We start from the raw sequence: 246,924 nt of genomic DNA on the forward strand, positions 1-246,924 counted from the left end.
CGAACAAAATAACACTGGATGTTTTTTTCTTTCCATTTGTAAATATTTGTATTTGTGGTCTATATCTGACAGTTTTAACTGTGACAAGTCACAAGGCTTCTTTTGCACAGTCAGATAGGCCTTTTGGATCACTAGACCATCCCCTGTGTCACAGTTGAATGTAGCAGAGCCAATCAGGGGAAAAAAGGGCACGTACAGCTACAGGTAGAGAATCACTGGTGGTAATTTACCAGCAGTTTTGAGCCAGCATTAATAGAATGATCATGACCTCAGAGCAGTTCCTCTTTGAGAGGTGTCACTTGTGATTACAATTACATACTGCCATCAGTTAATGGCTATTTGTAGAATTGCAGAGCAGTATGGGTAGCAAAGGTCCTCAGGAGGTCACTCCAACTCCCCATTTAAAGCAGAACCACTAAGATTCAGCTTATAAACAACTTGTGTCCCTCTGCATAACACAGGCTGAGAAATAGCCTTGGTATGTGTTTAAACCTAAGTAAAACACTTGCTCTTGACAGAAACTTGTAACTTGTGATTAAAGTAGCTTTGTGTCTGTTCTTATTGACTAAAAATGTGTGGGGTAAACTTGGGGCATTCATGTGTTTTACATAACGCAAGCATTGCATTTGCCTCCAAGTTTTGCATGTAATGCATCTTTTCAGCTTGGAAGTGAAGGCAATGCTAGCGATATATGAAAAAAATGAATGCCTGAATTTTATCTCACATGGATCAGAAGTATCCGCCTGTTAAGTTACCTGCATAATCTTACTGCTGTGAATCGGATTTCAAATATGAAAACACAGTGAAGCAGACTATAGAATCCTCCTGCATATTAGAATATGTTGAGATGAAGCTGAAGAAATTACTATGAATATAGATAAGTTCCTGTACCTATTTCAAGAGAAATAAAAGATTAGCTTTTGTATTTCCCAGTTGTTTCGAGCCAGCTCTTTTACCTCCAGTCTTGTAGCTCTAGTCAGGAGCCCTTCATCTAGCAAGCATGTCTTTTATGTACTTTGCATGTACTGGATACCAGACATTGCAGTTCAAACAAAAACTGGCTCTAACAGATCTTTGAAGAATCTTTGGCAGTTACATGTTTATATATAAAATGGTCCTCAATCATATGGGTTTGGAAGCACCAAACAATTGTAATGCTAACAGCAGCCACAGGTGATTCTGTTCAGATACTTCAGTATGTTTCAAGAGCATCATAATCTGAATGGTTTTTATTTTCCAGTGCTCACATGCACTAAAAATGGCTTAAATGGTTAGCACAGCAGCCTGAGGTATGGTTGTAGGTAAGCACAGGTCAGCCGAACAGGACAGCATTTACTCTGTTCCCAAGAAATACCACATAGGAGAATTGTAAGAGATGAGAAAGCCATCATTGGAAGAGAATTATGATCAAATCCCAAATATGAGAAAGCTCTTTAAAACTTCCATTCATTTCACTGTTTTAATAATGTAAGTTGCAAAAGTATTAAGAGAAATGCCTCTGCAGTAATTAAAGCAAAGGCCAGCATGCGCAAAACTGGGGGGAGGGCGGAGGAGGTGTGTGTAAGATAAAACATAACAAAAATCAGGCAATACAGAGAAGGAAATGCAGTGAATAGTCAGCACAGCTTTTCTTTTGTGCAATTGCCAAATCTCAGGTGGTGTCATACGCTGCCCTTGGCAGCAACTTTGCTTCAGAAAGTTGTTTTTACTTTGGGTCATTTCAAATCTGTGTCTATGACAAACTGTGGTGTGGGGGATAAGTACAGCTGGCTTGGGCAAAAGATGTCAGATGGATGTGGCCATTTCTTACAGTGGTTTTGCCACTGAGGAGAATATAATATATAAGCATGTCCTGAAAAAAAAGTCTGTGCAGGAACTGAACTATTTTTATCACCTTAAACAATGGTTAATCACTGTATAGGCAACCTTACTCATAATGAAATTGGGCTTAATTTTGTTTCATCTAAATTACAGTGAAGGTGAATTAAGACACATGAAATAAACTATTTAAATTCTGAATTAAACCATCTACATAGTTTTATGCAATTTAATCAATGCTTTTCAAACTCACAGGCTTCAAGTAGTTAGTTTTTCTATAGTTCTGAAGTGCCATGATGGCAATTTGAGTCTGAAAACTCTCGTGGGATGCAATTCTGGGGAGTACAAAGGCAATATCTTTCTAAAATCACATTAGCTAAATTTAAATAGTTCATCCATTTTCTTGACAGACAAAGGTCAGCTTGAACAAAGCATGAATGAACTTGCTCTGAACTGACAGAAAGTGTTTTTTGCAAGTAGAATTGCAACCCTGGACTTTAGCAGGGCAAACTTTGGCCTCTTCAAGCAATTGCTAGGGGAAATCCCATGGGCAAGGCTGCTTGAAGGTAAAGAGGCCCAAGACAGTTGGTATTCACGGATTGCTTTTTCCGAGCTCAAGATCAGAGCATTCCTACATGTAGGAAGTCAAGGAAGAAGGCCAGGAGACCTGCGTGGCTAAATAAGGAATTTCTGGGTATGCTGAAGTGGAAGAGGAGAGTTTACAGGTCATAGAAGGAGGGGCTGGCCACTTGGGAAGAATATAAGGCTGCTGCTAGAGGATGTAGGAAGGCAGCTAGGATGACTAAGGCCTCCTTAGAATTAAATCTGGTGAGAGGGGTCAAGGACAGCAGAAAGAGCTTTTTCAAATACATGGCAGATAAAACTAACACCAGAGGCAATGTAGGCCCACTGATGAATGGGATGGGTGCCCTGGTGACAGAAGATACAGAGATGGCAGAGTTACTGAATGCTTTCTTTGTCTCTGTCTACTCTGCCGGAGGCAGTCCTGAAGAGCCCTGTACCGCTGAGACCTCAGATGAAGACAGGTCAATGGAGCAGTTTGCCTTAGTCGATGAGGAATGGGTTAGAGACCAGTTGAGCAATCTGGTCATACATAAATCCATGGGTCCAGATGGGATGCACCCACGGGTGCTGAGGGAACTGGCGGAAGTCATTGCTAGACCGCTCTCCATCATCTTTACCAAGTCTTGGGAAACGGGAGAGGTGCCTGAGGACTGGAGGAAAGCAAATGTCACTCCCGTCTTCAAAAAGGGCACGAAGGAGGACCCGGGTAACTATAGACCAGTCAGCCTCACCTCCATTCCTGGGAAAATGATGGAACACCTTACCCTTGGTGCCATCTTAAGGCTTATCAAGGATAAGAGGGTTATGAGGGGCAGTCAGCATGGCTTCACCAAGGGGAAGTCATGCTTGACCAATCTCGTAGCCTTTTATGAGGAAATAACACAGCAAATGGATGATGGTAGAGCGGTGGATGTGGTCTACCTTGACTTCAGCAAAGCATTTGACACAGTCTCCTACAGCATCCTCACAGCTAAATTGAGGAAGTGTGGTCTGGATGATTGGGTAGTGAGGTGGACTGTGAACTGGCTGAAGGAGAGAAGCCAGAGAGTTGTAGTCTATGGGGTGGAGTCTAGTTGGAGGCTTGTATCTAGTGGAGTGCCTCAAGTGTCAGTACTGGGACCAGTATTATTTAATATCTTCGTCAATGATTTAGATGAGGGAATTGAGTGTACTATCAGCGAGTTTGCTGATGACACTAAGCTGGGAGGAGTGGCTGACACGCCAGAGGCTGTGCTGCCATCCAGCGAGACCTGGACAGGCTGGGGAGTTGGGCAGTGAATAACTTGATGAAATATAACAAGGGAAAGTGTAGAGTCCTGCATCTGGGCAGGAACAACCCCAGGTTCCAGTATAGGGTGGGGACCGACATGTTAGAGAGAAGTGTAGGGGAGAGGGACCTGGGGGTCCTAGTGGATGACAGGATGACCATGAGCCAACACTGTGCCCTTGTGGCCAAGAAGGCCAATGGCATCCTGGGGTGTATTAGAAGGGGGGTGGTTAGTAGGTCGAGAGGTCCTCCTTCCCCTCTACTCTACCCTGGTGAGACTGCATCTGGAATATTGCATCCAGTTCTGGGCCCTTCAGTTCAAGAAGGACAGGGACCTGCTGGAGAGAGTCCAGCACAGGGCAACTAAGATGATTAAGGGAGTGGAGCATCTCCCTTATGAGGAAAGACTGAGGGAGCTGGGTCTCTATAGTTTGGAGAAGAGGAGACTGAGGGTTGACCTTATTAGTGTATATAAATATATAAAGGGGGAGTGTCACGAAGATGGAGCCAGGCTCTTCTCAGTGGCAAACAATGACAGGACAAAGGGTAATGAGTACAAACTGGAACACAAGAGGTTCCACTTAAACTTGAGAAGAAACTTCTTCTCAGTGAGGGTGACAGACCACTGGAACAGGCTGCCCAGGGAGGTTGTGGAGTCTCCTTCTCTGGAGAGATTCAAAACCCGCCTGGACACGTTCCTGTGTAAACTAGGAATTTATCTAGGTGTTCCTGCTCCAGCAGGGGGATTGGACTAGATGATCTTTTGAGGTCCCTTCCAATCTCTAGCATACTGTGATACTGTGTGATACCTGGAGAAAATGACCGGTGGAAGTTCTTGTGTTCACACCTAGTGCAAAGCTTGATAATTAATTTTATCATAGTTTTGAGGCCGAATGGAATTCTGTCAGCAAGGCTGATTATTTTATAGGCAATATTTCAGTTAGAAGCTAAGAGATCAAGGCAAGAAAGTATAAAAAGTAAAACTGTTTTGAGTCCTTTGGAACTGAACTGACTTTACACTTCAGTTTTAGATTTAAAAGAAGTATCTGTGATTTAATTATGTCCTCAAGAAATGCAGAGAACTCTGTTTTCAGAAGTATGAGGATTAACATAATAAAACATTTCTTTTTTATTTTATACTATAATATAGTTTTCTCTTTAATATAGGTCTTTGTTTTAATCAGATAGGTTTTCTGATTTTACATCATGTAGTAAAATTTAAATTACTTACAATAATCTCTGCCTGACCCTGCCTCCTTCCCTTACCTATTTTATATGGTAATCAGAGTCTAATTGCTTCTTTATCAGCACAGTGGTCATTTTATCTTTCTTTATTTCATTCCTCCTTCTGCCTCGAATGTATTCTAGCATTTATAGGACATTTACTTAACAAGTTGAAGGGAAGAAAATGGAATTAGCACTGTGATGCAAGCTTCCATGGGGACCCTTGAGAAATTTGTCCATGTGCTAAACTCATTGCTCATGTTTCTCTTGCCTGAGGGAACTATATTAAGGTCTAGTCAATGTCACTACAATGTCTGTCTTTATTAGAAAACACCAAGACAAGATGATTTAAGTGAGAAACTTGGTAAATTATTGTAACAACAACTTGAACTTTTTGACAAGTGTTATTTTAAGGGACTCAAAACCAAGTTACGAATTCTTCAGCTGTGGTATTGTTCTACACTGGAGCACTGAAGATAGAGTATTCGTGAGTATTAACAGTTACAACTGCAATTATTTGCAGTGTACTGAATTCTCACTCAGAATGAACTATAAATTGGGAATACGTGTTTTTGAGCATCAGTCCATTCTTACAATCTATTCTTCAGCTATGACTTGGGTTCAACTATATGTCTGAACAGGAAACTAGAAATACCTTGCTTGTTTGCCAGCATTCTTGATACTTTTGAAGAAATTAAAAGGAGAGAGTGCCACTTTTTTCCTATGGGGGAGATGCACAGGCTTCTCAGAGCAGGTGGGAACAAAAGGTAATGGTACATTTTAACCCTCTGGAAGATGCTGGTCTGGCCTATAATCCTCACTCCAACAAAAGCCTGACTTTTCTTGAAGTGCAATTACACCAAGCATTTTGTAAGGTTGTGGAGATATAATTGTAAAGATTTAGGAAGCATTTTGTAATTAAGCTTTTCAGTTAGTCACTTTGCTGTTAGAAGTACTTGTAGCTTGCATGTGTATGTTCAGTGTCTGTAGTTGAGGACAACGTTAATGCTATTTGCACATTCCGTGGAAAAACCCTGGGACATTTTACAGACCCACAGTCCTCGCAGTGTTTCTGGGAGTCATGAAATGTATGTGGACATCAGTTTTCAGCAAGGTTTCACTTAAGCCAGTGATTAATAGCTGGGGTTTTGAATATTATCTCACAGTGCTAGAGACTTTCATTTTGCAGAAATGTTTGTCCTTTTCCCAAATGAGAAAGCCCTTTCAAGAAGGTATTTTCCAAAATTCATCACCTAAATTGTGGTTTTCTGAGATGTTTTCTAAACTATAATCATCTCATGGAAGCCTTTTACAGGTTTTTACACCTTCAGAAAGGTTACATTTCCATTTAATAGGTGTACATAGAGTTCGGTAGATACAGTCATCGGAACACTAAGAACAGAACAGGGAATTCCTCAACAGTAATCTGTTTTTTCTTAGAAGGAATTACTTCACATGAGGTTGTTTTGGGTGTTTTTTTCCCCAGACAATAGAAATCATAAAAAAGAATGATTAATTGCTCACTTTTTTACAGAGTTCTGATTCCCACTACTTCAGTTAAGATTTCCCACTGTGTATGTTACCTCAGAGTAACAGCATTCATATGCTGGATATGGTATTCCTACTAGTGATATTTTCTTTTGACATGCAGTACTCACAAATACACAGTGACAAGTTATCCCAAGCACATGACAGTTGTGATTTAGGAAAATAAACACCAAACTCAAAGGAGGAGGTTGCAATTATGGTTCTTATGCATCAGTCAAACCTGCCTCCAACCTGGCAGTGGCTGATTTAGAGGTAGGAGTTAAATTCCAGACTTTTCGTTGATATTTCCAGTAAATATTTTTTTTCCCTAATACTAAATATTTTCTGTCTATATCAGCAAGTTTGGTGTTTAATGCATCAAATATTAATATAGTTGGCTTGACCAACCTGAAAACATTTAAAAATGTTTATGACTTTTCGACAATATCAGATTACTTCAACTTGCTGATCACTTTTCTCTTGTGAACCATTTTCTTCGTAGTAATGAAGCCCAGGATTTGTCTCACTCATTTCTCTTTATATCATCCTAACAGCTGAGAGAAAAGGAAGCTGTCACTAGGTGATAGACTTCTGCCAGACTTGACTGCCAGTTGAGTCTGCGATGTGCTTCTGTGCATTTCCCCCTACTGTGTTTTTACCTAACATTTCATAAGCACCATTTTGATGGAGTAAACTTTAGCGTCTGTGTTGAATCTGTAGTTATAATGCCAGATTACGTCTGTGATCTTTGAGGCAGTACCTTTTATACAAATGCTTTCCTTACTACAGTTCAATCTGCAGTGGATTATTTGCAAGTATCCTGATTGCTGTTCCTGATTTCTGTTCATTCCAGTATCAGCCTGACTCCAGCCCTCTATCACCTCCAGATTTAATGAAATAAAAGAAGAACTGGAGAAGAACTTAGACACTTACCACAGAGATTTGGTACTTTTCATCCTGTCAAATTATTGGCAAAGGGAGTCTAAAGATGATTTTAACTCAGCAGTCCTGACATAAGGCAGCAAATTGTTGTTTCTGTCATTTGACAATCAAAATGTGTGTTTGGCTAACCAGCTGCAGACCACCCAAGTCTACTGGATAGTGATGCAGACATTCACCTAAAACATGGGTTAGTCTTGTTATTTGGAGATCTTTAAGGGAAAATGCAGCTAAGTATAGAGGAAGGCATCCTCATTAAGTACCTGTGAAATTCAGTCCTCAATATCAGAACATTTTTCTGAATCAAAACTTAGACTGTCTTTTTGAATGGTTTTATAAGAAACATGAGAATCTTTGCTAAAACTGATAGTTAGATGATTGGAAACCATAGTTTATGCTCCCACAGTTTTTCCATTGCTATATGCTGGTTTTAGATTTAGGGGGAGAATTAGTAGATAATGTCTAAATCTTTAATATGTAAGTATAAAAATGCTGTTTCTTGTCTCTCTTTTTCTTGTATTCACTTATATTTTCATTAATTCTGATCTAGTACTTTAAAAATACAGTTTAAAGTTGAACCACAGCAGCACAGTTTTATTTTAACTTTTAAATATCTAGTTTTAAACAATTTCATTTCAACTTTTGAGTAACTTCCTGATAGCTTCCCCAGTGTTAATGCGGTGTTTGCATGTAGGATGTATAAGACATTTTGTGTTTATCATTTAAAATGAGTTTGTGGACCAAGTTCTGTCTGGTACTGAAAAAGGATTTAAAAGTGAATTTGCATTTTGCTGTGCAGAATTAAACTGCCAGCTGCACAGCCATTCCACCTGCATCTCAGAGACTCGTCGAATTACTCTGATAGTTGGGAAATTCAGCATCATCCCCTTAGCTACTGTATACTGACCTTAGAAGGGGCGATCATAGTGCCAAGCCATTCAGATTTATTTCAGCAGCAAGTCATGAGCATTTTGTATTCTTCCTGCCTTTGGCAGCACCGAAATTAAAGGTTGACTATAACTGCCTTTCCCTTCCCCTTTGGATGGATTATTTTAATATGCAAAGAACAAACCCAATACTATTTGTGCTTGAATTTGTTTTTCATTCAGGGAAAGCACTGCCTATGACTCTATGTTGTAACAAACTTTCTAGACTAGTTCATCTGGGTACATTAATTTGATGTTAAATTACTATGGACAGCAGCATGAACAAGATACTGGAGGTACATGATAAATTATTCCAACCATGATTTTTTTTTTCTCTTATAGTGAACATAGTGTACTTATTTATTTATTTTAATACATGCTGTTTGCATTTTCATTACATGTTTAGAGATTAGAGGAATAGTGATATTTGCAGAACTGTTTGAACTATTAAAGTGATTTGGATATTAATAACTAAGACTGGGTGAATAAATTATGGAATATAATTATATACATGTAGTATAGAAGCCAACACAAAATAAACCAGTGGTAGCTTTAATAATCTGCATCAGTTGAGCCAGGACTTCATATGTGACAGATAAGTGACAAACATTTTAACTAGAAAAATGGTTTGTGGGCTGAAGGTGAATTAGAATTACATTTTGGTTAATGTGAACTTTACAAATGAAATGGAGGAATTGCTGTAGTTTCTTGTTAAAAGTTTAAAATACAGATAAAATAAGCTTTCAAGTTTTGTCACCCATTACAGCAAATAATTGTCTGTGAACAGTTTACATAGAGAAGAAACTGGGCATTAGATCAATTTGCAACTCCTTTCAAGGGCACTTTTCAGGATTTAGGCTTTGCCTTGTTACTTTCCAATGTAAAAAGTAGGCTTTGGCATGGAATCTTCTTGCTTACAATATGAGGTGGGTGCTAACAAATCCACTAAAATTCATTACTCCCAAGACCTTCTATAAGGGAATAGATGATGCTTGTGAAGTAGTAGGGAATATCTACTGTGTTCTCTGTGAGAGCAGATCTAGACTAATTTGGAAATGCTGGGGTTTTCCTGTTAGGATTGTTTGGTAAGGGAAGAGAAAAACAGAGGAAGCAGCAGAGTCACATTACCTCCCAGGGTTGATCCTGACCTAGTCCAGGATTACTGGACTCCTTACTTAGAATTTTGTTTAGACATAGAAAGTAGGTCAGAACTAGTTAAAAAATAGGTTATTTTCTTGTTCCCAAATCACTTCAATTTAGACTCCTTTTCTGTAGTATACCATCAGTTATAAGAAGGGCTGTCTCTTCGTTTAAGAAGAAAATTCAGTCTTTCTCTCCTAGCACTGGTATTACTCTGCCGTGACAAAATCTTCCATTTTTTGCTGGGCAAGTAAAGCAAATTCTCCAGTTTCCATCAGAGCATGTGCATGAATGCTGGCATATCTAATATTTGACACATTTGTTAAAAACAAAGTAGCAGATGTTACCTTACCCACATATATTAGTTCATTAGAGAGCACACTTATTTCATTTTAATTTTAATGTTAACTCCTACACGCACTTTTGCTGCTAACAGAAAAGCCAAAATGGCCTTAAAGCTAGTGATTTATGCTCCATATTATGCAGTGTTAGATGTTGGGTTGTTTTATTTTGGGTTTTTTTTGTTTTTTTTTTTTTTTATAAGGCAGTGGGGCTACTTTTTCCTTAACTAAAAGCCAAATAGTATCCTGGAACATAATCTCATAGAAACATAGCCTGGTTTGTATTGGAAGGGACCTTAAAGCTCATCCAGTTCCACCCCCTTGCCACAAGCAGGGACACCTTCCACTAGACCAGGCTGCTGCAAGCCCTGCCCAACATGGCTTTGAACATCTCCTTCTTAAACTGAATTTGCTTACAACGTAGAGTGATGAAATGTATCTGTACATTTGTTATGTATATAGAAAAAAAGGTTCAGAAAGAAGAACAGAAGGAAGCTTTGAGCAGGAAGTTGGACTAGATAACCTCCTGAGGTCCTTCCCATCCTGATCTATCCCATGGTCTATATGAGGTGGCTTGCAAATACTAGTGCCACAGGGAAACAATGAGTTAGTGAATCACTTCCACATCAAAGTTTGATTCAAGTCATCCATGAAATGGGTTCATTGGTCTTAGCCTGAAGGCACAGCTTTGATCCTGCAAGCTGCTCTGCTGAAGTAGTCATCTGTAGATCTTCCCCAAATGTAGCTAGTCACCCCTCTGCACCTGCGGCAATCCAGACAGTGCGTGTTTTAAACTCATTACACTTAGAGCTTCTATGTGACCTTAAGTCAGCTCTTGAGGAATTAATTGTTAGTGTGTTGTTAGGGCTCCTGACCCTGTCTTACACCCAAGAACAATTATTTGGTTTCTGGGCTTGGAACTCCAGTGATGGCCACAATCTTTTGGAGGAAGTTATACCTATAAGATAGCTGTTTAAATAAGCTCCCTTTGGAGGGCAATGCACTTACAGTAATAGAAACTCCGGCTCTACTTGATGAGATCTATCTGTATTTTATCTTTAAAATATCTTTGTGACTTGTCCGTGTACATCTTTACTGACAGAAAAATCTACTGGGAACAAAGTAATAATAAAAAATCAGCTTCACCACAAGTTAGTCCTTCAGTGAATTAAAAAGAAACCAAACACTGTATTTGTATGGTGAAGCAGTAAATGAAACTGAAGTAAGCAGAGGATTGCAAAGTGAAGAAAGGGTATTAACCTTGTGATACACAAGATACCCTTGCTACTCATTGTGTAGACAGTGACTTTAGAAACAAGCTAGCATTGTATATTGGGTGCAACAGAGAAATTCCACGGTTAGAACTCTGTGAAATGCAGAACAAAGTAACCATGGAAATGAGTTTCTACATCATTTCTCAAAATATAAATATTTAATTATTTCAGGACTACAGCTGATGATGCTTCTTCAGGAGGTGCATCTTCTCCTACTTCACCAGTAGAGACAAAAATAAGCCACCTTATCATTGGTATCTTTTATTTCACCTTTGATTGATTTAGATAGCTCTTGACCAAACTGTTCTATAACCTGAAAATATTTTAACATCTTGTCAACTGAAATTGAAATTCAGGTAAAAAAATACTGTATTAAGAAATAGGGGAATGTCTGTATTTTTAACTTGAAACTGAAAATGTTTTTCTTTACTAGTTAGAAATGAAAATTCTCTGAGTTTTTTTTACTAAAAAGAGAAAAATGGGTAATATAAAGCTGCAGTTTTAACCTATAGCCAAAGAACTAATTGACAATCTGTTCAGCAGTATTTGAAACAACAAAAAAAATCTTATTCTTTACATTCCTTTTGCAACAAACCGAAGGAAAAACCTTCTATGGACCTGCAAGTGATAGAAGGTACCTAACCAAGTTTTACAAACTATCACCAGTTTCTGTATAACTGTAACTGCTTACTATTGGTCTTTTCCCAGGAAGAGATTGTATTTTTTTCCTCAATTAGTAATTTTGATAGCAAGATTACAGTTCAACATACTATTTTGCATTAGAGTGTAGGGTTCATTGTATTTGTATGTTCTCTCTTCATTCTTTTAATTGCAGTTTTATATTTTTATCTATATTCTAATTTTCATGGAATTAGACATGCTAATCTATCCTTTAATAATGTGTTTACATTTTGCTTCTTTCAGGATGGGAGTAAATTTTGGTGCATTTCCATATATCTTTGTTCTGCGTTTTCTGAAGTTTGTGTTGCAGGTTGATATTTTTGAATAAATGCATATATCTCTAACTCTATAGATGTGTATCATAACATGCATATTGAGGATCAGTGGAACCTCAGTGTAGTCTTACACATCCTGGGGTATTATTTCTTTCAGAATTGATTTTTGTTCCTGTGGCTTCAGGGTAATAAAAAACATTAAATGAATGTCTTAGTGACTGCTGGTAGTGGAGCAGCTCTGGGAACTACTGAGATGTTCTCCCTTGTAGAAGGGAATTGAGTATGGGATAATTCCCTGAGCCAGTGACATGATCATCTGCTCAGTTCTTGCCAACATTGCAGAAAAGTCTTAGCCAGCTCCTTAGCCCTGGTTTTGAATACATTTCTGTGCCACAGAGAAGTGTGCTAAGTTAACAAAGGGCAATATTGGATAAACCTTCTTTCTTCCAGTCATCTGATACTCCTCTCCGCCAGCATTAATCACTTTAGTAGGAGTTATGAAACTGAAAGGGAAGCCACATGAATGCATATTAGATAGAATGCAGGAGTTTCAATAGTATGTTAGACCTGTTGCCCTTGTGTCTGCTGCAGCCATGGTTGCCACAAAATACAAGAAACCTATTGTGAGCCATTGGGTAGTCAGCTCTCAGGATAATAGTGCTTTCTGTCCTGAGACTAATCATTTTATATCTGGAAGTATCAAAGCTTGTATCCTTTTATTTTCTGTTTAGTTGGCATGCCTCATTAGAAACAGAAACCGAATGTCAACTACGGTACAAAATGATTGTTTCAGTTAATGCTTTCTCCCTGGGGAGTTTGTGGTGGTATGTTCTAGGGTTTTTTCATGAATTGCTTTAGAAATACTGATATATAAGGAATTAAAACCTCATTCAGCAAGGTGCTTAAACAAGTACTATCTTACATATTTATAGTCACAATAATATTAGGGGGAGTGCTCATAGGCTTAATATCTTGTTGTACTAAAGCTAAAAGTTTTTAAAACCCCCTTTTATGATAAAAGCCATGCTTAGGATGCAAAATCTTCTGATGAATGTTGCTGCAGCAATTCCTGGCATTATATCACCATCTTCTGTGCCATAGGTTAACGTGTTCATACGTGAGTTGACAGAGAAGGATGTGTTTGCACTTCTCACCTTTCTCAGTTGACAGACTGGCATCTCTTGTTAAGTTTCTGTTGGGAGTGACCTCTATGTAATGGTTGAGGTTGACAGCTTGGGGCAGTAATGTCTTAAGCTGCAAAATTCCTCATTCCTTCAGTACTTAGAGAACCACCAGGGAAAAGTACAAGTGAACAAAGAGCTGCATATTAGAAGACTGCTGTGCAAGGAACACCTTCCCATATTTTTGGACCCCCCTTTTTAGACATCCATCACATCAACATGCACTTGCAGTTTGAATGTGCCTTGTACCCACTGCTTAGGCTCACACAAGTGTGTTATGATAAATCTGGTCTGCAGGATCTAGCCCAGGAAAATTGTGCCAAGACATTAGGTTGCTCATTATTACGATTAAAGTATGGGATTCAGTTACTCCATAAGTACTGGATGTTGTATTTCCCTTTTTAAGTTGCACTGCTGATCTACAGTCCCACTTATAATTTGAAGCTTTTTTTTTCTTTTCATCATTTTAATTTTCTGCATTTCACATGCTTGTGCAGTGAGGGGATTTTGCATGTTTATTTTTAAAGGAAAAATATGATAAGAGTGGATAGAGACCAGTGTTCTTTTCCACAAAGGAGTAGGTGGCAGGATAGTTCTTGGTGATTAAAACTTAAGACATATTATTACAGGCTATAGAAGGTAATGACCCATTAGAAAATGCTTTAGGATACAAAGATTCTACCTTTTCCTGATGCCTCACTAATTGAGGTGGATCAGCCCCCTGAGGCTGAAGCAGACAGATTGTCTTCACAATGGACAGACTCCCTATTGGGTATCCACACAAAGCTGCTGGGCCATTAAGTCTAGCAAGGTTCATTAATGGTGAGGTGAAACTTGAAGTACCTTTGAGAAAAATTAAAAGAAAATTACATGCAACTAAGTGGTGTGAGATGATGGGACTTGGTTGTCTTCATTAACACGTAATTCAGCATTCCATTGGTGTTGACTTGGGCAAAGATTCTTTCTGGTGAAATGCTAGTTTTGGGTGAACTTGTAACATACCTATATTTTAGTGATCTTGCTATTATAGCAACTTGTAAGTAAGAGAGGTTAGGAGGCAATCTGTCATCAAAAGCCATCCAGAAGATTTACTGTTACACTGAGCAAGTGTAAGCCATTTATTGCACTTACTGAAGTTTTAGTTCAGCATTCTGAAAATGAAAGCCACTGATGCTGTTGTGGTATGAATCTCTTCTGCGGGTACTGACTGAGGGCCAGTCACTACTGAAATTGCTGGGATTGTATCAATATCGCCATGCTGAGTTAGTGTCACAGCATTAATTTAATTTTTTTTCTGTTGTTAAGCCCCCATTTTGCACATAGTTCTGTATTCCTTGTGTAAAGAAGAAAGCCTGGGAGTCTTGGCAGTGACACAAGGTTCTCAGGGCACCTGAGGGACGAACTGTGTCCAGCAGAAACCAGCATCTGAGCTGGCCTGCAAAAGGGAAGAGTGTATGTGAGACCACCCCCAAGCCATTTCAGCAAAGCAGTGTGCTGTACTTAGAAAAGGGACTTTGCCCTTTAGTTAAGGGGATCACTTCAGCTGAAACTTTCTCCTGTCTGTTTTATTGATGTTATCTGTCATTTAAATGCCCCAAAGATAGGCTACTGTTAAATAGCCTGTTAAATAGCTGTAAATGTTAAGCTGGACCATGGTTTTAAATAAGTAATGTATGATTTGTTTTTCAAAGAGACCTTCTATTTTCTGAGTCTGCTCTGCCTATTTGAAACCAAGGCAATCCTAACTTTGAAATAGGCTGCAGTGTAACTTGTAATAACTAGTTGTAAATACATTACTGATAAACTATCCATAAACCATTCCCATTTGTATGTGCATTATGCATTTTTCTAGCAATTTTAAGAGCTATGAAAGGCGTGAGGTTTCAGTTACAACATTATAGTCATACACACATCACCTCACACACTGTTGTTCCCGTCTTCCTGTCAGAAGCATGCTCTATTTTCCACGGGATTGCATTAGTATCTCAGGCTATCTCACTTTGCTTTTAAAATTATTACTTAAATCTAGTTTCCTGTTCTTTCTTTATATTGTTTTGCCTTTGATCATATCTATATCTGGGGAAAAACTGGAATAGGAAAGACAGCGATTTAATTAGTGGTGATGGCTAGAGGGAATAACTGTCATTACCAGAATGAATGGCTGCTTTCCCATTGAGGCAGCAGAACTAGCAGAATTGTATCACCCAATTTATCTACCTGTTATTCCACTCCGGGCATTCCCATATGTGTTCATCATATACTTACCAGGTGATTGATTAGTCTGCAGCAAGACTACTGAACCTGTCCACAGATGTTTGCAGTTTCTTCCATTTGCAGCTCTTCCATTTTGTCACATCTTGTTTTCTTTTACTTGGACTCCAGAGAGATCTGTACAACATCAATGTACTTATGCAGATTAGTTTTGCTGTTAATGCGCAAGTCCTGTAACTGATGTGTCCTCCTTCCATTATGACTAAACTGCTGAATTGTTTTCAGTGAATTAAAAGAGCTCTGCTGTTGCTTTCTCTTCAATAGGTCTGTACAGTTCTAATTTCCTGTAAGAGAAGCTGTTTATTAAAAAATCTGTCTGTTCATTACTTGTGCTTCTGAAGGTGGAGCAACTTCATATGCAGAACATAATTAGCACTTGGGATTGTTTTGATCTTGTTTTCTCTAGGTAAAATGTTCACTAATAGAAGATGTCCACTGATGAGAAAAACTTCTCTTTTAGACTTTCAGCATCAAAGCCCAAGTGAAGTTCATTTTTCAGTTAGGCTTTCAGTGCAGTGCAAATAATTTGAAATACCTTTCTCAAACACTACTTCTTATGCTAATTTTTCTTGGGGTTATTGGGGGAAAATAGCATGAAATGCAAAATATTTAATGAATAAATTAAATAACTGAAGCATAGAACTTCAGTTTGAGGGCTTTATAGAAACGTAACGTGCTGAAAAAATCATCTACTTCCTGTGCATTAAGATATAGAGAAGAGAATGGGAAATATCTGTCATTTGAATGGCTGCAAGCAACTAAGAAAAGGTTTCTTGTGGGAATCTGTCATCTATTTCTGGTATTTTGAGGTGGTTGCATTGGGCAATCTGAGGCAGTTCCTTCCATTGCTGATCTGCTCATTATGCCTCCATTGTCACACCTTCAAAAATCTAGGAAAGAGGACCCTTTTCCATGTTGGGGTTCTAGATTAGGTTCAGTTTCACTAAGAATGCAGATTAGGATGTGATCCACGTAGTAGTGACAGACTCATTCTTTTGAAAACTGAATACACATTTTATCTATTACTGGTAACAAATCTGAAGTAATAATGCTTTGAAAACCCAACTGCATTTTCAGCTGCTGTGTTATAGTACTCTATTTACTTTTTGTCTAATGTCACATTTCCATCTTGTTTATACACGTGTTAAGAACTGAAGAAATGATGAGTGTAGTGTGATAATCAGTCAGGTTCTAAACATCTCAAAAAATGTCTTTTTTATAAGAGAAATGTTTCTCTTTACTGACTATTCCATTTCTAATTCTCTTTTTTCCACCTCATTTATAAAGTGATGAACAATCTTCTTTCACCAGAACAAGAGCAACACAAAGTTTGTTTGAAGCCAGATCCTTTCACAGAATTATAGAATGGTGTGGATTGGAAAGGGTCATCCAGTTCCAACCCTCTGCCACAGGCAGGAGCGCATTCCACTAGACCAGGCTGCTCCAAGCCCCATCCAACCTGGCCTTCAGCACCATAAGGGATGGGGCAAGCACTGCCCCTCTGGGCAACCTGTGCTAGTGCCTCACCACCCTCTCAATAAATAATTTATTCCTTATATCTAATCTAAATCTCCCCTGTTGTTTTGAACCCATTACCCCTTGTCCTATCACTACAGACCCTGATAAAGAAGTGTTACATTCATACAATAAAAATATGTAGAGCTAGACACACAAACTCCTGCTCCAGGCTAGTATTTTTGGCTCTGTAGAATATATTTGAACATGAACAACTATATATCTTCCATTTAACTATAATCTTGATTTAATTTCACTTGACCTAAGGAGCTGAAAGCATTAATCTTCCATATTGATTAACCATATGGAAAACGCTTGTTCACATGATAGTAAGGTGACAGTCTTATATCCAGAGAACAAATTCTGATGTCTTTAATTTCCTTGCAGATTGAAATGATAAGGTACAGATTATTTAGACCAAAGTTAGAAGTTTATTCTCATTTACTAGTCATTCTTGCTCAGGCCATTAACAAAGACTCTAGACTCAAAGACACAAAAATTGACAGTTTGGTGGAAACATCAAAATAATACAATTAAATTTATTTCCATACAGGAAGCAAGTAGTTCACATGAAGTGCATGCATACTTTGTGTATATATAAAATATATACACAAACATTGTGTACTCCTAAGACTTCCCTCAGATTTGTTTTCACTGATAATTTAATGAATGCAACAACTGTTTCTTTTGAATCTAGGTTATTCTTCTCTCATTCTGTTTCATGTCTTCTTCAAAGAGGAACAGGCATCTCCAGTGCTAAATGTGTACCTCTGCCTATCTAACTTTCAACCCACTTCATCTGGAATGAAAAAGAGCACCACCTGATCTAGTTTCATTTTGCAGAATAGTCTGTCTTCTCTGCGTAACACAGAAAGTCTGTAACATGGAAATTAGGAAATGCAATTGAAACAAAAAAAGTCTGAAATGAAGAGAAAGTAAGCATTATAATCCTTAACTTAGTTATTATCACTCTCCCCCTTCTGTTTAAGCCTCTTTGCTGCAATAATCAAAACTGCAGTTGCTTAGTCACTGATAAACCTACATCATAAATTCATTCTGTTATTTTCCTGCAGGCCCTAGAAGTGCCTTTTGACCATCGTACAGCTTGTCCAGTGATTGACAAGTGTTCTGATAGCTTGTTTCACAGCTTTCTTGCATCTTAGGGGCTGAACTGCTGGAGGCACAAGCTGTGCAGAGAGAAAATCAGGCCTTATCAGTGCTTCCCAAATACTTGGTCAGGTTTTTCTTCTTGAGCTTCTGCTTTCCTTTACTGGTTTAATTAATGCTTCTATGTCCCTAGGTTACATACCTGCTGACTATAAATCTGTTGCCATTTATCTATTATTAAAGTAACATTCTATGCCTGATGACTTGGCTGACAGCTATGGAACTACTGCCAAACTCCCTTTCCCATCAGAGATCCTTGGAAACAAAAACATGAAAGATTTTTTTATTATTTTGTTTTTAATGAAAAGGGATAAAATTTATCTTAATAGTTGAAAGTCTGACAACCTGAAGCTCCTTAGAAGCTAATTAACTTACACTGCATTGACTTGGATATTGTCATTTCTCCTTTCATTCATGTCAGTGTTGCACCGGAAAAGAGCTCTTCTAAAAGAGCCACTTGACTGCTTTTAAGGGTGAAGTTAAGGAAGTTAACTAATGGGCTGGTAGTATCTTTAGCCTTAAACCTGTTTCTCTTGATCTGGACATCCTGCTTTGAAGCTTAAGCTGAGGTCAAGCCAAGAAATCAGTCCATGTGCCAGGCTCCAGACACACAGTGTCTATGGCCCAACATAGCTGTGAAAGAGATGGAGGCACACAATGATACATCTGAGGCAAAGACTAAAAGCCAGTGGTGAGTTGAAATGGGGCTCCTGTTCCCATGGGCAAAGGTTGCAGGTGGAGGCTGGTCAAGGGCATCAAGACTTACTGGTGCTCTTGGGGCAAGATGAAATGATGGCTCCTGCCTACCTTTCAACTTTACAGCAGCTTTATGTCTGCCTCTAGCAATGGGCTGGAAGGCAAAGTCCCTGAGGAACACCGATACCTCCTGTGCTTCCTCAGCTCATTTCTACAGCTTAATCTTCACAGGGCAGCTGACCAGTGCCCTGCAAAGCACCTACCACCAACCAGACCCTAGGGACCACTGCTGCTGGGACAGTGTCCCAGTGTCACTGTCTCATCTAATGCAAGGCACTGCACAGCCCTCTCCTTGGGCTGACCACAAAATTAGGAGGGAGGGAGAGATCCTACATGGGGCACTACCAGTGAGTGCCTGCTTTCTGACATGTCTGGGTGGCCGGGCAGGGTCTGAGAATGCTCATGGGTGGACACTGGGGCACACAAGTCAGCATGGCTCTGGCACTGACCAAGTTATCATAGTATCACAGTGCTAAGAGGCCCCCCCTGGGGCCAGTTTGTGCTTCCCAGCACATACACCACGGCAGCTTCAGCCAATGCCATTCCTCGAAAAAAGTTCTCCCGCGGTAATGGTTGACTTGATGATTTTAAAGGTCTTTTCCAACCTGGCTGATTCTATGCAAAGGAAGCAAAAAGGGCTTATGCTTCATACAACAAAAAATGTTACAGAATGACTTTCTGCAGGTTTTTGAGGGTCCTGAAAATTCACATGTGTAGAAAATGACTGGGAAATGCAATGAAAGGAAAAGAATCACAAAGAATTCTTCATAGAAAGATGTCATACTTGGCTCTGGGAATCCTGAACTTCAAACGGCTGGAAACCAGAGGAGCACAAGTATGTTTCCTCTGACCTTATACTATACTGAAAATTGCTCCTATTTCTGAGCCTCTCTGCCCATTATGAGAGATAAGATTCAGGGTGATCCTTTACTATTCTTATTTTACTATTGAAATGCTTTTTCCCCTTGACCCTGTCTTTCTGTTGGACTGCTTCAAGATTATCTCCTTGGTTAAATATTTGCTATCTCTACTGTGTTAATAAGAGATATCATGCAAGATGTATTCGTTCAAACTTTACTCCTGTGTAGATGGCATAGGTGTTTCCACTGACATTCTTATGCCTGGTTTGATTTAATCTTTTTAACAATGTTTTGTCCAAGTTTAACATTTGAGTGGATAAAATTAAAATTAACCTCATAATTTGAAAAATAAGTTTGGGAGTCCCATATGCCATAAAATTTCTTGTTTTAAACACAGCAAGGTTTGAAAGCATTCAAGTCCCAGAATGATGACTTTGTTCAGTAAGATTGGCATCAATTCCTCTTGGTTTTTTTTTGTTGTTTTTTTTTTGTTGGTTTTTTTTTTTTAATAATCTTAGACATTGTAGTCTTCAATTGTAGTTGTATTTTAAGTAGCTTTTATATTTTTGAAAGATGATGCTATGCAAATAATCTGCTATGATCAAAACTGTAACATGTAGATTCTGAAATACGCTGAATAATTCCTTGATGTATTGATATGAAAATGTCTTTGTCTTCCTTTTCCCCCACTATATTTGAATAAATTGTGAAACTGGATCTCAGAAACTTCTAAGTAAGTATTTATTGTCATTACAAAAGGAGGGGCCATGTCTTGCTTTGAATAATATAAACTGTTATTTCAGTTGGATAATAGGAAATGTCATTTTAGTTCACAACTAACTGTACAGTGAATGAATCCACATTTGCCATACAAATAAGCAAGGTAGCAGAGACAACTGGACTTAAAAAAAGTAGAAAAATAGAATTTTGAGTCCAGTATATTTTCTCCTGTCAATGAAAGCTTTTAAAATCCTTTGATTCTTTTGAAAAGTTTGGTTGTATTTCAGAAAGCTTGAAAGAAGGCTGGATGGATATGAGCTACTTTACTCATTCGTGATGAGTATCCTGTTTAGGTACTACACATGCACATAGAGACAGTTTCAGATGTTACTACTGTTATGTCAGGAGCTGGAGTAAATTGTTTCTTAATGGTCAAAACAAGGCATTCATGGGGAAATGACATTTAAGAATAACTTTTTCAGTTCAGGTTGTTAGAAAACTTTAGATTCATCAGTCTCCATTAAACAGGGAAATAAACATCCAAATTTTCCATCTAATAACTTTCCCTTTTTAAATTTACAAAATTAAACTAAAAATACTTTTAAATTTCTGTGGCAGAAATATTTCAAAATTAAGTAAATTTTCTAACATGCTGAGTCAGAAGTAATTACGTTTCATGAAGCAAATGTCCAAGGCTGCCTTTTTATAATGTGAATTCAGCTCTTTCTGTGGTGGAAGAGCTGAGACAGTAGTGGAGAAACTGTGTCCAGCTCAGCTAGTCTCTGTAGAAATTTTGCTGTGGTGAGTACTGTCATGGTAACCAGTATACCCACTGTTGTGGGTTTGCCACTTCAATCTCCAATATTTTTTCTTGGAATGGAGTGAAATTTTTCTTCCTCCTTCAGCTCAGTCTTTGCTTCTGTCTTTTGTTATTAACATTGTCCTAGTGCTCATACAGGAGGAAGACAGCTTTGATTTGTCTAGAGGAATCCAAACCCCAACTGTCTGGTCCATGAGAGATCTTAGTTTTGGGAGAAGAAAAGGAGTATCTTTTTCCCATTTGTTTTCATTGTTAGTAGTTTGCTACATCTATTCTGGGCTGCTCCTTTCTTTTTGCCATGTTAAGTTTCCCATCATCTCTGTATTGGCTACCAGAGAGGAGGTTGGCTTCTCATTTCAAGCTGTCTTAGGTGAGATTTTCTGTTGTCAGGGTTTCATGACAGTTTCTGTTCTGATTTCTGCCTGTCTTGAGGGTGGAGTGGATCATATTGCAGGATGACATGGGAAGGCAGCTCAGGTGGGTCACCTCATGTACTGGTGTTTTTGCATTTTCAGCAGCTAATTTTTGAAAAGGTTTAGACATAATCCTATTGGTCTAGTTCCAGACCCAGGTAATTACATGTTGCTACTCTCTTGGGTTTGCTTCAAATCAGGGCAACACACTGACAATGGGAGATGAAATTCTTCCCATTTCTTGTCGTGATTTTTAGTTAATAATGAACATGCTGAAGACGTTGCAGGCCTGGACGATGCCTTTTACAATATGTGATCCAAGTGTTAGATTTCTCTTGGCACAAAGGGATATGCATTTGTTAGGGTTCTGCAATCATTTATCTTCCTAAAAATCACCAGTTCTTCTGAAACAGATTGATGTAAGTTTAAGACTGTATTTAAAAGAGGCTTAGGGTTACACTGTCAGTAATGCTGGATTTCAAGGCTGAGTCACATTGGCAGAATGTAATTAGGAAACAGTTTTCTTTCCACATTGTACTTCAGTCTGGCTAGTGTTATAAATCTATTGGTTTAATAATCATTCCCACACACGCACAATAAAAGGAGGTGTATCTGACTTGATTGTTTTAAGTTTTCTGGTTTCTAGCTTCAGCTGCTTCTTTTACTTCACTTTGTCTCTTCATTTATATTCAAGGAAACCTCATTGAAATCCAGTAAGCAATTGCTTGTGGTGTAGCCATGAGTAATATTGCTGTTTACAAACACTTAAGATAGCCTATTCCTTGACAGGAAATGATATTATGTAGATTGATACTGCCTTAAAAAAAAAAAATTAAAAAAATTCTGCATGACTTACTATCCATCTGTATAGACATTTATGAAATATCTGACTTCATTGCAACCTCCCATTAAAACTGGAGATGATGCTTTATCCTATGATGTATATTCTGCTAGTGCTTGCAGAGTTGGAGAGTGTATACAAGCTGCATAAAGTCACTTATGGAAAGATAAAGTATGGCAAGAGAAAATCATGAAAAGCTCATCTGTGGATAATGTGTGGAAGTGAAAACATTTTATTAAAGGCAACCTTTTATCCTTTGAAAACACAGAAAACTGAAATTGAGAGGAATATCATGTATCAAAGCTCTCACGCTTGCTAGATGGCTGTAAGTCATTCTTGGGGGATGTTAAGACAAGCTGCTGACCTTTATCATCAAAGGACAAAAAAATGAAAAGAAAAATCATCTTTTATAACCTGACTGGACATGATTTCATGAATTTGAGGTGAGGAAGCTCCCTCAGTAGCTGTAAAACATTTAATACAAATCTGATGCTAAAATCATAGAATCATAAAATGAAAGTCTCTTCAATGCACTTCTTTCATTTGGCAATATACCCCTGTTGTGGTTTAACCCCAGCAACAACCCCAGCTTGTTCACCCACTCCCCCTGCTTCTTGCCCTCCCCCTACTCCCGGAGGGATGGAGAGGAGAATCAGAAAGAATGCAACTCCTACGGGTTGAGATAAGAACTGTTTAGTAGCTAAGGGATAACACAATTCACTACTGCTACCACCATTAATAGTAATGATAAAGGAAATAACAAGGGAAGAGAATACAACACCTCAGCACCAGCCAACCAATAAATCGCCCCCAGCTCCACCAAGCCCCAGCCGATCCCTCCTCCAACCCTGCAGTCTCCTAGCCCTTCCAGGTAACTCTCAGTTACAACCAGGGCATGACGTACTGTGGTATGGAATACCTCTTTGGTCAGTTTGGGTCAGGTGTCCTGTCTCTGCTTCCTCCCGGCTTCCCCTCCTCCCTGGCAGAGCATGAGGCTCACAAAGTCCTTGGCCAAACCAAAACACCATTGTTATCAGCTCTGTTCCCACGCCAAAAGTCAAAACACAGCACTGCACCAGCTACCAAGAAGGAGAAAAATGACTGCTACTGCTGAACCCAGGACAACCCCTTAGCGTGCATCAGTCTTACAGGGAATGAAGAGACTGATCATTTTGAATTTATGGAGATCTACTAAGGGATCCCAGATCACCTCAAGTTGCTCAGGCCTTTCAGAACCAACCATTTGTTACCAGCAACCACTTTTGTTCGGGTAACTAGGATTAGCTAATGATACAGTTTGAAAAAGTCTCTTCATTTTACTCTCCCTTTTTGCAGTCAGAAGCTTTCCTTTTTCTTCTTTCCTTTTCAAAATGTTTATTTAATATCATTTTATTAAAAAAAAAGAAAAAGAATGTTTAGTAATATAGGTAAATATGCAGTTGTCATACAACTTTGTAGTTTAATTAGAATTTAATGCGTCTAAATTAAATAATAATTAATTTAATTTAATTAGAAAATAGTGACCACTGGAAAAAGTAAATGATACATGTAGAAATTGAAATAATTTGCAAGCTAGGGTTTCCTACTATATATTACTTTAATACTTTGTGTAAATAATGAACAAATTTAATGCAACATCAGACAGTTTTGTAGACGACAGAATAAAAGATTTTAGGCAATTCTTCCTTTTGTTGAGGCTAGATCAGTTGTTGCAACACAAGCATCTTGCTGCAGAAGTCAATATTGAGCAAAACAACTCTAGCAGAAATTGAGCTCAGCATGCAGAGAGCAGTTAGTCATATTGGGTTAAATAATCCAACAAATTCAGATCCTATCCTTTTGATTTAAATAACTCTGCATGCTTCAAAAAGGTATTTTCTCAGCTAGAATGCAGTGCCATAAGATGCTTAAGAACATGCTTAGCTTTAAGTACAGAGCCTTTGCTCTTAACTACCAGATAACTGTCAGATATAAGGCATATGCTTAAGTACTTTGCTGGGTAAGAGTCATCAGGTGTGAGCTAATCCTTATGGAGGTCAGCAGGGAAGTATCTATAAGGATTACATCTGGGCATGATGCTGCCTCTTGTTGAAATAAAAACTCGTGAAGTGCTCATACTGGCATCAGTGGTGGAGCGTTTTATTAGTTTTGTCTAGAGTTTACAATGATTTTTAAAATAGTAATCCAATTTCTACTTCTCTTAGCGATCTCTATTTCTCTTCAAGAGTCAAGCTTATGTATATAAACTCTTCAAATTATGATTGCCAGCATTACTGAGCAAGTATCACCACTCTCCCTTTGAAACAGCAGAATAATTGTTTTGCATTTAAAAAGTGAACCAATTTTCTGTCATCTAATGAGATCAGTAAGTTATCTCTAAGCTACAGAGTAACTTGTAGGGGTGCTTTTTATGTTTTATATATAATTGTTTTCGACCAGGTCCATATTATTTATAGAATGTGGTTGTCTATAAATGGTAATAATACAAAAAATTTATGTCTTTTTTTTGACATATATAGGAGTTTCTCCCACAGTCTGTCAAGGGAGATGGATTCTCACCAGTACAAATGAGAATAAAAGTCTTGCTTAATGATCTTCTTTCAGTACATCTCACAACACCCTTCTAGTAGAGATCATGACATTGGTTTAGAAAATTAAAGGCAAGGATTCTCATACAGCAACAGCAGGGCAAAACATCATCAAAGAAAGCATTGACAGCAGGTAGAAAGTTAGTGGCCAAAACTTATTTAAAGTTCTAGACTAGATAATGACTGCTTTTTTTCAGATGCAAGTTTGCAGTCACATCTGAAGTTTGTATTATTTAAGCCAAAGTATTTCACAATTAAAAGAGGAAACAGTTTGCCCTAGAAAACAGTATTTTTTTCTTTCAACTTTTTTTTTGAAAAGGCTATAAGGAAGGAAACTAAAATAATTACAGCTACTGATAATTTGAGTTTCCTAATGTGGGCCTCTGAATGGTGATCTCACTGGGAAAAGAATTAACATGCTTGGATTTTCTCTGTTGCAAATGTGAGGTACTTTCAATTAGATTTTTAAACAGTTTTTCTATTTCATCAATAAAAGATGTGTGTAGGCATGCTGTATAAGTATGACTTTGGGCTATGCTTTTCACATGCACATCTGTACTGTTGATATAAATTCAACTTACATTTATTTTATAGTGCTTTTCTCTGTAGTGGGTTAGTAGCAGTAGCCCGGATCACTGGAGCTTCTCTTAAGAGCAAAGTCTCTTCTATCAGTCTCACTAGTTTTTACCAGTGTCTCTGCTGCAGCCAAGGCTATGATGTAGGCAGCAGCCCAGAATGTAAAACCAGCCCCCAAAAGTAAGTACTTGTAGAATTAAACGCTCTGAGTGCATGTGGACGACTAACAACCCCCAGATTATTTTAACCAAGTCATTGACGTAACTGTTGTAACACTGGTTACAGTGGTAGTTTTAAAGAATTTTCACATATGTATTATGATCTTGGCTTGGGAAAATAGGAAGAGAAAGATTCTAGGCCATCTTTTCTCATCCCGTCCTTTGTAAGGTGATGGCAACATTTTTTTAAGTACAGTTTAGAGTTATTTTTAAATTACAGACATAGCAGTGCATAAGATTTCCTTATTTTTTTCTGTTGCATTGCTGTAATCTTTCTCAAAGGAGTCTTTGAGTATATGAGTCCATCTGCTGTGCTGTCAAAAGAATGGGAGGTTATACTTTAACATATTCAGTTATGCTTGGAATGTATCTTTTGTTTTAGGGATTTGTTTTTGTGTCATTTCTACATAGGAGAGCTGTAGGGTGTTGTGTTTGTGACATTGTTATGCTCTGGCTAATTTATTCTCAAATCCTGCTCTTTCCATAATTTTCTTTTTGTCTGGGAAAGCCCCTGATTTAACTAATGAATCTAGTACTGATTTCTGAACAGCTGCTAATAAGAAGAATATTGTCTTGATGGTTATTCTCGAGCCTGGAGTATGAGCATGCAAGCAAGTTGTTGGGTCCTGTGGTTTGTTTTTTTTTTTACTTTCCAGGATGTTTGGCTTGTTTGGAGAGCTCTCATGTCAAATCCCTTTTATCTGTAATTACAAAGCATTATGATTTCATCTTAGTGCCAAGGGACAGCAAATGACTGCAGGGAATACTGAAAGCCATTTCATACACATGGGGCACAGTGTATTTATCTTAAGGCCAATTTCTGGTCACAGTGACATCATTGTCTAACTTCTCAGTGAATTTATCTGTTTGGAGCTTTAACCCTATATGTGCTTCCCAGGACTGACTAGAGTTTGTGTAAGCTCTACCGGGAGTAATTGGGAGAATATTCCTTTCCTTTCTCCAATAGTATGGCCTGGACTATTTGTCCCAGGGAACTGACAGTCAGTCAAATTACACGTAATTTTTCTCCCCATTTTTAAAATGAACTAATACCACAAAACAGGAATTGATTCATTCTAAATGGTGTAGGAAGTCCATTCAGAACAGGGAATTGAAACTATGGTCTTTGTCAACCAAATCTTACTTCTTGGTTCAAAACCCTTCAGTAATTTTCTGCTCCTTCAAACTCTTTCTTGGAATTCAGAGACTTGATTTATTCAGATTGTAGCTGTGAGCTGACTTGAAGAGGCAAGTTCTTTCCTTACCTCTGGAAAGAAATGTTATACCGGAGATTGGGATTTTGGCCTTTTAACGACTGTAGCTGACTGCCAGGTAATGATGTGAAAAAAAGAGCTTCTGTCAAATATGTGAATGATATTGGTAATACATAATTAGTTATATTATGTATTATATATTATATATATAGTTATATTAGTTAGTTTGTGCCTCGGGATTCATTGTTCAGACAGTCTGTAGTGTGTCTGAATGTACGCACTATTAGCTACTGTGTAAGTCTGTCTAGGGAACACTATGCATTGATTTGTAAGTGCAGTGTAACCATACTGTATTTTGGGGAAATATCACATACCTTTGTGCTGCTAATTACAGTTTTCATCTACTGCTAACTGATAAAGAAATGTGAAGAAAACCTCATTCCTAGGGGAACAGACTTTCTGTCCCATCTTTGCTGTGGGCCTTGAAGAAAAAATAATAGGAGAGTTGTAGTGGAGCACCTGTGTGGTTCTGAGTTAACTGGTTGGGCTTAAACCATGACAGTTCTAATATTCTTCTAGTCCATCTTTCTTCTTCAGAAAGGGTTCAACAACATCTAAATCATTCTTGACAGAATCAGTTCAATGTTTCTTTAAAATCATTTAGCAATGGAAACTCCACAACCTCTGCATATAATCCATTTCATTGCTTGTCATTCCACACTGTTTAAAAGGGTTTTCTTCTAATACTTGACTAAACCATACTAACACCAACTAGATTATTTTTTCCTGTCTCCAGTGGGGTATATCATTTCTCTCTTTTCAGCATCTCTCATAGGTGAAATCATGTCTCTCCAGAGCTGTCTTTCTATAGAATAAAAGGAAGAAATACTCTCTGAAATAAGAGTTTTATTTTTATCTTGTCTTTTGCTGTCTTCAGTACCTTTGTAGTTTCTAATCATCAGACCATTGCTGTTTCTACATTCTGGAATTCATTTATACATTTCTGGGTGCTTTTTCAGTTAAAGCCATATCCATATGAGTAGAGGGATTATATGACATTAGAGTGCAAAAAAAAAATGCTTTTTGCAGAAAAGTTTCTTAGTCTATAATTTTCTACCTTGTCAGTTTTTCATGTTGTCATGTTGCTAGCACTTTGCAAATACTGTAGCTGATCTGCAGTTGTCTGATATAGCTTGGATCATTCAGACTCTTTGAATTCCAATCACATTTTACAAGCACTTGAAGTCCAAAGTTGTTCCTTTCTGTAAGTGTACTCTGTAATCTGTCCTCTTAAGTCATGACTGAAAACTGTCATAGGTACTGAACCCCTGGGAAATCTTAGTGCAACATTTGCATTTCTCTGATTGCTGCTCTTTGGATATCAGAGCTGGCACCCATCTTACAGTAGTTCCATCTAGAGAAATTTGTAAGGGAAAAAGTGGTTTGGGGAGGGCTGCATTGATGCTGGAGAGTTATGTGCAGAGTCTTCCACTGTTACACTTCTGTTCCCACTCAGTCTTTCCTTCTCTTTTCCCCTCATCCTTCTGAACTGAGTTTGTGATTCTTTTTATTTTCCTGGCATCACACATTTACCCTGTAAAACAAGCTAAAGACAGTATAAAAAGAGATCCCTCTCTTTATGTCTGAGACCTCTTTCCTCACCAACGCTTTGATCCCCCTTCCTTCACATTTGCACTATTCTCACAAAAGCTGTCATCAAAATAGAAGAACTCTGTAACTGCTGTTGGAATCTCTGCCTTATTCAAGTAGGATAATGTTAAAGTCCATTGGAACTTCTGATCAAAACCAGATTTTCTAAGGAGCAGCAGAAGGACATCAGCCTTTTAGAGCACAGTGATGCCCTGTGGAGGAGAGGCCTGGCTGAGTGTAATTAGAATCCTGGGTGCAGTTACTGACCTTGGTGTACTGGAATTGAGCAAATCTTTGAAACTCATTCAGTATTAGCTTCTGTCTGCTGGGTAATTCTACTTCAAATGTAAGATTTTTTTGAGAAGGGGCTGTATTTCTAAAGTATTCATAGTGCAAGCAGCTTCATACTGCTATTTAAATGTGATTTTTTGCCGGTTATTGACTACACTGTGTCTTCTTAGAAAAAAAAAAAAATCCTCTGTATTCATTAAATATCAATGGACCAGTGTCAACACCAGTGTTTGTATATGCCACTTCTTACCTGTGTCACCAATGGTGTAAGCAGAGGAGCTGAAGACTTGGAGAATAGCCCAGCTTGAAAAGGACCTTGAAAGGCTGTCAGGTCCAACCTTTCATGGGATAGGGGGTCTAGATGTGATGATCCGTTTGTGTCTTGAAACCATTCAGTGATGGGTACTCTACCATGTTTCTGGGGAGGTTGTTCCAGTCACTGATCTCACAGTAAAATTGCTTCTCCCAGTGCAACTTGTGCCCCACTGCCCTTTGTCTTCTCCATGTTCCTCCTGGTGAAGAGAGAGCCTCCATCCTCATTGTAGCTGCCCTTTAAGTACTGGAATACTACCATGAGGTCCCCATGAGCCTTCCCTTCTGCAGAGAAAAGAAAACTAACTCAGTATTTTGTCTCCAATGGACATGAACTGTTTTACCCTCTTTTCAGTGACTCTTTGTTACAAATCATATCATCTGTATGTAATAACTCTCTTCAGTTGTCCTGTTGCATAAACAACTGTAGTGTTTGCATTGTTTTCCTCGAAGTTTGTTTTCTCTACACCTCTGCATATTCATACTGATTGTTCACGTAGTAACTGATTACAATAACTTTACTAACTTTTCTCTTCTCTGGTAGCCTGCAACTGATCCTTACATCTCTGGAAACATGATGGCCAAGGCTTGATACAGTATTTTAGCTGAGATTTTATTACCTCTGAGCAGAGTGGGAAGATTACTTTATGTGATTTTCCTATTTGGCCTCTCTGATATTCTTGACTCATAGTCAGCTGTATAGTGTTACAATTCCCAGCCCTGTGTTTTCCACATTTGCTGCCTGAGATGTTACTCTGAAACTTCTAGGTCTTATGCTGTTATTCCTAGCTATAATATATAACAACTGTATGTATATGATACTGTGCATTATTCCTCAGTGCTCCATCCTGTTTATTTCATACCATCATGTTATATGGTGAACACTTTTTGATTCTTATTTTATTTTCCTTTTATAAGCTGACAGGAATTACCTGTAAATGTAATACTTTTCCTGCTTGACTTAGACAACAAAATACAAATAGATTTTGATATTTTAAAGTAAACTTTTGAAGAATGCTGCTTGATTCCTCTGTGGTTTATTAGAAGCTTACTGATAACTATGTAGTTCAATTATGGTCATAACTTACAGTAGGTTAATTTAACCCACATTTCCCAAATTTCTTATGATGATATGTATTTCTATTTGCCATCTGTCTTATTGAAGACCTTACTATTAGAAATGAGCAGCTGACTTTTAAGATGTCTCTGAGTGAATACAGGACAGAAGTCTGCACCTCTGATCAGGATGGTACAGGTAATACTTTCTGTGCTCACCAACAGAGTACCAAAAGTGCCTTCCTGATCACACCTTAGTCTGAAGTTTTGGATGAGGAACCTATAAAACAACTTCTTGGCAACTTTTCCTCCTGTTGCTGAAAGAGTGAGTTGAAAACAGGTAAGAGCAGAGGGCTCCTTTCTCTATTACAGCTTCAAACCTCATATGCAAGAATATGCACAAGGGGCATTAGGATTCTGCGTGTATGTGAAATAGCCTCCCGAGGGAAGTAAGTACGTCGTACAGCTTGAGAGACTGTACAGCTTGAAAATAGTAGAAAACATGATATGGAATAGTGTGCTAGGAGATAAGATGCTTTTTATTCCCATCTGTGCTTCAGGGGTTGAATTGGCAGCAAATTTAAAAACCTTTACTAGGCAACAGAAAAGATCATGAAATACAGTATATGCATAACAGGGCTTTGGCAGGAGGTAGTGTGTGTCCTGAGTGGATAATGGAAGCAGGTCCGGGGATTAATGCATAGACTTTCCAAATGAGTTTTTCTAAGTTCTCATGCTAGGTGAGTTTTTGCAAAGTCTTCATGGACAATGGAGTTTTGACCTCTAGTTAAAGTGCCTTTGAATAGAGTTCTCCAAGAGAAGCCTCAACACTGTATTATTTTTCTGGCATTCATTATTGTGTAACATATGGATGTGTCCCTCTGCGGAGGTTGTGTTGTCTGTCTCAGCTGCTATTCCACATTGATAAAAATACTGATTCTCTTCTCACTTGTATATATTAACAGCTTGAATGTAAGTGAACATATATGCCACCGGTTCTGGAGACTTATGAACTCAAGAGGGAAAAAATACCTCTGTTTATTATGGTGTCTCTCATGTGGTTCCCTTGTGCAGCTGACAAAGGGGAAATTAGCAGATGGTGTAGAACTTCTGTAGTTATTAACAGGCAGCACTCTTCAATACCATGTGGTTTGTTTTTTTTTTTTTGCTTCCTGCAGCTTTAGTCACCTCTTAGTTTTGTAACCTTTCTTTTGATCTAGTGGACATTTTTGATAATCTGATTTTTCCTCAGTTTTCAATGTGGACAGGAATATGGTCATTCTGGTATTAGCAAACTCAATATCTACCAACCAAACAGAAACAAGCAACAAACCCCAAAGCCAATGCAGAAGTTCATTGGAGACCAACGGTTTTGAAAATACCACACAGTTCTCCTGATCTTTCCAGATGGGTGGTAGAAAGTAACCACCAAACCATATCATACGGCAAAGCCAGTACTGATGCCACAGTAGTCCAATCTATCTTTACCTTTCAATTGCATGATCTTTTCTTTTTTCATCCCTCATATAAAAGGGAGTCAACTGGATGTCTCTGTGCTCAGTAGTCAGTGCTGTCTCCAACAGTGTGTATGAAAAATCCCAAGTGAATTATAACACCACCTTGAAAAGAGACAGAAAATTCAGCATCCTTGAGCTCTCTGCTTACCCCAGTAAGGACAAAGCTAAATCTAGTTTCTCTCTAGCTGTGGCAGGGCAATAGAGCACAATTATGATATTTTTGCAATGTTTCTGTTGCTTAAAGAAATAGTAAATAGCAAGTAAAGTGCTCTATCCATTGGGGACCAATTACTTTGGGAATTATATGCACTAACACTGGCAAAAGTCTTTCAAATAATAACTACTGTGATCAAAATGTTAGTGTAAGCCCAAATACCAGGGAGTAAAAATGAGGCCAAAAGCTGCATGCAGTGAAAAGTAGATCGTGCTTCTGCTCAGGGAGTATTAGTGGCTCTACTGACACTCCTGCTGTTTCGTAGGACTTGTTTCCTTGACAAAATAACCCTGCCAATGACCACTGTACAGGCTTGTAATTGTTGCCATTTTTCAGTTCTGATTTGTGGCTGAAGCCGAGATGGAGCAGCAGCACCGCCTGACATTCTCTCTTGATTTGAATCCTTGCTGTTGATAGCCTACTGTTCTCTCAGCCTTATTTACTGTGTATGTATATTCTGCCAGTACAACATCAACCCCTATTAACAAGTAGTGATGGCTCTTTCCATTTAAATGCAGGCAGACTTGCTAAGTGAAGGAAGCTAGTGTTGACTTAAGTAGACAAGGTGCAACTGTGTGTGTAGCTGTGAGTGTGTTGTTAAAGCCCTAGCTAGACAAAAAAAGAAATTGACCTTACAAAAAAAAAAAAAGGTAGGTTTTGCAAAATGATTTTTTTTTGGAATGCAAAATTGTTCTCAAGTTACCTGCAGAGAAAGATAGTTACAAAGAGCCTGCTCATGAATCCATGAAGGAGCACGCTTACTGTAACATTGCTTCATGCACTTAGGTACAAGTAGCATTTTATTATTTTTATGTACATAAAACAGGAGCAGCAGTAACAGATTGTGTTTCTAGACCTATCACAGCCATAGGTAAGCTTGAATCCATAGCTTCTGCTTCCTGGAAGGGGACCCTGAGTTCTGAAGGTATAAAATGAAATGAAACTGAAGAGGACACCTTGGTCTTGAAGCAACACCATTATCTTGCTGGAGAGCAGTCCTGGGATAAGGAGGGCCTGTCTAGGGAGCCCTGACCTCTTCAGGCATTGTTTGTTTTGCAGAGTCTCACGTCAGAAGAATCCTCAGAATTAGGGTCAGGACTGGTTTTATTCCAGTGTCAAAGAATGTAATTTGTTGTCACTGGTGACACATATGTTTGTCTTAAGTTTTGTTAATGTGGCAGGGCCAGCAGAGATGAATGATGTATGTTAAATTCTTCATGGTGCATCTTCTGCAGAAATGTTTACTAGTCCAATAAGCTACATTTGTCTGACAGCAGCTTTTGTGCAGATACAGGATATGACCAGTATCCTAATTTGATCCCAATTTCCATTAATGCAGCTGGATGGGGAGGAAAGGCTTGGTTTAATGCTCATGTTCCAGATTGAGTTGGCATGTATGAAGGCACATCTACTTGCAGGCTGGGCAAATTTGAGTCTGGAAATCTCTAAAGCATGAATTCCAAGAATTGTTTTTTTACAGACACTTTTCAAATTAGAGCTGTATATTGGTGTTTACATTGAAAGTTTCCCCCTGGGGTTTGAGCTGTAATAGAAATCTCTGGCTCTTTTTTTTTTTTCCCTATCTGTAGGCTGAGATTAATGTGCTATTATGTCACATTTTTCAAATGAATTGATTTAGTAGTTCAGCATAAAACACTGAAGTTTATCTTCCCTCATTAGTCACACTCATCTACCACTGCCCTCCTAAACATGGTCCTATACACCAGTAGAGCCAGCTGGGCCGATGGTGCAGTTTGCTGGAGCAGAGTATGAGTGCTGCAAGAGGTGTGTTCTGTGAGTAATAACCCAAGCTGCCAGTGACAAATTCACATTGCAGAGTCTCTTTCTTCATCTCTTCTAATGTTAGCCCTTGAAGTTAAGACTGTTGTTGAGAAAAAAACATTCATGTCTTGGGTAACACTAGAGAGAAACTTCAGTTTGACTCCTAAGCTGTCAGGATAGATATCCACACTCTTGTATGGGCAACCTAGTGGGATCTGCAGGATATGGCATGAAGGATCATCTTGTACATCTTCCGTCTTGTGGGGGGTGGCAGTTGGACAGGGTGGTCAGAACCTGATAGTGTAATGTAAAGGTAACACAAAGCTTGTAAACCCAGACAGTGTCATGGCTTCAGGTGACTTTTGGAATAATGCCATTATATGCTACATCTTCTGACAAATTCCTGGTAAATCAAAAAGTGTACCTATAATTAGAAAACCTCAGAAGTTGGTTCTTCCAAACCATTTCTAGAGGATTAGTTACCAGGAGTTTTCTGAGTAGTTCTTGGTATTTAATACATCCAACAGTGTTAATAATAGTTTTACCCCTTTAGAACTTTGTTATTGAACTAATACAAGGGGGTTTTAATTTTATTTTCTTAATTGGGCTTTTCATGTATCTGGGAGGCTATTTCTTACTGACTGTGTAATGATATTTTAGAAACAATAAATAGAGCAAATTGCTGGATAACTTGAAATGAACAGGGCTTTCAGTCCTTTTTAGCTAAAAAACAGCTTTCATACCCAAGCCATACCCATGTCATGGCTTCTGTGCTAATATGTATATTATATACTAATAATTATACTAATATTCATATTGGTACAGTACTAATATATATAATATCTATTATATTAGTGCTGAAATAAATGACACAATTTATCTGGTCTTATATACTTAGTAGACACAGTAATTTTATTTTCCCATTCATAAAAAATAAAAATGCTGACTTCTAAGTAATGTGGAACTCATCCTATTTTCACATTGTCAGCCCTTGGTGATAGATGATATCTAATACAGTAATACTTCCTGTCATAAATTTTTCAGCAAAATAAGGTTATCCATGACAAATAGAAAGATGATATAATTACAGTAAAGACTGTATTTCTGGAAGTTCTTCATGTATTCAAGTATGTAGACCAGGATTAAATAAACTGCTCAGAATTTTGTGGAAAAGGGATTTGTGGACTAGGGTTATTTATTTAATACCCCAGTTTCAAGAACCATTCCATAAGAATAGAGCAAAGCATGAATCTTTTCCCAGATCTCTTGAAATCTGAAGTCTGAGTCTTGGAAACACTTCATAGGTAGCATGGAATGTCATGAGACCTGATCCTCTACTTGTATGTCACCACATTTCAGTTTGTGTAAACTGAGGACTGTTCTCTAAAGATTTACTCACGAAAACAGATGTTTCCAGGGTAAAGGGTCTAAACCAGATAACATTTAGACTTTTAGACTCCACAGCTCTGTATATGGAATATCTTAATTTCTTGGGAAGATACGCTTTTGTTTGTACTGTGCAAGTGCATCTTTGTAGATACCAAAGAGGCTTATGGAAGAAGTGCTTATGGGAAACCATTGCAGTTCTTGCTCATGCTGGTAAAAGTTTCAGGCTAACATAAAAGACAAGAACATGCAGAGACACAAAATCAGATGCAGGGGAAGAAGGAAAGCCTGCACAGAGACCCTTCTACTAGTGAAGCAGTTGTCCTTTTTGCCATCCATGATTCCATTTCCTGATAGTAACACCATGTAGATTGGATGGGTTAGTGGTGGAGCTGTAACAGTAAGTTGTGTCTAACTACTGTAGGCTAAGCTTGTATTCCCCAGGCTCCTATGTGAGTCTCAGGGCTGCTCAGAACTTTTCCAGCATTGTGGTCACATGCCGTATGTGTCTCCTTAGCCCCTTGGCAGAATGGGGTTGATTCTGTGGTTGTGCCTGAGACAGGGAAGTGCCCCTATAACCAGAAATGGGGCATTTATTGACTACTTCATGACACCCATAAAGGCATATATGATGAAAAGGAGACTTTTCTACTGTTTAAAATGGATAGTTCCAGACACTTTTGGATTGATGTTTTTATTCTGATAATGTGTCATGGCTTCCTAGGAATCATGAATTGTTTAAAGAATTTGTACCAAGTCATGCAATATGTTGATTCTGAAGTTAGGATCCCAATTCTTCATCTCTTCTGCTAAAATTTTTCCTGTATCGTTGCAGCAAAGCAACGAGAAGAAGCTGCCCAAACACTCCTTTTCTGAGGTTCTGTTCCTTTTCAGATTTATGAGCCATTAGCAGTACTAAAAGCCTGTAGAGGACTTTCTGTTCCAGCAGACTTGGCACAGATGTTGTGTACAGGTTTTTCTGTAATGAACATATAAAAAATTTGAAGCAAAGTACAAGTGTTCAGCTATTCTTACTGTGTAGTTCCAATCCTAGGACATGGCTGAAGTTCACTGCAGAGCTCCCATGCAGAGATGAGGACCAGGATCTGGCCCTGTACATAGAATCATAGAATGGTTTGTGTTGGAAAGGACCTTTAGGTCATCTAATTCCAACCCCCCTGCCATACTACATTTACTACCAGAAAAGGTGAATGGGCTGTTGGATAAGATGCAACCTTCTGCCCCAGTCCAGCAGATTCACAGGTTAATGCATTACCCAACTCAGGCTGGAAATTTTTGGTATGACAGTGATGATGAAAGGGACCCTGGCTTCTAATCAATTCCCTTACAACCTCTGATTAAAACTGAGACTGCTGTCAATAGTGGTGAGGAGGTCCACACCATTATGTGTACAACCCCGTGGTCACCCACAGAGTTAATGAAATTAAGGGAAAAATACTCAAGATGGGCAGGAGAGTTTGAGACGGAGTGCCTGTGGTGAATCTCCCTTCAGGGAGGAGATGTGATTATGTTAAATGAGGAAGAAACAGGAGGTTTGGGGGACTACTATGATCTACCTGAGGCAGTACAGAAAGCAACTTGTATACGAGCAGTGTACGATAGAGATGAGCTGCAGAAATCCCTGATGTCAGCACCTATGGACCCAGACTGAATAAATCCTCTTATTCGCAGTTTCCCTGATTGCCTTAAGACATTTGTAGACAATATTCAGGACTGCATACGAGGTCAAGGTCGTAGGTGAGGCCAGCAGACTTATGCACTCACCTGGAATGAATTTGTACACAAAGTAGACAAACACGGGTGCCAAATGGGCTGTGTTGGTTCAGCCGGGAAAAAAACCTCTGATCACACCTGAAGGGTTCACCAAGTCTACACTCAAAATTCTAAACCTTACCAAATTCATACTCAAAATTCTAAATCTGATCGTTTTTCTACCCAAAACTCTAAATCTGATGGCAGGTTTAGGCCTAACAAGGAACAGAATGAGTTGTGGCATAAAGCCCTGGATCTGACTGTGCCTCAAGAATTCCTGCCATGTGCCTCTACAGAGGATCTCCATATATTGGTCTAATTTCTACCTAGAAGAAATAATCATAGTTTAACTAGGGAGTCCCCAGTCCGTGAGGAAAGCATGCCTTCTGCACCAGAATGCAACTTGATCAATCTGTCGGAATCCCAACAAAAAAACTTCCATCCCCGGGGAGGGCAGTGAGCCACCCTGCCTGGCAGGTGTTAGTGGTACAATGGTTCTCTAATAAAAACTCTGAACCTATTATTGCCATGCCAGTCAGACCCTGAAGAATACTGGTAGGATTTCTCATTGATACTGGGGCCCAAACTTCAGTGATCGCTAATGAGATGGCACAAACCCTAGGTATAAAACTTACCCGACGCCAAGTTAAATTCACAGGAATTCATGGTGTGATAAAGGAATGCCCCACTGCGAAAACAACTGTCTGGTTGGCAGAGGAACAGAGACTAACCCAGCAGAAGTATTAGTCAGCGCCACATATACTAACCTTCTAGGACTTGACATACTGTGTGGTCGACTGTGGAAACTCCCATATTTAACTATGTGAAGTTTTGCAGGACATGAAATAGTATCAGTCACAATGAGTTTGAGTCTGCTAGAAACACCCATAACTTTACCTCCATCTAAGGTTACCAGTGTTTGGCAATACCTGTTGCCTGTGACAGTACTTACAGGTGTTGGGGTGGGGATGGAGTTTGAGAAAAGAGGCATCATTAAAAGGACTCACTCGCCTTATAATACCTTGATGTTGCCCTTAAGGAAACCCACCATGCAATGATGTTTCACAGTAGATTATCAACAGATAAATGCCAGTACTGCACCCCTAACTGCAGCAGTTCTGAGTATTGCTGAAATTGTGACAATGATACAAGGAGCTGCCCATTCTTGGATGGCTGCCTGAGATGTTAAGGATATGTTTTTCATGATTCCCCTCCTTGAACAGGACAAAGCGTGGTTTGCATTCTCGTGGAAAGGAACCCAATATACTTTTAACTGACTTCTACAAGGATACAAATATTTTCCCACCATTGCTCACAATACTTTGGCTAAAGTTTTGGCAGAGATTCCTGTTCCACCTGATAACACAGTATATCAGTACACTGATGATATCCTGATGGGGGAGAGAACCAAGAAAGTATAAAAGACACAATGGAAAACATTTGGGGAACATTACTTTAACTAGGCTTGGAAATTCCAGACTCAAAGTGTCAGAGACCTGCACAGAAGGTCAAATTCCTGGTGGTTAGGGGAGCTGCTTCCATCCCTCAGGACACCCTGGAAACCCTAGTACATGGACAAAATCCATCTAGTGTAAAGGAATTACAGCAAATCTTGGAAACTTTAGGTTATTGGCTTAAACACATTCCTGGCATTTCCATTATTGCCCGTCGTCTTTATAGTTTGCTCAAAAGGGGAAAAGCATGAGAGTGGACTGAACAATACACCAATGCACTGGAATTACTAATAAAAGAGCTAAGTTTATTCCAACAGCTTGGTCCTATACACCCAACTGACCCTATCAATGTAGAATGAGGGTTCAGTGAACATGACTGTCACTGCAACTTATGGCAAAAGTGGCCAGAAAGACCAGAAAGAACACTAGAATTTAGCTCTCATTCTTTCAATGAAATAAAAGGAAGTATTCAGATCTTGAGAAAGGCCTGCTGTCCCTAATACAAGTGGTGAAATGAGCAGAACAACTAAGAAGAGAACAAACTGTGATCATTTGGGGGCCCTTTTGCCTCCTAGATATGGTCCGCAAAGGAACAGCACTGCCAGCTGGCATTGCCAAGAAACCCACAGTTCTTCAGTGGTATGCTTATTTAGAGGTCATTAATGAAATTATGCCAGTTTTGGAAGGCAGTGTTAGTATCCAAACTGCAAAAGGACACAGATGGTACTCTGTTGTTCCAATCTTCACTCAATAAACCATCTTTGATTCAAGAAACATCCCCTTTGAGGGAAGGCAATGATCTTACTGGAGTGTGCTGTTAGGGCATCTGGAATTGTGATAGTTCAGTATTTCAAACATGACCGAACTGAAAGTGGTAAATTGGGCATCACTCAGAATCTAAGCCCAGCTGCACCCAGCTCCTCTAATATCTGAGGACCAGCTGGAAGGAAAGGGGGGGGGGTTTATTTTCTGCCAAATAATCTTGCTTTTTAACACAAAAGCCTCACCCTAGACCAGTCACCCAAGGCTCTGTCCAACCTGGCCTTGAACTCTGCCAGGGATGGAGCATTTATCACTTCCTTGGGCAAACTGTACCAGGGCCTCACCACCCTCACAGTAAAGAACTTCTTCCTTATATATAACCTGAACTTCCCCTGTTTTAGTTTGAACGCATTACCCATTGTCCTATCACTACAGTCCCTGATGAAGAGTCCCTCTTCGGCATCCTTGTAGGCCCCCTTCAGATACTGGAAGGCTGCTATGAGATCATCAGGCAGCTTCTTTTCTCCGGGCTGAATAAAGAGCTCCAACTTTCTTAGCCTAATACGGGAGGTGACATAGAATCATAGAATAATTAGGGTTGGAAAGGACCTCAAGATCATCAAGTTCCAACCCCTCTGCCATGTGCAGGGACACCTCACACTAAACCATGACATCCAAGGCTCTGTCCAACCTGGCCTTGAACACCACGTCACCTTTTTTTCTTTCCTCCAAACTGTAATTAGCTAATGAAGTGACACAAGCTGTGTGTGGTGCTTGGAGGCTTCCAGGGCACATGGAGTTTTACAAGGCTTGCATGTCTTATGGGTATTGTGTAACATTTCATGTAACAGGCATTACACATGTGTAACATGTAAAACATGCAGCTGCTTCCCAAAGAACCTCTTGTTCACAAGACTACCAATGACAGAGTCAAGTCATCATTTGCACTGAGATGAACCCCACTGCCTTCAGTGAGAGGCCCCAGAAGCCCAGTTAATACTCAAAAATTGACCCAATGATACAAGTTTAGGAATGAGCCAGCACGTTGGATTCACTTAGAATCAGTTTTATTGCCAGGTAAGAAATTCATATTAATATAGTGAATACATATGTTTACAAATAAACATTCTTAGAAAACGAACAAACATTTTATTGTAGGAAGTATTATTGGTATCATAAACTCTGTAGTTAACAAGTATTAACACAGGTTTACTTACAGAACATACAGTTGCTAAAATATTTCCACATAAAATATGCTCAAGTTACACGAAATCTGTGTGAATTAGAGTGCAGCTGTAATGTGTATCTAAAGCATGTGGATTAACAGCAACATTCCATAATGGGTCAAATTAAGTCAGCCAGTTGTGAAGGCAATAAAGATTAAAGGAATAAAAGTAAGATAGTGGAGAATCTGGGTTGTGTGCAAAGTATTTGTCCCGTGGGCTTCGTCCACTTCTGATAGTCTCAAAAGATGTGATGATACAATTTAGCAGCACGCTTATGGAGAGATGCCGGTGCTCTCAGGATGCAAATAAATCTCAGTATAGCTAAAAAACAATGGTCGCTCCATTTAACCACATTTCAGATTTAGCCCTTGCATCCTTGACTAAGAAGCACTGCCAGTCAGTTGAATATAGTAAGAAATGCCACTTCCAATTCTTCTTACAACAGAACAGATCTCACTCCTCCCTGCATAGTCTTCCAAAACTAATCTCCAGAAGAACTGACAGCTAGTGAGAATGCAACTGTAGTAAGGTAGTTGGTTAGAATTTAGTCAAATGACTCTTTCTGGTGAAAGGGCAGAAATTTAAGTGAAAGACTGAGCTTGTTGCCTGCCATCAGGCTGTTGCAGCACCGTCATCCCATTCCAACTTTATCTCTTTGCGGATGTGCCGAAACCTTTTCAGGCCCAGGACTGTGAGTCTGCTACCAGTGCCAAATTTAAGAGTGGCTTTACTCACACAAACAAGGCATTCTGCTCATCAGAACCACAAACAAGACCACGAGTCCAATTGTTTGTTTAGTTTAAACCCAGATCTCTGACATTTGAGACTAGTCCATTAGCCTCTTCCACCAAATAGTCCACCAAGAGGGAACACCACTATAGAAAGCCAAACGATAGAGACATTATACCATATAACATTTAGTTGAACTACAGAGAACTACTATGGCTAAAGCAAATACAAAACGAGAGACTAGGGGGAAAAAGTTTAAACTGGGAAAATTGAGGGACTAACTAAATGGTCTTGCCTCTGAAACCACTGCATGGAGATATAGTCCAGTTAAACTTCAAGACACACAGAGCAGGCTGAGCAGGGCAGAACCCTTGTCACCCTTAGCAAAACATGAGGAAATAGCTTAAAGGAACAGGGGGTTCACTTTGAGAAACAAGACTGTCATTGAACAGTAGTAATACAGTAAAGGCACCACCCACGCTTAATTTCAGTCTGAAGCAGTTGAAGATAGGCAAAACATATAGGTGAAGAAAAAAGTCCTGACAGTCTGCAAACTGAGAATTGTTACCATCTGCCTGAAACCAGGAGGACTGTGAGGGAATTTTCTGATGCCCTTATTCCCTCAGCAGCTTTCTGTGTCATATGATATGTCTCTTCTTATTTTGGAGGTTCCCGAAAATTTCAAATCAAACAAAGTAAACCCAAAATCTTCTGCTGTTTGTTATCATCTTGCAGAATTCTTTGCCAGCCAGAAAGGTTCCATATGCTTTTAATTTTAACAGTCTTCATTGATTCCTTGTGAAAGAGTCTTTGTCCTTTATTGTATTTGTATTTTTTGCGCTTTCTATAGGTTGGTATGAAAGTAGATATTACAATAGTAGATGTTAGGGGCTGTACCAAGATGTTTACTCTTGGCTTTTCACAGGTCTAGTGATTATTAATAGGTTTTATACAAAATTCCTCTCTGAAACAATATAGTATATTGTTCTGTCTTTCTTCCTCTGTCTCAAGGCAGGAGCATAGTGTAAATATTTAAGCAGACATAAAGTTTCTATAGATTGTGCTACTTCTCATCATGGATTTTAGTTTCAAGTAAAAAAATTTAGTCACAAGTGTTTGTGTTCCATTGTGAAATATAAATGGAGTTTATAATTCAACCTTCAGTGTGTATTGCTGAATGGCATTAACCCACTCTTCGGCCTAGTTTTTTGGATACCAAGAGTGTCCTGGTGGAATTTCCTTTCTTCTCTCTTCTTTTTTTTTTTTTTTTGTATTATTATTTTATATTTTTAAATGTATTTTTTGCCTTTCAGTTGAGTGTTTGTGTTGTGTGTGTATTTGTGTGTATTTTTTAAAGGATTTCATTAAGAAAAATAAAAGAAAAGGAAACCAAACTCAAACAGTTACTTCTGTCTTACTGTTAGTTATGAAGTATGGCTGTGGGCCCAAATAATGTTGGCTCCGGGTTGTCAGTGGGTCACTTAGCGTTGGGTCTCCCATACCATGCTTCCCCTTGTTTGTGTACACTTGCCGTCTGAGAGACTGGTCATTGGGATCCCAGGTCTTGTAGTGGGCATTGTAACCTAGTGGGTGTGTGTGTATCTTTGCCATTCTGGATTTCTGCCCATTCTGTTTGGTTAGGCCACTGTCGATCGTGTAAGCTCTGTTTTCATCTAGGCGCACTGGATGAAGTGGCAGGCTCCCCTTGGCAGCCAGTTCTGCAAGATGCCGGCGTTTGGTGTAGAAGTCATCATTGACTTTGTCAGCTATTTGGATGTAAAAAGGGTAGAGGACAAAAAAAATCAGTTGGATACAAGAAAGATGTTACAGTTCACAGTATGTCATGCAGTTACATCTGTGGACTAGATACACTCACAGGTCCACCAGCAGGAGCAATTCATGCCACCTCTCACTCCTTTTCTCTCTGCAGCGTATTTTGGATGCCATTATGCTAGGCTTTTAATGTATTCAGACAAAAACCTGGTGCCCTTTAATAAAAGACTGAGTTTGCCCTGTATAATTCAAAGTGTACTGATAATTACATTATGGGGACAGGTGTGTATGAGAGCACACCCCTTTAAATGCAAAATGGCATGTAGGTGTTTAACCAAGCCAGTTTTAAGGTCCAATGGTGTGTGAAAGATGGAACCTGTTCTTCTAAATGGTTGGAGGTTCACTAATGCTTTATGGGGCTGAAAATTCTTTGGGTTGCTGAAGGTGATGTATTGACCCTGTGATTTTACAGTCAATGAAAATTCTGAATTCCAGATTCTGACATAATTTTCTGAGGCCAATGTCACTAAGAAATACAGCAATAGCCCTGCCACCAAATACTGCATTGCAGTTCTCAAATTACAAGTTTGCCCTCTGCAATTTCCTAGACAAGTGTCTTTCAGTGCATGTTTTTGCATGATTGTTGTATTGCTAGCCTTGCTTAAAAAGCCATGCTCAGGACGTTAAAGGCATTCTACAGTACTCCAGCAACTCATGTCAGTTTTGAGTCTAAGTATCAGGGGTTAAGGCAAGCTTAACTTAATTTTGTTTTTTGAAGATCTTGTCTTTTATGTAAAGAAGATTTATTTATCCCCTTCAAAACTCTAGATTTTTATTTAAGATGCTGCCAGATATGTAGATCAACTAACAGTGTGGTGTGTTAAACAGCAGTGGTGTGATTTGAATATATGATTGTGTCAGCCTGGATTTGACTTTTGCTGTATCCTGGCTAGATCCATCCATTTTCCTTGAAGCTATGCCATGTAAGGCTTCTCTGCAAGTCTCCTACATGTAGCTGTCTGTACAACTCAGCTCCTCTTATCATGATGAGTAGGTTTTTAATTCCCTGCACTGTTTTGCTTATTTTCCCTATTTTTCTCTCTCTCCAGTATTTCTAGGAGACTTTTGTTGCACTCTGCAGTTTCCCCTCTCTAGTTCTGAACTGGGTCTTTATGCAGGGTAGTGAAATTCCCATGAGCACCACCTTAATCTTCAAGCTCAGGCTTCAGGCCTGCATCACCCTTGTCCTGGCCTCTCAGCAGGGAGGAATATTACTAAAATCAGTTGGTGTTTATTATCTCATGACATTTATTTTGTATAATGACTGTGCAACTGGACATTTGCACTTAAATCCTTAGTTTTGTCATTAAAGAGGTGCTTCCACTTTGATGAGCTGAAATTGCTCATTTGTGCTATAAAATTAGGCTTTGTGTGCTTTAGTCATCTCCGTTTGTTTTCTTTAAACTATGAGTTCTTGCTTTCCTACAGCATACAGGTGTCTTCTGTTTCAAAAAGATCCCAGAACAGAGACAATGGCTTATACTCATTTCAGTACAGGACGAGCAGTTCAAATTGCTGCTAGACCTGCAATGTGTTACAAAGAGGACCTGCCAAGTTCTGCTTTGTTTTGAGGTGAGTTGTTTAATTTAGAGATCTGTAATCTAAATACTCAAGAGGTTGTACCTGTTTCTAGTTGGAAGAGCATTTTCAAGTTCTAAATGTGGCTGGTCCTTTTAATTTGTTAGTATTCACTGAGTGCCACAAAGCAGTGTTATGCAAGTTGAGTAAAACCAGGGAGAAATGCAGTCTGTATTTGTCATTTCTCATTTAATTTCTCGATAGTTGAGAAAAACAGTTTCAGAAAAGGCATTGTGAATATCCACACAAGTATTTATTTGTATAAGTTTCTACATCAAAGGTATTGCAAGTCAGCTGGTTGGGAGAGTGATCTTCTATGTCATGGCTTAGACTTTGTCTATCTAGGAGAAGTCACGCTAACTTACGTGATTTAAATTCAGCGTAGTTAATTATGTCCAGCTCCTAATGTAGAAACATTTGTCTGACTATTTCACATTTAAATTGGTTTAATTTGCATAGAAAAATCAAAAACCAAGCTAATCTCATGTAATGATAGAATAAAAATCTAAGTTTTTACTTTTAACTTCATCTTAGACAAGCTGCAACAATTTGTCTTACATAACCAAGATCTTTGGTGATCAAGTAGAAGGCAAATAATGACTTTTGTGCTGATGCAGTTATGTAAATGATGACCAAACCTGCAGATATTTGCATTGCCTGATTTTTGTGCCATTTTTCTCTTTTGTATGGCCAAGTGAAAAGGCCACAACAAGCTTGAGGTACTTCCTTAGTTTCTTTTCTTTTTTCCTCATTTACACCTTTCCTCCTGCCCCCAGTGGTCCCAGGGCTCTGAATCTTGTCACACACCAGAAATGTTATTCAGATCTCCAAACACATCAAGATTGATGTCCTCACACAGAGTATGTAGTAGTATTGTTCCACATAAACAACACCCCCACTGTAAAAACTAAGCAAGGAAGAAATGAGACTGACAGTGACTGTACCTATGGCACTTCTGTGATTTTGCTCTTGATTATGCAATGTTAGATATAAAATTTTCAACTGTATTTGTTTCTTATAGAAGATCACATTCAAGGTCAGGCTGGATAGGCTTTGAGCAACCTCCTGTAGGGGAAGATGTCTCTGCTGCCTGTGGCAGGATGCTCTTTAAGGTTCCTTCCAACCCAAACTGTACTATGATTCTATGACCATACAAAAAGTTAAATGATTAATTCTGTAAATATTAAAGTTACTTAAACTAAGTTAGCCTATAGTCCCTTTCTAGGACCTTCTCAACTGTTGTGTGGAAACGGCTTGAAGAGGATTTACAGATCAAAGTCTGGTTTGTTCTCATCAGCAAAGTCAAGCAGAAAGCTGGCTGGTTGGTTGTGTTTTGTGTGGCATTGACACTGTCTCTGTTTGTCCTGATCAAATTATGGTTTGTAGGGCTTTGCCTAAGTATTTTTCACGTATGCGCAGGAGAATCATGCTACCAGTGAAAGCCAGCCTCCTTCTCTAATGTTTTAACCTCTTAAAAACACAATTTCCTTTCAGCATACATGCTCAGGCTTACCCATAGGCACATGTACCGTAATTGGGTGGGGGAAGTACCATTGTAGCAAATGTGTAGCAAAAATGCTTTGATAAACCCAAATTGTTCAGTTTTTCAAAAGGGCTTTTGGCAAGTCTTGAAATGTACTGACTAGATTATAGGTTTTCTCATACTAGTGTGCTATGCCCCAGTGTGAGTAACCTGATGATAGTTTCATGCATAAACAGGGACTTTTCTTCTGATTTTCAAAGCAGAAAAGATTCAGTAGACTAAGATTCAGCATGGTTTTGTAACATATTTTATCAAGAAAAGGATGTTTATGGTATCCTCATACCAACTACTTTAGAAATCAACTAAAAATCCCAGAAAGTTTATTTTTCTTCTTAACTAGCCCCTATAAATAGTTTGTGGACTTCAAACATGTGAAGAGACAGTTTGAAGTTACAGGATGGATTTCTTATGTGACCTTGGGTACATGACTCAACTTCCCTCTGCCTTGGATACACCAGCTGTAAAATGAGCTGTTAACACATTGGAGGAGGTAGCTAAGTGTTAGGAAGTTTAATTGCTATTTGTAGAGTATACTGACTTTTCAGATGAAAGGTGCTATAGAAGTGCTTTTTGCATTGGCTTCTGTATATAAATCAGTAAAATAGGATTTAAAGATATCACTGTCATGTTTGCAAAGGGAGTAAAGAATTAGAATTGCAAAATTGCCAAATGAACAATAGGAGAAGAAGGGCTTTAATTCTGAGTGTTCTTCTTTATATTCCCTCCCTCCAGTCTTGGCAGCTAATTATAAAAATGTTCTCAGTTTCAATATTTTTGTAAGGTTTTTACTCCTTTAAGGTAATGCACCCACAAATTTAGTTACTGTTCTAGCTGTTCAGCTGGAAAAAATGTTAAAATATGATTTTTTTCCAACCAAAAGCTGTGCCTGGGAGGGGGGGAGAATTTGGACTTTTCTTCCTGCTGTGCATGAAAAGAATAATTGAAAAAATAGAGAAACAGTATAAGGATTAAAAGAAGGGCATCTCGCTCCCAGCTGAGCACCTTAACTAGCAAGTTAAAGACATGCTTTCTCTTCCTTTGTCTTTCTAGACAAATAAATATTGAATTTTCTTCATTCTGAAGCACAAGTTCATCCGGGGGGGGAACATCCCAGCAGAAGCTGGGGTTTACCTTTCTGGGTTGGGAATATAGATTTGAAATCCCACACAGTTGGAGCTCATGTATAACCATGAGCTTATCTAAAAGGTGGTATGACTCCACTCCTCACTCTTACCTGAATCCACCAGTGCCTTAAAGGTTGTTTTATTTTGATCTTGACTTGGCCAGTATCAGTGTCAAATATCTAGGTTCAGACTCTTGCTTTATTCCTTGAATTTTGATTTTGAAAGGACATAGCTACCAAGCTGCTTGGGATAGAAAGGACATGGGAATTCATACAAAAACTGCAGTGACTTTAGGCTCGTTTAGATGAGGCAGCCAGAAAGGAATTGGCTTTTGATAGTACATTTTGATTGAAGTTTCACCATTCTGCCTACATCTGTCACTAACAGAGACAAGCCTTGCTCTTAGGCTGATTGAGGACTGGCCATGACTAAACTGAATTTTCACATATTTTTTCCTAATCCACAGGTATAGAACAAAATATTGTAAACCAGTGGGTCTCTTCTAGAGTAAGTACCATGGATGACAATATGTTTTCTTGAAAATCAGTGGCAAAAATCTTTGTGGCTATAATAGGGTCAGAATTTCTCAGTGTGTGCACTTGAGTATATGTTACCTGTGCTGAGAGTTGGCCCTCACGCTTTGTAATATTGTCCTGGTCCTTGAGTTAAGTAGTTTTCCAAGTGGCTGTGTAACCACTTCTGGCATAGAGTCATGTGAATGTGCTTCAGCACTGTGTACTGCTTTCTTTTTTTCTTGTAAAACGCTGCAGTTATAAGCATTTCTGTGTAGAAAGTACAGCTAACTAAGGAGGCCTTAGGTACTTCTGAAGCAGTATTTACTCTCTTCCTCGTTGCTAATCCTCTTATCTCTGTAGGTCCATAAAATGACTGAATTCTTGCACTACTTATAGCGAGGGGAAATGTATATAGCCCTGAAAGAAAATATGTCCTACAGCTTTTGTGAAAGGAGGCACTGAGGAGCTGAAGAACTTTTGAAGTGAGAGAGGAGAATCCACAAAGGAGTGAGCCCTTATAAAAGCTCTGAAGACATTAAAAAAAAAAAAAAAAAGAAAAAAAGAAAAGAAAGGAAGAAAAAAGAAAATAAAAGCTTCAGTGAGAGCTTTCAGTCACAGTCAGAAGGTGCAAAAATACACAGGGAATCCTATACCCCAGTAGACGTTTCACAGGATTGTTCATTATCTGAACATATTTTAAGAACTGCCTTGTGAAGTCTTGAGCCTTATTCTAGCCACAGAGAGACCGTGTTTCAAATTTAGGGCTAGAGATGCAGAAAGCAAACCAACGGAAAGTACTGGGGGACAGGATAGCAATGAAATTACTACAGTGACACGCCAAGTAACAGCTAAATACACTAACTGCCTATTTGTAGGTGTGTTATGTGTAACAGTAAAGCTATCCCTATGTAATATTTACCACCTCATAGCAAGACTTTGCTTCAGCAGTCATGACTTTGCTGAGACATGAGTGTAGTTCCCTGAAGCTATGGGAGCCCTGCACTTCTCTCTCCAAGTGATGAAAGTGAAAACTCCAGGGAAGACAAAAATCTTGTCTCAAAGACACAATGAGAATTTGCCCAAGGAGAAACTAGGTTGCTGCCTTTGGCAGTGGTCTTGTTGATCCTATCTGAATGTGTGATTGCTTATTCATTTGCTTTTCTAAGACGGCATCTAAGACGGTATGTTCAAAGGCTTCCGAGATGTAAGGCAACTCTATGTGAGAGTTTTTGCAGGAATTCATCTGAAAATCAAAGAAATATAATTTTTAAACTAGCACAAGTTTTTTCTTGGGTGAGGGGGAAAAAGTTAACATGGACCTAAATAGTTGCCTTTCTTCCTTGAAAAATTCTAATACCAGTTTGCCTTTATTTAAGATATTCTGAAAAGGAAGATGCCATCTTATTTCTGTGAATTCTTTCTCATTATTTTTATTCCCTGTACTGACTGAAGTAAAGAAAAATACATAATGTATAGAACTACACATAAATTATTTTCATAACTCTGGTGGAACCTACTTTTTATGACCATGTGTTATTCCTCTCCTGGCCACCTTTATCACTTTATACATTTAATCATTTCTTGTAGTGATCTGGAGAGAGACCAGGCATGAAAAGGCACACCATATCAACCTTTTCTTCTGCAGATGTTATTTGGAAGGAGCTTGTCCACCTCCAGAAACAACACTGACTTTGTTTTCCCAGTGAAATAAAATCCTATTTTCATATCAGAAATGATCAAACATAAGTATGTAGGCCCAAACATTTCTTCTTTTTTATTGATTACTTTCTTGACAGTTTCTGAAAGGCTGAAGAGGCCAGAATATTTCTGGGGTTTGAAATGCATTAGAAATGGTTTAGAATAGGAATGTAATTAGACTTGGTAAGTAGAGACTTCAGTCTCAGCAGTGTTCTTTTTATCCACTACAGGCAGTGAAGGCTGCTGCTTGTCTGGGAACACTGAGACAGAATTTGCCTAACTCTTCAGGCATCAGACATCATGTGTGGTATCTCATGTCCAGGATTATAGTTCCCCGGAACACAGGAGCAGCCACATGTCCTGTGAGAAGAAACGCCCTCTTCTGACGGCATGCCAAACAAGCACAGCACTGCAAAGTCTGGGTTTTCTTTTAAAAAACATTTATTTACTATGTAAATTTAGACAGGCTTCTCCTTGGACATGAAAACCAGCTTTTCCTGTTTGCTTTTGTGTACTTGACTGCCTTGACTTACACACTATTAAATTGCAGTATTTATGAATTCAATTTTACAAAGTGCTGCAGTGATATGATTTGGTTTTGGTCAAAATACTCTAGAGACACACACATTGTACCTAGTGTAGAGACCAATGACATGCAGAATACTTGTATCTAAGCAGTGAAATTAAAGCAGAGCTTTTCCTAACCTCAGAGCTTTGCTGGAATCAATAGGTTCTGTCAGTCTGGAAACAAATGGTAGCTTCATCATGTTAAATTAGCATTCAAGTTGTAAATGTTTTCAGGAGACCTGAAATCTGTTGCATGCAGACAAAGATTGAGCTACTTTTCTATATGCTCATGATTGAACATTTTAAATTCAAGCATCAAAATGTTAAGCATCTGGCTCAGTATTGTGCAATGATAAGTTTGAGAAGGAAATAAGATTGCCAGTTGTATTCATGAACCAATGGATGAAATTGTAAAATAAGTCTAAGAGAATTATTCATTCAAATCTCTGACTTCTTTGGAAATGCAGCCAGTGGCTGTCCTGTAAATAACTGTAAATCTGTTTTTTCATTATTTTTTCCTAAAGGCTTCATAAGCTCATGTCCTTCCATGGCATCTACAAATGGCAAATAAATACAAAAAGTTCTACTGTGAAGTATTTATTTAGTTTTATCTCATTTAGACATATTTATCAGTTTGAGTTTTACTGGAAACCTTATATATGGTAAGAAAACTTGCCTTTTGAAATAGAAACTGTCTAAGGAGTCATGCTGTCATGCTTAATTTCTGAATAAAGCATGACTGCAGCATAAACTGATTATAGAAAATGAGGGTTCGGCTTGCTTTCTAAAAATACTGTCCGAAGCCAAAGAGGTTACACTTAGGAGATTTACTTAAAAGGCTTCTTCTGCTTCTTCCTTCAGTGAGCTTGCTTGCTTTTTCACTGATGGTTTTTAATGCTTCTCAAGAAGACAAATCAGATTGTGTGAAAAGTTTGCAGCAATGCTTTCATACCTCAACAATACTATGAAATTGTTTGCAACCTTTTTGGGTGGTGAGGACCTTCAGCTTCTTTAAAGCATCTGAAAATGCATGTTTGTTTTTCCTCAAGGTGTCAAAATGGAGACTGAAAAAGCTGTTATATTCCTGCCCACATTTATGTGTAATAACTGTTCTTAGCATGAACTTAATTTAATTCTTTTCACACATTGCTGTTGTCACAGCATTCTGTGTGCTGATTTTCATTTTAAGTTTTTTTACTTTTTAAATGGTTTTGTTTCTCTTAGTGTACTGCTGGTTATAACTCTTAAACGTGTGTTTGAATCAGCTACAAATGCTTCTAGTTGTGATGTAGAAAGCTGTGTGAGAACACAGAAAAGTGAGTACAGGGCTCTGAATACACAATTTAGATGTGGGTTTAGTGCTGGAATAAACTTGCATTTTTCTGTCTCTCAACTGGCATCATACCAGATTTGAACTGTTACTTCCGAATACAGAATGAGGCCTAAAGGCTTTTCAAATTGTGTTGGTTAAATGAAAATAGCCTCAGTGATGTAATAACTATTTTTCGTAGGACCTGGTTTTATTTGATCTGTTTCTTACTGCTATAATTTTAACAAATTTTTAGCAACTGTTCAATATTGAAGTTGATTTTTAAAAAATTAGCCATGGCCTGAGTTTTTTTTCTATTAGAAGGTTATCTTTTTCCATTTTTTTTGCCAGAAGGAATCCTTTTCAAGAGAGAGTTATTAAGGAATTAATTCCATAGCTGTACTTGCACACATTCAGTTGTTTTTTTAATTCTCCTTCCCTTTCTGTCTCCTCTTAGACTATGTGACGTTTGTATTATTAAAGTCTTCTGCCTAATTGTCAGAGTTTTCCAAACCAGAGATATGTGTCAGACTGAAAAGAAATAGTGCTCCCTGGCAAATGCCTAACCTGTGTTGTCAGAATAGAATCAGTTTCATAAGGTCTTCTTACAGATTGGGCAAACCCAAACGCCAAGCAGAACTAATGCCTGTTCTCAACAGAACCTTCTGAGCAGCCTTCACATAAAACTGAAGCTTTTGTGACTGTCAGACAGTCAACAAGAATCAGTAATGAAGCTGACTTTAATGAATATTTAATACTGTGCACGCAGACTTGAGCTGTGCTCAGCTCCTACCTCAACCCTTCTCCCCAAGCACTGCAATCCTAAACCTAAATTGGGAAGTGAGAACCAACCCTGTGGAGCTGCACATCTTCCTCCTTCCTGGGGCAAGTTGCTTGCAAGGGAAGGTGAACTTTTCTCAGGAGCGCCTTCCACAGACCTGAAAGCTTTGCAGACTTTGCCAGTATAAAAATTACCTGTTGTACTTGGTATTACTGCTAGGATGGGACAGACTGGTATTTTCTTTGTGGTGTTTTTTTTGACACTGTAGTATCATAACTGCTAGATATCAAATTCTCCCTCCCTACTCCTGTTTCTCTTTCATTTTTTTGCAATTTCGAAGGGGAAAGACTTTAGGGAAAATTAGCTGTGGGCATTACAAATCACGTTACTGCTCTTCCTCCATGCCTCAACCCCTTTGTTATTATAGTATGCATGTGTAGGTGTAAAGCAATGATCTTTGTGGCTTTTAGCTGTGTAATTTCTCTCTTAAACACATTTACTGTCTTTAGAACATCCTTTGCAGAACCAAAATAGCAGGCAGATAGCTGCTGCTATTTATACTATATTGTTATTAAAGGATTCATTCCTATCAGTTGTCTTACTAGTCTTCACTGATATTCATGGGTGATTCTCAAGAACATCACACTACTGCTGGTGACATATCCATGTACAAAGCTGAAGAATATGGAAGTTCTGAGGTTTTTAATTTGGTTAGAACCAAAAATCTGCATTATTTCTTAAGTAAACTTGCCTTGCAACAAAGTAATCCTTGTAACTGCTTTAAATTACCAAACCTTAATGTTCATGTCACAAACATTGTAAATGCAACAGACTTGATGGAATAGTTTAAAGCTCTGTTGTCTGCATCAAGGCAGATTCTGATCTACTTGGTGAAATAATACTTGCATACAAAAATAAGCCTAGTGTGGTTCAGTAGTACTATGGGAAATAAAGTAGGAGTATAGGAATTAGAGCCTGTTTCTCACTAAGTACACTCCCCAAACTCCAGACTCCTAAATTTATTCCTTAATTAAGCTTTGAATGTAGTGAGATTTCAGAATTATACTGCCTGACTTCATTCCGTTATTCTTTGGTCTGTTCCTGGGACAATTTAAATCAAAGCTCTTCCTTAAAAAGCTACTTTTCATTTTTACCTTTGGAGTTTTAAAAACTGAAACTCTTGTCTCAGTCATTGTAAGCTGATTTATGTTTGACTATTGTCAGCCTGAAAGACTACTCAATAAATAAAAGTTGTCCATGAAAGCCTTTAGTTAGAGAAACTTATAATTTAATTAAAGAAAATTCTCTCCAAGACTTTTTCCCCAGAATTTATTCGAAGTTGAAACTTTTAAATCACTTAGAGCTTCACTTCCATGTGCTGAGCTTAGAACACTCATTTGGCACTGCTAAGAACCACTTGCAGGGTATCACACGTTGAGCACCTGTATGAAACTCTTCTTGCAAAATATTGCCATAAATGCCCTGCACAGCTAATAGTACAGGAGGAAAAAATGAGTGGAGCCTGTTCCGAGCCACCTGTGTGATTTATAGGTGGGCTCCACAGTTGGTAATGTAAAAGTCATGCTTCAGGTTAAATCTTGACTTTAGCTAGGATCCCACTCTGGTGCTATTTAACTGCAAGTTTTCACAATTCTTTACATATGTTTATGATTAACCTCTACTCTGAAGTAATGATAAAAAAAAAATGTGCATTGCAGAATGAGAAGTAAGTTTGTACGTAGATAGATGTTTATAGTGCAAAATAAAACACTGACAAGTGGGGCTTGCTCGTGAGTCCTTCTTGGCTTTTCTCCTGGTCCAAAGGAAAACGGTGTTTAAAAATGTTTGCAAGCGAAAATGTTTAATCTCATTAGACTTTGTCTTTGCATGGGCTGCACTTTGTTTTTCATCGGTTCACTTTCATTTAGTGGCATTGCCTAACAGTAAAGTTTCACTCAAGTCTTCACATCACTTAATGTATAAAAAAATCTCATGCAGAATTCATTAATATTTCATAGAAGTATGTTTGAATAACCTGTGCTTGATTTAGATTTACTAATTTCCTTCCTGTGGCCATCAATGATCTCAGTAAATGGAAATAAAGCTGGTTACGGAAGCTTGTGACCTCTGAAGACTGAAGTCGTCAAAGAAAAAAGGCAGTAAATGTTCCCCTAAAGGAGCAGCGTTCTCTAGCAGTCAGCTGGACTCACACTGCTGCTGTTGTAGATCTGCCTATTGTGTTATATAAGGGAGAAAATTACTTTTTTGTTTCATTTTGATTCCTCATAATGAGGATTTTTAAAATCAACTGTTTCCAGAGAACCAACCTAATTTTTAGTGGAAGGATTTGAGTTCTCTGTGATGTATAACTGATGGATTGTGAAGTGGCGTTTATAATCTGAACTTCACCAGTGAGGGTTCCATTTTCACATGAAATGCTGGTAGCAAGATAAAATGGATGTTTCTCCATTGTAGGAGATTGTAGAGAACATGGGTGGAAAGAATATAAATTTCAAGAACAAGACTTAAGGATGCACAGTTTTAAATGTGCTATTTTGGCATGAAAAATAGGTTAAGAATTTAATAGTTCCTTATAAATAGTCTTCATCATAAGACCATTTAGTGGACAAAATTCAGAAAAAAACAAATTCCCTAGGTGTGATTCTAACCCAGAAACCAAAAAATCCTGAGAATAAGCCTCAACTAAATGCACCTAAAGGTGAGATTTCCTTTCTTTCACAAGTTCAATGTGCTGCTAAAGTCTTAAAAATGAGACACGTAGATGGAAATCTTTGAGAGCGTCTTATTCGGGTGTTAAAACTGCTTCTTGTAAAAGAAAGACCATTTGCAGTTTCCTCCCAGCGGCCTAGGTATTGTTTCTGCTAAGACCCATGTATCCCAAAGGTGTTACCCTCTCCCAGAAACATATATTTGCAAAAGGATGGTATGGGCAAAAGCTGCTTGGATGTCTGATTGCTTACAGCAGAATTCCTGAGCCTAAGAAAGAATATCACCTAAATTATTGAATTAATTTAATTTGATTTTAAAACTATTTGATTTTATATTAAAAAGTCTTTTCTTTTGAAAGGCTGTAAAAGAATGTCAGCGATGCAGATGATCTTGCTCAAGATAGTAAGCCTTTCCACAAAACAACATACTCATAATTAAAATATGGTTACCACACTAGAAGAAGAAATGAGTGTGCTGGATGATAAAATAGGAAAATATTTTGATCAAGTCTCTCCAAGCACTTTTTATTTACCTATGACAGAGTGCCTGCAGGTATCAGAAGCCAGTATGGTAAATAATGGAGAAAGCAATTAAATGATTTAGGGGAAGCAAGAAAATCTCTTGGAAGTCTGCATGCACTGGGCAGGATGTGAGGTAGGGATGGGAGGGTCTCAGCAGAGAGGAAAGTAGAACCAGTGGCACTGGCATTGCATCTGGCTGGGCAATGGAAAGGCTGGGGGAACAGCGCCAGCAGTGGGGTGGTGAGATGGGGCTGGCTCCTTGGCTTTTATCCTGTGCCTGAAGGAGAAGAGGGATTAAAGTATGAAAGACTTCCTTAATAAATGAATGCTCAAAATCTGGCCTAAGTCAATTATAATGTTAAAATTGACACCAAGCTTTCATGTTATACTTCCTTGAGGTCCATAGTTCCATTGTTGAATTGGGCAGATTGCCCAGACTAGTGTTACCCATGTCATGGAACATACCTCTAGACATATGAAATCATTAATTGAATCACCCTCTGGATATGACAAATGATGCACTAATCTGTACTTCCCTGTTTGCATGGTGTTAAACACAGGGAGCTACTGCCATGTTCCATATTTTTTTAATCCATTTTTGTGCAACTGCTTATGGAAATAGTGGCTAAAAATTTCTTTACTCTTTGAAATGAAAGCACAATTCCTTGTTAAGCCTTATAAGGAAATGTGGATATTTACCTGTCACTGTAACAATGGGGTTGGTATAGGGAAGTAAAGTACCACGATCATAGTATGTCCAGTAATCCTGTAGTTTTTCTTCCAACACTGGACTATTTCAACTCCTGTGAATGGAAGGGCAGGACTTTTTCCCTGTTGGGTGTTTCCATTTTTCTAACTACATTATTTCTTTCCAGCTCAGAGCGCAACAGGGAACAGTACAGCATCTCCTCTTCTGGTGAGATAGGTGTCAGATTCTTAGTGGGGGAGTTGTGAAGGCACTTCTATTCTCATGAGACCAATCTTGTATAGGCATAGAGTTGCACTTATTTCTATGAAATTGAAGATCTAAAGTTTAAGAGAAGGCACTACCAAATTTCACATCAGACAGGAAGATGATCCAAAGTGTTAACATTACAATGATCTTCCCCTTTGTATCCTTCTGTGTATGTAGATGTGAAGGACAAATCAGTTTTCTCACATGCTTCACCTTTTGGAGGGAGATGTTGCCATGTGGCGCTTGCAGCCACAATATTTTTTACATTAAAAACAGTGACCTAAAGAGGGGATATTTATTCTTTGAAGGTCAGATTTGCAGAATCTTTGGAGTTCTGCAGCTGCAAGCAGAGCTGGAGCACTGTCTAACATTTCCTTTCGGATCAAAGAATTGTGAAGCTTCAAGTAATGCTAGGTGCTGTAGTCTCACCTTTGTGATGGTGAGTCTGCTGACAATTATATCCTCCTTCTAGGTTCACTACGTCCAATCAATTAGATCTGATTTTATCCCACAGGGGACTGCCAGTATTACTGAAGGCTTTCTGGATCTTAGTTTCAGTAAACTGAGTTATCTCTTCGCAAGTCCTGCCCAGTCAGTTCCCTAAGGGTCTGAGTATGGAGGGAGAGAGGAAGAAGAAAATTTATGAAAGAAATATAAAACATAATTGTGTTAAACTGTAGTATACTTGTATTCTCGGTATGCATGTGTATGTCTTGTGCACCTCTCTGGCAGCTTTAGGAAGTTGGGTTTGGGGTATTTTATTAATTTAATAAAATAATAAAATTTAATTAAAAGGCCCGAAAGAACATTGGTCGCTTTGCACTCCTTGAAACTTAGGAAAGAAAATGAACTGTTGCTGAGCCAGGGTTGCAGAACAATCGCCCTGAATAAATACAGCTAATACTGCAGGACAGTGAAGCACATTTGAGCTCCAGGAAACTCTTATTAAGCAACAAGATGGACTCCAGTTTTTACAGCTTAGTAGAGTGCAGCTTGAAGTGGGATTGTTCATGCTTTCTGAATGTGTCTAAATGATGTGTATAAAAATTTGTGATGAGCTACCTTTGTATGGCCTGGGACTTGAATTTCATGAAGGTGTTCACATACAAGATCCTCATCCACTTGTAGCTTTAGGCATGTCAGGATTGCTTAAGTGAGCAATAACCATTTGAGCATGGAGTAAAAAACACGGTTGATGAACTGGAAATAAGAATAATTTATGCAGAAAAAACTCTTTTTGCACTTTTCACATAAATAATCAAATACTGCAAAAGCACATTCTTTGGTGGGACAAATTTGGCACTGTTATAAAAGATTCTCTGGCTCAAAAAATGGACAAGTAATGGATGAACAAAGTGCACTTGTCAGTCAGGCTAGAGATACTGGCAGATGGATTGACTGCTTATCTGTTCTTTTGAGAAGTGTTTCTCTGACTCATTTCCAAGGGGTCCTCTACCTTCTGCTGATTATTCCCTGCTGGTTATGTGTTAAGATATGTGTAAGGAAAGTGAAATTCTGGTGCAGTAAGGAAAACAGTAAGTAAATCTCACCTCACCATTACTTTCTTTGTACTCCAAGCACTCATGAGAGAATATAAGATAGGCACAGAATGTCATCAAATCATTCAGACATGTAAATGCCAGCAGACAGTAACAGGAAAAGGTGAATTTGGTCAGTAGCCACTGGTCAGTGCTTAAGGAATTCTGAAGGCTGCAACAAATACAGAAATTCCTAACAAGTAACGAGGAAAATATCCTCTTCCACTGAGTAAGGGTTTTGCTGTGCAGTTTGAACTAGTTCACATAAAAATATTTTGCTTTTTAAATAAAATAAAACCACATTGGCCTTTTTAACTCTGTTCTCCCCTGTTGTGCTGAATCAGACACTCTCAATGCACACGCTGCATTGCATACATGCATGAACAGGCCTACTTCAAATTGCACTCTGCTCGGCTTTATGATTTAGAGCCTAGGGTGTAGCTTTAAAATAGCTTCCTAGGGGTCAACTTGGTGTCTGTACCAAGGTATTGGTCATTCTCTTTCAGTACAAATGCAAATTAATACGTTTGCTTCAATGCAAATTAGTAGCAATGGCATTGTGTCTCTTTTTTTCACAAGTGCTTGAGTCCTAGGTGCTGAATTTAATACAGATCCTGAACATGATCAAGATCACTGTGACTTGCTTCTTCTATGAACTGAATTTTCACAGGACCCAGTCACTGAGGGATGAGTAGCTCACTTCTAAAATTAGAGAAACAAAATTGTAGGACATCTGTAATCCAGAAGAAGGCAGCTGTGTGGAATTTAATTTAATACTGCCTCTGGTAAAGCATCCCTTTTTCAGTTATCTAAACTTCTTGCTACTCATGGACACAATATAATGAGTGATATTAATGTACTATAGCTATAGTTGCTACAAAGCAATAGGAATGCTTCCTCCTCCACTCTCTCCTTCCCCTTAAAGAAGAGAATTAAGTGGACTACACCCAACCAATGGGATCATGCAGTGTAAGAGGCACTTAAACGCATATTATTTGTCTCAAACACATGGAGGAATATAGAACACATCTTTTATTACATTTCTGTTGTGACAAATGAATCCATCCTCAAGCCATTATCAATGAATGCAAAGGAAAATGGACTACACTCATTCATTAACCTGCTGTGGGGATGAGTAAATGCAACTCAAACTTAGCATCTGAAAAATGCAATTGCCCTGTGCCATGAATACCAGGTCAGGGTGAACTCAGTCTATGTCTGTTCAAAAGATGTTGTCAGGTTAAAACTGTATTAATATGCCTGATATAGGCTGGTTGCTATTTTCTCTCACAGGTCTCATAAAGCCAATCTGAACTTCGCAATGTGTGGTCTGGTAACTTGATGTCGGTGTGGTCACAAACCCAAACCTGGCTTGCATTATAGAAAAACCTCTTTGTGATCTTGCAATGTACTCAAGAAGCATCCCTTAGGAGAAATCATGGCCTTCAGATTCTGAAAGTGGTTATAAACTGAGCATATTTAACTCGTACTCCAGACAGAAGGGGTGAGTGTATCACAGTTTCAAAATCTCTGCTGTTTTCTGCTGAAAGCTCCGGGAGGGGGGAAGGGGAGCAGGAGGGAGCAGAAAGGAAGGATAGGGGGAAAGTATGGGAAGATGGTACAGTCTTCCTGGAAGAAAATGTCCCTGCAAGTTATGTTTAATTTAGTTTAAGATTCTGAGAGGCTTTACACAACTTCTGGAGTTGAAGTGCACAGTCTTTTAAGGTTGATTTAAGCGCATGGTTATAATCTAGCTGCTTAAAGAACTTGTACTCAGACACCCAAGAAATACCTACATTCTAATTTAATAATTAAAAAAACCCAACTACATTCAGTAGTTCTTGGGCAGATGACAGAAGGTTCTTTTAAGTGTTTCATCTCTCATTTTATTATTCTTAAGTACCTTTTAGCTTTGATGACTGGCTTGACCTAAATTGACACCTGAAAACGAAGGCTGATATCAGTGCATAAATCTGTGACAATCACCACATCATTACACAGTATCACCTTTCGAAGAATGAATTATAAATCTACTCTGTCTGAACTCAGAATTCAGCAAAATTAACCCTTGTCTTTTACAAACAGATTTAAAAATGCTACTTGCAACAATCAAAGCCAGCAAGATAAAGCAAAGCCAAACTATTTGAGATGGGGCTTCAACATACATTTTGTTAGAGGTGTACTATCCTGAAGTTCACATAAAGGAATGTCATAGAATCATAGAATCATAGAATAGTTAGGGTTGGAAAGGACCTTAAGATCATCAAGTTCCAACCCCCCTGCCATGGGCAGGGACAGCTCGCACTAAACCATCTCACCCAAGGCCTCATCCAACCTGGCCTTGAACACTGCCCAGGGATGGAGCATTCACAACCTCCCTGGGCAACCTATTCCAGTGCCTCACCACCCTAACAGGAAAGAATTTCATCCTTACATCCAACCTAAACTTCCCCTGTTTAAGTTTTAACCCATTACCCCTTGTCTTATCACTACAGTCCCTAGTGAAGAGTCTCTCCCTAGCATCCCTATAGGCCCCCTTCTTGTGATGGAATTTTTTTCCAGCATGATGAATACTATATTCCTAAGTCAGAATGTTCTCACCTATTCTGAGTTTTTTCTGAGCTAAATAGCTCCGTCTGGAAATAGGCAGTGTGATGGTGCTCTAAATTCAGGGGGAATGATATTAACATCCATATATGTAAGCTGAGCAAGGGTTAGTGAGAAGATATGAATACACCCACCCCTCCCCCCCCCCCAGTTTTTAAATTAGTTTTGCCTAGAAGGGCCTGAAACGTAAGGTGATAAAGGCTTTCTGTCTTCATAGGATGTGAGCAGGTATTTACAGCTACTGAAATGTATTACCAACTTATGCTTCCAATATGCATTTTTCCCCACCATTGTCCTTTCCCCCCCGTAACTCTTTCTTTGAGGATCTTCCCCTCTTTATTTAAAATCATAGTATGATATTAATCAATTGCAGGCAATAGCCTGATCACACTGTGATCTTTATTAGGAATTTTCTGATGCACTACTTGTTTGAAATCATGCGGCCTCAGACCATTCCTCCAGTGACCTACTAATGCACATCTTGCAGAAAATGGGAAAGCTCTTGCTTCAGAAACGTACAAGTACCTTCTCTTTTGGAAAGTATTTAGCAGGTGTCTAAATTATATGCTTTACATTTGCAACACATCCGATGTTTTTCTCTCTCGTTTGTTGAGTTAGGTATAGAAAATACATACTGAAATGCATAGGGAGGTATGTTCAGGGCATAAAGAAATCAAACTTAACACTGTGCATGTACCAGGTGAAACCTACTGATGAATCGTGTACAGTAGGTGTGGAAGTGTTTTGGATGCATTTCTAACTACCTGCATGTGATCACCAATACTTACATGTAATTTTCTTACACTTCTAACTAACATGGTATTCTATATGAAATTCTGTCAGGAATTAGTCTAGATAAGCAAGACTTTGTTTTTCACTTTGAAGCAAAATGTCAGCTGACAACAGCAAATACAACATGCTGCTCTGAAGGAGAAGTCATGCATCATGTTGCTTACTTACCAACTGCTTTTAGAGAGGCGTACTTGTTAAGCTCTTTGCCTGGGGGCTGTTGCTCATATGGGTTTGTGATCTGTCCCAGGCTGGGATATGAATGTTGATGTGCCATCTGAGGAAGGAGAGGAGATGTTGGCATGACATTATTCATCTGTGGTGCATCTGTATTAAAGAAAACAAACAAGCATTAAGAAAAAATAAACCAGTCTTAGGGTTTTAACATCATTATTCAGCACAGTTTAGACCGAATCATGAGATTTAATGAAACAAAACACTATTTACTCTAGCAAAGTGCACTGAACTTTATTGAAAAACAGTTCCTCTTTATAAAGAGAATCCCATTGGAACAGACTCCTAGGGCCTAAAAAGAAAATCTCAGCCTGATACATACATTTGCCTAAATCTGAATCATAACAAGTTTTAGTCTAACTGACTGTAACTGGTGAATGTTGCATTTGTTTGCAAGCTCACTGAACTGTGTGATCTGATTCCTTAGCTTTGGTTTTCTAGAGGTAAGTGAGCAAATGGGACTTTTGGGGAGAATTCCGAATGGAAAATGTAAGGAAAATGTAAGGATGTTGTTTTTTCCGCACGTAGTTAATGTAGTGATGATGGGTAAATTCACCTATATTTGGATGCTATTTTGGAAATGCTCATGATTGAAGTACAGTGGTATAATGCAAATCCTGCAGTGCACACGGGGATGGGGAGTGTAAGTCTAAACCCTGGGAAGAGTCCAATCTTGGCTGTGAGCAACAAAGAGGTTTAAAACAGGACTTTCATACTCTGTGGCAATCTACATTTGTAACTATAAAAGGCATTGGCCTTATTAGCGTTTGGTTATATTTGTAAATAGTGGTTCGGTCTCAGCAATACTGAATAGGAATTCTCTCAGAAAATAAATTTGTCTAAAACGGCTACTCAAGAACTCTCTGTGAAATTCGAGATTTTCCAATTTGAGAATTTGACTTTTTTTCTGAAATTGGATAAAAATAAATGTTAAATTTTGGGGAGAAATTAGTAGTCTATTGGATTATTTAAAGCATTTTGGGATACAAGGGAGTGGTTTCAATTGGAAGAAAGTTTACCGAGAAAAATCCGTACTAGCTTTATCACTGACCTCTAGTGTCAAGTAAGGTATTTTATACTTCTAAACAAGATACTCTGTGATTGCTGTTTGCAAATAGCTGGCTTCACTGAGTGGGAGCAACTTTAAACTGAAAGCTGTGGCTGTGCTGATACAGTACTTTTGGCAACCTGTCACCGGCACATTGTCCAGCACAGTATTCAATATAACCAGCTGCAAGGTGCCACTGCCAATTTATGTATTTATTTTTTAAAAGACAGAGAATATAAACATTGCAGAGGGTCAACAAACTGTTTGCGCCACAGCTTCTAGCAGAAACAGACTGGATTGGCACTGGTGTTACTGTCAAAATCCCGCAGTATTTACAACCTTTCTTATTTTCTGCTGAAGCAAAGAAATAGGATGCCAGGCTGCTTCCTACCCTCCCAAGGATTTGAGGAGTCATTCTGGACAAAGTATTAGTGGTTTGCTTTCTGTCTTCCAACTACCAGATCCAAAATAGGATTTTAAAAAAGCTCACCCGACAAAAGCTAGATGCCTGCTGGGCAGAAATGAGACAGACACAGCCTTCTAAATGGCTCAGGCATCGGCTTCTGATCGCAGTTCTAGTAGTTGATGAAGACTGATCATTACCATATCTCTGTGTTATCTTGATCTATTTCTCAGCCTGTGCAATTGGAACTTGTATACAGATGTCACAGGTAACAGCTTACTGCATTTTTTAAGTGAAAATGATTTTTCTTTTTTTTTTTTTTTTTTTGGAGTGCTTCCCCCTCTCCTTGATTGTGAATTGTGGAGTTACTTTGGTGTGTATCACAGCGACAACAATAATGTAGTTGGTTGCTGTAGTTATGCTACACTCTATCCAATTAAGATGATGTTATATCTAATTTACTCTCTTCAGTCAGAAATCAAGGAATGAGCATCTCAGCAATTATTAAATACAAATAGGAACTAAAGATGAAAACATCTGACATACCTTGTGTATGAACGTGGTAAGACAAGGCAAGAGTCCCAAAACTTTTTGTTTGTTCTGTTTTCTGCACTGTTAGCAGAATATATTGTGCTGCTCACCTTGTTTGATTATCCTTGTCAAGGAGCTGCCAGGGTTATGGGAAATACTTGGGGTTAGAGGAAGATATGTCAGTAGGCTGCTAGCAATAATAAGCTTGTTCACTATGAACCAACAACCTGTCATGAATATCCTTTAAGCTCAGATCCTATTCTCTTCCTCTTCAGACTCGGGAGTGAGAAACCTCTTCTGTAGTGGCCTGAAAATTCACTCATTTCTGTGATAATGGAGTCAGTGATTTGGTGCTTGAAGACGGGGAGAATGAAAAGACTCCATAGGCACAGAATGGAATCTATTAGTAAATGAGCAGCTATAGGCATGAGGAAAAGAACAATGAGACAGGTGATGCAGTAACAAAACAGGAGGGGGTGGGGATGGGCAGGAATGCAGAGTGAGATTTTGCTATAAAAGCCACCTGCAGACATGCATACAAAAGCAATAAGAACAAGACAGACAAAAGAACACTGGAAGTCAAGGGGGGAAAGGGGAAAATTCAAAGCAAAATATAATAATAGCTGAGCATTTTCAGAATCTCAAGAGAAAAAACTATGGCCTGAACTAACTAAAACTGAAAATAACAGGAAAACTGAGAGTGTGAGTGATTAGAGAATACCAGTACAAAATTACTCCCTTCCCATCCGTAACTGCACTGCCACCAAAATGCATCTTTGTTTTGAGTGTATTATATTTAATTATAAGACTAGTACATAGAATCATAGAATTATAGAATAGTTAGTGTTGGAAAGCACCTTAAGATCATCAGGTTCCAACCCCCCTGCCATGGACAGGGACACCTCACATTAAACCAGGCCACCCAAGACTCTGTCTAACCTGGCCTTGAACACCGCCAGGGATGGAGCATTCACAACCTCCCTGGGCAACCCATTCCAGTGCCTCACCACCCTAACAGTAAAGAATTTCTTCCTTATATCCAATCTAAACTTCCCCTGCTTAAGTCTGAACCCATTACCCCTTGTCCTATCACTATTGTCCCTGCTGCATAGTCTATCCATCATTGAAAACCCATGCTCGTATTCCTACAAACCTTACCAACAGAAACTGCTTATACCATTTCTGAAAAATCCCGGATGTGATGAAAGCTGTCAGATTTTAACAACTAGCTTATGCCTGTAAACCAGTTCCTTTCAGATCCTTTCCTCCTTGATAATAAGACTGTTCTGCATTAATGGGACTGAGGCTCATGTTGATCTGAAACTCAAATCCTTGGTCTATATACTTGCTTTTGCTTGTCTGTAGTTGTCCCTATGGAGTTGAACTGACCCTCTCTGAGTTTTTTCTGTCTTTGTAGGTACTCAATTGCCATTGTCGTCTTTTTATTTAGATTCTTTGTCCCCTTCAGTTTTGTATTAAATGTTGTGTCTTTAAATGATACTTATATCCAGAACATCATTGCATGCAGGAGTATACAAGGGTATGCCAGGCAACAGCTAGTGTATCAGAATTAGATGGCACACTGTCTTGGTTTAAGACCAGACGGTAACTCAGAACCACACAGCTGCTCTCTCACTTCCCTCTCCCCCTTCCTCCCCCCACTCCCAGATGAATGGGGAGGAGAATGGAAAGAACGTAACCCCCACAAGTTGAGATAAGAACAGTCCAGTAACTAAGGTATAACACAAACCACTACCGCTGCCACCGATAATAATAATGATAAGCAAGATAACAAGGGAAGAGAATACAGCCGCTCACAACCCACCAACCAATATCCAGCCTAACCTAGTGATCTAGCCCTTCTGTGTAACTGCCCCCAGTTCTACATCCTGGGCATGACATGCTGTGGTATGGAATACCTCTTTGGCTAGTTTAGGTCAGGTGTCCTGTCTCTGCTTCCTCCCAGCTTCCCTCCGCCCTGGCAGAGCATGAGGCTCAGAAAGTCCTTGGTCAGAGTAAACATTACTGAGCAGCAACTAAAAACATCGGTGTTATCAGTGCTGTTCTCAGGCTGAAAGTCAAAAACACAGCACTGCACCAGCTACTAAGATGGATAAAAAATGACTGTTGCTGCTGAACCCAGGACACACACCAACTAGGTAATGCACTGTTAGTGCACATACAAACATACACTAATATGTGTGGTCCCTCCTGTATTAGATGTGTGACAGGAAGGTGCAAGAGCCCCACTGGTATTTATATGCAACTCTTTCTTTGAAAGGAGTGCGGTTACACCTTACACTAGGGGTTATGTCCCAAAACAGCAATCTTCTTAAACTCTTTGGTTTGCTTTATTAATTGTCACAAATGTGCATGGTCTTGTTCTCCACATAATCATAAAATGAAATTTCAGCTCTTGGTATGTTAATGGCACTCCCCAGCAGCATTTCCCCCAGACTAGTACAAGTCCTATGCTGAAAAAGTATTCCTATCATCGAATCTGAATTTCTCTGCCTTGCAATGTAACTGATTCGGTACTTTAGCAAGAACAGATGCTTGTATTCTAGCTTCTGTAATGTTAATTATTTTATATAGGGTTTTTTTCCCCCTACTTTTCAAATACTTGTCTCTTTTCTGAAGTACATAATTTCACTTCTTTCAATCTTTCTTCACCTGATGGTCTTTCCAAGCTTTGATCTTACTGTGGCCACTTCTCAACACTTGTACCCTTGCAATGCAGTTTCTGAGATGAGGTTCCACCCTCAGTAACACATGGAGTCATGTTATTCTGTATATAATGGTATTGTAAGTCATACCTACAAGTCTGTCCTTTATGCTATGCAGACTTTTTTGTTCTCTCAACAGTGATGCCCAAGTCATGTGAGTAGTCATGTTTTCCCTAAATGTGATAGCTCTGAGACAATACAGTTTTTTTCATGGCAGTTTATGCTAGCCAGTTATCTGTTCTGTCTCTGCATCGTATCACAAAAACATTGTTGTAACACAGACAACCTACCCGTCTAATCACCGTCACAAAAAGGATCTGAGATGAGTAGGATGGCATTTCATCCAGAAAAAAAAAAAATGTTTCTGTTTAATGGAAGTGACAGTTTACAGTGTAAATGCCTGTCATCAGACATACTGTCTTGTGCCTTCCCCTGTCCTATCAAGCAATTGTAGGAGGTAGTCCCATGCTACATGCTGTACTCTTTATTCTCCATCATGTCACTGAATACAAGTGTCTCTTGGCATACTGACACATAGTGCTGTAAGTTTTCTATTCACTTCCTACATGATTAACCTCTTGGTCTGTTGCTGTCTTCCATGGCAGAGGTTACATGGTCTTTCACACATAGATATCCTGAGGGGATTTCTGAGGAGAAGCTTTTTTTCCCAAAATAGAAAAACGCTGGACGCAGAAACTTCTTCAATTGCACAGTCAGATTCAAAAAGGTCTTAAACTCCTTATGACACAGTGGTGCTGGGGCTGTGCTGACAGCATGGAGCACAGGCAAGTGAAGTGTATCCCCTGCTGCAAGTGTTTATGAATCAGCAGGGTTTGTAGTGCTGACTAGTGCCAAAATTCCTGTTAGTTCAAGTTGAAAATTGCCTTCGATAGGATGGCACAGTAACTGTTAGCACCTTGCAGATCTAATCTGAGACACTGATGAGCAAGGTTATTGTGGATGCAGTATTTATGAGAAAGCATTACAGCAGGGAGATTCATGAGCATAATGTCACTCATCTGGACATGGAGAAGAAGGTCAAGGAGCCAGGTCACTAAATCCACAGTGCTCTGCCTTTGGTGTGCAGGAAGATTGGTAGTACTGTGGCAAAAGAGGTGTGGGAGTCCTCTGCCATCTGAGTCCAGCCAGAAAAGTATACACAATGTTCCTGTAAAAGGACCCTTTTCTTACTAATGTGATGCTGCCAGTTTATGTTTAAATCCATGGGAATACACATATAGGAATCTTATGCTTGTGAGTTCTTTGGAACTCTGTTCAGGTTACAAAACGGGAAGAGACAGCAGCATCTTTGTGTATCAGTTAAATTCAAGACCTGGTGATTGAACTTCCCTGCTGTCTTCTAGATGAAGTCTCTGATGCTGTGAGGTCAATTCTCTGTGGTTGCAGTCATTTAGGAAATGGGGTCTTTGTCATGTTTCAGGTTTTGGTTCCTTGTTTCTGGTTAGACTCCAAGTGTGTAGGAGCAGAGTTCTGTGGAATCAGTTGGCTGTTTTACTGCCATCCAAGAGGGTGGGAGGGTGGGATATCACTGGCCTTGTGACTAAACTGGCTGGAAGCCTCTCTTCTGCTTTCCATCTCCCTTGGGCTCTGTGCTGTACTATTACGCTCACATGTTTTCAGTATTTTCTGGGCTCTTGCTTTGCACAAGTGCTACAGTCTGAAGCTGATTTTTCATGTAGACTTTTATGCTGTGACACCACATCTCCTTTTATGAAGGTTATTTGTGTCCTCTGAAAGTCTGCTTTTCCTTCATAATTACTCACAACCTGACAGACTTATAATCCTCTGATAGGATTTGAGACATTGTAATCTCTGGAGCAACTTGTTGTGGCTTCACAAACAAGGAGGATTATAACCTCTAAGATGGTAATAAGCAGATGAACTCTTGAGATACCAAGACCCTGCTTTCGTGTCAATTTCCAGTGCTTGACTTGCAGGAGGGCAGGGAGCAGTGCTGTGTTCTCACTCCCACCCACATTTCTGGTTTTCTTCATCTCTTTTTGCCTCAAGTAACAGAGTTGAGAAATTAATTAAACCCACCACTTTGAGCACTGCAAATATCCTTAGCTATGCAAATTAAGAAAAGAGAAATTCAGCAAATTTGACTTACACAACAGATTTTTTTTTTGCCCAGCAGAATGTTCTTTTCCCATAAGGCATGAATTGTTCCACAAATCAAACACTTTTGTACCTTTTCACAGAAGTAAAAAGAGTCTGCTAAGAAGTACCAGCCAGCTCAGATTCTTTATTTTGCCAGTTTTGTCTTTCACTGAAATTACTTTCCTTCCAACAATGTGCCTATCATAATATTTATTCTGAACGTTTATATGCCTTGTTTATTGTTTTCTGTTACCATAATGGTTATTGATGACTAATAAGTGCCAATTTTTATGCAGCTTGTATACGATTAAAATTCCCTCACTTCAGGCATTCCACTAGTTTGTCAGCTGTCCCAATATACCAACTCATTAGAAGGAAAATACTAGACAGTATAAAAGTTATAAAAGCAAACACATTACCTACTTCATGTCATTGTTATTTGCTCGTATGTCCAAGCAGTAACTGAGTGGTCCCCTGTGTATAGCTTGTGGGTGTAACGGGATAATCATGTTGATCGTTAGCAACGGCAATTGAAGAGTTAAGATTTAAGGTAGAGGTAAAGTCAGAAGGAAGTTGCTCAGCATTATTCTACTTCAGTCAGCAAAGGCTGAGGTCAATCTCAATAGCTAATCATCCAGCTAATGTGAGGCTGGAGAAACACTGAAGTATGTATCTCACCTGGGCATATCCCAGTGGCGCATTCTGTCCTGATCTATCTGACCCAGCAATGGAGAAGAGTCTCTCTAGAGGTGAAAATATATCAGTGTGCTACAGTGAAGCTGTAATATCCAGTTAAGGATCTCTTCTTTCTGAGCCACATGTGCAAGTATTATTAACGTCAATGCCATTTTGTTTTGTTAGTCTGGGTAAAGTAAACAAAACTCAGAGAAAGGACTCAGAAGGTTGGAGAGAATTAGAGCTCTGTTCTCAGAGAAATAGCCATAATTTGTTCTCTCCGGAATAGCACAGAGCACAGTTTACTGATAACGGAGTACAATGCATGTTATCTTGTTACATAGAATCGTGGAAAATACAAATGACTGGCTTTTCAAGAGATCACCTCATTTATTCCATGCTCGTCTCTGGGAGGATTATCTGTACTCTTAGTAGATATTACTCATGTTTTTAAAAAGCCCCCACTGAGGGACTCCACAGCCTCCCTGCACAATCTGGTCCAGTTCTAATGTTATTCCAGTGGTATCCTGACCATTATAGAACTTGTCCTATATTCTGTTTTACATTTCCTTTAAGGCAGTTGAAGTCCATTAGTTCTCTTATTCTCCAGGGATATGGAGAGCAGATGATTACTATTCCTTATGCTGCAGCATTTCATGCATTCAGAAGTCTCTACACTGCTAAAAGGTAGGAATGCTTTCAGGCTTGTCATAGAGAAGCATTAGCTGTCTCAGAAACTCAGCCTTTCTGAAAATATCCCTCTTGAGGCTTGCCATTTCATATCCTCTCATATATCTCATATCTTGCAGGATCCCTACTTATTTATGCACCCTAGCATACCATTTCTTCTCTGGCATCAGCATGGTGGTGTTGATCCATTTCTGCCTTCAAGCCCTTGAATTCCAGAAATCCTTTTATGTCAGACTGCTCTTTATGTCTCATTCCTAGCCTGTGTTCACTTAGGTCGTTCTTATACATAGAACCTTGTGTATCATTTAATTGGATACGCCTTGTTTTTTCACACCATTTTCCCAGCTTTTTAGGATCTTTCAAATTCCAGATTTGTCCTTTGAGGCCTTTGAAACTCTTTCCAGCTTTGTGTTGTTCACAAATTTAATGTGTAGGTAGACTCTGTCCCACTGTCCTCCTTATTAATGAAAGTATTGCACAATATTGGAGAAACAAGAAATCCCTGCAGAACTCTGTTCAGTATATCCTTCCATTAAAATAAAAAAAACCCAAACAACCAAAACATGAGCCATTGGTGGATTATTCTCTGAATACAGTTTTTAGACCATTTTTCACCTACCTGCTAGAAACAGATCCTGAAATCTTATTAAAAATCCAGATTTCTTATATCTACAGCTTTACGCCATACAGATGGCCTGTTACTTTGCTGTGAAAGGAAATTGTTTAGGTTTAGCTCCATTTGTTTTTGACAAAACTCCATTAGTTGTTACTCATTACCATGTTTTGACTAGATCCTATAAGAAGTCTGATGAATTAACTGTTGATTTCTACTCCCTTCCTCTCCCCTGGCCCTTAATTACCAAATTAAATTATTGCTAAATTATTTTGATTGTGTTCTTTCTCCTCTTTTAAGGCTTGACAACACACCTTTGTTTTTGACAGTTTTACAGAACTTCATCCGTTGGGGGAGTTCTTTATGATAGTGGCATTTAAAAAACTCAAGACCTTTTTGTAAGTGTTCAGGATGAATTCTTCTGGGCCATTGAGTAGAAACACGTTATAATTTTTTTTCTAAGTGCTCTTGAATCTGCCTTTCTGTTCTCAGGTGTGACCCCTTCCTTTTCTGATGCTTAATTTGGGACAGTTGCTTGAAACTATTTTAGTGAGTGCTGAGACACCATCTTCTAAAACGGGCGATTTGATTCTTGTAATCTTCAGGTGTTAGCTTTGAATAGCTAAAAATCAAACAAAAATGAAGTCTCCTGGAATCCTATATGGTTCTCTTTTAATCAACACCAAGACTTTCATAAGTGAGCATTTATATGAGCCACAGTAATTTGAGTTGGCCTTGTATGTAGAATAATAGCTTAACATTTAGCTGCTTAGTTATGATGTGTTCCACATCGTTATTTCAATAATTGCTAAAGTCAAATTATTTTCTATTTAGATAGTATTGTTGTATCCAAATATATGCACAAGAGTTTCAGGGGAAAAAATTAGGTGAGACAGAACATCAGACAAATAGCTGCTTTTGAAAAAGAAAATGTTATCTTTGGAGGGGAGATATGGTATATTTCTAACTTCACTCTTATTTTTAGCCCATGTAATTTTCTTCAGGCCTCTGTAGGGAAACTTGAAATGTAATAATGCAAGCAAAGTAGACTAGACCTTGTAAGAGTAAATGTAAAGCTGCTAGATGTCCATCTCATTTTCTTTAAAGCAAATAATTTCTAACAATACAGCCTAGCAAAGAGTTTATTATGGTACCTTGCAGACAGGTGGTGTGACTACAAGTTACATATCCTGTTAAGAGAGCTTGATGTTCTCACCAGAAAGAAAACATCCTTAAGCCCCTGTATGACTTAAGAGGCTTTGGAAACCTTGTCAGCTTCCAGTGTTCATGGATCTTTCTAGTCATGGCATTGTACTAAGCGTGTGACACATGTTTAGGTGGTAACTCTTGCTGTGTACTTGACATTGGTCACAAACCAATCATTTGTTTGCAATATTCTCCTTACTCTCAAATGGTTCCTAGTGTAGCCACTGATGAATTTCAGCAGAGGTGAAATAACTTTCATGCTTAGGCACTAGAGACAGGAAAAAAGAAAATTTAAAAAAAAAAAATTTAAAAAGAATTAAAAAAAAAATATTTTCCTTTTTGCACTTCAAATTGTGAATTTCAGAACCTAGCATGAGAAACAATGAAAGAATATCTGCCCATTTTTTCCTGGAATTATCACCCAGGTATTTATTAGGGGAAGGGACTTATTCCTACTTTTAAAATCTTACTTTAGATGACAGTTTTGAAAGGAGATGATCATAATATTACCAGATGCCATTTAATTTTACTGTTCTCAATAATCTTAAGGATCAGTCAGAAGTACACTGAGTGACTTCAGCTTCCTGTTACTTGATCTTCCCTACTGATGATGTACCTCACAACCTATTGGAGGAAGTGCCAAGAAGATATGAGGATGGGGGAAAAGGAGGACAGAGAAAACCTTTCCACAATTAGGACATAGGCAATCCTGTATCAACAGAAACTTTTATTTTCCTTTTAACATTTCAGTAATGTTCCTATTCTATTTTGAACCTTCAGACTTAAAAGGCAACTGCAATAGCTTCTATCTCAACCCCCATGTTATTTTAAGAATCTCTTATGTGCAATTTCTGTGATCAATAACGTCCATGCACATACACTGACGTGCAGCATAAGGATGACCTAGTTCTATTTCTGCATTTTAACAGCCTTTTGTAGAATGGTAACTACTGTTAAAGGGACAATGACGAACAGACCTTTTGGTAAAGGAGAAAATCCTATTGCTTAGAAGAAGCAATTCCAGTGGCTTTTAAAAAAAATCAGCCACCTGAAGAGAAGTTGAGATTATCCACCCTATTACCATCTTTTTGCCAAAATGCAAACATTTTCTTCTAAATAGTCTTTACTGAAAGCAGTTATCAAAATAACTGCAGTAGACTAGGCAGAGATCACTGTTCCTCTGAGAATAAGACATAGTGGGTTGTATTATCATACCAAGTTGCCTAGTCAATAATACTCTTCAAGATATGCAGCTGACAAGAAGGGAAAGCTGGAAAATGCCTCCCCTTGTCCAGTGGTGGAAATCAGAATGTACTACTCCTGTAAGGTTCAGCACCTGGGATTGTGTGAACTGTTGTGCTATGGGCTGTAGATATACTACTACACTTCTCTTTTTTAGTGCATACTTAACGTTAACACTGCTGTTCTTAGTGCTGCATGTGTGGCAGCTAGGGCCTTGTTGTCACGTTAGTGTCCTGAGTGTATGTGTTCTGTGATTATGCACCTTCTTCACCTTTACCCCTGCTAAACCAGAGGTAAATCTAAGACCTGGGGTTCTTATAACTGGAGAATTGTACTGTGTCACCAGGTTTCTTTCAGAGCCTTTTCTTTCTTTATGCTTATTTCTGTTCTACATTATCCTAAATTAGATCTTTTTTCTGTGTCTCACTCTTCCCCTTAATCTGTGCAGGGAAATGACCACTTGGCTCTGTGGCATCTTCACCTATGTCTTCTCCAAGTTTATAGCTGTCTGTGCTACATCTCCCTGAAAACCACCTGCATTGCAGGTATCTGTAATAGCTCAGAGAGGCAGGAATAGGACATGAAACCATGAAAACATCTTCAGCCTAAGCTTCAGTCCTCACCTTATGCCTGGAGAGCCAAGTTAACTGGTTCTGGAGCCATGCTCATCACCTGCTCTGTGTCTTTTACTTCCAGTGGCTGCATTTAAGGAGACTGTTACAGCAGGAGAAAGATACGCTGTTGTCTCTGAATACCACACAGGTTGCTCCCCCTTCTCTGAGACGGTGAGAAATCATATATACCAGTACTTTGGGGCTCTGAATACCTACAGTACCATGCTAGCCTGAAGCTGCAGGGACAGGAGTACTCCCATTGACATAATTGTGTCCAGAATGACCACATCAGACACATTTCCCATCTGCTTTCTTTTCTCCTCTATTCTCACTTGTGGCTGGTTTGAGAAAACAAAATAATGCTACCTTTCTGTGGCATAACAAGGCAATGAGAGGAAGAACATGATTCCCTTCTAATTGTTAAGTTATTTTTAAATAAAAGGTGTCTTGCTCTTATGATTATAATATAAATTCCTCCAGTGTGAGTCTACAGCAAAGAAGCTGGCCTCTATTTATTGGACTGTTTCACTTTCTTTTCTTTTCTTTGCAATTAAAAAGAAAAAGATAAATAAGAAGTCTCAGCTCCTAGGTTATTCCTTTTACGGCTTCTATTTGCTTACTATTCATTCTTCTCTCTTAACCATTACAAATTGGTGCATTGTATAATCAGTAAATTGAGGCAAAAATATGAAAATGTAGATGTGATATTTTGAGAACCGTCTTCTTATTCAGGGTGAGGTTTTGGTCAGTGCTCAGTCTTTACTTTGCTCCCAGTGAAGCTGAGGCTTTTCAACAACAGCGGAATCAGGCAAACATCTCTAAAGCTTTGTCTGGCTGTATTTTATGAACACCTACTTTAGTGGAGTTAGGCCAATATTTTGAAACTGAATTGCAGTAATTTAGCAAATCATCTGTAGTGATACCTCATCGCTGTTAAATATACAAATGTGCTGATGCTGAACTAGATTCACAGTACCTTTTGTACCTTCAACAGACTGTGCATGTCAGTGTGTTTACTTGCACTCCACATTGCCAGTGTGCCCTAATCTCACACAGGAGCCCCATACTTCACTGAGAATGTTTCACACCATGCAGCTCTTTTGACCTTCCTGGTGAGACCAACTTACTAAGTTTCTCTTTCAGAGCTGTATTTTATAATGTGGTCACTGCAAAGTGACTGAGATCATCAACCCTTCTCACAAGAGCCACTGGATAAACATGTGTTGTTAAATTAATTCTCAGTCCCTTGCAAATGAACATGGGTTATGTTTGCACTGATGCCTTGGAGATGGGGGTGGTTGTTATCTCCTGACATTTCCCTGAGCTCTGTTTCTATCTTTCAGTAAGCCATAGGAACTTTGTTTTGAGTCTGGTATATAACCTCTCTCACTGGTCTCTGTATTCATGCAGTATTATCTTTCCTAAATGAGGCAATGTACTAATGACTGACATTTCTGACTTAGGGATTTTACTTTGTTTATTTAGTTACAATCCAAATAAAAAGCTGTTGTCTCACAGTCCTTTCCCTCTTAGTGGGTTAAACTGGGTAGGTTTACTGAATGCAAGAACCCTTTCAAAACTGGACCTTTTCCCTCCTGACAAATTGATACTCAAACAGGAACACAGGTGTGGGGGTTTAATAATTTGTTGCAGTGTCACTAAGTCTGATGTAAGTTCCTTTAAGAGCCATGATTAGCTGATACAAAATGATGAATGGGGTACTGGGACAGTTTATTTAGTAATGATGCTGATTAACATTGCTGTTGAACTCAAGTGTGTCTTGGCAAGAGAAGGATAACCAGAACAGATTTGGAGAGCCTGTCCAGTGCTACCTGCTTAAAGTAAACTGTCAGAAGGCAGGCTGGATAGGGGACACAGTTTATGTCCCTCTATAACAGGACTTTTTTTGTCAGTTCTGTTTCCTTATTAGCTGAAATGTTGTCACCCACTGGTTTTTCACAGTGCAGTTCTTAATCTCACAAATAAGGTACAGGCCCAAAAGGAAAAGTGAAACTGATGCTTCTATTCTCAGCCATTTCTAGTTACAATCTATTACTCTGCATACATTACTTTTAATGAATTGCAGAGTGCCTCTTTAGCTTTTTCAGAATGTCTTCCAAGAACACAGGCTCCTGCCAAGCACACACAAGTATGGTTTGTACGCTGCCCTTCTCTTCCTGGTAGCAAAACTGTTTTGGCAACAGCCTTTCAACACTTCCTCCCCCTTACTCGGCCCCTCCCCCGCCCCTTACTCCAAAGCTTGCAGAAGCCAAGATCTCAACCTTCTCTGCCCTAGTGTCAACTCCGGTCAGGTACTGAGGCCTTTTCATTTATGATAGCTTAAATTAATAACCCCTGGAAGAACCGGAATTCAAGGCACAGCAATAGCACCAGGAGCTAGGCACAGGGGCAGGTTTTGATCCCTAGGACTTTGCTCATGAGCAAGAAGCTTCCTGTGCAGCTGACTGAAGCAATGAACTCTTGCAGTATTACACTGATTGTTATGAAAGCTTTCCTATGCCGTCTTAACCATTATTTATTTATTCCTGATGTGTAAGAATTTGCCAGAAAGAAAAAGGCAGTCCCTGCCCCAAGGGGATCCTGCTGGAAGCTCTGATATTTGGGTGCCTGTGAACTTCCTCTGTGCCCAAAGGCTATGTCCTTGTGTTAATTCTGTCAAAACTATTGTTTCTCACAGCATGTTACTGTAAAATAAACCCTGTTTACAATAACAAATCATTACTCAAACTTCCCACAGAAACTCAATATGCTTTAAATGTGTTTCCCTTTGTCTTAATCATATTTTACCTCCAACTTTAATCAATGCTACTTCAGGAAAATTTTGCGTTATATATTTACAGCCAGAAATACTGTAGTTAATAGTTCCTTTCCAGTATAATTGAAAATAAATCTCATAGCAATAATTTACTCTTCCCTTCTGTATCTTGATTATGCATTTTTGGACCATTTCCTAATCTTTTATGTAATGTTTCTATGACCTATTAAACAACTGTCTTGTTTCACCCAAGGTAATTCTTGCTCATAGTTTTAATGATGCTTTTGGTCTATTGGTAGAGTAACCTGCCTTTCTCTCTCTTTGCAAGGAGAAAACAAGTAGATGTTTAGTTAACCAATAGTAATGCATTCAGAGTCTAGTACCTCAGTTCCTGACTACACCACAATGGCCTTGTGTACTCATGGTGAAGTCACCAAAAGGTTTGCAATGCAATTAGTTCGTCTAGCATATTTTTTAGAAACATTCTGCCAATTTTTTTGCGTTTGCAGATGGGCAGTTGTTATAATACAACAATGTTTTTTCATGCTAACTGATCTGTACAAAGCATCTTTACAGCAGCTAGTGTGGGCTCGCTGCACTGGTCTGGCAGAATGGATTCATGTGTGGTTAGAAAATGATATTATCATAAGGCAGCTTAGTAGGACTGTTTTGGTTTTCAGTGGGAAGAAATGGTTGAAATATATGAAATGAATGGTTGGTGATATCCTACAGCCTTGTTTTATCAAATAGTTGGAGACAAAAATCAAGTTAGACAGAAGTTTATGAGCAAGGGAATAGTAATAATGTCTGCAAGACAGAGGGGTCTGCCATCCTAACACAGCACATTGAGCAACCGAGCCTTTCCACATCCAGTACAATCCAGAGACAATGTAATTTTGTAGCCAGCAACTCAGATGACTATATTAGAGCTTGCTTTCTTAATGCACAGAAAGTGTATGGACAAGTAACCCCGCCATTTAAAATCAGCAACAAGATCTTTTTGATTAAATTCTGCATCTGAGAGAATCGCTTATATTTACAGAGAGCCACTGATGATTTGTTAAATCAGCCAGTGCTTAGGGGAGCTCATGTAAAAATAAATAAATGAAAAACTTTTGAAACAGAGTTTGCATCTTGTTAAATACCAGCTGTCCTTGCAATGTAGAGTGAGCAACTGAGTATAGAAAGCGGACAACACTATACACAGACACCTGACAGGGCATCAGAATGACTTTTCTTCTCAATACTCCATCTATTTTATGTTGGGATTACTAAATGTTCATTAATCACAAATGTTGCAGAAAATCGTTGGGGAAATAAGAGGATTATGTTCTTACACCACGTACATATTTCATTGAATGTTATAGATATTCATGGTGCAGTAGCCATGCAGAACACAGAAACTAGAAGTGTCCAGCTTCTTTCTATATTTTTATTAGCTTTTATTTAAATGTTTGGCATGGAAGAAACTTGGATGTGTTTCCAAGCTGTAGCAAAATTCTGTGGTTCGCCTGCAATAAGAATAAGATGGAGGAAGGTGTACAACTTCTGTCCCATGTGTAAATACCATAAGAATGCCTCCTTGTGTGTCAACAGTTATTGCATTTATTGAAATAAATGGCAAGATCTTTCACTGTTCAGATTAGAGACAAACCCAGAAGGCAAATAAATATGTGCTTAACTGCCAGTTACGAATCTTTTTGGACTTGGTGGGACTAAAGAATACAATAAGACTTTTCTGTCTCTTTTATTTGAAATTCAATAAGAATAGCATAAGGATTTTTCTGTTATGTTTTTGTGTTGTTTTGGAGGGTTTTTTTCCTCATGGGTGGATGATCACCTTTTGCTTAGCAATTTTTTTCCACAAAATAATAGAAGCACAAAGGGCTTTTCTGTAACTTATTATACATGCATCAGTCCACTTGACTAGAAATTGCTGAAAGAACCTGACCTTTATTATGACAGAGGGAATATAAGTGGGGGACAAACTTTAGGTTGTAGACACTCTGTCTTGTACATGTATTTAAAGATCTGTTTGGTTTAGAATGTTAAATATTGTCACTTCCTAGCAAAGTTTCCTTACAGAATAGTGCTTATTCATAGTGGCGCTTGGACTTCCAACTGTGCATTTAAAACAACGGCTTGAAAGATTTTGCTTAGCTTAAGACATCACCATTGAAATGCGTCCAGAGGAGGGCAGCAAAGTTGGTGACAGGGCTGGAAGGCATGGTCTGTGAGGGGCGGCTGAGGATTTTGGGCTCTTCTAGTTTGGAGGCAAGGAGGCTGAGGTATCATTGCTCTGGACAAGCTTCCTGAGGAGGGGAAGTGGAGAGGAAGGTGCTGAGCTCTTCTCCCTGGTATCCAGTGACAGGATGCATGAGAATGGTTCAAAGCTGTGCTAGGGCTGTTTTAGACTGAACATTGAGCAGCTTTTCTTTACTGAGGGGGTGGTCAAACACTGGAACAGGTTTCCTAGAGAGGTGGTCAATGCCCCAAACCTGTCAGTGTTTAAGAGGCATTTGGGCAGTGTCCTTAGTAACACGTTTTAACTTGGTCAGCCCTGAATTGGTCAGGCAGTTAGACTAGATGGTTGTTGTACAGCCCTTCCAACAGAAACAGCCTAGTAAGTATGAAGTTAAGAAAGAGACAATAAATTTAACACCTGTTTTCCAGAAGTACTTTCTGGCACATGAACTACATACTCTGTGACAGAGGATATTAGAATATGAGGCTTTTCTATGGAGTGAAAGTGAAAACAGGTGCTGTCATTTGTAATGAGTTATTCTGCTAGCAGCAAGGTTGCTGACTTTAACACTCATTTTATACCAGTCTGCTTGGGGAGGCACATTGCTCTGCCACTGGTGTCATATAGTGTATAACAGGCCAACACAAACATTATAAAGGAGGGAAACAAAGCAGTATTTTTGTATTTTACATCAGAAACTGTAAAATCTCAGCTCTGGGCAGGAGTACACGTGAGTTAGAACAGCCTTAGCATACAGCTATCCCAGCAGGGTCAGTTGTGTCTGGAAGAGCACAGCACTGGTGCTTCTAAAGCCAAGCCAGCTAGGTCAGGTACCACACAACCTTGTCGTACATATAGACACATTATTCATGTGAAGTTCAAGCCCAGCTGAGCGCAGGAAGGGACAAAGTAGGCTTTCAACTATAATATTTTATTCTCCACAAGGGGACCTGTCTGATAAAAAGCACTTGAATGCAAACATCTAAAGCCAATCCACACAATGGCACTATACAGGCACGTAAGTCCTTTTCTGGATAAAGATCACATATCCTCAGTCTCATCCCTGATGGTGGATCATTTTCATTGTATGCAGTGGGGTTTGGAGAAAGCCCCAGATTTCAGCAGTGCTGCTTACAGAAATTGCTGTTTTCAGGATCCAGGCCTATGCAGTTCAACCTTCAACCACGCAAACTGATTATGCAAGGAAATAGCCAAGATTTGCATAAGGCACTGGAAAACATGTTATAAAATTTTCATATATCCTCCTCCAAATCACTTTAGTTCGTACCTATTTTTAGGTAGAATTCAATTAAGCAGTATCAGAGCCAATATCAACAGCACAAAATGATACAGCTGTACATAGCTATAAGTAACAGTACCTGTTAATAATCCAAATCATTATCTTCTGTATCTTATTGTTGCTATTCTTTCCAAAAACAGAATTGAGAGAGATGAGCTAAAACTCTAAAGTTTCAGTGATTATCATACATTAACAGCAGTTTTATGGGAACCAACCACCCACTCCTACATTTGTAGCTGTGTAATACTGAACATGTTTAAATGTGTTGATAGATTGTAGCCAGGGATTGTATATGCACCTGGTTCATAGAAAATCTCTGTTTTGACAGTGTAGTGGATTTTACATGGGAACAATGCTATCAGTAGGAGAAAGGGTTGAAGGCTCTGGATGCTGAGCCTGTTGTTATTTTGCCCACTGTGATTGCTCTACAGGCAGGGTTGATCCTCTGCATGCATTTTATGAAAGTGATTTGAAATAAACTATGGCCACTTTGGTTTTAGGAAGAAAGCCTGATATATTTACTCTAGAAAAAGAGTAAACTTTTCTAATTAAAACTCCTAGGAGTTTTGGCCATGTTAGGAAGGCCTCTTTGACCCTGGATAATCGACAGTAGGCATATTTAAGTTGACAGGCTTACTGACTGTAACAGACTAGGATGCTTCTAGGCTTGTGTATAGGAAATCTTTAAACTTTTAGTTTTGGTGGAACACAGCTGTAAATACTGATTGGATGTTGTAGTCATGGAATGAATTAAAAGCACCCATAGTAAGAATTAAAAATACATAGCCTGGAAAGATTAAGGTAACATCAGTGATTGCTGGGGAAGGTTAGCCACCCTCTTGAGAACAAGCCAGTTGAATCCCAGGTTCAGAGCTGAAAGTTTTAATAAAAGGTAATAATCCTGAACAAATACAAAGACCTCTGATTTGTTAAATTCTGAATTAACTTTTATTTTTCAAAACATCTGAAACTAAAGGCATCTGTGCAAAGACCTGAAGCCTTGTAATAAAGCTTCAGGCCCATGGCTCAACACTGGTGGGTCTCAAAAGAATTGTTCCGATTTCAAAACGAAGTGCAATTAGAACAGCCTATTGAATGTCAACTAAATACAAGTATCATGACCCTCATGTAAGTAAAATACTGAGTCTTAATTCTAGCTATGTAAAATTAGATCAAATTCAGTTGTGAATTCATGTTTTCCTGTAGTTGTATCAGTGAGAGGAAAAAATCCCCCAGAAATAAATGTCTATGGGCAATTCAATTATAATTGCTGCTGGCATTAATGACATTTATTATTCATGGGTTTTTCCCCACTCCTAAAAGCATAAGTCATTAGTAATATTTTTCATTCTTCAAGAAGGATAAAAAGAGGACTAAAAATGTAAATATTATAAATTCATGTAAATATGTTTTTTTCTTGTCCCAAGTCTTCAGAAACAGACTATTTCACAAGAGTCTTAAAGAATGATGTTGTTTATCTCTTCATCGTTCTCAGTGTGAAATCCATTGGGCTCTAATCCTGAACACATTAAAGCCCGTGGAATCAGGCCTGCATCCCAAGAATGGGATGCTCTCAGGAGGGTAGATTTGCAAAGTAGTCTGGTGGAGGCAGGCATCCAGCTCTTGTGGAATTTGTGATTTGGAGCCTCAGCTAAAGCTGGTCAGAAATGGTTTGACTGGAGAATGGTAATTTGTGAAGATCAAAGTATTACCCAGGGACAATTTGGTTTTAACCAAAGGCTAATGAAAAAATGGAGAGGTTTTGAAAGTAGTATCAGTCTCTGTCAGCTTATCTGCCAAGAACCTCTGCTGCCTGCCTGGCGAGCTGATGGGGAAACGAAAGCTCAGAGCTGCTCCCCAGCTCCCTCCTCTTGTGTGGCACAGCTGAGGAGCTGCCTGGGAGCTGCCCAGCTCCCGGTTGTTGTGCAGCTTTTCTGCTGCACTGATGTGGCACTGGGATTTTGGCTTTCCAGTCTGCAGTTCTTCAGCAGATAGCTGCCCAGCTGTGGCCCGTCCAGCGAGGTGTAGGACAGCCAGAGCTTCAGTGCTGGACTGGCCTTCCACAAACAGTGCCAAAATACTTAGTTTTCATCCAAAGCAGCAGTAAAACGACTTCAGAAATGTTAAAACCCTTCCAAGTGCAAAGCATAATCTGCTCTCCTTACTTTGTTACTTTTAGTTGTAATTGTTGTGGGCTTTCTTCTGGTAGTAAACAACAGCAAGGGATGCATATTCAGTTATTGCTGAGCAATAATACGTATCTGGGATTTCCATGTCTTGTAGCTACTGTGTCCAGAACAACCCCAAAGTACAGAACATATTCTCCCAGCAAATGCGTAAGCAGAAAAAGATTGATATAAGCAAAGTTGCATTGTATTTTGAAAATCTAATTACAGTGGAAAAACATTCTTCAGTGACTGCAGTTTGAAGAGGAAGTAACCCAGCATTCTGCAGACCTTTACACATTCAGCATTTATGTAGGGTTGAAGTGTTTGACAGATATTTCTAATTCAGTTGTCGCAAACAGACCCCAGACCTGTGGCTGATCTGTATCATGAGTAGAGGCTTCATTTTAACTTTTTGTAAGCTCCAAGCTTGACCTTACACCATCCCCCATAGTCCTCAGCTGCTGGATAACTTCTGTTTCCTCACAAGCAAAAGGCTGCTTGAAAAAAACCCTTCATACAACTGAGATAGTAAGGATAATAAAAAGGTAATCTTGGCAATTACTGTTGCTTACACATTCAAAACCAGAGCCTGTCTCTGTTCCAGGAACCCCACTGTGCCAAGCTGGCTGATAAAGGAGACAGGATACAGACTTGCTGTTCATATGCATACTACATACATATATACATGAGTGAGAAGAATGTCTTTGATCTATATGCTTATAAGCAGCAACAGTGTAGAGTGTTGCTCACTATACAGACAAGGGCATGAGACATAATAAGAAAATGTTTATGACCTATAGAGCTCAGTAACACCAGCAACCTAGACTCCAGCTCTAGCTGGTCACTGTGTAATGCCACTTACTCACTGATCTGGACTCCTTTCCAGTCAAACTGAGCTCCTGATTCAGAGCAGCTGGCAGGGCAGCATATGTTAAATTGTAACAGAGAAAGGAAAAATGGGGAGTGACAGTGTCTGATCCCATAAGCCCTCAGACCAGTCAGGCCTCTTGCAAGCAGAGAATGAAAAAGGCAAATATGAAAGAAACTAAATCTTTCAATTCAGATTTTACTACTTGAAAGTGTGTAAGAGGGCTTGTCAGGACTCCATTGTTACTAGAAACAAAGAATGACAATAATCAGCAAGAAAAAAATATCATAGAGAGTATTCTAAACTAGAAACTGACTTTCTGAAACCAGTTTTCTCTCTTTCCTTACTATCAATTCTCTTCCAAACAGTGCTTCTGTAGGTGAGAAAGTAGTCTGCCCTTACAAAAACTGTTTCTATATTCCATTAAAGACAAAGGTATAACTGTATCATTAAACTTCATTACTTTTCTGGAGCTAACATAGAATTCCCTTTATTGTGGACACACTGCAGTAGTAGCAGAGGCTGTTTACAGCTAGACTTACACCTCATGCAGGCAGTTATGAAATGTGCTGTTACACTTGTAGATCAGTTACTGTAAGACAGGAGTTTCTCTGACTCTCCAAATGCTGCCCTTTGTAGCTCAAAGATCATCTCTGCTTTCCTGTTAGTGTAAAAGATTATACACTGGGGGGAGTGGTAAATGGAGGGAACACATAGACCAAAAGACAAGTGGGTTTTATTTGTGCCCTGTATAACAGTTCTTAGTAGATTTTGACTAGGATTCCACAAACCAGGATGGCTTTCTTTAATAGGCCCATAGGAATAATTTTCATGGCCTCATGTGCCCATGTTAGCAGTGTAGCTGTGTTTATTTGGACAGTTGGATGTGAACCCAGTCATCATTGTGCAGCACAGCACCTTAGTTAACCTGGGAGGGCTGCAGGGACCACGAGATGGATGTGCTGCGTTTTGGCAGTACTCTGCTCCCCAGAGCCAGTGTAGGGGATTACTGTGGTCCTCCCTACTCCACTGGGCTACCTGAGTCCAGAGCTGCTTGGATCCTTGCATGCCCCCAGAAGAACAGGAGTGGCCAAAGGGCTGGTTCAGGGCTGTGGATGTGAGGAAGCACATTGGCCAGGGGATATGCACGCTGCACAGCAAAGTGTTTCAGTGATGCAAAGGCTGGGTAGCTGAGTGGGAAGGGAGCCAGCTGGGCTTTCTCTTCAACTAGTGTACACAAAAACATGAGTGTGAGAGTTATTTTGATGGGGTCAGAGTCACAGTAACAAGTATTATGCTTGTTGCAATGGTGTAAATCTACTTTTTTCCCAATTTCTTTCTTGTACATCTTTTCAAAAGGAGTAACAGGAGAAGAATAGCCTAAGAGAAAGGCAGGCAGCGCAACTCTGGCTCATAAGGCATTGGTGCAAAGGAACTGCAGGAGGGCTTTCTTGAGGCCCCAGAGGAGGGGTTGCCCATTTTTTTTTGGCTCATTATGCACACACCAATTCCTCTGTCCCTGCCTGCCCCACAAGCTCTGGTCCTGCTGTGGGGAAGAAAGGAACATGGCTTCCCTATGCCTGCTGGGGGCATTGGTGATGCCTCTAAAGAGCAAAAGGCTCCTATGTTTGCCAGAGATCATATTTTATTGTCCTTACAAGTAGCTGGTAGGAGGCAGGGGAGAATTGCTTTTAATTCTCCCACATGCTGTATATTTGAAGAAGTATCATGTAAAAGCTGACAAAAAATAGCATTTTATTCCTTTTTTTTTCATTTAGTTTCTTTCTCCCATTAGCTGCTGTTTTTTACACCCAGAATTGCAAGCATTCAGCTCTTTATGAAATGACCTTTTTAAGAAAAAGGATATAAAAAGGGTTATGAGCATAAACCAAAGCCTCTCTAATTAATACCTCAGAGAAATATTTTTATTTAATGGTTTCTTAATGCCAGTGTCCTAATATTATAGTGAAATATGTTAAAATCCCTGCTACTTTGACTTTACTGATATAAAGGAAACGTACTCTGTCACCTACAGTAACCATCCCACTTATAATGGAATTATTTTCCCTATTTACATGATGTGCTGGTAGTCTACATACTCTCTAGTTGTAATGGTGTTTATAAGCAATTAATCTCTAACAAGATTATTGGCATCACGTTTTCATTCCAGGGATTCAGTTTTCTGTCCAGACCCTCCAAAAATTTAATGGTAAATTGAAGTATTAATAACCTTAACACTTAAATACACTTAATACACTTGAAGAGCACAGAGACTGTGCTATTTCTTTTAAGCATGCCTCTGATTTACAAGAGGTTCTAGACTTAAATATATAGCACTTTCCATTCAAACGAAGGAACAGTTCTGTCTCTTTTTTACCCGGCCATTTTTGATACAGGTTGAAATAGTGTCCAAGGATTAAATAGTCCAAGGCTTTCACTAAATTCAACTGGAGGAGTTTGATTGATTTGTTAGTAACTGTACATAGAAAGCAAGATGAATTGCCCTAGATAAAACAACAGGATCTGCCAGCTCCAAGCTGCAGAGGAGTCACCAGGGCAGCAGAGAATATTCTTCCAAATGTTTTAATAAAGGAAGCAGGAGAAGAAGATCAGTACTGATTAATCATGTCACTTGTGTTTTCAGGGACATAGGCTGATAGAGAACCAAATGTTAGGAAAATATGTTTCGAGGGAAGGACAACAGAAAGATCAGAGGAATGCATCCACTGACAATGTTGTGTAGAGATTTAGAAGAAAATAGGAAGGAAGAAAAGCAAATGAAAACCACACAAATAATTATTTTTAAAGGTCATAGCAATAAAAGAGGAATAAAATGAACAAACAAACAAACACAAGAAAATCCAGCTCCCGGACATTGTTTTCTTGTGAAAAGCTATTGCAGGTGTTGAGGGTTTGCTTGTAAATGACAAAATGGCAGAGTCATCTGTGTCCTCAAGTCATCATGTGTAAATTGAATAAATACTGAAAATCTACTCTGACAATTTCTCATCTTGGACACTGGAATTTCCTAAGCCACTACTTGTCAGTTAACTTCTAGAGACACTTCCTTCTGCATCCTTGCAGGATAATGACCTCTGTTACCGACACATTCCTACTGGGAATTTTGAAGGCAGCAGGATGTCAGCAAATGCAGGCGAAGATGGCAGCCAGGCAGAGGGAAGAGGGTCCAGCACATTCTATGTGCTGAGCATTACCACACTGACACTAGCCAGCATCCCTCTGAAGTGGAGACTTTTGTTTCAGTGCAGGAGATGAAAAACACAGATTCTGTATCTGACAGGACAGTTTTATTTGAAAGATTTAATGAACTTCATGGTCTTACAGAAGAACAGGAGGGCTTTTTTTGTTGTCAGAATGATTTATTAGTAATTGTATCTATTAACATTTTTAAATGTTCAATAATTCCTTCAATACACCTTGTAAATTAATCTTAATAAATATGCAGCAAGAATCAGCTTACCCTTGTAACTGACATTTAATAGCTTACAATAGCTATAATTTACCAAGATACCTTCTCAGAGTACATTAACTCTTAGTCAGCCCTAGGGAAAGAGCTAACCTCTCAGCCAGTTATTTTTGGAAAGTGTACTGTAAGAAAACAGGCATGAATTTATTTTTTTCATATTTCCATAGATTCGTTTTCCTAACTTTTCATAATTCACACGTATGAGAACAGCCATCAAATAGAAAATAGAAGAGGATAAATATGTTTCACTTTAATCTGCTGCACCTACCACCTTCAAATTCACAAGTACAACTTTGAATTTTTTATTTTTCTTTAATACAATTTAAAAACATATCATTACTTAACTGTACTGTGTGGGTTGACTTGGACTAATGTGAATTAAAGGAGGAAAGATTCCCAGCAATTCTGCTTTCTCTAGGAGAGTTACAGTGCTCTAGACCAACTTTTAGTGGGGACTTACCCAAAACTGACATGTGATGATGGTGGGATCAGAGTCTGAAAGGAAGTTGTGATTTGAGATGGAGATTCCTTCAGATATCTTGGCCTCATATACCTTAAGATCTGCTGATATATGACCTTCACTTCCCAAAATCTGTTGTGATGGATAGTTCTGCAAAACTGATCCACGGTAACCTCCAAAGAAAACTGGAGATTGCCAGGAGAGAGGCTGTGTTCAGCAGTATGAATTGCTTGGGGTAATGCAGATACTGAAGACATTTTTCTGGCCACATATATTTATGCATTATTGCCTATCTTCAGAAGTTTCATTCTAAGCACTCTCATTTTGACTTATTCAACTCATTTAAACAGTCTATTGTGTTCCTAGTGACATCTTAGTTCTTACTAAAGAAATACGTTTATGTGATTACATCACTACTATTAATTATGAGACCTCTCACTTTTCTTGTGCTTGCTACCATTTTGGGCATGCTGTTTTAACAACAGTGACACATCACAAGAGAAGATGCTTTGAAGTGCAGAGCAGCCAAATTCAGCTTTCAGATGTTATGTCTTTTTCTAATGTTACCAAGCCAAAGTGTTTCAATTTATTTTATGTATAAAACTATATTTACTATGCAAACCCACTTAACCAATAAGCAAAGTAATAATTACTGTCAGATTGCTTAATAATATAACTTTATTTTTGTTTGATTCTATTTCTAGTTCCTTTAATTATCTTTTATGAAGTCATGTGTCTTCCACTTTAGTACTCCTGTATTTTGAGGCTGCATTTCTATTGTGGTGATTTTCTTTGTAATCTTCCTCTATTTCTCTCTGTGTCCCTCACTCTCCACTTCCCTTCCCATTTCCACTTTGATTATTTTCTGGCCGTACTTTGCCAGCTGTGCACAACCATTTAATTTCAGAACTGCCCTTTCCATTTAAAAAAAAAATAAATGGCAGCACATTCCCTTTTGCCTCTTCTCAGCCTCATGTCAGTGAGATTTTCTGTTGCAATTACACAGGAGTCTAAAATAAAGTTTTCAGCCTCACACCATTATAATCATTCCCTGCCCACACCAGTTGCTGCTTTGATATAACTCAATGTGATTTAGGTTTTTCCCAGAAAGCAAGAAGTACCAGTTCCTTCTACCAGCTCATTCCAATGTTCAGAGAAATTGCCTCATCATTAGATAACACAAGGATACCTTCTAGCAGTATGAGGTGTATTTTCAAAATGGTACTTAGGAATGACACATCTCATTAGCAAATAATTGAGGCTCATTGGAACAGCTCACTTGTTCCTTGGAAAATGTTCCTCCATAAAACCTAGAATTTGCTGAAGTTAAAAGACAGCAACCTATGTTAGTGTGCATCTTAACTGTCAATGGACACATATGTATGTGCCTGGAAATGCTCATTCATGGGTAAGTACCTGAATCCTGTGTCACCATACTTACCCTGGCCTATTGGACATGGAGATGGCATAGATTCCTTCTCCATACATCAAGAAGACATACTGAGGAAAAAAGTGTAGCTCTTCTGCCTTATACCCAACTGTACCTGAAATAATGCAAAAAAGCCTTTCTCCGTTTGTATTGCACTGCCTGGCCCACTGCAGAAAAATAAGGAAAGGTTGGGGCTTGGAAGAGATAAGGAGCTTGCTACTGCATAAACTGAAAACCAAATAAACCCCTGCAAAAGGATACCAGGAAAAAAATATTCTCAAATAGTAAAAAAGCTCACTGATTAATTCTCCCCCCAAAACAATTTTTCTGTTTCTGCTCTCCTTGTCATTGAGGTGGTTCTGATGCTAAGTACTCCCATCTCCAGTACCACATTGTGTTCTGTTGACTTGTCCAGGTACTTCGCATTAACCAGGATGCGAAGGGGCATGATTTGCTTTACTGCATTTATAACTTGTAATTTGTAATGAAATTCTGTGCAATTTCCATTTCCCACCTGAGAATGATGAGCACTGAGGCACAGACTTTCCTGACACAATCTGCTTGGTGCTCATGCTGAGTGTGCTCACCTTACAGCCAGCAGCCCAAGGAGTTTTCAACTCCCTTCCATTGTCATTCTGAACCAGACTTCTTTAATTTCAGTATAGCTAGGTATCAGCTCCCATGGAACAGCTTAAACAGGTTCTTTGTCAGTTCTTGTCTCTGTTGTTATCACCCCAGAGAAATCACTTATGCATGTTGCTTTAGAGTGTTTTCTAGAAATGAGAAGAGTTTCTAAGCTGGTGGTGTTGTAAAGTAAAAAGCAGCACCCTTGATTTTTGATACTATATACAGAAATATTACAGAATGATGAAAAAGATATGCTAAGCAAGATTTTTTTATTTTTCTTGGTGGGCTGAGTGACTACATGGGGGAGGTGTTTTGTGAGTCTTTCCATTGGGAAAGGCTCTTAGGCTCATATCATTATACTTCCTGTATACATCACTTGGTCCTAGCCAAGCTGAAAAGATGTGTTCTGTGGAATTCCATGGATGTCTTCTACCACAGAGTTTCTTCATCTAAGATCAGTGATAATCTTGGTTATGAAACTTGACATGTCAATGTGTGATAAGCCTCCCCCCCTTTAACATATGTTGTGTAAAACCTTTATTCTTTCTAAAATTTTACTTTATTGATCATTAATGTAATGACAACAGAATAAAATCTCAGCATAGTTCATCTGCAGACAAGCTTTATGTAGAATGGTAAATCCTTGTAACCTGAAAGATAAGAGAGCCTTTCATCTATATGCAGCATCATGCCCTAATTAAAAAAAAAAAAAAAAAAGTAGTTCTTAGTAAAATAACCCTGTTTTCTACCATTGCTTGTAGCTTTGAAATGCTTCTTCACAGACATAAGAGCATACTGGAAAATGTGATTAATACTTATAAATATATATCTACATTTAAATCATTAACCTGTCAGGCTAAGAAAGTTGAGGCTGTTCAGCTTGGAGAAGAAAAGCTGCATGGAGACATCAGAGCAACTTTCCAGTATCTGAAGAGGTCTACAAGGATCATAGAATTTTAGTTAGGGTTGGAAAGGACCTTAAGATTATCTAGTTCCAAAACCCCCTGCCATGGGCAGGGACACCTCACACTAAACACCTCACACTAAACACCAAGGCTTCGTCCAACCTGGCCTTGAATGCTGCCAGGGATGGAGCATTCACAACCTCCTTGGGCAACCCATTCCAGTGCCTCACCACCCTAACAGGAAAGAATTTCCTCCTTATATCCCATCTAAGCTTCCCCTGTTTAAGTTTTAACCCATTACCCCTTGTCCTACCACTGCAGTCCTTAATGAAGAGTTCATCCCCAGCATCCTTATAGGCCCCCTTCACATAATGGAAGGCTGCTACAAGGTCTCCATGCAGCCTTCTCTTCTCCAGACTGAACAGACCCAACTTTCTCAGCCTGTCTTCATACAGGAGGTGCTCCAGTCCCCTGATCATCCTCATGGCCCTCCTCTGGACTTGCTCCAGCAGTTCCATGTCCTTTTTATGTTGAGGACACCAGAACTGCACACAGTACTCCAGGTGAGGTCTCACAAGAGCAGAGTAGAGGGGCAGGATCACCTCCTTCAACCTGCTGGTCACGGCAGAATACGGTTGGCTTTCTGGGCTGCAAGCGCACACTGAAGCCGGCTCATGTTCATTTTCTCATCGACCAGCACCCCCAAGTCCTTCTCTACAGGGCTGCTCTGAATCTCTTCTCTGCCCAGCCTGTAGCTGTGTCTGGGATTGCTCCGACCCAGGTGCAGGACCTTGCACTTGTTATGGTTAAACTTCATGAGGTTGGCATCAGCCCACCTCACAAGCGTGTCAAGGTCCCTCTGGATGGCATTCCTTCCCTCCAGCATATCAACAGAACCACACAGCTTGGTGTCACTGGCAAACTTGCTGAGGGATGCTGGAGAAGGACTTTTAATCAGGGACTGTAAGCGAGAGGACAAGGGGCGATGTATTTTAATTTAAATAGGAGAGGTTCAGGTTACATGTAAGGAAGAAGTTCTCTACCGTGAGGGTGGTGAAGCTCTGGCACAGGTTGCCCAAAGCAGTGGTGAATGCTCCATCCCTGGCAGTGTTTAAGGCTAGGCTGGATGGGCCTTCGACAACATGATATAGGGTGAGGTGTCCCTACTCATGGCAGGGGGTTGTCACTAGGTGGTCTTAAGGTCCTTTCCAACCTAAACCATTCTATTATTCTGTGATAGAAAACAAAAGTCTATTTCTATACAGCTTTTCCACAATGGGGATACACACCCCTTACACTCCTTCAGTATGAGTTGATAGGTACAGTAATACAGGGTGTAGACAGCTAAGAAAAGCATCATAAAGATGAATTACAACATTTGTGTAGGGACATGGCAAACTGAGAGTAGCTTCACATCAGTGTATAAGCTGACACACAGCAGAAAAGCACTTCATGGAGTGTGACATGGATCTAGTAGGTGGGACAGTAGTCTTGAAGTATGACTAAATACAAAACAATTGTAAGAGAAATTTCAGAAACATGGAAATTTGCCCTATACCTGCTCTTTTATTTCAGCATTTAATATTTGTTGGAAACCGTAGGTATTGTAATTTATATAATCTCTTTATTAGAAATATCTTGGAATTTCTTAAAGTGAGCATCTTAACAGAGACAGGCAGCCACCCTATTTGGATAACTAAGCATCTCTCTCCATGGCTCTGTTTTCCTTATCCTTCTGTCTAATGCATTGTCTTCTAGGGGATAGGATGGACTATGAGAGGACAGAGAATATATACAAGTCCTGAAAAGGAAAATACCTTTTCAGCTTTAAACTTAATTCAGTTTTTCCAATAATGTGTTTGTTAAGATTCAGCACTGGACAATATGTTACCTTTTTAATAATAAAACCCCAAACCTCTTGACTATCAGAAAAAGACAGAGTGAGAAAGTGCAGGCTTCTATGTGTGTGGTTTTCCACAAACTGCAGAGGGCCAGGATGATGGCAACATGCTTAAACCAAGCCAGTTTCAAAGAGTGCAACAGATTCCTTCCATTTTGGAACAACCAGTTGATAAACTTGCAAGGGTATCCCTCCTCTTTAGTCTTACACTGATTTCTCTTACATTTGTTTTCTTTGTATGTATTTATCTAATTTCTTTTTAGTACTTGTCAAAATGAAGGTCCTATATTAAAAATGTGGACTTTCACCGTTCTATGAGGAGTCTCCTCATAGACTCCTATGATAGTCTGTCTGCATGTTTCTAAGGCAGGCCCATCTGCCCTCCTTCAGAAAACTTCCTTCTGAACCACCTAACTGCTTCTGAAATGAAGCTTAATTGCTTGAGTCTGGCTGCTGCTTTATGTACTTGGATGAGGGATGTGAAAATACTTGCTGCTTAAAAGCAAGAAGTGCCCTAGTGACTGGCCTTTGTCCTGGTGAATCTTTTCTTCTGCTCGTACCAGAGAGGAAAACAGGATATTAGTTTTGCAGGGGTATTAGTTTTCAAGGGGTAGGTGAAGCTGTGAAGATGAAAACACATGAGGCAAAAAGTGCTGCCTAAGAAGTGTGTTATGGCCCTAGTCCTCCCAGCAGTGAATTTGACAGGGTGAGAAAATTGAGACTGTTCAATCAGGAGAAGGCTGTATGGAGACCTCGGAGCAGCTTTCCAGTACCTGAAGAGAACTTACAAGGATTCTGGAGAGGGACTCTTCATCAGGGACTGTAGCGATAGGACAATGGGTAATGCGTTCAAACTAAAAAGGGGGAAGTTCAGGTTAGATACAAAAATGAAGTTCTTTACTGTGAGGGTGGTGAGACCCTGGCACAGTTTGCCCAAAGAAGCGGTAAATGGTCCATCCCTGGCAGTGTTCGAAGTCAAGTTGGACAGAGCCTTAGGACACATGGTCGAGTGTGAGGGATCCCTATGGCAGGCAGTTGGAACTGGATGATCTTAAGGTCCTTTTCAACCCAAACCATACTATGACTCTATGATACACTGGTCTCTTTCATCCTGCTGGGTAGACACTGCAGAGAAAGTTGTGATCTCCTCCAGAAGTGCATCTACTTCATCTCTGCTTCAATGCCTGCTCATAAGTGGCACACTATATCCAGATATGTGCCATCTCAAAAAGCAAAGATATTTAAGCCAATGCTAAAGTTCTTATTGAAGTACTTGACCAGATCAGGAAACAATGAACCATCCCCACTTATTCTGTGAATACCTGAAAGTTGCTGTTGTAGTACAAGTTAAAAAGAGAGGAAAGACCTTTGCTTTTTCAAAATCTGTTATTGAGTAATATATATTGCATATTGGAGAAAGGTAACTTAGCAATCTACAGTCATATCTTGAGTATTAGTTCCCTGAGGTACATGAGTGGAGTTGGGAAAAAAGTTTCAAGGGTTTTGGATTAGTTTTAGAAAACAGACCTTGTTTCACAGGTAGAGAAATGTTATCAGTTTCCTAGAGGTGAACAGAAAGAAACGAGGAGCACTGAAAAAAAAAATAGGTACTTCAACTGTGCCACTGGTCAGAGGTTGATGCACAGTTTTGATAAGGCAGTGGTTTTGTGGGAGATGGATTTATCTGCAGTCTCTTTGCACTCTGGATCTCTTCTTCAGCTTGAGCTCTGCTCTGTCACTACTCTCTCTGAGTGCTCTGGAAGCCATCAAGCTTGAGTCCTTAAAGTAAATATTCTGCCCGTAATCATAGAGCAGTGCTTTGTTGTCCAAGTGGGTATAATTTTCCTAATTTCTAGCAGAAGTTATTTCTTGAGTTACACTTAGGTTATCTTCTGGTGTATAAAAGTAGAAGAGGGTAGATGTAGATTAGATATTAGAAAGTTTTTTATTTTGAGGGTGAGACAAGCACAGGGTGCCCAGAGAAGCTGTGGCTGCCCCATCCCTGGCAGTGCTCAAGGCCAGGCTGGACAGGGTCTGGTGGAAGGTGTCCCTGACCATGGCAGGGGGTTGGAACTGGATGAACTTTGAAGTCCTTCCAACCCAAACCATTCCATGATTCTGTGGAATCATTTGAATTCTACAAATGGTCTCAAGTAATTGGACTTTTGCAAAGAAATAACACCAAATAATAAAGCAGCCTACAATATGACAGTTGTTTTTTTCTAGTTATACTTTCCCTTCTTTACTGGAAAAAAGTGATGGACAGAAGGTACAGTGTTATGAGAGCTAAAGCTTTTAGCTTTTTTTTTTTTTTGCTGAATGTTTTATGCTTATATGCTTGAGTTAATGACTGTATGGATTTTTACAGCTGCCTCAGTTTTTATCAGTTGAATTCGAAAAACTACAAAAATACCATACCTGTTACTTTAAGGGTATTTCTTGTCTTTTGTTGTCATTTCTGTCATAGATTCCGATACCACATTCTTAGCTGAGTCGAGTCGCAGGCTTAACTCAAGCAGGTGCTTTATGAAACAGATGCACAATGACCATTGGTCCGTGACATTCAGATGATACGAAATCACATGAAAGATACAGTCTGCCTTCCACTCTCCAGAATGGAAGCTCTCCTTATGGAACCATGTTTAGCCATGATATGGCACAAATTAGACCCAAAGCTTATAAATTTTTTTCCCCAGTTAAAAAAGTTACAATTTGAAGCATTAAAAGAAGCGAACAAATCTAATTTGAAGATTAATGCAATTAGTAAGTTGTGCTGCTCCTTCTCCCAGTGTAAAAGACAGCAAAAAGGAATGATAATATGTGTGATAAATACAAAGAGCCTATCCACTGTTAGAACCACATCTAAATACAATGTGAACTTGGTCTCATAACTGTGTAGCATTCACTCTTTGCATCATGTGTAGTGTTTTTCCAGCTAACCCAGAATCAACATTCCTGCTCTAAGAGAGCCTGAGTCTGGAAAATCCAGTTGCCTTGTTAACCATGTGCAACACTCATGGTTGGCTAATAAGGGAGTCCTTCTAAACTGTGGTACTTTTAATGCATAAAATATGCTTCAAGAAGGACATTAATACTTTCTTTTTTACCTAATTTTTAAAAAGGACAGAACAGCAAGTTAGTACAACATGTTACAGAATATATTGATATTTTAATGTGCTTTGATACTACCAGAGCTGAAAAGTGAAGCTCAGATACAATGTTTGTCTCATTATAAGTTCCTTAGGGGTAAAAAAAAACCAACTGAATTTCTAATTAAGGAAAAACTGTGATAAATCTTTGTGCTTTTAAGAATTATTTCTTCTTGTTTTCAAAGCCAGAATTATTTCAGAAGTTAATTTTAATCTGGTGCTTGAAGTCATAGAGTATGGAGTAGTTTCACTTGCTGCATGGGCATTAAGAGACGAAGCAGATCAGAGTTCAAGGGCCTGATGCTAAAAGCAAATATTTGATCCTACAAATCCTTGTTGATTAGAGTACTTCCCATGCTTCCCAGTTCGCCACAATAATGGTTTCTTCTAAGGAATGTGTACCAAATAGTATAATTATAATGCTGCTCCTTTCTGTGCTGTTACAAGCCAAGCAAGGCAAAGAGTAGATGACTTGTCTCAAGATTAGCAAGGAACAGTACTTATTTCCCTCTCCCTATCCAGTCTGTCCTGTTGCATCCCAAGGGGGATGTGTAAAGCAGAGCAGCTTGCCTGGTGTTCTCCCCCACCCCAAAAGGACAAACACAAAATGCCCAATAGGGATCTTTAAGAGGTTGTTAGTGAAGCAGAACACTCGGCTCTGCAAGGAAAATAAAGCTACCTACTTCAGTAAATCTGTATTTACTCTAGTGAGAAATGTTAACCCAGATTTTAAAAATCCACTGAAAGTTCGTATCCAATGAAAAGTAGTCCTTCCCTGTCACTGGTTGGAAATGTCCTTACTAGAATTAGATTAGGGAAATTTCTCTTAATAGTATGAGTCTTTCTGGGCATGGTGGCTGGAGGTGTCTGTTCTGGCACTGCAATCCCCTGTTCCTGCCTCCTTGTCCCTCCACATTTTGCTGGCCACTGAAGAGAACCCCAAGGCATGGCATTATTCCAGGGCATAAATTGTGTTTGCTAGCATGGGTGAGAAATGTGAGAAACAGTGCACTGGAACTCTACAAATCTGAATCAAACATTCTCTATATTTAGTTTGTTAAACATAGCAGCAAAGTCAACTGGGAAATCTTCAACTCTGCTGTGGAGAGCAGAGAGCTATTAAGAAGGCACAAAGCTGTGATGTATGAAATGGTGATATGCTCACCCACTGGACCTTTGTCTCATTTGCTCTGCTACCCAAATCTCCAGTAAAACCACAGTGTTTCATCTGTTTGTTCATATGGTCATCTTATTGAAGATGTTCTTGATAAATCTATTGAGCAGAACTGTTCATCTGTTGGATGTTGGGTTGCCTGGAATATCCTCTGCTCATATGCCTCAGTCACAGCAATACAACACACAATGAAAGACTGAGAAGGGCTCAGGATATTATTGATTTCCTTGATGACAGAGGCAATCATGATGTTCGTGCAATGTGTTTATTTGACAAATAAGAGCCACAGGGGTGTTTAAGTTGCAGTAGCAGAGAGACTCCATCTGCTTTACAAATTTCATAACATTGATACAGAATGCACAAACTGCTCCCCAAATGCTATTAGTTGCCAGGCTTAGTTATAGTAAGTGATGATAGAAGACTTGCAATCAACATATATATATAAATCTAAGAGAGAAATAAATGGCAAATTTTCCCAGATTTGTCTTTGATGCCCATTTGAGGATGACATTTACCTAGTGAGCTGTAGTCAGTTAAATCTTAAACTCCTCCACTGAAAGGACTGCATATTAATTTCCAAATGGCAGTGTTTTGCATTCTTGCTTTTCTGAAAGATACATCAGATAATCAATGTGATGTCTGAGAGAGCTCAGTGCATCTTAGCAACCAGAAACTTCAGCACTTGTAGTACTGGTCCTCAGGATTACTCAGAAAGGTTTGGTCACACTGACCTTCTGAACAAAATGTTCCAGTCTCATCTCAATTTCTGAGAAAGCAAGTTCTCCCCTATGCCTGTTCTGCAATCCCAACTGGGCTTTTGGAGTACTTGGTGGGAAATAAATCTGCTTTGAGCAAATAGTTAATTGATGTATGTGGCAGTTTTCCTAAGAGTTTCTTTAGATACATGCACTTCTAGGTTCTTTGCACCTTATTCACCCTGAGCCGTGTGTTAGGATTAATGTCACAGCTATTACACAAGAACTGCAATTACCTGTTTCTTCTGGTTCATTTCACAAATTCCTGGATTTTGGCATAGTTGGAGGTTCTTACCTGTTCATCTTTTCACTTCTATTATAATTCATCTCCGTAGAAAGAAAAAAGACAACATAAAATTGTACTCACATCTTTGGTCTGTTTTCTTGTAAGTCTTACTGCTAGCAAAGATTATTTAAGATGCTCCCACTCCTCCCCAGACTCTTATTTGTCCTGCCATGATGAATTTTACCATATGCTCAGTTGCATAGATGCAATTCCTTGTGGGTCTAAGTGGTAAAATGGGTTATGGAGTTATCAGGGTTTTGGGTTTTTTTAAGAGCAACACAGGGGATAGGGGTAAATGATGAGGACGAGGGCAGGTCAGCTCTGCTTCTGTGGTGAAAATTATTTATGGAATTACATCCATATCAGTTATAACTCATCTGTTGTGTTCCATAGTACAGACAATGTCTTAACAGCTAATAGAGCATAGTACAGTAATGTCAGGACAAAATAACTTATATTTGTGTAGTCATTCCTTCCCTGCCAGGGAAAAATGGGACAGTATATGACATACTTTGGACCTGGTTTTGGCCTTGGGAAAAGCCCAATCAGAAGGTGTGCACAAGAGTTGCCCCTCCATTGCTGCTTCACGTCTTTCACTTGTGTGCTTTTGCCATTTCCTGTACATGCAAGTACTGTGTGTGTTCCCATGGCTGCTTTATGTACTGCATAGTGTCAGAAGTTCTTATACAGGATTCAGCCTGTCATGCTATTATTGCTTTATTTTTCCTTTGTTGAGTCTTTTTCTTATTAAAAAATAAATAGAATTTTGCTTTCGCTTGTGGGATATTTTTTTTTCTTTTACAGAGCAGTACCTAATAAGGTTATTTTTTGTGATGAGAATCCTGCCATGATAAGGATGATAGCAAGAAGTCAATCTAACCCCAGAGGTCTGTTTATCCTTGTGTATTTTTGAACAATATCTGCTTTTGTTTATCTTCCCCACTTCGCAGTGCTCTCTCTGGCAATTCCATCAAGCCTTGATTCATCAGACTTTGATTTTTTGTTTCTTGGGAGAGTTTGGGGGCTCTGGGGCAGCTTATTGGTGAGACTGAATTTTATTGCTCAGGAAACACTGACATTGCCCTCTAACTATTCTTTTGTCTTCTCCCTAGTGAATCATATGTCTCGGGTGCTCTTGGCAGACAAAATGCTGTCACAGGTGGACTTGCACTTAAACTCAGCAAATGCTGATAAAATGTCTGGGTGAGTGACTAGACTGTGTTTTAAGCTGTTACACACACACAAAAAAAAAAGGGGGTTCTAAAAGATTTCTAAACCCAGATGGAATCAGCAATACCCCTATTACATCATGCTTTTTAATGTCAAGTGCCATATCTGCTGCTGCTCAGCTAAATGCAGATTTACTGTTCCTTCTATCCATCAGCAGGAATGGAGAATCAGTTCTTCCCATTAGGCAGACAAGTGAAAAGGCTGTTAAACTGCATGGAAGTGATATTTGCATTTCCTTGCAGTTTGTGCAGTGTCAGAGGGAGCAATGAGTGTAAGCAGAATGGTTATTATGGCAATAGTGAAGAGGGTCTCCAAGTTGGATGGCCAGTAGACATGTTGGGATCAAGACAGTAACAAGGAGAAATGTTCCTGTCTTTCCCTAGTGCTTTATCTTTCTGTCGTGGTTTAAGTCCAGCCGTAAATCAGAACCACACAGTCTCTGTCTCACTCCCTCCCTCCCCCCCGACTCCTGTAGGGATGGATGGGGAGGAGAATGAAAAGAATGTAACTCCCACAAGTTGAGATAAGAACAGTCCAGTAACTAAGGTATAACACTAACCACTACTGCTGCCACCGATAATAATAATGATAAGCAAGATAACAAGGGAAGAGAATACAGCCACTCACCACCCACCGACCGATATCCAGCCTAACCTAGTGATCTAGCCCTTCTGTGTAACTGCCCCCAGTTCTGCATCCTGGGCATGACGTGCTGTGGTATGGAATACCTCTTTGGCTAGTTTGGGTCAGGTGTCCTGTTTCTGCTTCCTCCTGGCTTCCCCTCCTCCCTGGCAGAGCATGAGGCTCAGAAAGTCCTTGGTCAGAGTAAGCATTACTGAGCAGCAACTAAATACATCGGTGTTATCAGTGTTGTTCTCAGGCTGAAAGTAAAAAACACAGCGCTGCACCAGCTACTAAGAAGAAAAAATGCCTGCTACTGCTGAACCCAGGACACTTTCTCTTTAGATCAATAAACTTACTCTAGTTGCTTAATTCTGCTTTGGATTGTAAGAACTGGGTTGTGCCCTGCGCTTCCCTCTGTGTCCCGATGCATAATGCAGAAAGTTCTCCACATTAAAAAGGGAAATTCAACCCCATTTATTCATAGAGGATTTGCATTGCCAGCACTGTTTCGGTGCCTTGAAACTACCTTTTCATTCCTTCCACTTTTTTAGAAGCTAAGGAGCTAATTTTCTACACAAGTCTTGTGTACTGACCTGCACACCATCTTTCCTTACACAGGAAAAGGGGTTTAGGCTCTTCACAATGTAGTCTTCATCCTGCTTCAATTTTTTTCACTTTCTGTTGCTCCTTTTTCAGGCCCTATAATCAGCCATTTGTAACACAGAAAAGTCTCTCTGCTGAGTACAGCTATTTATCTTCTGCATATTACCTAGTTTCTGATGCCCGCTTTATGCTGATTAATTTGTAAGAAATCTTGTGTCTTCAAAGCAGAGACTAGAAGCTGCTGGTTACCTGTAATGATATTGCCAATTCAGTTATCTTCTAAGTGCAAATAAAAGAAAAATGGAGGGGGAAGAGATGGTTGTTAGGCACTGAGTAGGATGAAACACGTAGTAGTTTTAGGGAAGTTCTTTAAGGTAACAAGAGCAATAGCACTAAGAGATACAGAACTGTTGTAAACCTCCATATCTCTTGTTCTGAATTCTTTACTGAATTGCTAAAAATACTTGGTTATATTCGGAAAGTTGGTGCCACAATATCCAATATTTTTGCTTCAATTTTTACTTCAAATATATTGTATGCAAGCTGGAGTAAAAGTCAAAAAGGTCTGTAAACAAGCTGTTCTTACCTGCCTCAGTGGTGGCAGAAGTTTATTGTGGCAGGCTGGAGTCCATGTTACTGTAACTGCTGCAGTGCTAAGTCCTGCAGGCAACTTTGGGGCTTGTTGAATTCAAACAGGTGTCTGAAGCCAACTTACTCTGTTAGGAGGAATTTATTTTCCTATTCACAATGGCATTTGACTCCAGAGTAAGGTCCCATTAAAGCTGAAACTGCCTCACCCTCATCCTATCTCACAAACTGGAAAATGAAAAGCAAAGAAAGCAAAAAGAAAGAAAAAAAAGAGGAAAAAGCAAAAAAGGATGAGAGTTTCTACCTTCTGCTTCCTCCACCTTTAGGAGGAAGGAAGGAAAGAAGGAAGAGTGGGCAGTTCCCCAGCTATTGCCTCACCTCTAATTTGGAAAAGCAACGAAAAGGATGAGAGCGCAGAGCTCTGACTGTTGATACAGCACTGGGAAAGGCACAGGTAGTAGCTGGAGCTGTGCACAGCACTCCTGGAGTTCCACCCACTACAACTGGGACAGCAGTAGCCACAGCCCAGTCATCACCAGCTTCTGTCAGTGTGGTCCTTGCTCCTTTATACTGCTTGTATCTTGCCTTGCCCAGCCCAGCCTGAACCCCAGAGCAAGGGCTGCTTTGTCCTGAGCTCAGGCTCAGTTCCCCTCCAAAGGGAGAGATGGGTCCCATGGATGCCTGTGGGAAATCTTCAGCCCTTCTTACTACTGCAATCTGAAAAGACATTCTTAGCCTTTGCCATTCCAATGCAGCATTTGCTGTGGCAAAAAAAACATGGTATATCCTGTTGAGCTGTGTGTGTTAGGTGCACATATGCTGGGTATCATTTTTCATTGCCCTAAATTATGTAAAGTCTTCCTGCCAGTACTAAATGGATGTCTGATACTGATCTAGCAGCACTGTGCACCCAGCACTTGTTGTTTTATTGTGTGGTGGGATAATTTATCAACCTGTATCTAAAGTACTTTCTTCCCTGGAGACAGATATTTAAAATCAGCTGCTAGGAACATTAACTTCTTTCACTAATAGGAGTGATCAGAATGTGCAACTACTTGAGATATTTTATTTTGTAAAATGGTTAGTGTGTGTGCTGTGACTAATTGCCTATCACATTTCATGTGCATGTTTAATGGTCACAAACAGGATTTGTTTACTGTAATTTGGATTCTATACTAAAATACTGTATTTTCCCCCTTTAACTCATTCAATACTGCACCTAGAATAATGTTTTCTACTTTCATTCAGCCAGAACTGGACTGCTCTCATTTACACAGTAAGAAAGAGAGAACTTGGAGGAGGGCAGATTCTGGCCCAGAAAATGACATAAATGCTGATGACATGAGTACCATCTCATGTGAAATGGGACTTCTGTGTAACTTGTTGGGAATTAGTAAATAAGCAAAACCTCAATTTTTTTAATTTCCTCTGGTTTTACTTGATGCTTATGAAGCATTTTCTTGGCTCACACAACAGTGGCCTCAGGAAAAATGACTATATAGAAAAGATATTAAAAAACATCAAAGCTGTTAGTGCAATACGAAATATTTCCAGAAAATGTTAAAATGTCCCATGTGGAGTCATATTCTAATAAAAAATATGGAGCATGTCAGCCTGGTATTCCTACCCCTGTGGTGCCATACTGGGGGAGTTTCATGTGCCTGGCCAAAAAACACCAACATACATTCCTACTTAATTGCATTTTTCTGTCTCAATCTTCCTATTGTTCTAAGTAATGTATTTCATACAAGATGAATTAAGCAACATACTTCTCAACTCTGACATTTTTCCTCTTATGGTTCAACATAAGTATAGACTGGTATTCTACAGAAGTACACACTGAATCATTCCCATTAATTAAGGATTGCTTTTACATCCACTTCAAATTATTTTAATAATAGTCTTGAGATTATCTGTTTTGTTAAGATGAAATATATGAGCAGCTGTGTTCCTCCTACAGCTTTTGGCAACTTGCAGTAATGCAGCACCTATGTGCAGTGCAGGGTCCTGTGAAAGCAGACATAATTGCCCATCCATGCAGATCTTTGCATACCTGGGGCCTGATTGTTCAATTAATATTCACATTAGTATTTGGTTTGTTATTGTACTGTGATTCTCCGCAAGCAAATACTTCTGGCAGGTTGGTAAGACTGGCAGAGCTGAGTCTCTTGTGGGTTTTTTTCATTGAAGAGCCTGAAATTGGGAGTATTAGTCATCTGCTTAGTCAAGCATGTACCTAAGCACCTTGCTGAACTGAAGCTGTAACATGGAGACCACCACAGAAGTCTACTGCTCTTGGCTGTCAGTAAGAGTCTGAATACCAGCACAGTATACTTGACTTTTGAATAGGTTCCATACTAGCAACTAGGTAACTAAGGTAAGATAACTGAGAAGAGATAGTGCTGCATTGTAGTGGCTAGGATCCTGTTTCTTACTGCAGTAGTGACAACAGTTACAATGGCAGTACTGCTGAGGTGGCTGCTTTCCCCAGTATCCACACAGAAAATACCTTTTCTTAGGATTGCCAGCCTGCTGGTGACAGTCACAGCACTACTTATTATGACAAGTGCAGCTCCCTTCCTGCTGATGCTATAGTATTTTCAAGAGCAGCCATAGGCCTGAAGTCTTCTTCCCATAGTTCTACACATCTATCCCGCTTTGTGTTCTGATCCAGCTTCTGGCTCCCAGCCACTTCTTTTGCCTCTGATCTTAATCTTCTGAGTGACCAGCACTTTAAGCTACTGCAGCAGATCTCACTTCACCATTCCCGCTGGCCTTGAGTAAATCCCGGCAGCTGACAAGCCTGAGGTGATGGTACACAGAGCACTGAGCTCACTGCAGAAGGGACTTTGAGATGCTGATCATCTTTGAGGCCCACCTACAAATCTTTCGTAAGGCTTTCCTACTATATCTGAAGTTTTATATAATACATCAAACGTAATCACTGAAACGTGCTCAGTTTCTATGGTGACGGGTGCTGGTAGAGAACTCTGAGACAGACGAATAGAAGAACAAAAGAGCACAGAAAGCCCAGAGCCCAAAGTGCACCATGAAGATGTAATTTGTCTGTGTTTAAAGAATACAACGAGGAACACTACAGGAAAAAGTAAAACGGATGTAACTAACAATGGCTCTCATCTGGTAATAGCTTACCTAAGGTTGCAATGTTCTTTCCTGTGTTCATTTATTTCTTTCATGTTAAAAATAATTGCACAGGCGTAAGGAAGCAATAGAGAAGTTGGCAGCTGAACTGGAACTGAACAGTCACTGGAAAGGGGTCTGAGTTTGAGGTCAAAATTGTCAAGTGTTAATGGGAGTGTCTATGGAATCATTGGAAATTCTTGGAAGACACAAGCTGCTATAAGACAATAAAACTTTAAAAATGCAAATGCTTCTGTTAAGATGTACTTGTAAAAATGTTATTCATGCAGTAATCAGATATAGATGTAATACGTTTTTTTCTTCTCTCATCTTTGTGACTTATATTCCATTCTCATTTTATTGAGGAGTTGCCCAGATATAGCTACTTGGTTGGAGGTGGAGGAAAGGGGGTGGGTTTTTAGTTTTTGTCTGTAGGTTTATACTCATTGCTTAACTTTGTAGCAGGTGGAGCTTTAGTCAGGAATCTATGCTTTGTGAGAATCATAGTCTAAACTATTTGGTATTAGTCATCCTTTGTGAACTGTTTATTAAACTAAGCATAAACAATAAGTTACACAGAATAAACGTATAGAATAAATAACTCTTTTCAGATTGCTGTCAGCTCTTCCGAAGTCTTCATTTTACTGAAGTAACATTCTCTTTGTAAATTGATGTATTCAGAGCACACTTCTGAATCTACTGTCATTTACAGCACCATAAAAAAATAGAAATTCAAACAGAGTACTTGCATTACTGGGAAGACAAACGTTAAAGGCACTTATGATCTTCATGACACAATTCTGAAGGAATGGCTAAATGTGCAGGACACACAAATCTGCCTTTGTGCGGTGGAGTTGGATGGGATTACCGAATTCCCAAATTGACAGTCTCCCTGCTGCACCACAGGCCTTTCAGGGCAAGAGGAAAGAAGCCAACAGCTACAACAGCACTGAGCCATTCCCCTCCTGTCTCTCTCTTCTGTAGGACTGAGTATCTGTGATGTTTGCTGTAACCAGGGAATTGTGAGTTTATGCTTTTTATGCTATTTTAACAGCTGACAAGTTTCTCACATGTCTGTGCTTGGAGTTAATGTAATATGTTGTGCATGTTAAACACCAAGTCCTGGAACAGTGACTATGGCAAAGGTAAACCTTCCCCAGAGCAGCTGTAGGTGTTGAGCACAGAACAAGCCAGAGTGGTTCTCAGTGGGTGAGTCTATGCAGCCCACAGCAGTAACCGCAGGCAAACACTGCAGACACCATTGCTGATATCAAGAGTTTCCCATCTTGCCTCCAGCTGCCTCTCCAGGAAAACAAAGGTCTTGTAATCTGTGAATCTGCCAAGCCCAGATAGATGTGTCAGCCACTATAAGGTGTCTAAAATGATAGGAGATGCTTACGTTTAGGAAAATGAATTCCACCCCAGGTGTCAGAGCTAAGGATTTTTTGTAGCTCTGACCTTCCAGTTTTCCTGTAAGGGAATCTGCTACAGAAGTCAGACCTTGAGCCTTTTTTTTTTAACTCTGTTGCAGAGTCTCCTTGTTCTGTCATTCTCTGATGAAAGGTAAAACCTACTGCAGCCATTTCACTGGGTCACTTCTTCAGTAGGCATCATAGGCCTGGCTGCAAAAGCCTTCCCTGCAAATCTATGACATGCAGTGACTTAAATAGGTTCTAAAAGTGGTTATGTCTCTCTGTTTCATAGTTTGGAAAATACAGGCTGGACTACCATGTAGAGTTTGAGCTTCCCTGTACACTAAAGGTGCTGATGTTGTAAAGTATGTCTAGTGGAGGGCCACCAAAGTGGTCGGGGTCTAGAGCACATACGCTGTGAGGAGGGCCTGTGGGAATAGGTTCATTCAGCCTTAAGAAGAAAAGACTAAGAGGAGGTCTTCAACTCCCTGATGGAACAGTGGAGAGAAAGTGTAGCTAGACTCTTCGAAGGAAAAAATTACAGAGCAAGAGGAAATGAGCGTAAGCTGGAACATGAGGTATTCTGGTTAGAAAAAAAAGTTCACTGTTAGGCATGTACTATAAGGGGATCCCCAAAGAAGTTGTGGAATCTTCATCCCCAGAGGTAACTACAGATTTGACTAGACAATGTCCTGAGGATTTAAGTGCCCTGCTTTGACCAAAGGGTTAGACCTGTAAAGGTCATTCCAACCTAAATTATTCTGTAATTCTAAATTATAGAATACTCGACTGGTTTGGGTTGGAAGGAACCTTAAAGCTCATCTAGTTCCAACCCCCTGCCATGGGCAGGGACACCTTCCACTAGACCTGAATAAGAACAGGCCCATGTCCATGCTTCCATTTTTACCAAATCTGAGCCCAAACCAGAATGCTTTGGGATCCTTCAGGATCTCTCAGAACTGGGTTCAGCCCTGTTTCGACTATAAATTTCAATTGCTCTTTTTAACTAAGTTTTCAGGGTAAATCTCTGCATGACTCTTAAGCTTTTACAGCTCCAAGTTGTCAGTGTTATTCAAATAAGAGTGCTCTGCTAAAACTCACTTGGGAAATTAAATAAGTATAACTGTGACATGTGTATTGGTCCAGTAAATCTATTGTAATACCTTCAGAGACTCTCAGAGGGTAATTACATAATGTAGTATCCTCGTGAGTGATCTTTGTACACAGAATTTTTTGGATAATCAGTAATACAGGCCTCAGGACCTGCATTTAGTGGAGTTCACAGTTTTACTACAGCTGTTAGATTTCCATGGCTGTTTGCTATGCTGTTTTCAATGTTTCCATGAAGTTTTAATGAATGTTTTCATTTCATGCAGTTTAGTGATGTGTGCGTGATGCAGTTCAACAAAAACACTTCTGTTTCAGTTGAAAATCCTACTGAACTAATAACAAGAATGTTGTGTGTAATTGTAGAACTGCAACATTTGTCCATTATGATCATCTTGTACTGTTCCTATCCCAAGTGTTATACATTCAGTATAGTACCAAATAATTTTCTAAGCGTGGGATTCATTTTCCATTTCCTCAGTGGATATTGTCAAGGAACACACTTCTGTGTTTTCTCATGTCATTGCTTTAACCCTATTTAGGCACCATCTCAATTTTGTCCCATTCTTATTCAGAAAAATTTTTATTGAGTACTTTTGGTAGTATTTAATGTTAAATAAAACTGACACATTTTTACAACTTCTAGTGTTTAACCCACAAATCTAGAGGTAAATATCCAAGTCACATAAGATAGTGTGAGTGCATAATACTACAGTGTATGGGATGAGTTGGCCACATTAATTATATGAAGTATTGTCCATTTAGTAACTTCCTCCATGGCACCTAACTTGATATAAACCCAAGGAATTTAATAATGAAAATATTTTTCTTTATCATTAGATTTAAAAATAGAGCACTGCTTGAGAAATGCAAAGGGAAATTTACACAACTACCACTTATTATTCAAGTGTATGAGTCCTGACAACACCTTTTTTTTTATCTTCCAAAGAACCAGTGACTGAGATCCGTCAAATTCTTTTGCATGGTTCATTAGCTCTATTGCCTCCACATTTTCACATTTTTAAAACATTTTAAGTGCAGTCAGTCATTCAGATTTTGATGAACAGAGCTTTGCTTCTCATTTTAAAATGTGTCATTTACCAAGGAAAACCAGAATCCTGAGACTTTTGATCAGACTGAGGTTTTCACAAGATTTTTGAAAATAATTTATTTATCCTTTGGTTGGACAGATCATTGAATAATCACACTTTCTGGGAATAATGCCATCATTTCAACTGTTCATCACTGCATGGCAACATTCTGATCTCCTCCCAGAAAAAGCTGCTTGTTTGAGTAGAACATATCCAAGATAGCAACACCAGCTAATCTTCAAAGGGCATAAATATCCATGTCCTGTTGGCTGGCCAGTTACGTTTAAAAGTACCCAGAACTAACTCAGTCCTGGTTAAACTGCAGCTGTCACCATACTATATACAATAAACTCTGGTTAAACTTTTCACTTAGGAGTTTCAGTAGCGTAGCCAAAATTGGGTCATGTTGCAGAAATTACTGCACTATTGAAATTCTTTAAATGGTACAAGAGCATCTAGCAATAAATCTTGCCATCGCTTGCCATAGCTGAACAACCTAGACTATTAAATCCTATAGACGTCCTATACAATAAATACAGTAAGTGATGAAAATGAAATGTTATCATCAGATAGCAACAAAAATTCAATTTCATATCTGCTTTTCTGAAGTAGACTATGCTTGCATTGGTATTTAAGCATTTCTCTTTCAAAAGTAACTGGCCATTTCAAGCAACATTTTTATGTACCTCGTTTCCTGCCTCTTTTGTTTAGTCCTGAGAGATTAGGATTGTGGGTCTGGTTTTGGAGCTTTAGATGGACCAGCAGCTCAGGGTTAGCCTTTGTCCAAGCTTTACAGTGAGGGAGGAGGTCACTTATTTGGATGGGGGGACAAAGAACAAAGAAGCAGAGTCATTAAGCTAAGAATGGTGATGTGGTCACCATGCTCAAAAGAAAGGTATTGAAGTTCCCTAAAGTATTGTTTTTCTATGCTCATTCCTAAAATCAATCTATTCTTCTTTCCCACCCTCCAAATTTCAATAATACTCCAGTGTAGAGGATGGAAGCGATACACTTGTTTTTTCTTGGACCTCTTCCAGCTCTAAGGAGAGGAAGACTGCTGATCAGCTCCTGTAGTTTGGAAAATGCTGGCTTAAATTTAATTATTTTAATTATTTGGGCATTTTTTACACTGGAACCACTGTACTACAGTTATTGTAATGCTTTGATGTCTTGCTTCTAAACCCCCTCAGTACATCTCCATCTTCTCAGACCTCTGCTCTACCCTGAAATATCTCTCACACAGAGCAATAGAGTGCTAACAAATCTTCCGGAAAAGAGTTATGAAATCCACATTCACCAGGAATTGAATATTCCCAACCATTTTCCTCCTGCCACCAATACACTCTTACAGAACAGCAGAATATATTATTAAAGGCAAAGGTTTTAGCTGTTTATTTTATCTGCTGCTTTGGTAGGAAATCCAGACATGTCCTGTTGAAGTAAAGAAAAGATGGGGAATGGTGTAGTGCAGTGTGCAGGTCATAGGTCCTGGGTATTCTGTGTAACCTGTGAGTTTTGGAATGAGATTATACCTGCTGTGTGCACATGAACTAATCTCCTTCATGCTGAATGCAATGTGCAATTGGACAATACAAGGGTATAATCAGAATATTACCCTACTTCTCCCATTCTTGGCAGAACTGGTACCTCTATTTTAACCCTTACTTCTCCTTTCTGTCATCTCTCATGCTGTTCCATAGTCAGAGCTGGCTAAAATAAGAGATTATGGGAAAATGTCATTGCTGACAAATGGTAAGGTTTTGTTAATCTTTACTGCTTTTTTGTTTTGGTGGCTGTTGGAAAAATACAAATCAGAGCCTAATTTTCATCCCAAAGAATTTAGCAGCTGTACAGTCCAGTTCATCTGACATACAAAAACTTGCATGTAAATGCAATCTGAATCTGAAAAACAATGAGTGGGAAAAAGTCAATTATAGGAAAGCTTTCAATGTCAATAGAAGTATTTTATAAAGGTCTGACCATCTTCTATTCCTGTTTCCTAAGTTTTTCTAATGAAGACTAAAATGTCTTTTGGGGGTAGGCATTATTGTTATCAGCCTACAATTTCCTCAAAGAGTGCTTAGTATTTGGTTAGTTCGTTTGAAGGTCTAGATAAAAGCTGAGCTGTTTGGAAAAATCTGGGTTTCATTTTGCAGAAAAACACCTCTAGAGTTTTTAATTTTTTCAGCCAAAAGAAATTAATGTCAAGTTTTATCCAGATAAAGGATCTCCCAGTATTAATGTTTTGCTGCCGGAATGTCTTTGGACAGCTGTAATATTTGTAGCAGTTCTTTTAAATCATCACTTCTGTCAGTTTGAAAATGTCACAGTATAAAGTTTACAACCTTTCCCTTTTAGAGTGCCACCCATTGCAAATGCTGCTGTACTAAGGAGTCAGTCAATATGGCATTATATTATATGGTTGCTCTTATAACAATGGAAGTAGAATAATATCATAGCTGGTATATGTCATGTTGGCCTGAAATTTCTGCACAGATTGTCATTAAGATGCAGTTTGCATTCAACTTTAACCAAAAATGTTAGATGTTCTCCACTCATTTTTGATATACAGCTTGATTTCAAAAGAGAATTCTCAGCAATACAGTGCTTTGTGCTTCTAGAGAAAACAAAACTAAAGCAGGAAAGAATAATATTATGTCAGATTACTGCTAGCTGAGGTGAGTTTGTACATATCTGGGATTTGGAGCACATTCCAATATTCCAGTAACATTTACTACAGCACTTCAAAAAATCAGCTGTGGTACTTCAGATGAGCATGTGCTTTCCCAACTGCATGTTTTGATGCAGACTTCAGACTACCTTATGGACTATCTTTGCATCTTTTTATCACCTAAAAGACTCTGAGTATTTGATGAAACTGGTTTAATTTGTAACATTATGTGATTGCCAGCTTCTATGACTGTACAAGACTATGCTTTCTGTGCAGTCAACCATAGCATGCTGACTTTCAGTATGATTGGTAGTAAATGGAAAGCTGTGATTGAAATTAATGAAAAGTTTGCTGCCTTTTGGTAGGAGTTTTTTTGTAATAGCAATAATAATAATAATATACTGTTTGCATTTTAAACTGTCTGCCTAAAAAAGTTCTCAAAGTGCTTGTTCCATTTACTTTCTGTATCTCAACCCACCTAAATGCATAGGCCCTGTTCCACAGACCCTGTTGTTCATGTGAAACTAAAAAGTTCTGTCAACATGGAAATTCTCCAGACTGTCAATTCCCTTCACTAAGATAATTTCTACAGACAAAGCATCTGCTGTGCATTTAGTAAGTGCTGTATTTACTGATAGGAAGAGAGAAAGATACTGGTGAGGGAACAGATCTGAGAGCTTCTGCAGGAATCAGTGCTCTATTTTCAAATAACTAGTAAAAGTAAATACAAAATACCAGCTACTTGTGTTGAGGAAGAGCCTTTGGATCTCCTCAGTGGGCATCTGTGTTACAGTTAAAACAGGTAATTGTATATTAGGAACTTGGCCTTAGAACATAATGGAGTTACTGATTCATGTCATGGCATAACCTTCCTTCAGTGGCTTGAGCAGATACTGGTCTACACACTAATTTCAGTCTTTTACTCATTCCTATTGAAATTAATAGATATTCTGCACCACTGATTTCAAAACCTCATCTAGCAGGAAGAATATATAAGAATAGTAAAAAGACACTTTGTAGTAAGAAAAAGAGGTTGTTTGTATGTTACACATGACTCAGCAGAGCCCAGATTTTGTAACTGTTCAAAGTTCTCCCTGGTCAGTTACTCCTGCTCCCAGTGAAGTCTTGGCCTTGGGCATCTTACCATATGTTTGAGGTGGAAATGGTGTAATGGAAAACCCGCAGCTTTCTTCAAGGCTGAAATAGAGCAGGAGCTGCAACACTGTGATACAGATTAGTTACTATGTTAAATCACTAATTAACTTTATTGTTATTTAAAGTTAATTTTATATTATGTAATCTACGGTAATCCCAGGATTCTAACTCTGATGCACTATCCAATGTCAAGAGTCCACTCAAGAGTAAAGTGTGTGTACTAAACTGTTTTCAGCTCTCTCCTGTGTGGGGCAGAAAGAGGCTGCAAGATGAGCAGGAGGGGCATCTGCCCATCTGTCTTGTCTTCACCTAAAACATCTGAATTTCTGGGATACCCCTCCCTTCCTGATCTTTCCAGGGTTACTTGGTCCTTCCCCACAGTGTGCCATAAGTCCTGCTCTCCCTCACAGCCCTGGGCATAGTTTATAAACCTGGCTGCTTGCAGCCGCCTCACAGTGGGCTTTCTAAAAGGACTTCTTCCAACAGCTGGCTGGGCTGGACTGGAATGAAGAAGAAAACAAATTACTGTCCTGGAATTTTTATCTTCTGCTGAATACAGATGTCACCTGGTTCAGTTCACACTCCTCTATCAGGATTTATTTTGTTTGATCTGATGTGCTCTTGTCTTCCATAGTGTGGCCATAGCATCCCTCATAGGAGAAAATTGGCATAAGGAAGATTTTTAAAAGTTTCTAGGTGCCTGAAGAGGAAGAATATTCACACTAGAATTTTGGGTTTGTATTTAGGTGCCTAAATGTCTTTAAAGCATTGAAGTCTTAAGCTTTACTTTCTGAAACTGAAACAGAATCCCAGATCTTATCAAGATGAAACTCATGTAAAGAAGAGCAAGGGAGAGGAGGGATCAGTGCACAGATGTTTTACTTATACAAAGAAGACTGCAGGTTTTACAGAAATATATCCTAAAGATAAAAATCTAGAAAGAGGCAAAAAAAAAAGAAAACAACAAACCCAACTCCAAAATGTATGCTTTCAAGCATTTCTTTTTTTCAGTTGATCTTGTGGTGGTCTGGGGTGTTTTGAGGCCTGATTTTTGAAAGATGGCTTTGGCAACATTATGTTCTTAAATAAACACCCAGCCTGAATCACTCACCCTCCTGCTGAAGTATATACAGACAACTGGAAGATTTTAGCACAAAGTAGCAGCTTCATGTCTGAATATCTCCATTTTTGGCAGCTTGTACCTCATCCTATTATTTAAGCATGGGGGAAGGATTTGAATATAGAGTGTTGTTTTTTTTTTAGTTTGTTTAATTATTAGCTAGAACCAAAAATAGCGCAAGTCCTGATTTACTTTAACACCAAGGTTCCTATTCATAGAAAACAAGCCACAACCATGAGAAAATTGCATAACTTAGGAACATAATAACTGTAATTACTAGAACAGCAAAGGTCACTGGGTCCATTATCATTGTTTCCTAATTTCCCTTTTACTTTTATCCCTTTATGTGTATAGTCCTATTTTATCAATTCCTTCTTTAAACATCTTCACTTGTTTTAAGCATGAGTTAATTTGCTATCTCTGAATTAAGTAGCACAGTAACTTTTCTAGAATGTCTCCATTTTCCCCCTGAATACTACAACTTTTCAGTCCTTCCTTCTTCTGCATCACATCTTTATTTGAATTTTTAATAAATAGGGATCCACTGAGAGTGGTGGTGTTCTTGCCATCAGCTGTCCTTAAAGCGATGTCTATGGAATTCTTCCACCAAGGAAAAGCATTTACTTGCCTTTCTCTTCACAATATTCATTTGGCTAATAAGAAATTGTATTTTCATTCAACCCTTGCCTGTTCAAGGCTGCATAGCCAGTTACCTGCCCTTTTTAAATCGAGTTTATTGTAGGGTCATGGGTGTTTCTTTACATCCTTGGAGGCTGGCTGTTGTTTTCACTTCAGAAAGAAAACTTGTCTGTAATACTCTGTTATAATATGGAGCACTCTCTGCAATGCTCCGTATACAGATTATCCATGAGACAGGTTAGACACACTGTCACAAATGACCGTTACCAAAGTAGCTTTAGAGCTTCCTGTCCTGTACAAGATCAGATTTTGAAATATTTGTCTACTTAGCTTAAAAAGGAATCGTACTGAATCAAGCAAAACTAACTAGGGAACGTCTGATTTGCATTCTTGCTTATCTCAATCCTGCACTATTTTCAGTGGAGTTTCTGAAGTTGTTTGTGTAATTGCTCCCTTTCATCAGATAGGGCACTGAGATTGGGGATGTTGAATAACTTCTACTGAACAGTATCAGGGGTCTGTATCTGAGCCATGAATCAAGTCTTCTATATTCCCTAACAGCAACCTCAGCATAAGTCAGACCTCTCAGAAAAAGTCAAGTTACTTGGCATTTGGGATTCCTCAGGATTTGAACAGGGCTAGTTTTGGGAGAATTTTATTTCTATTTAAAAAATTAATGTTTTCCCAACACATTTCATCTTATCATGTCACAGAAACAGTATGACTGACTGGCAAATAACATTAGTCTAGGATGAAGTATCAAACCAGGAAACTCTTAGTAGTAAGGAGGCCTATAAGAACAGGACTGAAAGGAAGCATTTTATTTAAGTTCCAGCTTGAATTATAACTTTGGTAATGCTACGTCATCTTTCCTAACAGTTCTGTTTGCCTGGTAAACACACCACAGAGTTCCTTTTTATTCGACCAGTACTTTTAATGTTCATTTTGTATTTGACTTGGAGGAATTTTTGAGGTAGCTCACTGCCTCAGACTCTATTCAGGTAATAATGGGGGGAGCTCCCCAGTGTTCTGATCAGGAAAGATCAGGGGACTGATAGTAGATTTAAAGAACCATCAACATGGAAATACTGGAAGTAAAGTCAAGCTTTTACTGAGCTTATAGGTTAACAATGATCATGGATCCTGAAACCCCAGCCTCTACTTGAGTTTTTAACCTATAAGCCCTCTCAGGCTTAAGAAATTAGGACTAACATTTTTTTCCACACTGCTGTCCCTTACTTGAGAACAGATGATCAGAGAATAGCCATCTTGAGAATAAAATATAATTAATATTTTAATTAAAAATAAGAATAATATTTGTGGACATGATAGATTAGTAAAAAAAATAATAATCAAAATACATCTGCATTTTTTACCATAAATTACTATCAGCTATTATGACCTGTTTGTCACAGTCTGGATGGACAGTTTTCTTGATGCTTTCCAAAGCAAAATTAGGAGTATGGAATGGATTAGGAAGAATATGGAAGGCAGAAACCCCTGCACACTGGTCAGTGAATCTCTGGAAGCCATTAGGAAGAGAAGAAATCAAGTAGAACATATACTTATGGTACTGTTCTTGGTGTAAGCAAAGCTTGGTGTTTTGAGAGAAAAGTTTTCGAATGGTGCATGTTACAGACTAAGCTTGTTAATAATTAAAGTCTCAGTAGCTGGTGCCTGCACATTCTGTCACTCCCTTTACCTGAAATATTTCATTTTCCAAGTGAGAATATAATGGGCACTGAATACTTGATAATAAAATAACTATTTTTGTAATTATAAGAAATAAAACTTATAAGAAATAGATCTTTATTACAAATTCTAGGAGTATGTGAGTTCTCATAGTGCATTATGTCACAAAGTTTATTTCAAAATATGCCTCAGGTCTGTGTATATATACCCATATTTTTGCAGAATGACCATGATCTTAACAGTTTAGTTTAGCCTGTTCCTTAAATATCCAGTTTAGGCTTTCTGGTTTTTACTAATGTGGGACTCCTTCATGGAGGTATGCGGCATCTGTGTAAACAGGAGCTTGTATTGGTGCAGCGTAATAAATTGTCAAGTCTCTCTGCAAATTATTTTTCTCCCCATTGGGGTATGTTGAATAGAAAAAGTCATACACAAATAGTTGCAAGAGCCAAAAAGAGAAAAATATAAAGAAGTAAAAACCTCAAACCTGTTGTAAAGGAGGCATTTGATTTCTGTCCCAAAGGAATTAATTCCCTTTGAAAGGTACCCTATTGCTAATTAATTCACATGTGCCAATTCACATGTACCTGATGTGTGATTTCAATTTAAAAGGCTAATAGACTCACTTGATTCAAAGAGGTTTTAAATCCAGAATTTTTCAAATGCCTATGAAAATGCAAAGAACATTGAGAGGGGTTAAAACCCAATTTAATCTATAATTTCCCCAAAACTAGGGTTATAAAGGATTTGTGTAAATGGGGTGTGTATACATATATATGTAAATACATTTATATATGTATGACTGTATGTAACTGAATGAGCTGATCCACAATAAGCAAGACATTAATGAAGAGCTCTTGGTATTTAGCCTTACAAAGGCTTCAAATAGATTGAAAAAAAATTAAATTGCAAAAACCACATACCAAAATGGGAACTTTAAAGCAGTTTCTCATTTGATTCCTGTGAGGGTGAGGGAATTCCCTATGGAGATCGGTAGCATTACTAGATGCAGCAAAATAGGTTTATCTATAATCAAAGCAATTTAGTTCCAGATGTTTTGACAATAAATATCTTTTTCTTCCACTTTTTTTTTTCATTTTGAAGATTCCAAAGAACAGAATGAATCAGAAAAGTCAAGTCCAATAAATATATAGGCATTTTTAATTCGAACTTATAGTATTTTATATTCTGATGCAAACCTTGTATTTCTTAATCTGTAATGCATAGAAAGTCAGGCAAGAGTAGCCACTCAACTATTTACAGAAATCTACTTTTTTGTTTGAGAAAATGCAATAAATTCTCCCAGGCCTATTGCATACTGCAGTGCTTAGGTGTGTTTATTTTTTTCCTCTATTATTTACTATTTTTTTCTTTCCATATGCTCATATACCAACTTCCTTTATCTTTATTTAGGATAGCTGGAGATCATGGCTCCAAGAAGGAATTCCTTTCCGAATTCCAAAAAGGAATATCTGTTTGCAGACAAACATTTTTGCAGGATAATCACACTAACTCCTGACCTTCACTTAGGAAGAAGCACTGTGGAAATAATAACTGCAAGAAGAGCCCCAAAAGAATTAACCACAAGATCACCTTCCAGGAGCTAGCACAAGCCTTGGGAGAAGAATGAAGGTAGCTGGAAGACCTGCTAGGCATGGGTATATTCCCTGCTTATCAGCAGTTTCCAGTTGTCTTCAGTTTTAAAGTGTGTGAACATTGAAACATGTATCTCAGTAGACAGACCTACATTTCATTCTCACTCTGCTGTTGCCTGTTTATTGCCCCTCATCTTCACAATGTTTTGCTGGACTCACTACATTATGCCCATGTGCACTGCAGTAGGGAACTGAGCTGGCTACAGCACTGCAGCGGTGGCCTTACCAGTGCCATGTAGAGGAGAATAATCACCTCTCTTGACCTGCTGGCCACACTTTTCCCAATGCAGGGAAATGCAATTTTAAATTGAACGTTAAATGTGAATTGGCGGATGAGTTGAAGCAGTGATGATTCAACAAGTTCCAGGTTGAAAACTTGAGAACTGACCAATTCTGTTCTGTATCTGCCTGTCAGACAAGATATCTGTATAATGAAGATTGAAGTCCTGAAGACTCAATTAATGTTTGATAAGCATTTTTTATCATTGTATGATTAATCCTTATGCCACTGAAAAAACCCAAACCAACCCAAACCAACCCAAATCAGCAAGCCACAGAACCTCACACCTCTCAGTGTGAGCAAGAACCTGAATGTTGCATGTTAGCAGCTGCATTTAAGCTCCATGCATGTGGAGAGTCTTTGAATATCCATTTATTACATTGCTTTTGAAAGAAGATACAATAATAGGTCAGGACAGAGAGAATATCAGAAAATCCCAAATAGATTTTTCATGTAGCTTATTGGAATCAAATGTATCCTGGGGCAATGAGAAAGAAAGGAGTCTGAAATAGAACTTTGAAGGTTTTTTCATCCATAAAGCATTCATAAAGCATCTGAAAGTCTGAGGAAAAGTAGGGGAAATGAGGATGAAGTAGGAAAATACCCCAAGGGATTAATGTTAATGTCTCAAATAACAGTTTTATATTTTGCAGCTTTCAAGCTTTGTTTTTTTTGGGTTGTTTGTTTTTTTTTTGGGGGGGGGCGTTTTTTTGTTTTTTGGGGGGGGTTTTGTTTGTTTTGTTGGGTTTCATTTGTTTGTTTTGTTCTGGGAATACCAGATTTGTTTCCCATAATACAGAGTGTTTGGTAAATTAGGTGGATGCTGTTCTAGCTGTCTGATGAATATTGACTACATGAGAAAAACCATTCCTCTTGATCTACTGGTGACACTCCTGCTAATACAGGCCAGGGATATTGTGAGCCTTCACTCTCTCACTCAGCCTCCTGTTCAGTAGCACTCCAGATCCTTACCAGCAGAGCTTTTTAGCAGGCTTGTCTGAAGGTGCAAGACTTTACATGTGTCCTTGATGCATTTCCTGAGGTCCGTATTGGTTTAGTTCTCCAGCCCAATCGTAAACCTTTCTGAAGAGCAGCCCTGCTGTCAAGCACCCTGACTTTCTCTTCTGGTAGCCAGTACTCCTCAAAAGAGTTTCTCTAAACTATGAAGAAAATATTCAAGACATAACTGGTAGGGGCTTTGTTAATGTTATTTGGTTTTCTGTCCAGCAGCACAGAGTCAGCTGCAGCCATGTCATTTTAAACAAGCTTTAACTTTATTTTAGCTGATAAAGTGTTCCCTTTCCTTTGTGATTCTGTACTTAAATGTCACATGGATTTCTTAGTTCCTTACCCTCTCTCTTGTCCAATCTAGTAGCATATTTTTTCATGGGTATTTTGGTATCTAGCTCTGTGCTGATTATCATCTCTTATGTTCAACTTCAGGATATATGAATGTTAATAGTAGCTAAAAATTACAGCCTATATCCAGAAGTGCTCACATGCCCTTTTCTGTCTTCTACATACAAACCTTAACTGACATGTGCAGATCAAGACTCTATACACAAATGCTTATTTTCATAAAGAAAAGTGATGCATGTTTGGTTCTGCAAGTGAGTAAATACAGGGAAAAGTCTGAGGATGCATAATTTTGGACAATTAAGTTAAAAAAAAAAAAAAAAACACCACCACGTGGTTTATTTTTAACAGCTTCTGCCTATTTTTTTTTTTTTTTTGTTAACTAATTGCTCTTGCTCTGATTCACATCTCTGCAGAGCTGTATGTATGTGTGTAGCTGAGCTGAGACTTCACAAACTGAGCAGTCAGCAGTCAGCAATTAGTCCAAGTCTGAGAAGCTTGCTCATATTAGTGTTTCTGTTACAACTGTCTCTCAGAGCTGCACACAAGGCAATGACTAAATGTCTTTCTTGGAAATGCCTGGAAGTGTAAAGATGAAAACATTCTTCTGCTTCATAATAATCTTGGTTGTCTATTGGTGAAAAGGCAACAACAGTTTAGTAATGGCATAAATACCAAGCTGGTTTAGGCATAATAAGGATGCATTGACTGTGACCAACAAGTATTGGATGGCTTACCTTATAAATGTTTATAATACCATCTTTGCTTCAATAATAATCACTCAATAAGACATTTTTGCTTCAGAAAAGGCTACAGGCAAAGATGCTAAAAGATTATTAAGGTTGCAAAACTAAGCATACAGAAATTAAGAAGTGCCTATTATCCAGTTAGTATGAACACATTATAAGACGATCTTTAATCAAGCAACCACGTTACATTTTCCCTGATTTCCCAATGCTGGCAATTCATTCAGTTTTTTGGGTGAAAGTGGGGTAAAATATATTTTCTAATTAAACAGCAGAGAATCTGGGAGTAGAGGAAGCAAACTGTTAACATGTTCAGTGCTACATTGTCCCAGTAAGCCTGAGTTTGGCCTACCTGACTGCTGGGAGTAAAGCAAGTTATCTTTACACTGTTCCTGAAGGATCTTCTTAAGCAGGGTCTTTTACATCCCTCTTGTGTTCTACATACATAATAATTGCAGCAGCCTGTTGAAGACTAGGAAGTGAAATCACAATGTGAAGACTGAGTGTGCCTTTAGGGAGGGTGAGTCCCGTGGAATCGCTTGTGCTTGACATCAGAGGGGAGGGCTTGGCCACCCCACGATGGGTGGCCCAGCAGGGCTGTGTGGGGTGGTTGGCACAGGCTGATGTCTGGGGAACTTCTGCTGCATAGCACAAGTGAGGCTGGTATACTTGACACAAGCCAGTGTTCCTTCTGAAATGCAAACATACCTGTTTAAGATACTGGACATTCTTAAAAAGACAAGAAGTCTGGTTTTTCCTACTCCTCTTTCTAAAAATTGATGAATATATTTCTTCAGTGGAGTTTTCACCTAGAACAAGAGTTGGTGTGACTCTAACAGGAATTAGAGAACTAGCTTGATTTATATTACATTTTTGTATCAGCCTGAATAGCTAAAATTCCAAAAAGTAATAAGTAAGTGAAACTGAAGTCAACTAAGAAGGAATTACAGCCATGGGAACCATTCAGTGCGTAATTTGTTTTTTAAGTTTCCCTTTTCTCCATTAAGGTCTGTTTTTACTGTTCTGTCTAGGGAAATGGCATATTTTAAGAACAACAATTGTGTAAAATATTCTCATGAACTTTTTGGGCTTGTAGACAATTAACACCCCCCTTGCCACATTCAGGCAGTGGCCTTTGGAAGGAAAGGTAACCTTAAACATTCATAGCACTACAAGAGGTAGAAAAGATGTACTCTGGGGGGCCATGTCACAAACTCACTTCCTCATAAAGTACATCGGATCTCAGATTCGCCTGTCTAATAAGTGGAAGGTAAATGGTGGATTAATGCCTGCAAATGTAGGAATGATTTGGCTAGAGTTCAAACTTTTTTATTATACTCCATGAAATGGGAGAGTTTCTGATACAAAGCAATATTACTGAGAATACATAATCAGTGCTTGTATATGATAAATTTTAAAATCTTTGTTTATGATAAATGGTGTTATTTTTCTCTTCTCACATCTGACAATATAATACAATAATGCCAAGCATGACTCATGCATGGCAATGATTCAGCAAGCTTAGAAAGTCAAAAGTAGATATAGCTGACTTGGAAATTGGAGAGACTGAGCAGGCAGAGCTATATAATTTGGCTGTATAAAAAGGAAAGCAATTTCTGTGAAACTGTTATGCATTGTGTACATTTACACAAAATTACATATAGGTTGACCAAAAATAACATACCAGGGCCAGATATTGCAAATTCAATGACATAACTGCTGGTAACTTAAATGCAAGTAGAACTTGATGCTAACTTCTTATAATATTCCAAATGTTGAATAATATTAACAGATTAAGAATTGAGACATCTGAAAGCAAAAACTTATAAAAATCATCAGGATTAAGAGGGTGACTCAGCTAATTTTCTCACAGAAAATCCAGTGTGGTGAATCAGGTGATTTTCAGGCAGCCAACTGATCAGCAGTGCAACTGTGTGTCTTTACTTTCTTCCTAAGGAATCCTGCCAAAAGACTTTCACACTTCAGCTTCGGAAGATGCAGCTGGATCTGGAGAGTTGATGCTCGCAAGCACAGGGGGCTGATTAAGGAGTAATAAAATAACAAGGCATGGCTTTATTAAAGGGGCCCAGCCAAAGAGCGAAATATAAAGGTCCCTGAGGCTGAGGGTGGGAATGACAGGAGGAGGAGGAAGCAATAAAAAAGAACTAAATGGAGAGAGGCAGATTGAAATTAGATGGCAACTACTGAAAACATATCATCCATGTCCTTCAAGTGGTGTTCTCTGTGATCCAAGTGATCACAGAGGAAAGATCTAAATACCCATTCTTTGCCACTGGGCAAATTCAAATGCTGAGCATTTCCACCAAGAAGTTTGGAACAGCGCAGGTGAGACTCTCAGCAAGCGTAAGTCATCATTGCTCCATTATCATGTAATATATGAAGTCACCAGAGCTGAAACAGTTTACACTAACTGTAATTCTGTCCCTATAACTCTTGATTTGTTTAAGTAAGTCGTAGTCAAATCATTTGTTAGGCCAGCTTCCTATTTTCTACAAAATTATGCATGAAACTGTACTCTCCAAAGTTACGCATGTATTCTTTATGTATGTCAAAATGCTGAAATGCTAAAAAGTCCTCTGATGTTAGCAAAATTAGGGTATTTTTACTTTCCAGTGTCTTTTTATCTTATCTTTGGTTAGCTTTATAAGACTCAACATATAAGTGTGAGTGACGGTAAAGGCTAATGTGGTAGGGAGTTGCCCAAAAGTGCATGCAGTGTATTGCACCCACAACCTACTATCTTGCTGCATTAATGAGTTTTGGTTTTCAACTCTTACTAGTAGGAGTGAAGTTTTTGCCTGTGATGAGGGGGACCTCTGACATCTTAGTTTCCAGCTTCATATTTTAGACCTTTGTATCTGAACTTTCCAACATTTGGTTCTGTCATCAATTCAAATACACATAGGCTAATCTGAGCTATCAGAAACTTTGGTTTGAAAATGTTGTGGTCTTTTTCTTACCGTGTGAGCATTTAGTGCCTTCTGCTCTTGTCTGGACTAAAATACCATCAAAATATACCATTTGCTTTATAGTTGTCTTTCACCTCTGCTAATTCTATTCTTAGCTGTAGCCTAAAGTATTTTGACAGTCAACAGACAAAACAAGTGTTACATCGATGCTGGCTGTCCCCTAAAATATATACTTATATGAGCAAGAGATTAATCTGAAGGATCAGGATTCATTTTATCAGGGGCCTTTTCCCATTTTTAGTGCTAGAAGAAGTGATTCTTCATATTTATGTTGTTGTTTTCCTCCTTTCAGAACTGATGTTTGATACTTCTTCTTTTTTTAATTTATCAAGGGATCCCTCCTGGGATCCCACCTTAAAACGTTCCAACATGTATGGCATAATTTTTGTGCCATATCCTTGTCTTATCTGTCAGCCCTAATGCTCTTAATACAGCAGCTAAAGAACTCTCCTGTACATTACCGTTAGCATCAGCTTGAAAAATTCTCTGTTATGTTTTCAAACACAGATCTTCATACTTAGCATGAGCTTCCTATCAGCATTCACAGGGCTAATTGTTGTCTGTCTTCATCTCCCTTCCTGACATCTTTTTATCCATATGATGACAGAAAAATTTTGAGTGATACTGCAGCTGGTATGCTCTGACCTCTTCTCTTTTCACCAAATATTGTCTCACTGTTATATTGGACTCCTCATTTGTTTCCTGAAACCATCTGTTGCCTCTTTCTTATGCCTAGATGTATTCTCAGTGCTAGCTCCCACTCCTAATTAGATAGGTACTGCAACAATGTAATATATAGATCAACAATATCAGCTTTCTTATCTCTCACTCTTGATAGAAGCAGTTTTATCAGAAAACGTCTCATTTAGTTACCCTGTCCTACTTAAGGGAGAAAGAATTAGAAGCTGTAAAATTAGCCCAAAGCAGCCCGAACACGTAACTTCAGTGCTTCGATCAAGCAGACAGAAACACCAGGTGGGGAAAGATTCCCAGTTCAAAATAACAATATTCACTAGCTACTTATGTATTCATAGCTACCAATGAGTTATAGACAGAAGCTGTCGATGTAAATCACATTCTGTTTTAAAGGTTTCTTGTAGGAAGATTGTTCTGCCTCTTCCTGCACAGTGTGTTATTATGATTGAATAAGAAAGAAAAGAAAGAACTTACGTGCTATCTGCCCTATACAAAGAATGCCCTGTTTACTGCACGCTGATTTATTAGGACTTGAGCTTGACACTGTTCAACATTTAGCCTCTCTCAGGCAGGGTGATGTCCCTAACATAGTGAAAGCTTACAATGTGTTTGCTAACCATGCATATGCAGAAGGTACATCTTTGTGTGCAGACTTTATCCCAGTAGCTGACCCTGTATTTACTCTTTGAGAAGTTTACTCCTGTCATCTTTGTAGCCATACCCTGGCAGTAGACTGTTTCCATTTCAGATGCTATCAGCTCTCCTTCAGTAAATCCAATAGTTGAAACTTCAGGTATAAGGGGCCTTTAAGGCTACTGGTGTTTATGTACAAAAGAGAGGAAATATCTGTTTAATTAAATGCAAAAAATAATGCATTTCCAAGTACATCTCCTGCCTAAAAAGGGAGCTAACAAAAGCTGTTCAGGCTTTCAGCTTTATCAGAGTATGATCACAGATACCATAGCTCAGTGTTTGTGTCAGATGCAGATGCTGCCCGATCTAAACAAATATAGGTAAGGGGTCTCACGAACACTACAAAGCTGCAGCTCTGTCCCATGGGCAAGAGCACATACCAGATTGACTGGTAAGAACACAAAATATTATCCTTATTGGATAGCTAGGTGCATCTCCAAAGGGAAGTGTTGGGTCCTGTATGTGCATTCCCAATAGGACTGTGTGTTCATCTGTAGTCCTTAGGTAAATTCAGAGACTCTGTCAGGAGATATCTGAAGCCTTTGTTAACAGGATACCCTAATTTCCTTCTTTTGCTATGCAAAAACTGCTGTATTTTCTAATACAAAAACACCTAATGAAGTTCAGTACTTTGTGCTAAACACTCTAATTCCTTTTTTGCATATTTAGCCACTTCAAAGGTCTTTTCTAAACTTCAAAGACTACCTTTTGAAGTCTCTTAAGTTGTGAGCCAGCTAAAAGGATTTACATCCTCCAGTAAAACAGCATTTAACTAAAGACTTCCACTGAAATACTTTTTTGGTCTTTCAGGAATTTCCCTCCACCAAGAATGAAAGATGTCCCAGCACACAGCAAGGGGGCTGCAACAGATGACACTGAAATCCAAGCCAAAGCATTCTGTGATTCTATGACAAGAAGCTTGCTGGACTGAAAATTCTTGTACTGCTCCTTGACAGAGAGACATGTTTCAGTAAAATAGCTAGTAACATGACTATTAAATATTTACTAAAATAACACATAAAATGCAAATCTGAAAGAGGGACTCTGATACCAGCAATATTATTTTCTTAATTCCAGTGAAATTTATGATAGTGCAAACACATTTTGTGTGAAGTACTATTGCCAGCAAAACCCATCAATGCTTCGCCAACCTGATGGTAATTATAATTTCAAGTTTCTGTCAACATGCTTTTAGAGTTAGGCTATAATGCACAGACACTGTGGATATGCCTCTTCTCCTTCCACTGTGCTCCTGCACCAGCCACAGAAAGAAAGGTGCAGTAATTTCCCATCAGAAGCAATCATCCTTCTTTTGGCCATATGGATTGGCAGAGCAGACCAAAAGGTATCCAGAAGGACTCCTATATCTGGGACTATACATCCAAGCTAATTAATCTCAGAACCACAGTTACCGCTCAGGAAGTCCTGAGACAGGTGTTCTTGATCATTTCAAGATAGTTTGTTTTCAGTAGCTTATTTCTAGTCTTTGCCACAGTGTGAAACCATGGAGAGGTTAAACATTAGCCTGGAATCTGGTAGCTTACGTTTTCAGAAAATGTATTGCTCTCTCTTTAAATCTCAGTATTCTGTTAATGTCACATAACTTCCTGATATCCTATTAGAGACTCAGTTGGATTTGGTTTTGCGCAAAGGATTTTGGCTTTAAAAAAAATAACTTTTCAGTCAAAATCAAAAGATCTCAAAAATGACTTAACTTTGTTTAAAAAAAAAAAAAAAAGTCCAGCAAATCAGAAAACATATATTTTGAGAAGCAAGAGTTCATTATTTAATTTCATAATTTCCTGTTCTCTAGGCACTGGTCAATGCTCCGTCTTCTTGATTTAAAGACATGTTAACAGAAGTGGTGTGTTAATGTGCCCAACTATTGGCATGAATTCATATAGAATCATAGAATCACAGAATAGTTAGGGTTGGAAAGGACCTTAAGATCATCTCGTTCCAACCCTCTGCCATAGGCAGGTATGCCTCCCACTAAACCATGACACCCAAGGCTTCGTCCAACCTGGCCTTGAACACTGCCAGGGATGGAGCATTCACAACCGCCCTGGGCAACCCATTCCAGTGCCTCACCAACAGTTACAGTTGTCAAGTTACAGTTTTTAAACCATGAAACTCAGCAGATACTTAGTACTGCCTGATAAAATATGTTAAGCATTTTTCTAACTTCTCTTCAGCACTGTGTCATCATCTAAAGTGGTAAGAGGAAGACACCTACAGTCTCTGTCTTGTTACGAATTCATTTGGTTTACCTTGCTGTTTTGTCTCTCTATTCCCCTTATACTTTGGTTAGCCTCTGGAATAAATTTACCCCTCTGGTTATCATTTAAGTTAAATATGTGAGCCTTCACCTCTCTATGCTTTCTTTTCTGCTGGGAATAGATTTAGCAATAAGAAGAGAAGACATATTTGACTTCTAAATCACAGCTTTGCAGTTACAAGAGGCTTGTGTTTCTGGGAGGCCAGAAATAGTGTCTTTCTGAAGTACTGCCCCAGCTCAGTTGCTATTTGATTGAACTAGCCACACTCCCTCAAAATACAAATTCAGAAGCTGCCCTCATAATTTAGGAATATAATTTTAGGCATCCTAAATAAAAAGGATACAACTTTCAAAGAGGCTGAGTGCAGCTCCCATTTTATTTCCCTGGCATTCATAAAATGTAATTAGGCCGCTTGCTGGTATGATCCTTGAATGTGAATGCATTTTATTTATTTAGGTTAGACTGGTTTTGCCTATTGTTTATTTCATACCCAAGGCTGATCTACTTTTTATATGTATTACAATGAAACAGGCTTCTTCCAGTCCCCTTTAAACATGTTGTTTCGTAACTGTTATCAGTGCTCAATCTCATCTGTAAATAATGACTCTCATTTTGAGGTAGACCATAGCTTAATTGGTAAAATTGCTTAATTGTCTTACTTACACACTGTGTTTTCTGCTGAGTTATTTAGAGTTCTTTCTATACAAAATGCATTATTCACAACGCAATCTGTGCTCTTGCCTGCAGACTTCATATACATCACAGAGGCTTGGCTGTTCACTGTTGTACTTTGTTTTCCTTCCATGTTCCAGCACCTACATCTCTTAATATTTATATTCTTCCCCAAAAAATATTCTGTTCAGAATTTCTTCACCCTTACAAAGCCTAATCTAAAGCATGTATTTGGGAGGACAGAGGCAGCGTGAATACACTTCAAGATGATAAAACTCCCTCTGCTGTCTTTTCCAAGTCATTGAACAATAATGGCATCAACAGCAGTATTGCTCATCTTTCTGCCTTTCTGGTGGTTTTCAGCACTTGAAGCAGAAACACGGGCTCATATACTGTGTGGAATTTTTCTTTACCTTGCACATTCCTAGGAAACTACTATATTACACTAAAACAAAGTTAGAAAAATTCCATTGGAAGGAATGAAAAGGAAGGTGGCATCGTTCCCTAGGAGTGTGCCAATATATCGAATCAAGCTGTTCTTGACATCTGTGGTTGCTGTGTGCTCATTAGGAGAATGGGCACTGCTGCTGTAAGATGCATATGGAAAGAATGAAGATTCCTGGACTTCCATACCTGTTCTCACTCAAAAGAAGAGATGAGATACTATTGTAAAGTAACAACAATTGTGAGAGAAGTTCATGAATTATTTAAGACCTTAATTAATCAGGAAGCAACGTGAAGTTCTATCAGCAGATGCTAAGAAACAAGTGAAATCCCTTTGTTTAACTTCCTAGATGAATGCCTTGCTCAGGCAGTGTCTGCATTGCACCACTCTTCTCTCCCCTTGTTGTGTAACAGCCCAGAGCCATCCTGCTGTGACCGGCTCTGGCTGTTTGAGATTCTGCTTTGACACCTCACCTTGCTGACAGCCCCACTCCTCGCTCCCTACCCCTGCGGTTCCCAGTCTTGGAGTTGCTGGTGACTGGGATGGTTGTCAGCTACACGTTGGCTCTTACATAGCGCTCTTTAGCTGCAGTACAGTTTTATGAGTTTCTCAGTTTTTCTAAGTATTTCATTAACAAAAAGTAGCAACAGAACTGGCTTTAGTTCTTGATGAGCATAATATGTAACCCTAGGAATATTCTTCACAGGTCTGAATCTTAGCACTCCTCAAATGCTGGCTTGCTCCAGTGACCAAGGATCTGTCTTCTTTCAAAATATTTTATCTAAAAAATATCTTTTCTAAAGTCCTCATTTGAAACTTGGAAGAGAATACTTCCATGTTATAACAGAGGGAGAAGAAGGAAGAACATTCACTGAACTAGTTGAAGCTAAGGAGAAGTTTAGTCTGAGCTTTAGGGGAGACATTACTGATATGTTCCCAGATGACTGGTGACCTCAACTATGTTTCTTATCATCAGAACTTTAAAGCTGTCATTTGTATTTTTACAGGTACTTAAGATGTCATGTGGTTAAACTGCTCACAATAATTCACCTTCAGTTGCAGTCATCTTCTCTTCCATAACAAGACTTTCATAAATCATTCCTAACAGAGTAAATAAATCTCAGTTTCCACCATACACCGTTATTAAATTTCAGTCCTTTCTTAAGAATAAAGATGAATGCATTTAGTAATTGCAAATAACTAGAACTGCCATACTTCAAAATATTATCTCCTGGTATAGAATTTGAAGTACAAAAATGTGTTTACTTTAAAGAATTTGAACATTAGTCATCTGGCAGAAGTGGCATTCTATAGACAGGGAAGTTGGTGAGGGAGCAGAGCTGTGTTTGGCACCTCTAGGGAACACCAATAGCCTACAAAAGCAAGACAGAAATGTGATGAAGCTTCATACTGAAATATGAACACGCTCATGATATATACCACCATGCTGGCAGACATTCTGTGCCCTTGGGAATCTTTGGTATTCTTTTGGCAGCTGAGTTTTGTACTGTAAACACTTGCACAGTTTTGCTTCCATGTGCTTGGTGCCAGTAGAATCAACAAGCCTCCTTGTTAATCTTGTGTGAGAGCTGGTCTCTTTAACGTCTTGGTTGTATGACAGATAGGACTTCATCCTTGTGGTTCATATTTGTGTCTCTGTGCAATGAAATGGTCACCTGAAGAACATGATGAATCTTTTTTTTAATGCTTTATGATATTTCAGCTTGTTTTGGAGTAAAAGGTTGAGCTTTTTTTTTTTTTTCCTATTTCTTGCTGTTCATTGAGGTTTATTAAATTTTTAAGATTAACTTTAAAGAGTATCTGCTTCTACATCAAAGTTTTGATCTAGGACAGCAAATGTGTAGCATTTGGGTTTAGTTTTATGAAGCATGAAATGCTGTGCAGTGCATGATCTTATTTTAAAAAATCCTGTTACTTTTAAATTTTAAAAAACGTCTTGATTTTAAGCTAAATCCTACTGACCCTACTTTTAGGATAAAAAAACCATTATGACTTCTTCAAATTAGTAATTTTTCATTAATTTAAAAAATATGTTATGGTCAAAAAGAAGATTTTAACTGAAATGAGCTAGAAAACACCAGGACAATAGTATAGGTCTTTGATCCAGTCCTCAGCATCTAAGAAACTGGGAGTCGAAGATGACCAGAACAGAGTGATATTGCACACACTTGGAGAAGTAAATGACTTCCAGAAGTGATGGCAACAGTGCCTCGCTGTATTTCACAGCTACGTTAGTAGACTAAACAATGTTTGCAGTTGCCTGTCAGTGAAGGAAGTGTGCTTCCCAGAAGTGAATGACATGACCTTAAAATGCAGCCCATCAAGCCCATTTTATCAGAGCAAGTAGTGACAGGACAAGGGGGAATGGCTTTAACCTGACAAAGGGGAGACTGAGATGAGCTCTTAAGCAGAAGTTCTTCCCTGTGAGGGTGCTGAGGCGCTGGCACAGGGTGCCCAGAGAAGCTGTGGCTGCCCCATCCCTGACAGTGTTCAAGGCCAGGTGGACGGGGCTTGGAGCAACCTGGTCTAGTGGAAGGTGTCCCTGTCCATGGCAGAGGTTTGGGACTGGATGAGCTTTAAGGTCCCTTCCAACCCAAACCAGTCTGGGATTCTATGAAGACCCTGCCCATGGCAGGGGGTTTGGAGCTAGATGTTCTTAAGGTCCTTTCCAACCCTAACTATTCTATGATTCTATGTGATTCTTTTAAGCAAGTCGTGTATTTACACAGATGTATTTAAAGTTTGGTCCAGAAATTAGTGACAGGTGTCTGCATCCTTCCAAGAGCCATACCAATACCTACTAAAACCTGCATTTGGAACACCTTCAGCATGCAGCATCTGAAATAGCAGCAACAAGGTTTACGTGCAGGGCTTTTTGATGCGCAGTGAAAGCCTCACTTTATTGGCATCTAAGTCCTCAACAGCGCAAACACCTGCAGACAAAGGTCACTGTATCCACGGAATAGCATTTCTCATCTCAGGGGAACAGTGTGCACGTATACATGGACTGGGTAAAACTTCATGGTTGCTTTGTGGGCAACTGTATTCCACATAGTTGCTTAAAACAGCATTTCACTTCATAGTAAAACACAATACATGTCAGTTTAATGTGTTAGGTAATCAAACCTGAAGCTAACCATAGGTGTTAAAAATTCAACTGGCTTTATTTTAATCAGAACTGATGTCTCTTTTCTCTCCTGTTCCCAATTTAATGATAAGGATTATATGCTGTGTGTCTGAATCACAAATGCGTGAGAAAATTCTCCCTAATTTGACTTGCACTTCTTTAAGGATTAATACAACCAACCTAAGCTAAGTCTAATCACAGACTGGCATAAACAGTTATTTTTTCTGTCAAAACAAAACAAAACTTTGGTGTTTCTATTTCAACTTTTTTAACATTTATCATATATCAAATAGAGTTAGAGGGCTTGCTGCAACAAGAATCAATGGTGTCTAAGAAGTATGTTACGTATAGTAATCCACACTCTAAATGAAGTTCCAGGTCCCTACAAATATTGTAGTTACACTTCTGTGAAGTTTCATATGTAAGCAGCTTCTCTGTCACAGCCTAATTGGATAGAAAAAGCTTTCCACTGAAATTTTTCAGAATGCATTTGCTATTGTATGCATTTTTGTTTGCATGATGCAGCTGTATATGACACATGGTGTTATCATCTACTATACAGATAACGCTATGGAAAGACCTGGAAATGTGACAAGAAAAGCTTTTCTTTTACATGGTTATGCGTGCCAAAAATTGCCATGTTGTGAGTTTCCTTCCTTTTTCTGATGAAAAGAGAATTCTCATTACTGCAGTTGTGGTGACAGAAATAGCCTCAGGTAAACAAATACGCAGACCAATTCTACTCCTTCTCCTGAGTTTTCACAAAAGAACAATAGCATGGCTCCCTTGTAGTTAACACAAAACCACTCCTACACCTCCATTACTCTATAATTTAATACCTTCTGTAGCAGGTGATACAGACTTGCGCTTTTCTTGATCTCACATTTTACAGATTTAATTATTTCCACTCAATAACCAAAAGAGACCATATATAAATACTGTTTACCATGACCTGGTGACATTAGTGAATCAAATTTTTGCCTGTTTAGCATGTTAAATGCTTGAGAACAGCATGCATGCTCCTTATAGCCACTTAAGCACTTAACAGAATGTTCATGTATCGATTTTCAAGTGTCTTTAAAACCACTCAAATGAATTACATAGGAGCACTGGAACATTTGTGAGTTGTCCAAATGGGCATTGATCATACATAATGACCTTGCTTCCACAAGGATCATTTTCCTTATTCTTTTCTTGCCATTTTTCTCTTTGGTTTGTCTAGCTACCATGTAGCATATTACATTAAGATTCAGTATCCTATCACCAGATGTGTCTTAAACATTTTTGTTGTAATAAAAGAAAGAAAATGGTGCTCCACACCCTCATCTCAAGTTCTGCATTAACCTCATTATAGCATTAGTTCTCATTCAAATCAATGTAAATGAGAACACTGAATTTTTTCTTTATAAAGGGTCTTTCCCTGTGAGTATATAAACTGCCCAGTGAATCTCACTAAGCATGGAATCAGACTGCTGGAAAGAGAAAAGCTTTCCTGCGTGACCCATACAAAAAAAATTACAGTATGGTCCATCTTTTGATGCTTAGAAAAAATTGACATTTTATTATTGCCTCTTAAAGTACCCTGCATTACAAAACAGTTTATTGAAAACTATGGGATAGCTCCAAAAGGTTTCTCTGTCTTGTGTCAGCTTCACACAAGCACGTCTGGGTTAGACGGGTCTAACGTGCTCCCATAGCCTGAACGCAGTTGCAAGCCTCCCATGGCAGCCAATGGGCCAGGCAAGCATGGGTAGCCTGTGAGGTCATAGTTTCATAGTATGTTAGAGATTGGAAGGGACCTCAAAAGATCATCTAGTCCAATCCCCCTGCCGGAGCAGGAACACCTAGATAAGGTTACACAGGAACGTGTCCAGGCGGGTTTTGAATGTCTCCAGAGAAGGAGACTCCACAACCTACCTGGGCAGCCTGTTCCAGTGGTCTGTCACCCTCACTGAGAAGTTTCTTCTCAAGTTTAAGTGGAACCTCTTGTGTTCCAGTTTGTACCCATTGTCCCTTATCCTATCATTGTTTGTCACTGAGAGGAGCCTGGCTCCATCTTCGTGACACTCCCCCTTCATATATTTATATACACTAATAAGGTCATCCCTCAATCTCCTCTTCTCCAAACTATAGAGACCCAGCTCTCTATAGTTCTCTCAAACTATATAGACACAGAGGTCCTCTCTGCTTCAGCCTTCTGTGCTACTGCCTGCCTTTATACCAAGACAAACACTGTCAAGAAGGCAGCACAGATTTGCCTTATAAAGAGTCAGAAAGCCATTAAGTGACCAAGCCCATATAATTTAAGCAGTAGTCCCAAGTACAGTGTGAAATCTTTATCACAGCCATATCTCATGAAGTTGTGTTGATGGCTAGTGATTTTTGCCCAGTCTCACAAAAGAGCATGTTGTTTAGGAGAAGAGCTGCAGTTATTCTGATATACAGGGGAGACTCACAAGCTGCATTTTTCAGTGGCTCAGTTTTTACTGTCTGTGAGCTGTGGTTTTGTCTTATTAGTTAAATCCACATTTAGTTGCAGGGGCAAAATGTTGATTTAGTTTAATACAATTGACAACACAGAGTTTCACCTACAAAATTACAGGCCTCTGTTAAAAATCAGTCCTCCACCAACCATAGTCCTTATCAGTAGTCATTGAACATGACTGTACTTCCATCTTTTCCAGCTGTTATTCAAAGGCTAAGAACTGCATAGAAAGATTTAAAAAGATCTTTTATTCTACAAGTTTACTACATGGGTATAAGTTAAAAACATGTCCATGATGTCTAGGCAGGGACATGTGATCAAAATTAATCCAGCTTAATTTACTGCAGTATTCATACATTTATTTTAAGTAGCTCTTTCTGCAGTAGTTTCATCAGAAAGAAATTGTCTTTAAATTCGTTTTACTTTGGTCAGCTAAAGCTTTATTTAAGGCTGTATTGAAAATACGTTGAAATTACATCTTTATTTAAATAATTCTATCGTGCTTCCTTCCTTATCTTTTCCCATGTAGATCGGGCATCACAGCTGACAGGACAGGACCCGAAGAGCCTGACCTTGGCAGCGTCAGCCCCTTTGTGAGGCCTCTGTGTTGTCTGTCGCCCTGTGCTCCCTGTTCTTTTCACCTTTGCCGGATCACGATGATGCACTTTGTAACAGAAGCTGATAGGGATCATTTGTAACAGCTTATGCACATAAGACCCTAAGGTAGGTACATTTATTAAAACTAAAAAAAACCCACCCCAAACAGGCTGCTGGTGGGTTTGTTTTGTTTGGTTTTGGGGGTGGTTTTTTTCCTGGGGTGTGTTTTTTGTTGCTATTCTGTTGTTTGGTTTTTTGTTTTGTTTTGTTTCATTATCCAGGCTTCTAGGGAGGTGCATTTCTTTCTATGCAAGCAAACCATACTTAGAAGTGCTCCCTTTGCTAAAGGTTAGGGAAGGTACTTCCCCTCCTACAGAATTCCAGTGGAGAGAGGATGCATCTTTCCTCCTCTCTGTGTAGCGGGAGTCCCAGTGCCCAGGGACTTGGGCTTTTTCTCTTTCAGACTGTGGGCATGAGTATGCAGAGAATATGCAGAGCCACAGGGCTTTTGCACTGTGGCCTTCACGTTCCACAGTGCTGTGTCTGCTTTCCAAACACTTATTGCTACATGCAACATTTGCAGGCTTGAATGCACCTACACTGTGCCTTCCTTCAAGATGGTTATGTCCAATTGTAATAGAAATAACTGTGCAACCACATAACTATGAGTTAAGTGACAGGAGCGCACAGTGGAGAAGGCAAGGGGATTTGAAAACTAGCGAGTACATCGTGCCTGTCAGTTTGATATCCTTGTTCCTTGCTTTATTTTGTTTTATAAAACATAATGTTTCACAAAATATGTTTCCTACTTTGTTCTTCTGTGCTCTTTCATCCAAGGGATCTCAGAGCACTTTACACACATTATTAATTAGGCCCTCCATCAACCCTGGAGGTAATTAAGTATTTATTATTGTACAGATGCATGAGCTGAGTTAGTGTCTGAGACACAGGTCCTCGCTTACATTAAAGGCCCCTCAGACTGCTGCATTAGCATAAAATGTCCTTAAACCAGTCGTAAATTCGATTCTTAGTAATGCTAGTTCTTCACCCCTCAGAACAATGTCAAGAGTTAGCTTGTTCTCAGGCCAGTTTACATACATGATATTACCCTGTGAACTGGCAGTGCAGAACCTGTTCTGGTTTAACTTTTTATGCGGGCAGCTGCAAAAAGCTGGCCACATAGGAAACCTAGGGCTACTCCCAATCTCATTTCTATCAAAAACTCCCTACTGCAAAATGTTCAGCTTACACATTTGATCACTGTCATGATTTCCCTCTGAATGTGTGTTTCCTATTTCCAATGAACAGTTCCCAGAAGCAGCAGGAAAGTGTCCCTAACTTTATGTGTGTCCAGTTCTACATACAACTGATTAACTCTGCATTGCAGCCAAGTAGTAACAGTGTCTGCAAAGTTGTTTCAAAATATGAGTGATAATTTCCATTTGAAAAATGCTCATTTATTCTGTTTTCATGATCTGTTCTTTAGTTTTAATTGCTGAAATTCTGCCGTAAGCTCCCCTTTAGGTATCTCTGTTGTTTGTTTGGTTTGTCCCTGAATTCATCAGTTGAATTTCCCTTGTTAAAACTTTTATATTGTGGGATTTTGTTTGGTTGGTTTTTCATTTGGTTGGGGTTTTTTTCCTTCCTCAGCAATTTCGGAACAGGAGTGAAAATTATATTGTTTTTTTAAACACTCAACCCAACAAATACTATACTAGGAAATTCCTTTGCATTTTGCCTCTGCTGTGACCTAGGAGTCCTTGCTATAGGGACAGCAGGACTCTGCTTCCCACTAGCACAAGTTAACTGAAGCCATATCTTCCCACATCTTTAGTATTCCAAAGCTCCCAAGGGAGGTACAGTAAACTGCTGTGTCAGAATACAGGAGGCAAATCAAATGGAAGTCTGACAATAGTAACTTCCCTAAGAGATCTCATAGGATAAAGAAGGAACTGGTTTGCCTGGCTGATCTGATCAGTGGCTCCGCAACACTTCCCTTCCTCTCCTGTGGACAGTGATCTAGCAATTTTTCAAAAAAGCATTTTTTCCTAATCAAACAAGTAGATTCTGTGCATGAAAAACTGTGGATAATAACCTGGGCTACACCTTTCAGATGAAGAGCTGAAGGTGAATCCAAGTGTGAAGTTCCCTTTGTTTGAACTTACTAGCATGCTTCCCTTACAAAGTGGAGCTCAGGTTCAGAATCCTCACTTCTGTGGAGGTACCTGCAAGTATTAGCCCACACTCCAAGAGCAGTGTACCTATATATTAGCGTGGCTCTGTGTAAAGGTAGATAACTCCTCTTTCACATTGTGGCTAATTGGTTCACAGTGTCAGTCTGTGCCAGCTCCTTCTAGTCCCGGGACTTGTTGTCAGTATGGATTCAGGAGGAGCAGACAGAACATGGCAGGGCGGGTATCCAACATTGCCTCTTTGGCTGATTTTTGAGCACAATGCCATAGCAGCTGTGCCAGGTGTCCTCTCACAGAAAGCCAGTTGCTCACTTCACAAATGCAGCTGGGAGCGAATTAGCAGGAGTGTGGTGTAGGTAGTCAGGGGACCTAGGCTCTGGCTCAAAGAAGGAACAAGGCAAACGGGCAATGCTGGGGTGATTGGTCTTGCACCACTTTCCTAACACATGCAGTCCCAGGTCAGATGATGCCTGGAACACTCTGTAATCTGTGACATGCTTGATAATTTGGAAGTTTATGTGATGCTATTACAGCTTTTGGATCTTGAACAAAGTATCTAAAATATAATCCTTTGAGACATTCTTTTGCCCATTGCTAGCTATGATTTTTGCATTGGATGTTTGCTCTGAGACATTTACTTCTGAAAAGCCAACAGGACTGTGATAATTAATTTTAAAATTTAGGCAAAAGCATTTTTATTCGTAAATTAATATTTTAAATCTATGTACACCATAACTCTGTTACTGTTGCTCTCAGTTAGAAATAGTAAGGTTAAGGAAATAACCTCAATTAAACTATACAGGTAAGGAAAGAAATAATTTTCAACTAACAAGAATGAAAAGTCTAATTGTTGCATTAGGTGTTTATACAGCAAGAATCCCCAATACACCTTTTAATTTGCATTTAATATCTGAGTTCCTCTAAGTGAAATCCCGGTTGTTCTTGAAAAGCTGAGGTTTCAGCTATCTAGTGGCCATAGTCTTAAGGCTGAAGGTCAAAGTCATCTATTATGGAAAGAATAATTAAGGGTTTGGTGCTCAGCTTGGCTAATTTGATGCCGTTCCTCTGAGGTTAATGGAGCTTGACTGATTCACATGAACTGATAACTTACCTGCAGCTCCGTCTTTTTAGTGAGTACAATATTTCCCTTCCCTTTTAAAGCGGAACTGCAAGTATTTGCTAAGAACTGTCTCATATCCATCTACGAAATATTCTACAATGAGAGAACAAATGCACAAAAAACTGTTGTAAAATACCTACAGGACACCAAATGAGGGAATGATGACAGAGATAAAGGTGAAGGTCTGCTCAAATACTGGGGAATCCATAGGGTGCGCTTTCTGTGCACTTGCTTATGAGTTGAGAAGCATAGTGCAAAATATGGAGAACTGCTGCTAATCCCATGTATACCTTCTGTAAGTAGATTGATTGTCGCTATTGTAATATATAACTAAATGCAGACAGTGTCTCTGTACAATTTTTGCAATATCAATTGAAGAAACACTGTCTCATGGAAAGAGCAACAGTTCATAAAACACAGATGTTCAAACATTACACTATTGCACTACATTACCCCAGATATCATGATACTTAAAATCTCATTTGCTGAAAAATACTTGAGTTTTTAATAATGTATAGGATTACCATAAATCCACCAACAGGTAGTATCCATGAGAGCTGCTGAATGAAATGAAAAGTAGGATAATTCAGATATAACCATGCATTAAGAAAGGATTTAAAGGAACAAACTGTTTTCTGCTGCTCTATGATGGGGGGTCAGCTTCAAGGTCAGTAAGAATCATTCAAAGTTCAGGAGTGAGTTACTCTTTGTTAAGAGTGTTAGCCAAATCTAGGTGAATAAATAATGATTTTCTACAGGAACAGATGGATGGGTTTGTGATCAAAACATCAGCTTTCTCTGCTGCCTTTCAGAGTACAATCAAGGATAACTGAATAGCCAAGCAAAGCTGGGAAATTTTAAAAAGGTTTATTTCCACATTTTATTAATTTTAGTCCTAGCAGACTAACATGTTTACATAAGAGAGAACTGAATGCTCTTGGCTGACATGTCAGTAGAAACGTTATGTTACATTTAAAGTATCTATTTGCTTTTAAAGTTTAGACCAAGCTAAAAAAACACAACCTGAAATAAAACCCCAGCACTAACAGCAATATTGTAGCCTGATCTTAAGGCACAGAAAGATAAAAAAAAAAACAGCTTGTAACTGAAATTGATAGAAGAATCCTAGAAACAATTCATATAGAACTCCACCATACTGGTGCTCGGGAAACACCAGTAGCTGGGATGCATTTGGATGGAGTAATTCTTTGGATTATACAAAAGGTGCAAGTGATGCTTGTCTCCAACCTCAAACATGGAATTGTTGAAAAGTGCAGTATTTTCGTGAAGTATTTTTATGCAGTATTTTCATGCAGTCTCAAAGTGGTAAGAAGCACAAATGTGCAGTATTATTGAGGAAACTACAGATGGGGAATAGGATAATCTGATTTAACTGGAACACAGGAGGATTCCTGCAAGCACTATTCCAAGTGAGATTGCTCGAGGGCTGAGAAGTTTCACAGTTGTCAAAGAATGTGTTTAATAGGTTTCTTCATAAGAGTTTCTTAAAAGTAGTATTTTTTCCTTATTAGCTATCTCTGTCTTTATTTACTAGGTATAGCAATATAAAGGCGCAATGTAGTCTGTGGGCTACAGTCCTACTCACTTCAGTCAGTGAGGCCCAGGCTTGCCCGCTTCATATGAAAGGTATAGCTGTGCAAATTGTGGGTGCAAATTCCCCTCTATTCCAATGTGTTATCAAACTCCTCTGCTTTTCTTTTGTTAGGATTTCCAAAGCTTTCCAAGAACTAGCTTTTACATAGCTCGTTGGCATTCCAACTAGCAATGTGTGAGAACCAGGCAGGTGTAAAGGATTTTGTTTAGGGGAGAAAATAGCAAATTCTCATCCATGACCCATGGATCTCAGAGATCACTGGCCCAATACACAGACTGAGCAATTCAGTCAGTTTATCTGTATTGCACACTAAAATTTGAGATAATGGCTATTAATAGCACCTGAAGCATTTTAACTCTGTCTCTAAGGTCAAACAGGCCAATATAATCCATGAATAGAAGAAAAAATATTATTGCAAAAATCTTATAGCCTATCATTAAAAAGTATGTCTCAGTTAAGTCTGTTCTGTGAGAAATCAGTGACTACATGGCAGTATCCTGTGTTTCTGGTGATGGCAAGGAGAAGGAAAATACAAGAGTAATGGCTAAAGAAATGCTCCTTTAAAAGATACTGCTCTAATTTTCCACTATGGCAGTTTAATAGCCTCTGACTGATGCACTAGAAAGGACTCACACCCACCAAAACCACACACATACACAGACAGCAAACTGCCTGCTGCAAAAATCAGTGTTTTCCTAGAGAAAAAGAAGAAATAAGAAGATTATAAAATATCAGTATCTTGTTACTTTCTCAAATTCTTATTAGTTCTTGAATGTCATGGTCTTTGCATGGAACGATGTTCTTCATAGCACCAAGCAATCTGTTGGTGTACCAGGGTGCATGTGGTTGCAGACCAGCAGCGAGTCTTCCTCCACCCAGGTGCAAAGCAGACTTACATTTGTCTCAGGACAAATTTCAGTTTCAGAATAATGGTATCCTCTCTTCAGGTTGTGTATGTGGTGAGAGTTCTGCTGGAGTAAACTGTTTGGTCTCATTCATTATGTTTTATTACATACCATAATCACGAAATACAGTTCTCTTTATAACTTCGATCACTCAGGCTTGTGATAACGGCTCCTTTCACCTCTAGAGTCCTCATGGAGCTTTTTCTCAGAGATATATTTTTTTCAAGAGAATGACTTTTTACATCAAGTTTCAGAACTTCTGTTACACTGGTTTTTCTGACAGCTGCGACTTCCCTTCCTTTAAATAAGTATCTGTCATTGACAGATGTTTGAAATACTAAGGCACTGTTTAGTTTGCAGAGCCCAATTTTTCACCTTAGTAACAGTACTAGGGGCAGCTCTAACAGAAACTGCTATCTGGTCAGTACAGGCATCTTTACTATCATATTGACTAAATCAAGCTCTTAGCCTCATCTACCCCATGTAAGTCAGCCTGAGTAGGTATAGTGGTTCCAACTGGATCACTTTGAGTGGGTATACTGTCAAATCAGAATCATAGAATCATAGAATAGTTAGGGTTGGAAAGGACCTTAAGATCTTCAAGTTCCAACCCCCCTGCCATGGGCAGGGACACCTTGCTCTAAAACATATTACCCCAAGGCCTCGTCCAACCTAGCCTTGAACACTGTCAGGGATGAAGCATTCACAACCTCCCTGGACAAATGCTGAACTGGAAAGACTCTGGCATGCTTGATCTCTCTCCTTTGCTATGTATTCCTTTCAAATATCATCTCTATATGCACTGTCTTAATTATAGAGCATTTCTCTTCCTTTTTTGGTTCATTTGAATGCAAATCCTTTTCCTCCCTGCTGCACAATGGAGATGTCCACAGCCCTCACTTCCTCAGATCAGGGTTCAGATTTCAGAATCAAAAGAAAAGAGCTGTGCCAAGCCTGGAGAAAATTAGAATGCTTAAAATGCTTTTGAATTGTAATACTACACATGCAATGTGATGTTAATAGTACTGTACAGTAATCAGGAAACATATTGTGTGTGTATGCTGTGCCCTACTACGTACATGAATATGTCAGCTATTAATTAGATATTGTTTTCATTTAGGAAAAAAACCTGTATGCTGAAATAATCTCCAAATACACTGAAAAAAAACCTACTGTCTTTGTAACTATTCTTATTAAGCCCTCAAAAGGAGCACTTCTGCTAAAGACAGCGATATCAACTGATTTGCTTCAGGTGGAACTAAGTCAGTAAGAAATCGTAAGTCAATAGTTGAAATAATTAAATAGTTTAAATCGGAAGACAATAATTGAAAGTTTCAGTCTTTTGGATCTATGCACTGTAAGAGTGTCTACCTGACAGTGAAATGAGAAAGACTGTTACAGTGGAGATCCTCCTTTCTGAAATATATAACACCAGAAATTATATCCTCCAAAAAAAGAGAGAGATTTGGAAAGGGTATTTTTTTAATGGATGTCAGTATAAATAGATGCCTGAGTTTCCTATCCTTAGGCATACCTCACACACCATAAGATTTATACTGGCATTTACTGGAGAAGTAGTGCTTGTTTATTTTGCTGTACAAGAATGTTTTTCTGCCTGTTTGGGGAAGCTTGTGCATCCTTTATGTTCCCAGGTTAAGTTGTTAGTTCCTGTATCAGAAAGTCAGTTGAAAAGAATGCTAATGGAATTTGGGTTTTCTTGGTTTGATCCTTACGTTTTATGAATGTGCATTTTTTTTGTTGGCTCTGTATTATGGCATGTTCAGCATGTTTCAGCTCAGTTGAGCCCCAGAAGGAAAAACGTAATGAGCCCAAGCGGAAAATAGTCCTTGTATTTTATAATCAGCTTTTAACTTCGTACTGTATTCCTCTAAGGACTCAAGGGTGGCTTTTGTTCCAGCAATGTCAGTGAGAGTCCTATAGAATATGGTGAGCTATAGATATGACTCTAAAAGGGAAGAAAATCTCACCCAAAGGTTCATAATCACTTACCTAAAAGATCACAAAGAAGCAGCCTTCTATTTGGCATTCTTCCTTACTGGAAGTGTGGAATTAATCATTTTCTTGTAGTCTGCTGACTATTACGAATATGGGCAATAGAAAAACGGTCAATTAGGAAACTTGGTGATTTCTGAGTGTCATTAAAACCTCATGACCATGTGTTGTGTTTCTTCTACATATCAGTGGCACCCTTCCCTTCCTGCTAAGCTGGTTCTAGAGAGCCAAGATCAAAATGTTTAATTGGTCTGTGTGGCCCAGGGGCCTGCCAAGGTTTTGTAACCATATTGCGACAAATTCTTCAGTATTTTAATCACTAATCATTAACAAATGATTACAACACACAAATTTGTGCAGTAAATGTCTCAGACATTGATATTATAAGATAGATACTAGTATTTAAAATACAAATCTTTGAAGCTAAAATTGAATGTTACCAAGTTTATTTTCAACATTTGTTTTCCATAATAAATGGAACAAAAGTACTTTCCTGTTAAAGAAATTCCTTCCCCAGACTTAAAACCAAAAATTTTATATTAAGACTTATAATAGTGGAATAATAACATGATAGCATATTGTGATTATATTCAAATAAAGCTTTTTTCTCCACTTTAGAGACCATAGTAAAAAGCAATGTGTTCTATTTTTGTCAGCACTGCAGATAGAACAGTCAAAGTGAATTAGTTTTCACTGATTTTCACAGTCATCTGTAAACAAGATTTATTAAAGTAATTAAATGAGGATTTTGTAATTTGTAAAGCATTTAACTCGGAATTTGGAAGTGTTAAAAGTACTAACATAGTTAGAATTGATTTGTCTTTAGACTATGTAAGACTTGCAGATATTGCTGTTTCCTAATGGAATTGTAATCAATTAGGAACTCTTGGATTCGTGCTCATGTCTGTAAAGTTTACATTTGAAAGAAGACCTGTAACATTGCCACTGGGAGAAAAGCAATTGGAAAAAGTCGGCACATGTGGGAATACTGCACACAAAGCTTATTGAAGGACTGACCTACATCTTATCACAGGCAAATCCTCTCAACCTGGTTCGACTAAGACTGAATCTGAGGAATCTTATCATTGATATTGTTTATTTTATATTCTTTTTCCTTCCATTCCACCACACTTTTCCTTTCATAATAACCAGACTATACTAAGCTAGTTGCTGGGCTGGAAGAGACCTTAAATCTCATCCAGTTCCAACCCCTGCCATGGGCAGGGACACCTTCCACTAGACCATGCTGCTCCAAGCCCCGTCCAACCTGGTCTTGAACACTGCCAGGGATGGGGCAGCCACAGCTTCTCTGGGCACCCTGTGCCAGCACCTCAGCACCCTCACAGGGAAGAATTTCTGCCTGAGAGCTCATCTCAGTCTCCCCTCTGTCAGGTTAAAGCCATTCCCCCTTGTCCTGTCCCTAGAGGCTCTTGTCAAAAGCCCCTCTCCAGATTTCTTGTAGGCCCCCATCATTTAGGTATTGGAGAGCTGCCGTACGGTCTCCCTGGAGATCTTTGATGCTTTTCTCTTGTAAAAACATGCATTTTTCTTCCTTTTCCATACCTAGGCATTTGGTTGGTTTGGTTTGGGGTTTTTTTGTTTGTTTGTTTGTTTGTTCTTTTTTCTGTCCTAACTGATGATATGAGTTTTCCAGTGCAAAAGTTACAAAGGATGCTTCTCAGGAGTGCTGGGCTGCTGGGCTGCTGCATCAGGCTAGTGGCATTGGGAAACTGGGGAACTGCTGTTTGGTAACATCAGAACCTCCAAACACTTTCTGTTAATGAATCCCTCATTCTTACACATTTCTTTCTATTATTTCAAAACCTTCTGTATGAACTAGAAAATTGTTATTATTTCACCAGAAGAACGATATCCACTTTGTATCTTCTTATTTAAAATCTGAAAAAAATAAGATCTATTGCTAAGTTGTGGTAGAATTCTCTAGAGGGGTTATTCCTCTCCCTCAAGGAAGTGAGAAACCACAACACTCTCCCTCCTTCAGTGCAGGAGGCTGCTGAGTGAGAGTTAAACCCAGTATACTGTATGGCACCCTGCTCTGTGCCTGGTGGAGATGACTGCCAGTCTTGCAGGTCACACAGATTAGCACTTCACTTTCCCCCAGGCTACGGCAGCCTCCTGCATCTGTGCTCCAGGCTGCAAAGCTCAGCTGCAGTTTGAAGTCCTGCCCCTGATGTCCTCTTGCTGTAGGACTGCTTGGCTGCAGCTGTCTCTGCCACCTTTGTGCAAGAGACTTCCCACTGCCAGAATGTTCTTTGAAAAGTGGGAGGTCAATTTAGTTTGGATTTCTTGGGGGTTGTGTTTTTATTTTCACCTTTGATCTATTGTGTCATTCACTGTAAGTAGATCAGCCTAACGTCAGCTGGCATAAACACTGACTGTAGACTATGGGTCCTCTGAGAAACCCCTGTTGCTTACAGAGGGATGTAACTGGCATAAAAATATTATCGAAAGTAATTTCATAACAATCGAAGGTGGCTGTTGCTAAGTCTTCCCTGTACATCACTCAAACCTGGAAGCATCTTGCTTAATAATCTTGTTTGATCTCTTTTTCTCACTTTCAGTGGTATTTGCTTAGTTATCTTTCTTTCTTCCTTCCTTTGACCATCTCACCCATCTGTATCTTTTCTTGACTCATATTATTTCAAATTCAGGATTGTCAGTTAATAAAATGTTTGCCACATTTATACTGTATTTAGGCAAGTTGAAAATAAAATTTTAGAGAGTCAGCAGACTTTCTTCTTCGCATTCCTCTAATGGACATGCTCATAGAGAATAATATTGGCAAATTCCTATTCATGAACTAACAGGTAAAGTAATAGCTGAGATTCTTCCATCAGCAATGATTTGACTCATCATGCAATCTCCACTGCTGAAGAACAGAGGAAGCTGCAGAGAGAATTAAATATATGTACTAGAAGAGCTGAAAGACACTCAGAGCCACACATAGCAATTGCTTCCCTGTTGAAAAAATACATTGGCTATTTTACCACTCCTTATTTCACAGATTGCATTATAACCATGGTTAAGAGAATGGCACCTGTGAATAAGGTATGTTTTTTTAATGCTGTAATTGTTTCGTTATTGTCTTCATTTTAATGTCTGTGCAGCCTCTTTAGAAATAGAATATTTGCACGAGCAACTTCATCTGATTGACAGCTTTGCCTAAAGACCTGGGTGGGGTAGTCCTGGCATAACATAGTTTAGCTGCTCTTCCTGTAGCATCCGGACTGCTGATCTATACATACTGGTGCTCTTGGTGGATGTTGATGTCAGAATTGTTAAACGGTTTTTTAGATCTATATGTTTTTCATTACTGATCACAGGAACATAAAATTTACCATAACAATTAACACTACTTTGTAAACACAAAGGATTTTTATTCAGTTCCTGTGATCAGTGTGTTTGGAGTTATTTTACGTATTATATGATATAATGGTGAAATTTGTTTGTATCCCTGAGAAGAAGATATTAAGCATTCAATCCTTTATAAAAATGTTTGATGTATTTGAATGTCAGTATGAGTGACACTTAGAGTTATTGCTGTGAATAGTCTGTTATCCCATTCTGTTTCCTCTCTTCCACCAGCTGGTAACACTCCCTCTAGGATGGGTCCTGATACAAAACCTGGCCCACAGGCCCTCAGAGCACTGTCCAAAGACTTCCCTCATTCACTTTTTACTGGTAATGCCTTTTCTTTTAATTATTCTTTCTCATTTAGGTTTTTTTTTCAACAGTATTGGAAAATATTTTGTTTAGTTCGAGGGGGGTTATTGTACCTAATTGGAAAAAAGGTAACTTCTGGAGGTAAAAAAATTATGATGGTAAAACAAAGGAGGTAAATTATGTCTGTTCTAGTTCTCTTCTTCCTCGTGGGACCTACAGAAAAGCCCATGAGCACCAGCACCAGTAACCCCACCAGCTTCCCTAGGCTTTGATCTTATGCCAGATTTAGAAACAAGCAGTCTGTAAACTGATGAGCTGAGGCCATGGACAGATAAGGCTCCAGGCAGCATTTCCTGGAGGTGTGTAAAGAAGGCAGGTCTTATTCTAGCCTTTATGGGCATGAAGCAGCACCTAGGTACTTTACCAGTGCCCTAGCAATACAATATTGTGTGGATTTCATGCAAATACTGCATTCCTAATTACCCAGGAAAGCAAATTTCTATCAAAATGCAAATTATTATCAGGTGAAGTGTGTAGAAAGACTTTTTTTTTTCTCTTATATTCACATCTGCCTGTTTAGTAGTCCTGACCTCAAAAATAGGTTTTCCTTCCATAGGCTGTACTTGTATGCATTATTAATTAAAATTTTCCCTGCTAGCTCTCAAAAACTTCATCAGGACATAATAATTATGGTCTCATAAATCATTTTGCTGCTGCCATGTCATGGTAACAGTGCCAACAGAACTCGGGGAGGGGGTTACGAACTAACAAGGGAGGCATGCAAAACAGCCAAAAATTCAGGGCAGTTTCAGAGCAGCTGCTTTAGACACCTAGCAGGTACATTCCCAACAAGGCTCCAGTTCCCAGCCAGTGTTTTAAGGACTACACCACTCTCTGTTGTCTAGGGAAAGCTGTGACATTTAAGTGTATGTGGCTGTAACATTACCACATTGGGTATACAAAATGCCAATTAATTTGCACAAAATTTCCTCCTTAATGATGGCTACATGTGCAGATTAGGACAGCACTTACACATCAACTGGCAAAGGTGTGCCTTTGCTACATCAAACCCAACATGAAAATGACCATTTCTAGTGCAAAATAAAGAGGAGATGCTGTGACAACCTCCCCTGCTACAAGTGTCCCTTCCCCAGTAATGTTACAATATATAAAGTCTTTGTTAACCCTACAATAAAAGAAATCATTTTCTGAGCAAAGACGAGGTCTGTGAATCCAAGTAATTTTCCCCTGTAATGACACACACATAACTGGTTTTAAAGTGTACTAAAATTATAAGAGCACAGCTTCTGCCTATTTTCCATTCATGTTTCCATTAGCATCAGAACATGATCATGTTTGAACTTAGGGGAATATGCTCTGTAAAGTACCAGTGCTTTTATTGCCAAACATGGTATTTGTTTTATTTGGCTGTGTTTCCTATTCTCAAAGATAAAATATGTTAGGATTCTGAGCATATTCTCAAATTTAAATTAGCTAAGAAATACTACTGTGAGGATCTAAACAATGTCCAGATAAGTACCCAATTACATGGAGTGTTAGATGAAATTTGAATTATATGGGTTGCACTACTCCTCAGATAGTCTGCATTTCTTTGTTTCAGACCAACGAGAAATACATATTTGATGGTATTTTAGATCCCCTCCCTGATCCTAAAATGGAAAAATAAGTTCTGGGGATGGGAAGAAAAATGAAAGATTTGGATCAACTACCAGGATTTGAAGACTGCAACCAGGCATTGGTTTGAACCCACTTCACATGTGGGGATGCCATGCTGGTCAATTATTTTGTTTAGAAAGATTCATTCTTCCTTAATTAGAACTGGTGTTCTAGTGCCAGGAATTACGCTGCTGCTTCAGAAACTGAGCATGTGTGGGTTCAGCTCCTGTCAAGGACAATTTTTAGCATTCAGATAGTGTGGTGCCCCAGAAATAACTACGGTAGACAGACCGTAGACAGAATGAGTGAGGTTAGCACACTAGTCACAGCTACAATACTGAGTCACATGTATATATTTATTTCACTGTTGATTGTCAAAGGCAATCCAAAAGTTTGAGGCTGGGTCATGTTGCACAAAGGACATCTGCAATATTGCTCTAAGAACTATGATGGCTTTTTGAAACCAAAATAGGAGATATAAAAAGAACAAAGCTCCAACTTCAGAAACATAAATACAATGTTAGTGCTGGGCTTTCTAATGACAAGGAATTAATTTGACTCTTGTTTCATATTGGATTACATTAAACTCAGACTATATATAAACTGTCCAGTGTTAATTCCTCTAAAATAGATTCAATGATGTCTTTCCGTTGCAAGCTCCTCAAACACGGACAGACTTTTTATGTATTTTGGAAACCATCTAGTGAGCAGTTTGCATTCAAAGTGGAAATGATAAAATTAGTGAGAAGATCCCAGAAATTCTGCTGGGGAGGTGCTTGCAAGGATTAAAAAAATAAATACATATTCTAATTCTTGTCCAACAGCAAGCAGCTATGCCAGTACTCAAGCTTAGGGTTTAGTGGAGGATGCTGGAAGGCTGGCAAAATCCTGATCGGATAATGACTTGCAGTGCCTTCATGGAATTTCTTTGTAGCTCTCAGAGTTAAATTATCTATACATTTTACTTTGGGTCATCTATAAAGTAGGGTGGAGATGTAAATGCTGATAATTGTCAGCCAATGCAAATTCTTTTTTGAATTGGTCTGTTTGACTAAGACGGAGAACTTGTGTTATAACAATTTTTTTCACAAGAAGAAGCAGCTGAGACACCCTCTATTAGTGCAGCATTCATTATCCATTTCCTTTGCAGCACTTTTGCTCTGCTCAAAAGCATTTCCAATCTGTTGTTATTACTTACCCCAACACCGGAAGAAGTATTGTCAGAGCAATTAGGAGTCCCATGCTGTTTTGAAGGCTCATTGCATTTGGTTTTGTAATGTCTTCCCCAAGAGTTTGCCATCCAGCTACAGTTTACTATCCGCTAAAACTTGGTGGAGAAATTGGGACTGCTCACAGAGAAAAGAAACCTTAGGGCAAAGAAAGAATCACGTGGCTCCCTGTGCAGCTGGTAGATAAGACATTTCGTGAAGATACCAAATATTCAGTGCATTGTACAAAATCACACACTCATTTGCCTGGTGTACTTTTTGGGGGGAATCTCAGGGAGAGCGTTGCTGCCTTATGGATCAATTCCAAGCGGAGTTCCTGTGTAAGCAGTGGCAGACAACGTGCCACAGCTCCTTTGTTTCAAAGGGCTGCTGCAGCACAACCCACACCCTGGCACTGCAGTTTGTGCTGTTCAACATGGGTTTGCTCACTTGCCCCATCTGGTAGCAGCCTCCCATTGTAATCCTGATTCCAATCAATGCTACAAAAATGGGCAAGCCTTTCAGCGCAGAAATCTGCACCAGTACTGAATCATCACACACTTTTATTCAGTCTGTCTCTCTTCTCCCCCTGCAGTCAGAACTCTTGCTCCTGCAAAATTAATCCACTGGCACACAGCTCACTTCAGAAGAACCCACTTAATTTTCAATTAAACTTCTTGCACGTAACGACTAAGCCAGGGTGATGATGCTGGTGAGCACCTCCTGCCCCCCACTGCAGCCACGAGCTCCTGCCAGCCCGTGGCAGCCACGCCACCGTAGCCATGGAAACACACTCAACGCTGGCGAGATGGGAACGGCAGGTTTGCCGCTTGTAAAAATACTTCAAAATTGCTAAAACACAGTGTTGAAAAAAAGAAGGGTGAAAAAAAAGAAGAAAAGGCAATATTGGAAAGCCTTGCCAAAGAGCACACAAGATGGATGGCTGCAGAGATAACGTATTTGTCTTCACTGTTTCGTTTGGCAGGGAAATGGCTTTGCAATCCTCCTTACTTGTATGACAGGATAAAAATAGGGCACATATCTAATGCATATGTGTAGGAATTATGAGCACAAAAATGTGTGCGTACGTCACAGTGAGAATAGATAGTGTATCCATAAATACTTGTGTATAGTATGCTAACTCTCATGGTTTTGATTTAGCCTAAGCAATTGCAAAAAGTGACTACAGGAGACAGAGTGGAGCAGTTCTTTAGATGTGATGTATTTCTCTTTCCTGTCTGTGCCTGCATGTGTTTGAATGCATGTATAAATGTGGTTAATTCAATAGTTTTTTAAAGGTGTTATTGCTTTAGAACAACAGTAATCTTAAAATATGATTTGCATTTTGCAGTGGGGAACATATTTGTACTCCATTTTCCTATCACAATTTCTTCAATGCTATTTCTTGTCTTCATGCTCTTGTACATGTGCTGTTCTTCCACAACAGAGCAAAAGGAGACATCAAAGACTGTCCTAAAGCACAGAAGGGAAGGCTTTCAGAAACAGCCTATTAGTAAGGATCTTAAGCAAACTAGATATTAGGTTTTAGATGAGATCTTAGGAAGAAGCTCTTTCCTGTGAAGGTGGTGAGATGCTGGCATAGCTTGCCCAGAGAAGCAGTGGCTGCCCCATCCCTGACGGTGTCCAAGGACAGGTTGGACGGGGCTTGGAGCAAACTGGTCTAGTGGAAGGTGTGTGAAAAAAACCCTGGTCTGTGGTGGGGGGTTGGAACTAGATGATCTTTAAGGTCCCTTCAGTGCAAACTACTCTGGGATTCTATGATTCTATGAAACTAAGGAGTACCCCCTTTGTCTCTCCTCCAGAGCAACACAGGGCATGAGAGATAAGAAGCACTTATTAAACATAACAGGGGAAGATATCCCTCAGCTCTGGTTGGGTGTTTTCTCTTGCTGAGGAGCTGGACCCACAGCCAGTTTAACAAAGGTACTCTGTCAAGTAAATGTTAGAGGGATTATGTAGGGAGTTGGAAATGTAAGGCTAAAATTACAGACTGTTTAAATCCTAACCCATAATTGAATTACCCTGTAGTTCTGTGGTTTCAGCAGTCACAGCGCAAAGGGCATAATTTGCAGGTAGTTTGTAAATGAGAGTAAGAGGCTGTTTTCTACTCACAGACCATGCTGATCTCCAGGCTGATTGTGAGACCTGGCAGGTGGTGCATGTAGCAGCACCCAGCACTGCTGCAAAGGGTTGAGCCACTACAGTGCATCTTGGGCTGGAATGGCAATTCAGCTGACCTTCCTTAAGCCTCCTAATGCTGCTGAGCTCGGCTGATGTATGGAAAGTTCCCATTCAGAAGTGACTTATTTTAAATGTTTTTTGGGGAAAAAAAAATAAAATCAGTGCAGCCATTTCTGAGACTTGTGGCCATAAAGAAAATTTATCAGCTCACACTTCTGAGTATCTGTTCCAACTGCGTCTATTCTCTTGTAACTCCAAAGTGTCCTTGGTTCAATACTTCAAATACAGCTGTGTGTAGCTAGAATTGGGCTGTTACAGCTTATACATATTTCATAAAGAAATACCAAGTTCTGAAAACTTTTGAAAACTTCCTCCCCTGCTGAGTACAGTTTTATTCTACAAAACTGTCGTCGTCTCCTTATCTTTCCTCTTCTTTTGATTTACTCATTTGTATTTTCTGCTTCTTGCTAGTTAGCATTTGTGTGTTCAGGTGGAATTTAAAAAATATTTTCCCATTGCTTTCAAAAGACATGATCCAGTTTCCTATTGGTTTAGCTATAGCACTGTACAGATGGACGTATTCAGACAGAACATAGACTGCAAAAAATCAGGAAGGGTAAAATGGTGTTAGGACCTTAAAATATCATTCAACAATGCACACCTATAAGCCACATTTCCCTTTTTTTCTTTTTTTTTCTGTGTGGATCAATATTGGAATAGATTTACATGAATTAGGACAATTTAGGGAAGGGCTATGGCTAGCCTTCCTGTTGTGGTCTGTTCTTGGTATCAGAAAAGTACTCATGACCTTGGTTTGACATGAACCTCCTTTGTTTCTCAGAGCCTACAGTGTTACATTTTTATACTAAATGTTTCAGGCAGTTTACTGGGATATGTGCAAGTTTTTAAACAAATAATCATGATACACATCTTCTATAGAGAATGTCTTTCCCATACTGTGAGAAATAATTGCCACTCCCTTATTGTCAGTAAAAAGACAGCAGATAAAAGTTGTGTCTCAAACTGTGGATGTCCTCACAATATTTCAAAATATATTTATTTGGAATTTCTTGATGGTATATGCATATATTCTGAAAACTAAAAGGATTTGTGACTCATTTTTCTAGGCACATTTGGTTCTCTCATTTACGTTAGATGAAGATTGTTATTAAGTGCAACGTTTCCTATTTGTCTGGTGGTAGAATCTGAACTGACCTCCTAAGACTTCATCCCGTGCCTTGACCTCTTAGGGCTGGTCTACAGAAGTCTTCTTTCACTGATTATAGCAGAGGAGAGGTCAAAGGCCATGGTTCATGACTATAGAAATATTTTGCCATTATCCAGATTCCAAATGCTAAATATTAAATAGAAACCAAAGCTTTACCAAAGAAGCACTCTTCTGGTATGGGAGTACCAGTGAACTGTACCAGCAAAGCCTCATCCCCGATGGCTGTAGCTAGAGTAGGAGCTGTTTTTGTAGGGATGATTACTCAGGTATGATGACTTTTCTGTTATCTGTACAGAGTCATCATATATGATTAAAACAATCCCTATGCCTAAAATGATAGTTTTGTTCTTTTTAGCTATTAACTTTTGAACACATTTGTCTCGCATCACTGGACTGCAGTAACAGTACAACCTCTGGTCCTTCCACACTGGAACCACATTTGAGCACAGGCATTCAGGAGTATTTATCCCCACCTGTAATCCTTTGGAGGATATTTAACCTTTCTATACAACACAGCTTATTAACACTAATTAGTGTTTAGGTTTTGTCTTCACAGGAGGTATAACCCATACAGTCAGTAACTGAGTACCTGCTTTTGAACTAAATGATTCGTAAGTATCAAAAGCGATTGTAACCAGTGATTTGTTTTATTTTTTTCTAATTCCACTGTTTCAGAATTCTAAAATACAGGATACAGACCAGGGACCTTAGAAATATTTGCAGAAAAGTGCAGCAGTTTTAGGTCGGTTCTGAAATCACCTTTTTCACTTTTTCAAAGCAAGTAGTATAGTGTTGATGTTTGAAAGGCTGGCTTCAAATCTCTGTGTGATCTTTTGAAATCTGAGTAAATTCTAGAAATACATACACAATATGATATAAAGTAGATAATATATTTAATATATGTATCTATATGTATCTGTCTCTGTGCATATGCACGTGATTGATACAGGGGACCTCATACATCACCCCCATAAATCCTGTACAAATCACCTTAATTCTGCTGGAACTTCTGAAGTCCCAGATTCTGTGAAAGTGAAAGGCTGTGGGTTGCTGTGGGTTTTTCCTTCAGTATTGACAAAGTGAGCTGGCTGCCTCACTGTGATGATGTGGAGCCAAGAGTTAGTGCTGGTGAAAGGAAGGAAATCAGTGCGACTCCTTTCTTTCCAGACTATCCATTCTCCAAGGTGGAGGCAGCCTGTGCAAGAAGGACTGCTATCTGCTGCTGCCCCTGCACACGTGGGTGTGCAGCTGAGTCCATAACCTCAGGGAGTTAATTATTTCCAGTAGCACTGCTTGGCACACACTAGCACTCACATAACAAGAAAGCAATTGCACAGCCCTCTTCAGACTATAACCATATCCAGCTCTGAAAAGACTATTTTGAGCTTTGTTTCCTCTTTCCCAACTGGATTCAGAATGGTAGGGCATTGTATTTCAGCTAGTGATAAAGTCAGGGTGGGTTATAGTTCCTTCTGGGGCTAGTGAGAATGCCTTACTGTAACTGCTTAGAGCATTTGTTTAAAAAGATGTTAATTGAAGTTTATCCTCTCTAGTGGGAACTGTTCAGCTCTCTCTCAGCAGTATGGACATGCTACAGTTGTGCCACAGATTTAAGTGCTGTAACTTCTTGGAGAAATTCCATAGCACAAGCCTGTGCCGTTTAAGATGATCCCCAGAATTTTCTCAGACTTAAAAGCTCTGCAGACAGTGAGCCTTCAAGTTCGGACTCAAGGAAAGCTAGAACTTTTTGGGTACTCACATGGTTGACCATGAGCATGCCAAGCAAACAAGGAAGCCTCTTTGTAATTGTGGCAGGTATGCTTTCAGATGCCAGCAAAACAATCAGACAGGAGGCAGAGCCTGCTGAAACTGGGACTGCTCCAGAGCCTCCTTTTCAGAGCAGCACCCCCTCAGCTGAAATGCAGCACTGGCCCCCAGCCTACTGCTTTCCTAGGGAAGGACCTGTGATGATATACCTCAGTATTTGGGGAAACTCCGCTTTTTGCAGTGGCAAAATAGTGATCAAAGCAAAACATTTCACATGGGTCTACGCAAAAATGCCATCAGCACATACAGTAGCAGTGGATACTCTATGTAACTTGAATTGCAAGAACTCTGTGTTATTTTGCATCTGTAATTTTTAATTCAGTTTACCACAAAGCTGGACTTCAGATAATATTGACACTTTAGATATAAAGGTGTATTAATTTTGTTCAACCATTTTCCCCCTTTCCAGCTGTAAAAGTACAAGTCTTACGTACAAGCTACACAATGGAGTGGCTGCTAAAATGTTTGTGACATCTATACTTATTTAAAGTATTGCAATCATCTGAGACAGTCGACTACTACTTCGTTGGGGTGATTTTTCATGTATTTCTACAATTCACACAAGTGAAAGTAGCTCTGTGGTACATAACTGTAACAAGTGCTTTTAGTGCATTATAAAATCTCACCATGGCAACATCTTTCTGCTCACCGCATTTATAGTGAGAAAAAGAAAACAAGCAAAAATAAAATTAACCCTGAAGCCCTTCTGAAATTTAGGGGTTGAAAGAATAAGGTGTGACCAAATGAAACTTTATTTTAATAGAAGAAAGTTAGAACAAAGATAGAATATTTGCTTAGCTTCTCTGAGGCTTAACCACCCTGGGCACTCTGCTGGCACCCAGATGTAGTCATAGAAAGAGTTTGGAAATTACCCCTCCAACATCTTCCTGTCACCCTGTACTCTGGCATCATGTAAACCTGGCCCAAAATGGATTGGCACTTGTAGGGGCGTTACATGCCTTTGAGGAGCGGCAGTGTTTTCTCTGTTCTCTTGCTACCTCGTTTCTGCAGTCTTCTGAAGGCTTGTAAATGCCTGGGTAAATTGAGAGGAATGATTGTAAAAGGGTGTGTTAGGGTGCCTGCACCAGAGAACTTCACTTCAGGTGCTGGTTTGGTATCATCTAGTGGGCTAGAGCTGGAGAGATCTTCCAGATAACATGATTCAGAATAACATCAATTATCTCTGTTCTTGCATTTTCTCTACCCCTCCCCCTACAGTCTCCACAGCCCTGTGTTAGAGGAACACTTTATCCAGGCAGTGTGACAGGGAAGGAGTGCAGGCTCAGCACAAGGATCACATAAAGCTAAACACAACCACAATGTCTCACACCGCCATTTCTCAGGTAAAAATATGAAAATGGACAGGTTTCCCAGGAATTCATCACCTACAAATTCCTTGCAACTGTGGATAAATCTGTGGATGGTCTGAATATCTGAACGAATGACACCACTTAGGCACTTAGGTGCAGATATAGGGTCTAGAGTTTAACACCTCTGTTGGAAGTTATTGGATTTATTTCTCATTTCACTCTAGTTCATTCCCATTCATCTAACTTTTTTAGAACAAGTTCTTTGTTTATATTCAATATAAATAGGGAAGGGAAGGAAACTAAAGGAAATATAAAGAGATTCTGAATTAAACCCAAAAAATCCAACTATTTTTAATCCTTCATGAATTTTTCATTACTACTTCCCACAAAACACCTCCTGCTTTCTCCAAATGTTCCAAAAAGTGCTGCCATTCTTGGTAGATAAAAGCAGCATAAAATAATTGTATTAAGCAAAATTTCTGGTTTATTTTTCTAAACAACTGCTATATAATGACTTTCCATGCAGTGTCTTCTGCAGTGGGAATAGGTTGTTTAGCTGCCAGGAGAGTAAGAGCAGTTAGCTGTGATTCCAAATCTGCATGGGACCTCGAGCACAGAAACAATCTCCAAAGGCCTTTTTTCTCACTTACACAGAGAATTACAGCATAGAAAGTTCACTCTCAGTCGCTTCTTTATGTTAACTGTTGTTAGTGGGGAAAAAAGTGGCACTGGTACCAAAGCAAGCAGAAGCTCACTCTTTATGCTGTGCCCATCAACTTTCAAGCCATGGCAATCTTGGTAAATTGGAGTAGGGTGAGTGTGGAGGGCAGGCTGTAAGACCTGGTTGGAATTATACTATTCTAGATATTTCAGCCTGAAAGCAAAGGACAGTCTAAAATCTAGCAGAGATTTAATTTATTAGATATTAAGTTTTGAACTGGTTGAAAAACACCAAAGTTTGGCTCTTTCTTTCAAAGATGTTTTTCCATATATAATCAGGTGTTCTCATATAGCTTGTCTTTCAATCATTATAGTTTCACAGAAGCAAAGATTTCACCAGTTCCCCAGAAGACTTTTGAGAGCAGAACAAACAATAAGCTTCCCAGACTGCCTTTTAATTCTGTACCTTGAACCTAGAACACCAAATTCCTGATCTAGGGACTATTTCACTGTAGTAAGTTTTGATAATGCACACTGTGACATACACCTTAGAGCAAATTCTTTTCTGCTTGCACAGACATCCCAAATGTTATTCTATGAGGCTGCCTTAGGTAGGAATGGGATGGCAGAGGCACATGCTCGCAGGTTAAACCACATGCTGGAGGTGCCCCATCTCACAGCTGATACAAAATGCAGTCAACCTATACCACACAGGTCACCTGGATCGCAAGGACCACTTTAACGGGTAAATATTCTCTGGCCACAGTGCTGTGTGTAAACCTTTCTCCTGTTTCAGGATTAAATGCACAACCTGAAAACAGTAGTGAGCCAGTCACTTGTGGCCATTATTTATGTCCTGGCAAAGGAAAGAGGCAGCCAGTGCAGTGAGCATGAAGCAGAGGCCACATTAGTTTAGTTCAGAAATAATGAGTAAAACTTATCAAATCAGTTGGTGTGGGGGTAGTGTGTAACAACCTTGATCAGTGATCAAAACTGGCTGTTAGGCACTCAACAGAGATGGCCTTGCTCAAGGAACATTAAGTGTAAGATAACACACGGCTTTAATACTTGCTTTGCTCTGAGTGCAGAGCTCTGATCCATCAGAAATTAAGTCCTTACTAAGCTTAGGTTACCCTTGACAACTAAAACTAGACTACTAAAACTAGAAAACTCAAGCTCCCTAATATCATGGCAGGGAGAACAGTGAGAAGAAAGTGTATTTTGGTTCTCTTTCAGGGTATAAGGAAAGCCTGTGTTTTGCCACTGTGGTGCGCAGAGTGATCAGCAAAGCTTAATTGTTTGCTTAAGCAGCCTTTGGAGCAGTGAGAGCTAACAGAGCTAGAAATTGGCAGGGCTGGACAATGCAGTTGAACAGCAAAAAGACTTTCAAAGAGAGAGTTTTTCTCCCAAGTGCTCATTGTCAGCTCTTTGAGTTAAACAGATTTTAACAACCCAAACAAAAACTCCACAGGGGAGCTTTTTACAAACAGAAAACAAAGGAGCCCTGCTCCAGCTACATCAAAGCTTCCAGCCCCTTATAACCTCTGGTGGCAGTTTGTTTCATCCAAGGCCCATAACTCAATGCTAATGTCAGCTTTCCCGCCTACTAATGAACCATTTTTCTGGAGTTTCCTGGTCTAGCTTTTAGCTGACTTTAGAGAAGAAGCAGGATTGCTTTAGGCAAATCTACAACCATCCCCATTACCATACCATGGCTGCCCCAAGAAAGGTGTCTGAGAACAAGTTGCTGTCATGAAGCTTTAAAGCCTCAGGTGCCTCTGGATTTGTTCACGTTGCAGCCAGCCTATTCAGATTTCCCTTGTTATACCAGCTGCCTTCTCTTGTGCAGGCTGGGAGAACTGAGAGGCAGATTTGGGCTGGGGAATCTGAAGATAAGACACTAAAATCTGTTTTATTCTTTTTTCAATTCCATTTTTATCTCCCAGACCAATGTAAATAAGGGATAGTAATAAGAGATTTGAATTTCTAAGAAGTTCATGGTAGTAAAATGAGAACAGCATTACCCTGCATTGAGTGTGGGATTTTAATGCACTTTTGTTCAGAATATGACAAAACTCAACACTGTAGTTAAAAAGGGGATGCGCTTGTAGCTCTGGATAATTACTGGCAGAGTAGCATGCAGCCTTGTCTGAATAAGAGGCAGAACCATCTCATAGCTGCTCCACTTTGACATGACACAAAGGAGTACATGCTGCACTGGTAAATCCATACCTAATGGGAAAAAAATGCACTGGTTGTTAAATGAGAAAAGAATATTTAGGCAGGGTAGAGAATGAAATATATGGTTCTATATGAAACATAGATACTGTTGAGACTTCAGTTGCATGAAACCAACTGAAATTTCTGAATCATCAAAACTCACAACATTACAGATCATCCAAAAGTTACAATTTTCTTCTTTCAAAATGCGTGCTTACAGCCAAAAGATGTTAATGAAATCTTAGTAATGAATCTTTGTTATTCTGTATGAATTTGAGGGGGAGCACTGAAAAGGGGAAAATAACAAGCCACATCCCGTCCTAATACAATATAACAATCTCAAATTCACTGGAGTCATCCTGATGCCTGCATTACCACCTCAGTTCCCCTGCTCACTTTAATTACCTAAGTAGTCTCATCAGTATGACATCTACTTCCAAACACATTGTGGTGCCTCCTCCTGCTCTGCAGATCCTCCCTCTCCTTGCTTCTGGAGTGCTGTGTTCAACTCAGCACGGCAGAGGCTTACAGTGCTGGTTGGATCTAGGTTTGAGGGGAGAGTAAACATGAAGCAACAAAAAAGCTGTAATGTGGAGTGCTGTATCTGAGTCCCACACTGTGATGGGAGTATATAAGAATATGTTTGTAATATTTCACTGTTATTAGCAAATTCTGTAGAGTTTCTAGTTATTTTGGATATGTCAGATTCGGGGTTCCTAACTTGAAGTCCTTTAAAGAGCCATGAATTTTAGAAATACAGGAGAAAAGGAGGGTGATTCACGTGCTGACGAAGTGCTTCACGTTGAGGAGGCTTAATCTTTCTTATCTTAAACCAGTGCTATGTCTTCCCTGTAATCTGCATGTAAAAGCACACAGTTCTGCTCAGAGCCTGTAGTGCTGTATTCAAGAAGTTGGTACTCAAGCAGCTGGTTAAGAATGTGTACAAGGAAAAACTAGTGCTCCAGCACTGCTTTTGAGATAAGCACCTCCATCTGCTTCTGCTGACAATGAAACAACTGTCTTTGCTGAAGCCTTTCTGTTGTTAACTATATTTCCTTCAGGCCAGCAACTGTCTTCAGATTTTAAGAGGCTGCTAGGAGAAGGAGAAAGAATTCACCCTGTAACATCCCTAATCCAGGGAATGGGGATCAGCTGAGCTGGAAGACAGGTAATTAAGGAAGAAATCTTATAGGCAGATGTGGTGGGATTTGAAAATTAAGGGAACTAAAGAGGATCCATCTGAATTGAGAGAAGGATAGGAAGAAAAAATATGGAAAATCTATCTTAGGGAGTCACCACTAGAAATAATAACTTCCTAAACCCTGGCCTGAGGTTAGGTAAGGGAACAGGATATAGAAAATTGCTGGACACTACATGAGGAAGTGCTGAACATGATTGCAAAGAGTGTGAGAAAACAACTGAAGTTACAGATAGTGTGGTGCAGTATGGCTAGGTTCCCAAGTGGTTAAAGGGGAGTTAGTGAGAAATAGAACAGAAGGAGCAGCTTCATGGAAAACTGGGGAGCTATTCGAAGACCTCTGGGGAGTAACATCTTGCAAGGCAGCAAGGTAACTGCATCGCTAAGGCTATGAAAGGCCAAAATTACCTAGGTAATGTTATCAGAATTGGCATATTTGGGATGGATATAGCAAAATTGGGAGCACTGGGGGAAAAGTAATCAGGTGGGTGTTGTGGAGGAGACCAGGGCAGAGGAAGTGGTGGTAAAAAGGTGGGAAATGAAAAAGGGACATTAAGATACATGCTCCACAGGATTCATGCAGTCTGAGGTTACCTCTTAGGCAGCCCTGCACTTGACTGCCATTGCTGGAGCAAGGCAATAAGCCAACCCTGCTCCTCTGACCATATCACGCAAGCAAAAGCTGCCTCTGTGCAATGGGAGCAGGACAAGCTGCAGGCAGCAGGTTTCCCTGGGGTGCCATGGGACCACTCTCAGAACACACTGCTCTCCTGGTATCACCATGTCAGTGCCTGGTCCAGGTCCACCAGCACCTACAGGTGCCCATCACTCCCTAACAAAAACATGACTCACCAAACTAACAAGTACTTCTGCATTTAACCTGCTAAAGCATCACTGGCTTCAAACAAAATCACTAAAACCTGTTGACAGCAGCAAAATGTTTTTGCAAAAGTGGTATTTTTTCATAGAAGAAATGCGTAAACATTCAGAATTCTTTCCTAAAGGCAGAGTTATGTTCTTACTGCCAACAGGATAGGTAGGTTTTATCAAGAATAAAAAGAATTGTAGCCATTCATTAAAAAAGTAAAAAGCACTCACAAAGGAGAACTGTTTCACACAGCTGTTGAGAGAGAGCTATGGGCTTGAAAGAAACAGTCATATTTTTCATGGTTCACTAAATTTACTTCTCTAGTTCTGTTACTTCTGTTGCCTTTTCAGATTTTGGTACCTTTAATAAACAGAGCAGCTGGGATGACCTTACACCTTCCTCTAGTCTTCTCATCTCTGTACCTCTCATTTTCTTAATTCAAATGAATGATTGCATAATTCTGAATAGTGGTACAGACTTAAAAATATCACCTCAGATCATCCTGCTTTTCATTGTCTCTGTGTAGGCTGCAGAATTCTGTCTTTGACATTGTATATAAAAGATTTATTTCTGTCATCAACTGGAGCATGCCATATATACAGATCCCTCCTGAAACCATCATGGCTGGTTACATTTTTAATAGTATCTCAGACTGTGAAGTTCCTGACACATCAACAAGATACTTACAGTTCTTAATGAAAAAATATTTTTTATACTGACATGTTAAAACTGGAAGGTTCAAGTTCCAGCTGCCTCTGAGTACCACTTTTTCCCTCATGAAGAATCTGGTCAAATTAAGCATTTGTTTCTCGGGAGGGGGTGAAGGGGAGTGAGCACAAGTGCAAATATGTTCTTTTTTCCTGCTACATCAAGCCCTCCTTAATTAGGTGAAATAGACAGTTGTCACAATTCAGAATAATAGTTCTCAGGGTATAAATGACAGCAAAGTGTAAACTTCCTGTGGTGGTGATTGCAAGGTCGCATGGAAAGGATGCAGTTAGTCATGAAGCCTCTTCCAGGCACAAGAAATAATTTACATGAGTTCCTACCATGGATGCTGGTGGAGGGGCTGGTGGCAATGTTCAGGGATGCTGACAGGGAGGTGCAGATGTGACAGGCTGCCCAAGGAGCTCTGCTGTGTGTGTTCCTGATATCCCAAACTTAACAGAAGCAATGACACTTCAATCCTGCTCCCAGCCCAACCATTCCCTATCCCTCCAATGTGTTAGGCAGGAATGCAACTGGCTTTCTGGAAGCTCATATATAGTATTTCCTCCTAGCATTACTGGGCAGTACTCATAAATTTTCAGAGGTATTTTAAATATTACAGGATATTCCTGTAGGTTATGTGTTTATGTGTTCTTTTCTGCTATTTTTGCAATAAAGAATGAGTTGTTTTGACTCCAGTGAGAAGAATTTTGGTCTGGTTCAGAGTTGCACTGCATATCGCTTGTGTTCCAAGACAGTTTTGCTTCACAGTACTGTCCCACCTTCTCTACTGTGCTGGAACAGCAGATGAGGAGAAAGATACAGGCATGTTATATTCAGGATAACTGCAAACCTTCACTTGCCACAGCTGTGGAAAAAGTGCCTTTTACTAGGTAGTACAGTGTTTGTAAGTATAGGTGAAGTGTTCTGCAGCTGGAAAAGGGGAAATAGTAGTGTTGCTACGGAAAGTGTTTGAAAGAGTTTCTCTATGCTATTGTTCTGGTTAGCATTACGGAAATGTTCAATTCAAAACACGGGAGATGCAGAGAGGGCATTCCCAAAAGAACAGGCTCAAGAAGCCTATTCTGTGTGAGGCAGTTTAACAGTTTACCTCATTTAGCTCAGCAAAAGAAGGCCGAGAGAAGACATGTCTTGGTACATATTAGTGCAATGTAAATACGCCAGAGGAAGAAGGGACAGCACAAAACCAGTGATTATGTACTGACAGTGGCTAAACTGGAAGCAGATTTTTAGCTAGCAGGGAAGTTAGGTTGTGGTACAACCTCGTATTAGTGTCAGACAAAGAGTTTAGATGAACTCAAGAAGTGCTGAAGGTCCAGCAGCATGGGGGCACTGACTCACCCATTTGTTTCAGTCTCAGCTTGCTGTAAAATCATACTGGCTGTACAGCTTCAACTGGAGTTTAACCACAGCAAAATTGTTATCAAAAGGTTTGTATGCTCAGGTTTGAAGTTCATTAATTCTCTATCTCTTCGAAGTGAATAGGAGGAAACTTTCTCATTTGCTGTTTGAATGATCAGAAGTGCATTTCCCATTTTTTAGAGGAAAACGCCATGTTTAGAGGAAAACTCAAAAAATAGGCATTTCAAAAAAGTCTGATTTTTTTGAAAGATAATGGAAAAGTGTTTATGTTACAGTTTTCTAGCTTAGGCTTTTAGCCAAGCTTTAAACCTGTGAAAATAAAGGAATGGAATAAAACATGTGACAAAATTGCAGGGGTTACAGTACCATAATTCTATGGAAAATGTGTTCTATTATGTTAATGAAAATATGTATTTTTCCTTGCAATATAGATGTTTTCTATTACCTTATTTTTTCAGTAATCAAGATATGCACACAGTGTTAAGCTCTGAGTGAATGCATGATTAGAGACCATTTAAGATATATATTTCACTTCAGACAAAACATGGATAATTAACTCTATACCAAGTTCAGTGTTTGTCTGAGAAATGTGTTATTTCTAATGAGGCTGTTTCTTACACTACCAGAGACACTCTTGTAGTTTCATTAGTGAACAAACCTCTGCATGTTAATAATCAAAGCATATTAATAACCATCTGAGTCACAAAGTAAAGCTGAAGAGCTGTGACCAACACCAAAACCACTTATTGTCATCACCTATTCTGCTGAAGTATCAAATACACTGTCACAGCTATTTTGCAAAATCATGATTTGAAAATTGCAAAATGCCAGAATTTAAGATAGTCTCTGGAGCTGTGCTGTATTCTCCATGCATATGCAGTTCATAATCTCTCAGCCCTTTTTTCCACAGGACTCTTTTTAAGTGCCAAGGGTGAGCAGTTCTCACAAAACACTGCTCAGAACCACCTGGTACACTTTTTATGCTGTCTGTGGCACCATTTTTATTTGTTTTGCACTGTTCAAACTATCTCAGAAGAGAAATAGTTCCTGCATTGACTTTTCTGCCTCATTTATCACTACTGTCTCTGAGGGCTTCACAATGACTAATTAATTTAACGTCACAAACTCTTGCAAGATAAGGGCTGCATTTAATTGAAGCACAGAGAGATGAAGGTCAAAAGTATCCTCTCACTTGGAGGTGCACTGTTGAGATGCTCTGAACATGGTGTTTAGAGCCATAATAAAGCTCTTCATGTTCAAATTAAAGATCATTATTCATTCAGTTGCAATAAATAGTGCTCAGCATTTCTGTCAATCAGAACATTAGCTCAGGACAGACACCTCGAAAATAAGAAATTAATGACTATGAAAAATTTGGTTGAAGTGCCTTGCTTAATGAGAGCAAGGCAGGAAACCTTGATAGTCAGAACTGTAATGTGATTTTCTGAGGCAACATTTAACATTTCAGTGTGTTTTCTGTTCCAACAGCCTGATTTTCAAAGATCACTGCTTCCAAGCTCAAGAACAGTCCATTTCTGTGAGCAGGAAATCAAGCAAAGGCAGCAGGAGACCTGCAAGGATGAAAGAGGAGCTCCTGACTAAACTCAACCATAAAGGAAACGCGTGCGGGATATGGAAGCAGAGTCAGTTTACCCAGGAGGAAAATAGAGACATTGTTCGAACTTTCAGGGCTGGAGTTAGGAAAGCCGAAGCCCACCAGATTTGAATCTGATGCATGACATGAATGCTACCAGAAGGGTTTTCACAAATACATCAGCACAGACGGAAAGCAAGAGAAAACATGGGCCCACTGCTGAATACAGCCAGGGCCCTGGTGACAAAGGACATGGAAAAGGCTGCTGCCCTCAGTAACCTTCTTTGCCTCAGTCTTCACTGGTAAGACCATCCTTTGGGAATCCCAGGTGCCTGAGACCACTGGGAAAGTCTGAAGGAAGGTAGACTCAACCTTTGTGGAACAGGACCAGGTAACGGAGCATTTAAACATATTGGATGTGCATAAGTCCATGGGACCTGACATGGGACCATGAGTGCCAAGAGACCAGCTGATGTCATTGCAAGGCCACTACCTATAATATTTGAAATATTATGGTGATCAGGAGAGGTTCCTGAGGACTGGAAGAGAGTAAATGTCACTTATTTCTTCAAGAAAGTCTAGTTAGCTTCATCACGATCCATGGGAAGGTAATGGATCAAGTCCTGGAAACCACTTCCAAAGCTTGCCCTGCCCCTCCAAAAATTTTCTTCCTCAGCTTCTGTTTCCTTGTTCAGTTCCATCCCTTTCAGCTCACTTTTCAGGACTCCAGTTTAAACTGATCTCTGTAATTAATGTGTGCACACACCTCACTGGTCAGTACCTCACCTTCCTCCGTCTTCCAAAGCTGTCATTTCCCTGCCCAGTAACTGGCTCCAAATTAGTTTCCTTCCCTTCGGTTTCTGCATTCCTCCATCCCCACTGCTATTTCCTGTGCCCTCTTCCCACCTATTTGCTGAGCTAGACTAAATGTTTTTTAAGGGCTGAACTGCTCTGTCTGGGACTTTCTCTAGCTAAAAGTAAGTAGTCTGAAGCAGACAGCACAGAAAATACAACTCACATGGTTGAAGCTTCTCAGTGCTTGCAACTGAAAATGTGCTCTTACAAAGCAGTGTTAAGCAACCTTTATAAGAGACAGACCTACTGACATGCCAACGGCATATCTCTTTAATAATGTCAAGTATTCCTAAATTCTGTCCCAAGAGGAATTTAGCACATTGTCCATTATAGCACAAAGTAGCATCTATTCTAACCATACATTAAAGCACCTGATAAAAAAGCAGAGATTTTTCCAGGAAATACATTAACATACTCAAAGAAAACTTTGAGTATTCAAAGACTTAAACTGTAATATGCATCATTAAGTTTCTCTAATTCTAATGACCAAGATACTCGAAACCAAAATATGGAAACAAATACTGCCCAAAAATTAGTAACATACATTTTGCCTGCAGAAACACACACAAATCCCACTAATATCAGTGCAGAGTTCCTCGAGGTCATTATTTGGAGCTCACGTGTGTAACCATAGTTGTATTAAGACAGTACTTGTGTGAAGAAAATCAGCTACCAACCTAAGAAATATAAATTACTCTATTAAATTATTACTGTTTGTGAAAGCAATCAATTAATTTAAAAAATATCATAAAGACACAATGATTTTTTGGAAAGAAGACAGCAAATTTATAGCTGAAATTATTTCCGTGGTATTGTTCACATGTAATCACATATATATAATAAATGCTGTGTTAGTGACAAAAGAAGATTTTCAGGGTGTTGTTCAATGGCTGACAAGGATGAAGTCAACTGAAATGTATTTTTAACCAGGGGATAAATCTTTCTTGAGCACTTTAGAAAGTAACCTTATAAATTTAGACCAAAAGCCGGGATTGATTTTATGTACTCTGGACCTCACTTTGGCCTCTGATCACGAGAAAACTGGTGTAAATCTGGAAGACCTTCTGTGAAACCAGCTAGGTCTATCTGAATTTATGGTCTTAAATCCAAGAGAAGAATTGAACCCAAGGGCCCCCAGCCAGCTTTATTGAGCAAGAGCCATTTGGTCTGGCTGCAGGGGAGAGAGGCTGTGGCACTTGGCCAGCTTTCCTCCCCTATATGTGATGTCAGACTAGTCAGTAGATCCCTTTGGGCATTAGACATCTTAGGAAAGAGCCAGACTTACTTCTGGATAGGAACTGGTAGAGAGAGCCAGCTGGCAGCTCTTTCAGAAGGCTCAGAGGAGCTGGCCACCACCTAAAAGTGGTTGGCCTCTTGTTTCAGGGCTGTTGTGACTTGCCCTCAATCCTCATTCTTTTGGTACTGTAATTTATGACCACAAAAAGTGTAACAAGAAAGGAAAAGATGAAAAATACTATGCTAAATACAACCATCCATACACTTGAAAATGTAAACATGCAACTATTCCCTCGGTATGTAATTACATGCAGCTTCAAAGTGGGAAAGGCACAGTTTTAGCAAATACATCTTATTTTGTATATACTGCTTTTGCCTGGAGGACAGTCTGGTTTTCTGCAGGAGCACAGCAAACTGCTTTTAAAAGGATCATCAACCAGAGTTTGTGGCTAATCACTTGGAGCTCCTGTGAGACAGAAAGAATATGACATGGAAAAGAAAATAAAGATGCAAAAGCCAGTGTTGCACATCTGCAGCATGCTCCTAATCCCAAGCTCTTGAAGGATGGTGTGCCAAGCCACAGACTGCAGTGGTGGTCAGCAGGAGAAACCCTCCTCTGACACATTCCCCCTTCCCAGCTCTGTGAAATTACTGTTGAAAAAAACAGTAGGCTCCTACTCCATCATGTCAGTACCATACATGGGGCTAGAATAGCAGCAACGGTTAATAAATACCCTTAACAGGCTCCCATCCCATTCACTGCTGCAGTCCCCTTCTGGGAACTGCACTGGACTGCTGTGAATGTCTCCTCCTTCAGCCTCTGCTCTCAATCAGATCCCAAAGTCCTGTCTCTGGAGAGAGACACAGGTGTAAGCCCTGGCCCTCATGTAGCCCCATGTCTCCCTCCACCCACCTACACTGACAGAACCAGTTCATAATCTCTCACTAGCACATCCCCCTTTGTGGGAAGCAACATTACCTATGGTGCCCACTGCTCCTGCTGAGGCCAGTGAGCACTGCAGAGTGGCCTCTCCCTGGGGAAGCTCCAGCGTTTGCAGTGTGGAGTTTCCCTTCACACTCTGAATCACTGCCTCCTTCTAATGGCCTTAATCCTCTCCCAGTAGAAGGGAAAGGCATTCTGTAAGGTGGGCTGTCAGGGCTTCCTTCCCCAGTTTGTAAAATCATCTGTATATTGTTACTAGCAGCCCCAGTCTGTTTTTAAGAGCTCTGGTAGAGGAAAAGTGAACAGGAGGGCAACGGCCTCCTTGTCCTACTGTCCCAGTTTTCTGCCTTGGGCAATGGCCTCCTTTGGCTCTTCCATGCAAGTACCACCTGAAAGCAAGCACTGATCAAAAGTTTCCTGTATAAATATCCAGGCAACTTTTTATCATTGTTTTATTTTCTAAAACATTTTCATCTCAAATAAAAAATCCCAAGAAGATGAGTACCGACTGCTTCTGTCAGGTGTCCCTGCCTGTGGTGGAGGGTTGGAACTAGATGAGATTTAAGTCTCAAACCATTCTATGATTTTACAGTTCTATGACCAATACCTGAAATGTTTGACTTGTGTGCAGTTTCTTAGCAACTTTCACTTTCTGAAACATGTTAGTCTGTTTGTGGAGGAGAGCAGCTCCTTCTTTTGTTGGTAGTGTTTGTATTAGCTAAAAGGATACCTTGGCCAAAAGATGCTGAGGAGTAGATCTACTAGATTCTTTGTGGGTGGAAGAATATATTCATAGTTCCAACTTAGAGAGCTTTCTTATTTAACTTTTCTCAACTTTTTTCTTAGATAAACAGAGAAAAAGTCCAGGATGCCAGTGAAAACACAATAAAAAAAATATCTGGTAGCATAAGGATGAGCTGAGACCAACTCTCATTTGCACTCCAGTGTTCATCTTTGGACAACAGAAATGAGACTCAGGAACAGAGCCCAAGTATGCCTCTGTAAGTAATTTAAACTCATGTTTAAACTTCCCTTGACTGTAGCAGACCATTTTACCTCTGGCATGTAATTTTTGGTGCCCAACTTCCTAAATATTCATCTTTTGCATTTATTATCTCCAACCATCTAATGTGTCCTGGTTTCAATTGAGATAAGATTTATTTTTTCTTAATAGCTGTTGCGGTGCTGTATTTTGGCTTTAGTCTGAGAACAATGCTGGTAACATACCAATTTTAGTTGTTGCTGAGCAGTGCTTACCCTGATCAAGGACTTTTCATAGAATCAGCTAGGTTGGAAAAGACCTTTAGCATCAAAACGTTTTCAGTCTCCCATGCTCTGCCAGTGAGGGAGCAGAGACAAGACACCTGATCCAAACTAGCCAAAGGGATATTCCGTATCACAGAGCATCATGGCCAGTATAGAAACTGGGGGAATAAGCCAGGAGGGGCTGATCACTGGTCAGGGACAGGGTGTGCATCAGCCAGCAGGTGATGAGCAATTGCATTGTGCATCATCTGTGTTTCTTGGGGTTTAATACTCTTTCTCTTTTTCCTGTTGTTATTATTTTGGTTTGATTATTTCAATTATTTGAATTATTAAACTGTTCTTGTCTCAACCCATGGGTTTTACCTTTTCCCAACTCTGCTCCCCATCCCATTAGGATAGTTCAACCCCATTAGCTGCCAGCTGCGATTGAGCCACACCATGATGTTTGTTTTAGAATTACCATGGGGGTTTATGTTGCTGCATTTTATTTGTCTGATGATGGGAACCAAAGGAATTAACTTAAAACCAATTGATACTATTTTTGTGGATTGTGAAATGGAAACAATAAAACTTCAATTTATTCATGATAGGAAGACTTACCCAGTCATTTTACTTTAAATATTTTAATGTAACAAATGGAGTTTGACAAGAATCAGTTTCTTGGCATAGTGTAGCACTTCTCTCTTTTGAACATTTGTTTCCATTCCTTCATATTTTTCCACTTTCTGTGGGTGACAGTAGAGCAACATCAATGTTTTGCATTTCTGAGAAGGGGATCATATTATTTGATATTATTACCCCAAGACAGTATTTGCACAAGGACCTAAGGGTAACTTTTACTAGCAGATAAAATTAGTAATGACAAATGAACTGCAAGGCTGAAATGCAGAAAATTGTAGAGGTGATGAAGGAAAAAACCCTAATGTTACATGAGAGAATTCAGTGGTAGCATGAATTAATGTGAATCTATACATGATCTCTGTTCTGATTTGCAAGTGCATTGTCATGGAAACAAAAAACATACTGTAGTGAAATATAACACAGGTAAACAAGAGAGTGTTACAATAACATACAGATTTCTTCATTCAACATGCCTAAATGTGATGTGATTTTTATTAATATTTGCTATTTATCAACTTTTTTGTTGATTGTTGGCTTTTTTTATTCTTTATCTTAAGAATAGGTTGATTGTTTTCAGTAGCTGAAATACTAATGGTCCTCAGATGATGCATAAATTGGAAAATACACTCTTCTTATGCCACATGGTGTTTGATAGGCAGAGTTGCTTCTATGAGAATTTAATAAAGAAAAGGTTCAAACCAATTGTTTTGCTCATCAGGTTTCTCAGCCTTTCTTTATGCTGATGAGTGAAGACTTAGCTCCTCTGCAGGACTGGATTCAGAGCCAGCTGCAGTCATTGCCATGACTCCATGGCTGTAACAGGCCACAGACAAGGGCCCAGATGCATATGTAGTGTTAAGCTGGGGATGCAGAAACCCTGTTGCTTCAACTGGAGCTTAAGAGCCTCATCTCATACAGGGATACTTTCTTGCATTCACTTACAGAGGGTAGTGCATGTACTTCCTTAGTGCCTGGGAAGCTCTCCTATCTACTTTGTCTTAAGAACAATGGAAGAATAATAATGTTCTGGTGGTGTGAGGAGCAGCAGAGAGGTGTCAGGGTTGTAAGTTCTGCTGGTTGCTTCTCAAAGACCCATGCTGAGCAAGGAATAGGTTAATTGACTCCATCTCTTTTTACTCCATCTCTTTTTATATTCTACAAGTAAAATTTCCAATATCTTATAGCAGCCTTCCAGTACCTAAAGGGGCTACAAGAAACCTTGAGATGGGCTTTGGACAAGGACCTGCAGGGACAGGACAAGGCAGAATGGTTTTAACCTGCCAGAGGGCAGACTGAGATGAGCTCTTAGCAGAAGCTCTTCCCTGTGAGGGTGCTGAGGTGCTGGCACAGGGTGCCCAGAGAAGCTGTGGCTGCCCCATCCCTGGCAGTGTTCAAGGCCAGGTTGGATGGGGCTTGGAGCAACCTGGTGTAGTGGAAGGTGACCCTGCCTGGGGCAGGGGGTTGGAACTGAATGAGCTTTACAGTCCCTTCCAACACAAACCAGTCTGGGATTCTATGATTCTATAATAAAGCAAATAAATTTCTTTAACAAACTCTAGTTTAACACCGATCTGTAGATTAGCAATTTAGTAAGAAGAAAACAGTGGTTCATATGACTAAGACATGAGTTGATCTTGTCCATGTTCCTCCCACTCCTGCTTTACATTGTTTTACTGCATTTGCTTAATAGCAGTCCCTAGTACTGAAAAACCTGCAAGGTATAAGATATACATGCCTGTTATTAGGCTGAGGAGGCAAAAAATGTGAGAGATTCCTTTGCTTGTGTTTTTGAAAACACGTCTGTTGTGATACAGTGCATGAACTGGCTTTTAGAACAGCCAGACTCACCAGCTCTGCTAATTCTCCTTGGGAGGAGCTGGATTCAAGACTCAGCTTGTAAGAGGTGCTGTCAAAAACAGTTGTTATTCAGTTACATTAACGTGGAAACATGACCTGTTACTCTACCATAAAACAGTCTCCTCTGGCATGTACGTCCTTTGAACCAGCTAAACTTCAGTCACAACAACACAGGAACTAAATTAAATACATGTTTTTTCTTTTTTATTTTTGTTCTGTAAGGGAACAATACAGAAAGTACTTCAAACACAACATATTCCTACAGATACCAATCTACAGATTCTTTAAAATATTGAGATTATAAAAAAGTGACATGTATATATTCTCTAATTTTGTCAAATATGTACATTTTGAGCGTAAGTTCCCAGTTTCCAGATCTTCCCATTATTCTTGAATAAATACTGTAAAGGTCAAATGAAACAGCCCAGATATCTGGGGTATTACATTACTTCTAGCCTATACATTTATTTATATACATGTCTTTTTAATTTCTACTTATCTTTTCCCCTGTTCCATCAAGCTTCATCTCTGGTAGGGTATTATCTTATATTCATTCTTACTTTAGTAGTTTAGTACTGCAAAGCCTGTGCCAAAGCATAATCCTTATATCCAAGTGGATTCTGAATTTTACACCTATATTTAATTCTGAAAAGTCTACAAAATTACAGGGTTTCTTGTATTGTTTTTTTAAGACACTGAAAATGTCTTATTAACATAAGCACATTACTTGTGCTATTAATGTACAGAAAATCACAGTTTGAGGAATACCTATTCTTGGGATTTGCTCAATAACAGCAGTTATGTCTCCTAGGAAAGACATACTTCAGCAAAGGGAATATATGTTCCAAATGGGGAGGGGAGGAGAGGAGAGGAGAGGAGAGGAGAGGAGAGGAGAGGAGAGGAGAGGAGAGGAGAGGAGAGGAGAGGAGAGGAGAGGAGAGGAGAGTTTTGAAACCAAATTTATTTTTAAACCAAATAAATACATTAAAGTAGACACAGCCTGGAGTATCCTATTGTAAGAACTAAAAGCATGCGTATTGTTTCTTTAATGTATAGTTCTAAATTATTGTTATTATGATCTTACTTAATGCCTCTGAGTATCTTAAATGTATTTGTTCTAAGCAAGTATTCCAAAGCTTCATATATTGCTGCTTCATGGACATGTTCTATGTTTACTATGTGGACTTCTGTTTGCAACTATAACAGGATGCAGGCAATACATATGTCAGTGAGTGCATAGAACTATTAAGAATTTAAACTGCATTAAAAAATCAAAACCTCTCAGGTCAACATCTGTTGCTTGATAAAACCCAAACCAGCAAAACCATGACTAATGTAACAATTGATCGCATATAACTTCAAAAATCTAATTCCTGAAGGTAGAAAAGCAATGAACACTAGTCAATGGCATTACTTTCCATGGCAGCTGTGGTATTGATTTCTAGCCATCAGTCAAAGTGGTGAAAGCGAAGCCAAAGAATTATTCTTCCCAAAGTGTAGTTAGTCTGTCAACTCCAAGGTATGCTCCAAAGTTCTGTTGTTCAGTATACATTCTTCCATTGTCAAGCTGTACAAATAGCTTTATTTTCTAATACTCATTTTCATTTTCTTTAATTGTAAGACATTTAACTAGCAGATGTCTCCATCTCGTCTCTTTCCCCATCTAACTGAAGTCATAAATTAATTCTCATGTGAAACCTAAAGAGGTGTAAGAGAATTTTTCAGATGTATTTTTTTTTCCTCAACAATGAAGTTACTTTAAGTAGAACAAAAGAATTCTTGAAAAAAAGAGCCTTTGCATTTTTATTTAGGCAAATACTGGGGGTGTCTATGTTTGGAATTAAATCCTTAAGGATACTCTGCTGGATAAACATGCTTCTCCAAAGAAATGGAACTAGATGTCTTGTGTACATTAGTCACCTGTGGACAGCATTCCTTTCACTAGTTTTGATTAATGTGCCACTGTATCCTGGTAAGATTAATAAACTGTGAAAGATATGTGGACACTCTTCATTTCAAAGATAGAGTGTGAAGAATAAACATAACATTTAGATGGTCTATTTTCTCAGGATCCAATTGACTGTTTCAGCCTTTATAAAGCCTGTGGGGTCTTTATTTGCTTGTTTTATGGGTGGTTTTGGAGCTTGTATTTTTTAGGCACTAGTTATGTTGGCCAAGAGCAACTGAGAGCTGTTATTTCAACAAGCAATGGAAACTTAAACTGGATGAGCTGATTAGATTTGTATTAGCTCCCAGGTAATGGTATGAGGTTTTAGAGATGCTTTGAAATGACAAAGTTATTGTAATATGATTTTTTCTGAGAGTTGCTATAAAGCATGAGTAAAACAGAAGAGTGAAAGTTAAAGAAGAAAACCGTAAAGTTGAAAAGAACTTAAAAAAAGAAAAAATCTGGATGTAGATGTAGCTTTTCTGTTACATTACAATCATAAAGAAAATTTTGCTTGCCATCAGTGAATTCTAGGTCTGATACTACTTCTAAGTTTGATTTCCATTTGTAAATCTTGGCTTACATGGGGTTTCTTGCCCTTGAAATCATCCACAATGCCATTTCCAGTAATTACAGTCAAAACTATGACTGTCAACTACAGAGAATTAAGTTCACTGAGTGGCTAGGGAATGCATCTAACAATTGTTCCTAATGTTTGTAACTGACAGAAGATCATATTCCTACTGATTTTAAAGTAGTGCAAACACTGATGTGCTGTTGGTTAGGAACAAATAATAAGAAAGAATTTTTAGCTGATACTATTAAAAAAAACCCTCATTTCTGTTGCTTTCTAATTTACTACTTCAATCTCTCTGTGTAGACTTACTTTACATTCTGAAGTATGTAAGTTATACAAGCCTGGAGACTGGAATGGTGCTTCTCGCTATGATCAATTGTATAAAATTCACCAATAAGCAAAAATTGCTCTTTTATGTAATAATTATTCATTGTTCTGCATGAGCTAGCCATGTATTGCAAGTTTAGTTGTAACTCGAGAAGCTCTGGTATTTGAAAACTCAACACGTCCATATGGTACTACATGTTACTAGTAGAAAGATTACAAACTCAGCAATTTAGGATGCCGAGTTACTCATCTGGTCTGAGCTGGTGGCTGTGGGTCTCACACAGACATATGTTTACTGTTACAGTATGTGAAGAACAGTCCAAATGCTTTCTTTTCCAAAAGCTGCATCACAAAATTTTGGTCTACAGATCTACTTAATCCAGATCTTACCCAAAGTTCTGGCAGATTCATTTACACCTGAGCGAGGCAATTGATCAAATATTGCAAACAGCAGAACAGGAGAGAGTCCCTGTAAGCAGGAAGAAAGCTTTTCCTTTTTCATCAGAGGCCAAATCTCCAGCAATCAATTCAATATAGTTAAAATATTTGATATTTATCAGTGTTTTTTTAAGTTCTTACAGTTTAGCTGCATACGATGATGATCAACCAGAAATCACATTGCACACATCACAGCAAGGGAAGCGGTTTAAAGTCACCATACACAGGACCAATGACCAACACCATAATTGAAGGCCTTCAGATTTAAAAATTCAGCATATTTGTAAGTTTCCTTCCTCAACAATCAGCAGTGTATAACTATGGAGTCCGTGGCATACAGATTTTGAAAGCCTGTCCTGAATTATATGTGTAATGGTTCACTCCAAGGTCACTTTGTCAAGGTCCTCAGAGCAGATATTTTCTCTGGTCGAAAAGTTGGGAGGAGGAGCCAATCTGTTTGAAAGCTGGTCTTTATCAAGCTTTAAATAGCATGGGATATCTTTTTTTAGGATATTCTGACAAACTTTAAGTTTTTATTTAAATTTTTCCTAACTAAAATCCTGATGTTAAAAAGATCACAATTGTCAAATTAGAAATACATTTGCTTTGCATAGTTTTAGGATAGTTTGCCAGATCAGGTTGAAACCTGCCTTTTTTCCCCAGGTGAAACCCCTGGGCCAATTTTTTCTCTCTCATCTACAATGTATTTAGCAAAATAGAATGTATGTCACTTAGTCATAGGTATGAGCAGTACCTGATGATTCAGAGGTAGCTAGAACCTGGAAAATAATTGCACTCACTGCAGAGCTGCCACACTCGAGTTTTCACTTGGTTGTTCTATGCTAATATAGTCTAAATTGTCCATAATAAACAGTTAATTGTCACATAATAAACAACTGCCACAGAAGTGAAAGTTTGGCTCTTACTAAAACAAGGGCAAAATTCTTACTAGCTGCAACAGAGCTGGGTTTTTAGGTGAAGTGAGTAGAAGTCCAGTCCACTGGTGCCGCTGATGCCCTTGGGGACTGCCTAGGAATAGTGTGAAGAACTCCAAATGGCTCTGTCTAAAAAAAAATGCTACTTTCTCACCTATGTCTGTCCCACAGCATGTTCTTTGTTATCATCTGTGAATCACCAAACATCCTTTGTGACTATATGGTGTAGTTATAAATAACTCTTAACGCTTGCTTTCTAAACAGAAGGTGATTTACAATGTGCTGCTCACTCTGACAGCTGTTACTACAGCATAGCCAGATTACTTGCTTTATTTTTAAGTTTATTTTAATTACAGAAAGACCCACATTGAAATACTATAGTCATCTCTTTTGTACCAGGACTGCAGACCAGTGGTAAATAACAGTATGAGCAACATTTTCCTTTTACAGAGAGTGCTGGCCTTCTCAAAGGTCACTTGGTTTCAAGTACCAAATTTTCACCGGGCTCTTTTTAGCAGGTGAATTGACTTACAGTTGGTTAGACTTCTATTAAAAATGTATAGAATATTTAGAAAGACCCATTTAAAATATGATGAACTAAAGTCCAACCTTTCCAAGGAGAAATTTGCCCAGCAGCCCAGGACCAAGGACTGTACCCAAGTACTAATACCACTGAGTTTTTCTTTAAGGAAAAATTGCCATCTACAACAAGGACAGTTCTGCATTTGTCCTTCAAATGCTTCTTTTGGGAAACAGTGAGTCACATCTATGATATCAAACAGTGAAATGCATCAAAACTTTGTAATTCAATACTGTAGAAATTGCTGTATGGAAATAAGGAACTGTCCACAGATCTTGTTTTATGGATTAAGCAGGTGAATTGGAAGAATTTGAATTTCTGGGGGGCTTCCCAATGTCAAGGTGACAACTGCCACAAGTAGTAATTCAGACAACACTTATGCAAATCCTACAAAGTCCCTTACATCACCAGAATGATTCAGAATAAGAATGTTACATGGTCATAACTCTGACCATGTATAATGATAGTTATGAGACTAAGTTTTGAACAGTCTTTGAATTATTTAGATCTCTAGAAGATCCTTACTTACAGTAAATATTAGAACCTTCTTAGTAGTCAGAGGAAGTTATATTCCTTCATGGATATGTAATGGTAATAACCTATCAGATATGACAGGTACTCCAAAAATAGTAATAAAAGTCAACTTTGGTATATGCACTACAATACTTTGCACTCTGCTTTCTAAAATAGGTCAGAGAACCTCTGCTTAATTTTGAATGGTAAACCTTACTAGAAAGTGCTTTACTTCTCTGAGGTGGTGGGACTTTCGAACTAAAAAATACACAATAGTAGTCTCAGATAGTATTTTTCAGTGTCTCTGTATTTGGGTAAATTTTGTCATGAAGTAATTTTTACAGTTGAATAGCACAGCAAGGTGATGTATATGTTCTGTATTCAGAATTCAGACTATAGGAAGTTCATTGTTATAGCATTGCTATAGTTTAACTTGTATATTAATGTTCTTATGGAAAGCTTTGCCAGGTCTACCAGTCTCTCAACACCACTATAGCCCATCAGGGCTGACTTGTTCACCATATTCCATCTGCTGCTTTGTAGGAATGGTCATTATAAATCACTCTGCCCAAACATAGATTGGAACTGGAACCAGTTGGAACTGGTTAATTACCAGTTGTCTGCTCTGAGAATGAATATCAATGCAATATAGCTAAGCAATACCAATCTCTAGTAACCATCTGGAACAAGCTGTATCTCCTTTCCCAGGAGAACCAAAAGTTTTAGAAGCTCTTGAGGCATGTGGCCCTCTCTGGGTTGCCTACAGTTACAACCAGCTGACACAAGACAGAAGAACAAGAATGGGGTCTTCTGCAGGGTCTGTATTACTTACTCCTTTTATAAAGTGCTGAATGGTATTTTGTGGTAGAATGTAACTGCCCAACTTAGTTTTTCGTGAAGACAAGCAACGCCATTGAAGGTAATAGCAACTCCAGGACCAGCAGAAGAAACAAAGAACTTTCTAAAAGCTTAGGCATGATCTTGGGTGGACTTAAGAGGAGCAAAGAAATGTTGAAGACCACCACATGGTTGCAAAAGATGGGGGGTTTTCCTAACTCTAGATTTGCTTATTAAAATATATGGTTTGGTATTACACACTCTGATAAACCTGTCGGTTTCTGGGGATCTAAACTGCATTTTATATGGCAGGGATAGTAGCTGTGAGCTCACCCAAATCCTGACAGATGTAAGTATCTCCAAATGAGAGAAATGCTTGCCAGCACACAGCTGCTCAGAATCACAATTTTACTGCAGAGTTTTGAGGGGTTTCTGCTCACTGCAGAGAGTTGCAATTCTTTCTTTTTGAAACTGTAGCCATTAGCAGTAAGGTAGCATTAGGGTGATTCTCGTAAAAAAACTCCCTTTGCTATCAGGCTGGCAGTCAAGCCTGAGCCAGAGCCTGGAGAAAGGACACATCCCTATTGACAGGATTCTATTGACGGAAAAGACACATCTCTACTGCTGGAATTCTTTTTTGAATCTCCAAATAAAAGTATTTTTTATTGTCTTTTAAATAATTTTTAAGTGTTCTTCTCAAATAAAGCAAAATCCTTATTGTTTCTACTGCTGAGCAAATTTAAACCAAATAATTTCTCCTTAAAAAGAGGATGATTTTTAAACGTTATTCACATCTTGCAAGGGCTTGCAAAGCCTAGCAGCTTCATAGAACTGAATGCTGACATGTGAAAACCCCTTATTCATAGTCATTTGTAAGACTGGTGTCTGAATCTTATTTTTGGTACTAGCTGATTTTTATTTTTTTTTCTCCGGAAAAGCTTAATAACTTCAGTAGACCTGGAAACTGTATTGTTCTCTTGACTATGATCTTCACCTCACAAGGTGTTTTGTTACAGATCATTTTCCGGGAAACTTCCCAGGAATCAGCCTCTTTATAAGCAGAAACAGGAATTTTCTGTCTCAGAACGCTGAGGGCTGAGATTAGATCTGTTTTATTTCATAAATGGAAGATTGGATGAGTTTGTCTTAGCCAAAGAATTCTTGTTTAGGTCTATATTTAACAAAGTACTTCAACCACACAGCTAACGTGAAGTGTTCGAGTCAGGCTGTTTGGAAGCAAAGGATCTAAGAAACCTTAGAATGCTGCAAATGTGCATCTGCCTCACAAAATCTGTGCCCAAAGATTTATTTTATTCTAATATTTCACTGGTTTGCTAAAAGCAGTCAAAAGTATAATTTGATCAGGAAAATGTCATATTTCGGTGTTTCAGATATGCAGTCCTGAGGAAGGTGGAAGGCCTCTTCATATATGTCTTTGAGAACTGTAAACTGAGAGATGGAGCAAAAGCAAGCAAAACTTTTTAACCCTATATAGCCGATTTACTTCTTTCCCTGGAAACAAATGCATCTAGCTTTACAAGGTGCAATTCTAGCTTCTTTGTATAAAGGCTAGGACTTTTGCTAAGCTGGTTTATTGTTGGTTTATACTGTGTCAATAAAAATATGAAAAAGAGCAAGATCAATCAAGAATCTATGAAGATTCATTCACAAAGGGAATGGAAACTACAGGTCATACAAGGAGAGGTAGAATCTCCCACCTCATGCTTGATTGTAATATGTTTCATTTTAAGGTTGTTGTCTTAAGAAGGATATTTAAAAGTCTCAACGTTTTATTTAGCAAACATTAGAAAGGGAAGGAGTGTGTGTGTATGGCAGGGAGAGTTTTCCGTAGTGTGGTTCATGGAGTAGATGGCTTCTTAACAGGCATTGCTACATGTATGGCCACTTCACATTGGCTGTAGGGAAGGGGTCCAGCTCCAGCTAAACCTGCCTTTAGAAACAACTGATGCACAGACCTTGTGTTGGCCATCAGCACAAGAAAGTGGTGCATGCCAACTCAGTGCCTACTTTTCTTTTTCACACAGAATCTGAGATTGATAGGAGTTTTGTTCAAGTGACATACAGCTGTACTAATAGATTAAGAGCAGGCCCTGGCTGCCACCTCTGTTTGTAGTGCCTTAAAATCGATCTCTTGTATGTTTAGAAGTACAAAGAAAATTTTGCATGTATCAGCAGGTAGGTGATACATAAAGTATTTAATTTCAGGATCTGTTTGGGTTTTAGACAATTTCTGTGCTCCATTTCTACACAGTGCAATTCTCTTCAGGCTTCCCTTCATGAGAAAGCATGACATCTATTAACTGGAGTGTAATAATGCAGGCACTTGAAAAAGACAAATGATTAATTTCACCCTGGTCAAACCTTGTGAAATAGTTAGCACCAAAAGCCAACAGGAAGAAAGGATGGTTGGAACTTTCAGGGTTAGCCCCTGTATCTTTTCCTAAAGAATTCCTTCCTTCTTTACATGGTAACTCAGTGATGTACTTCACTCTTAATTCAGGGAATTCGTTTATTATGCAGAAAAAAGAAATATAAAATTGCATCTGTTGGTAGACAGCTAGTGGCAACTGTTTTTTTAAGTGCAGTTGGAAGACCTATCTTGGCCCAAGGCTGGTAGATTGAAAATTTGCTGGCACCTTTTCTTTCAGCAAATCAAACTAAGAATTTGGAACTGATCTTGGTTCTAGGTGTTTCCAAATAATTGATAAATGAGTATCAAAATTCCTTTACTTGGCAATCAAGAAATATAAAGGCAATTATTGTCTTTTTAAAGATGTAACAGTAATGGACTGTTTGCTCGTAATTAAAGTGTCAAGGTCACCATAATCTGAATGGAAATCATACTGCCTCTGCCCTGCTGTCTCCACTGTTATAACTATTATTTCAAGTTCACGATGTTCTATATATTTCTTTGAAAAACCTCTACCTCTCTGAAAAAAGATCTTTAAGCCTGATAAGACCTTGAACTGCTTGCAAATCTAATGCAGTATTGAATTAGCTCTTTTGTCTCCTTTTTGCTGATGAGAAAGAATTATTTCTCCCTGAATGCCAAGGACAGTTCTGCAAAACTGGCTGAACAAATGAACCAATAACCCCAACCTGCATGCTTATCCTCAGTATAAGAACAAGTACAGTGACAAATAGCTCTGTGTCTGTATACAGAGGCAGGGAGAGAGGAGAAAAAGCTTTTTTTTTCTTGGAAATTGTCTTTGACATTTCTGAATAACTAATACTCAAAAGAGAAAAAGGAAAAATGTTGCCTTGAGAATAAAATAAAAGCCATTTAAATGCCAAATCCTAGTCACAAAATCTTAGTGCTCTGAAGGCTGCATGGCTGACCTTCAAAGAAGCCACGATGCAATAAAAAGAGGAGAGAAGGAACTGAAGCAGGTTGGAGAAGGCTTGTTCAAAACTGTGGTCATGTCTGGGTGACTTGTTGTGATTGCCAGCCCCAGAGGGCAGTGAGAGCCATGCGGTGATCTACTGGTGTTAGGGTCATCTGGCAGCACCAGCTACTCCAAAATGGGAGATTTGCTGTCCCTGAGTCTGGTGCCTAACGTGCATGTATGCCTGGAGACGCTGTGTGCCAGAGAGCCACAAAACTTGTACATAATATTCTGAAGTGATTAAAATTAACTTGGGATAATTTTTTAGGCTATTGCAGTTACACTTGGTTGGCCGAAATCTGCTTGGACTTTGTGCTTAAGTGTGAGTGCTTCAGTAATCAAACTGTGACAGTAAATTAAACAGGGCCTCTGTCTTAGCCACAGTAACAGCAATCAGCACAGTCGTCCACCCTAATCCCTGGTTTGTGGTCTCTGAAGGTTTGGCATGGGGCTCAGCACAACCACGTGGGTCTGCACTTGCCTTGGGTGTCAGCACAGGATACACACTGTTCCCAGAACCCGTTCCCAGAACCCGTTTGGATGGTGCCACTGTTGGAGGTGTGAGAATAATTATCTGTGTGGACATGGGCTGTGCCATACCATTTGACCTCAGGCCAGAAAATTATTCCCAGCTCACTGTTTACTAGGTGTAAGCTTTAGGGCCTTGTCTGTTCTGCAAAATCTTACTTTCCTGTTTGGCAGCTTCCCTGCATTATCCTGCCTCACATTCTCAACCACTTCAAACCACAGTGAAATCCTATTTATCAGTTACTAGTTGCTGTGGTTTAAGCCCAGCCGGTAACTCAGAACCATGCAGCCTCCCCCTTCTCCCCCACCTGCTCCAGGAGGGATGAAGAGGAGAATCAAAAGACTTTAAATCCCATGGGTTGAGATAAGAACAGTTCAGTAACTAGGGTACAATACAAAACTACTACTGCTACCACCAATAATAATAATATTGGGGGAAATAACAAGGGGAGAGAATATAAAACTAAAAGGAAAAAGGAAAAGAAAACAATAAACACAAGCGACGCACTATACAATTGCTCACCACTCACTGACTGCTACCCAGCCCTACTTCAGCACTGTTCTGGACCTTGTGAGTAACTTCCCCCCAGTTTATATACTGGGCATGACATGCTGTGGTATGGAATACCCCTTTGGCTAGTTTGGGTCAGGTTTCCTGTCTCTGCTTCATCCCAGCTTCCCATGCCCCCCCTCACTGGCAGAGCATAAGACTGAAAAGTCCTTGACTGGGGTAAATGTTACTTAGCAACAGCTAAAAACATTGGTGTGTTATCAGCACTGTTCTCAGACTAAAGTCGAGAACACAGCAGTGCACCAGCTACTAAGAAAGAGAAAAATAACTGCTACAGCTGAATCCAGAATACTAGTAAATACAAGATTTTTTAGGAACTTGAACCTAAATGTTTCAGCTCTCTCCCTGTGAAATTCTGCTGCATATTGAGAGCAATCATTCTGTACCATGTGTAGGGTGGTGCTCACTGTTCCACTGGAGTGCCAAGAGAGGAGAGCACAAAGAGCACCCCAGCATAGTTGGGGTGTAACTTCAACTCTTAAATTCCTACAGACCAAAGACTGAAACTTGTATTCGATGCCCAGGAGAAACACAAGTGAAAAAAGCTTCAATTCTGAAATCAGAGGAAAAAAGAGGGTGCAAGACAGGCTAAAGCATGTATCTTCCCTGTGCATCAGAAGTTTCGCTTGTGGACAAGAATGTTGTGCATGCGCCGACACAGGTCTGAGCATTATCGATACAGTTTTAAGGTGTCAGTAAGAAGAGGGAAACCCAGAACCATCCCTGGCTGGACGAGGCCTTGGGTGATATGGATTAGAGCGAGGTGTCCCTGCCCATGGCAGGGAGGTTGGAACTTGATGATCTTAAGATTCTTTCCAACCCTAACTATTCTATGATTCTATAACCAGAGTAATATTTCTGGAATCATTCATCATGATTATGTAGGAAATCAGTTTTTTAAGTCAGAAGTATGGCTGCTCAATATTATGTAAGAGCCATTATATGATTTCATAAATCTGTTACAAATTGATTCTCCTTAATTTTTTAATTAAACTATGCTTTTATTTATCATTGCAAGAAGCAAGTGAAAAATACATTTTAAAAATCAATTTTAAAAAGGCACTCAAGTACTTAGTTCTGAAGATTCATACTTTCATTTTGGAGGAATGGGATTTTGGTTGTTCTAATTGTCAAATTCCAGAACTATCATGAAACTACATAAAGCTGTTTTGATTTCTTGACTTAAGTGCATGGAAAAAAAGAACTTCCATTCTGTGTATTGATTCTTTGGTCTAAAACCAGCAGGTTATTAGTTCATATTATTTAGTTTATATATATTGTAACTATGACTGATACACTATAATCAGTCTGCTTTAAATTATCTTCTAAAGTCTCATAAATTAGATTGAATCCTGTTTGCTTTTCTTTCTTAATACTGATATGAAAAAATAATTACATTTACAAAATAATTATCATGACACATTTAATTAAAAAGAAAATCTATAGGCAGGAGCATTATTTTAGAATCATTTTATTTATAATCTGTTATGCTCGTTTCCTCCTAGAGATATGCACAAAGTGCAGTACCCAAAGGTTAGATGAAATTTAGCTTTTACCAGTACATCTAACTTGTGATCCAAACTGAATTATCCTCAGCTTAGCTTTGTTTGAAAACCTGTACGTTTACTCACTCCATCACTGTGTGCTATTAGGTGGTAACATAATGCTGTACTGATTAGACTGAGGATGAGATTCTATTAGAACTTCTTAGCAATAGATACATGGAAGTCCTCACATCTCTTAAACACAGGTGATGTGAGGGTATTATGAACACTAGAGCAAAAAGCACAAACCCTGTGATGCTACTCTATGTCAAATTTCAACTGTTAGGCAGGAGCTGAGGCTCCTGCAAGTTGTGTAGTCATCTACCTTTGCAAATGAGCAAAAAAGTCATGCAGGGGTAACTGCAGCATGAGGAAAGACCTCAGGGTAAATATTCCAAAGGCATATAGTGCTTCAGCCAGCGAATTCACTGATAATCACAGAATCATAGAATCCCAGACTGGTTTGGGTTAGAAGGGACCTTAAAGCTCACCCAGTTCCAACCACCTGCCATGGGCAGGGACACTTTCCACTATACCAGGTTGCTCCAAGCCCCGTCCAACCTGGCCTTGAACACTGCCAGGTATGGGGCAGCCACAGCTTCTCTGGGCAGCCTATTCAGATAATTAATTAGACTGATAACCTAATCAGCTAGGAATGCCTGATTATAGATTTTTAACTTAGCAAAGGCTGCTTGTGACTTTTAAAACATTCAGCTCACAATAGCACCACCAGACAAGACATTGCCTGAAAACTGCGGAGTTCACTGCATTTATTTTTACGAATTTGACAATTAAATACTTGTGAATTTTACAGTATGTCAGTGCTGAAAAAGCACCTCCTTCAATTTTTTCTCTATCAGAAATTTCTGTCACAAAACATTTTATTCAGCACTTACACTATTGTACAGAGTTATTTTTCATTGTAAGACAATCTGTTGAACTGAAATATATTTCTGTCATCTTTAATCTTTGCAAAACACTGTAAAGACCATTTACATTTCCCATTTTGTTATTTAAAACACCATTCAAAATAGTAGGTTTTTCTTTGTTATGAAGAATTCTGTTCATCTAACAGACACCTATACTCTCCCTCCAGAAAGCAGATTTTCCTGTGTGCTTTCATAGGGGATGGATAATGTAGAATGTAGATTTGTGGAATGAGACGGCTGATGTGACACCAAAGCAGCACTTTACCTCCTGTAGTCCTTCCTCTCCAGAGTTCCTTTCGCCACACATTTTTCACCTAATATACCTTCCTTCTCTTAGTCACCTTCTAAGTTTTAAGAATCCTTTGCCCTAATGTGGCCAGTTTCCAAATGGCAGCAACTAGTTTTATCTCTGTTATCAGGTGCTAAGTATATGTAGTGTTTTACCCTTATTCCTCTTGAAAAAATGATAAATTATTACATCAATGGTGTATGAGCTACGTTTGTCACAGTTGTTTCCTGTGCTGCTTAGATCACAGCTTAATTTCTATTAGGTCAAGAGAGTTCTGTTGAAAATTGAATACTATAAATAAATAAAATGCATGAATTATTTGGGGGGTTTGTTTGTTTGTTTGTTTGTTTGTTTGTTTTAAAGTTCAACATGTAAGGCACTGCTTTGTCAAGAAATTCCCTTGTTTACTTTTGGCTTTATCCCTTGCGACTAACAACCATCCTCATCTCATCTCACATGGCTGAGAATACCAGCTGAGTATAAATCAAAACCTCCCTGCAAGCACTGTGTTCCAGAGAAGTTCACATTCAGCTTTGACCCAAACCTTGGAGATAAAGTTCACCTCCATAGAGGATTCTTTTTGGTCTGGGTTTGCAAAGCAACTACTCACATGGTGTAAAATATTTGCCGTAGATGCTTAGGCCAAATAACAGCCTCCAACCTCCTGGAATTCTAAGTATCAGTACTAGTGTGGTAACTAGGATTATCCTTAAGGCTCAATAGAAATACTGAACACCAGCAAATGCTCAGGATGGAAACAGTGCGATCTGTCCTGGAGCATGTCAGGCACTGTAAGCTCTTGGAAATGTGCTGGAGTGTCTGACACATGGAGTTTCAGATTTCCAGCTGTTTAGTGTTATTTACAGAAAAAGTGATCTTCATATTCTTGCATTCCATTCCAGAATTATGGGACGTCACTGAACATTTCGTGTGTTTAAATTGGAAAATCGAATGGTTTATGAAATAAAATTAATGGCCAGCTGGCATATAATTAATCAATTATTTTAGTCTACTTGAATTTGGAAATGCCTGAAAATAGGCTTTGGACAATAATTTTTAGTAGATAAGCAACAGGGTTTAACTCAAGCTTTTTCCCTAATAGGTTTATTATGGTGTGCTTTTTTGAACTTTGTCTAATTTCCGTAACTTGCATGATTTTCCTCATGGAAGCAATAACTAGAAAATAATGCACACCTATTTATTGAATATTCATGCAAATATTTAAATGAGTTTGTGTCCATGTTCTTTTCTCCCAGTTTTTGCTTTCTGAAAATATTCCAGTGAATAAGGTCAACGTTAGGAACACTGATGAAAAGAATTAAGAGGATTATACTTGCATTGTACTGTTATTTTATAGTAGAAATCATAAGAATCCTGTCAAAGAGCAGTGGCAAGTTATATGCCACAGGTACAAGAACAGCAATGCAGGCTTCATGCTTCTGAGTCAAACTGGACAAATAATTATTTGTTGTCTGTTGAGAGCAAATGAGATGAAACGAGGCTGGACCAACTATACAAAAGGCTTTATGAGTGGAGTTAAATTCCCAGAGGAAATGCTTAGTTTTTGGTAGCCATACTGAACACACCCAATGTGTGGCCTCAGGTTCCCCTTTCAATTAACAACCTTCAGAAAGCTAGTTTGGGGGTTTGCTGTTGTGTTTGTTGGTTTAGGGCTTTTTCCTAGACAAGTCCAGTAAGGCTTGTCAATGGGCCCTAGCATCACTTAAGGAATTCAGATTTCCTGACTTGCTCAGCAGGAGAATTCTGTGTCAGTATTAACTTCAACGTATTCATCCCCAGTGCCACAAAAAGAAACACATTACATAGGTCAGTTATCATCTATTCCACAGCACTTTACATCTCTTACCTCCTTATTTAGGATTGGTTTTGATAGGCAGGTGCTCCTGGTTTTGAAGTGGAAAATGGCTCTATGGTTTTAGTACCTTTCATCATATCTAAAACTATTGAGTCCCACTGTAGACTTCACTGCTGAATAAGGAATTTAGTTAGAGCAAGCAGCTTAGTGAGACTGCATCATAGGCTCTGCAGGATCAGTGGCAGGTAAAGAAACCCCACAACACCCCCGGCCTTACGCTTCAGAGACTGACACACAGCTCCCCTTCTCTACAGTGGAGGAAGCCCAAAAAGCCAAGAGTCACCTTTCCTCTGCTGCTCTTAATCCCAAACAGGGAAGATTTGGACCGTGTTTCTTTACAGAAACTTTTCCACCAGTGCCATGCCAGTTTTTGTATTCAGAGGACATTTCATTTTAAATTAAGCGGTATAGACTTAAACATTCTACTTCAAAAGAGTTTGCAAAGTATAAACATTAATGTATCCATTAATAAAAATCATGCTCCAATGCAAATACAATTAGTATTTAGCCAATTTATGTTTAATGACATAGCAGTTATCAAAGCTTAATTACTCTAATTAGAATTTTATTCAGTAAGGCACATTTCATAGAGAAAATATTTGCTTAGCACTTTACAGGATGAGTCCCAAAGACTAGCAGTGACTTAGGCTGGGTTTTTTAAACTGAGTTCCTCATTCATACATCCTCAGAAAAAAAACCCAACAACTTAGATGTTATTTACCTGCCTTTCAATAAAGTACTCAGTAATTATTTGCACAATAGTATCAAAATACCTCCATTATGGCAATCTGAAATCAACTGACTCATGGTTATCTTATATATTTTGTAATATGCTGCTTCCATCCCTCTTGAGTCAGTGAGATGTTTCTTGCTACAATCAGGTTTGTACCTCTTCTTTGTATCTGAAGCCACTCACTTGTATTATCAAAGTACATAAAACTTACTAAGTAATCTATTCTGCATTAGATTTAATTTTTTTTTTTACTGATTGCAAGTGAAACAATAATAACTCAATTTTCTTGTCATAAAATTCTTAATCAGCCTCACCTTGGTCCTTGGTATTTATGGTTTTTAAGGAAATTAGCTGCATTTCTAAACACATGAAAGACAAGAAGGTGATTAAAAGCAGCCAGTGGGGATTTAGAAAGGGCAGATCATGCCTGATCAACCTCATTGCTCTCTCTCTCAGATGAGGTTACTAGCCCTGCAGAAAAGGGGAGGACAGTGGATGTTGTATAACTGAATTTTTAGCAAGTCCTTTGACCCAGTCTGCCATAGTCTCATCATCAAATTCATGAGATAGAGATGGGATAAACAGGGTGAGTGAAAATCTGGCAGGAGTGCTAGGATTGGAGTACTGTGACCAGTGGTGCTAAGTCCAGCTACTGGTGTCCCTCAGGGATTAGCAGTGGGAATAATGTTATTTAATTTCTTCAGTAACAACCTGGAGAATGGGATGAAAGACACTCCTAACAAGTATGTGTGTGACACCAAAATGGGCGAAAAAGCTCCTGGACAGGCTGAAAAAATGGTTGAGCAGAACATTGTGAAATTCAACATGAGAAAGTAGGAGGTGTGCATCTGTGAAGGAATCTCATGCAACAGTGCAAGCTGCAAGGATGCTGCTCTGCAGGAAAGTGGTTAAGTATTGCACCAGGTTTCCCACAAAGATTCCAGAGTCTCTGTCCTCTGAGGTGCTCAAGACTCAGTTGGATACGGCCCTGAGCAGCATGATCTATTTAGAGCTGTTTTGATCATGGGATTGAACTGGATAACCTCTGAAGGTCCATTCCACCCTCATTTTGATTCTGTGACTCTATTTCTCATTGTGTAGTGCATGTTGCATGCATGATGACTTTGAAGAATGCAGCATTTTAAAAATTTGTATAAATTCAGGTAATCATGATATGTATATCCATAGGATGGTTACTGCAATGTCAATTTATTTATTCTTTTCCTATGAGTTAGAAAAATCTTCCCACTCTGAAAAAGGACCATTTCATTGACCTCAACGCCAGGGTACTGACACAAGCATAGCTTATAACTGATTTCTCTAACTCCTCACTAAAAAACAGATCAGCATGCTTGTGCAATTTCTAGGAGATAAAAAGACAGCACAACCTTAACTGTATTAAGTGTGTGGAAGAGAGAATAAAACACTCTAAAAGTCACAGTCTTTAAAATTAGGCTCATCATTTCAAAGCATTTGAGATAAGGCAGTGTAGAAATCCTGCTTTAAAAAAAAAAAAGTAATGAAATCCTGAAATAACTGATTTCGTGGCAAGGTTTGGTACTATGACCCTCCATGCACGACAAGGTAGAAATAAAGGTCTTCTTGAAACAAGTGACCTGTAGCAAATTGTTCACTACTTTCCTTTCCTCTCTGGTAATACTGGAACCCCATTTAAAGTATTTTATTTAAACTCACTTGTGAATATTCTAAATTGATACTGAGCAAGCATTCTAATACCACTAACATATACCTCTCTTCCATGTGGTATATAAACATGATCTGTTTTTATAGGTGTATCTTCAGTCCAGCCTCAGAAGGTTGGGGGGCGGGGGCGTGTCATAGAATCATAGAATAGTTAGGGTTGGAAAGGACCTTAAGATCATCAAGTTCCAACCCCCCTGCCATGGGCAGGGACACCTCGCTCTAAACCATATCACCCAAGGCCTCGTCCAACCTGGCCTTGAACACTGCCAGGGATGGAGCATTTACAACCTCCCTGGGCAACCTATTCCAGTGCCTCACCACCCTTACAGGAAAGAATTTCCTCCTTATATCCAATCTAAACTTCCCTCACAAAAAGAATAATAGATATTATTCTATTCTACTATTCTGGCAGCCAGAAGTCATATGGGATAGTTCTAGCAGCCAGGGATTACTGAGTCATGGGGATGTTCTAGCCACACATTTGCTGTCGCAGAAATGGCATCTGCAGCTGCAGGAGCACAGTGACACAACACAATAGGAGAGGACCTGAAACTCTACCCACGGAATCCATATATTCCAGGAAAAATAATGGAAGTGTTCAGTGTACCATGCAAAAGGAGACCTGACTCATAGGATTACAAACTCAACATTACTAGAAAGCATAAAGTCAGTTATAAAAATTTTAGGAACTGATATCAAGCCTGCTAACTTTTTCCTCTAAGCTATTAAATCATTTATTTATTTTATATAACACCCATACAAAGTTGTTAATAATAATCAGTGGTGGTGTTTTGCTCAGTGAGCTAATGTGCCTGGACTGTGTATTTTACTGGGATTACAGGCATTTTCTGTAGCAAGGAGACTCTGTGAAGAAGGGAGAATCAGAAAGCTGTCTTAAAATGGATTGATTTTAGTCACAAGAACCTTAGGAACACCACAAACAATAGTATCTTGTATTTACAGGACAGGCACATGGTATTAAGAAGGCTTCCAGATTATCAGAAAGCAAATGCGGAAGTGTAGTGGCAATGCCTGGCTGACTGCAACACCTGCTTTTTCTTCCACAGAGGTTGTAGTAGTCAGCATGGTGAGCCTGTCTTGCATACCCTGTAAAGCCTGCGTTTTGCACTCCTACACTGGGACAATTTTCTCCTGGATATGTCTGAGTCTTTTAAGAGCTTTTCGGTGTCAGGCTGGTTCTTTTTGTTGTATCTATAAAAGCTGGAGCAAAAGAATCTTGTGCCAGCCAAACCAAAAATAGCGTTTTTACAATCAGGGTTGAAAAATGGGGGAGACAGTTTTATATAGCACCACTAAAAGATAACAGAGAGCCTATTAACAGCAAGAAGTGTCTTATTTTAAAATATATATGTAATCTCAAAGTGCCCTTCCTTTGCTTCACTCTACAGTCTGAAAAATATTTTCAAAAGTGGCATGTTTTGACCATGGTTTGGTAACTTCAGAAATCCAGTTAAGTTCATCTTTTGAAGTCTAACTAGCATTATTATTATATGAATTCATATGTAATATATATGTGTACACTCTATAAATAAAAAAATATTTAGTGTTTTAATGTATTTTACACAGCTCATTCAAATAGTGTCAAGTAACTACATATACACATAAAAATAGTGTAATATTCAGTAAGTTTTCTTTCAGAGACAAGTAGATTTAATTCTTTCATACCAATAAATAAAACGTGAGGGAAAATGATACCTGACTACAGTTGAATGTCACCAAATATATTTCTGTTTCCACTCTTATTGTCACTGTTGGTGGCAAAAGACGCTAATTGCAGGCAGCTTTCCTGACAGCAAATGCAGCATGTTGGTAATTTTGGTTTTGTCAAGGGGCTGCATCTTGTAGCCTGACTATGTGTAGAACAAAGGAGGCTTTCAGCTCTCTGGGTCTTGAATTAGTCTGAATCCTGACTTCCTCTAATTCATCAGATGATTGCATTTAATGTTCTGCTATTAAATAAATCAATATCTTTATGAAACTTGCTCTTAGGAAAGCCTTTATGAAAGAAGACCCTCTCTCACCAGTATGTTCCATAGTAAGAATGGCAATGCTATGAATGATGGTGTAAACATAGCTTTAAAAGTTATCAAATTTTATAAAAATGCCATTAGAAAGGCTTGTCTGACAGGAAAAAAAAAAAAAAAAGAAGAAAAGTGGAAAGGCACCTATCATTTTTATTTAAAAAACATCATTATGTAAAACATTATAATGGAAAGGCTGAATATCTGCTTTCACAGTGCAGTCATTGAGATGCTGAGTTCCTTCCAGGCTTGCCTGATTGCCTGCATAGACTGAAAGAAAGACAGAAATAATGAAAAAGACCATGTTTTCATCCCCCAAGATAAAAGGCAGGCAGGCAGACAATGCTTTTTGTCTATGGGCTCCACAGCAAGGGGACAATTTACTTATTTCAGTATGTTCTGTGAAAGCCTCTGATGGTATAGAACCACAGACTGGTTTGGGTAGGAAGGGACCTTAAAGCTCATCCAGTTCCAACCCCCTGCCCCAGGCAGGGTCACCTTCCACTATACCAGGTTGCTCCAAGCCCCGTCCAACCTGGCCTTGAACACTGCCAGGGATGGGGCAGCCACAGCTTCTCTGGGCACCCTGTGCCAGCGCCTCAGCACCCTCACAGGGAAGAACTTCTGCCTAAGAGCTCATCTCAGTCTCCCCTCTGCCAGGTTAAAGCCATTCCCCCTTGTCCTGTCCCTACAGGCCCTTGTCCAAAGCCCCTCTCTGGGTTTCCTGTAGCCCCTCTGAGGTCTCCCCTTAAGGAGCCTTCTCTTCTCCAGGCTGAACCAGCCCAGCTCTCTCAGCCTGGCTCCAGAGCAGAGCTGCTTCAGCTCTTGCAGCATCTCCATGGCCTCCTTTGGACTTGCTCCAACAGCTCTACGTCCCTCTTGTGTTGACGGCCTCAGAGCTGATTACAAAAGTTGTCACACTGGAGTGTATTGCCCGCAGGTGCTTCTCAGGTTTTCATTACCATTGTGCTCTGTTGACCACAAATGAAAGGTCATTGGCCATAAAAAAAAAAAGAAACAATCACTTTGTTTCCCATTTATTATGTCTCTTGGATTGAAGCCTCACTTCTCCTGACCACTATTGTCATGAGTGTTAATCGTTTGCAGTTTAAAAAGAAACAAAGGTTCTACCTTTCCCATACCTGCCTCACAGAGCTCCTAGGAGACTCAAGAATACCATGGCATAAGAGACAATTTATGCATATGCTGGGAATTATTTGAATTGAAAGATCTCTAAGGCAGTAACAGAAAATTGAGGGGGGAGGGGCAGGGAGGAAGTCAACACTAGCCTCACATTTCCCTTTGATTTTGCATCATACTGTTGGGAAAACTAAAGGCACAGAACTAAACCAGTTATTTAAAATGCCTGTGAGGACAAGCCAACATGTTTTGTTTGGCTATGACCATCAGTCAAGTACTCATTGTAAAATAGTGGTTCACGTTACTAAAACTACAAAGAGATTAAATTTTTATCAGGTGTATTAGGCTGACATAACAGAAAAGATTAATATAAAATGAACTGATTAAATTAAAACCTTTGATTAGCTCTCTTAGGAAGAATTACTTGCCTAGTCTAGTATGTCTTTATTCATATGAGAAGAACACAGGATTAATATACGATTACTTCATCACTATGCAGCTTCTGTTCGTATATTGAAATATGTGAATGGATTTGTTTTGTTTAATTCCGAGCAACTGGGAAATCAGCAAGAAAGGAAATCAGAGCCCTTAAAGGAATTAAGAGTCCTGAAGAAAGTAGCCGTTATTTTAGCGGTGCCCACTTCCTGGCTCAGATCTGATTAGCAGGCTTATTCCTGTCATATTTCAAACTCAGAAGGACACTGAATTGTTGAAAACACACCTTGTGTCTACAGAAGAAACACAAGCTGCCTGCAGCTAAAAGTGGAGGGATGCCAACAAGAGAGCTTGTTCGTACCTCCAAGATGTAGCCGGCTGCCCTGGTGTTCTTCCAGGCCCATTTCGTGAAGACACACAGGGCATATGTGAGAGGAACTGGTCTAGCCTTAACTACACATGGGGTTTTTTGCTGAGTGTTTTTAAAGTCATAACAGCCCTTCAGTCTGACTCAGAGGACAGCCACGAGGCAGTGATGCTATTGTGATGTGGGAAGGAGGAGGGTGATGATCCTCAGTAAAGAGGCAGGAAAACGAAAACTGCCAGGGGTTAAAATGAGCACAGTCTGAGGGGTGTTACTGCTGAAAATGTCATTTGGCTACTCCACAGCCACAGAGAATAGAAGGGTACATAATGCCCAAACCATGGGCTCCCTGGATATACATATATATACACATACATATTCCTAAGTCGCATGGGTCATCAAAGTCTTAAGAAAAAGGAGCCACGTACACAAACCATGCATAGTTTTAATATTTTTGCCAAGTGTCTCTCTTTTTTTTAGTGGTAAGAGATGTCACATTGTTTTAAAGGAGCTGCTGTGGGTTACTGTAACTGTAGGGTTGTAGAAGTGAGTATGGTGTATGGCAAATATGTCAGTCATGAGACACCTGGAGCTTGGAAAAACCATTGAATTTTGCCTGTCCGAAAAGCAATAGGACTGCAGCATGCACAAGACAGAAGTTTTAAGGTGCTTACCAGAGACTCATTGCACACTCACTGCATTCTCACGGAAGGACGATGGGGATAGAGTGACTGCAAAGCCTTGTCATCCAAATGTCGTGGTTTAAACCCACCCAGACAGCTTTCACTCACTCCTCCCCTTCTTGCCCTCCCCTACTCTCGGAGGGACGGAGAGGAGAATCAGAAAGAATGCAACTCCCATGGGTTGAGATAAGAACAGTTTAGTAACTAAGGTATAACACAAATCACTACTGCTACCACCAATAATAGTAATGATAAAGGAAATAACAAGGGAAGAGAATACAACACCCCATCACCAGGTGACCGATAACTTGCCCCCCACAGCCCGATCAAGCACCGACTCATACCTCCTCCAACCCTGCAGTCCACCCAGCCCTTCCGGCTAACTCCCAGTTACATCCTGGGCATGACGTGCTGTGGTATGGAATACCTCTTTGGTCAGTTTGGGTCAGGTGTCCTGTCTCTGCTTCCTCCCGGCCTCCCTCCTCTCTGGCAGAGCATGAGGCTCACAAGTCCTTGGCCAAACCAAAACATCATTGTTTTTCAGCTCTGTTCCCAGCTGAAAGTCAAAACACAGCACTGCACCAGCTACCAAGAAAGAGAAAAATGACTGCCACTGCTAAACCCAGGACATTATCCACCCCTTATTCCATACCATTCACGTCATGCTCAGATCCCACATTTTCAATATACCATCACTCTTATCTAGGTGCACTTTCATCGTAGTGCATGGACCAGTCCCTATAAAGCTCTGAGTCCATCTGGTCCATGATGCCAGGCTCCATCTCTTGTAACAGTCTTTCAGAGCAGGAGAGGCTGTGTGCAGTGTTCACACCAGGAATAACCTGGGCAGTAGTGTCCATTGTTAGGTCCACCCCTTGATCATGAGTCCATCTCTGTTGCATTTGTTGTTGGTTGGGTTGGGGTTTTTTTGTTTTTTGTTTCCAAAGCACTGGAGGGGCCCAGTGGCTAGATACTTGCCCATACTGTCACACCCTGCCACTCATGGCTGTCCAGCCTTGGGAAAACTCTTGGTCCTCATATTGTTGTCTAACCGAAAGACCCAAACCGACTCTGCTTAATTTTGGGATCAGACAAATGGTGGTGGGTAAAACACACTCTGCATGTGTGCCAACATAGTGAACACCATCACAATCAGCAGGCAGGTCCCAAGGGTACCCAAAGGCCATCCAAAACCTTCAGAACTCTCAAATGATGCTGTAAATGCTCTGGGGGGAGGAATGGGAGGGTAAAAGAATGCCTCCTTCACAGGTGCCACCGGGAGAATATGTTTTGCTAAGCATTTCTATTATATACCTCCCAAAGTATAAGGTGGTGACCATACTGGGAACATAAACCAGATAAGTTTCATGATCAATAATTCTATTGTGTTACAAGTCATCATCATAAAGTACACTGAGACAAGAACTTTAGCCCAAGCCCCACACTTGAAAAACACTAATACAGCAAATACCAGATCTAAGTAAATTACAACATTCTGAAGCTGTGAGATCAAGAGGACTTTGAGAGCCAATAAATCAGCATTGTGATGCGGTCAGATCTGTTGTTATCTCAGCCCCTTCGTGCCCCACGTTGGGCGCCAAAAAGAACTGTCGTGGTTTAACCCACCCAGACAGCTTTCACTCACTCCCCCCCCCTTCTTGCCCTCTCCCTACTCTCGGAGGGACGGAGAGGAGAATCAGAAAGAAATGCAACTCCCATGGGTTGAGATAAGAACAGTTTAGTAACTAAGGTATAACACAAATCACTACTGCTACCACCAATAATAGTAATGATAAAGGAAATAACAAGGGAAGAGAATACAACACCCCATCACCAGGTGACCGATAACTTGCCCCCCCCAGCCCGATCAAGCACCAACCCATACCTCCTCCAACCCGAGTCCTCCTTCCGTAACTCCCAGTTACATCCTGGGCATGACGTGCTGTGGTATGGAATACCTCTTTGGTCAGTTTGGGTCAGGTGTCCTGTCTCTGCTTCCTCCGGCTCCCCTCTCCCTGGCAGAGCATGAGGCCACAAAGTCCTTGGCCAAACCAAAACATCATTGTTTTTCAGCTCTGTTCCCAGCTGAAAGTCAAAACACAGCACTGCACCAGCTACCAAGAAAGAGAAAAATGACTGCCACTGCTAAACCCAGGACACCAAATTAAAGGTGGACTGACCCAGCAGCAGAATCAGGGCCTGGCAGCTTGAGGGAGTGCACACACAGAAGCTGGGCAGTCCCAGGCCTCCCAGTCAGCTCTGAACCATCACAACATGACACACTCCCTTTGTCTTATGTAAGAAAAGCATTTGCACAGCTAATGATTCTGCCTATCATTCCTTTAATAAAAGATTAATAACAAAACCTGTGGGTGTACTAGAAATGAAAGGCAGGCTACCCCCTCATAGTTCTCAACAAAATCTACACAAAAAGCAAAGTTCTGCTTAGCTTTGCAGGAGGACCTGGAGGAGAAGCACTAGTGTTTCCAACATGAGCAGGTTGGCATTCTTAAACCCAAAATAAACATGTTCTTTTTACTCCAAAAGTCATGATTTCTACTTCCAGCTCAACTTCTCTCCTAATTTGACATACTTTAAATACGTCAAATAGCTTTGTGGTATGGGCATCCCTGGCACCTACTGAATGGGGTACCTGCATGTTCCTGTGTGAACCAGCAGCAGTTCCCCTCTGAACTCCTGTCCAAACTAAGTGCTTGTTTATTGAAATATACTGGACAGAAATGAGAGAGCTTTGGGTAGAGACATTCAGATCGTGGATTATGTTCACCATTGCCATATAATATGGAATAAGACATGACAAAATATTTTCAGTTACATTGTCTTGTAAAGTTAACTTGGTTCAGCTGAAATGTTAGTAATCTGTTAGTAAGCTATGAAGTATCAGTTACAGAATCTGTGATCTAATCTTAGAGTTGTATGTCAGAGGTTCATTTGACTATTGAATTTTTAGATATGGACTTGCTATAGACCTTATGATAAGCCTCTAAATAATTTGAGAAATCATAGAATCATAGAATAGTCAGGGTTGGAAAGGACCTCAAGATCATCTAGTTCCAACCCCCCTGCCATGGGCAGGGACACTTCGCACTAAACCATATAACCCAAGGCCTCGTCCAACCTGGCCTTGAACACTGCCAGGGATGGAGCATTTACAACCTCCCTGGGCAACCTATTCCAGTGCCTCACCACCCTCACAGTAAAGAACTTCCTCCTTATATCCTATCTAAACTTCCCCTGTTTAAGTTTTAACCCATTACCCCTTCCTTGTCCTATCACTACAGTCCCTAATGAAGAGTCCCTCCCCAGCATTCCTATAGGCCCCCTTCAGATACTGGAAGGCTGCTATGACGTCTCTGTGCAGCCTTCTCTTCTCCAGGCTGAACAGCCTCAACTTTCTCAGCCTATCTTCATATGTATCTCTTCACTTTTATAATTTTCTGATCTTTCATATTGAAGACATTGCCATGATCACTGTAGATAGAAACAATTGATAGTAATGCCACCGGTGTAGTAAACTATAGCCATAAATTTGTTCAGAAGTACATAGTATATGACCTTAAACTGCTTATTTGAGGGTACCATTTATGTAATTATCTTGCTATACAAAGCAAAGCATAAAATAATCATTGTTTTGGAAATGTTTTTAAACCCACTGATCATCCATGGAATGCAATTATTCACTGATTTTAACACAGTTAATTATATGACATTATATTTTAAGTATATATTGGAATAATAGGTTAGTCATTGTATGTGTGTTCACAAAATCAGGATTAGTAGGATGCAAATGGTAAGATTTTGAGATTTTGAGACTGGATACATGCACTTGAGACTGGAGACAGACACATAATAGTGTCTGAAGGAGCCAGCATAGCTGTTGCTGTGTATGTTGCTGACTAGTTCCCTCATGAAGTTGTGTTTAAAGTTGTCAGAAGTGTGGTCTTTTGTCAGCAATCCAGGTGTGCTGTGTTCTTCAGAAAGGCTGACATTTTGTCACTGGTTTGGGTTTTTGTTTGTCTAAATACAAATGATGGGTGGATGTGACACAAAATCATGACCCGTCCCTGGCAGTGTTCAAGGCAAGGCTGGATGAGGCTTGGAGCAACCTGGTCTAGTGGAAGGTGTCACTGCCTGTGGCAGGAGGTTGGAACTGAATGAGCTTTAAGGTCCCTTCCAACTCGAACCAGTCTATGATTCTATTCTATTAGTTGCAGCCAGTAGGCTCTAATATATCTCCAAAATTGGGACAGGAACATCTAATAAGGTAACAAATATAAAATAACAGATACCATTTTCCTAAAGTTCATCTTCAAAACTAAGAGCTTTTAGGATCACGCACAATGTGCTACCTTGAATGGTGCTTTACATCTCCAAGCAGCACCTGGTGTACTATGAAACTTCTGTTCAGGCACTTAACAGGCATAGGATTAAACAGTGTTCATGTTAAGAAGCAAAGTAATAACAATTAACACATTACCTAGACAGGAGCAACCCAGGCGAGGGGGTCATTCATCAAGGGAATGGGGAGAAGAAAAACCAAACTGTCACTCCATGATAGAAGAGTGATGAAAGTTACATTGCACTGTGTAGCTGGTGTGTAAGTTTGGACAGCTGCCCAGAAGTTGCATTGGCTGTAGTCCTTTTTTTTTTTTTTTTTTTAAAGCATGAAGGAGCATTTTGGGATTGCGAATTTAAATTTATCTGATACTGTATTCAGACAGCAGGAGAGAAAACTAAGGCCCAGAGAAATTGGAAATAAAGAATCAATTACACCTATCAATATCATCTCAGAAATGCCACATACAGCTTTTTCTGTGAATTCACTGCACATTCATCCTGTGTCCTGCAAAAGTCAAACAGCCATTTCAGCAGATATTTAGAAAATATGGGAAGTGTCTACAGTGTTTTTACATGATATATTACACGGACTAGAACATATGCTTTGGAGGAAAGAAAAATACAATACTCTTGAGATGGGAAAATGTATTTTTAGTTTTGGCTAATATTGAGGGCTTGGGAAAACCATATTTTTTCATTGTATTTTTGTGGAATTGAAGAGGGAAGGATTAACGTCTTTTGAGGAGGCTCCGGTTACTTTTGTATAGAAAGACTGCTGCTTGTGCTACTCATTTTCCCAGAGTGTTAACAAAAAAATGGAAAACAGAAAATGGAAACAGTCATCTTCTATGTCTTTTTCTTACTATGAGAGGAGGCTCTAAAGAAATTGTAAGAGTCATTTAGTTGAATTTCAGAAACATCTGACCATGGCAGGGCTTGCCACTTTCAATATAAAAATAAAAAGCCACTTCAAAGCCACTTTCAATATAAAAATAAAATCTATTATTTAATTGTCCAGTGGACACCAAGTGTCTAAATGAAGCAACAAAAATTTGTTCATTGGTAATGTGAAAGGAAGTTTCTGGTACTGGCATAAAACACTTTTTAAACACTTCTTCTACGAAAAAAGATCACATGGATTTTCAAGTTTGATGTAATTGAGAGTGTCTGACTGAACTAGTGAGTAAAACTTTTCACACATGTATACTAATAGCTTCAAGCAGCAGTGAACATTTGTCTTTAAGGATTTAGTCATTTTGTGATTGGACTTCTGATAAAAGACTAAAAACTGGGGTTTTGCTTTGATTTTTTTAGACACATTTTTCAGTGACAAGGACAGTGAATATGTTAGTTACCACTAAGTATTTTACACACACAGTATCACAGTATCACAGTATCACAGTATGTTAGGGATTGGAAGGGACCTCAAAAGATCATCTGGTCCAATCCCCCTGCGGGAGCAGGAACACCTAGATAAGGTTACACAGGAACGTGTCCAGGCGGGTCTTGAATGTCTCCAAAGAAGGAGGCTCCACAACCTCCCTGGGCAGCCTGTTCCAGTGTTCCGTCACCCTCACTGAGAAGAAGTTTCTTCTCAGGTTTAAGTGGAACCTCTTGTGTTCCAATTTGTACCCATTTCCCCTTGTCCTTTCATTGTTTGCCACTGAGAAGAGCCTGGCTCCATCTTCGTGACACTCCCCCTTTATATATTTATATACACTAATAAGGTCACCCCTCAATCTCCTCTTCTCCAAACTATAGAGACCCAGCTCCCTCAGTCTTTCCTCATAAGGGAGATGCTCCACTCCCTTAATCATCTTAGTTGCCCTGCGCTGGACTCTCTCCAGCAGGTCCCTGTCCTTCTTAAACTGAGGGGCCCAGAAGTGGACACAATATTCCAGATGAGGTCTCACCAGGGCTGAGTAGAGGGGAAGGAGAACCTCTCTCGACCTACTAACCACCCGCCTTCTAATACAACCCAGGATGCCATTGGCCTTCTTGGCCACAAGGGCACAGTGTCGGCTCATGGTCACCCTGTCGTCCACCAGGACCCCCAGGTCCCTCTCCCCTACACTGCTCTCTAACACGTCGTTCCCCAGTCTATACTGGAACCTGGGGTTGTTCCTGCCCAGATGCAGGACTCTACACTTTCCCTTGTTATATTTCATCAAGTTATTCCCCGCCCAGCCCTCCAGCCTGTCCAGGTCTCTCTGGATGGGAGCACAGCCTTCTGGTGTGTCAGCCACTCCTCCCAGCTTAGTGTCATCAGCAAACTTGCTGATAGTACAGTCAATACCCTCATCTAAATCATTGATGAATATATTAAATAATACTGGTCCCAGTACCGACCCTTGAAGCACTCCACTAGATACAGGCCTCCAACTAGACTCCGCCCCATAGACTACAACTCTCTGGCTTCTCTCCTTCAGCCAGTTCAGAGTCCACCTCACTACCCGATCATCCAGACCACACTTCCTCAATTTAGCCGCAAGGATGCTGTGGGAGACCGTGTCAAACGCTTTGCTGAAGTCAAGGTAGACCACATCCACCGCTCTGCCATCATCCATCCACCGTGTTATTTCCTCATAAAAGGCTACGAGATTGGTCAAGCATGACTTCCCCTTGGTGAAGTCATGTTGACTGCCCCTCATAACCCTCTTATCCTTGATATGCCTTAAGATGGCACCAAGGGTAAGGTGTTCCATCACTTTCCCAGGAATGGAGGTGAGGCTAACCGGTCTATAGTTACCCGGGTCCTCCTTCTTGCCCTTTTTGAAGACGGGAGTGACATTTGCTTTCCTCCAGTCCTCAGGCACCTCTCCCGTTTCCCAAGACTTGGTAAAGATGATGGAGAGCGGTCTAGCAATGACCTCAGCCAGTTCCCTCAGCACCCGCGGGTGCATCCCATCTGGACCCATGGATTTATGGATGTCCAGATTGATCAACTGGTCTTTAACCCATTCCTCATCGACTAAGGCAAACTGCTCCATTGACCTATCTTCATCTGAGGTCTCAGTGGTACAGGGCTCTTCAGGACTGCCTCCGGCAGAGTAGACAGAGACAAAGAAGGCATTCAGTAACTCTGCCATCTCTGTATCTTCTGTCACCAGGGCACCCGCCCCGTTCATCAGCGGGCCTACATTGCCTCTGGTGTTAGTTTTACCTGCCATGTATTTGAAAAAGCTCTTTCTGCTGTCCTTGACCCCTCTCGCCAGCTTTAATTCCAAGGAGGCCTTAGTCATCCTAGCAGCTTTCCTACATCCTCTAGCAGCAGCCTTATATTCTTCCCAAGTGGCCAGCCCTTCCTTCCATGACCTGTAAACTCTCCTCTTCCACTTTAGCATACCCAGCAATTCCCTATTTAGCCACGCAGGTCTCCTGACCCTCTTCCTTGACTTCCTACGTGTCGGGATGCTCCGATCTTGAGCTCGGAAAAAGCAGTCCTTGAACGTCAACCAACTATCTTGGGCCCCTTTCCCTTCAAGCAGCCTAGCCCACGGGATTTCCCCTAGCAATCGCTTGAAGAGGACAAAGTTTGCCCTACTAAAGTCCAGGGTTGCGATTCTACTTGCTATTCTACTGACCCTACCACACAAGATCCTGAATTCTACCATCTCGTGGTCGCTGCAACCAAGGCAGCCCTCAACCTTCACTCCTTCAACCAGACCCTCCTTGTTAATGAGGGTGAGATCCAGCAGCGCACCTCTCCTAGTTGGCTCTTCCACCATTTGCATGAGGAAGTTATCGTCTATACACTGGAGGAACCTCCTGGACTGCAGCTGGGTTGCCGAGTAGTCCTTCCAGCAAACATCAGGGAAGTTAAAATCCCCCACGACGACCACGGCCTGTGACTGTGAGGCCGCTCTCAGCTGCCTATTGAAGGCCTCGTCAACTTCCTCACCCTGATCCGGTGGCCTGTAACAGACCCCCACAACAGTCTCCCCCCTGCCAGCCTGCCCCTTAATTCTCACCCAAAATATTTTCAGTATTTGGTTAGTATTTCATAGAGATGCTCATCTGAAAAATGTTAGTTTGGCCATCTGTATTTCTAAGTTAACTGGTTATAGAACATTGATCAAAAAAGCAGGTGTAAAATGTTTCGTTTTCTCTAGAGGTAGTGCTGGGTCTGGTTACTTCAACCAGACCCAACCAGGTTATATAGCACTTCAAATGCTATATATTAAAGTCATCATTTATGCTAAGAAAATACAACAAAACTGAGTCCATTCTGAAGTAAAAAGGTCACCTTTTGGTCTGTAAATACATTAAAATGCCCAGGAAAGATGCCAGACTATAGCTCTCTGTTTGTGCTGGTATCAGCAGCAGAGACACCAAATAGCAATGCACCCTTCCCTCCCATTCACGGTCTGCACTATACCCCTTCAGGTAAGAAAGGACACATTGAAGAGCTACAGCAATTACTTTGTGAAGTGAGCTGTTCTCAAGCATGTTGGTGGAAATATCTGTAAAAGCAGGAGAGGGAGCCTTTTGCAGAAGCAGAGAACTGACCAGGGACAGGCCTTTAGAAATCACTGCTGCTTGCACTCTGCCCCTCCTCTCTGAAACCCTCTGAAACTACCATGTGAATTATGACAGTGACGTGGCCATAAAGTAGATATTATATTAGTTCCTTTTATTTAGGAAGCTGGAAATTATCTGACTCAAGACAGCTGCCCTGGCTGCTTGGACTTTAATAGATTCCCTGATCAGGCAGAAAGCTGCAAAGAAAATGAGATTCAGTCACTCGCGGTGGTGCAAGATGATGCCAGTTGCATATAAGGGATGTGCACAGATAATGTTTTTACAGCACTGACTGTCTCAGGCTTGATCAAAAGTTGCTAATCTTCATACACCTCTTTTCCTTGACTTCAATGAGCTTTGGATTGAGCCCTTTGAGAGCAGACATAAGCTAAAAATACTGCACTGCCAAGACTGTGTAAAGTCAGTAGAAAAATATGATCAAATTTATCATTGTAATATTCAGTAGTTTGTAAACTCATTAACATTTGCAGAGAATATGCTGTCTTACCTGTGACCTATAAATTCTGGAAAACTCGGGAGAATTGCCACTCTGAGCAATGTTGATGGCAAAGATATTCTGGATGAAGTATGATGAAGCCAAGTGGCATAGTTTAATTGAAGTTGCTATTGTTATAAAAGCTTCATGGGATGCAAATGACAAGTCACTGTGCATCTAAACAATTACAGAGATTGCACGGAGTGGGGTTAAGGATTATGAAATCATGTAGGAAAGTGTAAGTCAGGTTAACATGGTATTGCCCACAAATTAAAACACATCTCATACAATAGGGACCATGTATAGCAATAAAAGGATGAATGATAATAATGTCCCCTATTCCAAGTCTGCCTAATGTTTTTTTCGAACCTGCAAGCACTGAGGGCAAAATGTACAAATTCAGGGTTAGCTCAATAATATCAGCTGCACAGGGATCACATGGAGGCAGTAGAAAGAATATTGGAAGCGAAAAAGAAAGACATAACAGCCACGAAGATATTTGCAGACTGAATAGAGAATTGTGAATCTTTAGCTGTGGCAGAACACCTTGGAGAGTCAGCAACAGTGGTCTCATGAAGAAAAACAATACAGTGCTTGAAATCTTTTTATATGAAAGAAGCCTTTCCATTAAGAATTTTTTAATTGTATGGTTTTACCAATGTTAAGATTTAAAAATAATAGATTTTTGTTAGCTTTAATTGAGTCATAAATCTATGCCACTTGTTATTAGTATTAGAATTTAGAACTTGTTGTCAATAAGGACTGTCTATAACTAAAGAAAAGCTGAAAAGAGTATTTTGTATTTCCACAATTTGCATTCTGATTCTGTATTTTCTTCAATCACAATTTGCTTTACAGCAGCCTCAAAGTTGTGCCAGCCATCCTGGCTCCTAAAGAGTTAAAGCACTATGTGGGATTACAGTTACAAGGACAACCTCAGTGATGCCATGTTTTTCTTCCTTGCAAAAGGGCTGCAATCCCTAGTGCTTGCTACAGTTCTTAGAAAGAAGGGTGCAGCTCTAGGTATTGAAGGGAACTTCTGGTCAACTGCACCAAGCTCCTGGCCCTTCTCTCCCCAAGCCCAAAAGGTCCACGTCCGGGCCAGGCTCACATTAAAATCTTATGGATCAAAGACTGAGGGTTACCTGCTGGTTGTATATGGAGCTGTGGGAGCTACGTGTAACTGGTTTGCTGCAGAGGTTATGTCAATATGGTTTTTGAAGTGTATTATTTGTGCAAGCAAAATCCAAAATCAATGCCAGCAACAGTTGTGCCATACCACATGCTCACTGTTTGGATTATGCTGTTTATGTGCTACATTTTATATAGCAGAACTCCCAGTATTAAGGAATTATTTAAATGTGTTTAAAAAAAGTAATTAGAGCTGTGATCCATCCTGTAGGTCATATATCACAGGGTAACTCCTGAAAACTCTGGGATTATTTTACTCTCAAGAGACAGAGTATTAATCTGTTTTTTATCAGGTGGGAAAATTATGTTGGGAGAAGATGAAGATTTAGGAATATCAGAATAGATCTCATAGAATAATTTGGCAAAAGGTATGTGAGTTGATCATAGATATTCAGGATATTGTCCTGAATCCCACTGCCACAGATGTGACAGGAATATCTATTTGTGTGTGCATCTTTATCTATAAAATGAAAATTAAAATAGCTCTGAAAATGTAGCCCTGTCTCTCTAAATTCAGCCTTTAGCTGTGCTGCAGAAACTTCCACATGTGCAGCTGGGAGAGGGGAAAGGCAAGAATTTCTGATGTAGACATTTGTCCGGTAAGAACTAGGTGGAACTGCCAGCTTATTACCCATGGACCATTGAACACCAAGCAAACACTACCCCCTCCCTCCTGCACGTTTGCAGTGTCTGTGGATTTCATCATATAGTTACTTATCCTATTAGCTTAAGGGAAAAGCTCTAATTGCATTCACATGAAAGCAAAATCTTCAGTATATGCTATTTCCATTAGTAGTATTCTCCTTTTTCCTGCTATCAGTTAGGGATTAACAGAACTCTGAGGATTATAAGCATATTTTACACTTCTGGTTTGTATTAATTTATGATACCAAATTAAGTAGAGAAAAAATTAATCACACATTTATCATGAAAAAAAGAAATTATCACTGAAATATGACATGTAGCACAGAAGGATAGCAGCAATTCAGCTTCCAGACCATGTGCTGATTATAGAAGCTGCTGGGTAAAATTAAAGGACTTGTATTATACAGGGGGTATCTGTATAGATCATAGATCTAATAGAGCTCATTTCTTCTTTAAGCTAGGAATCCTCACAGTCCATGCAGCTAAGAGGTGGTCAGAGGTGGAGCTTGGACAATGTAAGCATACTATGAATCACAGCAATGCCCATTCACTTTTCCCTTTTTCTCCCACCACGAGGGAACTTAGATACCACTGAGATTACTTTAGCCTGAAGTATGTTGTACCAGCAGTGAGGGAAGAGAGAGCAGAGGCAGTCTGCCTCACCAGATAGCCCAGGTACTCTGTCAGTCTGTCACAGAATTATTTCCACCAAGTAAAGATTCCACCCAAAACTGTCAATCAAGAAAGCTAATATTTTTCATTCAGAAGACCTTTCTTTTCCTTCCAGAAAGCCAAATGTTTTCATAAATTAAATATTTGCTAATAAACACTCTCACCTCTGTTTTTAGCAATTCTGTCTGCTTAAGAGAATAGGTTACTGACTCTATTAAAAAACTGGCAGGCTTATTTCTTTCCAGATTGCTAATGCTCAAAGGATTAGAAATCTAGTGACAGATAGTTCAGGCTGCAAGCTTACAAACTGGCCACTGTTATACTCACTGTTATACTGTATCTAAAATGTGGATTCAGATGTAACAAGCCCCACTTTCTGTTTAATCAGATCCAGTCCCTTAAGTCTTTTTTTTTTTCCCACAACAGTATTTTTTTGCCAATGCCTGTGTCCATATCAATAAAAGGAGTTTTTTCATACTCTCAGATTTCATATCTGATTTTTGAACCACCATTGCCAACTGAGCTAATTTCTTTAGTGAATTGCATAAAAATTAATAAATTAGCATGGTCACTCCCTTTACATATTAAATATTTTAATACTCTTATTTAAAGCATTATAGATATTAGAAGCCTGAGGTTTCTCCTTCCAGAATGAGCTCCTGGTTAGTAGCAATTTTTAATTTTTCCTAAGTGTTCAATAACTGTGTTAACCTGGAGCTGCAGGGAAACTGGAAAGGGTTCTCTACTCATCAGCTGTGATGCTGGCAGACTGTCAGGATGTTTGTGACCTCTAGAAATCCTTAAGGTTTTCATCAGTATTTCCTTAGCCCCAATACTGGTTTATTTCTATTTTAAATTACATCTCAGTCTACCCAGGGCAGGTAATAAGGTTAACATAAGTGATACAACAGATAGTTACAAGCATCCTTCTGAGATGGGCATATATTGATTATGCAAACAAGGATAATGTTTATTGTGTTCTATTTCTGAAATTATTATAGTATTATGCTGATACAAATAGTACTGTCGCATCTCAAGTGTATTGATTTAAAACATAGTGGATGGAATTCAAAGACTGACAAAGACAATGAAAGACAATACCCGACTGAAAGACAAAAACCCAAGGTTGTATCAGGATGAGTGTGTTATTATAACTTTCACATTATTTTGCACTAATTCATGAGACCTGAAGATAGAAATTTCTTGAATTTTCTGTGCCTGTAGACTTAATTTTTACCATAAAGTGTTATAAATAATGGCTGAAAAGATCACACTGCTGCTGCTAAAATACATTTGTTTGTGTCAGAATGTGCAGTGAGTTAGTTCAAGGAATCTTGTAACTACAGATAATATTAGAAAATGCATCTCTCAGCAGGCACATTTTGTTTATATATTCATATAAGGGTGTGTTACTAGCAACATGTTCTTCCCTCACTAATACTTAAAGGCAAAATGAAGATTGCTTACCCAGCAGGGGAAAAAAAACACATTATGTTACTCTCCATTTACCCTCTTGATCCAATGTCAGTGGTGCACTGAGAATACAATGTGCTATATGCATTACACATTACATAGCACATGCAGGGGGGTATGCATATTAATATACGTAGCTATGCATACTGTGGCAGCTTATACGTATCACGTAAGTGGCCTAAATTCAGAAATTTGACGGAGAGAGAAGAGGAATGTCATATCCTATCATAGAACATACGTAGACTTGCAATATCCTGAAGTGATAAATATGTGAAAGTGTGTAAGAAAACACAAGTATTTGTTTCTTAAAAACCCACATTTGTTATTCTGAGTGGCACAACTTCAAGCTTTTAAAAATTCATAACACTCTTTCAGCTGGAGTTGGTGTTGAAACTGAGACAAACTTAGGCTGTCTTTTCCCATATCACCATTTATGGATCCTTACGCTGCAATGACATTTCAATAGCGAGCTATTTTCTTCCATGCGTTTACAAGTGTTTTCATTGATTTTTTAATTAATCATGACCTTTAAACAAATACTGATTTATTCTGCAAATTATAGAACATGACATAAATTTACATATTGGTGATCACTTCCAGAAACTGATGTCAGGTATTGGCTATTTCATTTCATCTCTTCTGGCAGTGTTTTTCTAGAATGCTCGCCTTGTCACTGACTGTGGCATATCTTCACTACAACTGTCAGGCACAGAACATCATAATCACAAACATGAAGGCAAGAAAACCTTTGATGGGTGAGGAGGAGATCAAATGAGAGAGACAGATTGAGCTGAAACAATGGTATCATCCACTAGATATTTCTCGGTGTGAGGAGAATGAGACAGCCTGGTCTGCTTTACTCATACCCGAGTAAATCATTAAATTGTTATTGCTGTTGTTGTAAAATGAGTTTGGTTTTTTTGGGCTCATTGTCACTTTCTTTCTGATATCATTTATCTGTGGCTTAAAAAGAAAAATATAATAAAGTTATCATCCAAATATCTACCAAATGAGTTAAGGCAATACAGTGCCACATGGTCAGTCCAGGTAAATTTACCCAAGGAGATAATAACTGTTGTGCAGACACAGCTCTCTGCTCTGAAATTCAGTGAACTATGTAGGCAGCTGCATGTGTTACACATTACCTAGTTCTGGAAATTAAATTCTTGTTGAAAAAAAAAAAAAAAGAAGTCTCTGGAGCATTTTAAATAGAACCCACTCTCTCTGTGTTCTTTCTGACATCTTCTTTATGAACTGAGGCTCTTCATTGTCATCTTCCTTTGACAGCTGCTTTCATCCCATATGTTCAATACATCCGCTCTGAGCAAGTTACCTTTTCATCTGGCATTTCTTTATCTTAAGGCTATGCTGATTCTCATTCGCGAATTGGATCTGCCGGGCTTCCTGACGTTGTATGCTATAGTTTGCCAAACCTAGTTTGCTCTGATGTGTAGTGAGAGCAGTGGATACAACTCCAGACATCTGTGGCTGCAGCAATCTATGCTATCCAGCAGGTATCTAACCATCAATATGATAATGTACTGTTGGACCACAGCCAGCTTTGCACTGACTTCTGCAACACTTTTCTACAGTATGAGCACAAATATAATCTGGTGCTCAGAGGCACTCAGCTTGCATGCAGTCAGACAAAAAAAAGCTCAGGTTTACTCTATATGGGCATCACTCCAGCTGTAAGGCCTCACCATATAGAAGAAGTATAAGGAACTCTGTCAACACAAGAGGAAGTGTGTACCTGCTTCATTCCTGTGTAAAAAAAGCACTCCGTGTTTTAGTCAGAGGAAAGCTGGTGAGAATAACAGTTAAGAGCTGTCACTGATATCAAATCCAAAGGACAGAGCAAACTGTCTGTCACTTGCAATTATCTCACACAGGTCAAATTGAGCGAAATTTGTGGCTGGAAGTTACTGTGAGAATGTTTCAAAAGGACTCTTCAGATAAGGCATTGATCATGACATACTGATTGCCAGGATTGCCAACATTAGCCTGTGATGTTGGTCTATGACATGCAGACATCCTGGTTTTAATTTACTGGGTTGATAATTAAGACAAAATTATTTCTGTTAATTCCTTCAAAGCTAAAAAAGTTGTCAGTAACTACACAAGAAGAGTATCCTTAAAATTACTAGCACATGTGCATGAACTTCCAGGGTGCATTGGTCCCAAACTGTATAGGCTACCACTCTATGGGGCAAGTAAATTCACTTCTTCATACACAGATTTCACACAGGGAAATACGCACTTAAGATTTTTCCCTTTGTATTCTGCTAGTTAGCCTCAGATTGCTTAACACCAGCAACTTTCCATCCTTGGAGCTGTGCAATATCTTCTTTTCCAAGACTGCTGCAAGCCATAAAGGAGGATTAATACTGCTTTTGAACTGCATTAACTACTGTGTGAATTTTCCACTCAGAAGCTTCTAGCAGATACTTAACATCACGTAAAGCAGAAATACGAATAAAACAATTAATAAATCAGCTGTCAAGTTCTGAGCTTGCATTTTCCTCTGTGGGCTGATCTTATGACATATCCTGACTCCCTTCAGACTTTCCTATCCAATAAATTTAGACACTACAAACAAGGCATCATCCCAATAGATAACTTCTTTGATCCACGGGGAAGAGAATGTGACATAGATTACTCCATCCTCCTTTTCTTTTTTCTTGGTATTCCCAACCTGTGATGACTAGATTTCTATATTTGATGATTACAGACTCCGAGAGCAGTCACACAAGTATCTCAATACTTCTTTATGGATCCAAATTTCACCTTAACAACATCTTGTAGCATTTTATTGCATTCAGTAAATAATTCTAGGTTTATTGATCCTAAAAGAGAACAAAGCTATTGTTTGTTTGGGTTGGTCTGTGGGTTTTCTGTCTAGCTATCTGTTACTCCCTCTACAACTTTCAATCTATTTGCCCTTGTTGGTATTTTTGAGATCTCTAGGATCATTGAATCATAGAATAGTTAGGGTTGGAAACGACCTTTAAGATTATCTAGTTTGAATCCCCCTGCCAGGGGCAGGGACACTTCACACTAAACCATGCCACCCAAGTCTTGTCCAGCCTGGCCTTGAACCTCTCCAGGGATGGAGCATTCACAAATTCCCTGGGCAACCCATACCAGTGCCTCACCACCCTCACAGTAGAGAACTTCTTCCTTATATCCAATCTAAACTTCCCCGGTTTAAGCTTTAACCCGTTACTCCTTGTCCTATCACTACAGTCCCTAATGAAGAGTCCCTCCCCAGCATAGGCCCCCTTCAGATACTGAAAGGTTGCTATGAGGTCTCCATGCAGCCTTCTCTTCTCCAGGCCGAACAGCCCCAACTTTCTCAGCCTATCTTCATAGAGGAGATGCTCAAGCCCCCTGATCATCCTCGTGTCCCTCCTCTAGACTTGTTCCAACAGTTCCATGTCCTTTTTATGTTGAGGACATCAGAACTGCACACAATACCCCAAGTGAGGTCTCACAAGAGCAGAGTAGAGGGGCAGGATCACCTCCTTCGACCTGCTGGTCACACTCCTTTTGATGCAGCCCAGGATACGGTTGGCTTTCTGGGCTGCAAGCGCACACTGAAGCCGGCTCATGTTCATTTTCTCATCGACCAGCACCCCCAAGCCCTTCTCTGCAGGGCTGCTCTGAATCTCTTCTCTGCCCAACCTGTAGCTGTGCCTGGGATTGCTCCGACCCAGGTGTAGGACCTTGCACTTGGCATGGTTAAACTTCATGAGGTTGGCATCAGCCCACCTCACAAGGAAAATTAATGGCTGAATGGAGACAAAAGGCTGAAGTACAAATTCTATATAGGTCTGCTCTCTTTGCTGATCAGTCAGCATATGGCTATATATATCATACTGTTGCATGTATACCAGAATGTGTAACTTTGAAAAAGACAGAGAATATTATTCTTTGTTCAGACAAAATCAAGAAATGGAAGAGGAACCTGAGGTACTGTGTATAAGTTATTGAGATGCAGAGGTGCTGGAGCAGATAGGCACAATCCTTCCTCTTCCTGATGAACAGATATGAGAGGTGCTAAAGAGGAAGGGGGAACAGTAGTGTTATTCCAGTGGACAATTTCAGCAAAGTTCTCAGTTACAGAGACCAGGTTTTCATGGACCACCTGCCTTCCTATCTAAAAATATTTGGGAGATTTTGACATTTAAAAATCTGAAAATCCTTTTTTATGAGTAGAGCAGATAGGTAATTCACATTTTGCAGCATAACTCCAGCTCTGTGTTTCTGTTTCCACAGACATCTTCAGCTATGTCTCTGGCATCTGTAGAAATGGTATAAATGGTGTCACCTAGGAAATAAGGTACAGCTTGCAAATAAATATTTCAAGTCAGATTTCCCCAAGTAAAAATGAATGTCTCTGAAATGCTAAATTATGACAATACAGCATCATCATATTTTGAAGTGTGTCATTTGTATGTGCCTGGAAAAAATCCTGCAGCACTGATGTTTTTTCGCTATTGTGATTTGCTTACTCTGAGAGGAAATAGCCTAATCTAGTTATGTATAGTTATCTCGTCCTGTCTATAAGAGGTGCAGGATCACAGTCAGAAAAAGAATTAGTGAGTTAGGCAATTCTTAGATGGGTGTATTTAATCATTAATATAATGAAGTCATCAGAGAAAGAGGTACTCTATTAATATAAATTTATTTTATATACTTATCCTCCATAATATCTGCTAAAATGTGGACATCTTCAAGGAAGCAAAATAATTTTACTTTTAATATTCTTCAAGGTCTAGAAGTTTCTGGTAATTGTTACTAATTTTGCTACAAACATTTTTATCCAGGCTTAGCCTCTGGCCCCTCTCTCATCACAGTGACACCATTGCATGGTTAAGGAATAGTATAATGGTCTCCTGACGTAAAATTTAGGTTACTGACTTTGATGCAAGAACTTCCAGATGCAAGAGTAACCACAGACACATACTATAGACTAAGGATATGGCTGTTACAAGAGCATCTTGCTCATTATAACTCTAAAAGTGATCTTTATTCTAGTTAAATGTCTATGCAAAACCCTTCTGCAAATGTCTTATACCACAGAGTGAATGCTTTTTTCTTCCTTTTAAGTTAAGGTCCTTATGCAAGGACAAGTAAGAACCAAAAAAAAAAGAAGTGTTAAAATGATGGGAAAGAAGCTATAAGTCAAAAAATAAATTATTATAAGAGTTCATTTAACTAAATAAAGCATTTAATGGCAATTTGACTACAGAGCTATGACTAGAAACTTGAAACTTTTCTGATTGAAAGAGTGGTCAGGTTTGTTTTTGACAAAGGACAAGGAACATTTCCTCACAGTACTGCTGGCTGTTCAGAAATTAACTGGAAATTTGAACAAGAATCTGAATTACTGTAGGAGAAATTTATTTCTTTAACCTTTCAGCTTTGAAAAAAAATAAGAAATAGTCTCATCCATTATTATAAATTCAAAATACATTCTTTAGAGTTAGTCATTTGATGAGGTAAAGCAAAGCTTTTCGAAAAAAAATCATATTCCTCATTCCTGGCCCAGCCCCCATCAAGAACTGCTGTAAGTGTATTGCACAGCAACTCCTTCAGGCCTCAGATGTGCAAAAGAAAGAGCAAAAATATGTAAACCACCATCAGATCCGTAGTTTAACTTCTGGATGAGGATGATGCTGAAAGAACTACTTTTCCTTTTTGGAAGCTGTTAGTAAGCCTTATTCTTTTTAACACAGGGATGCTCAGCTATTAATTTGCTTCCAAATGATCTAAGCATATTGTTTTACATAGGCCAACCCCCCTGGCCGGACCAGGAGAACAGTTAGTTTGTTCTTGGCCAAATACCCCCTTGCAAACGTGCTGACTTGGATCCCTCAGTACTTGGAAAGGCCTCAGTGAAATAAATCTCCATCTACTCCAAATCCAGAGGAATTTTAGACCATTTATGCAAGTGAAAGCTGCCACTTGCAGTTCTATTTTGTGCCAGGGTTCAGTGGCTCAGAATTTAGTATCCACACAAGTCCTCCAAGAGCCCCGTTCTGCGTACTGGGCTGACAACAGTTGCTCAACTACAGCAGCTGGGGTGCCAAGGGGGAGGAGCGTGGAAGAAGAGCACAATAGGTTCTCTTTTTCCTTTGTGCCAAGGGCATGGACATTTTGCTCATTGGAAGACTCCAAAACACTCTTGAAATCAGAACAAAATTGGAAAGTACATCTAGCTGGAAACTACTTCTAGCCTCCTGGCTTCTCAAAACACTTCTCAGGATGCTTTCATTTGATAAACCATTTGGTAGTTTTCACTGCACTTCCCCTAACTTCTATTACTCTTGGCAATGCACATGCATTTTTCCTTCTCCAGCACTGAGTTCTCCAAGCTCTGTCAATGGGGTTTTTTTGTGAAGCCATAGGCTAAACCTCCTGCATATCCCTTTATCTGTCTCCTTATCCAAGATTAATAACAAGAACATTATTTCTCTCAGTAAGATGTACATGACGTCCTAAGTGAGTTTTAGTGCCCCTGGGTAAAAACTTTGTGCTATTAAAAATACTGAATGCTCTACTATGCCTTTTGACCATAAGAATTTCACCTAATTTGTCATGCACATTCACATTTGGGTATATTTGTGTGTGTGTGTAAAATAACTATTTACCAAATGTGCATTTCTTTATTTAGTAAGGAGTGGATGGTAAAAGACAATTGGATTATTTGGATTATGTTACAAATTCATTATGGATTCAGAAGTGTAGTTATAGCCTTAAGCCTGGGTGCACGGACATGTTTATGTGTACGAGTTAAAAACAAAACTATGTTTCTGAAGGGTTCATGAAAGCTATTTAAATGTGTTAACTAAAAGTTAGAGATTAAATTTATTGGTATACACAAGAACACATTCAAATGCACAATGATTATCAATGTAATTTTGTATCATGGTTCTAGACATTTTTTCAACTATTTTTCCTATTATAAAAATCAACACCAAAGCTTATTTCATAAATATTAGACACACTCAGCTCCCTTCTTAACTTTACCTCATGATTATAGCACTGATGGCAGAGCCAGTGTGTGCATTTCAGGGGACGTTACGATGTAAAGCAAAGAACATAGAACAAAGGTACTGAAAATCACTTATGATTGAAACTGCAGATTGAAATTTGTGAAAACCTCTGAACAGCATATCAAAGTTGCCTCGGAATACCGGGATGTGTCTTCGTAAGCTTTTTAGTGTATGCAGCCATGCTCTTCCACTTTAGTTTGGAACTGCTGTACTGCTTCTGCTTGGCAAAGTCAGCATGACTATTTAAAAAATGAGGAGGAAAGTAATTCTACAGAATGTTAAATTTCCGATAAGAGCATTTTAACATTTAAAATATAGTATCAAAGTTTTGCACAGCCAGAGTGATAAAAAGTGCACATGGTTAGCTGTGGATATATCAGCTTGCAATAGTTAATGCTTGCACCTGAATGCATGGACAGAAACTGATGTCTTAGTGAATTTATATTTTTACTGTTTGTGTTACAAATATATGATTTTTGAGACACAATATGAGGGTGGGAGTTCTTGGATTTGGAGAGATGATTAAGCTGTAAGTCAACATTTAAAATGATACTGTTTTGGCATGGAAAAGCAAGTGTAGTTTGTGTGGTGATGTTGGCAAACCAGAAGTGAAAGCAAAAGGTACTTTTTGTTTGTGTTTCTATGAGGTGATTCATGCCACATTAAACAAAAAAGGTGTTTCAGTGTCTATCCTCTTCATTTTAAGGAGCTAAACTCTGGCATAATACAACCATAAAAAGTTTGGGTTTGTGATGTTGTTTTGTTTTGTTTTGTTTCCCAAAACATAATTCCTATTATTTTGGCATTGTTTCCTATACCAATTTTTGACATCAAAAATCCCAGTGACATGAAAGATTGCAACAGGCATGAAGCATTGATGATTGATCTTGCTGACAGTTGTGTTTAACAGTGGGAATATTTTGCACTGGAAGTTATTCAACATTGGGAACAATGGTATTCAGTGTATCTGTCCAAAGACAAAATACAATTTTAGATATTGAGTAGTATACAATAGGAATGGCACCTCGTTAAGAAAATTTAATAAGTAAATCTTAGATTGCAAAGTACTGGAAGAGTAGAGGATGCTTATTCTTCTAAGAAGTAGTACCTTTGTTTTCTTGGAAGTATTTGATTCCAGGACATATCAATACCTAATAACAAACACTTGTGGAGCTAAGCCCTTACTAAATAATTATGCTGATAGTACGGAACTAAAAGTGGAATCACGAGGGAAAGACATAATTTTTAGAAAGCCAAATAACATTAAGATATTGAACATTTCATCTTGTAGTTGGTATATTCATCCCTTACTATTGGGCAACATTTTAAAGTACTTCAATCTGCACCCCAATGACAGCAAAATGAGTCTCATCCTTTTTGTGTGCTATTCAAGTCTGCTGCTGTGTGGCTCAAAGCTGCCTATATCACAGTCTAGTACAGCAATGTTATTTATTAAATAATTATTCAGCCTTTTAAAACTACATTATGAAGTGTAAAAATATATGCTAAATATTTTTATTACCATAAGGTTAATTATTGCTGCAAAAGGATGTCAGTGATTAAATGTGTCTCCTAAATACATTTTATATTGATGAATATTTTTATTAAGATATGTCAAATTTATCTGATTTAAAAGCTGACTTGAAGAAAATGATAGGATGCAAGGCAGTAATCTAATCTAATTGTTCTTATTATAAAATAAATTAAGAAAGAAAGAGTGAAAAATTCATTGTTCAGTCCTAAAGGAAATACTTCTATAAAGCAGAGCTAATGAAGACCTGCCCAACATGGTTCAAAACATATCCCACTGACTAAAATTGCAGGAAGGATGCATAACTCATAGAGTTTCCAATAAAATTACATCTCACAAGACATATATTAGAATAGAGACCCACTGAACATATGTAATGATGTTAAGTTCACCATTTAATTTGATTATAGACCCAGGATGCAATCCTTCAATCCTTGTTCATGCAAGATTTTGTGTTTACTATTTGCATTAATCTTTTTTTCTCATGTGCCAGATTAAGGCAACAGGATGATTCTAAAGGTATGGAATTGATTGTATGGCAGGAGCGTTACTAGAGATCTGACATATGACACTCAGTGATGACAGGTGTATTTATGAATAAAAAGCTATTGTGTATGATATCTATATTAACATTTTCAAAATCATCCTGTTTTCTAAAAGAACCCTAATTGGTGAAAGGCAGAACAGTCAATGACAAACGAGATATTCCATTTGTTTCACTTACTGTCTTTCCTAAACAAACTCAGAAGCTCTGATTCTCAGGTTGTAATTAACTTCCTTGAAAACACTCATTGGTGTTTCAAGAAGTTTCATAGCATCTTCTCATAAATCAGCATCATGCATCTGAATTAAAATCTAAATGTAAATTAGAAACATTTTTCATATTAATGATTGTGAGGCTAAACACACATTCAGAACTGATTATGCATTACTGCCTTACAGTGACTGACTGAGTTGCAAGAGAAATGCATCTTCAGACTTCTTCTTAACTTTATATGGGAAATTTTATTGCCAGCATGGAAGCTTTGGAGTTCTGGAATTCATTGCTATAGCTGTAACAATTGTATTAACAAAAACTCTATCACCAATTTGCTAATGCTTTGAAGTTCTCCTGATATAGTAATTTGTAATTTTTGAAGTCAGCATCTAGAAATTAATTTAAAGTGGTTTAAAATGTGGTCTCAAGATAGCTATGACACAGCAGCTTGCAGCTTTTAACCTTAAACTGAAATTGTATTGAAAAAATAGAGTATTTCTTTCGTCATGGCTGGTGATATTAGCATGGGCTTTTCCTTGGATGATTAGTTTTGTAAAGCGTGTAATTTAAAAGTGGAATTTTCCCTCCTCATTGTATGTTACAATCAAAGCATAATAAGTAGCCCTCTCCCAGGGTTGACTTCTACTAGCTTTTAGATGTTAGGTATATAATCTAAATTATCAAATTTTTTGGAATAGTGTGAAGGTGCTTCCTGGACAGATCACAGAAACTCCAGTAAAATGAGTTTTTGCATACTGTTAGAGAAGACTAAAGCTTTAAATGCAAACAAATTCCCAACTCTTGCCGACTACAGTGTCCTCCTTCTGTCATAACACTGTAGTCTCTTGTTCACTAAGTACGCCTTCCAGTTAAGTTAGCTATTTTATTCTCCCTCATTCTTCACTGTCTCAGAGCACTCCATCAGCAGTACTTCTTCACTTCTCCTCCTGTCACTGTGCTAAAGCTATCTTTTCTTTGGTTGAAAACTTATTGCTGTTGTCCATCTTTTCCCTCATAAAACATAGCTGGAGCACTGTCTATCCAGCTCAGCTTTTCTCCGTACTTTGTCCTTCTGACTGAGCAGGTGAACAGCCAAGAACATAGACCAGTTCCTCTGGGCTAGACCTGTGCACAGAGCCAGGCCTAAAAAAAAATATTTTACTATATTCAAATAATCTAGATGCCAATGAGGCCAAGCATTCAGTTATTTGCTTAGTCCTTTGGATTTTGCAGCCCTGTGTCTGAGCATGGGTTTTGGTAGTTTCAAGAAGAAACTGTCACCAGAAGCATATAATTCCAATAATACGTGCACATTCTCAATGACTACTTTTTCAGTGTTAGCAATTCATTGTCCAAGAGTTACTGTAAGTAAATTCATTTTTAATTTTATATACTTCAGGAGCTTTGCATTTTAAAGAATAGTACTTCTCTTAACTGAAGTTTCTTAATATGACTGTATGATTATTTCCAGTGAGCAACAGTAGGAAGTATATTTAAGCAATGGGTTACAATGAATCATCTGATACAAACATGTTTATGTATGTTAAACATAAAAATAATTAGCTTGCCAAAGACCGTTGTATTCAACAATAACAAAACCCATATTCACTAGGGATGAAAGACAGGGAAAAAGCCCTTGCAAATTCCAACTGTATTTTCAGTGTCAAGCTAGCGAGTTTCTCTCACTGGAAAACAAAGGTTGAGCTTCCATTTACAGAAATGGGGAAAGTACAGGAATATAGAACACTTACTGGGATACATGAGAGCTTCAGAAAATACCCTCCTATTTAAACTGTCTCAACACAGAAACAAAGAAACCAATAAAACCAACAAAAGTGAACTTATTGTAAGGCACCGGTTACAGATATGTCTTTGCTTTGTTTTCAGCATTAGCATTTGTAGTCAGTAAGTCTCCAGGACAACTGACAATCAAATGCAGCAGCAAACACATTATTCCCTTGCAGCAAACACATTATTCCCTTGCATATATTTTAGAAGAGAAAATGTCATTTTAATCGCATGTGCTACAAATCCTTGGCCAGTATTAAAATTGGCCATTTCATACAGTGCAACTCTTCCTTCGAGTGGTGTTTACAATTCCCTTTTGCAGTGTTAAAGTCGGAATAAAGAAATAATCCATACATGTGAAACTAAATAAAAGCTAGCACTTTTCATCTGAAAACCTCCATAATCTAGAATTGGCTTCCTTTTAAAGTCACCTTTATCTTGGGGAGTCTGCATAAATGCTTTAAATGTACTAGTGCAAGGCTGGTTATTATTGAGGAGAGAATAACAGAGCTTTTACTGATCATTATGAAAAGTTACTGTGGATTGTACTAACTCAAGTATTTGTTTCACTCTGCTGTCATAGATTATGAATTAGAAATAATAGCAGTAATCACATTTCAGAAATGAGGATGTAGCTACAAAGCCTCCTAACTCCCACTGCACCAGTGTTATAATCCAAACAAGTCAAATAAATTGCTTACTATTAACACAACAAGTAGAAAGAAAAAAAAATAATCTAGAATGCTTCTGCCTTCTTAAATTTCATAAAACAGATGAACAAAACAGCTCATTGTTCAGGAAGGTTTGCTTTTGGGTTTATGTTTTTAACATAACTTTTAAATGTCCTCTTTTTTTTTTCCTCCTTTTTTAATTTTAATTTTATTTTATTTAACATTCCGTGTTAGAAAACTAGAGTGCTGTGATTCTTGGCAGATATCTGCTGCTTGCTTGCAAAGCACCATTACATTCTAACATATAGAAATGAAGGAAAATAATGGAAAAGTAATCCTAAGTAAAGCACAGTACTGGAAGAAAATTATGATGCAACCACTAATGACAAAATAGCTTTTACTAAAAAGCTGCCAGGTTGTCTGAATTCATATGGACAAATCAAAAAACTGGCTTTTTCCAGAACCTCCAATATATCTGCTCTTTTTGGAATATCAGTAAAGAAGGGACAAGAAACTAAGTAAACTGCAAGATGCTAACAAGAGATCTCTACTTTTGGCCTTCCCCTGGACTGCTAGTTTTGGCAAACAGCTGTGCTAGCTGCAGGCAGCTCATAAAATCTTTGTCCTCTGGTAACAATCCAGAAACAAAACCACACCCATTTTCAATGTCAGAGATCACGCAAATTTTCTCATTCTGACAGAGCTTCCTCTTCCACTTTCAGAATGGGTTGGGAGCATCAGCAAAGAGCAAATGAACACTCACGTTATAACATTTTTAATAATGTTTGGCTTTCAATAGTTGGTCTTCAGTATTCTGAAAGACACAACGTGGAAAGGAGGCATAATTCCTAAGAGATTTCCCCTGCCCTTTTTGTATCTAGGAGCCAAAATGAAAAGTACACCAGCCTCAAAGTCGCAAGTATCATTTTGAGATTACGAGTAGATGAAGTGGTAACTTAGAAAACTTAAAAAATACATATCAAAATGTCTGATGATAAATTTTCTACCATTTCATTTTCTCTCTATAAGATCTGGAACAGAATTTCTGCTGTAACTCACTCAGGTTTATTTGCTTGTAAAAATACCCTGAAAAGTCTCTCACTCTTCCAGCAGTAGCAGTAGGTAATGCTGCACTGCCAAAGTAATGTCCACTGTTGCGGTGGTTCAGAACTCCACTGTAAAATTTCAAATTGCCAAGATACTAGACTTGAAAAATGTGTCTTTGTAATTTTTGTTCATAGAGTTTTTTTTCTGCACTATAAATGCACATGCTCTCAACAGACTTGAAACATTAGTGATGCTCTGACTAATTCTAGTAGGTCATTCAGTCACGTTTTAGATGAGTTTATGAGGGAATATATCGGCAACAAATACAGAATAATGATGTACTTGCTATGAAGTGAATATATGTAATATCGGTTATAGAATGCCTTGAGCAATTTTACCACTTGAAGGTCTGCACTGAACAATCTAAACTGATTGACTTAATCCATAAAGTTGATTAAAGACCAAAAGAGTTACCATCATAGCTTCTTGCTTCTAAGGTTTGCATCTGTAGCAGGAATTCCTGAGCTGCATGTGAAGCAGTCTTGGGACTCACCCTATTCATTACCCAATTATTAAGATACTGTTATTAGATCCAAAGTTATTAAGATATTAGATCCAAGGTAGCAGTAGTGCTTCTATACTGTAATTTGCATTGGTGCAAGGGCTGTTTCACACAGAATTCTCTTGGCCAAAAGTCCAAATTCTGAGACAGAGGTGGTATGGTTATCTGGGGTCATCACAAGCCAAGATTCTAACATACTATTAAATTTATCTTTTTAGTCCTTGCAGTAACTGTATGAATTGTGTTTATCTGCAAGAGTATAAGAAGCTTAAATCTGAATTAAAATCTAAGAAACAATGAGTTTAAAGACCTGACATGTTACATTGTAGTATACAAAGAGCATTAAGCAAAATATCTCTGTGGTAATTACAAAGATCTAGATACAATCAGTGCAGTAAGAATCTCTTTATTTTCTGACTCCTTCAGTAATTGGGACTCTGCATAAACATTACACAGGAGAGGAAAATAAAGATTGTACCCTAACTTCCCTCCCATTTGGCATCTTTCTTCTTGAAAAGATAGTCACAGGAAGGATCCAGAGATCAGCAAAAAGTTAATACACAGTGCAGAGATATTCTGCGTATTCCCATCCTCCTTAAACCTTCAGAAGTTCACCACCTCAGCTCCAAAGGGCTAGAGCACCTTTGATTGAGAGAGAAGCATAAGTTTCCCTCCAGAAGTGGTGTGTTTTTATACAATTAGGGATATAATGCTGCAGCATGTATGTACTACACCTCTGCAGTGTAAGACTGCACAGGCCCAGGTGGAAGTACTTTGCTGGAGAGCAGTGCAGACGGATTAGGTATCACACTTCACTATGTATGGTATCTTTATTAGACGTCACAGCTTTAATTCACTCATATTGCTCTGTAACAGTGTGCATAAGAAATCACAGTCAGCCTCTACCACAAAACAAGTATCAGGAGTGCATGAAATGTATGAACCTGTTCTTCCTCATATTGTTTTTATACCCTTCCCCCAAAAGAAAGCAGTAAAATTTCTCAATACTGCAGACTGCAGACCAAATAAAATTCATTCTTTGTCTAAATATAAGCAAATTTTCTGCTTTCTATATTTACAGAAAGATAAGGAAAAGACTAGTGCATATGCTTCAAATGTTTCAAAATCCAAATACCAATGCAGTAAAAGTATATTTGCAGCAAAATTCACATGTGCATTGATTTCCAGCACAGAATAAAGCCATCCACTGCTTAACAATGTAAACCTTCCTGAATTATACCCTTTTCTTTTATAAATATATTGAACTTGAATTTGTAAATATATTATCTATAATTTGTAAGCATGCATATATATTTATATATGCATATGTATTTAAGATATGGGTGGATATAAAACACAAATATATACCCAAACTAAACTTGCAGTGGAACTCATCATCACAATAGCTAAAATTAACTGAGCATGAGAAAGATGTGTACTGTGGTCTAACACAAGATTGAGAAATAAGTTGCCTAGACTTCAGAACCGCTTGAAATGTCACCGTATTTCCTTTCCAAGCTCCAAGGTACACTTTTCCCTTGCCTTCAGTAACATAAACGTGTAATAACAGATACAGAATGAAAATATTATTTAAAACTTAAAATAATGATTTTCCTCTCACCTTTCCATTAGGAAAAAAAAAGTGAAAGTGAAAACCACATACAACTTGATGCTCTCTGCAAAAGTACTGAACTCTGTTCCTAGTGGAAATAGTATAACAGCCTAGCAAGACCCCTTTCTTACTGGTATGTTACAGCCCTAGGAAACATATTGTGAAATCTTGCTGCAAGCTGAACTATTTGTATTTTGGTATAACAAACCATGTCATAAGGCATAGCTTGATGAACTGCAAAACCAACAAGTAGAAGGAGACAAAACCAGCAAACCAATATTAGTCAACCACGACAACTAATTAAAAACAATATAACAACTATTTTTTCTATTCAAAATGGCTTTCTCTCAGTGTTACACTGTTTGCACTAGGATATCCTAAACATTTCTGATTCTGAAGTAAGGGCTATTTCTAATTTGTGAAAACCCATGTCCTATCGATCCTCATTTGACATCCAGCAATATTTTTTTCATAATGCCCATTTTAGTGCCAACATTCCAGATTTTAATAAACTTACGTAAATTATTTGGTGGAGGCCTCGTCTCCATGTTTTCATAATGTTGCACGTGTACTACAATGTTTAGATCTCTTTCCATATGATCTGTTGTACAAGGGCCTTGAGGTCGCATAACATCAGCAAGAGCCCTGGAAAACAACAACAAAATCAGAACGATACTGCAAAATTTGTGAGGCATTATCAATATATTGTAAGGGTGTTTTTAGTTAGGGATGCCATCCATCATAATGTCTACTGGAGAAACCAGCTCCATTCACAGCAAAATCAGGGAATCCGATTCATTGTGAGACTTAGCACTTGAGGCTCTTTTAAGGTTTTGTAGACAGTGTGCTAGCAGTAGTACACAGAAACACATTAAGTTCTTTAGCTGTCTTAGCTTTGTAGGAACATAATTTAAGCTTGTTGAGACTTGCAAAGTTCTGCCATTGCATGTGCTTAGTGACACTGCCATGTTGGATAAGCTGGGTGTCTCAGCACCTATTCCCTGTTTGTGAAACTAGTTTTCACAAACAAGTTCTCTTCACACCTGGATTACCATCAGGGCCTGTCAAAGCAAATATTCAGATATGCATTTGCACGGAGCTCCACACAATGCAGTGGTCTTGGCTGTTTGTCAAATTAATAAAAAATGTCAGCAAAAATGAAAGGTTACAAGATTTTCACATAGAAATCAAATAGGCAAGGATTTAAGCTTTTCCCATCCACAGGGGAGATGAAAAATGTCTTTTCTGACTCCTGTGAGTCTCCTAGTCACTAAGATGGAGCAAAGCTTGCACAGGCACACTCCTTGCTGCTTTGAAGCCAGTTCAGAAACAGGATAAAAGCTTTATGCTAGCGAAGGGGGGGTAAGCAAATGGATTCCTAAGTTAGGCCAGGCCCAACCTGCTACTGGTTGTGGACTTTTTCTGCAGAACTGCAGTCATCAAGTATATCTGAGACAGAATCGTCCTGCTTTGGTGTATTTTCTAAGGACTAATCTCACTGCCAAGTGTCCTACTGAGTGCAAGTCCATTATTAGTCACACATTTAAGAACACACACCTGCATAAACCCTGCAGGATCCAGAGTTGGTGTCTAAGTTTTAAGCTCCAAAACTCATCATGACAGCACCTAACTCTGTCTGTGATTCTGGGCTATGGAGTTTTACCATTGACTTCTGTAGGAGCAGGATTAACCCTTAGGTACATGCCACATAGCTACCTGATGAACTACTGTGCATACGAAAGAGCTGGCCCACCTGCAGAAACTGTTGCCTTAGGCAAAGGAAGGCTGTGGTGTGTATTACCAGTGTCTTCAGAGTTTTTGTTTTTAAGGGAATGGATGTGTTTCCTGGGCACTGTGCCCAGCTTAGTTTAATTTTCTGCAAAATTATATACAGTGTCCCAGATACTGCATCAAGAAAGACTAGTTTATACACTAATAAATAAATAAAACCAAGCACATTCACTGGTGAAAGCCATGGCAAGTGCCATCTAGCTCCTTCACCCTACTTCTGTGACATGATGATTTCTTGATCAGGAAGCACTGTGCTTTTAAATATTAAAAAGTAGCTTCATTTAAGTGACAGAGAGGAATCCTGAACTGGATCTTGCTTCAGATTGCAGGAACATTGCTTTGGTACACAGCTGAATAAGACTGATGTTTCATTGTGTTTATGGCTAGCATTATGTAATTAAATTATTAGTTACAGTTGTGATCAACATGTTACAGAATACTCTGTTGATACTGTAAAAGGTCAGAAGACAGTAACCAAATGATTAAAGCTATCAGAGCAATGCTCCCATTTGAAGTAATGCTTATACAGCAGAAATAGCAGAGCTGGCCTACATAGCAGAATAATAAAAATTCAATAGAAGAGATCTCACAAAGGTATGTAGAAAATGGGGAGAAAGGAAAGCATTATATTGCAAAACATAGTTTAAAATAAGAGGGGACCAAAACCATTAATATCTCCTCAATTTATGCACATATGTCTTTATACAAAAGAACTTCTTGACATCAGTATTCATTCTAATTCCAGAGGCAGCTGGACACATTTCTGGGAAAGGAAGAAAGGTAAATGAAAGTTCCTAACTTCAGTGTGGGAGTTTAAACCGAGATCTCGTGATACATGGATTAGTATTTCCCAACTTTGTGAGAACAGGTTTTCAGAAACACTTTCATTGTCCTTTATTTAACGGTAAATATTGTTCACTGTAGACTTTACAAACCACCCCGTATGAGAGCAGATTAACAACTGCTTGTCTGTGAAAATACCAACTCAGTTTTCTGCCATCTTAGGGTGGCCTTTTTCAAAGGGGTTTTAAGGAATTAGCTGTCCAATTCCCACTGTATTAAGAAAAAAGGAACTACTCACCATCAAGTTCTATTTTTAACAACACAGCACCTATGTTTATACTGTGTTAGTCAAAGTTGTATACTCTCCTCAGGGCTGAATAATTCACATAACAAAGAGCTTGTCCTTATCTTCCACTGATGTCAGGGAGAGTTAAAAATGTATAGCGGCTTGTATGACTGAAGTACAAAGGGAATGCTGTAGCTGTATTTTGTTCTTTTAGGGATTTGCCCATATAATGAAAAAGGGAGGTTTGTGCCCCAGTACATGGTGAAATCCTTGAATAGATCTTTTCTTTGAAAAATTCCACGTAGGCCAACAGACTGTTATAATACCTTCATGAATTTGGCTCACCTGAATATTATCATATAGATCTTACTATCTGAAGAAATTATTAGAGTGAATTGCACTGGAAAATTATATATACATAAAGGGTGTTTGTCTACACCTTTGCTATACTGAATGATTTTTTAAGGAAATCTATAATATAAGACAACCTTCTAATCAGGTATTTAAATCACTGGGTCCTGTGTACTGATATTGATTGCACTATTACCGAAGTGGAGAAAAGTTACCTACTAAAGAGTTCATGGCCCAGAACTATCCAGATATCACAAACTTCAACATTTCTCTTGCTATAAAATTTTTCTCTTTGGCTATGTAATACTATTTTCAGGTGTTACAAAGCATGTGGAGCCTGGTGTTTCCCTTATGGGTACAAGCTTGAAGAAGCTGAAGCAGAGGTTATTTCATAAAAGGTCACTTGTTATATTTTGCCTCCAAAACTGGGTCAAAACTCGTAAGGGAAATAATTTCACATACAGGATTCAGGATTTTGGCAAGTGACACTATTTTTGGCCTCAGGTACATGCCTTTTGAATGATCAACAAAAGACTTAACTTGTGAGCTCAGCACATTGGAAAAGAAGAAAGAAGAGCTCAGATGGTTCACAATATTTGGAAGGTTGATAACATACTGTCAGAAGCAGTGCTTCAAAAGACCATGAACTATAGCGTAAGAGCATGATTGTAAATCTTGGCCTTTCAGTTCCTGGTTTGTTTGCACATTCTCCACAAGGATTAGGAAAGAAGACTAAGGTGTGGGTTTATTTGCAGGAAAATCTCCTTCATGAAACAGAAGAAAGCTTTCCCCTTTTCTACAACGTTTTTGAGAGAGAGTACTTCATTTTAGCTGACGGAGCCTGAAAGTCCCACTAATGTACTCTTAAGCAGCAAAAACATGCTGTCCTCACGTGCCTAATAGTTTTCTAGGTCTGTTTCAGGAGGCAGATAAGTTCTGTTTCCTTTTAGGCACAATACTGCCACATTTGTTCACTTTGCCATATCTGTTAACATACACCATCTTATTCTAATATACCCTTATTCTCTTAGAAAGCAGGAGGATAAAGGAAGAGTTAGTCTGTTTGGCTACTATTATTACAGCTTAGTCCTTGGACACCATAGCTGAAGGGAATATTTATCTCCATTTAATGTCAAGTAACAAATTTAAAAATGAGAATGATATAAAGAAAACATTAACATATGCTGTCTAAAGTGAAATATGCCCTTTACAGTTAATACTGTACTTCCCTCTCCATTTTCATCTTCCAGATTTACAGTTCCATGCCAACAGTGAGAGTTTTACTGAAAAGCACTGATCTGACAAAGAGAGAAAATGTCAACAGTGCCACATTTGGCCTTTTTTTCTCAAAACAAAAGGAAGTAACAAGATCTCTAAGAAAGGACAAATTTTGACTCTTTTTTCTAAAAGGACTTGCCCAATAGAGACTTTTCTCTATGGATTGTTTTTGTTAAATAAATCATTTCCCCAAATCTTCTCCATTGTCAAATATTTGAGAAAAATGCAGGGAAATTAATGCGGTGTTCTTGGTTTGTTTTGATGTAGTAGTAAACAAATGGGAGGTCAGTGTATTTACCGTAGGTGAATTTTTTCATAGGAATGAAGACGATCCAAGTGTTTCATATAGCCGCTGGCTAGTAAGGGAAAGGAGACAATCTTAGCTAAGGAAATAGATGACAAATCAGCCTACATGTGTTTCTTGCTGCCTGCCAATATGGAGTAACACTTAGTACTTTCGGTTTGGCCTACCTAACACTCTGGATGATTTATACTTCTGCTTATTAATAAGGTTCAGCACAGAAACAAAAAAAAAACCATAAGCAGTGTTCTTTTAAGTTTTTCGTTTGGTGGGGGTTTTTTTATGTTTTAGTGATGACTGCTGAAAAAGTGAAAATGAATATAGGCTACCTAATATTTTAATTGTTCGTATTATTTACTGTTTGAACAGATAAATTGTTTCTTTCTTAAGCACTGCAGCCTTTTTTTCAGAACACTAGTAGTGTAAAATAAACTAGGATGGAATATTTTAGTTGAATACACATTTTGGGGATAGAGATTACTTCAATTCTTCCCTCAGTGAGCAGATTTTTAGATTGCCAAAGGGAATTAAAAATAATACTCCTTTTAAAATTAATGGTGAGTCTTCTCCACAGCTGTAATAGGACTGAGAGAACTTTTATCTTTAAAAAAAAACGACGAAAAGCTGTAGCACTGCTTTTTCAGAACATGACTAGCTATTATGTGTACTGAGTGGGTGACTGTTTTTCCATGTGATCATGACTTTCCAAGTTTCTGTATAATCCTGACTTGAATATTTTCATGTCAAGAAAAGTACAAGATATCAGACACTGTTAAGTAATCAGGGTAACAGACAACCTTTTCCAAGAACCACTTCATAAACCTAATCTTTATGCATACATGATTGAAGGAGTTCAGTATTATTTTCCAATCCCCTATAATTCTATTTCCATGAACGAACAGAATACTGCACACCTGTAATTTAGATAGCAAATATTTCTACTATGAGAAATCAGATCTACTAAAGCCGTATGTAAGCAGGGATGGCCACAACTTCACTCTGTCCTGCCTTTTTGCCTGTATGAAGACACTACAGGAAGAGGCTGAACCAAACAAGCTCTGTAGCTTAAAAGTAAGATTTTAAAAATAAATTGGGACCTATGTATTCTTTTTCTCAACTAGTAGTTGAGAATATTCAGAATATCTAAAGGATTACTATACCTTATTATGTTGCTCAACAAAATCCTTCTTTGCAGAAGTATCAGACACACAGTGTTGACTAAAATTTCTGCAATGTGCTTTGTTATTTGGTAGTAAGTGTATCCATATCAGCCAGTTTATAAATAGCAAATAATTGCTAGTAAACTGGAGATGAATTTGCAGGAGTATTTTTATGGCTTTCTCTGTTCATTTCAGGATAAGCAGTTAATCAAAAAGTCATGCAGAAACTTCAAGTAAAAAATAAGGCTCCAGGTGTTGACTTGATCTCTTGGACTATCTTTCAGAGGATGACTCTTCATCTAAGCTTCAAAGATTGTGAACTACACCATTATCAGCCAGGACAAGAGCAAGCTTTCTGCCACACTGCACGTCCAGTAGCAGGTATCCTTTTAATATCATTTTATCACTAAAGTTGCCCAATATGCTGGAATCTATTTAGACTCTTTAATGGAGCTGTTTGCCTTTTTTAATGCCTTTCCCCCATCTGCTTTACTTTCATGTGCCTGGGATTAGCATAAAGAATCAGACAGACTGCAAACTTGACAAATGTGTTATGCCTTGATTTTGAACTGCTGTGAAAATCTGGGTTTGGAGTATGTTGTTAAAGCCACTGGGCTCTGTCCCGAGTTGCCCACCTGCCTACCCACCACTAGGCAACCAGCATCTGGAGTAGACAGTACACAGCATGCCTAACTGTAGGTGGGGGAGGTTCTCTTTGATATAACTCAGCTGTGACACTGTGGAGACAAAGTGTATCACACACATACATGGATAAGACAATACTTTCATATTCCATTTTTTACCTTTCAATAGTAACCGAAAAAAAAAAAAAAGTTAAGAAATTCTACAACATCTTTCCCTTTTTAGGTCTCCCTCTTTCCTTCCACCCTGGCTCATTTTCACAGCTTAGAAATTTCACAAATAGCTCACACACTTGCAGGGGTTGGGGGAGTAGGGAAGGTCCTGCCAAAACCATTTTGCAGCTGGAGAGCGAGGGTGAGATGACATTTGTTTACATCCTTCTCTTGAGAAGCAAAAACATTTTCCAGGCTTTGAAACAGTTGGACGAGGGAACCTATCAGGCTTTCTATAATTTGGTGTTGCTGGTTTCAGGATTTTTTTTTTGTTTGTTTTCCTAATCATGCACAGTATATTCAGGAACACTTGCTGGTTTATGCTGGGGAGAGGGTCAACCACTGCAGATAAAAATGGACTATTGTCTGTGCAGACTCCACAATTATTTCCAGTCCTCCTCATTATGCATGTACTTTGATAACCTGGGCTTGAGGAACCACAGGAGCTCTGCTTGCCGAAGTTGGTTTCTCTCTTGATCACCTTGCAGGGGAATGCAGCCTGACTGGCAAGAGTTATTTATTTAGCAGGAACAAATGGGCTTCACTCTCCTCTTTGGGGGTAGGGGACAGGTAGTGAGGAGGGGGACCCTGCTGCCTGGCATTCAGCCTTACCTGGACATGTGCTCCCGCTGTGGTCTGTGTGCCTTCTCCAGCCCTAGTTTCGTGAAGATCCCCACCAGCACCATGACTGCCACAACCCCACAGATGATGTAGACAATGAGGTTGGTTTTATCCCTGGTAGGGTCATGCAGAGGGTCGTCTATGCGAGAAGGAGGCTTCCCAGTGTTCATCCACAACGGCGTTTCATAGTTTGTGCAGGTGCTTTGATCCAGCCTTGTCTTCTTGAACTTGCAGCAAAACCTGAAGCCACAAGTGCCGCAGCAGAAAATGAACTCCCCCGAACTGCAGTTAAAGGGGGGGTCCCACTGCCCCATCACGTCAAAGTAGCCCCTGCAGAAGTCTGGGGTAGGAGGTGGCTCAGAGGGGTCTAGCTGCTCCCCAGGGCTGGAGTGGTTTCCTCCTGAGAGCACCACAAAGCTCCCTAGCTGCTGACCAGCTTTCTCCTGAGCCCGACACACCAGCGTGAGAAGGTCCGCCACCAAGTAGCCGAAGACCAGCCGGATAAAGCCTTCCATTCTGCCTCGCAGTCCCGGCTCAGCAGTGCCGCCGCCGCCGCTCGAGCTGCTGGATGCTGCGCTGCGCCAGGAGCTGAACATAAAGAGGCTCCGTCAGGGGCCGGGCGTCCGCTCAGCCCGCGCTCGCCTTCAGCACCGCGGACAGCCCCGCGCGGGCCGGGCCGGGCCGGGCCGGGCGGAGCCACCGCCCCCGCGCAGCGCCCGCAGCCCGGCGCCGCTCCGCGCCGCTCCGCTCCGGAGAGCGAGCGCGCGGCACTTGTGGAGTGCGCGGGAGAGGGAGCGCGCGGGAGGAGGAGGAGTACGGGCGGGGGGGGGGGGGGGGGGGGGTGGCGGAGGGAGTGCGGGGCACTGAGCGGCGCGATAGGGAGAGGCGCGTGGAGGGGGGCCCGAGGCGGGAGGGCTGAGGCGAGTGCGCTGCAGGGCGGGGGAAGGAAGAGAGGAGCAAGCGGGGAGCCTCTCCGCGCTGCCTGGTGCCGGCGTGCAGGCGCGGGGGGCATCCACCTTCCGCTCCCCCGCCTATCCCGGTGCGTTCTCTCACACAACTCCCTCAGCCAGCCACAGTGGCCACCGAGCCGCTCCTGGAGCCGGGCGAGCCCGCAGAAGGCGACGGCTGCCCGGGCAGAGGCTGGACGGACTCGCCGCGGCAACCAGCCGGCGGAGAAGGGCTGCCGCCAAAGGGGAAATCCGCGGTGGCGGGCAGCGTGCGGCTGAGGGCGAGCCCGGCCCGGCCTCTGAGGCGCCCGCGGGAGGCTGCGTGCCCGGAGACCCGAGATTGTCCTGCCGGCCTGACCCCCGAACCGCGTTCCTGACCAGCCACTATCTGGGGGCTGATCAACACCCTCCCCCCCCCCCCCACCGCAGCTCCCGCCATCCCTTACATAAGAGACCTCCCGCCCAGGCGGGCGCTCCCCACAGGTGCGTTTCCAAAAGCGCGGGAGCTCCTCCTCAGCCCCCCGCGCGCGCAGCCCTGAGGGGAGGTAATGGCCAGCGCGCTCCCGGACCAAGGCGGGAGAGACGAAACCCCACAGAGCCCCTCACCCAACGGGCTCCAGGCCGAGGTGGCAGCCCTGAGGGAGGAGCGCAGGGCGCCGCTCTCCTGATAAGTAGAGCGCTCCTTCTCCCGGGCGGGTGCTCCCCGGAGACCCGCTCACCTGCAAGGCGAAGGCAGGTCCTGTCGGAACGGGGGCCATGAGGCCGCCCTCCGCTACACCATGGGCGTGAGCGGCGCGCTGCGCACAGGTACGGTGTCGCTCGCACGGCGCGCTTCAGAGGGGAGCCGCGTTTTTGTCTCCTAAACATGAACTGCCCCTGCGCATCTTTTATTTAAAAATCTTGTTATCGTGTCAGGCAGGCTGGCTCCAGAGGACACGGAGAGACTGCGGCTTGTTTTGCGAGACGTGGAATTAAAATAACTTCCCCTAAACAGAGAACTGACTCTGGGAAAGACTTTTTAGCGATTCACTCCCCATCACTGTTATTTAACTCTCTCATCTCTGCCTTTTGGTTTGGCAGTAACCTGCCGAAGTAGCGATAGTGTTATCCTGAATACTATGCTGCCACCAAATGTAGGAAATCAACCCGTTACGGCGTGATTTAACAGTGTGGGCTGGCGCTTGAAGCAGCTTCCCTTCTCCTTGGGCAAGTCTGTGATAGCCTCGCTGCGGCCTTGCAGTGACTGTTGCCCTGGGAAGAGGGGCTGGTGTGCGGAACTCCGCAATGGCACACAGCCCTTCCAATCACCTGCGCTTCAGTGGGGCCGTATCACTGCCGTGCTTCAGGAACTTGGGCCAACTCCATGTGGAGTTTTGAAGTGATGAAGAAACAGAAAGGTGAAGCAAAGGGCAAAACAGACGTTTGGAACTCGAGAGGGCTGTAGTTAGCTAATTGAGATCCTCTGCCTTCTCTTAAAAATAGACTCTAAGTACAGTGATGATTCCACTGAGCAGTTTGACACTAAGCCTTGCATCTTTGTCCAGGAGGTAGGTTAAAAAGCCCCTTTATTTCTCAGCAATCAATCAGTCCCAGCCAAAAACAGCGTTTCTTTTTGTTTTTTAATATTTAATTCTTAAACCCTCTACCTCATCAACATTCCCTCTCAAGTCTTCTCTGAAATCATATCATTCCTCCCTTGTGTATGCTTCTCTTTCCTATTATTTATTAACACTGTGATGCAGTTTGTGCTGAAAATACCGCACAAAATTAATCTGTTCCATAGTTACTATTGCAACTAGAGACAGTTAAGGTCCAGTCTTGTCAGGCGCTTAAGATTATGCAAGTTCCCCTGTTGATTTGACTGCTAAAAAGCTGCTTAAATATTTTGCATGATTAGTGCTATACATGTGCAGAAATAATAACATCAAAAAATGATTTATTTTATAGAATATTAATCCTGACCAGCTATGGTGCAAGTTTCTTGTTTTGCTGAGTTCCTGGGGTTTTCCCAGAATTCCCTACAGTAAAAAGAACCCAAAGGATTTAGGCTAGAATCTAATGTTTGCAGGATTCAGGCGGATGTGCTCAGAATCTGACCGTAAGTGGCACATGCTTTGGGAAAACAGGAGGGTGATTAAAGCGTCTTGAAAAAAAAACACCACTGTGGATCAAACCCACAGAACCCTGAATCCATATATCATGTTACCCTAATTAATCGTAAGCTACTCTAGTTATGCTGTCTTTGTCTGTTAGTCATTATTAGCAGTGAAGTTACTTTAGCTGTACCATGTGTTAGAATTCTAATAATGAACTAGAGTTGTTCTAGACTAGGGCACAAACCCTTTTTACTAGACATCTGGCAGTGTGCTTTAGTGGCTTAATGGCTCCATAGCCACCTGTATGTTCAAAATATAAAAAACGTTCAGTACAATAATGGAAACAAGAACACTAGTTGAGATAAATGGATATTACACACAGTACTGAGGCACATACTTGGTCATTGTGTGATTTTATAAAGATTTTCCCAACTAAGTCAGTCAATAAACTCTTAATGTATTTCAGTTGTCTTTATTGAGTTGAAAAATGCCAAAGTCTTCCTAGTTTAGCACCACCTTCCACTTTCAACTCTTCTCTTTTTGACACTGCTTTAAGGTAGTAATGATCACCTACTTTTCTGCAGTTTTATCCCATAAGGAATGCATTTTGCCTCCGAAATAATCGAGAAAATGTTTCAACTGGAACTTACAGTGTCATCTTTAATCAAGCACATATCCACATATCCTAAATTTTAGGCACAGACCTACAAAGTTAGGTATTCCTATTATATTTTTCTCAAATGCCACTTGTTTTCAATGAGAGTTTGCTATGTGGATCGATGGTATATGTGGATTGATGGCAGTGCTTGTTCAACTTTATGCTTTGTTTCAACTGTAGCAATTTATAGTCATGTCTCAGTGGAAGTTGTATAAATGCATACACTCATACTGTGTATATGTATAGATACATGTTCAGTTCGGTGCTTGGTTGTATATATTCTTAGAACTGATTCGTGCAGGTTTTTTTCATGTAAATAAGAGAGTTTGAAAAAGAGTAAAATTAGGAGAGAATGTTAATCAGTCAACCTGGATGCTGAAGTGGTGGTAAATCTAAAGAATGTAATGGGATGTTTGGATATATAGATACAAAATGTATTGCAGACTGAAAACAAAAGAGGTTATGATTCTACAGGCCAACTGGCAGCATGTTTGCAATGATTAGTCCTTAAAAGTACAGCTAAATATTAGATATCTGCAGAAGAGAAATAAGGTAGCTTGAGACATGAAATACCTTAGCAGACGTAAGTTAAAGAAGCAAAGTGTATTTAACAAGGAGCTACAATTGGCATGGGGTTTATAGATCCTGTATATAGAAAACAGTCCCATGATTTACAGATACTGTAAGCAGTGTTGAATGACACAACACAAAAGTTTGTTTTGAACCTCTACATTCCTGAATAAGCATACATACATCAGACACACTCATTTGCTTCTACTAAGTTTTGTCATTCCTCTATAAGGAGTATACTTTCTCATCAGTATTAGGCTTGCTGGATGGCTAAAATGCAACTGGGTTTAGGCCTTTCTTTTTGTTACATAGCTAACACTTCATAATCCCTTGTTCTTTTAGCTAGTAACTGCAATCATTATTATTGTCTCAGTGCAGAAATGTGTGAAATCCCAGCCTGCAGTGTGTTGACACTAAATATACTTCTTTTATAATTATTAAGTACATGTCTTTTAAACTAACCTTTCTTTTTTCATTAAAAAATACGCATATACAGAGTGGACAGAATGAACTTGTTCTTGTAATTTCAAGAATCCATAGCAATTTAAACTATAAACATTGAGCATTTTTTAGTTATGGTCAAGTCTGAAAAAAACAACACTTTGCACATAGCAAATGGATCACCATCAAGAGATCTTAATGAGACAGGAGGTGCTTCAGGAATGAAAACACATTCCTGAATGCTTTTTCATTCCTGAGACACTTGTTTTCATGGCTCACTGAGGAGGAATATAATTTATTGCAATTCTACAATGTAGAAATTACCTTTATCACATAATATTTTTCAGTCTTTCTGTAAAACTGCGACTGTAGTAACTGCATGACTTGGGGTTGATGCAGGCAGTAGCAGCCTTCACATTTGGAGTGAACTTAATGAAATCCTGAGAGTTCTTTTAAATTCAGTTTAATTCAAAGGAAATTCAGAAAAAAACAGATAAATTTAGAAGTTTAAAGAAGTACTTGCAAATATACAAGAGGAAACACATGCATACTGCAGACGTCTTCAGTATACAGCAGTGGGAAAAAAAGTGCCAAAATGTCTAAATCAGCTTTCAGCAGTATAGCTGAAAAATGAGTTGAGCCCTCAGGTTTGCCTGTTGCACAGCTATTGCTCTGAGTCTGAACAAGGAAAACTGCCAGTCAGGTTCTCTCTTTGGCAAGACTGATGTTACTTTGAACTTGAACAGTATTGCAAGTACCTGTGTACAAGGTATGTTTCTGCTGCTTGTAAATTAGACTGCTATGGAATTTAGACCTGGAATGACTGGCTAGATGTTTGAGGATTACTGCAATTGACAAAGAAGGCTCTGCACATCATGACAAAGAAGCTTCTGCACATCATTCCAAACTCATGCCAAAAAAAATCTTTTATCTCTTGTTAACAAAAAAGAAAAGAAGGCTGCAGAGGATCAAGAAGAAATTGGAACTGCTTTTGTATCCTTCCAGCTGTATCCTTCCAGCCACCTTTGTTCCCATGAGTTCAACTTTTCAAGGCAGACAGGGAGCCTTTCTAAACAGACCTTAAAGAGCATTACAAATTTTCAAGGTTAAAGTCAGTATAATAGGCTGTATACTGTGCCTGAGCATAGAGAAGCTGTGCTTAAATGTAGAAGAGGACACACAGCAGAGAAAATTTTCTAATCCTCTGCTGTCTGACTCTGGCATATGTTAGAACAGCTGAGCAGCTGATCTAACCCATACCTCTTCTAAAAACTCATCAGTAATGAAGAGGTAGACAAGTTTTAGTCTAGAATGCACATTCTCCAGGCCTGTAACATCCATGGATGGAAGCCAGAACAGGAAGAAGTCAAATTAGTGAGTCAGTTATAGTCTGTCAAGTTTTAGCACTATTAATCTGCAAGTACTACAAAAGTGAGCTGTAAACCCCAGAAGTGAAGAACTTATTCTTCACAAAATGTAAAGTTGCTGTATTACTTAACTATCAAAACATTTTAGCCACCATATATTTTGTATGTCTTCCAAAATGTACTGTCAGGCAACCAAAATCAAGAGTTCTTACTGAATATTAGACCTTTTTAGTGTGCTTCCCTTCATTGTCACAACATGCCTATCCAAGGCTTGATGTATTTTGTATCTTGCATATACTAATAATATATAGATGTAGGAACTCTCAGATTTGTGAAGAAGAACATTTCTCTGACAGCTCCATTTTTAAAGGATGCTAACTGTTCAAAGATGCTCAGGATTTTCAAATGTTAGATCACAAGACAGATTAAATAAGAGGTAGAGAGAAAGTAATAATGGTCTGAGTTCTGTGATATCTTTTTGATTATATGACACTGCAGTGTTCATGTGCCTATCAGATTCATTTATGTGCTTATCATGCCTGGCCAAAAATGTCAAATGTGGTTGCCAAAGCTTAAATATCCACAGGCCAACACTGTATCTGCTAAATTCAACAACTGTCTTTCCACTGATCTAAAACGGAAACTGCACTGGGTGATTTTGTTCAAGAGATGCTGAATAATCACAGCTTACACTGGAATCACCACATCTGACTGGTCAGAACATCTGAAAACCAGGTCACATATTTGAAAGCCCAGTAATGAATTCAGAGACTAAATTTAGGCATATGTTGGAAAACTGTTGACGTGTACAAAACACGCTTATACAGGTTCCAGACCACACTTTCAGGCAGATGGTAACAACTGTCCCTTCTTGACTGCACTCGACAGCCAATGTGAAGAGCAGTACTAAAGCTGGCTCCAGAGGGGTTTGCTTCTCTGTCCTCTGATGTGATAGCCAGTGAGCAGAAATAATCTATCAACTAGGTATACTGGCAGATGATTAAAAAACCATTAAGATTTCAAGGTGGAAAAGTAAGCACTGTTTCTTATTTTCTCTTTCTAGAGAGCATTCTAATAATGCTAACAGGATTCATCACTGATGTTTCTTAGCACAGTACAACTCTGTTATACCTACATAAATGGGATATATATCTAGAACATCTGTCTGAGTGTTCTACCTAGCTGGAATGAAAAAGCATCAGTCCAGTCTTCTTGCTCTTTGCATCATGTCAATCATGTAGACTGAAAAGTACATGTTTAGAGTAAACAATGTGAAGCAGATTTTGATAATAATTCTTTTTTTTTTTCCCTGTGATTTTGCAACATATATTTGCCTAGAGGGTGGGGGTTTTTTTAATTTATTTTTGTGAAAGTGTAGTGACCCCACAGCTAGATAAATAATAGGACAAATAAAAGCATTTTGACTGTAGTGTGAAGTGCACATTAGGGAGTGGTGCAAAAAGATGCTGGCAGGAGGTTCTAGTGGTATCTCTTTGTTGTAGTATTTACCTAAATCAGCAGATTATCTCTAACATCCTAAATGCAATCTAATGTTAATAACATATTTAGGACATCTGCTCCCTAACAAATATATAGCAAATTACCTCAGAGTACAATAAGGTTAAACACATTTTTGGTACAAAATGCTGACGCCTGAGAGTATAGTTTCAGAATGGACTATTTGATCTGTATACTTATATATTTTTATATATATATTTATATGCAAGTAACTGGAGTAAAATGTAAAGAAGCTGCAAAAGGAATACGTATGTATAGTTTGTATTTCCTATATTTCATATCTATATGAAATTCATATATTCATGTAATATGACCATATATATATATATATACACACGCATATGTAGGGCCAGTTGTAACTGAATACTTGGTAAAAGGACAACTTTTACACAGTTTTCTCAGGTTTGTGTAGGAATTAGTCTATCATTCACTCCCATGCACCTGAGAGAAAGCTGGCCTCTTTAAAGTCAATTTTGTAATTTATATACACCTTGAAGTCTTAAATACGATTTTCCAGTTTAAGAAACTCTCCCTGTGAATATAGTGATTGTTCCTCTTTAAAAGGAAAAAATAACAAAATTAAAAAGGAAATTGCATGCAATTTCTATGCAAACTAGAACAGTTGAAGTGAGCCTTGATAATAAGATGAAGAAACAGATAATTTAGATGGTGAACAATAGGATCGCTTTCCTACGTAAACAATGCAAGTATTTCAACTCATAAAATGTCCATAAGTGAAAAAGAGCAGATATATCATAATACCCAATTATTTCACTTGTTTCTGTCATAATGTTTAGCTCAAGTTAAAAAAAAAAAATGAATACTTGCACAACAAGAACAGAAATAGGTCCTTCGTACAAAGCCTGAACCATTGGTCCAGTTTTCAGTCTTTTAATCTCATTGCAAAGGATTTTTTTAGTATTAGGTCTATTGGTTAACATTAATTACTTACTGACAGCTGTATGCAAAGGCCAAAGTCTTGACTCATCAGTGTTAACAGCAATATTATCATTAAATTCAATGGATAGAAGCTTCCAATCTAAGGACCAAGATTTAATGAATTCATTCTTATTGAGATGTTCATTATGCATTGAAATGCATAAAATTCCATTTGTTTCAATGGGGTTATTTCATAATGATACCGTTATTCATAATGAAAGCAAACTCAAAATCTAACATTAAAGGATACAGGGAAAAAAAAAAAAAAAAAAAAAACACAAACAGAAAAGTTAAAGACAAAAATAACTCAGTTAGGGGCTGTGTTGTGATGCCTATTACACAAAAGAAATAGAAATATTTAAGGAAATAATGTTTTTTGCCTGCCATACAACTTTAAGCTCCAGTGCGCATAGCTGTATATTGCTCAAAATGTATCCAAACAGAACCTGTCCTCTCTGTCGGTCAGTAGTTGAAGCCCAAGGGAGGCATGCTCTGCTGGCAGCTTGATAAAGACAGCTTTCTAGCACATATGCTTGAGGGAAGCTGCCTGCACTGCTAACGCAGGCAATGACAATCAGCAGCAGATTCAACAATCCTTGTTTCTACCTTCTTGCCTACATCCTTCCTAGGCAACCTTCTTGTGCCCTGAAAATGTAAAAGAATGAAGGCTACTTTTCTTTGACTTCAGCACCTTTCACTACAGTTGCAATCCTCTGAGACAAGAGAAGAGTTATCTCTATATCATGAGCAGATGAAAATTTCTTGGCAGCTGGCATACAGCTGTGGTTTCATTCCCTGATGAATGGAACAATTACAAATCTCAGCTCCTTAAGAATAAAATGCGAAATCATTTATTTTCACCTACCTGTTTCATAACAGTAATAATGAGAATAAGAAAGCCATCCCTCCTAGGACACGGGAAGAAACTAGAGATCCTTTACCATGATTACTCTTGGAGCTTGTAAAGGTGTTCTGATACCATGGTGATGAACACAGTATAATTGCCAAGACAGATGATGGATCCAGCTGGCAATTCTCCCTCCTCTCTCACACATCATGGTGTTCAACACAAGTTTATGATTTTGTCCTAAAAATCTGTTGAGTCTTATTGGTCTTTACAAATCTACTTGCAGAAACCACAAAATGTTCTTTACTTTGATTTAGTTTACACTATACATTTTTTTTCAGAAATGACAGCCATAAGATACATTATTTTCTTGACAAGAAACTACTCTTAAGCCCTAGCTGATAAACAAATAAATGTGAGTTCTCCTTGGTAAAGAAGTATTTTATATACCTATCTGTTTGCTCAGTCACTGTAGGCAAGTTTTAGCCAGAATGGTACTATGATGTTTGTTCAGGTGAGATTTATTGTTCAGAAATTCAAGCAGAAAGTTCTCCAAATTAAGTTCTACCATGCACTTTTTCTATTTACATAAGATTTATGCAAGGATCAGTTTTCTCTGGTTTGGGGTCATTTAATCTAGAATATGAGATAAATATTTGCTAAACTACACTACCTAAGAGCCCCCAAAATATTAGAATTCTTTTTTTCTTCAAGAAAGGAAAAGTGTGAAAAATAATAACAATCTCATAGGTTCACAAAACCTTTCTCAAGATATTTGCTCAACTCTAAGTTTCAAGTAGTAAGCACTGCTATTTTCAATTGCCAAATTCTTAACAGCTGCATTGTACAAGAATGCCATTTCATTTTACATTGTGTCCTTGCTGGCAGCATCATTATCAAAGTCTGAGTGGGTAAGAACAAGGTGCTAATCTTTGACCTGCAGAAGCAGAATAAGGTACTCTCAGGAGTAAGTGGAAGAACTGATGTTGCAAGAAAACCAGATGCCCACCTCCAAGATTTAAAAATCTGTTACAGTATATTGGGAGTCAAGTGTAAAACATTTTTCATTGAGAAATCATTTTTAAACAGATTTTAGCTACTGAAATACTTCATCTTTTACTATTCTATGATTCTATGATCTTTGTACATATATAGATGCTTCCAAAACAACTATACTTCAAAAGCTGGATTAATACTGGGACAATATTAGTAGATAAAATTCTAATGGCCAGGGCTCTTTTCAGCAGGGTGGATTTCACTCTTTATTTGTCTGAGTTGCAGAAATATGTTAACCAAAGTTTATCCAGAAGCAAATTAGTGCTAAAATGTGAAAATTAGAGCTTTGAGAGTGTTAGCATGGCCTTTTGCTAGCTTATTTCATCCAGAGAGTCCAATTAAGCAAACCTGGTAGAAGCCTTAAAAGCAAGTATTCTCTGTTGGTTGTTAGTAAAAAAACAGTCAAATTTGTCACCTTTAAATCTGTCATTATGACAAAGGGAACCTGTTTGCCCAGTGAGGAGCTGAAGGGGAAGAACAGAGTGCAACATCAGAACTACACAGATTGCTTCTGGCTTTGGAGTCCAAGATGAAAGACTGGAAATTTTAGTACCAGACAGTTTATGTTATCATTATTTCTGGTTGATGCAAAGTAACAGATGCTTCTTCAGGTCAGGGCTTCCCAGCCTGTTCCCAGACAAGCTTCCCATCCTTATTTACAGTAGATGGATTTCAGGTATTGTAGCATATCCAATGCATGAACAGACCACATACCTCAAGTAATGCCAGGGGATATTTAGATTGGATATTAGGAACAATTTCTTCACTGACAGGGTTGTTGAGTGCTGGAACAGGCTGCTGAGGGCAGTGGTGGAGTCACCAATGCTGGAGGTACTTAAAGGACATGGATGTGGCACTTAGGGACATGGAGAGTGATAAACTTGGCAGTGCTGGTTCAGTACCCATTGGGCTCAATCATCTTAAAGGTATTTTCCAACCTAAACAATTCTATGATTCTAGATATTTTATACATAGATATGGGGTTTTTTTCCCCAAAGCCATTTGCTTTGTTCCAAATACCTGACTTTAAACCGTTTTCCCATAATGCCTGTCTTCTGAAGAAGAATCTCAAATGCTTCTTCTATCTCAGATACTTCAGCTCTCTCTATAGCACACATAGACAGTTAGATGCCTCAGAAGGATGAACCTATAATTCTGCATGCTGAGTGGAAAACATGACAGCCAACAATGAAGTGCTGATGAGAGAAGTTTGTCTCACCCAGTGCTCTTCCATGGAGGTTAAATAGCTAGCAGAAGGTAACAAGCAGATGTCTCTTCCTAATCAATTCAAGAATCTGGACTCTGCATTCTACTTTCGTCTTCTCAGCATAAGAAGAACTTGTCCCTGTTTTCCTTCTGTTGTTTTTTGTTTGTTTACTTAACAGAAACCACTAATAAGAGATGGAGAAGCTACTTCAGTTTAATAGGAGGAAGGGCAGAAAAAGAAAGGAGGTTCTTTGGTGAACAGAGTATCATTTTGTTTACAGTTGTCACAGAAAGCCTAAATGTGAATCATTTGGACTTCACTTTGCTCTTCACAAGTGTGAGTAATACACCAACACTAGATATACTCCACTGGCTCTCCAATCAGCGATTACTTGTTCACATTCAAGGCCTTTCTTCAAGATTTTCACTGGAGTCCAATATAATTCCTATGGCATCTGCAACTCAGAAAGTCGCTACATCCTCTGAAAACATTTCGAGTTATGAAACTCATCAGGAAACAGGAGTAAGGAGACATCCCTTGAAGGTCTCCTTACTATAGAGAAGAGACACATGTATTACCATTAATTTTACTATGACTTTGCAGGTGATAAAGATTTAATTAGAAGAGAATAAAAGTAAACTTATTTTTCTTTATATTAAAGTTCATTGGTAAACACCAACACTAACTGGTGATCTTGCCATCTCTGTGAGAGCTGTGGCTAGGCTGTTATTATGCAAACACCACCAGCCAATGCTCTGTAGGAATAATAAGCTCATACTTTTAATCTTATTTCTTTCCATTCAGGAGCCCAAATACATAGGAATTTATAATGGATTTGATTTATGAATGCAACTCAGGAAGACAGCATACACAGTGTGTATACCATAGCTTCAGTCATTAGGAAAGTTTTCAGTTTCCGCTTACTTTAGTTTTTACCTCCTCCTAGGCACTTACATTCTTCCTAGCATGTTGACCTCTTCTAGTGTTTAGAAATATTGTTGAACTGCAAAAAAGACACAGTCAATTAATTCCTTAATTTGAATAATTAAACATTTTAAACACTCCCTACCTTATGTTCAGCTATAGATATATTATTAATAGTAGCTTGTACAGTGTGCTGCAAAAGAATGTTAGGTACATAATTCCTAGAATGTGGGGAGGAGAACATTTCCCATTTCCGTACCCAATGACAAAGTTATCTTGTTCTAATTCAAACGTGTTTCACACTGTAATAATTACACTGTATGAATGTTGTGCTTTTTTAATGAAAAATTCAGTAAGTTAATTATTCAAAAAAATGTTACGGTTGATGAATCCATCCCACTGTGTTCAACAGAAATGTTAATCGTGCTTCACTATTTTTAGGATGCTCCTGTTTCATCATTCATTCCAGTAGCTTAGTCGATAAAGTAAAGCCATTGCATAAGTTCGAGATCGTAGGTCTGTAGACAGATTGTCTTTTGTTAAATGGGTGTCATCAACATGCCATGCTTAAACATGGTTTGTTACATCTCTGCTTATTGAGTGCAACCTTACACACAAATGGTTTCAGTCTCTCTACTTCTTTGGACTGGCATTAAGTGATTTTCTCACTCTCAGACCAACTCTTAAACAACTGCATTCAGTGACTCTACCATGCTTGTTGAACAAGCCTGACTAGGTCATAGTCGTAGGGTCTTAGTTTTACGTGATATACAAACAAGAATGGATGGAGCACTTCAGTTTGTAAGGTCACTGGTAAATTTGCTAAGCATTGAATGTAACACTCTTCTCAATCTTAGCCTACTGTTGTACAAAACATGTAGCTTCTACACATTCTCTACTGCATATGCCTGCAACCAACTCGCAAACATCAAGATTATCTTTACTGCTTTCAAGTAATCTGGAGAAGAGGCACTTCAGTGAATTTATTTAATTTGCCTGCTGTACATTCTTCTTTAGCACGATCACCCTTCCACAAATGTAAGGATATATCAGTAAAGACCAAGCATTTTATTCTCCACTGTTTTAAAAAACAGAAGAAATTCAAAGAGCAGGAAAGCCACATTTTTATTGTCAATTGAAGTCTGCTTAGTCTGTTTTTTTTTATTTGCACAATGGACTCTGTTACATTTGTAACAGAGAATTGAAAAATGTTAGAGCTAGGAAATTAAAAGACCACCACAACAGGAATATACAAAAGTTTGCTGTCATTGACTTAGTTGTTATAAACAAATACAGCTGGGAGAACCCCCTCCCCCCCAAAAAAAATAATTGCAAACACAGTTGGAGAGAAGAGTTGAAGTGAAAGGCCAGACTTTTGCCTTGTAGGGCATGCAGTCCTGTTCTCATCTATTATTAATTTTGAAAGTAGAAGCTTTGTGGTACATATTATGTCTTCACGCAAAAGTCAGCCTATGTGTACCTCCACCTTTGTCCACATTTGGTCTTTATCTCTTTTTACCCAAGGTCTATTAAACACCTACAGGTCTTTAGACCAGGAAACTGAGAGAAGTGGAAAATGTAATTATTGCTGAGATAATAGTGTTGGAGAATGGATCTTTCTGGTTATCTAATACTACCATTAATGGAAAAGGAAAGGTCCTTGAAATTCTGAGAAACAAAGTGCTAGACACAGCTGAAAAAGAGTCCACACTGACACATAAAAATATCAAGTGCTATTTAATTTTCAAATCATATTTCCTACGAATTAAATTAAGAGGTCTGTAATAGCAATAATTACCTATTCAGCATCCTTCATCAGTCTCTGAACTCATTTTCTTCAGTCATTACTTGAGTGAAAAAAAAAAACCTTAAATGGGTCATTTATGATTAAATTAATCTGTGCTTATCCCAGAGTACCTTCTTTGTTCATCTCCAGCTTTAATTACTGAAAAACATTTTCATTTACAGAGATCTATGGCAAAATAGACGCATCCTTCATAGTCATCCTTTTCAGGAGGTTCAGTGACTGCTCTATTAGTGATATCACAGATGATAAAGTGAATTTTAGCATCTATTTCACATGCAAAACCTGGTACACAACATAAGTGACTACTAACGTGCAGAGGAATTCTACGAAGGTTTTAGGGGATGTAAATCATTCTCTAAGGCAGCAAAGATTCTGATGCAATATACTGGTAAGGCTGTAGTTTGAGGAGAGAGTAGTGATAGTCTGTGACCCACAAAGGCCAATCAACAAAAGGGTTTATTTGCCTGATTGATGTCCACCTACAGTTTCTGCTTACATATAGAGGACAGTTTTGTGGTGTTGAACCTCACTGTTCTAGAAGCTACAACTCTGCAAAGTGGTATGACAGTGGCTCTTCTTTCACAGTTTTTGTAATTACTTTTTATTTTTTTTTGTTCTCAGAGTAACCTGATGTGGTTGTTTATGTCCAGTTTGTTATATCCTGTCAGAATGGTGGCATACATGTGCTTCTCAAAAATACAGCTGGTTAAACAAGGGAGGTACAAAGAGCCTGCCTGCTAAAATTTAGGTGACCAAACAAATATTTCCCCTTTTATGAATAAGAGATGAATTCTCTTTATACAAGAAAGGATGAAAAAGGAAATATAATATTTTTTATTTTTAATTGTTTGCATATAAAAATGGGCTTTTTCTAGTCTGAAAAATAATTTTCTGCTTTGAGCAAGGAAACAAATGGATCTGCCCAGTGCATTTGCAATGCATTTTGAGTTAACCAATGTAACAGTAAAACAAGAATGTCCTTGTTGTATGCCTAGTTGAAAAAACATCTAAGTGCTCTGACTGTTTATTGAATTTTAATACTTGAAGGATTGCTGCTTCTTTGATTTTTTTGGCAGAAATAGCAACTGTGGTTAATGATCATCTGGGGTTTTATTTTTTTCTAATAAAATGTCATTTATCAGCAAAGAAGGAGAAAGGAATCTGGGAGTCATGCATACAGATGCATAAACTAAATACTGCTCTTCTGCCAGATTGCTGCTTTTGCTTGTGCATTAATGGAAAATCTGTTTTAAAATAAGAAAAGTCAAAAAAGTCCAAATTTTATATCTGGACATGGTTTAAAAGCTCTTAAATCTAGATTTTTTCTTAGACCAAGTAAAATAGTATATACCTGACACCCATAGTACTCTAAAAACACACACACACATACATGTGTGTGTATATATATACTGAGTAGTTTCTTCAGATCTATTTATATCCCTAATTCCCTTCCGTTTGTGACTGGACAGGTCTTGATGAGCTTGATGAGCAGCAGGAATCATAAATTTTAGATAGTAGGTAAATGCTGTCCAATTCTGACTGGCATAATTCTTGAGAGCATTTAAGTCAGAAAGTTCTTAGATCAGGATGAGGTGGCAGTCTGTCACAATTTTTCTACATAACTGAAGCAGGTACCTCCATTAAAACCTTGGTTTCCTTCACCTAGATCTAGTTGTGCTGAACTCCTGTGCATTTTTTCTCTGTCTGTTTCAATACAAACTCATGACCCAAACACCCATGGCTTTTCAGAAGTAGACACCTAATGTGTCAAAAATATGCACCAGAGCAAATAATTGCTTCTAGTCTAGCTCTGTCATTCACTGGAGTCATTACTGATTATGACTTTTGAATCTGCTGACAGCCTAGGTCTCAATTACTCAATGAAAGGTGCAAATGCTCAGTGTACCTGAAAACCAAAGCTCAGAATAGGGAAATCCAAAATCAGAGGATAATAAAGTTGAACTCTTGACTACTTGGCAGCACACAAAATGAGTGAGTCATCTTACAAAAATGACCATAGATCTAGATAGAACCCGTATCTGTGTCAGAACTGAGAATTCAGTGTGCAAAACAAATTGAGTTAAATAGTGTGTTTAACTCATTAAATCAACTTTTATATCTCTTGTAGTTACAGTGATTCAAGGAATATATTACAGGTTTCTTGAACAAATGGAGTCTGCCCACACTAAATGAGTCAGATAAAAATCAATTACGTTGTGGATCCTTAACTTTGGAAATAATCAATGTCATCATTGTTCTCTTCCTAGCAACAAAATATTGGTGCTGGTCAACCGATCTTTTTAATATTCCTTTTAATGTTTTGTGGGCCTTTTGGAAATAAAAAGCCATTTGGTATCAAGGCCAAATATTAACAGGACCTTTTTAACATTGATAAGAACTCTTTAGTGTAGTAGTTCATTTATGTTTGTATAGATGTCAAAGGAGCATAAATTTTATGAAATTTTGTAATGTTTTATTTTATTTATGCTGGCATAGTCATCCTGGTGTCTTTTATTCTCAGCAATGGAATGGGAGATAGAGTGGGCTAGGATGAGATACTACTGCAAGGTTTCAAAACTTACTAATTTTTGTTCATTAGCTGTTCAGGGAGAGGTATCATATGCCACACCTTCCAAAATGCTACACCTGCTTCGAATGCCATCTTTTTACAATAATTATGGGAGCTGGAATAAGAGATTAATAGAAATCAGGCTTGATACATTGCATGCATTATTTGTTTTCAGCATGTGTAAGTCCATACTGTCTCTAAATAAATACAAGGACGCAATCCTTTTTGTATCAATCAGTTTTATTAGCTACGATTGTTTTCTCTAACTTATCTCTCAAAACCTCTTATATACCAGCATGCACTGAAAACACATGTTGATAACTGTGTGTTGTTTACACCTCCAGTCTTCATCGGATTCCCTGAATTCCAGATGGCAGATAGTCATTCTATTCTACGTGTAAGACTACAGTGGTTTACTTTCAAATCAGTGTATCTGTCTGTGCTTTGTACTTTTAATTCCAGTGTCTAGACCAACCCTGTTATGTCCTATTCACCTTATGTATTCCTTTTTTTTTTTTGCTATTTGTTGTCTTCTTGTCATTTACTGACAATAGAGAAACGATTCTTTCCTTTAACCGCTGCTTTGACTGGTTTGATTTTTACACAAATTGCTCATCAGAGGTAGTAAATTTTAGAATGTTTTACTTTTTTTATCTAGGTCTCTCGAAGTGCAGATCATATTTTAAACTACAGTAAGAAATAGAGTGTATGCTACTGGATTTTTCAGAATGTCCAAGTTGTTTAGAACTGCAAAGATTGGCAGCATGATCTTAATGCTTACTAGAATAAGTCTTAGAAGATCTGGACTCCTCAGATCTGTACTGTTCTAATCACAGCCATTACTAAGCTAAACCTTATATAAGCATTTCTTTTTAATTGCCTCCATTTCTCACTTTTCATCTATCTTATTTTGAATATACCGCATGCTCTTCCAGAATGGTATATTGTCCTCTTTATGCTCATAATCACTTTTTTAAAATAATGATTTTTAAAAAGTGATTAGTAGAATCACTTTTTACAATTAGTAGAATTATTCTCAATTTATACCCTATAAATAAGACTAAAGATGTGGTACTGTAAATTATTTATTCAGTGTCATATTCATGACACTTTGTATAACAAGTCAAGTGCTATGACAAAATTGTGCTGCTTTATCTAGGCCTCATCCAGACTAAGTTAATGAAAATCTATAATTTAAACTGACATAGATCAGTAGTAACTTTAAATGATTTAGTCATAGTAAAATGTGCTTAGCTGTATAGCATTCGGTCCATGATCTTGGCTTAAAAAATGCATACTTTAAATTTGGTAGGGTAAAGGAATCAGGAGAGAGCAAAAATGCCCCTCCTGCACACACACCCCCCATCCTCAGTTCTCACGTTTATATGCAACTGTTCTTTTATTTCTGCAGATGAAAACACTTTGCACGCAGGCTGCAAAATCATAAGAAAACGTGTTTTAACTACAAAATGGAAATTTCTCATGGCAACCTCATTACAGTAGACAATACTCACACTGATGTAGTATCAGAGGATTCCATTTGAAGAGGAGGCAACAAAGGCATGCTGCATACTGACTGTACTCATCGCCTAGAAAGAGACGAGCATCCTGAGGCTCCTCCATGTGACCCATCCTGCAAAGTGATCAAACACAGCACTGACAACAGAATGTTGTAGAAAAGAGCTCCCTACACATGCCTAGAAAAAAGAGCTGTGAGACTTAGATAAATCTAGAAGATCTTAAAATCCACATCTCTGCCAGGTCTGATTCAGTCTTTCAGACATGCGTAACTTAAAAATGGTTGCCTTTATCAACACATCACAAATTGTAAAGGTAATTTGCTGTGCTGATCACAATCTCATGTTGTTGTGTTATAAAACTACAGTATGCTGTCTTGCTAAGACAGTAATAACCTTATTAAACATTTTGGCCTGTTCTTGATGGTATTTCACTTGCAAAATTCTTCCCAAGTTTAGCTGAAGTCTTGCAACAACAATACGTTCTGGTATAGGACTGCTCAGCCCTATTAAGCAAATAAAAAGAAAATGGAAACACAAAAGGTCAGAAAGCTCTTTGGATCATTCAGCCAATTGCTCTGATATTAGCATGAGTGGCTCCAGCATTAGAACTTCATCACATGTTCATATGATGGTGTTAGTGTATTTAAATAGGCTGAACCCAAGAATCAAAAATGCACCTTAGTATTTATTTCCTTAATGTACCAAATCGTGCCTTATAAAGAAAGGAACTGCAAAAACTACCTAATAAAAAAAAAGATTTTCTCTAGCTCTTTCCCTTTAATGATGGCAGTTTCCAAGAAGCAATGAACCTGTTTTCATTTGTGGATAAAAATACCCCCTTTTACAGATAGAAAAGTAATCCAGCCATAGAAATGAATTTTAGTTGATAACAGGAACCTTATCTAGTGCTCCACCATGGAGTTCACAAGATGAAAAAAAGAGGCACTGGAACCCTGCATGCAGTGCAGAACAACAGGGTCCTTGCTGTTTGACTAGGAAATCACAACTCTATTACTTTCGGGTTCAGCAGTAGCAGTCATTTTTTCCCCTTCTTTGTAGCTGGTGCAGTGCTGTGGTTTTGACTTTTGATCTGGGAACAGCACTGATAACACTGATGTTTTTAGTTACTGCTCAGTAATGTTTAGTCTGACCAAGGACTTTGTGAGTCTCATGCTCTCCCAGGGAGGAGGGGAAGCTGGGAGGAAGCAGAAACAGGACACCTGACTGAAACTACCCAAAGAGGTATTCCATACCACAGCATGTCATGCCCAGGATGTAGAACTGGGGGCAGTTACCTGGAAAGGCTAGATCACTGCTCGGGTGGGCTGGGTATCAGTCGGTGGGTGATGAGCGATTGTAGTCTCTTCCCTTGTTCCCTTATTCCCTTGTTCCCTTATTATTATTGGTGGTAGCAGTAGTGATTTGTGTTATACCTTAGTTACTGGACTGTTCTTATCTCAACCCATGGGAGTTACATTCTTTCGATTCTCCTCCCCATCCCTCTGGGAGCAGGGGAAGGAAGGGAAGGGTGAGCGAGGGCTGCCTGGCTGAATTGCTAACTGGCTTAAACTACGAGACTAGGTCAAAAAGGGACTCCAGTCCAGAAAAGATTAAGAATACATTGCAAGCGTTATCCATCTAGTTATTACCTGAGTGTCAGGGGCTGTAATTACTGTAGTAATCTGTTACTACTAATCAGGGACTGTAGTGATAGGACAAGGGGTAATGGGTTA

The 246,924-nt window shown here is 39.1% G+C and overlaps 1 protein-coding gene across 1 annotated transcript; it reads right to left on the reverse strand.

Annotated features, from left to right (window-relative positions):
- Positions 1-40,379: 40,379 nt before the first annotated feature.
- SHISA9 (shisa family member 9) lies at positions 40,380-228,043 on the reverse strand. Its single transcript, XM_061350644.1, is given in 6 exon segments — positions 40,380-43,055; positions 61,549-61,704; positions 219,818-219,945; positions 226,717-227,324; positions 227,326-227,352; positions 227,354-228,043. Coding segments are annotated over 6 exon segments (1,674 nt in total). The 5' UTR covers positions 227,738-228,043; the 3' UTR covers positions 40,380-42,684.
- Positions 228,044-246,924: the final 18,881 nt, after the last annotated feature.

This window comes from Neopsephotus bourkii, unplaced genomic scaffold (genome assembly GCF_033783945.1).
Source record: "Neopsephotus bourkii isolate Nb327-2 ecotype Australia unplaced genomic scaffold, CSIRO-AGI_Nbou_v1 NB_533, whole genome shotgun sequence".
NCBI classification, from domain to species: domain Eukaryota; kingdom Metazoa; phylum Chordata; class Aves; order Psittaciformes; family Psittacidae; genus Neopsephotus; species Neopsephotus bourkii.